This window comes from Megalops cyprinoides, chromosome 15, assembly GCF_013368585.1.
Source record: "Megalops cyprinoides isolate fMegCyp1 chromosome 15, fMegCyp1.pri, whole genome shotgun sequence".
NCBI classification, from domain to species: domain Eukaryota; kingdom Metazoa; phylum Chordata; class Actinopteri; order Elopiformes; family Megalopidae; genus Megalops; species Megalops cyprinoides.
Genome location: NC_050597.1, coordinates 9,694,501 through 9,938,293, shown reverse-complemented (window position 1 = coordinate 9,938,293; position 243,793 = coordinate 9,694,501). Strand labels below are relative to the sequence as shown.

Here is a 243,793-nt window from a genome sequence, read left to right as displayed (position 1 = left end):
TATTACTCTACAAACTATGATTCTCAGAAATTACCACAAATTATTTACCTTTAGAGTGCTTTTTTTACATTTTTCTTATTGCTTTCACATGATCTGATTGAATTACCTGCACGCATATACATATATATATATAAAAAAAAAAAAAAAAAACCTTTTGGTCCATTTTGACTTTCCACAGTTTGTTGTCTGTCAAAAAACATTTCTGCATCAGTAACAACAATAATAAAAAATGTATAGACCTATGAATTCTTTAATGCACACAGATATCAAACAACAAGAGCATAAGCATGGCAAGCAATGAGATGGTGGCACAATAGTGTCAGTAACATGGTTAGTGAGAATATGTTGGAAGGCTACAAAGCCAACAGGATTAGAGCAAACATAGTGAGGGGTGAGGGGAGGGGGGGAAAAAACATACCCCTTTCTTTGATATAAGAAAAAGAAGCTGTAAACCTAATAAGAAAACAACCATGAGTGTCAGCCTTGGTTCGTCCCGATACAACAGACACCGCTCAAGCTGTGAGTGGAACACATGTAGTATGTGTGCACATGGTGGCCATCGGGCTTCTTGTCTGAGTGAATCTGACTCTGTAGCCCTCAGTCTTCCATTCATCCCTATGTCTATGATCCCTGTGCTGTAAACACATCCAGCAAGTAGAGATGGATATAGTGTAAAACATTCTGCAGAGGTAGGCAACCTTGGCGCGCCGGCACTACCACATCCTGATTTTTTTTCCCCCCAAGCGCTGTATGAAGCTCCATACCTTACTGCGTAATTAGTAACAACTGCATTCGCTTATTAACTAATAATTAAAACTAATAATCTCAGTGAATTACTTATTAGTGTATAGAACTTTTTGGCTGGTGAATACTGACATCAAATAATACAACTGATGGATTTTTCTTCATTTTCAAATAAAATGCAAACACCAATCAAAGTAATTCACTCATGAGAGTTGAGTAGCTGAATTTTCAAATATATGGTATCATCCACAGCTTGCACAGTTCTGCCACATCCGATTTTTTAATTTGCTTAATACTTATTAAATGTGTTAAAACTAAAACTTGGTTAAGTGTTCAAATTAAGGACAAGGTGTTTAGTAGTTAGACTAAATCTGGGCACCAACAGATTCAATTATTAGGCAAAAATGTACCAAGTCACCACATGCAGAAGGTATTTTTAGCATTTATAAAGAGAATGGAAAAAAAAAACAACAAGATTATAGTACTTTAGGAACAGGGTGGCCTTCCACACAACAGAATATGCATTGTGCTTTTGTGTTTCACAAATACAAACAAATCATGGCAAATTGTCAATAAAACTTTCATGTTTCAGTTAGGCAAAAACACACAGTCCCGTCCACACTGTGATTAGAAGTATGGCACTCAAGAGCTCAGGGAAAATGTCCCTGAAAACCTGCAAACGCAAGCAGCAAAAATCATTCCTCTAATGAACAAAAATATGTTAGTGTTGGGACACAACTGAGGAGGTGCTTCATGAAATTAATGATCATGGAACACAACAACACCCGCTCTAGAAAATGAATATTTCAAAAAATGAACTGAAAACGAGATTTAATTCCACAGAATTCATTCAACTAGAGTGTCAATTCTTGGAAGTTTTCTAAAAATAATTTCTTCTATAAAATTGGTTTGAGACCAGTAAGAAAACCTCCAACGCTGAAATACACTCTTTGGCAGTGTATGTCTGTACTTTGTCAAAGCCAGAATTTCAGAGATGACTGTCTACGAGTGAAATTCCATGCATTAAGCAATATGTTTTCTTATTTCAACATTTTTTTTTAACTTTAGGGTACATGTAATTGCATTTTCCATGGTTAAAAATAGGATTCCTTAGTCAACTGGAAGCATGAATGGCTGCCAATGTACTAAATGAATATTACTTTTGACCAAAGAAAATCAGTGTCAGTCGAGTCTCTGGATTCCTGTGGAAATACTAGTCATATTTATAAGGCATAAAAACAGCCAGTCTCCATGCTTCTAGTGCTGTAATAACTCACCATCTATGTATTATCTGCGTACAAGCAAACCTCAAATCATATCAGTTGAAAATGGGAGGTATAAATAGCTTTTTTAGGCACTAAGTTATTCCAGTCCTCCTCTCTTCACTTCTGTCTCCATTTCGTGTCAGTATCTGAGGTTGGCTCCATGAATAACTGAAACAGCATTTCAACTGTCTGAATTATCCAACTAGAAAATTGTCTCATAAGCCACATTTATAGAGTAGTCAAAAAAAAAAATAGAAATTGGAAGGACAGAGATCGAAAAGATGGATTCCATGACCGAATCCAACTAAACCCATGTAGGCGGCATTTCTCTGAGCTCTACCAATCAAGGCGCAAGTGGAAAAACACCCGTCACTGCACAGGAAAATGGCCGCGGCTGTAAACTGGGGGACAGCAGGGGCTGAATGTGCTGTCACAGGAGAGAAGCAGAGGATCTTGGGCTGGAAAAGGCCTCAAAAAAAAAATAATAAAAATAGAGTGCCAAGCGCAAACGTTGGTCCCTGGGTGTAGTCACAACAAGAGCACGTAATGCTACACCCCATGCAGTCACAAAGCTAAAATACCCATTCGATAGGCCTGTGAGGATGGAGGACATGGCGATTGGATTGGATAGTGCGGGGGGGAGGAGGACTGGAGCGTTCACATGGGGACAGCTGACAGGCAGCTGCACTTGTGGGGGGTTTTGGGGGGGTGACAGCTGACCCCCGCATTGCGGGGGGGTAGTGGCGGGGTGTCTAGGTTCCGTTCTCACAGAGGGTCACATGACCACAGCTTAGTCACATGACTGCTGTCAGTCTGTCAGTTGCTCTTCAGCAGCTCGATGCATCCCTGCAGCAGAGACACGTTGTTCTGGAGGAACAGCAGGAGACACAGGGTGAATTTTTTATTTTGGAATTTTATATTATTGGCATTTACATTATGGGCATTTAGCAGACGCTCTTATCCAGAGGGACTTACATGAGTTACAGTTTTTTAACAATGTTATCCATTTATACAGCTGGCTATTTACTGAGGCAATCGTGCATATGCGTACACATTAAAGCCGCGTTACAACAGCGTTACATGTTTCAGAGGCGAGACAACACATGCAATTTGTGATAGTTTAGTGGCAAGAGGATGAAGACAGAAACTCACAGAAGTCTGTGCTCATGGAGCGAGAAACGTGGTGTCTGTGTCTATGAGTTAGTGTGTCTGTCCATGTGCAGTGTGTGCGTGTATATGTGTCCGCGTCTATGTGTGTGTGAGTGTATGCGTGGCTGGGATAGAGACTGTGCACAGGTCCTACACACGTCCACACTTACCTTGGCATGCTTGATCTCAAGTTCGGCCATTTCAATCAGGTTCTTACGGAAAGCCACCACTCTCCTTCCCTTGAAACTGGTCAGCTCTGAGAGACAAAAAATGTCATGACTAAAATTTGCCTAGAAATACTGCCAATTTCCCCTCGCCATGTTGATATTAATAGGACACAGGTCAATCACAGTAGCCTCAGTATATTGCCTGGGCACTCTTTCAAGATTTCTCTTAAATCCCACAGGCATGAAGAGATGTTCAAGTTTTCTTTTTCTTTTATTCCACATAAACTACCAAAGTCTTGCCTCCTCTTCTCAGGCCAGTGGAATAAACATGCTATTTTAGGGGTCTAACAGACACGTGGGAATACTGTTGTAATTAAACAGCTTCTCCAGTGAAAGCCAAGTATGACTTAAAACAAATAATGTTGCCAGGAATCAACTGTGACACCATGGTCAACGCCCTGTTAAAAAGAGTATGTCACTGCCATGCCCAGCACCATTGTTGTGGATAGGGTGCCCATGTTTTAAATACAAGACCAACAGCTACAAGAAAGACAGCATTATTCATGAATGCTGCTTTCACTTTCAAGTCTGTATTTTATGAAAATCTGTACTTGGTCCTGTGCACTGAAACAGTACCCTGTGTTGGCGTTTCATTTTCACTTTAACATAAAAAAGGGAGTATTTACTGACTCGCAAAACCAGGGACAAAACATTTGCAAGGCTAAACCTACATTCTAGAAGTCAAAATGCCGTAAAGCAGTGAGTGAGTGTATCACATTTCGACACTTGAAACAGAATGTACAGTACTGCCGGCAGTAACATTTTTAAAATGATAAATGATACAGGCTGAATTCCAAAAATTCCAAAATGCTGGCCAGCCAAGTCAGGTGACAACTCCGCAGTTGAAACATCAAAAAAAAAAATACAGACTGCCACCCAGACTGAAGCACTGTCTCGGCCAGAGGCGGTACCTTTCTTTCCAGACTCGGATAGACTGTCGAATTTCTGCAGACACTGCTGCTGGTGCTCCTCAGCCTGGGCTACGTCTTTGCTTTTCAGCCGCGCCTTGTCCAGGGCCTTATTGGAGTTTTCATAGTCAGCAAGGGCCCGCGCACGCCTGTATAAAAGGTCCTAGAGGAAAGGCAAACGTTTAAATAATGGGAAACCTTTATGGGCCAATTCATAACAAAAAGCAATTAAACTATGCATTGAGGGACTTACCCAATTCATATGCATTTACACTCTGATAAGTTCATCAATATGGGAGTAGTTATGGTTCAATAATATAATCACCTCTCATTCGCATTGTAATTCAATTTTTCCTGGCCACAAAGAGCCGGATAAGTTTCCCCAATCGAATCAGCTTCATATTCTCCACGGCTTTTCGACAACATGTTAAGAATAAACGTAAGATTTTAATTTTTTTTTCCCCCATTATGAGACTTTTATTGCTGCAATACTCAAAAGTATTCAATACTGAAAGCGACACTCCCAGGTGCAGAAGAATGTGACGAGAAGGGGCCCTCACCTTGGCAGCCTGGATGTCCCTCATGTAGTACCTCAGCAGCTCTGTCAGCTTCAGCTCCTGATCTGATGCCACCCTGCCCTCCACTTTCTGTCAGAGAACACACAGACACCTGTCAAAGGGCAGCGTCCACTAGCAGCACCGCACCACTGAGTAACATGCCGCCGTCGGCCTTACCCTGAGCTTCTCAAACAGGTCTGCCAGCTTCTCCAGGTGCCTGCCAAGCACAGGGAGAATAATGAGCGGTTTCCCCTTCGATCCCTAAACGCAGAACTCTATGAGCAGAAACGTGTTTTTTCTACTGGTGCTGGATTTGCTGATGTTTCCAGGAATATAAGGTTACGCACAAAGTTTTGGGCTAAGGTCGTGCGCACACTGTATCTGCTGTGCTCCTGAACGACACTGTACAGGAGAATATTTACAATGTAACACACCTCAAATCCAAGTTTGCTCGTGACAGTTTATAATAGTTGTTCCCGGTACACCTCCCAGTACTATGGGAGGGTATGTCAACGGGGTTACCTGCGAGGCTACTGCATGGACTCACACCTGGGCAGGGTTGAAATCTCCATGTGACAACACAGTTTTACAACATGCTACACGATTGCAGAAAGGGTGTGCCAACCACAGGGGCGGTACAGAAGACACTATTGAGTTGAACGGAATACAGCTGTGTTGTTTTAAAGCTGACAAAACTAGCTATTGAAGTGGAGGGGAAGACATATCAGACAGGCTGCAACCATCGCTATCAGTTGTGCCAGCTATGAATGGTTATGATTGGATAATGGCCCTTTTCTAAAGCTAAGTGAAGTTGCATAGAAAACTATCAAGTGAACACAAACAGTGACATAGTGCACACTATAGCTAATCAGGACTCACTTCTTAAGCGCTGTGGTATCATCTGCAGACAGGCTGTTCAAGGTAGCAGAGACATGAATGTAGTCATCAGCCACATCTGGGGGAAAAAAAAAGAGAGCATCAGTGCAATGAACACACACCAATAGTGCACAAAAATCATTGAGCAGGTCCACACACAGGCATGCAAAGCACGCACACACACACCTTTAACCCATACACACCAAGAGTGCATTCGTATGCACACTAGTATTGCAGGTATGTGCCAGACCAATGCACATGTACACACACACACACACATACCCACTGTGAGGCATGACAGTGCATTCATACAAATATAATTTTCCTTACTTTTATGAGCACGGGTCATTTTCTCAGCTTTGGCAGTGGAATCCTTGATTTTGCTGAAATAATCCAGCAGGAAGGTCTTCTCCTGGTCAAAGAACTCATCTACTTCCTGTGAGGACCAAGCGAGAGCACAAGTTAAATCAAACAAGAATTCACTCCTCCATTCCCACTGGACCCAACACTGAACGTAATCAACACTGAAGAGGAGGCTATCAAGTCATTAGTAATGTATAATACCGTTGACTCCTTATGTTTTTTGTGCTTATGTTATACTCTGCCTCACTTTAATGTAAATGTAAATGTAAATGTATACCATTATCATGAGCAGTGATATTTCAAACAGAAGACAAACCTTTACGCCTGAGATGATGACCTCATCGGCAGTCTTAACCATGTTCCTGAAGAAGCCTCCGAACATCTCCTTTGCGTTTTTCCTCCGCACGCTTAGCTACAGGACCCATTTTAGAAAAATTAGGCAGAACTGTGAAAAATTCATTGTGGAAAAATAATAAAATACGTTTAAATGCGGTGCCTGTAAAGTGCTATGCAACACAGCTGTAGACCTGAGCTCTCAGTCGAGGTAAATTATACAGAACAAATAAGAACCACATAATCAGAGGGAAGATTACATCTTTTTTGCAATCTGTGTCAGAGCAAGACTTTTTTACAACATTATCCATATAATTTAAAAGGAATTATGGGAAGTTAGAGATGGAAAGACCATATTTTTTTAGACCAAATTATTAACAATGACTAACAATGTTCAGTCAATCAGGAAATAATAAAATACAGTAATATTTTCAAATAATGCAGCACTGAAGTAACCTATATACTTCTAAATCTGCCCCTAGGAAAGTGTGGAGCTGAATGACAAATCTTCACTGACACCACAAAACATCTGGGGTTAAAAAACTACACACTGTCATGAAGAACTAGATAACCATAAACATTTATCCTTCAGCATAAAAAAAGCAGTGGCAAGTGAACAGGTTGTAAGTGGCGCTGATATCAGCAGGATATTTCTGTCAAAGGTCTCTCGCCTGCACTCTCCCTCTCTACAACATGCGAGACCAGCAGTTTTACAGGAAATCCATGCTAGAAGCACGAGGTGGACTTCCTGCCCCACACTGAAAGGGACACTCACATCCTGGTCATACTCCAGGAAGATCTGGAAGTTGCGGTCCTTGCTGAAGACAGGGTGGGAGGAGAGGCGCTGGAGGAAGATTTCGTGCACCTGGACCGTCTTCTTAAACACAGCCAGGTACTCGCTAGGAAAGACCAGACAGTGATACCTCTCCCAACCCAAAATTAACCTGTGACAGTTCATTTCTGATTTAGGAGTGGGTCCATGGGTTGGATCCAGCCTGCACAATGGTTTCCTACCCTGTTAGCGTACACGCTGACAAGACAGAAATGGCATTAATGCTAGCAACTGCACTAAAGTCATGTAGCAACAGCAGGGGTGGTGCTCAGGACACAATTGACTATAATGGAATCTGCACTATTCTATTCATATCAGGAAATGTTACATGTCTTTCACACAAAGTACATTTATTCACTGCCACATGGTGTCCCCTGCTGCCTCCACAGATTAACAGCTGCAACATGGTGAGAAATACTCACGCTTCCAGTTCCTGCTTCATCTTGGTGTACTCCTCCTTGGTCATAGAGGCCTCGCCTTCACCCAGCTTGTGCATCTTCTCCCTGGGGCTCTCAAAGTCCGGCTTAGGGGGAGCTGGAGGGATCTGGAGTGGGGTGGGGTGGGGGATGAGAATAGCTTAAATCTCTAAATAAGCTGTGTAACTGCAGCTGTTAAGAGGCAACACAATACAAAGCCACCAGACACACTCCAGCAAGCTCCAGGAAGCCCAAGCAGAGCTCCTGAACTACACAGAAATAAGCAGAAAGAGCTGTCATTCAACGGACGTCATCAGCTACACATTCTTCCCTTTGTTGCAAACATGGTGTACATTTCTTACACCCTGCTTAAACACTAACCTTGGGTCTACACATACGGTGATGTAGTAACATCAGAGGGTCAGCTTATTCATGGTTGTGAGGCCAGTTCATACATGTTTCAAGCATGCACCCAGCTATGGAATGCTCAAAACCCACAGTGCACCTAATCCCTACTACAGCTGCAATATAATGGAGGACCATATGGAGCTTTGTCAAACACTTCAGGTAATACATCACGGAAGTACACCAAGGTGACAGGACTGAGTCTGTGGCTCTCATCAGACAGCCCTCGCACTGGAATTACTTTAGCTAGTGACTCACGATGAGGCCTGCGTAGTCCTCTGTCTCCACAAGCGTGTCATGGAGCCAGATGAAGTCCTCATGCTGACGGGGAACGGAAAAATCAGACTTCCGGAAGGTACCCAATGTTGTCTGAGAGAAGAGAGCAGGAAAGAAAACATCACACACAGGGGTTTCATTACAGCCAGCTGCATCGCCTTTAAGGGCTGACCAGGGCCTAGGTTGGCTAGTGCTTACATAGGCTTGGCTAGTACTTAAGACTGTTGACTCCTTATAAGGCTTTTTGCTTCTGCTGTACTCTGGCTCACTTGAAAGTCACTTTGGATAAAAGCGTCTGCGAAATGAATAAATGTAAAGGTAAATGTAAATGTAGGCAAAACACCCTGATTGATGTTGGACGTGGTGTTGGTTGGGCCAGTAGACAGCACTGTTTGTAACCTAAAACATGTAGAACCGCTAATCTGGTATCATGATGGAGAAGTTGCAGTGGAATAAGTGGTCGTTCATATAGCATGTAAAACAAAAGATTCTGCATGCAGACATCTCACAGAGTAAGCATTATTACCCTGAGGCCATGCCCTAATCTCCAATGAGGCTCAAACCCTCTAACTCTACCTCAGTTGAAACAGTTGCTAAAAATCATTGTCTCTACACAACTGACATGTGCCATCTTTGCCTGCGTGGAGGGATCTTGGGTGAGCTTTACCTTGGTGTGGACTGTGAACTTGACCTTGTCGCGTTCACAGAGGGCGTCAGGAATGTCGATGACCAGAGAGGCATCATTGTTCAGGTCTACAGACACGGAGCGGACCTGAGCAAGAGCAAATTCAAACACATGAACGAGGCAACACAAAATCATTCAACTGAGTTACAAAGGACTGTACACTTGTCTAGCTATCTTCACACATTTTTTTCCTGAGAAAATATTTTGCTTTGCCGCACACAAGTAGGCTAAAGGGAACTTTCCGACAGGACACAATGTTTACAGAGAAGGACTTTAACATAAGCCAGCGAGTTAATGAAACACATGCATGCAATATGCACTTCTGTGAGCAGCCGTATAATTCAAATGGTGGAACACTACATCTTAGAAATGACAAAAGAAGAATTATGACCCCGAGGCTGGGGGTGTGCTACTGAGGACTACAGTTCTGCAGCGGGAGCCACAGGCACAATCTGCCCACAGACAGACCTGTCTTCTTATGAGCCATGCGCAGCGGTGGATCCACTGAGCTGTCTGCATTGCCTCTACATGTTTGAGTGCGACTAACGCAAACCGTCTCTCCAACAACAAGTCAGGCCACTTTCTGACAGGAGGCTCAGGCCTGCAGGTGGGTTCTGTCTGCCGCTTATGCAACCACTACACTCCCACATTTGGCGTATTATTTACAAAAAGCAGACTTCGATGACAAAGTTAGCCTCGACGAAACTGACACTGCCCCCATACCCTATCCCCCATCAATATTTTACTCCTCAAAGACCCTGCCTGGTGCACTTGCAGACTGAAAAAACAAAACATTCAAGCTGAGCTTGTGTTTCAAATCATGCCTACCAGGAACAGATGGACTAGTGGGGCATAGGCCTGAAGACGACCTTTGCGCTATAGTAACAAAAAGGTCATCCACTTCAGACACACTCTCACAGTTCTCCACTGATACTCAGCTGTCTTCACCTTGCAAACCCAAGTCGTGAGGACTAAGACAATCTGACCATCACCGGGTGAAAAGACACTGAAATGAACCATTTCAACAATATCCATTGGCTAGTGTGATCATAGACAGAATGCCATGTATGTTTGGGGAACAACGCTAAGTCTTACAGCGTAGTGCAGATGGAATGCATCTTAAAGGAAAAGCATCTAATTCTGATATGGTTAGCTTCAACATGTGGCTTGGGGCTCGAGATAAATGTCTACAAAGCCAGATGTTTGAGATGTGCTTCCAGAGTCTCTGCTAAGTAGTTTAAATCCACACTTTAAAGGAAAACATCCACCACCCTTTATCTTAGATGTCTCTTTCCACTGTAATTTTTGCCCTAACTTGAGAATACGGTTCTAAATTTGTGCTTGAGTCTTTAGCTTCTTCTTCACAATAACAATGCAAGAACAACCTACTGTCCTCAAACAGTATGGGACTCTTCAAATTAAACACTGTAAAAGCAATGGTGGCACCCAAATGTATTCTTAACCTCCATAAACTGTAACGGAAGAGGAAATGCAAACATAATTTTTTGAAATAAATGAAAGGGGTGAACAACAATGCTAACAACTAAATTGTACTGTAAATCCTGATAGAGTGGCCCACTGTGGCACAATTTTGTCATGTTTCCTCATCATGTATCTGATCTCATATATAATTATCCAACTCAATCTTAAGAATTCTGTGAAACAGTCAATAACAGCTATAGCACAACAGTGTATATTGACTCATTGTACGCCTATGTATTTTAGACACAAAGAAGGTAAGACCATTCGGGCTAGGGTCACAGATTTAGAAAACTATAGTTAAATTCGATGGGGTCAAAATGTCTTTATAACGTTAACTCCCAGACACCCTTCTGAATTCAGTTGTTTCTGTAAGTCTGAGTTTAAATAAATAAATACTTGCTACTGTCAAACATCTAGAGCACCTGTTATGAATTTCAGGTGCTATGAATTTTCCTCAAGCAACAAATACACCCATGGCTTGCAGTGCTCTACGTGACATGTAGAAATAAAGGATCAGTCAAATGAGTGGCAGCCTGATGAGGACATCTGAACACGCTGTGTGTGTGTGTGACGGGGTCCTCGGGACCCTTTACAATATGGTGCAGCGGCAGCAGAAGGCCTCGGTCTAACACTGCAGAGTCAGCTGAAATGGTCCACAGATAAGATGGAAGTCCCCATTTCCTCTGGAATGTCCCTCAGGAAACCTTAAACAAACAGGCCTCCAGAATCCTTACAGTGGAGGGTTGTAAGGCTGCTCCATTTACTCTCACTCGCATCCAATTCAAAACACAATAGAGCTCAGTGATGCACTGACACACAATTTGCACTGCAGTATGATGCAGGACATGAAGAATGTCACTGTCCATTGTTGGCTAACCGACTGAGGCGACAGGCCTAAGAAAGCCGTCTGAGCATTTAAGCATCTGCGTTCATATATTTTATAGACGATAGCATTTCAAAAGAAAGTACGGAAAGCACAAACAATACTCAAAACTGATGCATTTAAAAAGGCAGGAATGGAAACACCATTCCTGTGACATCAGAGCTGGAGACATTCCAAGTTTTGCCAGATGCAGGTGCATGTACTCATCGGAAGCTTCCTTTTGGATTCATGCTCCTCTACTTCTAGTAAGACCCAGATCAAAAATTTTATGCACTGGACCTATCGTTTCTTTCTCTAAAAGAGGGTCACATATTCTACTGCATATCCTTTCTTCAAAGATTCTCAAGTCTAACTGTTATATTACTTAAAGATGTCTACAGAGGCTTTTAAAAAGGCATGACAATGAGAAGAGAAATTAAGTTTGTATTATAATAGTTTATTTCCACTTATTCAAATGAATCATACCAACTTGATACCAAGGAGAACAATTCTGTCTGATTGATGGACTGATGTAATGAACTATTACCACTGGCAGTTGCTACCATTCTTCTGTTACAGAGAATTATTATCATTAATCCACAAAAGAGAGAATTTTATAAGTGCTCCTGTCGATTCGAGACTTCTCGGTTTTCGACCACTTCAGCAGAGTACTTTTTCACGAAATTTACGTAACAGGGGAGAGTGTTTGCTTTGGAATAACTACAGCTCCTGAATAATAAGACATTTGGTCTGACAGCTGCAGTTGGTTAATTTAACGGAAAAGAAGTATCCTCCAGAACTGAGTACAACGTTGTTCATAGAGACAGAAAGAGGGGACAACGAAGCGATTTTCATAACTAGAAGGTTTGACGTATAACTGTTCGTGTCTGAGAATTTTATGACCGATACCAGCTGTGTCAAGCCAAATGTCCCCGAAGGACCGTCTGTGCTCTAACGTTTTCATACCAATAAAGTCACCTGCCTTAAACGAGCCGGTATTTTAATTATCCGTTACCTGTGCATATCCCGCAATATACTGGTGAATACATAATTCAGGGCAGCAATCCTTAACAATCCTCACTTATGCACTATCATCTGTAAAGACAAGACGGTGAACTTGACTGGAATAATTAGCTGAGCAATTACGCTTTACGCACTTAGTACGCTGTAAAAACCTGCATTTGCGTTGCCCTCCTCACATCTGACAGCTATGTGTGATTGTAACATAAATGTAAGCAATAACATAAAGACTTGCGTGTATGAAGTTTGTGGGCCAAATTAGATTACTTCCGTTGTTCTGCTGAGGACATTTCACTAACAGGCTGAACTGGTACTGTGTAGGAACGGTATATTGTACAACTGATTTACATTTCAAAGTATTTATTTAAATCGACGCGTTCTTCTTACAAATTCATGTCAGTGTCTTCCCTGCGCGTTTAACAGGTGGTCTGCAGAATGCAGTCATGTGGCTACTGCCTTACAGACGTAACTTTAGATCAGTTCTGCGTGCAGGAATGTCCGTTGCCATTTCAAGCTGCACTAACAAATACATGATCTTTTCGGACTTTCTCTGGTTCGCTAACATGGCTGATAACAGAAGACAAGGCGCGATGTGGTGCATAATTCAAACTTTACGCACCACACAGCGCCCCATAATAAAAAAACACCCACAAGTACATTGACTTCAACTCATGTGACACGTCTTGCAAAACAGCTAGTTAGCTACGCAGCTACGTAGACTAGCTAACTTGATTAGGGGCAATATGTAAGCTAAGTACAAGAAAAGCAGGTGAGCCCCAACACGAAAAATACTTCACCATGACGCCAAACAGAACGCACGCATTTCAGCGTAATACCCCCCTACAACCCATATAAACATTTCCTCCAAGTTTTGCTGCCAAAGTAGCTTGCGAGCTAACATGCTAACTTAGAAGAGCCATCCGCTCACCTTCTCTTTTTCGCCTTCTTCAGGAGTTGATGCCATGTTTCGAAGAACAGCGAATCTAACTATCTATCTAAAAGTCGTTCAACGGAAAGTCATTAAAGGGCTCTTAATATATTTAAGTTGGTTAGTGAGTTCAACTTACAGTAAGCCACCCCCTTTTACTTCCCTGTCACCCAACCTCTTCCACTAACTTCGTTTAAACCCCGACCAATGCAGTTTCTGATTGGACAGTGCGACGTTCCTTCCCCGTTTCCCAATACGTTTCCTGCACATCAATCAAACGCTGCTCTGGTTGTACTACATGGCTCTGCTCTGCTGGATCCGTGAGGCGTTTCTCAAAGCGAGGCCGGTCAGTGGGTGGAACCAGCGCTTCCGCCAGCTTCCATATTTGTCATCACACGCGGGCAGAAGTCGAAACGGCTCGAAACGCACGGAACTATGGTAACTGGAGTTTTGTATGCCGCAATGCAAACAGGCATTCCTGGACAAAAAACTACAAACCTCAACAGATACCTGCTGACTGCTAGTGTTGGTTGCATTGACAAATCAGTTGACAGCATACTGGCGCGCCGTTTTGGGGAGGAAAGTCTTGTGGTAAGTTTGTGCGTGTTTTTCAGTGAATGCTGTAAGATACATTCACATACTTTGTGGGACCATTCACGGAATGTTCTCATGCCTCTACAGTTGAACGTTATTTAGAGTACTTTAACTGGTTGCCAGATAGCTAGCTTGCTGTAACATAGTGGTTGTTTTGTAAGGTTTCTTTGTGGAAAAAATGCCCGCGGATCTGTATCTCAAAAGCAGCGCAAAATGTTTTGTTCTGATAAAATCTCCGACATTTTAGTTACATAATTGCGCCAAAACCAACACGGGCCGCCTCTTTTTAGATACAAACCCTCAGAGGTAATCGTTGCATAGCATATTTGGCCTTGGACATCTCTGATCGTTACAGTCGGCGACGCTTGCAAAGCTGGCAGTATAGGGCCTATTTTATAATTTAAATCTGTGATGTCAAATCCATTTGAGGCGTAAGCATTTGCAGATATGTTTTAATAATATCAAGTTATAGAATTAACATTTTAGACAATGACAATTCAGAACATGGTGGTGGTGTTCTAGTGTCTGTACGAGCTAAGTAAGTCTAAGTAATTGCCAATGAAATCTGCTGCAATCACTTATTCTTTTGAAGACAGGATTAACACACTGCACATATAGGATCACATTACGGACATGCTAATCAGAGATACACTTACGTGTCAGTAATTTTAAGGTACAAGATTCATGCTCTAAAAATGTCTTCAGTATTAGGGGCATGATGCTCATTATTTATCCGAACAGGTCTGTATGTTTTAATAATGCTGTGTCCCACATTCAGGTACTTTGTGTGTTGAATATTGCCAACAAGGATGAGGAAAGGACCACCAACACAAGAAACTATTGTTAAGTAAACATCGGCATCATTACAGAATGAGGTTCTGTCGGCTGTTTCGCCAAGTTCAGCATGTGGGGGCAAGGAGTCTGGTCATTGGGCTGCTTTCTTATGCTAATTCCAGTCTAGTTGCCGGCATTTCAACTTCTTGTGCCAATAATGCCCGTAAAAGGACCAGCCAGTACAGTACAGTGGACACAGAGAAGTACTCTTCCCTTGTTCAGTCAGTAGTGTCTTCAAGAACCAGTTCCCAAACTCCTGCAAGCCTTGAGGAGGAAGATGGTCATATTTATGGTCCAGTTGTTAAATCGAAGCCTGCGACTGAGCGATCTGCACCAAAAGCTCCAAAGAACCCAGTTCCGCTCCTGAACCATGCCAAGATATTGGACCTGACATCGGAAGCAGACTCGGGACCCCCAACCCGTATCCCACTACAGAGGGGCCCAGGCAAATCCAGTGCCCCAAGCGTAACCCGCATTCTGCAACAAACCATGTCCCCGGAGCAGGCCTTTTACCTGGAGAGATGGAGGAAAATGATGATTGCCCAACTTGGAGAGGAGGGCTTCAAAGAATACTCTTTAAGTAAGCTTCCTTATTCCAGCACCTTGTGGCTCTCTCTGCTTTATCACTGCTCATGTGATCGTGTAGTCACACTCATCGCTTGTAACACAGGGCAATGAGACAACCTTGAGTCACCAGGAATATTTGTGTCAGATCTTTTCAGGCAAGGGAAGCAGTTCCACATGGCCCTGGAGGCCATTTTCATGTCAGAGGAAGTGCCGGCCACGGATACAGAGCCCTCGGAGTTGGTGGCAGGGTACATTGAGAGCGTCCAGCATGTGCTGGAAGACATCAGCGGGGTTAGGGCCATCGAGAGTGCTGTACAGCATCAGTCCCTGAACTACCTGGGGATGGTGGACTGTGTGGCGCAATACAGGTGGGAATTGCCTATCAGATATTTCATTACATTACATTCATTCAGCAGACTCTTATCCAGGGCGACTTATAACAAAAGAACAGAAGTGTATCCATTCAAGTTGAATGAGCAACAGTGTAAGGCTAAAAATACTCACAAACCAGCAAGTGTAAGTTTAACAGTAGTCAAGCTACTACCACAAGTTATCACTGTGGATGAAATTGTGCAAGTTATCGCCTGTTCCGCTTTAATGAGTAATATAAGTTAGTCTGCTCTGAGAAGGTACAGTCCTCTTTTGGCATTGTAGTCTGAATGAGCTTACCTGTGAAATGTGAATGTCATAAATTGCCATATTTTCCACGTCTTGTTCTGGTGGATAACACTGGCTCAGATAGTGAATGCAGTCAAGGGTTTAGCAAACCAGAATCTGGCACACATCATTTTATGATACGTTTTTTAATATGTCATTGATATGTGGTGTGCCTGCAGTAGCATAACACCAAATATGTTATATGTTCCCCACAGGGGAAAGCTCTGTGTGATTGACTGGAAGACCTCAGAGAAGCCCAAACCGTTCCTTCACAACACATATGACAACCCCCTACAAGTTGCTGCTTATATTGGGGCCTTAAACAGTGATGAGCATTATGATTACCAGGTCGGTGCATCCTTTTACAATGATGTCTGATCAGTTCCTCCTCTTGAGCTCTGAATTTCATTTTTCTTTTCCCATTCCCTTCCAGGTAGAGAGCGGGTTGATTGTTGTGGCCTACAAAGATGGCTCACCAGCTCACCCTCATTTCATGACCTCTGACCTCTGTCTAGAGTACTGGACTAAATGGCTGATTAGATTGGAGGACTTTATGGAGAGGAAGTGAACCACGTCAGAGTTTCTGCAGTGTTTAGTAAACAGGGTGAAAACTGGGCTTCAGTATATGGAGCTGTATTCAACATTCTATGCACAATGTGTAGTTATACACCTTTCACCAGTTACTTTTGACCTGTTTAGTATAGAAAATGTTCAGATTGCATTTTAGGTTCATTGTTGTTAACAGGATGCAATAAAGCAGTCTTTTTCAGTTATATCCACGGTGTGTTCATTTAATACCTCATTGAAATGGACTGTTAATGACCTTGTGACACTGTGTTTTGAATTTTATGTTAGACTTCCAGTTAATCTGCTAATTAATTATAATAACAAAGATTCAGTGTCATTTTGGGTAATAACCTTTGGTCAGTATTGAAGTATTAAGATTGCTGAATGTAATTATGTAATTATGCTGACATTCACATTAAAAGTAGCTCGCCACAAAACATATTTTAGGTTTCCATTCTCCAGCCTGGGTTTCATCTGCATTGGTTGGTTTCATCTAGGAGACAGCTGGTGTTTAGATGCAAGTGATTTATACAAGCTTGAACTTTGTATTCTGTCATTTTAGAGTTATGTATATGTAAGTATTTGTCTAAATTATTTCAATACAATATGATCTTTAAGTTTGTTTCCTATTGAAATGAGCCATACCCTTTGAGAAATGGCACAGGAAGTTTGTACCTGTGGGGTATGTACGAGGGTCAGTAAGTTCACTGTGTTACTTTGTGTGTGTCATTTGGTGCATTGTAATGTTAGGTTTGTATAAGATGATGATTGCTGCTGTCCTGATTTGCTTACAAATGTATATTCATTTCTAACACTGGTTTAGTTTTACTAGTCTATTTGCTGTTACACTTATAGTTAGGTCCATAGCTGTGAATTCATAGCATGAACTTATAAGCCTGGTTGCATTTATTTTTTAAGTAAGATTAGTTCTGATAACCAAGAGAAGCTGGATATCAAATATTGTATTATAGCTGTAGGAAAGGTTATCCTACATGCTGTTCTCAGTGGATGAAGTTGCATTGTTTGGCCACAAGATGCTGCAATTTAACAACAAATTCAGTTTTATAGCACAGTTGACTATGTTATCGGTGGTCAGCATTTGGATTTGTGTTGCTATGGAAAGAAATTACACATTTACATTGGTAACACAAGATTATAAAGCGGGGTTAATACTCTTTCCATTATTAGGATTTAGGCGATCGGATATACCACACAACAGTGGTGTTAATTTGATATTAATATGTAATTGATTTATGGTTCATGGCACACACTTTCCTAGGGTTTCTATGAAGAAGATGTACTTGCGGCTTGATCACTGTAATTAGAGAGGAATGGTGCCAAATTTGACTGAATTCATGGTAAGCAGCAGCATTTATAATTTAATGTGTACTGACCAAAGTAAATCCATCAATGAGGCAACACAATGTTGAGAAAACTGCTTCATTCATGGCAACATCAGTCTAATCTCTGGTATTTCTCTAGTATCTTCCTAAGACTTGAATTTAAAATAATATAAGATAGAGAAAATGTCATATGAGGCATTACAGGCATAAGGGAAAGGAAAAGTTGTGTATACATCTGTATATGCGTATAGGATTAACTCTCTAATCCTAGGATCCTCTATGCATAATGGGGCTGGGCTACAAAGCATTCCTCAGAGATGCGCTCCTAGTTGTGAGGAACTAGGCCTATCTCCAGACAGCTGCTGATGATTAGGTACAGTATGGATCTCTTTGCAGTGTCCCAGTGGGGTAGGGAAAGTTAACTCAGCTGCTGAGCCTGTAATTGTGAAGGTGAAGCTGAACACAAAACAGAATAGCAAGCAGATCCCTGTGATCTAAACCAATAGGCTTTTCACCTCTTCACAGAGTTTGTTAAAGATAAATGTCTCTTAACGTGATACTGAGATGAGAAAGATACAACTCAAGTCATCAATCAATCCGTCGATCAGCATACAGACACAAACATATGACATACAGATGTTGCCAGATTTGACAAGAAAGCAAGGGTGAAAGTTTCTTCAGAGAAACCTAAAAGGCCCCTTGAGTGCAGGCCAAGGGCAACAATGGCAAGGAAGAACTCCCCTTATTTTGTGTTTGTTTGTTTTAGAAAGGAAGCTGTGAGGGCAACCAGGCATTGTGACGACCTGAAATATAATATGGAACTGATGAAGTGAGGTTAGTACGGTTGAGATAGAATAAAATATCCTGTGATTCTTTGCAGACACATTCTTTACAAGTTGAAGTTGATATATGATACAGGTTTACAGTAGTCTAGCCTTGTAGAGATGATGACATTAAAACATTTGTATCAAGTTTAGTTATATTTCACAAGTGAAAGAAGGCCATATTGAAGTGTTTTGCATGTGCATGGATTGAGATCGGTCAGGATACAAAATGCTGCAAATGCCCCTGAGCTCTGCCTTATGGGATAGTGGGGACCCATCTAAGATGAGAACAAACTGCCCTCTCCTTGTGGAGCCATCTAGATTACATAAGCACAATCTCTGTTCTCAATTAGTAGATGGCCTGCTTTTATTGAAACATAAAAGTGTCATCATGACAGTGAAAATGATTTTTTTTTTTTTCAGCAAATAACTTCCAGGAGATAACAAATGGAGGGGAGCCGAGTAGTGGGCCAAGTAGTGATCCCTTTGGGGAATCATATTTGAATCTAAATAAGAAAGATGTGCTGTCTTTTGGTATAATGTAATAGTAAAGTAAGATTTAAACTATTTAAGTAAATTTCTGGAGAGTTTTTTAGTTTATGTATGAGGATGGCTTTGATTCTTTTTACTGTGGTTTGTGATTTTTGTGAACTGTAAGTGTGGTGTGCCACACCGACCCTTGTCCCAGCGCTGACGCACATATTACCAAAACTCTGCAGGAAATCGCAGTGCGGCCTTTGTTCTGTTGGGAATAAAGTCCTTCTCATTGTTTTTCAATTGTTGTACACGTCTCTACCTACAAGCCTTCCTAAGACAGGCATGCTGAACTCCAGCTTTCCCAAATAGATGCAAGTGCACCAGGATAACAAGGAACTTAACTGATCCAAAGTAAAAGCCATTTGCCTGTGTAAATTAAACACACAGACAAGTAAACTGGATACTCCAACAAGAATGGCACCAAACATCTACGTCGCCATGGTAATGACCCCCAAATAGCAGTTCTTTGGCACCGAATGATCCAAAACAGAACCTTTAAGACACAGAGTGAACAGTGAGTCTTTGTAAAGCATGTGTCCTTGACTCATTGACTGCTCATGAGGCCATGTGATGATTGCATAACTGTTTGATGGTCTGCTCACGTCTCAGAAGATTGGCCGGAGTTCCGATGTCAGAGTCTAAAGAACAACATCCTTTTAATTACTAAAGGTAAAATAAGGACAGCCTTTTCCTGGGTTTGATGTATTGTAAATTATATTTACTTGATTACGCAAATATCATGATTGAATGTGACTTCTGTTGCCAGCACCTCTATACGTGTTAGGTAAATACATGGGTGAATAAAGCTCTGTTCCATTTCTTTATGTCCAACTGTACTTGTGTGGTCACGTTGTTTCCAACCAGGATGTGCTATTTAAAAGATCCTGCTATCAACTGTGTGTAGAGTTCTGTTGTCCTGCATCTACAGGTTCAAGTGTTTTTTTCTCTGGTACTATAAGGAGCTAGCAGCATGGTGTAGTGGTAAAGACGCAGGCCGTATCCGTAGGTGGGGACATTACTGCTGCACCTCTGAAAAGGGTTCCTACCCTAAATCTGAATTTCTGAAAAATACCCAGCTGTATGCAGTAAGTGGATAATTGTGGAAAATGCAAACTGTATATTACACGGGATACAAGCATCTGCCAAGCAAATAATGCAAAGCAGTCTTAATGGTTTAAATGTCCAGTATGTACTATATTTTCATTGCAAATATAATCCTACTTATCTCTGTTTCACTTAATAATATATTATATTTTATTAATATGAATATGAATATTGTACAATGTACATTCTACTTTAAAATTATATATCCCCTCTCCTCCCCAAGAGCTGTAGGCTATAGTTTTGCAGCCCACTGTGAGGAAGAGTTTAAAGACAGGGTCAGTTATTTAGAGGCCAGCCCAGAATATTCTTTTAACCAGAAGTCTTGAGTAAACATATCCTTGCCTGCAAAAAACCAACATATCAGAGTCTGAGAACATATAGACTATATTATATACTATATTATAGACTATAATATGTACTGTATCTGGTAAAGCTAAAATAAGTGTAGCCTTTTCCTGGTCTTGATGTATTTTAAATGATATTTACCTGGTGATTATGCAAACAGCGTGATTGCATGTCACTTGTATTACCTGCTGCTCTGTATATGTTAGGCAAATACAAGGGTGAATAAAATTATGTTGTGTTCTAGCTGTCTCACTGCAGAGATTTAAGATGAATCAAGTGGTTATTTCTATCTACTGGCTCTATATTGTCAGTGTGGTGTGTAGCTAACAGTGTGATGTGTGACTCAAAGGTTGTTGGTTTGGTTTCCAGGTGGAGGCATTGCTGTCCTTCAGCAATGTTCTTACCCAGTTCTTTCAGGAAAATACCAAGCTTTGCAGCTAATGGTGTGTGAATAAGCATTACAGACAGGCTCTGTAATTTAACCACAAGTCAGTGTATAGCAGACATGTCCCTACCTGCAAAAAATATGCAGCACTGAATGATTTAGCCGGTTATGTTACAGTCCTGAATATTCTCAAAGCTTTCAACCAACAGTGTATCTGTGACTGGGATAGAGCTGTGTTCAAACTTGCATTTAGGCAATGGAGGGAAGCAGGTTGCACTTATCTCCCAAATAAAGGTTTTCAACGATATAACTGGCCTCAAGATTTATGTGTCTGTTAGGAAAATCTCAGTGGCTTTAAATTATGTGTCAAGGAAATTCACTTTCAGAAAAGCCTGGTCTGACCAGTTATATTCATAATAGCATTAGTCAAAAAATTAAGATGTGCAGTTTTATTGATCTCCCATCAGATGTTTCAAGAGTATTGATTGCTATGACTGCAATATAACCTGGGAAAAAAATGTATTTCACTAGGAAATGAAATTCGTAAACCACTAAAATAAATATGTAGAGGTTTATTTGTATACGTTCATAAGTGTACAGGAGCGATACATGTGGGGAGCAGGTCTGCTGAGATCATTGGCTTGACTTGACAGGGAGGCAAGCAGGCAGGACGTGAGAACAGCTGATGCAGTTGAAAGAGTAAATGCATGCAATCTATGTACTTTTTTCACTGAAGAGACAGTATGTGCTTCAGGCCTCTAATTGGTGGCATATCCTCCCATAAATAAGCCATAAATGGTTTTACAATCTGTTGACATCTGACTGAAGGGTGAAGGACTGGAGTAGATATGATATAGGAGCACCAAAACATGAAACGGGAGATGTGTGTCACAGAATCTCATCTGTTTGATTGATAAATGCTAATCATTTGGGCTACTTACGTTACTCAGGATCTCAGCTACAAACCAGAAATTATTCAATCACTCAGGATCTCAGCTGGAAACCAGCAGAACTCTCTTTGTCCCAGAAACACGGATGCTTGTTTTCTTATGTGTGGGATGCGTACAGACCATCTGGATGACTCAGTCAGTTTCTCGCTGTTTGCAGACGCAGCCTTCGAGCTACGGGAAGTGTGTGTTCTGAGGGTATTTGTGGTCAGTGTGTGCTTGTGCAGCTGGGCACACAAGAACCAGGACAGGCAGGGGGTCAGCCAACGGCGCCAAACCCTACAATGTGTCTGCTTTTCTCCTGGACCCTGTCCCACTCCTACGGTCAGCCGAAATTCCCTGGAGGAAACCATGTGTAAAGACATCAGTAGCCTGAGAGACCAGAGAGAGGCTGAAATGTGAATAACATTATAAACATTCACCTGTCTCAGTTAGAAATTTCACCCAAAGTGTCACCTTTCTTTTACAAGTGACCTTTTTAAGAGTCCTACTGTCATTAGAATGAATATTTGTAGTTTTTCTTTCCTGGCTGACAGATAAAGTTTTTGTAGTTACTTTTGGACAAAAAACAGCTTCTTACATTAAAATTTCTAAACACTGTGAAGGAACACCCTAAAGTTGGAGTTTCCAGTGTGAGCAAGTACAGAGATTATTGAGCAGATGTTACATATTGGTAACAATATATTCTCCTGGCAGGGGAATTTGCATTCATACAAATGACACCATGAAGTGTTTTACAAGATCCTGCTGATTGATGAGAGGTTGCAGAGTGAGAACAAGAGAAATAAAAAAAAAATCTCAGCAAAGATCAAGAGAAGAAACACCAAAGTCGTTTGTACATTGGGGTCTTTCTTATTGTAGCTTATATTAAACCTAGATTTATTCATTTTAGATTTAATCCTTAGCCTTCGTGCTGGCTTACTTCAGGACACAGCGAAATGGGCGTAACTGGTTATTCATAGAGGAGAGAGAGCACAATGGAAATACACTGGCCTGTGGTCAAAGGAGGATCCAGCAGGCTGTGTTACGTTAGACCAATTGCAGTTGGACAAGGCAAGAATGAAGGTAGCTGAATGTAACTGCTTGTGTATTCAGTCTTGCAAGAATATTTTGCTTCAAAAAAACCAAGACTGCAAATTCTTATTGAGCCCAGAACCAAATACTGCTTGCTGTGCAGCTCACAAGGAAACACAGCAGTCATTTCACTGTCTCTAGTACCATATGATATTTCATCCGGAAACAAATCCGAAAAATCATCCAAAAAACAAGCTCCTGTGAGTTAAGTACTATGTATAGTTTTCATAAGTCAAACAATGTTATATTTCATTGCAATACAAGACCCTGAAAGGGTGTGTTGCATATTTATTATTGGACATTTGTATAAGATCACAATGGCATTTGATTTTGTGTAAGTTTACAAAATGGAAGAATGTGGGGAAAATTAACAGAAAATATCCTTCATTCACTTTCATACTTTGATAGCAGGCATGGCCCTACAGCACTGATGTTACAATTTCAAGTAAATGAATGCATGTGTATAATTATTTTCATGATCCAATGCAGTGCTCAAAAGCATGGTACACATGTAAATTATACATAGCATATTTATGTTCAGTGCATTTTCGTTCTTACTGAAACCAAGCTACCATTCAAGACTTCATTTACATTACATTTACATTTATTCATTTGCCAGATGTTTTTATCCAAGGTGACTTACAAGTGAGGTAAAGTAATTGATTTCTCTGATTGTGACTGACTTCTTTCCTCTTTGAGATTTCTCTCTCTCTCACATACACTGTAATGCTTGGCATTACCGCTTCCAGGTAAAAGCAGACTAGTGCAATCTCCAGTCCCTCCTTCTCAGCATTCTAGGACACCCAAGTTAACCAGCTAACCAGAGTCATGTCGTCCCATCCAAAAACTCTAATCGCTTTAATCAGAAACATTGTATTTTTAACAAGTACTCACTTATCATCTATGTCACATCTGGACCAAGCAGTTTGAACAGACATATAGACAGATAATATAAGAGATTAAAATTGTTTCTTTAATCAATTTTCAAAATCTCTCCTTTTCTTTCAATCTCATTGACATTTAATCACTTCTTGTCTTCAGACATTCTTCAAACACAAAATGTGAGAACTGTTACCATCTGACAGCTACTTTTACAATCTCAGACCGTTTTTCTCCATCTCACAACTGATTGAACTTAAACCAGGTAGCTCTGTATCCGGGTTCTTCAGTGAAGCCCAGGCTTTTAAAGAGCCTGTAGGACACTTGGTTCTCCTCCTCGATGACGCAGTAGACAGGATATCCCTGTGCATGGAACCTTGTTGCCATGGTGTATATCAAGATTTTGGCGTAGCCCTTGCCCCTGTGTTCTGGGACTGTGTAGAGCAGCCCAGGGCGCAGGACGCGTAAGTTAAAATCCACGCCACAGCCTGTCCCTCCCCGTCCAACAGACAGCAGGAGGGGAATTGCCGGATCATGTCCCGGATCATGTGTACAGAGTGCTCCCCTCTTCCAAACTTCCAGGTCCTGTTCACCAGGTCAACATGGGACTCATCAAGGGAAGATATCTTTAATGATGAATTACTGAAATGTAGAGAGTGAAGTAGAGGCTGTCAGTTTGGACGCTCGCAGACTGAGATGTAACATCAGGGGTGTGTTAGCACACTGACTGCATTTTCCAAGACTTCCAAACCCAAGTTTACCCACTACAGTGCATTTTTGATGTTTGAGATCAAGGTACTATGCTTTTACACTAGAATTGTGCACCTCAGGTAAGTTGGAGACATCTGTATGGGTTGTTCTGTGACACCACTGATGGATTCTTACCCTGGTGGGGCAACAAATTGCCAGGCAACAGGGAAAAAGTGCAAACTGACCAATCGGGACAAGAAGAGAAAAGTTGACTGTTGACATTATAGAAAAGACAACTGAATATAGTGTGACTGTATTTTTTTTTTTAATCCAGCAAAAATCATCCATTGGTACAGTATACATGTTAGGCCCCTATTACCCATGACATAAGCCTGATGTACAGCTAGTTTTTACAGTACCTGTCCAATCTGGGGAGACAGCTGATGTCCTGGAGTTTCATCAGGTAGCACACGGCCACTTTGTTCCCTGAGATTCCTCTTTCCCTCGCCACACCCCACACCATCTCCTCATGACACAAGTCAACGGCTGGGATTCAGACAGAGCAGAGTTTATAGGCTAAACCCACAGCACATACACATTTGAGAGGTCTCCTTAAAAAGCTCAATACCCCACAACTTTGTCCTTTTTATTGTATTTTGATGTCACAGGACACATGGAAATCACTGGCTGTTTTTTTTTTTTTATTACAGACCTGTCGAGGACAGAACTGAAAATGTGATGAAACACTTCAAAGGACTGAAGTTGTCTTTTCAAAATAAGGAGTTGTACATGGAGTTAAACACATTACTATAGTATATATCCTTATATTTTTTCTTGTAAGAGAGCTGTTGCTCAAATAGTCTTCATTAATGGTTTTACTAGGCAAACACTGCAAAACTTTAAAAAAGGACAAGCCACTTCTAATGGAAAGAAGAACAAATGACAGTTGGATACCTAGGGAAATAAACTGTTTCCAATTTACAATGTCAGTCTCAAGTAGGATTTTTCTCAAAGAAACCTCATCTTTTGTAAACACGCACACATCTTTGAAGATGTCCCCAGCCTGTAAATTAAAGACATTAGAATCCATTAGAAATATTGGTGCTGAAGGCACGTGTGTCTCTCCACTAAACAAAGACCACTGCCTCAAATAACATGAAATGCCTTGGAACAGCAAGAAAAATAGCCCATATACTCAAAAACAACTATAGTACCTTCTCAAACCTTGGCACGCACAGAATTGTTGTGAAGTTTGGCCAGTCATCGGCTAAAACGTCTGTGGAGACAGACTCTACTCGGTTGATGTTGAAAATGTGACCATAAACCTTAAGAAACAAAACAAGAGTTTGATTCACTTTAAAACAACTTTTATGCATGTTTTCTTTCAATGTGCAATTGACACCTCACAAACTGAATAGATGTCACATGTCACCTCTATTACTATGCATAGATAGGTATTCATGTAACTATCTACTTCTATACAATACTGTAGTATGTATACTTCACAGCATCCCTGCTTTCTTGACCACCTGTATTTTACATGTCACTATTCAACTAGATGGCTTGTATTGCAATGGTTGCACCACTGAACAACATACTTCACTGTGTCGATGCAGGTTGTGTAAAAGATGTAGACTGAGTCACTCTTGGGGTTTCTGCTAAGAAAACGAGACACGTAATGTAATTTCCCAAACCCTGCTTACCAGTTGTGATTTAGGGAAGTAAGCCGTTAGCACGTTCTCGGCAGTTTTCAACTGGTCTCGAGTGAGCACCTTCATCCCTGTGAAATAGACAAAGTGGCAGTGGTTCGTCACAGTTTGCGTAGGAACATCGAAAATCATAGCTGTGCAAAGCAATGTCCAGTATTTCCCAGGAACTTCCTCTACAAACACCAGTGGGACATTCCTTTGTTTGTTATGAGGAAGGTGACCATCAGGCTTCAGGCTATGTATTTTCGCAGTTCTCCGTTTGCAGTAGTTGCTACGACTGACAATAGCTATCCTTTCTCTGTTGATCATCAGACCAACTTCCTCCTTCGTGGAAGAATGAAACTGTATAACTAACGCTACGTCCTAGCTAACCCACATCTTTCACTAGTTATTGCTACATTTACAGAGTGATTCAAAGAGCACTCAGTTATCATATTAAAACATCCTGGACCTGACAATTTGACTAACGTTACATAGCGTGCAATGTACAAGAATTTAAGTGTTCCCACCTATTTTATTTCCTTGAGCACTGCTCCCTGTGATCGCAAAACCAATATGACATCGTGTGTACAACCACATATGCTTTTACGACTTTCAAGTTTTACAGCAGTGCACTTTGAACCTAGACAGACGAGGCAGCTGCGTTGGTGTCGCAATAACGTCCAATAATAGCCGAGTCTCCGATAAACGCAGGTCTCCTATAATCGCCGGTATGCGCGACCCTTTCAGTGAAATAAACGCCTGCCTCAATAAACGCCGGAGAAAATTATATTTATTTTTCGTGACTATAAAACGAAAGAGCAGTGGGTTCAAATGCTTACAGCAGTCCTATTTATTTTTTTGTGGCTAAAAAAACGAAATAACACAAACATAATTTTTTACATTAGGCTAAATGTTTACATTGCATTAGGTTTTAGGTGAAATAAACGCAGGTCTCTGATTATGGCCGAGTCTCCAATAAATGTCGGAAAAGTTAAGTAATTAAAGCAAATAAACGCCTCGGCGTTTATTGTAAGTTTTGCGGTATATTGACGCTACGGCCAGTCCTCATTCGTCCAAGAGCTGTCACTGATCTCTTGATGAATATTACGATTACGGTAGTTAACTGTTTTAAAGATTATTGAATCAATTTCAAACTATCCTTTACGTTGCATTTTGTGTATCACAAGCTCTTCTTCTTAGCGAGTCCCATAGCTAGCTGTTTTTATGCTATCCATTTCTACAGCTGATATTTAGCCTACTACGGCAATAAGATGACATTGTGCTGAAGCACATTATGTGATTATTGAAAACACGGGACATCAGCAATACATTGTCTTCTACTACTGTAGCAGTTGTACAGTAAAGCGACAAAACATGTATGCCTACAACATGCAGTTAAATCACTTTTTATTTCACTCTGAAATACATGAATAAGTACAATTTTAAAATGCAGTTCTTTGATCTCTGTGGCAGCACCACTGGATAAAAATTGAATAACATGATACAATTGCTGCACTGCAAAGGTGATATTAAGTGGGTACTAAGGTTATAACTGATCATTAGATAGCTTTAACATCAAAATAATGCCCCTTCAAAAATTATTAGACTTTTTATATTTTTAACATTACATATTTATCTCCTGTTAATAATCCTAAACGAGGTGTAAATTTACACCTGTGTCAATCTGAAACAAATTCATCAAACTTCAGATACTGTCTTCACATACTTTGATCACAATAATCTGTACCTGAAATCAAAGGCAACAAATTCCCCTTTGCACTCTCAGTGGTCAAGGTTAAACAGTTTAAATCAAAGGTATATTACTCATTTTTACAGCACAGACTTTTATGCAGGCCATTGTTCAATGTCTATAGTCTGCATCTGGTATTGCACAATCTGCAACCCACTTACTAAAGGTCTGTTTAATGGAATAATAAAAAATAGGCATTGCTCCAAGATACAAGTAAGTTCTCCAAATAGGGATTACTTTTTTCAGTGGTTGAACTCAAACCAGGCAGCTCTGTATGTGGGGTCTTCAGTAAAGCCCAGGTTTTTAAAGAGCCTGTATGAAAGTTCATTCTCCTCCTCGATGAAGCAGTAGACAGGATACCCCTGTGCATGGAGCCTTCTTGCTATGGTTGATATCAGGATTTTGGCGTATCCCTTGCCCCTGTGCTCTGGGAGTGTGTACAGCAGTCCCAAGGCACAGTAATCGTACACGAGCACCCACGAGACCGGCTGACCTTTTTCGTCAGTGATGCAGCACGTTGGGAAATGGCTTACGAGTTTCTTAATATTTTTGTATCCTTTTTCATCACCCCCAAATTTCCAGGTTTTATTCACCAAATCAATGTGTGATTCATTCAGAGAGGAGATCCTGGTCACTGCGTCACTGTGGGAGCAAGCAAAGCAACACATTACATTTGAGGGACAATGAACAGGCATTTTTTTGTTTTTGTTTTTTTGAAGGGAGTAACATAATTTAGTCAGCAAATTTTACTTTTAAACTAACAGACGTTCCAGGCAGAGGATGTGGCTTAACTCAAAACATCTTCTCGTAAACCATCAGTGTTGGGCTTCTCAGTTCCACTCCAAGGGGCTACATTTCTACAACAATATGAAACTACCTGTGGAAACGCCAAGTAGATAACTGATACAAAACAATGTTTAAACTTTACATTATGTAATCACTTTCAGCTTTGTGTCACAGATTTGAAATGATTTCTAAACTTGAATGTGTGGGGATGGTAATAAACAAACCCCCTCCCCTTTTGGTACCTATTCACAGTCAGTTCGGGAAGGAGACTTGGATCCTGTAAGGTCATTAGATGAACGAGAGTGAACTCCCTGACTGGAACACCTTTTGAAGATGAGATTTCCTTCAACATGGTAGCATGGCGAATGTCAAACCCTTTGGGAAACAAAATGAAAACCACATCACGCTACGCTTCCGTTAATGGTGTAATCATGAAAAGGAGAAAAAAAGGGGAAAAGTGTTCTACCCCCAACAAAGAAGTATGTACTCCAATCAATAGCATTATCTTCAGCCAGCATTCTTTTCAGGATCTTTTCATCAGTGCTGAAGACAGACACCTTCTTCGTGTAATCCAAAGAGTGTTCACTCTGCTCATAAAGAAACAATAACATGTTTCTGCACTAGTTCAGGCTGCACTAGTATAAATTAAATTTAGATACAGCTGAGTGGAGTACTAAAACCGATAAATAGACATGATGAATAGCAAAAGTGACTGACATAAGCTCATAGATTTGCAAGAAAACTGTTCACCTCTGGATTGGGTCGACAAATGATGGTTGTGAAATCAGGCCAGGAGTCCACAACAAACTCCAGGAAATGTGGCTTATTTCTGTTTACGCCAAATATTAATCCATATATCTAAAACACAAAACAACACAATATTTAAAACAATTTTGTCATTTACCAATATGTCTTTTATTGACAGCTTTAAACTGATAATGAACAGAATACACTCCAGTTACTCTGGACACACTACCTAAAACTGTAAAGGAGCCTATAGCCTACTGTAGTCATTACAGCGCTGCAATTTACAGACACTAGAGCATATATAGGCTAGTGATATATAGTAATAACAGCAGAATAACCATTTGCTACCTTAGAACTCTTTGGTAAATGTGACTGCAGAATCCTCTCCGCTTGCTGTAATTCATCCGTACTTAAAATCTTCATCTTTTTCACGTTGATAAGACGGCAATGAGTAGCCTAGCTATTAACCTACCGAGAAAAATAAAAGGGCAGTTTCACTTTAGTATAAATATCATGGAGAATTTTATAGCGGACAATAAGTGCAGTAAATGCACTTTCCTGCAGAAACTGTATTTGGCTTATTCTCCATTGGACCGACACGAAGTCTACCTGCGTCACCTTAGAATTTGTCCCGGAAGAGGTGCAACAGAGGCCGCTGTCTTTTTCTGGTACTACCGATTCTGCAAAGCGCATAATTAAGTGGTCCAACTAGTGAATATACAGGTTTTAAATAACAATGTTGTAGCAGAATACACTGATGGCAAGGCCTAATTAATTTTGGTGCGTGAAGAGGACAGATATTACAAGGCCTGTATTTACGAAAAGGGGAAAAATAAGCAAAACTACTTACAACGTGATGTTTCTTCAAACGTTTAGTCACGGTATAAATGTTAATATTTAGCCAGAGAGCTGGCTACAGTGACATTTGCTGAATTAATTTTTAATTTGTAAACTATTACGACTTTTATTTCTGGACAAAGATATGTAGCTTTCATTGCACTAGGCATTAGATATTTACCTTTAGAATTTCGAAACAAACGCCTCTTTCAGCTCTGGACAACCTACACAATAAATATTTGCTTGTGAAAAGTTAGATTTATATATTTGCTTACGGATAGTGTAGGCTATTGACAAGCAATTACTGAAAGCTGAATTGTCGTAGTGCAAGCTGTCATGTTATGCAGCAACTCAGAAGCTGATGCTGCAGTTGAAATCCAAAACTGCGTTTTAAGGGACTTAAATAAACCGCATTTTTCCTGCTGGGGACAGGCATGGATATCATTGTGATTATGATATAATTCTGTGTATGCACCCTACTACTAAGGTGAGAAGTGTATTTCAAAAATCTAAATTTTATTTAAAATGCTCTGTTTTCTCACCCTGGGAAAGTTTCAGGCGTGTTAATGTTCTTTTTACTGCTGTGCCTAGATATATGTCTTAATAATATGTTAAGTTAAAAAGGGCCGACAGCAGAAACTGCCCGTGTCTTCAAATGACGTTACCACCATCAATTCATTATCATTGCAACTAATCTCATACACTGAAAAAGATTTACACCTATCAGTCCTGGTGGGGGTAAGTGATACATACACAGATGACGGGCATGAGGTTTTCTTTATTGTTATAGAAGTTGTCAGGATCCATACAGATGTGGTTTGATGGCTGGAGAAAATAGGTGAGAGTAGCCACCCCTGCCAAGTTTCCCTGATTAACCTGAGTTGTGATGCATTTTTATATGTAATGACTGAAGCAGTTGGGTCATTATGATATTCTAATCCAATCTATGACAGCAGGAACCAAATCTTAAAATGTGTTTGAACACTTTCTTAGCATTGTATTTTAGTGTTTGACTTTTTCCCCAAAAGGACAATGTCTATGAGAAGTTGTTTTATTGTGTTTTAAATATCTATATGTAGGGTTTTATTTTCCATTACCCAGTTTTGACCAACACTTTGTGAAGAGCAACTACAGTGTCATGCTGTACTGGTACAGAGTAAATACACTTGCGGTCAACTAACCGTGAGTTCAAAGTCTTATTTACAGTTATCAATATAAGATATGCATGAGCTCATCTTTTTATGTCTTTATGCTAAATGTGGTGTATAAGGCACAGTAATGTAACTGAAAATAACTTAGCATGGCATTTTGTGTTAGTGTATATTGCTAAACTTGGAGGAGCAATACAACCGTAGTTGCTGTTGGTCATAAATGAGCCATTTCAAGCTTTGTGATGTAAAATGAACCAAATAAAAACCCTGACAAATAAATGTACCTCCATATCAAACTAGACAGAACATACATATGCCTAAACCATGTCATGGCCTGGTAACAGCAGGGGTGGCAGTGTAGCATAGTGGTTAAGGAGCAGGACTCATAACTGAAAGCCTGCTGGTTCGATTGCCCATGGGGGCACTGCTGCTGAACCCTTGGGCTAGGGACTTAACCCACAAGTGCCTCAGTAAATACCCACCTGTATAAATGGATAACATAAAAAAACAACATATAAGTTGCTCTAGATAATAGCATCTGCTAAATGCCAATAATGTAAAGTAACATCAAGGGTAGGAAGAAAAGACAGCAACATTTTAACAACCATTTATTTTAATTCATTTATGTCTGATTTGATTGCATAGCTTGAACTACCAATTCAACTCAATTTGTCTGCATTTAAAATCTCCCCAAAGGAAACACTGAACTAAAATATTTAAAAGGTTTTTTAAAACACTGGAAAAGCAATACTCTTGATACATCAATGGATTAGTTATGAGCCAACGACAACAAAAGGTATGGTGTTAATATATTTGGTGAGTGGAGTTTAAAGTAATGCAGGAAACTAGTTCTCCAGACTCCTATTTGTTGCAGGTGTTCTTCACCACTTGGATGTCGCTCAACCAGGGGCGGCTCCACACCTCAAAAGTGCATTCGTAGGGCTGAAACAAAGATTACAAAATTTTGGATTAGTTTAGAAAAGTTGTAAACACACATCAACTTAATTCTGGCAAAAATACCATTCACATACTAAGGTATGGTGCGTGTGAACTGGTACAATATGAAGCTCCAAGGAAGTGGTTTATCAGTGAGGAGATAATGTTTTGACCTTTTGGTCAGGTTAGGATAGTGACTGAGAGTGTCAAAAATGTTGTGCATTTGTATGCTCACAATCCTTTTCTTAGAGCTCTGTACCAACGTGTGGGCACCATTCTTAACAGTTTCAAAAAAGTCAGCCTGGGTGACATTCTGTAAAACACAGAATGTAAAAGAACGAGCCAGGGTGGGACATGTTCACATTACACAGTCTCAAGATGGTCAATATATACATATATTTTTGTCTATTTATTGTACTGTTTATATGGGTTCCTGTAAGCAACTGCAGCCAAAAGAAGCATCTCCACCAAAAACTTGGTGATTGACATCAATATGAGGGTACTCCATGCAACAGCCAATACCAAGATATGTATTTACTACTGACATTTGGGGCGACTGACATTGTAATGTCAGAGTAAATTAATAAAAGCAGGCTAACGTTTACTGAATACTGAATACAGTTGAATTAATAATTACGAAATCAAAGAACTGAAAAGACAAGGTAACCAAGTAAATATTTAATATACAGTATGTCATTTATATATATGTATATGTGACTCTTCCATTACACCTGGTAATTGTGCATACAGTGTGTCTGTATTGGAAATGACATGTACATAAAATGAGTGTTGAGGACACATTACCTGTGCAACCTGGGGGTCCTCGTGGAAATTGCACAGCTTCTCAACTCCGCCCTTCTTGCAGGAGGTCCGGGCCATCTGCACTGTGAAGATGTACTTCAAGCCAGCAACAACCTGTGATGGAAAAAAAAGCAATTTCATACATTGCATTTTCAACATCTGACAGTGGGCTGACAGAGGTGACTTTGGGGGTTCTCAGAATAAATAATAGGCTTACAGTGGCCAAAAGAAGAAATAAATCCAGGCTCAGCAATAAGATAGGCCTGCTATCAATTCAAAGCATGCAATGCTTAACAGCTCAACCACTTTGATGAAACAACGTTTTGAATCGTCAGTATACACCAGTGTTGCCCCCATCCATTTCCATAGACATGAAGGTCATGATGATAGTAATTTTTGTGGTTGGAATTAATTAATACAAAGCCTAGATACAAAATTACTAGTAAGGAACTAACACCCCTTAAAATTTAATGTATCATTTTGACAATATGAGGATATCCATATTCCGCTACTAATAACACAATCAATTTGTCAATTTGTTTCAAATCTCCATTCAAATTAAATAGTGAAAACAGGTACACAAACACAACAAAAAAGTACAACATTAAACATTACATCTGACTAATGAACAAATGTGAACATAGCCAACTTCCTCAAATTTCAACATGAAACAGCAGTACTATCCAACTTGTACTTGACTTGTGACCTGACAAATGCGGAATCAAGCTACTGCTTCAGTGACGACACCTAATCAACAACAACAACAGCAACGGAAAATCGAACTTCTTCGTATAGTGATTTACACACGACTGTTATAAATTAGACTACAAATCAACAAAAATTGTTCTTAGGTACTCGTAATTTTTCAAAGTGCAGTAATAAACACATAAATAAGGACTGACTCGTGGGTTTTTCCGTGGTTTCCCATCTGAAATGTGGGGCAATAAGATTAGCTAATCCCCGTTCTCAGAACTGATCCTGTCGGTTAGGCGAGATGACCGTGTTTTTGTTTCTTTGTTTTAGAAAAACACTTTCAGACACGTACACTTTCGTTTCACCGTTTTTAAAGCCCAGAACCTCTCATTTAACCTTTAACTACCAACATTTCATTTCGTCATTCAATATATTTTTATATGTAGCAGATTTTTTTGACCGGACAGTTAAGATGATTTTAGAATAACATTTTCTCAATTTAAACCACTGAAGACCCACTGACTACAAAAACATTTGCTATGTTCAGTTTATAATAATGGCAAATTGTAGGAAGACTAGCCTACATACGACGAGTGACGACGACAACAACAATAATAGCCTAATAACAACAACAACAACAACAATAATAATAATATCTTATTTTAAATAGGCGTAATGTATCCTTTAGCCTACTCAAGGCAAGGACGACTGAACCTCCACCCTGCCGTGTTTTTGACTGAAAATACCAACCACTAACCTGTTTCTGCACCTTGATTACTTTTTTCACTTGGCTCACAAACATGTCGTTGCTCGCTTTGTTGTGCTGCACAACCGCAAACTGCAAGGCGTCTTTGACGCCTTGTTCATTAATGTCCGCGTCCATGGGCCCACCGACGAGACCGGCACTCGCCACCGCCAAGAAGGCAGCGAGGAGCGGCACCATTATTTTCCAGCACACTGCCATTTTCGAAACAAACGCCCTTCTCCGACAGTGTCGACTGAATATTGAAAAAGCTTGTGCTTCGATGGTTATATAAGCGCTAACGCCTACTGCTTTCTGCCGAGGGGGGCAGCACACACGGCACGGATTAGTGGATCTGAAATTTTCCTCCCATTGGTGGACAGTGTTGTGCAATGTTGACTCCACAGCACAGCAGTAGGCTACGCTAAATGGCATTACGGGTCGTTTGAATGTGCGCTTTAAAAATGGCAGCAACATTACCCAGGTTGTTAAGTTCTATTATATAGGTTAAGGTTATATATTTTTAAGATACAGATTGATATATTTTTATATTTGAACAAAAAAAAAATTGAATAGTTGTCTAGATGATTGTTTCAATGCAAAATGTTTAAAGGAGACTGTAGCACGGCGATTAATGTTTTAATATTCTGACGTTGGGAATGTTTATCGTGCCTTTAATGTTTAACTGTACAATTACGTTGCACATTGGGCATTGGGAATCGAGACATTATTGTAGAGAGGCTTGTAGTCAGTTGTCTATATAGCACATTTATGAAGCTGAATCTGAAAGTACTAGTGTCAACCTAGTTTTTTTTTTTTTTTTTTTGCTCCAATCTCTGCACCACACACTGCCCCCCTTCAGCAGAAAAAACTCAACTCAGGATTTTGGTATGAGAAGTGGTGTTTGTAGGTCAGAGAAAGGGTATGTGTTAATTTAGCCAAAAGAAATGGTGCAGAAGTAATGACATGAAAACCAGAGTTTTAAAATGGATGGAACAGCATTACAGAGCCACATTAATATGAAGTGATAAAGATAGTGTTGGTGGTGGAAATTTGAAAGAGTTGTTTAGAAGAGTAAGGAGTTCACACCACCATTTGCCCTCTGACCTGTCCATATCCAATTGCCACTAATAAGAACCCAAACAGAGCCAGGGATTTTGAACATGATAAAAGTTGTGGTGACTTCCCCCACTTCAGTGCTGCACCAGTCCCTGTGGAGTGAAGAGCTGGAGACATCAAACTCTTTGACACAGATTGTTGTGTTGTTGTGTGCGTCAATGCTGATAACACACATGCAAACACCCGCGCGTGCGCACACACGCACACGCACGCACACACACACACACACACACACACACACACACTCAATAAAGCACTGAACTGGATGCCTGACTCCTGTGTGTTCTGACCGCCACCACTGTGACAACATTACCCTGAACCCAGTGAATGAGTGCAACTGCCTCCTCCGTTTCACTATAACATAGCATTGTTATCTCTATGTACCAAATGACGCTGAGCCCCTACTCAGATTCACCACACCCATCTTGCCATCATCCCACCTCAGCTTTGACATGCATATCACTGGATAGCACTATTTGTGGCTAACTACTGATTAAAGGTAATACTAATTTGACTAACAGATGACTAACTAATTTGACTAACAGATGTAATTCTGTACTGTTGAAGTAGGTTGTGGTCTGGACAATGGAGCTGGCCTGTTAGCCTCATAAATCTTGAATTCTCTTTTCTTCATTTAACAGGACTCCCTACACTACATACATAAGAAATGTTAAGTGGTCTGTTCTTAGCTCTTTCCTATGCCTCCTCTTCATTAATACCCCCATTAATATTTCTTTCTCTGCTTCACACAAGGTCTTATCTGAAAATTCTCTGAAAATAAGTTATGTAGACAGAAGTTTTGTGGCTTGTTCATGCTCGTTAGAACTACCCGATAGTGGTACATTTTTGCTAAATTTCAGGGTACAGCACATTAGTAGAAGAAGGGTATAAAAGGTCTATGTTCATGTTTATATAAAGTAATTCATACATCACAAATTAGCTGCAGTGTAATTCACTGAGAGACAGTGTTTTTGATCTGTCTGATTGGCATGATTCACCACTCTGGTGAGTGTGCCATTGCTATAACACCAAAGCTGTCATTCAGTTGATCAGTGTATGCGTAAGTGTATAGATTATACATCTTCCACTTTCTTGACGAACTGCTTGAAGTCGTCGGCAAGCAGCTGTGGTTCCTCAAAGGCAGCAAAGTGACCCCCGCGGGGCATGTAGGAGTAGGACTGGATGTTTTTGTACCTCCAGCGAGCCCATGTCAGGGGGCAGTGAAGCATTTCGTGCGGAAATACTGCCAGCCCCGTAGGCACATACACCCCCGTCCTGAGGAAGGACAAAACCCAGGTTACCCTACCAGAGCAGGATTTCTCACATAATGCAGAACTTCTGTGTCCCCAGCCAGACTTTAGCTTTTGACCTAATCACTCTCCTGTCTTCCTACAACTTTAGATACCTTTAGCAGGTAAGGTCAAGTTTTCTGCAAGCTCCACAAACCATAGTATATATAGTTGGTACAGCACACTGAAAAAGACAACCCAGATGGAAGGAAGGTTTTCACAGCCTCATGTGCAGCTAAGTATGAAGAATATTAAATAGTGTTTACATAGAAAATGCATTTCCATTACAAGTAACTGCTTTCTTCTTTAAAGGGTTGTGGTGAGCACCAAAAACAATAGGCTCACAGTCAGATTAAACCCTGAATGGAAGGCTGTACCCACATGGGGGACAATTTGAAGACATTATTGAATGTAGACAGCATGCATTTGAACAGTACGAGGGAGCCTAAATACTTGCTGGAAACAATACACAGCCAGGGACAAAAATGCTTACTTCTCACAGAGCCAGACTGAAAACCAAGCTTCCATACACCTAAAAGCTGGGAGGTATTTGGATTAATGGCGAGTCCTTGATCTGGACATCGCTGTTAGGCCATTAAGCGTTACACACTGCTTTATCACAGTGATCCTGACACAGATTCAGCCTTTCTCTAAAATCACTAAAAACAATTGAGTTATTGCTACTACAAATGTATGTACTGTATGTAGTTTTCACTTAAGTTAAATCTTGATAATTGAACTGCACCCATTGTCTTTCATCTTCACATATGCATTAGAGTCATTCATTTATCATGCAATGGACTACAATAATTGTTTTAGAGTGACTGACATAAAACGGTGCTATTCTCTTCTTGACAAACTACATATGCAGCAGGTACTATCTGAACAATTGAGTATACATTTTTCTGTAAAGTAACTAAATACTAGGGGAGATTTACTCACTTTAGAAAATCTCTGCTGTGTCTTCTCCAAGTGTATGAGACAAATGTAAAGGTGTCCAAAAACAACATTTAACACAACGAAAATTCATATCTATAAAATGTCATGAACCCTCTTCTGGAAACTTCACTGACGTTGATTTTACCTGGCATCCACTCTCGTCTGAATGTTCTCCTTCATGTTCTCTTTGTAGAAGCGCATTGAGGACACTACAGATCCCGTAGTCCAATACAGCATTACATTAGTCAGGAGATCATCCAGGGTAAACTTTCTGAAACAAAATAAATCCCCTTTTCAATAAACAGAGGCAAATCCTGAGCGGTGTGTCGAATCAAAATACCAACTACGCAAAATGAATTTTTAGAAAACTAAGACTGAATGATAACTACAAACTTTTAAGTTAACAGAGAGGTTAAAATACAATTCCTGGCTCTTACCTCTCCAATCCCCCATCTTCCAGATCTCTGTTTTGGAAATCAGTCCAAGTGGAGAACTTCTCCAGGAGGTAGGCTGCCAGACCCACAGGAGAGTTGTTCACTGCACAGCCTGCAGGGGGAGACAGAGTCCATATTGAAGCCATAGTGACACCTTTAGGCCACTGACCTGAAAGCCCTTTCCTGCATAGCTGAACCTGTCTGAACTTGTCATAGTATCCTGCTTCTCAGGTTGTTCCCCTGCTGAACTATCTGTTTCTTTTACAGCATTAGTCCAGTTTTTGTAGTCCAAAAAGCATGGGACTGAAATGCCTTGAAGCACGCCAGCTCCTAATCGTAATTATTTTCAAGAAATATGGTGGTCATGCTGCTCTCACCTACAGTGTCAGGCTTGGTGGCTTGGATGTGCAGGTACCCTGACTCCCTCAGCATATCGTACACGTTCCTCTCCATGTAGGGGAAGAGCCGTCTGACGTCCTCCCGGGTTAAGCCCACCAGGAAAGGCAGGTAAGGCCCGATGATCACGGCCAGCAGCATGCCCACCCCTCCTCGCATCACAGGGAATATGTTCAAGTGCAGGCCTTTCACTGACCTGCAGAAAGGCAGAGAGGAACCTCTTCAGGTTTATAACTAATTGATCAGATCAGCATCAGGATCACTAATGCTGATCAATGATATCAGCATTAGGAACACTTAGGTAATCAATAATATTAGCATGAGGAACATTACCGCTAAAAAATAACACCAGTATGAGGAAAACTAGAACTGTACACAGTCATTACTTCAGCTGCAGACTACATTCTCACGATGTCTTCAATTTTTAAAATGTTTGATTCAGATCCTCCATGCAGGTAGTTATTGGTGTGCACACTGGTGCAAATGTATTAAATCACTGTGCATGCTCAGTATTAAGACAAAAGAGAAAATGCAAAAAAAACCTGACAGAAGTCCCTCCTCTGCTAACCACAGGCTGCTTTAGAAATAATTAACATCCATACATAATGATGCTGATCGATTCTCATCTTGTAGCAGGAACAACAACCCTCTAAGAACCTGCGTACTAAAAGTCTCACTCTGGTTTCATCTGGGCCATGTTGGTGGTGATGAGGGAGCCCCAGTCGCCGCCCTGCAGGTAGAACTGGGAAAAGCCCAGCCGCTCCATCAGCTTCAGGAAGACCCGCGCAGCCGCCATGCTGTTAAATCCTGAGAGAAACCAGGAGAATTTACATGAACTTGAGGCTTAGACTTAAACAAATGAGTTATGAGATTAAATTATGAGATTTGGAGAACATAAATACTATCAAATTTATTTTCTCTTAGTACTTCATGCAAATGCTTTACATGGCAGCCTGGATCTCTTTTCACTGACCTTTTACATCTAGAAACATCTGCAATTTCACATAGATAACTTAAAATGTGTATGAATGCATAACTCCAAAAATAAAAAAAGACATACCCATATACAGGTTGGACTTTGCCAAACATAAAATATATGAAGGGCATTTACTTTTCCATATTTATTTTTTCACATTTTGTTCCCTTCATGGCAAGCTGGGAATCTGAATTATTTCTTAAAATAATTTTTTATTCAATATGTCAGTCATAAACTCTATATTAACCTCTGTAAAGTACACTTAATGGCTTCTGCATCTGAAAAGTGCTGGACCTCAGTGTTTCAATTACTGAAACATGGTGAAACATCCTGTGTTAATGTGAATTATGAATACGAATCAAAGTAGTTGTGTTCAATTGCATTAGCCAACAAGATTACTTTCACATACGTTTGTTTGTGTTTGTGGAGTTCAGCCTGCACCTGTAGACTACTGGTGGCAATTCATTTCAGAAACAACATAGGGAATGAACTCTTTATAATCTGGCTGCAGGATGCCATGTGTGCACAAAAAGAATTAAACATTATTATGATTAGAAAGCAGTTTCATCTTAAGAGTATGTGGTGTGCATCATAAACAAAAATGCAACCCTTACATACGATTCCCATCTTGGTGTCTTTCCCTCTGTCCTGTTTGGAATAATTTTTGGAATAATTCCACACACCTTTTGACCAACTCTGCAATCATGCCCCATTGAAGCCCTTACCCTGCTTGTGGGGGGCCTCAGAGAAGCCATACCCAGGGATGGATGGACAGATCACCTCAAACACTAGGCAATCCTGGGACTCAGTCAGCAATGGCAAGATCCTGTAGAATTCAAAAAAGGACCCACCCCACCCGTGGACCAGCATCAGGGGTCGGACCACCTGGCCGTCCCGCTGGTGGGTGGGGCGCACCCGGACAAAGTGCACGTCCAGCCCTACAGGATGGAAACAGTTGATCCACAAGTCATTTATTTACACAGCTCACATCTATTATGATACCAGCACTGCAGTACAACAGTCATCATGTCTGCACTTATACATCCTAAACCTTATAAATCTTATAAGGTTCAAATAAACTTATAAATCCTAAACATCCTGAAAATAAAAGGCTTATTCTCTTGTTACACACTAGTATATTACTCCTACTATAGATACAATGCCCACCTTCAATTTTGGTTTTAAAGTGAGGGTATTTGTTGAGGACCTTAACTTGCTTCTTCCAGTCAAACTGGTTCCTCCAATAGGACACCACTTTTTTGAGGTAGGTGGAGTTAAAACCATAGTGAAAGCGTACGTCTTCTAGTGGGTCAGTGAACCTGGTCTGGTCAATACGATTGTACAGATCCTAAGGAAACAGATACCAAACATATTTTACAACGACTTTCCATTGCAGCTACTGTGTAAATGTTTCAAACTACAAAGATAACAATGTAAGTACCATTGTAAGACAGGACACCACAAGCTCCCTGTGATTGTCTTAACATTCACCAATTACTGTATGATCCTGGATGTCAGTCTATACCTGAATTTCCTCATCGGACGTGCTGACCACAAAGGGGTAGATGTTTTCATCCTCTGAGAGTGGCTTTGCACCTGCTCCCCACCAGCCGTCGCCCATGGGGATGGTCTTTGTCCTCTTCCGACGAAACAGGAGGAGCATCATCAGCCCCCCCACTCCCACTGCACTTGAAATGGCCAGGATCTTTAGCCTGGGGGAGTCCCAGCTGGAGAGGGCCTGTCTGTAAATTACATGTAACATGACAGGCTGTGCCTCATTGCATGTAGTCTTACACTGAATGTCTTTCTGGTCTATTTCTCTCTTCAAAGTGGTTTACTTTTACATCATCAACGATGATAATCTCCTGGGAAAAGTCCTATACGTTTGTGACACTGTAGCTAAATTGTTTATTTATCCTATACATAAAGCTACAAAACAGTAAACTCGGGTCATTGGAAAATTATTCAAGTAACATTTTACTTTTATTGATATGCATGTATTTATTGCAAAGTGCAAAGCATAATTACTTAAAATTATGCTCATGAGTGCTGTTACTAGTATCACATTAGCTACACTCATGTATCTTTTCCCTGTCTGATGAATGACTCAGGTGACAAATCTGTTCAAATCTGTTTTTTTTTCCCAAGATTACAATTACAACCAAAGGTCAGAGTGAAAATGTCAAAAATTCATTCTCGTGCCAGAGTGTATAACTACAGTTACGTACTGATCTTGCAATAATGACATTTACTTAACAGGGAAGGAATCTGAACCACTGTTCAAAACAGTGCAGGAGAATCAGTAGTCCCACGTTGACCTTTCAAAAGTTAATCCTCCTTTGAGTGCCAAAATGGCGAAATTAAAGTGCAACACGTAAGCCTGTTTGAATTATCCGTTTGTGTCCGTGTCTGGCTCTCGCTGAGTAACAAATTCGGTGCAGTTAGCCAAGCGCGCTGCTGTTTCATTGCGACTTGCTATTAGTTAAAATCTGTAATAGTCTGATGTCCGCATTATGCAAAATACCTATGTAGTTCACTCGATCCTTATCATCACGATAGGTAAGACAACCACAGCCCTGTCTACAAGGCTACACCTATGCGTAACAGGTAGAACAACGGGTCAACTCATGCATTTATCTAAATAACTACGGTAATTGGTTATAATCTAATTTACTCACTGCAAAGCCTCAAGAGTCAGCATGACTACTGGAATATTTCGACAAGAGCAACACCTCGGGGTAGTTAAAACAAAACTACCGAAGAGCCCGCTTAGCTGTCCAGGGTTTCTGGGTGTACCGACGTAGAGACACGAGTAAGCTATTAATATGCAAAAGCCGACATGTGGTGAAGGTGGGTATATATTCAATATCCATTTCTCTTCCTTTGGATTCTGTTTCCCAGTACCCACCATCTCTACCCCTGTTCGTGTAACGCTACCAAAGACGTGTTTTATCTGTCACACTGAAGCTGTGGACTCATTTGTAAGATACTCGTACTAAGAAGCATCCCAGACGTTGAAACAAACAGAATAAGCCATTAGATAAAGTAGGAGCCAGCAGGAGAATAAAAGCCACAAAACAAGGAGTCACAAATTTCACACTGAAGGATATTCAACAAATTGAGGGGCTGACAAACGTTTTAATGTTTAATTCTGTTGCATGTGTTCCAGTCACTATGCTGTATTGTTTCAGGGTCCTCTATTGCACCAGAGAGCCCTAATGCCAAGGCTACATTAGCGGCACTGATCCTCCAGGAGGTGGCTTGAGAAATCAGAGTTCGGCACAGCCAGCACTACAAAGCGACAGGTCATCGTCTGAAAAAGAAGAATAAATCATTACAGTGCACTGCTTCTTGAAAATTAAAACATGCAAGAATGAAAATTGAAAGCATGTATAACCAGGGGTTAAATTGGGCCAGGGCTGTCTGGGGCTCAGCCCCGGCACATAGGCCTACGCTCTTATATGCCATCAGGGGACACTCCGCCTCCTACATCTTCAACAATGTATATATTTTTACACTTTTCTCGTTCTTAATAATTCAAACACATGACTAAAACACGTTTCCTTCGTAGCTGTAGAGAACATAAATGAGGTGATGTAAGAACTTGCAAACATCAGAACTTTCATGGGGTTTACCTTTTTGCCAATGCGTTTCCTTAACCCTTTCGCATGTTAAATAATTTTTATGCTATGTAGTGCGCATGTTACATTACATGGTTCGTTATGTTTTCATTAGCTTTATTAAGCGTCTCATAGTTTTCAGTTAGCATTTGCTATATTTTCAATGTTAAAGCTGTTTCCTCAAAGCTAAAATTACCTAGAATTTTCCAATCTAGTTTTCTAATCGCACCGGATTTATCATACTCGCTAAACGGCCGTCTGTTCTTAGCTCTTTCCTATGCCTCCTCTTCATCAATACCCCCATTAATATTTTCACACTGACAGCCCCAAGTGTGTCTAATAGGTATTACTGTCACATGATTCTCTAATGCAGATGAAAGTCTTAACCAGATGAAATGTTTTTGTTTTGCACTCTGCAATAAAAAGGTGTATTGTTCTCATAAAGCACGTTTGTACTGCTTGGATTCATGTGAATGCTCTTTTTTTCACTTTTCACAGTTTTCTGATTGCTCTGTGCAGGATGTTCATCTATCCATATTACTGCTCTGGAAACTGGCCATGTTAAAAGTGTAGTCTTTCATTGCTCCCTGATATAATATTTGCTCATTTTTAAATCATTAATGCACATTCTGCTTACTCTGTAAATATAATGTTCACACTGCAAGTCAGCTGTCTACCAGTTCAGTTCTTATTCAACCTTCCTTGTTTGATATGAACTGTAAATAAGATAAATGAGATAAATGAAAGGTTATTGTTCAGCTGTGAATTCTAAGAACGTACTTTGTAAAAATGCTGTTGTGGGCATTTTACTGGTTCCAAAAATCTGCAAAGCTTGTGCTTTTCTGTATCTAAATTAAAGACTGAGGCAGTATCGCTTAGATTAAACGCACATAAATACCCAGTGATCCCTGTGCTCGATCCCATACTCGGTCCCTCAACCTTCAGCCTCCAGAGATGACTAGATTTCTCCTTCTTCTGCTGGCTGCCGCCTTCATTTCTCGGTCGGCATGTGCCGACTCTGAAGTCCTTAGCCCCAGCAGCCCCCAGGTGCAGCAAGTGGCAAATTTTGCTGTTGAAACCTACAACAGGATGAACAGTTATGCCTATGCCTACAGAGTGATGGCCATCCAGTCTGTCAGCGCTCAGGTAAACCACACAGTTGTCTGAACATGATAATTTGATTTACTTATAAATGTGTACGTTATATAAATTGATTGGCTGTGTCACAGAAGCTCATAAAAAAGTTACAAAATAGTCAACAAAACTGATGCTGATTATCAAACTTAGTTATGAAGGAAAACATGATTATTCTCTCTTGTTTCAGCAAAAGGAGACAGTGGTATTTGACTGGAGTCTTTATGTTTTTAAGAGATTCACTAAGTGGACTACAAAAGCTTCTTTAAGCTGGGTTCTATCAGCAGAACAATCACTGACAATGTTTTTTTTTAATTCAGACAAAGATATTTTATGTAAAAACTTTCCAGTGGAAGTAAAGGCAGAAGTACAGATTAGACAATAGGCAGAATACTGGTCTGAACAATTTGTTTTCATAATTAAATTTCTTATATGTGCACATATTGATATATCAAGCTTATCTTGCCAAAGAACAAAGGGTAGGGTACTATCTGGGACACTTTTTGTTTTAGTAAATGTCTAAGTGTAGAAGCACTGAGTCTTTTTTGAAGAACTTTTACACAGGTAATACTTTGTGCTGACATTTCAGATTTTACTGACTGTATAGCTATTTTGACTGACTGGTGAGACTTAAGCTATGCAAACGTTAGCCTTGTGGAAGGAGATCTGTAGAAATGAGTGTGTCTTTTGTATGATGTATTGTATGTTAACGGGGAAGACTGGCTTCTCTTCAGGGTGCCCTTGTTTCTTCATGAACCAATGAGGTAGTCATAGATGACCTTTTATTTTTTGGCTCCTAGATTTACCCTCCTTCGTACATGAAATACACCATGACTGTGGAGGTAGGACAGACCATCTGCAAGAACCAACCCAATGTGAACCTGAAGGATTGCAGCCTGCAGAGTTCAGGAAAGGTGAGCTGGGCTCATAATGAGCACAGGCCAACTAGAGCGGAGTCTTTTTAGTTTGTCAATTTTGCACTGGTCTGAGTGGGCCAAGGGGAAAATGGAGACGGCAGTACGACAGCCTGTTAAGTCCTTTGTACCTTTTTATCAGACCACACTGGAAAATAATCCTGGTTTTATCTTCCCTTCCCCACTTCTCCCACCCCCCAGAAACCAGTAACAAAAAATGCCTCTGTGGCTTTTTTGTGAAATGTAACTCATGTAATTGGAATTTCCTTATTATTTCCAAATGACCTAGTAGTGAGGTTATAAATGCTTGCAATTTTCATTCTTGCATGTTTTAATTTTTAAGAAGAAGTGCACTGTAATGATTTATTCTTCTTTTTCAGACGATGACCTGTCGCTTTGTTGTGCTGGCTGTGCCGAACTCTGATTTCTCAAGCCACCTCCTGGAGGATCAGTGCCGCTAATGTAGCCTTGGCATTAGGGCTCTCTGGTGCAATAGAGGACCCTGAAACAATACAGCATAGTGACTGGAACACATGCAACAGAATTAAACATTAAAAAGTTTGTCAGCCCCTCAATTTGTTGAATATCCTTCAGTGTGAAATTTTGTGACTCCTTGTTTTGTGGCTTTTATTCTCCTGCTGGCTCCTACTTTATCTAATGGCTTATTCTGTTTGTTTCAACGTCTGGGATGCTTATTAGTACGAGTATCTTACAAATGAGTCCACAGCTTCAGTGTGACAGATAAAACACGTCTTTGGTAGCGTTACACGAATAGGGGTAGAGATGGTGGGTACTGGGAAACAGAATCCAAAGGAAGATAAATGGATATTGAATATATACCCACCTTCACCACATGTCGGCAGTGCTGGTATACCCTGCTCGAACTTTTGCATATTAATAGCTTACTCGTGTCTCTACGTCAGTACACCCAGAAACCCTGGACAGCTAAGCGGGCTCTTCAGTAGTTTTGTTTTAACTACCCCGAGGTGTTGCTCTTGTCGAAATATTCCAGTAGTCATGCTGACTCTTGAGGCTTTCCAGTGAGTAAATTAAATTATAACCAAATTATAATTATGCTGTAGTTGTTTAGATAAATGCATGAGTTGACCCGTTGTTCTACCTGTTGTTCTACCTGTTACGTAGGTGTTGCCTTGTAGACAGGGCTATGGTTGTCCTAACTATCGTGATGATAAGGATCGAGTGAACTACATAGGTATTTTGCATAATGCGGACATCAGATTATTACAGATTTTAACTAATAGCAAGTCGCAATGAAACAGCAGCGCGCTTGGCTAACTGCACCGAACTTGTTACTCCGCGAGAGCCAGACACACAAACGGATAATTCAAACAGGCTTGGGTGTTGCACTTTAATTTCGCCATTTTGGCACTCAAAGGAAGATTAACTTTTGAAAGGTCAACGTGGGACTACTGAATCTCCTGCACTGTTTTGAACAGTGGTTCAGATTCCTTCCCTTTTAAGTAAATGTTATTGCAAGATCAGTGCGTAACTGTAGTTATACACTCTGGCACGAGAATGAATTTTTGACATTTTCACTTTGATTGTAATTGTAATCTTGAAACGCTGGCCTAAAAAAAAAAACAACAGATTTGAACAGATTTGTCACCTGAGTCATTCATCAGACAGGGAAAAGATACATGAGTGTAGCTAATGTGATACTAGTAACAGCACTCATAGTAATTTTAAGTAATTATGCTTTGCACTTTGCAATAAATACATGCATATCAATAAAAGTAAAATGTTACTTGAATAATTTTACAATGACCCGAGTTTACTGATTGTATCTTTATGTATAGGATAAATAAACAATTTAGCTACAGTGTCACAAACGTATAGGACTTTCCCCAGGAGATTATCATCGTTGATGATGTAAAAGTAAACCACTTTGAAGAGAGAAATAGACCAGAAAGACATTCAGTGTAAGACTACATGCAATGAGGCACAGCCTGTCATGTTACATGTAATTTACAGACAGGCCCTCTCCAGCTGGGACCCCCCCAGGCTAAAGATCCTGGCCATTTCAAGTGCAGTGGGAGTGGGGGGGCTGATGACGCTCCTCCTGTTTCGTCGGAAGAGGACAAAGACCATCCCCATGGGCGATGGCTGGTGGGGAGCAGGTGCAAAGCCACTCTCAGAGGATGAAAACATCTACCCCTTTGTGGTCAGCACGTCCGATGAGGAAATTCAGGTATAGACTGACATCCAGGATCATACAGTAATTGGTGCATGTTAAGACAATCACAGGGAGCTTGTGGTATCCTGTCTTATAATGGTACTTACATCGTTATCTTTGTATCTTTGTTTGAAACATTTACGCAGTAGCTGCAATGGAAAGTCGTTGTAAAACATGTTTCCCTTTCCTTAGGATCTGTACAATCGTATTGACCAGACTAGGTTCACTGACCCACTAGAAGACGTACGCTTTCACTATGGTTTCAATTCCACTTACCTCAAAAAAGTGGTGTCCTATTGGAGGAACCAGTTTGACTGGAAGAAGCAAGTTAAGGTCCTCAACAAATACCCTCACTTTAAAACCAAAATTGAAGGTGGGCATTGTATCTATAGTAGGAGTAATATACTAGTGTGTAACAAGAGAATAAGCCTTTTATTTTCAGTGAAGGTTTAGGATGTATAAGTGCAGACATGATGACTGTTGTACTGCAGTGCTGGTGTCATAATAGATGTGAGCTGTGTAAATAAATGACTTGTGGACCAACTGTTTCCGTCCTCCAGGGTTGGACGTGCACTTTGTCCGGGTGCGCCCCACCCACCAGCGGGACGGCCAGGTGGTCCGACCCCTAATGCTGGTCCACGGGTGGCCTGGGTCCTTTTTTGAATTCTACAGGATCTTGCCATTGCTGACTGAGTCCCAGGATGGCCTAGTGTTTGAGGTGATCTGTCCGTCCATCCCTGGGTATGGCTTCTCTGAGGCCCCCCACAAGCAGGGTAAGGGCTTCAGTGGGGCATGATTGCAGAGATGGCCAAAAGGTGTGTGGAATTATTCCAAACAGGACAGACTTTACTGTAAAAACACCAAGATGGGAATCGTATGTAAGGGTTGCATTTTTGTTTATGATGCACACCACATACTCTTAAGATGGAACTGCTTTCTAATCATAATAATGTTTAATTCTTTTTGTGCACACATGGCATCCTGCAGCCAGATTATAAAGAGTTCATTCCCTATGTTGTTTCTGAAATGATCTGCCACCAGTATTTTAGATGTTTTTAGATGTAAAAGGTCAGTGAAAAGAGATCAAGGCTGCCATGCAAAGCATTTGCATGAAGGACTAAGAGAAAATAAATTTGATACTGTTTATATTCTCCAAATCTCATAATTGGATTGCTCGAGTCTAAGCCTCAAGTTCATGTGAGTTCTCCTGGTTTCTCTCAGGATTTAACAGCATGGCGGCTGCGCGGGTCTTCCTGAAGCTGATGGAGCGGCTGGGCTTTTCCCAGTTCTACCTGCAGGGCGGCGACTGGGGCTCCCTCATCACCACCAACATGGCCCAGATGAAACCAGAGTGAGACTTTTAGTACGCAGGTTCTTAGAGGGTTGTTGTTCCCGCTACAAGATGATAATCGATCAGCATCATTATGTATGAATGTTAATTATTTCTAAAGCAGCCTGTGGTTAGCAGAGGAGGGACCTCTGTCATGTTTTTTTTTTTTTGCATTTTCTCTTTTGTCTTAATACTGAGCATGCACAGTGATTTAATACATTTGCACCAGTGTGCACATCAATAACTACCTGCATGGAGGATCTGAATCAAACATTTAAAAGATTGAAGACATAGTAAGAATGTAGTCTGCAGTTGAAATAATGACTGTGTACAGTTCTAGTTTTCCTCATACTGGTGTTATTTTTTAGCGGTAATGTTCCTCATGCTAATATTATTGATTACCTAAGTGTTCCTAATGCTGATATCATTGATCAGCATTAGTGATCCTAATGCTAATCTGATCAATTCGTTATAAAGCTGAAGAGGCTCCTCTCTGCTTTTCTGCAGGTCAGTGAAGGGCCTGCACTTGAACATGTTCCCTGTGACACGCGGAGGGATGGGCATGCTGCTGGCCTTGATCATTGGGCCTTACCTGCCTTTCCTGGTGGGCTTAACCCGGGAGGACGTCAGACGGCTCTTCCCCTACATGGAGAGGAACGTGTACGAGATGCTGAGGGAGTCAGGGTACCTGCACATCCAAGCCACCAAGCCTGACACTGCAGGTGAGGGCAGCATGACCACCGTATATCTTGAAAATAATTACAATTAGGAGCTGGCGTGCTTCAAGGCATTTCAGGCCATTTGAGATTAGTGGTCTAAAGGTGTCACTATGGCTTCAATATGGACTCTGTCTCCCCCTGCAGGCTGTGCAGTGAACAACTCTCCTGTGGGTCTGGCAGCCTACCTCCTGGAGAAGTTCTCCACTTGGACTGATTTCCAACACAGAGATCTGGAAGATGGGGGATTGGAGAGGTAAGGAATTGTATTTTAACCTCTCTGTTCACTTAAAAGTCTGTAGTTATCATTCAGTCTTAGTTTTCTAAAAATTCATTTTGCGTAGTTGGTATTTTGATTCGACACACCGCTCAGGATTTGCCTCTGTTTATTGAAAAGGGGATTTATTTTGTTTCAGAAAGTTTACCCTGGATGATCTCCTGACTAATGTAATGCTGTATTGGACTACGGGATCTGCAGTGTCCTCAATGCGCTTTTACAAAGAGAACATGAAGGAGAACATTCAGACGAGAGTGGATGCCAGGTAAAATCAACGTCAGTGAAGTTTCCAGAAGAGGGTTCATGAGATTTATAGATATGAATTTTCGTTGTGTTAAATGTTGTTTTTGGACACCTTTACATTTGTCTCATACACTTTGAGAAGACACAGCAGAGATTTTGTAAAGCGGGTAAATCTCCCCTAGTATTTAGTTACTTTACAGAGTGTAAAATAGTGCTTTAATATAGTTTGTCAAGAAGAGAATAGCACCGTTTGTCAATCACTCTAAAACAATTATTGTAGTCCATTGCATGATAAATGAATGACTCTAATGCATATGTGAAGATGAAAGACAATGGGCACAGTTCAATTATCAAGATTTAACTTAAGTGAAAGCTACATACAGTACATACATTTGTAGTAGCAATAACTCATTGCTTTTAGTGATTTTAGAGAAAGGCTGAATCTGTGTCAGGATCACTGTGATAAAGCAGTGTGTAACGCTTAATGGCCTAACAGCGATGTCCAGATCAAGTACTCACCATTAATCCAAATATCTCCCAGCTTTTAGGTGTATGGAAGTTTGGTTTTCAGTCTGGCTCTGTGAGGAGTAAGCATTTTTGTCCCTGGCTGTGTATTGTTTCCAGCAAGTATTCAGGCTCCCTCGTACCGTTCAAATGCATGCTGTCTACATTCAATAATGTCTTCAAATTGTCCCCCATGTGGGTACAGCCTTCCATTCAGGGTGTAATCTGACTGTGAGCCTATTGCTACCCTTTAAAGAAGAAAGCAGTTACTTGTAATGGAAATGCATTTTCTATGTAAACACTATTTAATATTCTTCATACTTAGCTGCACATGAGGCTGTGAAAACCTTCCTTCCATCTGGGTTGTCTTTTTCAATGTGCTGTACCAACTATATATACTATGGTTTGTGGAGCTCGCAGAAAACTTGACCTTACCTGCTAAAGGTATCTAAAGTTGTAGGAAGACAGGAGAGTGATTAGGTCAAAAGCTAAAGTCTGGCTGGGGACACAGAAGTTCTGCATTATGTGAGAAATCCTGCTCTGGTGGGGTAACCTGGGTTTTGTCCTTCCTCAGGACGGGGGTGTATGTGCCTACGGGGCTGGCAGCATTTCCGCACGAAATGCTTCACTGCCCCCTGACATGGGCTCGCTGGAAGTACAAAAACATCCATTCCTACTCCTACATGCCCCGCGGGGGTCACTTTGCTGCCTTTGAGGAACCACAGCTGCTTGCCGACGACTTCAAGCAGTTCGTCAAGAAAGTGGAAAATGTATAATCTGTATACTTACGCATACACTGATCAACTGAATGACAGCTTTGGTGTTATAGCAATGGCACACTCACCGGAGCAGTGACAAGTACTGAATCATGCCAATCAGACAGAACAAAAGTACTGTCTCTCAGTGAATTACACTGCAGCTAATTTGTGATGTATGAATTACTTTATATAAATATTAACATAGACCTTTTATATCCTTCTACTAATGTGCTGTAACCTGAGCATGAACAAGCCACGACATTTCTGTCTACATAACTTATTTTCAGAAAATTAGTACCAGCTAAGACCTTATGTGGAGTAGGGAAAGATTTTTTCCCCTCTTTCCTTCCCATAGTAGCTGACATTTACTTACTGAGAGATAAAAATGAGCATATAGGGGAATCTCTCTTACTTTTTCAGTGATGTTTCTCCTGCCCATTTTCTGTTGATGCCTTGCAGGCAGGTGTTACTTTGTCATCACTTCCTTAAGAAGTAACTCAGTCCCACAGTGGAGACACACATCTAGTGCTAACCAGGAACACTTTCCCCAACTACCACTTACCTAGAAATGCCCTAGGGGAAAAGGGAAATGAATTTAAGCGTCTGAACTCAATGAACTCACGTCTGATCAATTTCAGGTTGTAATGGAGTAAATTACTCTGTGATGCAAAGCAGATTTGTAAAGACACCTGCTTATAATGATTATATTATTAAATTGCAAATATTCAAATTAAAGCTAAGAATACAAAACACCCTATTGGTAAAAAAGTTCCTTGCAGCAATAACAACGTATGCATGTTTGTGGATGCATTGATTTATGTACTTAGGCCTATAATACATACAACAGTATTAATAAAACAAGATCAATATGCTTTATACACACAGCTCATGAAAATCACACCAAAAGTAAAGCAAAAGAGGTTGTTGATTCAGGCACATAATGTGTAAAAATCAACAAAATGGTGTGATTATTAATGCCATGTGAGCACAGAAGTTAGTTAAACCCAAATAATTCAATTATGTTTCAGAACTGATAGGAGATGAGAGGAAACAGACATACAAGCACTTGTCAAATGATGATGTGATCACTGTCATTGGTCCATTAGACTTTCAGAGTTCATGAGGAATGGATCCACACCACACATGATTTCCTACTTCTTGCTAAATACAGCTAAAATTAAATACCTAAGCATATCCATTAAAAGCACAGAAGCAAGTGGATGCTGTGCACCAACCATTCATAGAATTTACATTCATCTCTTTAAAATACAGCACCTCTGGGCTCTGACACTGAGAAAGTCTTGAGGCCCCTGAGTCAAAGAAAGGGTGAGGAAGTCACTAATGCCTTTAACCCCCTCCACCTCCCTCCCAAATCTTTCCAGTCTCAAAGCCATTTAATTTAAAAACTGCTTCCCTTTCTCAAGTGCATCATTTGCAAAACCCCTTGATTGTCACTGGGGCTTGGAACCACACATAGTCCTCCCAGTCTGCCGGCTGTCCCTGAAGCAGACCGCTGAGCGAGGGGTCACAGGACAGGGAGATGACCTGCCTCTTCACCCGTGTCGGCACCCGGTAGTCCAGCTTTGGCCGGAACCAGCCCACGCCACAATTCCGGTGACCCAGCACCATGACGGTGGTAGCCATGAGGCGGACGGGCCGAGCGTCCGACAGGATGTCGGCCACGAACAGGGTGCGGAAGATCTGGCGCAGGCAGGCGGAGGTGCGCAGGCTGCTCTCTCCAGCCCCAGGGGTCAGGTTCTCCATGTTGACCTCATACAACTCTTTGGGCAGCATGATGGTTCCCCCCAGCAGCAGAAGGACCCGCGGCACCAGGCTGAGGGAGAAGAATGTCTCCAGCTGCTGCAGCACCTCCTCCAGCTCCTGCAGCGTGCGCTGGCACCTGCGCCAGTCCCAGCCATTGGGCTTTGCCGGCTTCCAGCCCACCCCCTCCTCACTCTTCACATGGGGGAGAAGCAGAGACTGGTTCAATTTCAAACATCACCAGACCTTTCATATGCGTTCCAACCAAAACATCAAAACACCAAAACACGAAGAGGTAAAAGCACAGGAGCTGCTCCATATTCCTGGCATGTGTTCAGGGTCACAAAATATTGAAAGATATTGTAGTCCATCAGAATCTTAAAAGTGGCACTTTGAATAACAGTAAGAGTACTGATACAGCAATACAGCCCATCACAGGTTATCATTTGCCAGTAAATATTAAGTAAAATATTTCTAACAGGGCTCTTGTGACCTCCTTTTGGAATATTTCTAGAGGATTAAACAAGCATTTGAATACTGATCAAAGCAACTGAATAGTGATCTCATTGTTTAATCAAACAATATAGCAGTTGCTGTTATGCTTAAACAAAGCATCCAGATATCAAGTTTCACTCACCGAACTGGCTGCTTGCTGCCTCTTCTGAAAGAACACCAGCTGGTCGTAAGTCATGGGCAGCTGCTGCCGCTGGTAGAGGACACACTTAAGAATCTCGCAGACAAACTTGCAGCAGCTGTCCTGCGTGACTGTGCCGGGGAACACAACAGCGACACAGCCGTCCTCCCTGTTCTTCTGCGCTGCCTCCTTGTCTGTCCCTACCTGAGTCTGTGTTACCTGAGACGCCACAGCGTTTGCTGCTTTCTTCAGCCTGGCCACGCGTTCTGGTGAGGGGTCTGAGAGTTTCAAGCAATCGAGAGAAACAACAGTCCGTTCAGACAAGCGCACATGACATAAATTTATGGTGTTGATGTGAATACAGTAACTAGCCAAGTCTTCCAAATTCCTGCGACACAGTATATGCATATATATATAGCATTTTATTTGCTTTCACTGCATTCAAATGTTACTTGAATGTCCAGGTAAAGCTCATTTTAATAACCAAATGCGTGTTTTCAAGTACTTCACTTGATGTTTTGAGTGGTAGAAACTGAAAATAGTATTTAAAGGTAACGGGCGTCTGCGAAACACTGCACCACAGAAACGAAACCCAGACGACAGACTGGACTACCCCCCAGACATAGTGTGAAAAAACACCCCATCTGTCCGGCAGTAGATTGAGAAAACTGTCACTTCTTCCTCAAAGGTGAGTTAAATAGCTGTGTCAACTGGATTTATGCTTCTTAACTCCATTTGGTCAGGTTTTCCATAAGCAGTCACGTAGTCACAAGACAGTAACATCAAAAGTTCAATAACTATTCCAACTCCAGCTAGTGCTGTCATTTTCAAGAGAACTAGCCAAGTTACCACGTTATTTAGCTAACGTTTGTAGCTACCCGTTTAATGTAAGTGTAGATCAACAGTACCACATACTGTCTATAACCTTATAACTCGCTATAGACGTGACTCAGACATTATAGCCACACAACGAACCACAATTAAAGACTATGGTGGTAACATTCACCAGTGAATATTGAAACTGACGGACGATGCGCCAACTTTGACACCTCATAATAAGTAGCTACCTACCTAACTGTACCCATGCAGCTAGCATACTAGCTATGACACAAGTAGCAAATTAACCAGACAGACTAACTTGGCTAGCTTGGCGACTAAAATAGCCATAGTGCCATGCTAGCTAGGTACCAGTTTCAAGATTCAAACCCGCCGTCCAGGAACACACCTGCCACTGTCAGTCCACACATGCCGGGGATGTCACGATTCTCCTTGTTCTCATCATTGTCCCGACAGTTTTCTTTGGACTTGGATTCATCTGTTGATTCATCACTGCACTCCTCCCCAGTGATGTGTGATGCCAATTCGTCTTTGCAGGGTGTCCTGCTATTTTTGCACAGGCTTTCCGATGGGAATTGTTCAGACGCCGCCACCACGGGCTCATCGTACCCACTTTTGGCATCACGTTCCCGTGTGTCATTTCGGATCTCTATACACCCGTCTGATGCCCTTCTGAAATCGCTTTCTTGTTTCTCTTCTTCGCCTTCCCCGTCTCGGAGAGCCTCCCTCTCCTGAACCTCCGCCATCTCTCGCTCTCCGGCTCCGCAAGAGTTGTTTGAATTTTCCCCCTTACACTGCATCATGGGAAACCAGAAGCGGAAGCCAACCTGCCGGCCTTTACCGAAGTATGGCGTTTGCCCCGAAAATAAGAAATTCGCCTTCTCTGATCTCACTTAATTTTGGTAATTATATGATATATTTGGTTTTTTACTACTTCATTAAACCAAATATTTTAAATTTATGACGATCGTCAAACGGCTTACGTATTTCCTGCTGATGTCATTTCCGTTCCAGCCTGTTCTTAAAGCTCCAGGCAGAGATTTCCCAAAAGCGCTGACCTAGGACCAGTTTTGCTGTTTGACTTATTATGTTTCATGATTACATTTTGGTCCTGGAATATGGTTCCAGTTCAGCACTTACGGGCAACTTCTTCCTCCATGATATTTGTAATTAACATCGATGGGTTACATTGACATATCAAAACGATGTTGGTGACATGTATACTATAAACTTAATAGACTGTATAGTCTAATATAGACTCTCTCTCTCTCTCTCCCCCCCCCCCCCCAACCGAAGTGTGACTAGGAACACAATATATTCTATTTTCCTTTTATCAAGAAACAAATACCTACTCTGTTAGACAAGTGTCTAAACCTGGCCAACATTATCTCCTGCAATTTTTATAGCCTGAGCATTGCCTAAGTGTTTTGAGCTGGGGCTGTAGTCTAGACTGCTCTAGATACTTCTAGTTCTGAACAGGATGGCCTGAAAAACCTTTCCTAGGGTTCACAAAGACAACATTTCTAACCCTGACCCCTCACCAGAACATGTGGCCATGAGTTAGTACTGACATATTATCAGTATGAAGAGTAGATGCCAAAAATATAGGGATTTATGGCAGAAGTTTATTTCCGAAGAATCTATAGAAAATGTTAACTTACGAGACAGGTGTCAGTCTTCATGAGGCTGAGACCTTTTACTAAATGGGGAAGTGTGGATCTGGGCAGGTATGGGAGGCAAGTTTGTTCCAGGTATGTGCCAAATGGTATGAACTTGGAATGCAGGGTTTCAAGGATCTTAAACTGGGGTTACCTGTGTCTTGGCAGCTGGCTTCTCATTTGTCAGTTGTAGAGAAGGGCATGCCGTGCGTCTACCCCTCAGGCCCTTAGTGTTTCTTCAGCCTTGGAGGTAAATGTCCTCTTAACCACTCTGAGGTTGAAAAAGGGTCATTCCTGGGGCTCTTCTGCAAAATTTTGTGATAGCCATACCCTGGGACAGTGCTGGTACTGTACTGTAGATGCTCATATAACTACGTGCATGCTTGTAATAGTGTCTGTCACAAGTTACTGTCACGAAGATGAAAAATAATAATATTAAATAGTTTTTAAATTAATTTCGGTTTAATTTTTAAATTTAAACAAAAAGTTTTGAGTGACATTACATTTACCCAAGTTATTTCATTTGTACATTTGTACACCATAGTTTTGCAAAATAATGCACATATCAGACGGAGATATTTGATATTCAACATGATTTTTTCAAAGAAAAAGAAGAGCGTCCAAATTGTAATTTTTACTCCATGCAGTGGTGTGTTTTCACCCCACGGTGGTAGCAGAGTGTAAGATAAGATCAGCCCTCCCAAGGTAAAAGTCATCAAATGCACAGGACTATGTCAAGACGTTTCAACGACCAAACAGGACACAATAAGCAATTATGGCTATGTGCCCTAAATCTACTGCCCTGGGAAGGGTATTCTGTCCATTTCACAAAAGAGTATAATCTTATAGTTCTATGTGCAAGTTGCACGAGATTCTATATTAAGGGTCCAGTTTATAATTATGGCACACCCCTAAGTTTTGCTTGTCCCCTAGTTTTGACAACATTTGTAAAATTTAAACTGTTCATGGGGTATGATCATTATAGTACTTTGCTAACTGCCATCTGTACTTCAGAATGATTCCTTGCATATTTTGCTAAACCGCCGTAATGATATGTAAAAAAATGACCAAAATCGAAGTATTATCAGCCTACAGAAAAAACGATGAAATAAACTTTGTCGTTAAAGCAACTCACCAGTTTTCCTTTGCTGATGTAAAAGATGTGCAATAACTGTCGCCTGCGTTTGCTTCGCCCTTTGCTCGCTACACAATCATGAATAATGAATCACGTTCCTTTGACTCTACAAGTAATTGACGGTCCTTTTGCCCAATAAGGAAACGAAGTTGGTTATCCACCTTTCTTTTCGTACGAAAATAAATATTCAGTGCCTCTGATACCTCATTAATATTAACATTAATCTTTTCTGACGTATATCCGCATCTGTGTGAAACTGACACGGAGTTGTTATTCTGTAGTTAGGTACAGGCTGGGTTGGGGGGTCTGCTAGCTAGCTGGTTGGCTGGCTAGCTAGCTAGGATATTTATTTTTAATCGTCCTGTTTTTTTTCTTTTTTTCTTCTTGCTTTTCTTGCCCATTTAGTTCACCGATGTGAATGACCCGGTTTTTTAAGTACAATAATTTTTAGGCTGTTTTAATTAGTGTACCGAACTATAATGGATCCGCGAGTGTCAGAGATGTTTGGTACCAGTTCCGGATTGAAGTCAAGCTCGCAAGGACTGGGATCCGGTTCGAGCAACGGGTTCGGGATGGTATCCAAAAAATCATGTGCGAAGAACGGCAAAAAAGTAAAGAATCGATCGACCAGAAACACAAAACCCAGCAACAACCCGCCGTACCTGCCCCCGGAGGTGAGTTGGAGCCCCAACCGCAGTAGTGGTTTTAAAATATCCAGACCAAAAAGGAAAAAAATGCTGGCTCGCTAGATAACTAACACAAAAAAGCGAACTACTTAACTAGCCAACATTTTTCCTGGGGTTTAAAGCTAGCCAGCTTAATATATGTTAGCAAATGCTCGGGTTTCCTAGCTAGCCAGTTAATCTTATTTGCTGCAGTTGTGTGGTAGGTTAGCTAGGTGGAAATCATCTGTAATGCATAATAAACTTGCTAGATCGTTTATTCACATAGCTGTCTATGCTTGTGTGGGTTGCTGTGTCTGTTGGCTTAGCAAGCTAACTACGCCAGCCTGGCTAGCTAAGATAAAGTGTTTACTTTCATTTTTTCCCTAATACAGAACCGAAAGCTAACCTATTGCTAGCTACCGGTGAAAGGAGAACTGACGTTAGCTAGGTATATTGCAGTGTCTAGCTGTCTTGCTACTAACTAAAGATTAAACGGAATAAGCTTCTCTAACGTTAGTTCAGCAAAGGAAAGTGCATATTAATGCCTGCTGCGTTGTAGGTTTGATGGACAAGGACAGCTGTGTTTGTAAACATAGCAGTTACTATTGAAACTGGGTAGCTAGCAAAGTGGGTGGGAGCGGTTCGTCGCTCCAGCTGGTGTAGTGTCATTTTGACCCTGAAATCTAGCGCATAGAGAACGCAACCGTACCTACCATTGTTAGCACTAAAATCTAACGTTAGCTAGTTGCAAATATCAAGTGTCACTGTGGTACTGTCCCACTTCATTTATATTTGCTGTAAAATGTGTAATTCTTTGACATTTCGCCGATAACGTGATGTCCGATCATATAGGGCCATAATTGCTCTCTGCCTTACCCTCAAGTCACAATTACCTTAAGACAATTGAAGCCTAGAATATTTTTTTTAAATTTGCCACTTAAGGAAGCTGCAGTGACAGCCTCATTTGAACCTCAGATTGCCTATTACCAGTGGCGCCGTTAGGTCCGATCATTCTGAGCTATAGCCCCCAATATTTTAAGCCTAGCCCAGAATAGTTTCGCCCTGAAAAATTAGGTGTTTATAGCAAAACAACAGACAGACTGTGTAACAGAGCGGAACTTGACTTGCAGCGTCCGAAGGTGTGATAATATTTATTTATTATAAAGGTAGATATAGCCAACCTACCGATGCCGATCTCCCTTCAAAAAAAAGACAAGCCCCAGGCAAACTTGACTTAGCCCGTGATCTTGTCAATAGCTAGAAACGGCCCTTCCTATTATAGTTATTCAGGTCTGCTGCTGAATGTAGTAATTTGAGTGAAACTGATAGCCAATAATATCGTCTGGTTTAGTGACCACTTAAAAAAGTAAGCGCAGTTTAACTTGTCATGGAGGTGATTCTGTGGAATTTAGTGGCAGGACAGCGTGGTGGCTGTTGTGTTGTGAATTCTGCTGGACAGGAATGGCCCACGTCAGAGCTGCTGTGTTAGAGTGTAATTTGAGAGGTCTGCATTTTGCCATGGCGGACTAAATATACTCCAGGGTTTTTTAGAGGAAATAGGCAGAACACCATTCTACTGTTTAGCACGAGTTTTTGGAAGAATTGGTTCCATGTTGAGATTTTTTAAAATAAAGTGTTGTTTTGGGCATTCTCTGTCTGCAACAGCTTGAGGGCCGACAGAAAAAACATGTCCCAAACCACTGGCAGTAGCCTTAGTGTAGGGGTGAGAGTTGGCATTCAGAGTTGAGTTACTCTGCAGCATAGACGTTCTCACTAGGGTTTCAAAACAAACCCCCTCGTGATGGAAGGAACTTCTGTTATTTCACGTGCACAGTTGCACGTCTCAACATGGCCTTTACGCACACGTCTATATGATGGATTACTTCATGAGACATTAGAATGTGTCTAAACAATGTGCCCATATAAGTGCTTCCTGACAGTGGATGATGAATTGGCTGATTTCATTTGAGATGTTTCGGAAACTTCCACATTAACTTTTGCAACTATGTGGTATATGTGTAATGTTGGCTCACGCTGCTGTTCTTGGCTCATAAATTTTATACAAATTGTATGCCTTTTTGTAGTTTTAAAATTTTATACTGTTCCATCCTTTTATGTAGTTAATCTTTGGACAAACATCACCAGTCTGTACAATCAGGTATCAACAAAAAACAAAAGCAGCAGAATGCTAAAAATTCATATTACCTGTGGAAGCACCTGTTACCTTTGCTTTGGCTCTTTGTAATGGCATTAAATAAATGCTGTCGGCTTGAAGGCAGGTATAATAGTGAATTCAGTTTAGCATGTGTGTCGGAGTTGACCCTGCTTTCAAGCCTCAAAGCACACCATACACTCTCTCTGTTCCCACACTAAGGTCTGTGTTTTTTCCTCTGTTTCAGGCTGAGGAAGGAAACATAGAATACAAGGTAAGCATTTCTATTAGTGATTCATTTGCATGTGCCCCCCTGTTCTTTGCACAGGTATAGAGGAACAGTTACAAAGGATAGGTAAAGGTCAGCTGTTTGGGCCTATTCTGTATAGGGACCCCACGTAAAACTGAGTACTCAGAAGCCTTTGGTGTAATTGGCATAGTCTCATTTCATTAATCCAAAAATACATGGAGAGAACTTGTTTTTTACATTTTGTGGAAATTGAGAATATGACCTTAACTCCATCCCAAATTCTGTTAACCCCAGGTAGTTCAAAGAGGTTTCTCAAAAAAAGGTTATGGGTTTGTAGACTGCAACCATGGGTATATGCAGAGATGAAATGACTTCTAAATAATATACTATTGCCATGGTCATTGTCAGGCTGGTGTTTTTAGATGGCTCTGGGGCACAACTAGCTGATTGTAAGGTTTAGCTGCTCAGAGATTAAAAGTGTACAGTCTGGCCACAGCTCAAACAGATGTCTGCCCTGCGAACCAACACCACTGTGGATTAAGAGAGCCATTTTTAGACTCCTGCCAGCAGCTGTCTCTCAAAAACAAACAAAGCAGGGAGTAGATCGATCCAGGTATGGGTGTAAAAATCTTCCTTCCCTGACATGTGATTGATTTTATAGATTGTGATCTGACATTAATTATGTTAATCAGTGCATCAGGTGAGTGTGTTTGCACGGCCTAATGTATAAGTGTGATCTTAAGGGCCTACATATGCAATGCACAGCACATGCCATTGTGTACAGCACCAGAGTCTGTACTCAGTAGCAGGAAGTGAAAAGTGTAGACACAGGAAGTGTGACTTTGAGCTTTTGTCTGACCTCTGTGCAGCTGAAGCTGGTGAACCCCACACAGTATCGATTTGAGCACCTAGCAACACAGATGAAGTGGCGACTTCAGGAGGGGCGGGGCGAAGCAGTGTACCAGATCGGTGTGGAAGACAACGGGCTGCTTGTAGGGCTGTCAGAGGAGGACATGAAGGCCTCGCTGAAGACTCTACGCAGAATGGCAGAGAAGTATGCCAGCAACCCCCTTTTTTTACAGTAACACTAACACCGCTTGAGTTATGAGCACTATAATTCAAAACATGTAACGCAGCGGTCCCCTTTTGTGGACACGTCCCCCGATGCTCTTTGCTACTGTGGGTACATCATGGGTTAAGCAGACGTACAACAATTATAAGTGTATTGTAACAGCAGTGTAGCATAGTGATAATGGGCAGGGATTGTAACTGAGATGTTGCTGTTTTGATTCCCACTGGGGCACTGCTGCTATGCCCTTAGGCAAGGTACTTAACCAGAATTGCCTCAGTAAGTATCCAGCTGTGTAAATGGATAACATGTAATAATTGTGACCTGTGTAAGTCGCATTGGATAAAAGCGTCTGCAAAATGACAATAATATAATGTAAAGTCATGTCTTAATCCTATGGATCTGCTTGAATTCCTTCATTTGTGTCTGTATACTCAGGGTTGGAGCAGACATTACAGTTCTCCGAGAGCGAGAGGTAGACTATGACTCGGACACACCCCGGAAAATTGCAGAGGTGCTCGTCAGGAAGGTGCCAGATGATCAGCAGGTAGGCTGTTTGATCATTGTGAAGAGAGGCATGTCCAATGACATGTGCACAGTCTGGTGCTAATGCCAGTAAGTATGTGTGTGTTTATATGTGTAGTTCCTGGACCTGAGGGTAGCGGTGCTGGGCAATGTGGATTCTGGGAAGTCCACCCTGCTTGGTGTCCTGACGCAAGGCGAATTGGACAATGGCCGGGGGCGGGCACGCCTAAACCTCTTCAGACACCTCCATGAGATCCAGTCTGGCAGGACATCCAGCATCAGCTTTGAGATCCTGGGCTTCAACAGCAAAGGAGAGGTGAGACTCCGAGCACCTAGGACAGTGGTTCTGACTCAGAGTGAGGAGCACAAGCAGAATGCTGTTACACGCTGACATCACAGAAGTGTTAGGAGTCATTTTGAGTTAATCCATCAAGTAATATGTAGTGATGACCACTGACCCCCTTGTCTGCACCTCCCTCCACAGGTAGTAAACTATAGTGAGTCTCGTACAGCAGAGGAAATCTGTGAGAGCGCCTCAAAAATGATCACCTTCATTGACCTGGCTGGGCACCATAAGTACCTGAAGACCACCATCTTTGGCCTGACCAGCTACTGCCCAGACTTTGCCATGCTGGTTGTGGGTGCCAACACAGGCATTGGTAAGTTTGGTCTTATTTCTCCTCACTAAGTCCCAGTTTTACATCAAGGGTAAGGGTTTGAAGTCCAGACACTTCCCACACCTTATAACTAACATTATAACTGTCAGTAGACTCAAATTCCATGGCATGCTGGCTGTAAAGAGCACAGCACCAAGAGATAAATAATAGACATGTAGGAGGACACTGTGTGTGTGTGTGTGTGTGTGTGTGTGTGTGTGTGTGTATGTATAGTGGAAAAGCTGGTCAACACATCTCATAAAAATGAACAGAAAGAACAAACATTAAAGAAAAACAATAATTTATTTCAAAAACCAAAAAACAGCACAAAGTCAACTGAAAAGAGCATCCTGCTCACCTCCCACACACCTGTATTTAATATGCCTTTAATTAGGCGGGTGTGGCTTTTTAACCAAAGGCTGGCTCACACAAAGACAATTATTAACTGACAAATTAAACAATTAACCTGCATGGAGTGAAGTTGATTTATGAGCTCAGTTATTAAGAAGGTTGGAAATAGAAAGAGAACAATTATTAGACATTTAATAAACTGGCTCTTGAACAAACAGTCTTGGGGAAGAGGTATATATACCCTATAAATAAATATATAAATGTAAATAGTGTGTGTGTGTGTGTGTGTGTGCCCGCTTTAGCTTGTCTATGTGTAAGTTATATAGGTATGCAATGTGGGTAGTGTGGACCTTTTTTCTGGCCTTTGGCCTGTTTCCAGTGGCCTTTGAGGGGGTGTATATTGTCAGGTGGTGGTCATCAGCTGAAGGATAGTGAATCCTTATACCTGACACTCTACTCTGCTAACTCTCCATTATCAGTTTGCCAAGTGGCCATGGTAGGCTGTACCTCTGAAATTTCACTCCAGCCCAAAGTCACCTGGACTGTCTGTTACTTTAATTGAAAGGATAAAAACATAGGGCAAACAGCCAGGTGTAAGGAATTTGTAAAGATGCTGTAGGCTCAAGTTAAGTTGAATATTTCCTGGCACTGCCTAGAAGATCTAAGAAGTTCATTTGATTGTCTTCATTCATCTCTACTGTTCCACCACAGCTGTCTTATGTAGAAGAGCTGATGCCATTAACAATCATGCTGGAGCAAGCAGAAAAGAGACAAGTAACAGCACTAGGAAAAGGAAATATACTTACTTCATATTAAATCCTCAGCAAACCTTGATCTTATTCCATCCATGTTTGAACACATTCCAACAACATGTTACTGCAATAACACTTTGTTTTCTAAGGTAAGGGGCTCCTGTGGGAGGTTGTCAGTTATTGCAGATAAATTCAGCAGAATCTGATTTTAGCCTCACTCTGCTCCATGAGTATTGCTACACTGTCAGTGTGCACTATTTGGAATTTCAGTGCAGGTAGGCTGTACTAATGGCACAAAACAGAAACAAATAAATGTATTTATGTACTGCATGCAGGTGTGTCAGAGGCATTTGCCTTGATTCAGTGCTGCTGCACAACTATTGCCACATTGTCGTTGTGAGACCAGCCTAACAACTTTTGCTGATTCCAAAAATAGGGTTGCGTAAAGGGGGGCAACACTGAAAAATTTTATTTATATGACAAGTTCAAGGGTTCCTCTCCTACAGACTAAGTCTTATATGCAGGGGACAGAGGAAATGCTGCATATTACTCTATCTGCGTTGTTGCTTGTGTGTTTTTCCCCTTCTTGTGGTTCAGTATTGAAGTGTTTACACATCTGATGGTGTGCACCACTTTAAAAATGGAGGTCAAACTAGTTGAGCATTAGCAGCTATGCATTTCTCTGTGTTTTGGTATGAACTGCTGACATAACCTGACATTTAGCCATAGCCCTTTTCTGTTTTGAGCGCTGCCTTGAACATGTATATGAAACAGGAGAAGGGATGTAGGATTCTGGGTCAAGAATGCACTCCAGCCAAGCGGTCACGGTCAAGCGATACTGCTCATGCAACCAGAGATGAAAAAATGAATTATGCAACAGGAAAGTGGACACTGAATACCTGAAACATATGGGAGTGAGCTCTCTTGACCAGGAGAATGCGGACTTAAGACGGCTGCAGGCCTGGTCGTATGGCCAAAGAAGGTGATGTTCACTAAGTAAAACGAGACGTTCTGAATGAGGAAGGTGCGCGATCAATGATTAACTGTGGTTGAGATTAGACTTTGGACAAATGCGAAGGCCCTATCTCGGCGGGCTATTTCGACCCCACACTGACTGATGTAAGACGTGCCGTGTTGATTTGTGCGGTGATCCGATGCCCCGCTCAGCTGACGGAGGCATCCGTGGAATGCCCGACATATCAGCCGCAGGTTTAGTGCTCTGGAGCTATATACAGCACACTGTGTATCTATCACATTCTCTGTGGTGTCCAGGCACTCTGCTGGTGTCTCGTTTGTGAAACCTCAAATATTAGGACTGGCTCCTTTGTATTCTTCTGGTGTATAGGAAGGATTTGAACCACAGGTCCACATTATACTGCTGTGAAAAATAGTAATAGAAGTACCAATTCAGCACTGCATGCGTAGAGCAGATTACATATACAGTGAGTCCTGAACTGTCAGGCTGCACTTGACCATTTAATTACCAGACTATCTCAATTCAGCAGCCTAAGGCTAACCGACTTCAAGTCAATATCAGTGATGACAACAGTGTTTTGATATCCAGTCTCAGTGAATGACGTGCTGTGAAGTCTAAACTCTGTTTTGGTACGTTGTCATGTTCTGATTAAGGTCAAACTGTGCCAAAATGTAAGTATGATATCCCACTTTTAATTGTTACCATCAAACACAGGGCTCAGGCTATGCAGTGCAATGAGCCTGCCTGTATAAGTTAAGTTTTTTCATCCTACCTAGATGTTTTTTTTGTTTGTTTGTTTTAGTTTATGAATTACCCACATAACTTTTCCTCCTAAAGGAGTTTTTCTCCTAAAGCCATGTTCTAAAGGTATTGCACAGGGGATGTCACCTCTTTATTTATTCTAGTCCCAACACTGTGTTAGTGCCAACAAGTGGTGTCAAACAGATCAGTATTGTTGTTATTTAATTAAAATTCTAAATTTAAATGAACTTAATTGTCAGGGAAACATAAGTCAGGATTTTGAAGTGAAATCAAGGGAAACTGTTTGGCAGTAGCCAACAAAGGCAAAGTAGGCCCTCACACAGATTACTAAATCTGCTAGGTGTAATCAGACAACTTGTGTAAAAGTAGTTTTATTTATATATATATATATATATATATAAAGGAAGACCCTGAGGTGCCCTTGAAGTTGTGTTGGAAGGATTGAATGGATGCAGTGGTGATAGCATGTGGAAGAGCTGGTTGAACATCTTGGTTTGCACCTATGAAAAATAAAGGCCGTCACTTCTGTATTCACTGTTCAGTTTTCAGAGGTATCTATCAACTACACAGTCTGAGCATCTGATCTGTAGCTCCTGGTTATACAAAACAAACCACCCAGCAAGCCGCAGCTTTGTCATGTCTTCTGTCTTCTGTCTTCTGTCCATGACTCTCAGCTTGTTTTGTTTTACACCAAGACCTCTTAATTCTCAGGTATATATTAGGTTAACATTCTGAGTAACATTCAGAGTGTGCATGCTCTTTTGCTTATATTAATAAACACGTTGGAATTTATATAACGCGTAATCCAATGGCACAGATGGTATTCCCACCTGTGCATCGGTGGGGAGCAGATGTCACGTTTGGTTACATTTCCACTGTATGAGCTGCGCAGGAAATGCACGTTCACCCTGACTGTAAAGTCCTTTGGTGAGTCGAACGATGATGTCCAGCATTCTCAGCTGACTGAGAACTAATTTACAGCCATGTCCATTGAGGTTCTTTCACCATTATTCCCCATTGGCTCTCAAGAGTTCACTCTGTTGCCTCTTACGGAAATGTAGTGGCGTTGGGGGGTGGTTTTGAGGACGCTGGTGGGAAATGTGGGCCTGCTTTCTGATTGGTCATGCACCTGGCATGATTCCCATAGAGACGAGATCCCTTCTGTCACCTTCATCCTGATCCAACAGCTCTTAATCAAACTGTGCTTCACAGCAGACCCAGGATCAGAGGCCATATGACGAGCTACAAACACAGGCTCACAATCCACCCGTTGATTAGATTGGCTTCTGCTAGATTTGTTCAGCACAAGTCAATTACATAATGGGCTTACAATGGAGTGATATACTGTGGTTCCTTACAGTGATACCTCAATCTTGAGCTATTTGCTACACACTACCTTCAGTCCCAGAAACTCTGATGTTTTGCAGGCAACTTTAGTTATGGTTCTCAAAGCACTGAGTAAGCTGCATTACATCACACACCGAGCAAATTCTGTGTTTCTGTGTATCTTTCTAGTTTATCTCAGGTGTTATCGCTGTGTTTGCTTACCTGTCTCACCTGAGTGAATTTTCCTTTGTGACATAAGAGCCAGGCAGTCGTGCACGATAACGTTGTCCACTGTACATAATCCTGACTGCGTTTTTATGCTCCGCTTATCTTTGGGCTATGGGGTGCTCTAGTAACAACCTCAGCTGAACAGCATTCCAGTCTTTACATCGCCTTACAACAGAAGTCCCTAAAGTGGGGGAATTGCCCTACCAACAGCACTGTCATATCACTGCATCCTTTTAGTGATGTTTGTGTGTGATGTAGTATCCCGTTATCAGCCTGAGTATTTACATGTTTAAAATAGGGCTTGACCTGATTAATCTTTATTTGTTCTGAATAAACTCTTGATTAAAATTTTATGCGACATCACACTAAATGTGATGATTCTGAATAGGAGTGAGTTAAGTCTGCTCGCTGTCTCGTTGTCTCCCATTTTACACAAGGATACTGGCATTGTGTATGTACAGTGGATTAATACGCGGACAGCAGAGCTTGTGGGACGGCAGTCGTAGCCCCCCCCTGGTGGTCGTGTGATGCACGGACATGTTTAAAACGGCAGCGTTTCCTCTCCACCCCCAGCGGGCACGACGCGGGAGCACCTGGGCCTGGCGATGGCGCTGAAGGTGCCCATCTTCATCGTGGTGAGCAAGGTGGACCTGTGCACGCGGGGCACGGTGGAGCGCACCGTGCGGCAGCTGGAGCGCATCCTCAAGCAGCCCGGCTGCAACAAGGTGCCCATGGTGGTGTCCACCGCCGACGACGCCGTCACCGCCGCCCAGCAGTTCGCCCAGTCCCCCAGGTGCAGTCTGCCGTTCGGTTACGCTGAAATCCAGCTGCCGCAGACACGACTGTACACTGCACCATTCAGATACAGAAATCCAGCTGCCGCAGGCACGACTGTACACTGCACCATTCAGTTACTCAGAAACACAGTGACTGCAGACACTGCTGTACACTGCACCATTCAGATACAGAAATCCACTACTGCACACTGCACCATTCAGTTACCCAGAAATCCAGCTACTGCAATCACTCCTGCACACTGCACCATTTGGTTCAGATACTGCAGACACTACTGTAGACTGCACCATTCAGGTACTCAGAAATCCAGCTACTGCAGACGTAAAGGTGTACAATTCACACTTGTAAAGGACACTCTTGACATGTCTATCCTCTATGTTTCCTACAGCATTACACCTATCTTCACCCTGTCCAGTGTGTCAGGAGAGAGTCTGGACCTGCTCAAGGTCTTCTTCAACATCCTGCCCCCCCTTAGCAACAGCAAAGAGCAGGAGGAGCTTATGCAGCAACTCACAGAGTTCCAGGTACTGCAGTACCGACACATACAGTTCATACACACAAATACACACACCAAGATGCAAGTGCACGCTGACACGTACAACCCATCTGTGGTGTACACAAGCTTACACAAGCAACACATATCTAACACACTCACCCGTGCACACACACACAGACACAGACACACCATTCTGCCTTGTGCCAGTTCTCTCGGTCCCCTCTGTTGGTCTGAGGAGAAATCCGTGATTCCTGCAGGTGGATGAGATCTACACAGTGCCAGACGTGGGGACGGTGGTAGGAGGAACGCTCTACAGGTCAGTCAGCTTGTGCTTCCATTTTGTCAGCAATGTTTGACTTCAACAAGGCAAACTGCATGTACACATCCACTGATTTATGGAGCAAATATATTCATGATCCAATGCGAGGGAGTGACTCTCTCATGTAGGATTTCTGACAAAGTACTCTGCTCTTGCTTCACTGTGGACACAAACACATGCATGCACATACGCAGAGAAAGAGAGCAATTGATGATTGCTCACAGACTTTCTCTCTCTTTCCCTCTCCCCCTGTCTCTCTTCCTCTCTGTTTCTCTCTCTTTCTGTCTGCCTCTATGCCCCTGTCTTGTTCTCCCTCTCTCTGTCTCTCTCTCCCTCCATGTCCTTGTCTCACAATGTCCCCCTCTTTCCTCCCTGTCTCTTTCTCTCTTTCCCTCTCTCTCCCCCTCTATGCCACTCCCTCCCTCCTTCTCTGTCTCGGTCCCTCCCTCTCTCGTCGTGTAGTGGGATTTGCCGGGAGGGGGAGCAGCTGGTGGTGGGACCCACAGACGAGGGCGCCTTCCTGAAGCTGAAGGTTTGGAGCATGCAGAGGAACCGCTCGGCCTGCAGGGTGCTGAGAGCCGGCCAGGCTGCCACGCTGGCGCTGGGAGACTTCGACCGCTCGCTGCTCCGCAAGGTCCGTCAGGCCCATGGCCTCTGGTATCACTAGTGCTTTTTCAGGGGGGTGGTTTGTTCTGCAAAGTGAATTCCTCATACACACCTCTATCCACAACCTGTTGTGGAGGAGATTATATAAATTCTCCACGGTATTTGTCATTCTCTCTAACTGTGGTTTAATGAGATTCTGGGTCTTGTTCTTCCATTAGTTTTTGCAAAATCCTCCAACGCGTTTATGCCACATACAAAATATTCTTTGTAGTTACTTGTACATATAAACAGTGATACATGCAGAATGTCATATACGCACTTACTGGTCCTGTACACAGGGTATGGTGATGGTGAGCCCGGAGATGAACCCCACCATCTGCTGGCTGTTTGAGGCCGAGATCGTCCTGCTTTTCCACGCCAAGACCTTCCACAAGGGCTTCCAGGTGACGGTGCACGTGGGGAACGTGAGGCAGACCGCCACCGTGCAGCATCTACAGGGGAAGGTGGGTGTGCCTGTGTCCCCGCAGCGGCCTCTGACCGTGCCCAGGGAGAGGCCTGGGCTCCCTCTCTAATACGCCATAAGTGCCGTTTACATTGGTGAATGCTGTATTTGTATGTCTCAAGAATGTCAGCTTAATGTTTGAAATGTTTTGAGCGAGGTTGTAGCACATAAAGTTTTAAAAATTGAAATCTTCTATCATTTTGCTTTGCAAATGTAAAGTTGTTGTCTGTGTGCATGTGTATGTATCTGTATGGGTGTGGATGAAGGTGTGTGTGTGTGTGTGTGTGTGTGTGTGTGGTGCAGCTGTCTTTCTTAGGTCCCATGTAGCTCTCAACAGCCCTGCCCGTGACTTATTAACAGACATGGGGCTATATTAATCAGAATTATGGTCTGAAGCTACCTATTATGAGACAGTTATAAGACATGTGAAGTGATGATGTGTGAATTTAAAATACAAAATGACCTGGCCTTATGATATAAGGGGAGAAAGTTCAGTCATCAACCTTCAGTATGCACTTGAAATGTTTGCAGGCACTATTTGAATACTGCACACATCATCACTGCTAGACTCTGATTCGTCAGCCCCTTGTTATGTCATAGCTGCTAAGCTGTGATTGGTCAGTCACTTTGTGTGTCTTCCCTCTGTAGGAGGAGCTACGCACGGGGGAGAAAGCAGTGGTACGCTTCAAGTTCATCAAGCACCCAGAGTACCTGAAGGTGGGTGCCAAGCTTCTCTTCCGAGAGGGCGTGACCAAGGGCATTGGCCATGTCACCTACGTGCAGCCGGTCTCCCTGTACCAGCAGGACTCCTAGAGTGGGGCGGGATACAGCCGAGCAGGAGACAGCAGCTGGGATCAATACCATCATCCGTTGCGTCCCTCTCTCTTCCAAAAGCCTTTTTTTATTCTGACCCCGGTTTGATTTTCACTCACCTTCTCTTCATGTTTGACTTTTTTTTCCAAAGATCTGCCTCACCATTTTTTTACCGAATTCCATTTCCGACTGCTTTGGGGTGTAGATTTTAGATTGCTTACATCTCTCATTTTTTATGTGTAGGTCTTAATTAGGGAGGGGATTGGAATAGTCACCTGACACCTGGTTGGCTTGTTCTCACGTAACAGGTGTGCCGGTGAGGTCGTTTGGAAGGCATTCGCCAGGTCAGTCATTAATGCAGTTTTTTAACCCTGTTCCTGGGGGGCCACTGTGTGCAAGCTGGCTTTGTTAGCACAAGCACACCTCCAGCTGCATGTTTCATTCCTCTACTGCCAAAAAAGGAAGAATCCAGGTCCAGTACTCAGTTGCAGCTGTCAGTTCTAATTAGCTGAGATCAGTTGGAATAAAAAGCAGCAGACACATCGTGCCCCCAGGACCAGATTTGAGAGACTTACCATTGATGGCCTCCAGAGTTTGCACGTCAGATCTCTCTCATATCTCTGGATTGTGTTACATACTGTAAAGGGTACAGATAAGCAGCCACCTGGCCAGACAGATCTTTATTCTCAAGGCAGGTAGAGGGCCGATGCACAGAGTTTACACTTAAAACACCTACATCTTGCGACATGAAACGGCACTGAACCACTCGAGAAAGCAGCTTGATAACGAGGGTTGCCAGCACCCGGCAGTTTGAAATGTTTACAATACCAAAAACAGCAACACTGGCTGTAGAGGGTGCGTTTTGGAGACTTTACCCACGGCAGCTACCAGGAACGCTCTGAGGTGACGGTGATGGGCAGAAGTTCTTCCAGAGTCAGAACACCAGCACATCTCCCCTTCGCTCCTCACGGGATTTTCTGTGTTTTAGACAGAAAATGGAAGAACAGACCACCAGGAGGGACAGCCAATATACAGAAAGAATTTCCCTCAAAGGTCAAAGGGCATTTATTTCCTAATAACCAGGAAGCTTGTGTGTTAAAGGTAGTTCCTTCCAGCGATTATCATGTTCTGTGGATTAGTGGGCCTTGTCTCTTGAAGTCTATATCAAAGCAGACTAGCCCCTAGAGAAACAAACTCACCCTTCTCAGCATCCCAATATTTGTATCACTCTTGCTAGCTAATCACATACAAGAATTTTGGAATGCCTTTAAGTAACCCTGGTTGAAAACCAGTGAATGGTATTTTGCCTCCTTCTCTCAAGTGCTTTAGTTGCTCGGGATGGTTGTAGTTATTTTTTTATAGAGCATTCCATTTTCATATAGTGCAACTTAAGCTTCCTTGATAGTGATCAAGAGTATCAGATCTCTATATCCCTGAACATTCAGACTAGCAGAATGAAGAAATGCCTTGCTGACTTACAGAGCATCTGAAGGATAGAAGTGGATAAGTCCAATGCTTTGTGAGTTAGCACGTTTCAGTCTTTGGCCATATTTGGACTCTCGCTGTTGTAGTCATTCTTTAATTTCTTAGAATGTTGTCATAGCATTATCCTCTATTTACTTCTCACCAGATAGTTATGAAGGGGTCGACCTCAGTGCCTACAGAAGAGGGACTGCTTTTAAGTTTCTTCTTACAGCACCCCACGATTTTAGACCTTTTTTACTTGATTTGGTGCTACTCTTTTACAACATCTTTTGATAAGTAGATACTGAATAGGGACAGTGTATTTCTTGCTGAATGCCATGTTCAAGGCTGGCTGCAGCCTCATTAACTGTGTCTAGACTCTGCATGTTATGTGTGAAAGAGGAATATTTGTACCCTCAGTGTAAAAAAAGATGCAGTAAAAACTCTCACGAGGAAGAATTTCAGATATATTGTGTGTTCACTGTTGTTTCACCTATATTCTTGTATGTGGTTCTTGTGCAATCGTGGAGGGAGGATAACAGCGAATGTATATGAACCAAATTATTTTATAAAGAGGAATGGTAATATTTAAATATGTAACCAAATGCTGTTGAGTGTCATACCATTTTCTTCTAGACATTGTAGGTTGTTGACTTATTGCTTGTTCCCGGGTCCCTGGTTGTTGGGGACTGAAGGAACAGGCCTTCACCAACACAAATGTAACTTTTTCAAGTCATCAGTGCAGGAAACACATTTTCTTTTAAAATCTAATATTTTAATCTTGCTTTCGAGTGAAGTACCAGAGATTTATGTACAAATCCAGTTTGTATATTATGGTGTACATAAATAAAATGTTTTATTATGGATTTGTGTCCTGATGAGTTCTTGATTTCACAATCGGAGTGGTCAAAAATGTTTGCATTTGTGCATTCTGGTGCTCATGTTAAACTGAGGTACTGTTTTCAAGAAGAAAAATGTCCCATAAAAAAATACTGGCACAGTATTCTTTGCTTACTCACCAGAGGTTGGTATTCAGCTTTCAGTCAAAATGCCTTGTTTAAAGCTGTTACAAAGAGGAAGAGAATGTTTCAACAGTTGTTTTCAGATTCTTCCATGGAAAAAATGCATGCAATGATACCTGTGTAGGATGGAACAGACCTTATGATAACCTTTCTACTCAAGGAAGATTTGTTAGTTTGGTGGCAGGGAGTCATATTGTGATTAGACTGCTGTGATGGTAATTCATTAACTTTTGATGAGAGCTTTAATCTGATGAAACAGGCTTGTAAAAGCACAGCTGATGCAAGAGACTGTAATGACAGGGTTCATGTCTAGGCAAACTGAACTGAGGAAACTTTGTGGCAAAGACATGCATGTGCATGTATAAAATATTTCTTGTAAAACCTAGAGCCCAAAGAAGTGAAACAAACTTGTGAGGTGGTTTTACAAAGGTCTTGCATCAGCTGCTTTGTTGTAGATAAAATGCCTGACGTGCAGCCTAATCAAGGTGAGTCGCCACATAATATATCCCATTGTCCAAAAGGGTTTGAATGGAAGGTGTTGCATGGTTGTTGTAGTTACCAGCTCTATTTGAGCAGGACTGAATCTGCATTTACTGGTCAGGTCACTGTTCTTGACAGAGGAGGGGAACCCAAATTGCCACAGTGGTCAAGAGGCCCAACCTCCACACAACAGAGGCTGCTATGGATTAAAAATTGGGTAGAGGGATTAGGAAGCAACATGACCTCCACAGACTCAGCAGAGCAGTGACCTCTGGGCACCTCATCCGCACTGCCAGCGAGCTCAGTCACTGCAGGAGTACCACTGGAACAACGCATCTAACTAATCTAACTACCTGCCTCTGTAACACTCCTTCCTTGCGTTCAGTAGAGTCACTACTGAAGGGTTCAGTCAGAATGATCTTGTGCCAAAGTAAAGTGCTATATCTCCAGGTAACTTAACGAAGCTAATGTAGTTCCAGGTTGGAACCAGTCACGGTCTGGCTTAACCCTACAATTGCCACAGATGTGAGGTGGTTTGTTGAATTCATTCTCTTGAGACGGATACATTACAGAAAGCTGTGTGCTTCTGCCTGATTAGCAGGGGGCCTTGACCTACTTCTGCTTTTCAGCCGAGCGTGGCCTTGCCTAAGAAAAGGACAACTCAGCAAAACTGCACAGAATATTCCTATTTTCCCCTTTCTATTCATGGAATGTAATTCAATTTAAATGGTTTGGCAGCACGTTTGTGTTGACCTTGTGACTAAACTAACAATACAACATTATGAGGCAGCTAAAATTGTTTTTTATTACACCAGTCAGCTGAACAGGTTACATTTAAAAACTTAAAACACATAAATCACTCAAAGGGAAGTTAAAGCACACATACCACACAAGCATATTGTACAATTACATCAGCTCACTCATACAAAAAACACTTAACCTGAACGAACTGTGTGCAAGACTCGCAATCTCCTTATAAATTCACTGACTTTCTTCTGTTGGCATGAGCCATGAGCTGTCATTATCCTACTCACAGCAATGTTTAAATTGTCTTGATTTAACCCAGACTTACATTATCTGTGACATTTGTGTTAACAATGGAGTTATGAAGTCTATTTCATTATACTTAATGAGACAGGTCTTTTTTTAAATAGTAAGGTAGTGCTAAGCAGTATATTTGCATTTGCACTGAAGGTGATGTTTGTATTGTTAAAAACACTCTGCCAGAAATGCAGAACTCAGGAGTCAGCTCTGCTGCAGGGAATGTGTGACATGTCCAAGACCTCAGTTAAACCTGCCTGAAGGTTGTTGCTGGGCAGCAAGCACGTCACACCTCGGACATGAGGCTCATCTTGTCCAACGCTGCCCCCTTGAGGGACGCAGATGACGATGCGACATCAGAAATCACTAGTTTCGTTCAAGGCAAGATAGACTGCTCAGTGCATTGTCTAATTAAATAAAGTTATTTTGCTACATTTTAATGAATACAAGTTTTCAGCCATCTTTAAAAATGTCATTGTAGAGACATATCTTCTCTCCCCTGTGTGATTAAGATAATCAAGTTCACATTTACCATGTATGGATGAAGGACTGGCCTGTTACATGACTTCGGATCCCTTCTGCTGTGCACTGCAAACATTTTAGCTTTGACTGATGCAGACAAGCACTCACCACACATAGCAAACTGAAATAAACAGTAAAGAGATCCATAAAACAATCTAGAATGTCAGTGTTTTCGCTGAGCAATAGGGTTGACAGCCAGTGGGGACCTGTTTAGTTCCTCTTAAAGAAGGAGTCCAGGGTTGAGTTGGAACCCTGTGATTTGGCCCTCTTGGGTTGGGGTCCTGCCTGACTTTTGGGTTTGGTCTTACCATGGGATGAATGAGGGGTCCCGGCAGTAAGTGGAGGGTTGGGAGTGGGCCTCGGAAGCAGACTGGAGGAGGATGAAGAGGAGGAGGAGGAAGAGGAGAAAGACTTCTGCAGATCCAGAGCAAAGTGGTAGTCAGTGTGCTCGGGCATCTCCCAGGCTGAAATCTCCTGGCCGCAACGTTCACACTGTAGTACATCTTTGCTGGCACATTCAGGGGGGAGATGGGACGATAGGTCTGAACCACTGGGCTCTCTTTCACCTTCCTTGCCGCTGGTCCCCTCTGATGAGTCCACCATTTTTGTTGCTTGCGTAGAACTTTCGGTCTCAATGGCAGAAGGTCCTGTACTTTGCTCCTCACCTGTCCCTATGCTCCCTGATGACTCCTTTCTATCAGACTGCAGGTCTCCGTTCAAGGCCTTTACACTTTTCTCTAGCGTTTTCCTCTGGAAGAAGGAAGAGATGCCAGTTCCAGGGGAGGATGAGGACTTCACAGGAGACGTTGTGGTGGGGGATTCACAGGGCTGCTTTTCTGCAGGTGGAGGCGACTGGTGATCCGAGGAGGACTGTGACTCGTTCCCACATCCTTTCTTTTCCGCGGCCTTCTGGAAGAGGGACTGGATGGTGCCAGGCCTCTTGGGAGGCGGGGCCTTCTTGGAGGTGGGGGAGGGAGAGCCGGAGGCGACGTCACTGGTCAGGAAGCTGGTGATCCCGCCAGCCGTGGCGGTGGGAGCCTCCCTGAATTTGCTAGCAGAAAGGTGCAGCAGGGTGAGGGGCGGGGACCTGGCAACATACAGCATCACACAGAAACGGCAAAGCATGAATCATTCACACTGTGCTACCGAACTTCAGATGATAAGCAATACGAGAAACAGATGGTGAGGTGATCTTAGGTGTCACGCACAGAACAATACTAAGTTTTTTTTTTCGTTGCCACTTGTTGCTTCTGTGAAGAATTATGGGCTGCAATGACATTACATTACATTATTGTCATTTAGCAGATGCTCTTATCCAGAACAACTTACAAGGGTTGCAGTTTTATCCATGTATCTATCAGGATATTTACTGAGGCAACTGTAGATTAAGTGCCTTGCCCAACAGTAGTGTGCCAGCAGGGAATCGAACCAGCAACCTTTTTTGGGTACAAGCCCTACTCCTTTACCACTACACCACACTGCTCCCCATTAAATTATATAAAAGGTGCTGTATATAAAAAAAAATCCATTATTATTTTATCTGCTTGCAGTGAATACGATGAAAGGTGTGGAATACGTGTGAGACACTTGCCATGCAGCCTGGTGGTTTCCGGCGGTGTTGAGACTCTTGATGATGGAGAAGCTGTCAGCAGAGATCTTTGTGGCCTCATACCGGGACAAAGCACAGCAGCGGGAGAAGCTGCTGGCCCTGTGGTCCCCCATCTGCCGCACCCCCACCGTCAGCTGCTTGGCCACTCTGCCATTCTACGCGCACACACGGTTGTGTCCGTTACAGTTGATTATCGCTTACTCTACACATCCATGTCTTGCTAAGTGTCTTGACAACACACTTACACACTTACAAGTCATGCCACTAAAGCACCTCAAAATCAAATAAAGAGGGAAAGAAACAGAGGGAGAGAAACAGACACACAGTACCAGTCAAATGTTTGGACGCACCATTTGTGATAATAGGAAACATGGATTCAAAGACATCTTGGTCTGAAGACTTAAATGCTTGAAATTTGTTTCTTGGACAAGATTAAAGTGTTTTTAGAATAATAGTAAATACATCAAATATGTGAAATAACACAAATGGAATTATGCAGTGACCAAAAAAGTGTTAAACAAATGAAAACTATCTTATATTTTAGATTCTTCAAAATATCCCAATTTTTTATTGAATTTTGGAAAGAAATTCATACATAAGCATCAGTTTCACTTTTTCAGGTGTATGTGAAAACTTTTGACTGGTACTGTGTATCTGAGTGGTTTAAAAAGCAGAGTGTCATTCCCCTCACCATCTCCCTGTCCTTAGTCAGTCTCTCCTCCAGCTCGAGAGCCAGCTGATTGAGCCAGTACTGCACCTTCACAGAGACAGGAGACTGATGTCATCATTGCGCTTCACATACCCTGACCAATCAACAGCTCTCCACACTTCAGCTCTGTATGGTTCAGTACCTTTTCTTTTGTGGCCAGAGCAGTTTTCCCAGGGAAGTTCTTGCTGCAGCCTATAGATTTTGGAAGCTGCCTGGGCTTCACTGGTTCAAACTCAATACCCCGACACAGGTCATACAGCCACTGCCTGGAGAGGGTACAGTCATTTGTACGGAGCCAAATTAATTACCAACTAAAGGGTATGCTGGAAAAAACGTTAACCTGCAGAGCCAGGAATTTTTAGCTGTGTAATCTTGAATGACTGCTACACTCTGCCTGAGAAGGAAGGTAGATTTTTATTTTATGAAAATTAACATTTTAAGACCCAGTAGAATATTTTAATATTTTAATCTTTTTTTTTTTAAATCAATAGACCTTTTTCTAATATTTTAATATCTATACTTCATAGTCATTTTTTAATATTTAACCAGTATGTAATATTTAATATTGACTACTACTTTAATATTTTATAAAATCAATGGATCTTTTTCCAACAACATAATTACTACAGCAATATTACAAATACAGACATACTTATAGAACTTTTTAAAACAGATACTGGGTCCACCCAATGGGTATACCTGTCAGCTGAGAGAGAGAGAGAGAGAGAGAGAGAGAGAGAGAGAGAGAGAGAGAGAGTGGAGGGGAGTTACAGTACCCTGTCTTCTCGCCGAAGTGCTGGCTCAGTTGACCCTGAGTGAACTGGGTGAGATCCCCCATGTTCTCCACCTCCAGGGTCTCTGTGATGGAGGCTCCCAGCTTCCCGCCCAGGCTACGGCTACGAGCAAATCACAGACTCGCTGTTAAAGGGGGAGGAGTCGCCCACCAATGTCCACATGAACTACAGAGGGCTACAGATCCGACATCTTCTATGTTCCTCCTCTTTATGGATAGAGTACTGAGCTCACTGTTATGGCTGATGCTGCCACTCACATTTTGCTGACAGGTAGGGAGCTGAAGAGTTGGGGCACAGATCCCAAGGGTAGTACAGTCTGTCGGTTCGGCTTGTTCAGGCCACACGCCAGCTTGGCCAGCACCTGGGGTAATGAAGAAGATTTTTCTTAAGAAGGAACAACGTAACTCAACAATAACTAGTGCCCCTAAAAGGCTGTACACCACAAAATGTTCTCTCTGTCACCATGGCTGTGCTGGTCCTGCAGAGTGCAGTGCTGTCGCCTCCCTCGGGCCAGCAGAGTGAGGGAGGCGGGCTCACCTTGTTGTGCGAGATGCCGGCGGAGCAGCGAAAGCCGGTGTCCTTCTCCACGGCGGCCCTCATCTCCTCCACGATCAGGGCTCCGACGGCCAGCTGCAGCTCCGCCTGCGAAGCGCTGGACAGAGAGGCCAGCCATTCCCGCAGCCCGCGGGACCTCTGCTCCTCTGCAGGGACGCAGAACAACCACAGCGTGAGCACAGCGGGCCCCTCCAACTCAATGCCATACCTTACACAGCATTTCCCCTTCAAATAGCAATTTCAAAAAGGGATTGAAGGTTTTAAAGCAGATATGAGGACTGAGACAAAGGTTGCAGACTGGGAGATGGGGAGAGGAAACATTGTCTAAAGACAGAATTTTTGAGCTAAAACTAAAAATACATGTAGAACTGACATGCTTGCATAATGTACCAAAACAGTTAATAAAAATAAAATAAACATAATAAAATCTTTAAATAAATTAACTGGTTGCTACAGCGACAGCCAGTACGACATGGCAGCGGGAAGCGCCTATGTCACTGGGTTGCATACCCACATATGCCTTTAATCTGCATTCCTGAATTCGAAGAACAAACCTTTATCTGCCACTGCTTCCTCTGTCGCCCCCTGTGGGTCGGAGCTCGCCTGTGGGAAGCCCTGCACATAGGTGGTCTTCAGCAGCTCTGGCGCCACCTGCTGGCCCTCCATGTCCTTCAGCCTCTGCTGCACGGCTGCCGTCAGATCCATGTAGGCCTCGTCGATGCTGGCCCGCTCGATCACGGCGAAGCGTGACATCACCTCGATCACCTCCACACTAGCCTCTCGGTAACTGCACACGGGTCCAAGCACAGGGCACAGGGTTTACATGCAATTCAGGCATATATTTTCTGTGACTTTTCAATGAGCTTTTAGTATAAATGTGAATTTTAGAAGGATTACTTTTAAAGGTGCAACAGTCAAACTCACTGGAAACTAGCATACACTTACAGATGAAACTGACAAGAAAACACTTTTTAAGACTCATTACTTGGATGTACATTCGTGGATACTCTAGGCAACTAACACCTGTCACCAAAGACTTTTGGTAGCAGACTTAATGTACAAACCAGCAAGCCAGCCAAGATGCTAGGGATATCCATCCACTTACAATGCTACACTTGACAGCAAATGACATTAAGTAAATTGCCATGAAAAAGGAGGACATACTTTACCTGTTGCAAAATAACAACTAACAACCTTTTTTTCTAGATTTGGGCAACTGTCCCTTTACTTTTCGATAGGATATTTTAATATTTTCAAGGACTTTTAAGGACCACAGCAACCCAAATGGATCAAAGTTCACTTACTGTGTGAGGTCAGCCTTCCCATGAGACTCCCGGACCCGTGCCACCTGGAGATCAGGGCACAGCTTCTTGGCATCATCCGCCCACATATTTCTGGTGACCCCATGTGCCCTGGCCTCGTAGCTCACGGCGATGATGCTGGAGTGGAGAGACAGGAAGAAAAAGAAGAAGTGAATCAACAGCCTGTCTAACTGCCAAACCGGGGGGGGGGGGGGCTGTTAATAAAACATACCCCAGTAAGCTCGCTGTTATGTCTGTTAAATAATCAGTCTGCTTAGGCAGGCAGTGGATGGTTACCGTTGGCCGTGCAAGTCCATACTGACGGACCCTGGGACTCACCCGCCTCCCTTCCATGTCTTGTACTGGGCCACCACACAGGGCTTGCCTCTGAGATCTGGCTTTAAGCGTTGCTCCACCTGCACGTAGAAGCAGTCCATATCCACCAGAGCCACAACTCTCTCCTTCCCATATTCCATCACCTGGGCATGCAGTGGAGAAAACACCATCATCATTTCCAAGGAAAAACATGTTTACATCTAATCGGTTATTTCACTAATTAGGGACAATTTCTAGCCAGGTATACTTTTATTTGAGACTGTAACACAGCTAACGTTAACGTCAACTAAACTAACCGCGAACTAAGCTGAGCTAGCAAGCTAACTAGCTCTCTTAAATTTATCCACATGCTCCGTCTAAACTTTTCGTAAATGATTCAAAAGACATAGCATTACTTTACTTTGAAAGTGAAACACTGGAAAAATTACACTTTTCAAACTAAACGAAGAAAACTACCGTCAATACCTTCAGTTACGCTCCTAGGTTGACGTTACAAAACCTGTCATTCGCGCATTTCGGACTTCGCGGAAGGAACTGGTTTATGTAAATGTCATCAACAATGGACGAAGGACAGGGGCACTGGGAAGCCATATTGGTAAGGTAATTTAGCGCTGGCATGCGGATGCCAAAGATTTGACAATAAATACAATAAATATCATACCCTCACCCTCAAGCAAACCTGGTGTCTCAGAATATGAAAATGTAACGAACAGTATAATGAATAGTATGCAGACATCTTGTAATGCAATCACACACACACACACACACACACACACACACACACTTTTGTTGCAACTGATTTTTTATCCATTTTTTTGTATTTTGCATTTTGTTTGTGTGTATTTTTAACTTATGCAATGATTGTTTTAACACCTTTAGGTATACACGTGCAATAGTTATGCTAATATTTCTAATGAAAGATATGGTAGATTTCAATGTCTAAGTCTTAAATTTGACTCAATTGTGGACACACTGCCTTCTGGTGTTGGGGTAGATGCTTTAAACATGAATACATTGAAATAATCCACAAGTGAATATGCTTGTGAATAGGTCAACCCAGATAAACATTCCTTTTCCAGACAATATAAGACCGGGGATACTTTTATTTGTAACATACTCAACATTACATGCACTTTTAACCTTCTTGGGGTCTCTTTCCGGTTTGAAACCCCCCCATCCACCTCTCACCTGGCTCTCTTTTTTCACATTTCCTCTTGATAATGTCCATTTGGGGGCTTAAGTTAAGCACCATAACCCCAAGACTGAGGTCCTCTTCTTGGTACATTATGGGATCCAGATTCAGATCAGATTAGCCACAAGTTAAACCTAACCTCAAATATTTTGTATGAAAGGCGGTTACCAATGGTGATGGGAAAGCAAGGCTTTCTACACTCCAGAATGGGTGGAACTTGTCTTTTGAATGCAGTTTATTTGCACCAACGGTCCAACACCTGGCTGATGGGTACTAAAGTGTAATTATGACTGTTCAACCAATTCAAAATCAAGGAATTTATCTTATTCTGGTGTCTTATTTGGTTAACAGATGGGCAACAATAAGGACACCTCCATTAAACACTGGCTGTCTTGATAATTGATGGACAGAACAATCCAAGCCACCTGGGACTGCAGTGTAGCATAGTGGTAAGGAGCAGGACTTGTAACTGAAAGGTTGCTAGTTTGGTTCCCCACTAGGGCACAGCTCACAGTTGCCTCAGTAAATATCCAGCTGAATAAATGGATAACATGTAAAAACTGTAACATATGTAAGTCACTCTGGATAATAACATCTGCTAAATGGCAATAATGTAATGTAATGTAACCATTCTACACAGGCTCTGAAATAACATGTGACACCGGTCACTTATGCTGTGACACACAGATGCTGCTGCATGCATTAGGCTGTTGGTTACACTACCACTAACACATGAATTGGATTCAAGGATGCCTTCCACTGGGCCAGCACTACCAAGTCATGTCCAGCCGGCAAGGGAACGGAGTATCACAACACAATGCAAGAGGCCAAGACAATATCAAGAAAAGAGAAGCAGACTTTGTATGCAAAGTACTTTATTGTAAATTCTTCAAACCCAACATTTGATATAGTTCTGCCATCGTTATAACACAAAAAGACAATAGGTAAAATAAATACACTTAAAGATATGACTGTGTGCGCTTTGAGTTGTTGGTCATCATAGACACTGTAGTGAAAGGTCTCTCTCCAGTTCTAATTAACCTGGCAGACTGGGATAAGACATGGCCAATGCTGGTGTGAATATGAGAAAATCTGTGGAGTAATAACTGAGAAATTGGCTCTTTCTGGGAAATGTCTTTGACATTTCTTACACACTTCTGAGTGAAAATACAAACTGCCTTACCCTAGCTGGTTACCCTATCGCAGTTAGCAGACCTGTACTTGCAAGAGACATTGCTGCTACAATCAAATGTGCTGTAGCAGTGACAATGTCTGGCCACATATGATAAAAAAATGTGTGCACTTATGCTCATCTATGGTGACAAACATATCCAAGCTGTGTTCATTTTAAGTGAATGCTGGTAATACTAGCTTGCTGTGCACACGCTAACATCGTAACAGTGGACATCACCGAGAACAGCTCAAAATGTTAGCGCATTAAAACTGTCTCTGATCAGCACACACATTACCTAATGTCCCCCACTTAACCAAGTGAAAAGGTAGGCCAAGCTAAAAGAGTACAGATATACACACACATACACATGAACTCATGATTATTCCTACACCATGAAAAACAATTCAACAATTATAAAAAAAAGATAATAAAGAGAATACAAGGAAAACACATTAATGAGAAGAGTGACAGTAACGCTGACACATACTATGGGCTCCCAGGGAACTGTCCACATTAAAAACTGGGTGCAGACACTCACATGTCTGATCCATGATGATGATGAGGGCCGTCACCATTGTCATAAACCCCTCATACATACCATTGTCAAACGTGCTAAAAAGCCTTACCTGTTTGAAAATTACAACCCTCCCCCCCCAATCTGACCAGCTGTTCCAGTTAATAACCCCTAAGACAAGATTGTGCTTGTAATCAGAATTGCGAAAAATGATCTTCTACACAAAAATACTGTTTGTTCAGGGTTCTTCCCTATGAAAAGAGCTCTGTAGAATAGCATTGTACAAGGACCATTTTTGCTTCATTCTGTACAAAAGAATTCTCGAGTATGAGATGCAGAGACAGCGTTCATATAAACGATCCTTCCTTCCTTCTGTAAAAATAGAGGAGTAATCTTCAGATTGATCGATGCTGTGTTCTCCTTACTGCTCCAGAGTCCACGCTCCAGAAACTCATCCACAAAGGAGCGTTCATGTTTAAGTCAAAAATCCTTCATGTGTTTTGATTTATTAATCTTCATTCTGGCGTCAGTTCTTTCGAAGTCAGTGTGGATCAGCTGCCGCAGTCCTTCTGTTTATCTGTAATGCAGCGTACCCATGTACTGGACTGGGAACCATACTCATCCACAGCATTCAAGCCAGACTCCTCTGCCGTGGCTTGATTCTCGGATACAGCTGTTGAGGAAAGAAATATATTAAGGATTTGTTAAGATTTATCTGTTCAGCAAAGGTGTTCAAAACTTTCACTTTCATTTAAAGTAATCTGGCTTCACTTTAGTGTGGCTTACATGTTTGACTATTTTGTGCCCTATGACGCACATTGTATCAAATACGCTCAAATTCTTCCAGGAGGTCTAAAACAAAGAAAGCCATACAAAATCTCTTCTGTCAAAGATAAGAGGACTGTTTCGTGAAGGTCCTGTTCTTGTTACTCACCCCCAGTAGGTTTCGGGGGACGTACCCCTCGGTGTCCCCCATGCGCGCCCACCACCACTCGATCTCGTCCTCGTCCTCACGCCGCACTATCGTCATGCAGTCACCCTCCTTGAACTGCAGCTCATCCTCGTTTTCCTTCTCGTAGTCCCACAGGCTGTAGACCACACCCCTGTTCATGATGCCCATCTTCTCCTGAACACCTGGGAGCAGACACGAAGACACTGTGTTTACGGCCTGCAGACACACATGCGTACACACAAGCACACGTGCCCGTGCGCACGTCCAGATGTGCAAATGTCCAGCCAACCGCCCATTTCCAATTTATGGAAGAAAGGAGTGAGTGTTGTTTTGTCTTAACCAACCTAAAATTCTGAGACTTTCCAAGGTTTTAAATGGTAATCCAATCACTGCACAAGTACTTCTTCCATTACATGATTAAGACCTGTGTTTAAATGTAGACCATGACCCTATGGAGCAGTTGATCCTAACGGTTTATCCTCTGAAAGCCCATATTGCCAATGTTTTTAGGTCAATCATGATTGCGTATGGCAGTCTAATCCTTTAGCTTTTTCTTTAGTATTAGAATATACACTTTGCAGTTTTTGCCTCTTAGCACAGTATTTTGAATACAAACAGAGAGGTCATGATGAGATCATGATGATTAACGTTATGAACTTGACGCCCAGCAGACCGGTGGTTAACACTCACCGTACAGAAACTGGGAGCACTGGGTGTAGCCCTCCTCCATCTCCTCACACTTGTCAGCCGCTGTCTGCATGTCACTGTAGGTCATGGCGAACACCGCCGCCCCCGACTCTACCAGGAACTTGCATACCTGGACATTATTACAGGAGGCTGCACAGTGCAGGGGGGTCCTGGGATGGGGATGGGGGTGGAGGTGGGGGGGTGTGGGGGTGAGAGAGGGGCAGACAGCAGAGGCGTGAGGACTTCACTTCAAATAAACCCTCTCAGTTTGCAGTGTCTACATTAATAACACACCTTCATTCGGCTAACGGAGATGCGGCATTAGTAATGACATCAAAATACTGCCTCCACCCATCTCTTCCAACAGCAGATTGGGAAATGGCTTTGGAAATGTGCAATGACAAGCTATCATACATATATTTCTTATGCCTCTCTTGGTGAGCAGGTGTGTGTCATTTATCATGTTTGTCGTCTCTGGATGACAGGTCGCCGAGCGCTCACCAGCCGTCGCTGTCAGCAGCGTTGACGTTGACGCCGAACTGCACCAGAAACTTGACAATCTCGGTGTGCCCGGCGCATACAGCATTGTGCAGGGCAGTGATGCCCTCGTCGTTCGGCTGGCTGGGATCCTCCACCTGCAACAGCAGGAACACAGCAGACATTTTACATATGCTGTTTCTGCCTCAGGCAAAGCACAAAGCAACCACACATGATCCTCCTTATTGGGTTATAAGTTATATAAACAGTCCAGTAATTTCAGTATGTTAATGTGCAAACACATTAACTATTGTTAACAACAATGACTGGTATTATTAGAATAGATAATTGAATATTTACTGCAAAAATGTCTCATCTGTCCATGTGCAAAAATGACAACAAAAAATTATGACAACATAGGAATTGGCACCATGAAAATACATGTTGCAAATATACAAACACAAAAAGGAGACTCTCTTAGCATTGCCTTGGGTGTTTATATGCATATTGAAGTTCATGCTTTAGCTCTGGTCAAATCTCATGCAGTTAAGTAATGAGAAATGACAATAAAATGGTGTATTTTAGCAATCGCATTTCAGGATGCATGGGATGCTACAATTTCCTGATGTACAATTTCACTATGTGTTTATTTTTATTAGTCAATAACTTGCCATTCTGGAATGGAAGGACAACCAGTCTACAATGGTTTTTCTGTTCTTCTTTGTAGGAAGATTTAGCACTTATTAATACATAACACAATCTGCATTCCATCGTCTGCTTTTAAATGAAAGTTTCTCTTTCTCTTAGCGAGGAGAACTGTCTCTCTTTCTCACCACGCTTGTCATAGCAACCTCTGAAAGCTACAAATCTGCAGCTACAATGAATATGGTCCATGGATCTGACCAACTGGACTGCACTATGCCACCATTACAAACTCTGACCACACCTCAAGCAGACGGCTTTGAGCTCACAGGCTCGTGCAAGGTATGATGCAGCATGCAGTGGTTCTGATATCAGGCAAACGGAGGCGAGAGTGCACTTTACAAAATGAGATGACTGCTCTCGTCCTGTCAGACACATAAAAACCCGCAGGTGCGCAAGTTCAACGGCCGGTCACTCACCTCATAGATGATCCTCTGCACCAGGTCGAACTCGCCCTCCAGGGAGGAGTCCAGCAGCAGGGCCAGCGGGTTGAATTTGACCCGCATGTTGTGGTCGATGCGCTCCGAGCCCGCCTTGCGTAGGTTGGTCCTCTTGCCCTGTTTTCAGGGGAAGACAAGGGTCTGGTGTCACACAGGATACGGGCTCAAGCCTTTCGATTAAGAGCTGATCGACAGACGCAAATCCAGCACAGAAGCGGTTCTGTCCCCCCTCTCTCACCCAGCCCTCCTCGCATTACCGGGTGCAGCTGGGATCTACGCCACAGCGGGACTGGGCGGACCTGTTGCTCCGGCCCACTCGGCTCAGCGCTGAGACATGGCGCTGACACAATTAGCGTGAAAACAAGTCGGTTTCACTTAACGAGGACACACAAGCTGATTACCGGTGTTTTTTTCCGCTGAAAGAAAGAGCCTTTTTAGGGCTTAATGGGACGCAGGCCCGTTAGGGTTTAGCGAACACAAAGCGGTTCAAATTGGGTCAGCTCGTTTATCTCCAGTAACCGCTCGCTCTGAGCCCAGGCCTCTCTGCGTAATGCTGCTTTTGGAGAATTACAGGGGGAATTAAGGGGGACAGGAGAGCTCCTCATTGTTTATTTGCGGGAAAAACACAATCCACTTTCAGCGTCACATTTGGGGGGGGGGGTGCAGCTATCCCAGCGGCCAAGGTGGGGGAAACTGATATTGACCTAATGAATAAAATCTGCTCAGTCACAATGACACAGTATACCGGGATTACTTAAACTACCACTGGCAGAGCCAGCGGGACTCTAAGCTCTCTCGGAGCTGCGTGCAAGTTGGACGTTGGAGGCAGTCATGTGGAAGGCCCCTTAAGCAGTGGGGCTAAAATGGCTTGTTTGCACTGCAGAAGAAAATCAGGATCGATTCGTCTTGGTCTGACTGACAGTTCCAACCTTAGTTTTCAAAGTAACTCCATAATAATCGCAGACAAGCCCTGTCTAATTCAGAGTGAACCTATCAATCTGTATTTCCATGACATGTGCTGTGCATTTGCTTTCTGTAAAAAAAATAAGTATGAAAGCAATTAAACTAAAGAAGATCAGTCACTAACCAGATTGGCCTCAGACCAGTATTAAACTGGAATCTGTTTTACGTGAGAATTCACATGGCAACTATGAAATGGAAAATACATTCTGAATCTTGAGGGGTCTCTGGCCACTAGCAGCCCTTATATACATATATAAGGGCTGCTAGTGTAAATATACATCTTTATGTTTCCATAAATACCTGGATGGGCCGGTTACTATGCATGGTCTTCAAAGCGCTACCCATTATCAGAACAGCTTGGAGGAAATATCCACTACGCACAAGCATCATATGGTAAATTCTCCAAGCTCACTAGCCTTCAGTTCATCTTTAGAAACAGGCTGCCTCTCTGACTAGCCTACAGCATTCAGTCCTTATCGCATGTTTGTAAGGGACCATCTGTTTTGTTCTGGTAACTTTTTGCAAGTTGTGAGTTTCGTGACATCATTAACCCTTACCCTTCAAATCATAGCACATATTAATATTGGAGGAGAGAGTACAGAAGTGGATTTTAATGCAGGTAACTATGAACCACTTAAATCAGATTTATATTCTATGAGGTTTCAATCTGTGTAAAATCAAGGATTTCTTCAATTTTTGCAATACCCAATGCCACCCTTGCAGACAAAGTCCATTTGTGTAAAACTGGACTACTTCTAAAGTTGTAAATGCAGGGTGAAACACTCTGGAGACAATACTAGCAGAATATTTTACCATATTTGCACAGATATACCCTGGTGGATTCTCTTAGCAGTGAACACTAGTCACTAACGATAATGTTGCAGGTTTTGTTTGCAGATTTCTGTTTTACTGTTGCAGGATATGCAGGAGCATGGTACTGTAAATAATTAATTTGCATTCCTACTGCGATCTTTTGCTTATGAGGTAGTAAACTGAACCTGACTGATGCACTAATTGTAAGTTGCTTTGGTTTAAAGGCGTCTGCAAAATACCAAATTGTAAATTGTAAATTGTAATGACTTTTGGTAGTGGGTTTACTGTACAAGCCAGCAAGCTGGTTAGTTTGTTAGCAATATGAGCATACTAATAGAGATAGACTTATTAAAGCTATTGTAACAGACATATGTAGCTTGCTGTAACAGCCCTTGCATGTCTTTTCAAGGACAATGGAATATTTGATTACTTTCCATGTTTTTTTTTTTCCATGGCTTTGCAGGGTGAAAATATTTTCAAGGATTTCCAAGGACCTTTGAAACCCTGACTGTTGTACTGCTGACGTTTATTGCCTAGCTGCACTGCAGTAAAAAATCTACAGCTCCACAGGACAGACTGTCAGATCCTAACCTCTGCTGTTAACTGAGACAGCCCTGGAGCCCGGTGATCAAAGGTGCTGGGTCATTGTTACAGAGTCAGGTAACAGGATAGGAAGCACTTTCAAGGAAGTGGAGGCCCATAAGAACCCCTCAAGCATATTTGTAGGGTACATACTGGTGGCAAGGTGACTTCTCCAGTGATCTCGGGGGGCTGCATGCTGAAGGTGTCCTCTCCCAGGCTATCCTGCTCCCCGCCGCTGGGGTACGGGGGCGGGGGGTAGGGCGGGAACTCCTCCAGGAAGCCCTCGGGTGGAGGTGGTAGGGCGGGCTCCGCCTCCTCCTCACCGGGCGGAGACGGAGGGAGGCTGAAGGAGTCTCCGGGGGTGGGGGCGGGGTGCGAAGGTGGAGGAGGTGGGACAAAATCATCTAGGTCACTCTCGGGGAGGGGCGAAGGGATGGGGGGCTCAGGGGAAACCGGGGTCTCTGGCGAGGGAGGGGCCTCGAGCGGCGTGCTGTGGGCGGTGGCCGTGTCAGTATCCTGCGGGGCCCCTCCTCCTCCTCCCTCCTTCTCTTTCTCCTCCTCCCCGCCGGGCTGGGGCTGGTAGAAAGGGGCGGAGACAGTGGTCTCCATGGCAGCCAGCGTGGTTTTCTGGTAGAGCAGCTTCTGGATGTTGGGTCCGCTGGGCCCCTCGGGCTCGGTGATGGAGCTGCGCTTCTTCAGCGGCCGTGGCGCGTTGTACAGCTTCTTACGCAGGGCCTCCAGGTCCACGTCGCTCTGGTTACGGTACGGGTTCGAGATGAAGGGCAGCAGCTTTGTGGGGCTGAGGGGGCGGGGGGTGCGCTCTGTCTCGGGGGCCTCTCCCGAAGGGGCGGAGCCTCCGTTGTCCACCTCTGAATCAGAGCCCGTGGGGCGCTCCAGGTAGGGGTTCTCTGGGTGAGGACTCTGAGGCTGCAGGACCCCTCCAGGGATAACAGGCTTCCCATACACTTTAGAGAGAAAGAGAGGTCAGGGTTATGGATGGGCAACAGCTAACAAGTACGGCTAGAGGTATCAAACCCTTGTCCACCTGATTCAACCCCATCCTCCACTGGATAAACTCTGCATTTACATCTAAAGGGGCACAGTAACATAGAGAGCCATCCAGAGCTAAATGCAGTACCTTTGACGCGTGGGGTAATGACAAAAACCATCACGCTACTGACTACCTGTCCCAGCTGTCCCATTGACAGAATCAGTGTCGATATGAACGAGGACAATGGTGGGAGAGCTAGGAAGACACTCAACCAGCAAGCACAGCTCCCATGGACTGGAATACAGAACAGTGCTTCTGCATATCCCACTGTGGGGATGGAGAGTGAAACAGATGCCTTCTGTCTGTGTGCTTGGCTGGTCAGTGTTCTGTGTGTGACTGAAAACGCAGTCTGCTCTGCTGGATTGGCCCTGGGCGTTCAGGCACACCTGCTCTGTGTCAGCCCCTCCTTTCCTTACCACAGATTTAACACAGGGCAATAACGTCTTCTCCCTGCTCTGATCAACCCACAAATACAAACAGACAGACTCATGTAAATGAAACACACAAAAGAGGGCTGAGGTCGGATGATCTACAGTGGGCCGTTAACAAACCCACCTTTCAGCACAACCAAACCTATGGGTGAATAATAAGCATAAACACAATTTACATGGTCACAGTTTACTGATAAGGATCGTCATAACTACATGTTTAATGTAATTATAACATTTATAAGAGTTTACACTGGGTATTTATGAACATCACTGAGAAAGAGTTAAATTAGACACCCTTTTTAAGCAAGACCTATTAGGTTCATCTTATAAAAGAGATGCTTTTAAATAAGTGAATGTGAAATGCACACATAGTAAAATACTGTTGTGTGGAAAAACCTGAGACATTACTACAGTGGCCACTACATTATAAAACTTAGTCATATCTCTATAAGTTAAGTAGTGAAAACTAAGGTACTACAACACCACTCATATTTTGTTTGTACTTTGTGCTTGGGGCACATTTTCAGCTAACTGAATTATAAATTTGCAATGTCATGAAGAAAAACTGTAAGGACAGTATGTGCTTCTCCAATGTTTTATTTAATAGGCACTGCAGTGATTTTTGGGCCATGTACAGTGTAATTCACAAACCTCACAAACCTTGTTCTTCTTACTGCAAGGCATGAGAAAAGATGGAGATATTTCCCATTTGAATGAAAAAAATGGATAGTTTGCAACTGCTGGTCAGCGTTTCTCAAAGTCATCAGCAAGCTTTGAGTTTGTTATAAACCACTGATGCTGCAACATTCAAAAGCAGTATTGCTGCAGTGCCTGATTGCCTGTCTGTTCAGATGGTAATGTACGTTAGCACTGCCTAGCCCCTCTCTCTCTATCTGAGCGACTGCACCGGCACTCAGCTGGCCTGTTCGTTTGCTAACAGCTGGCTGTCAGAGCACATTGAACAGCAGTATCTACTGCTGTTTATTGAAGGTTGAGAAGGGGGGGTTGGGTTTTTATTTTGTCATAGAACCATCGCACATTTAACTAAGACATAGCTTGCTTCATCCTATATTTAATTAGATTCACCACAGATTTAATACTTCCATTTGCTGCTACCTGGTGGTGTATCAAACACTCAGCAGAGCAGAGGCAGGACTCACCACTGACGAAGGGGCTGGGCCGGGTCTGGGCCCTGTTCAGGGCTCCCTGAACCACCTGCTGGAAGTTCTTCCCAGGCGTAGGCTGCTGGGTGTACATGGAGTAGATGGAGCTGGCTGCCACCATCTGGGGCTTCTGGAAGCCCTGGGGGCCGTGCTCTTTGGCAGCGGGCAGCTCAGGGGTGAAGGGGCGCACGGCGGCCGCCGGGGGGGCCTCCTGCTTGGAGGGTAGGGGCAGGGTGTGGCTCTGGGAGGAGGCGGCAGGGCCCCAGGATGGCTGCCCGGGCTGCTGGTGCTGGCCGGCCGCTTTGGCCTTCCCAGGGAACGTCCCCGCGCTCAGAACCGGCCTTCCATAGGCAGGCTGGCTGGGTGCACTGCCAGGTGGCAAGTTGACCTGTTTGGGTTTGCTGGGCACTGGCGGTGGCACCTTGACTGGCCCCTTGGCAGCATTCTGTGGAGGAAAGAGGACTCAATGATACCTTAAATGCAAGGGGCAAATCCGATCAGACCCTCACACCAACAGAATTCGCATGGAACTCCAAACAGATGCTCTCACACAAGTGCAATAAATAATTCAGACAGGCAGTACTCCATATCAGCAGAAGCAGAAGACCCAGTTTTGAGGCCAGATTGTCCATTCCCATGGGAGACCACGGCAAACAGTGACTCCAGAATCATTGTTTTTGAAGGAAATCAACCCACTTATGCAAGCTTCCTTGCTTTATTTTTCTGACATACGCAATATGGCATTTGCATAATATGTACTGAACTGAACACTCCAGTGTTTTTTCAACCACTCAGATTTCCAATTAAATAAATAGTTTCCCTGAGTACTCCTACTGTTTTTCATTGATTTCATTTTTGAGTACTAATTACACAAATGCATGCAACACAGTTCAACCATCCATGTGTATGCTATGTCACCCTCACAAAATCTATTCAATTTGCCACTGTTTTCAGTTAAAGTAGAGTGGCCTGATTTGGTCTCATGTTAGCAGGCAGGGGGCAGTAGAGATCCTACCTGGGCGTCCCTCAGAAGGTCTTCACTGCTCTGGTTCTTGCGCAGGGAGGTAATGGGTGGTTCCGTTGGCTCAAACATGGAAAAGGGGCGGACCCTTTTGTCTTTATCTCTCTTCAAGACCTCTGTGTCATCTATGGGAGGGAGGGGTGGATTATATGGTGTTAGAATCAACGCATTCTGATATCTTTCATGCACTCCGCAGATGTCGTTACACAGAATTACTTATGACTTTATGCATCATGTACTGAAAAAGTTCAAGTAAAGTACCTTGCTGAAGGGAAAAACAGATGTGCCCCACCTTGGGCAAGCAAAAGCCACAACGCATGGCGATAAGTGCTAATAGCAAGCTCACAGGTTTCACTGCTGCATGTTGATACAAACGAACATGACCCAAATGGCTATTAAACTGCAGGCTATCACTGGTTCCGGACTTCTTCCGCCTCTACACGAAAAGGCACTGGGGTCATGCAGGAGGGGTACCTTGCTCCACCGTGGCGTTTGCGCCCGTGTGCGTGGAGGCGGAAGGCAGGCCATGGCCCCCGTTGGACTCAGGGATGGAGCCTGCCCTCTCCGACACCTTAGCTGACTGGACGCCGATTCCTGAGGGGAGAGCGGAGATCGACGGTTAGCAGTTATCTGCCGACTCACTGTGTTAATAACCCTACCCTGGCTTTACCGTAACTGTGAAGACCACTGGGGATGTCTACAATTACACTATTAATCTGTATTATTAAACCACTGAATGCAATTAAACTATTCTAATACAAACTATCCAAAAACTCCACAGTACTGGAGAGTGAGGTAACACTGTGTCTAAACAGTGTACCGCATCCCAAACTCACAAGCAAAACCACATATGCATAATTGTTTATATCCAGCTGGTTACCTTGTCAAATAGAACAGTTAAATGGTAAAAAGTATGCTGATGAGTTCTACCAGAGGTGATCAGTTTGTTCCAACTGACCTGTTTACAGTCTATATTATAGGAACAAAATAGAAAACCATGACAAAGAGCTGTGCCATTTCCAGAGTGATATAAACCACATTCCAGCCATGAAGAGGATCCCTCAGAGAACGGCGCCTCATCTATTTCGACTCCACCCCCCCAAGACGAATAGCCACATAACAGCCACTTGAACAGCCACAAGCAGCACAGCACACAACCAGCCCTGCTGCGTTCACACCAGCCGGGTCCTGGGTCACAGGTCCTGGGATCAGACAAACACAGCCACCACAGCGCAGGGAGCCAGTACCTTTCCTCTTGGCCCGCAGGTCCTTCAGCGGTTTTAGCAAGAACATCGCGTTCCAAAAAACGCACGCGTCAGACAAGTAGGGGGTGGAAAAGATAAACTAAAAAAAAAAAAAAACAGAAGGGCCTTTGACATTCAGCTAACGACGCAGAAACTAAAAAGTGCGTTCGGGTTAAGTCCGCACACACGCACGTTCAAGAGCGGGCGGATCGGACCGATTCTGGGCCGGAGTCCTCCCGGTCGACCCCCGGTAGGCAAGCGGTCAGGACGGGACCACGCAGCCTGCCAGCTCGCGCTCTCTCCCCCTCTCCCTTCTCTCCCACTGCATATTGGTTCATCATGCGGAAGTGATTGCATCCAACATCACGGCAGACTCGTAAAAAACCTGTTACTTTTAACTCCTGCTCTCCCCCCCGTCCCATTGACACAGAGCGGAAGGATTGGAGGGAAAGGGCAAGACTGCGCTGCGTGTCCAGTCTCGGGCGTGCCGCGCGGTCATTCATGTTTAATGACGACAAACACTTTCCCATCTTCGGGGAGAGCTATTTAAGGAAAGTCGGGATGAGTCAGGCTGACTCATCCTCTCGAAAAAACAGCCTCAAAGTTGGATTTCTTTGGATTTCGTTTGACATTGTCGGCTTTTATCACAATAAACTGCAACACGCTTGAGAGATGCTTCTGACTGTCGATGTGATGCTGTTCCATCAATGAGTCACTCAGGCTTTTAGAAAAGGTGCCACCACCTGAGCTGAGAAGTGCCTGTTGCAGTGCTTTTGTTTGACTCAGTCCAGCCACTGAGCTTCACACATGCTTTGAGAGGCAGAATACACAAAGCCAACTTGCATGGAAAATTGCATTAACGGTCTGACCTCTATTGTCAAGCCAAGACAGAAGCCCTCATTTGCATAGCTGAAACTGTTCATTTATGTTCTCACGCCACCAAGTGGTTTAAATGAGTTACTACACCGGGGAAACTTTGGTATTTGACCAGCATGACATTGCCACGCAGGTGACCTGAAAGAGGTAGGTGGGAAGACTGAAAGACTGAAAGAGATGGGTGGGAGGAAGAAACATGCACAGATAGGCACTGCACCACTGCAAGCAAATGGGTTCTATGGTCACACCCACCCAATGCTTTCTGAACTAAGAGTGACATCTCAGCTTGACTCAACACAGGGATATCACAATTTGCTCTGCTCCAACTAGGAGACAGCAACAACTCTACAGTGACATATCAGCACTGTGCCCCATAAACTACCACACCTACACCTACACCCACACAACCCCCCACCCAACCACCCACCCCCACACACACACACACACACACACACACACACATACACCTTACAGATAAATGACCTAGAGCAAAGAGTGTTCCCTCCTACAGGTGAATACAATAGGTATCACTATTGGTGTGTGACAAATATGAGACTCTGACAAAGAACAGATCTCATTGTATTACATTATTGCCATTAAGCAGACGCTCTTATCCAGGGTGACTTACAGTGCTACACTGTTTTTACAATGTTATCCATTTATACAGCCATATATTTACTGAGGCAATTGTGGGTTAAGTACCTTGCCCAAGGGTACAGCAGCAGTGCCCCAACGGGGGATCGAACCAGCAACCTTTCAGTTACGAGTTTGGTTCCTTAATCACTATGCTACACTGCCACCCTTTATCTCTCCACCACAAAACACAGAATCAGAAATATACTCTCTAACCATGCATCAAAAGTCAATTTCAGGACCACACTTGGTATTGATTATGGGGCACCACCATTTAAGAGTCCTTCTGTCTTTTTTACCTTCAGTACCAAACGAAGAGAAAATGAGTGCTTAAGCTATAATTTAGCCAGACCCAGGCTTGTATGACCAGTACAGCGGACCCCCACTACAACACATAACGTTGCCAGGATACACAATAGGGAGGGGTGCTATAGAATTTCAATGCTGTGAGAGAGTAACTTAAAATATGGAACAGAGGAGAAACCGGAGCCACATGATGACTGCTTTACAGGAGCACTGTGGCGTTATAATGAGAGCGTTCCGAAGCCTGAGAACAATGGCCAGCGTCTACAGTGCTGGAAATAACCCTGGGTGTGTCGAAATGGAAGGGAGAAAAAGGGATCAGGGTGGAGGTGAGGAACAGGGGTTAGGGTGGAGGCTGAGGAATAGTGGTTATGGTGGAGGTGAAAAGAGGCGGGTAGATACGGAGGAGTTAGCGTGGAGGTGAGGATGAGGTTTCAGGTTGGAGGGCGGCAGAGGTGAGTGGCGGACCTGCGGAAGGTTTGCTGGTGGTGCTTCTGGCCTGGGCTTTGAGGGGGCCGTCCTGGATGGGCAGGGTGGCGGTGCCGTCGGGGTAGGCAGGCTTCACTAGCAGCTCATGACTCACAGGCCCGCGGGGCATGGTGGACGACTGGATGTACGGACCCACTGCTGCCACCCGGGAGGGGCCGGTCTGCTGGGGAGGGTGTCCATCTGCAGGCAGCTGAGGAGAGCAAGAAACCGCTGGGAACCCGTGGCAAATGAAAAGCAGGGATGGGTAATATGCCATCCTGTGCAAGTGTTTCACAATAGCATGAATGATCTGACATACTGGACACAAAAACACCCTAATTGGTATTTGCAGCATGAAGTTATGGATGATGTAACGGACAGTCTTCACCTGTCTCCCAGAAACTGAGCGGTCATTGTTAATTGGTAAAATATTAAATGTTTAAGGGCCCTCTGCCTTCAACCCAATTCAAGTCTACCAACAGCAGATCACATTTCATCAATTGCAACAAACCAGCTAATTTAATTGTCTGCTTGTAATAGTGACTGTCTGTGTTGAGCAGCCACTGGTTAATTAGTCATACCTGCCTAACCATAAGCACATTAAATACAGATGTGTGGCTGACGGTAGAGGCACACTTTTGTGAGCAGTTGTTGCTTGTGTTCAAGGCTGGATTTCTTTGTTTTGTGTTAGAATAAATTGTTCGAATTTTTTCTAAGTTTGTTCCTTCTGCCCATTTTTTTGTGAGAAGTGTTGGCCAGCTTCTCCACAGATGAGAAGACAAAGTCGACTTTAACTTCACAGCAGTTGTCCTATTGTCTCCATCAAAACCTTTTACTATCTTTGACATGGCCCATATAAAAGCATTTCCATTAACAAAGGCAATACATGAATACCACTTCCATTCTCAAGGTCCACAATGACATTTTTCACCCTGAGAAAAACAAAAGGCTATCTTTCCTGGTATTTACAGCAAAATAGAGTTATGTAACTGCAGCTTTAAAGCCGATTATGCTAAATCTCAGCTGTTGAAGTAGGATTAACAAAGTTTCTTCACTGAAAAGAAAACAAAACTTTAAATCTCACAAGTGCACAAAAACCTTTCAAGATAGAATCCAGAGCATATGCAGACCTCAGTGGACCAAAGCACTGAGGTCATCAGCAGTTTTACCTTATGATGATCGTCTTTTGAAGCCTTGTCTTTAACCGGGAATCCATTCTTAAGAAAACAAAAAGAAACAAATTGGAGGTGGCATACACCAGAGAATTCTGTCAGATCCGTACAAAGATTCAAAACCTTCAAAACTCCTCCTAATGTTTGGATAAATATGTTAGCTGGGAAATTTCAAGACGTTTCCTCAAACTCTGGCAATGACTGATGGTGAACGTAATCTTCATTGTGCTCCAAACCATTTAAAAAAGCCTGCTTCATTAAGATTCCAGGCAGAGGGTCAGTAAATTACCTACTCACAGTGGCCTATTGAAAGCATTTCTTTGCCTATTATGACATAGCTTTCATCAGCAACATCATTCCACTTCTGTCAGACTGAGAGAAATGAATAAAAAGAGTACATATTCTTTGCAGAAATGCTGAATAAACCCCATAGTTTTAGGATAATGATGACTGAGAAAGGCTTTTAAAAGGAGTATGTGAACTCAGATTTGCTGTGCCATTCAAGCTGATTCAAAAAGATTGTAGGAGAAGATCTGCTATTTCTGCTTGTGCGTTTCCTCAAACTGGTGTCAAGTGAGAGGTTTATTTGTGATACCGTTTGTAGTGGTTATCACACATACACGGTCCTTTCCTACAAAGCCGCTTCAGCCTCTTTGGGAAAATAATACCAATCCCCTGCTGATACAAATTCATTTCAAAATAAGAAAGCATTAAGTAGAGTCAGAGTTAGAGTTAGAGAACCAGAAACCACCAGGAAACCACAAAGAGCTTAGAAACCACATGCTTCGGATAGATAGATAATCTGAACAGAGGTGCAGTAATCCGGCCTGCTTGTAGATTTAAACAATTTTGTCTGGGGGAAAAATGAAAATCAGTGCAATTCATCCATAACTTCATGCACACCATTTTTGAATAAATTTTCTGCAAAGTGATAAAGAGTTTTTCAATAACTTAGAAACCTTTGATGGAAGGAGAAAAGGTGCACCAGAACTGATGCAAAACACAGGAAAGAGAAGAAGAATAAAGAGAGACCTCTTTAAAGAAGAAGCCTACTTCACATCCTGGTCATTTCAGAAAGAGAGCCTGATGTTGTTGGATATTGTGCGTTTGCTCCTCGTTAGATTTGCACCCGTGACTGGACAAAAACAACTTCCAGAAATGAGCCCGTGTGAGTCCTGCAGGGAGGACAGCCCGAAGCCTCCGTGCTGATCACCATGTTTAATCGGGAGGCTGATGGGTTTGATAGTAATCTGCCTGCAACATTCCCCTCAGCTCGCTCTGGACCTCATTTCCGAGGGTTGTTTTTGCCAAAGCGGCATGTGGAGGCAGGGAACGGAAATGTTAGTCTAAACAAACAGCACATCAGCCATGAGACAGGATTACATATTCCAGCAGAGATGTAGGAGAAAATGAAAAGTAAACCTCACGATAAAAGCAGACTTCATATTACCCCTCAGTCGGGCTGTTACCCCTCTCCCAGTTTAAAGCAAACACGGAGTCTTAAACTGATAGACTCTTTTGATCTGAGTACAAACATGTATGTGGCCTGGAAAAGAGAGACTGACCTAGGCACATGAAGTGGACCAACGTAGGGAATAACCCCCAAATTAACATTCAAATGTCATGGATTTTTCCTTGTTAAATTAACCCCATTAGTATCAATGCATATATAGATTTAAGGTTTCAAAATCTGCCTAAGCAATGGGGACGATGATATGATTCATCTGTACATGGCATGTTGCATTTGTTCTATGCCCTACATAATATAAAAAAATCAAAACATTTGCCATTAACGGTGAGTTGGCAGTTAGGGTAGGCACACTGTACTGAACACAACCACAGGAAATGGAGTAGTTACATCACCTGTGGGAGGTGCCTACCAACTGACCGAAGGATAACAGCAGAAGGCTGCAGGAGGGTTTGTGGTAAGTGGTGACATGGTTCACAAAGGTTGCAGGTTTGATTCTCAGACAGGGCATTGCTGCTGTACCTTTGACCTATGCAAGTTGTCCTGAACAAGGGTCTTTGCTAAACAAGTACATAACAACATGCAAAAAGCACGTCCCTCCGCACATGCTCACACTAATCAAACTGGCAGTGACTTGCATACATGCTGTTCCTAAATACATCCAAAAATATTTTTATGTGATAACTGAACATGTGGTGGGTGTCATTTTCATAAGCCATTGGAACATGGAAAATATATTTGTTCACTAAACGGGGCAAAGATTATCCTTGACTTGTTATGTGACTTTTTTCTTGTGTTTTTTTCTTGCTTTTTCTTGTACTCTGCCTCACTTGTAAGTCACTTTGGATAAATGAAATGTCTGCCAAACGAGTAAACGTCAATGTAAATGTAAAATGCAGAGACCACTTTTCTAAAGCAGATCCAGATTGACAGCAGAAGGGATGATGGGAGTGTCGGGACGGGGATAGCGAGGAAGTGTGCCGTGGTGAGCGTCGCAGTGGTGTGTTGCGGTGGTGTGTGTTGCGGCGGTGGGCACACAGCAGGGTCCCTGGCTGAGGCCTCCATACTCACTGGCAGGTTCTCCTTCTGCTGCAGCGCCGCCTTCTTCTTCCACAGACGCTCCCGGAGCTCGCTCACCCGCCGGTCCATGGCCGCCACCTCCAGGTTACGCTTGTTCAGGCTCTCCCTCTGCTGCTGCAGCTTGGTGTTCTGCTCCTGGTTCAGCCTGTTCCTAATCTGGGGGGGTTGGGGGAGGGGGGTGTTAATCAGATGGACTATGCACAACTCCTCAATCAAACAGGTAGGGGAAATAATACATGTGCAACTAAAAACACCAATCAACCCAGTGTGTTCTTCTGAAAAACACGCACTATTTCATCCAAATACATCTATTATACAGGTATTTTTCAGCAAAACCTTGAAATGATTTTTAATTCATCAGATTTATATTGGAAATTAGTAGATGGCTTTGGCACACATCAACACATCAACAGATTGCCTTTAGAATACTTGGTATATCCACCCAAACAGTTTTGCTGAGTTTATTTATTTTTTTCCTAGGATAACTATATGTAATCTGAGGAGGGGTGGGTGGGGTGATTAATCAGATGGACTACATACAACTCCTCCATCAAACAGGTAGAGAACAAAACTACATGTGCAGCTGAAAAAGTCAGTCAAACAATCATTAGGTCACACAAATATATCAATTTCACAGGCATGTATCACTAAAAGCTTGAAATTATTTTTAATTAACAAGAGAGTTTATTTTAATTAGTAGACAGCTCTGGCACACATCAACGGATTTCCTTTGATAAATACTGGATATATCCACCCAAAAACTTCCCCTGAGTTTATTATTTTCTTCATGGGATGACTGTATGTGCACTTTCAGATGACACTCTTTGGGACAGAGTCTGCTTGCTACCTGCAGCTCCTTGTAGAGGCGGTCCAGCTCGGCCGCGGAGCTCTGGTTGTCATGGAGGCTGTCCATCTTGCCGTTCTTCAGCATCTCCAGCTGCCGGCCCAGCTCCTCCACCTTGGACACAGCCACCACCAGCTCCCTCTGCTTCTGCTGAAACAGGCTGCTCATCTGCTCGATCTCCTCCACTGCGGAGACCGGGGGAGAGAAGGAGACAGAGAGGGAGCGAGAGGGAGAGAGAGGGAGGGAGAGGGACAGTGAGGGAGGGATGGAGAGTAGGACATTCAATGTGAGAGGGAGAGAGGAAAATTGAGAGACAGAGGTCATGCCACTGAATGCCTCAGGTCTCTAGTTTCTACCTCAGTAAAATAAACTGAACCCAGTTCCTCACATGGAGACCCTGAGGGCCTCTTTCTGTCAAAGGACAGGCTCAATCACTTTTTGAAACTGGCAGACTTACATACGCAGACATGTACATATGTTACACATAACAAAAAAACACTGCTCATATTTCATACTTATTTTATTACTCCTATATGCAGATGGACATTGCTAGAGGTTCTAATAGATTAAGTTAATGCTCCTTGCTGAAGTGGGACAACATTTGCGTCGCAAACAGAATGGGGCCCAGCAACCCTCAGGTCTAGCGCCCAGGGTTACCACATGCCCTAGTATGACATAACAATTGCTCAAATGGTTCATTTTACTCCTGAGCAGCTCACTTTAGATCTGCACCGTGAGCAAACCCTGCAGCATTCCCACTGCTGACCTCTGTATTTGACTGGCAAACAGAGACGCCCCTAAGGTTTGCTCCTGAGAGTGAGATCATGATCCTCTGTGATGTAAGGAGCCCTCATGTGCTATGGTCCCTGTGGGGCCTTGGCTGTGTGGAAGGAGCAAGACTGCAGGATGCTGGATAAAAAAAGACTATGGGCCTGTGAACACATATGTGCCTTTGACTGGGACTTTGGGCAAGCCAGAGTGTCTTGTCAGGGTCCAACTGATAAAAGGGCATGGTTGATTCAAGAAGTGTGACACATTCATTCATATCCTTTGGAGTGGGCCTATTTGCAGATGCTGCGTCAAATATCTATTGCAAACCGAAATTTAGAAAGCATTGATAGGATAAATAATACATAATAATATTCAAGATATATAAATAATAATATTCCAGATGATTACATGTATTTAGATTCTAATTATTTTTTCACTTAACCATGTGTCCAAACAGTAAACGCTAAGGGAGTTCAGGGCTAGTTTCTCTAGCGTCTATGATGTTAGGAAAGTACAAATTTATCTGTCCAAAAAAAAAAAAACACGTTGATGGTCATAAGCGTTCCTCCCATGTTAGTGGCAAACGGTGGATAACAGTGGCAGTTTTGAGAGGCTGCAATGAGGTTAAACCGTGACCGCTGCCCGAGGCCGCGCTCACCCAGCTTGCCGTTGCTGAGCCGCTTCTGCTCCACCTGGCCCTTGAGGGCGCGCACTTTCTTCAGCCTGGCCTCCTGGTTCTCCGCGTTCTCCCTCAGACGCTGCAGCCTCTCCTGCTCCGACGCCTGCTGCTGCTGCCGCTGGTCCTGCTGCTTCAGGTAGCGCAGACGCTGCTCCTGCGGGTCGGTGGGGGAAGACAGCGCGCGTCAGGAACCCCCACGGCTCCATTACATTACAATACATTACGTTACATTACTGTCATTTAGCTGATGCTCTTATCCAGAGCGTTAGCAAACAAAGGTTTGTTTTTTTTTTTTTTTTACATGTTATCCGGTAACCTTTCGGGTACGAGCCCTGCGCCTTACCACTATGCTACACTGCTGCTTCAGAAGTGTGCGTCATCTATTTACACTTCCAGACTTTATCTACGAGCCCATGGTACACTCTGAGAGGGCAATAACCATGCCCTGACTATTTACTTAATTTACAGTTTACAGTACTGCAGCTTGCAAAAACATTCTAAAATGCGGCAACCACACGGTGGATGTTTGATGCTCTAAAAGTGCATTTACTACAATAAATCTCATTTTCATCTGCCCCCCCCCTTCAGTTGACTAAGATGTCACACTTATGACAGCACTGTCGACTTGGTTGAAAGAAGACCGATGGTCTCTGGCGTAATTTTTCCTGCACAAATTTCTCAGTTTGTCTGTTTTTATGAGGCGTGTGCGCTGAAGACAGCAGTTTCGGATCAGCAGGGACAGTCTGCACACCTTGCAGGTGTGACAGCAAAACCGAATGATGTCTGCTGGTAATTTATGTGAGTGCTGAGTGTCTCATTTGAATTTGGCTGACTAGACCACACAAACATAGGTTGTGTAAAAAGCTAGTGTCACCATTACCAATGCTGATCCAGTATCGTGGGGTCAGGACACTGTGGCTTTACCAGGAGCAAAACATGTCTCTGCAGGGGACCCCTCTGTGTCCTACCTGGCGTCCTATGTCTGACCAGTGAATAACCAATGAATTCTAATCCCATTCCCACCGCTAACAATCAAGGAAAGCTGAAGTTGCCAGCGTTGAACACACACCACCTACTGCAACTCAGATTCCTTCCTTTCACGGCTACCCTCCTCTGTCCTTCTAGTAAGGAAGCAACAATTCAACCCCAGTCTACAACTCCCCACGCCCCACCCACATCTCCTGATGAACCACCCCATCGCTCTTCACCTTGGAGGCCAGCAGCTGTTGCTGGGCATCGATCTGCTGCTGCTGCCTGGCCGCCATCTCCTGCAGCTCCGCCAGGGTCATGTCCATTCGTGGCTGTGACACCTGCAGAGGAAACACCCAGGACTAAACTTCCTGTAACCACTACAAAAACAGCAAAAAAACACCCCAGTCCCATTCTTCCCAAGCTCCACCAATCAGCAGCAAGTCCCTTGAAAATTCTCAGCTTGAAAATACGAAACGAGCAAATAAGAACTTCCTCCGCAAACATGAGTCAGTTCCCATGGCAACGGAAACTATGCTGTCTTTCATCATGGTTATCTCGCTGTGCATACTTTGAATGACTCACAGGCTGGTGTGGTTTGACCAGTTCCTGCCACGGGTGTGTTTTGTGTACCGTAGGGCTAAGTTCAAAACATAACAGTGTCTAAGTCACCTGCTACACCACGGGGAATGTTTATGAGAACGAGGAAAACCAGAGACACAACTTTTAGCCAAGAAGTTTCGATGTGTGTTGAAGAGGACGAAAAAAATCGAATTTGAGGAAGCCTGAGACACTGTCTCTGAGCATCTAGTTCATCACAGGTACCTTTCTATGGTGAAAGACACAATTCCAGTAAAAGAAAAAAAAAGAGCCGGGAAGGGAAAGGGAGTGAGCATGAGGGCCTCACCGGGCCTGTTGTGTTCAGTTTCCTGCACTCACCCCGTTTTCCATCCGTCTATCGACAGGCCCCTTCATCCCGTTCCTCTTGGCCATGTGATCGTGCCCTCTGGATCCACCTGAGAAAGAACATCACTTCAATCCTTTAGAAGCAGTTTGGGATCAGTACCATCTGCCACAACAATCCTGTCATTCTTTCACACTCTGATAGGATGAAACATGTATTCCCACATGGGGAAAAAAACACAGGCTACAGGCTTTAGTCAAAGTCAAACCACTCCAGGTAAAGAGCTGATGCAAAGTCAACCTCAATGGGGCCAATTCAGATTGAGTGTGCAGACCTCAGTTAGAACAAATGCCGTGAGACCGGTCAAAGCCAGGGACATGTTCAGCTGCTTAGCAGGTCCAAACTATTGCTATGTACCTTTTCAAACATTTTGTATAACCTTCAAGTCACAAGGATGGCTCAGTTATACCCCTTTTCCATTATCACGCTGGAGCTAATGCAGGCTGGCTGACACTAGCGGGCTGAGGTGACACCAGAAAAAAAAAGATAATCCAAAATCACCTAGATGAACTATGCATGCTAGCCTGGATCCAGCCCTACAGTACAGAGGTATAATGAGCCAGGCTTGCGCTAGCTCTGCTGTGGAAAAGAAGTAGTGATAATGAGATAACCTGGCTACAGCCAACTCTACAGCGCAAAAAGGGGTTTAATTGTGCAAGAGCCATCACACAAGCCAAGAACTTGGGGTTGATCCTGCAAGCTCTTTCCCATGACAAAGCTTGGCTATGTAATTCATTCTGCAGACAATTTTAACTAGATGGCTAATATGGGTAAACAGCTTGCTGAGTGAACAGAAAAGACAGGAAGACCTGATCCCTGTACTGTTACAACTGTATCCATGAGCTCTGTAGTGTTACAGCTGTATACAGGATTCCTGTACTACAACAACCCTAAGGGGCACAAAAACAGGCTTATAAAACAAACTTTAAAAAAAAAAAAAAAAAAAACTTTTAGGCCTTCAAAGTAAAATGAAAAATGCCTTCACTGTTATCGTTTCCCTGACTGTGAGTCAAAACCACATGTACAGAGGCAGCTATCCAGCTCCATTGTGTAACAGCTGTGTCCTAAGAGAGGTTTTATGTCAATTTAATTAAATCCTCACTTGTGGCTGTCAAAGAACTGAAACATCTAAAATTTGGATGAACACAAATGGTACATCTTGGATTTTTTTCAAGTTGCATAAGCGTCTTTGGTAACATGGTGTCATGACTTCTACTTACGGTAACACGGTGGCATGACTTCAACTTACGGAGTATTTGTGTTCTAAGCCAGAGCTGCTGCACAAATAGGTAAAACGCAGATGAGGGGGTATCTCAGAACAGAACAGCTGTCTTTCAAATGCATCTAGTCTCAAAGAGTGAAGAGATCAGATAGGATTGTTGAAATCGATATCAGGCTCATTAACATCAGATGGGTGGATGTGTAGTTTAACCTGCTGCAGCTCTCCCCTGGCCAGTCTCCCAGCGCTGCGCTGTCCAGATGAGCTGGAAGGTTATATAAGTCACAAGCGGCTCGATGCTTTCGCAGCGCGGATTGGCGGAGATCAGATCAGCGCACCCTGCCAGTAACAGGTCATTAGTGCAGTGGCATGCCACCATCTGTGACCCAAAGTAGCTCTGAGAGGGCAGGAACTCTGTACCCTAGATAACAACAAGAGGAGGTCACACCCACCCAGTTGCTACCCCCACTCCCCCCGACTGCCACACCACTTCCCTAAGTCTGGAAGTTTGGTGATGTCAGAGCAGTGAGATTCCAAAATCCGATGTTTGGTTCAACAGACTCTCTTATTTTGTCATGGAGCTAAGATATGTGTTCTGATCCTTCACTGTAAAGGAAACCATTTCATTATATTACATTATTGTCATTTAGCAGGCGCTCTTAAACAGAGCAACTTTGATAGGTTAAACTTTTTACGTTATCCATTTATACAGCTGGATATTTACTGTGATAGTTCTGGGTTAAGTACCTTAGCCAAGGGTACAGTGGCAGTGCCTCAGCAGGGAATCGATCCAGCAACCCTTTGGTTACGAGCCCAGCTCCTTACCACTGTGCTGCACTGCCGACCCTTTTTTTTCAGCCGCTGTGTTCAGAGATAACTGTGCTCACCATAAGGCCCTGTCACCATCACTGATGATACCCTCCACTGACAGCTGTCAAATCCATCACCGTATTTGCCGCTTCCATGACGAGCACTGACAGATCCTCCGGTTGTACGCGGAATCATGAGTTTGATTACCTTTACACAGAGTAACACAGGATGCTGATGATGTGCGCCTGTTGTGCCCAGCTCCCCCCCCCCCCCCGGCACACCCCTCACCTGAGTCACGGCTGGGCGCCCTCTCGTGCCGCAGGAAGAAGCGCACCTCCGCCCGCTGCTGACCCCAGCGCTGCAGCACGTCCAGCATCCGCTCGCCCTCGCCGACGGCCCGCTCTGCAAAGGGAAACGGCAGCACAAGCATGGGGTCATCGGGGGTCACGCGGCCCCGCCCACTGCCATCACGGCTCATCGCGCTCCTCTCTTTTGCTTCCATTTTGATTTGACAACTGTACATGCAGAGCGGGCTTCAAAAACGGGTCACCTTGAGAAATTGCATGGAATGTATATGGAGTTGCGTTGCCCCTGATCTGTACATTTCCCTGCAGGCTGAACTACAAACTGACAGAGAAACGGAAGGAAAAAAAAAAAAAAAAAAAAAAAAAAAACTTTCAATGAGAAACAAATGACAGCAGCTGACAATCTTCCATCTCACAGAAAGCCCGTCAAACTGCTCAGACTCGTCCAGTCCACATTTTTCCAGTGTTGCCTTTCTCACACTTCCGTTTTGTGTTTATTTTACACACTGACATCACGGTCTGCTCCTACGGATCTCATGAATGATCTGCGCTGACAGTTTCAATTGGCACTCACCCATAACTTCTTTATCTTATAGATATCCCTAAAAACATTAAAAAGCACTGCATTTTTTAGAGAAATACATTTTTCTGTCCAGCTGAGTGATACCGCCGTTCCGCAGCGAGACTGCAGAAGTGGTCACTGTGCTGAATTTGTCCTTGAAGGCTGAGGGCTGGCGGCACTACACTTCGAGTGCCTGCCATAGCATTCAAAACGTAACCATGGCAACCCTCCAGTGTGAAACTCCAGGTACTTGACTGTGAGGAATGCTTTCTGTCTGTGTGGTTTTGAAAAGCTGAAACGCTTCTTTTTGGCTCTGGCGCGGTGTGGCACTTGTGTGTGTGTGTGTGTTTTTCTGGGGCGGGAATGCGCCGCACAGAATTAGCGGCAGAGCCCGCACCAGAAGATGACACCTCTGAATGAAAATCGGAAAAGACTAGCCAATCGGGGGAAAGCAATCCACAGAGAAGCCTTTCAAACCTGGGCTATCTGATTACACCACAACAACAAAAAGAGGACCAAAGCCTTCTGAAGTGGGCCAGGGGCAATGAGATTCCCCTTTCTTCCCAGTGCCCTTCTTTCCGGTGTAAAAAGTGAACGCCCTGTGAAGGCACAAATAAAGCTGTGCCACAATTAGATTCATTCGTGCTGAAAATATCTTTTCTCCATTTTTCCCTTTTACCCTCACTTTTCTGTCTCAGTCTTGTCAAAAAAGCCAGTGACAATAACAATGGAAACTGATCATCCGTTTTGACGCGGTATTATAATTCAAAGCCTGGTTTTCATGTACGTGCTGTATGCATGCCATCCCAATAACACCCAATAAGGCAGAGTGCATTTCATCTAAGTCTCATCTACTTCTCATGTCCTTCTGACCCTAGAAAATCTTTAGAGTTTAACTTTTCCAGTACCACCGACACTCACTTATATCACCCTTCTCTGTAAATACAGAGTAAAATTGTGCAGTTGACCATTTCTTCCTGACGGAGAAAGAATCCTGAAGCTTGCACTTTGGGAATTGTTCTTTTGAAGAGACCACAATAAAACAGATGGTGGAATAGGGTGCTGACTGTATGGGTCAGTTTAAACCACACAAAACTCACCAGATCCGCGCCACATTTCAGCCAGGTAGCAGTCGACTTCTCCCGGCTCCTTGCACAGCTCCACCACATCACGGCAGAAGGTCTCAGGGGTTATGGGTACCTCCGTAAAATGCTGGTCATTGTTACTGAGGTACACCGTCAGGAACATCTGTTACAAACACAGAAAAACGGGCTTAAGCACTTCACATCACACACAAATATGATGATCTAAAGGTGAAAGGAACACAGACATATGGTGGCACACACATCTGGCAGTATGAGCAGCCAATATTTTGATCAGTGGTATTTTTGAAAATGTCAGTGCCTTCACATTTCCAAATATGAACACCCACACTATGTGGAGACACGTGTGAGGCTATGATGGAGCTTTTTTACTCTTCATTGTACACTCTGTCCACTGTTTAGCAGTCCAGACCCTTCTTCCACCAGCTGATGACCCATCTCACGGTCATTTAATACACATTCAAAGGCCCACTGTTAGCCATGATGCTCCTGCTGTTCACTGCCACCAGCTGCCAACCAACTACTCTCTGCAGAGCCCCCAGTACAGCATGGTATCCATTCTCTCCTGCCAGCCCCACTGAGTATATGTGCTGTCACAAAACAGCTATCCCTGCCTGTTCATGAGCCAGAACCATCTAACCTCTATGATGGTCCTACAGTACTGTTTTATTGTTACCCCACTATCCCCTAGAATGCAGTGTGGGGACAAAAAACACAGAAAATTCACTCGTTGTTTTGCAGTGAAGCAATCTCCCTTGAGTCACTTGCTATCCCTGCAGCTGCAATCACACATATTCCCAAAGGGCTCTCCACAATCTTGGAGCATCTTCAGCAGGCATGACAGGCAATTTACATACCGCCAACTTCAAGTACACTTGGGAACCCAAAATTATTTGCTTGCTGTTGGGACTCTGCGACATCTTAACAATGTCTTAGATGTATCTGCGCTCCCTTTGTGAGAGCAGATCCAAGAGTGATGCAAGGCCTGGATCCTGGCCTGTGTACACATTACATGCTGGGAGAGCAGGAGGGGTCCATGGAGCACACTGCCACTGATTAGCTGATGTTTTACAGCCAATCAGGCTGCTGGAAAACTGACGCATTGACAAGTCATTTGGCATAAACAAATACACCTCCAGCACTGCCAACAGAGAAGGAGGAAGGGACACTGAAAGAGGACACGTGCTTACATACGCTCCAGTCTATGTTTCAAGAGTAAGCACTTACTCTGTGAAGTGTTCGTGCAACGTTGGGAAGAATTTCCCAAACATGTACTGTAGACAACTGTAGACAAGGTTTTCTAGAACATTCATGTAGCATCACTCATTCATGGTAACAGTGGGAGCATCACAAACATGAGCCCTGAAATAGACCTAGCATCATGCAAAACAACATATAACTAAAGGAGAAAAGGCCATGGGGAAAAAGCCTCTTTGCAACATTAACACCGCAGATCTAAGGTTTGTACAGGGAGAGCTCGTACTGCCACCGATGTCGCGCACAAAAAATTAAGTGCGCTTTCATAAACATCTGTGCAGTAAGAGTTTAAGAAGCTTTTTGTCATCTGCTGAAAATGCTTTGCCACTTAATCTGCGTTCTGGATTCAAATGAAACTGGCAAGATTCCGTCTTTGGGCCCATATATGGCAGCTCTTCCTGCGATAAGTGGCACTGCGGTCAGTAGCCAACACACCAGCAAGTTACTTCCCCCTGTCCCCTGCCCTCTCCCCCCACCCCCCTTTCTCTAATTGGTGATTTAGCTTGGCTCTGTGCTGTGACCGCGGCTGAGTTCATCAGAGCCGGACACGTACTCCAAGCCCCTGAGGGATACAAACGGGTCGTGTGTGTCACAGACTCAGTAGCTACGGAGGGCTCCATCCCTTTCGATTTGCTCCCGGCACGGGTAACAAGCCCTTTAATCACAGCTGCAGTTACAACTGATGTAACGAGGTCGCGTTTCCAGGACAATCTGTAATAAACTGCATTAATGAGGCACCCACAGCTAAAAGGAACTAGAAGGAACAGCAGATTTTATGCAGCACCTAGTCTCTTAAAACTCCTTGTAAAACACCACTGCTGTGTTGGTTTAGAATGGCAATCAGGAAATTTCACATGCCTTTTTTTCATCTGCTGCATGTTTGCCCTGCTTGTCAGTAATTTCCTTCACTATATACTTCACTTTAGGTCCTGCCAATAACCTGTTCTCAAGTTTAATTTTAACTACTCAGACTCACTTAGACTTAGTTTAGTTCCTCAGTTTAGACTTTCCTCTGAGATACCACAGCAGTCCTGAGCTAGAGTTATCTTGTCACTAGTATTGGCAGTCTAATGAATAGCAAACCTGTAGAGATTAGAGGAAATGAAGGTTCGTCAGCACTCCATACATGCAACTTTCAGGCTGAATACTGTTTTTAACTGCCCTCCCCACAGAGCGGTTAACATCTCTTACATATTTACAGAGTTGATCGAATAACCGTCTTCATATAATCTTTTATTCTCACTCACAACTGGAAAAGTCATGTAAACTAGTAAGAACTCTTATCCTAGCATAGTACTGGGCCAAACCAAGATCTGATGCCACTACTAACAATCTTGTTGTAATTAAGTTTAACAGCTCTCTTTCTCCTTTCTGTACTTGTTGTAAGCGCCTAAAGCATGACTAGGGCCATTTTACTGTTGCCACGCCCTTGCAAAGTTCAGTAATGAGTGTTCTCGGCCATATCAGGTACGACTGGGTTACTGTACACACTCAAAATGAGCAAGTTAACTGTTGCTCTGAGGGAGTTTCAAACAATAATAAACTGCACTCAACGACCGGAGCGAGCACATTACCCATGTGCATATTTCATACAATCACTAGAGTAGTGGCAATGCAAGGTAACAGCAGTACTAATGCTCAAGATAGATCGGCCAGTTTGTCTCACCATGTTATTGACAAGCAATGTTTTCATTTAAGACAGAACCTGTAGGATGTCATGAAACGATCAAAAACAGCATCTTTATTTCCTGCTAGTATTCCAAATAAGTAGCAATACCTTGGGCTCTTTGCAGGTCAGTTCTAACATTCTAACATTAAAGTTCTACCTCTCTGAAGTTTGTGTTTGTCATTTTTTTCTTTACAAAATAGACTTGGTTTTTCAGGTTTAAGCCCCAATTAAAATGACACTTTTTGCTGTTAGATATTCACTATGCTTGACCTACCATATAACTTATAAAGCTGTCTACAGGACAACTACAGCTAGTAATAAACTTACATATATTTGCATGTATGTGTGCATTAGCATGGCTGTTTTTAGTACGTGCTTCCATCTGAACGAATAACTGTTACTGTTACAGCATGTAACTGGACTATGTATACACTTCACCATATTAACAGCAAAGGGGGACCTGTGACGTATTTAGTTACAGTGTAACTGAGGTCTAAGTGTGGTCAGCGAAACTAAGGTGACAAAAGTTTGGACAAATACACCCTCCTTCAAATACTCTTATGTTCTCTTCTTCGCGAGACAGAAATACCTGTAAATGGAAGCTTTAGTTCACCAAAAGGCTGAAAGGCTCCAATTAATCAAGCCTGCCAAGCTTGGATCACAGGCATCTTTAAGAATGAGCAGCTGTACAGACTCATTGTAACAGGAGGTACACAGTGGCAGTGGTTCCCGGCAGCAAAGAGACCCCCCGCGGCCACCATTTAACAAGAGGATCGCGGTGGAAGAATATTCAAACTAGGGGTCCGTATGAATAAAGCTGACCCACCCACCGACCTAAAAGAACAAAACCAGTAATGATAGACCACGCTCTCCGAGGTATGACTAACACCACCGTATTCAAAGGGGAATGACCATCTATTAGTGCCCATTTTGTAACTGGTGACTGGTGGGTGGGCTAACGTTTTGACTAAATCCCAGCATGGGATTAACTGGTGAGCGAGAAATCGCTTCAGATCAGTTCAGCTTCTCAAAAGACAGATTTTCTATTGCCGCTAATCACCGCCATTTCCATTTACATTTTGTGATGTAACTATAGCCATTGTAATGCTATGCAGCTCAGTAGTGTGAGTCAGCTGAGATCATTCCAGAATACACACATACTGGCCTCTCTTTACTCAGTTCTCAACAATGGCTGAGAAAAAAAAACTGGATCTCCTGCAGGGGTGATCTCATCTTGTGCTGTGGGGTTCACCCCTAGGTGAAACTGGCTCTATAATTGCCCCTGGATCTAAAAAAAAAACACCCAAAAGCAAAGCCAGGAAAAACACACTCACTGCTGTCTGATGACTTGGCTTACAGTCTTTTTTTTTCAAGGTGCCTACCCCTGCCAGAGGACTCCTGTGGCAGCTCTGAGTTAGACGCTGATGGAGATCATTCAGAGGGAGAAAGGTTACGGGAGAGTAGGGGTGGCGCGGCACAATTTACTCAGCGCTGAACTTAATGATCCAGGAGCTGTCATTGTGCATTCTGGAAGCTTCCGCTGGATGAGTTGGCAGTTTCCTGCGTATGCCTGTGACCTTCCTCCAGCAGCATGCGCACACATTGGAAAAAAAAAATCTGAATACATCAAGGAATAAAGCTGACGGGGGTGGGGAAAGGTACTCAGAGGATGGCCTTTTTTCACTCTATATATAAGAGATTATGAAGCATTCATGCTGTGTAAGGAGGGACATCAGAACCCATCTGATGATCATTTAATCACTACATATTAACTAATTATGGCTTGAAAATAATTATTTTTCTGGAAGTAGAAAACAAGCATCTGAATATGATAAAGTGCTCACTTCGCAGCCTTTACGTGACAGATTAACATATGATACTGTGCCTCAAACTAAAAATGTACCTTTGGACTTACTTCTTCATAGAATAACCCTATGTGTCTTTTTAAAAGGGGGAATTTCATAGTTAAAGTTCTAACGACTTCTAACCAGTCTCTTTTTCCCCCCCATGCAACAAGGGAGAAATAAAACCATTATTATATTTTGACTTTGACGTTTCCCTCCACTGATTCCACGCTGTCCCCAGCCGGAGTGTAGGGGACATGGCGGTGTCATTTAGAGGGCTAATGGCTTTCAGGCCTGCAGGGAATACTGCGTCCATACTCACCGGGCTCCAAAGACACCGGAGAAAGCGCTGACCCATCACTGTGTGCTGGCCATAAAAATCGGCCGAACCTATTTTGTATGCACATTTAAAACACGGGAGAAAAATATGCAGAAAGTGAAGGCTATAGACATAGCAGGTTGTATATTATTCCCTCAATTGATCACATCACATATTTCCCAGGCATGTAAACACATATTGGAGTTATTTATGGAGCAATATAATTCTGAAAAGCACATATTTTGCCAAAAGCTTTATTTAGTATGACATCTATGTAGAATTGATATCTGAATCTTCATAGGCCTAAATTTACCATCCTTTATTTCTGCACAACTTGTCAAATAGTTTCAAATCTATTTAAAACATTAGTTATAGTCTTACGAAGTGTAATAACTATGTTTACTTTGATTGCTTCTAATCTAATGGAATTTAATTGCTTCCATCCTCAGCAAGTGTTTTCTGTCATTTTCTACTCTCTGGAAAAAAGCAATCTGTCCAACATTATGTGACACTTTGATTATAAAATTGCTCTAACACAAATAAGTTTTGATTTTGTTCATTCATCATGTACACTCACTACAACCTCAGAGAAAATCAAGTCAATATATAAAGCGCACATTGTTGGCAAGGTGGTTATCAGCAAGCACAACCACAGCCTCCCCAGGCTATTTGCTTCGGCTCAGGAAAAAAAACACTACCGGTGCGTTAAGCCAGACCACAGGTGCCGTTCCCTGGAACCAGGCTAACCACAGCCCATCTGACCCCTGCGTGCCCCCTGGTCCCTCCACGGGGCCTGAATTCGGGCCAGCCCAGGTGCCGGGCTCCAGCTGAACAGCGCAGGGTCAGGCCCTGCTGGCGAGCTCCACAGACAGGTCACTTCAGCGAGCTGACTGGATCAGAACCCCGCCTGCAGCTGACCACCCCAGCTATGCCGCTCTCCGCAGGATGGCCAGGCGGTCATCCCTCTCCTCCCCCAGCCAGGGGCCACGGCCGCAGCATCGAGCGTGAGCTGAATAACAAGAAGGAGGGTGTGCGCGCTCTAGCCTTGTGCCCTGGCTGCACAGCGTCGACGTGGCACCTCAGGGAAAATCTCACCGCAGACTGAGATTGTCAGCTATGGAAATAGATATGTCAACTATGGAAATAGATATGTATAAATTATGAGTCAAAGATATAAAAGCTCACTGAACTTTTGGAAGGGAGTATGTGTCAGTTTTGATGCTGGAGAAACCACAACTACAAGTGTGTATGTGTGTGTGTGTGTGTGTGTGAAATTTACAATGTGCACACAAATTTCTGTGCATATGCTGTCGATACAAGTCACAGCAACTAAAGCAGGCCACAATTCAGTGACCTCGGGATTAGGGTGGCAGACACACACCAGCTTCAGTTTATGACAGAGCTGGTCTCTCTACAGTGATTTGCCCTGTGCTCATGTAAACCTGGGGTGAGACTGAATCTACATGGTGAGGGTGAGTCTACAGTCCCAGAAGGTTTCTGCTGTTGTCCACTGATGAAGACTAACACTCGACTCCTGAGGCTATTGTGCCATTTGTCCCCTAAAACCAGCTGTGACATTGGGACCACTGTGTGTCCACTCTACTCGAGTCTGCGTGAATCAGAGAGGGAATGGGTACATCTGCCCCATTTGTTTCCATTTGTTTACTCACAGCAGAGACAGGGCCTGCGGGGTTTCAAAACGCATGCGTGCACGCTCACACACACACACACACAGTCACACACAGTCACTCACACATACACATAACCATATACACACACACACACACACACACACACACACACAAGTGCCCTCACTTGCTCGCTCATTCGCTCACTCACACTCACACACACACACACACACACACACACACACACACACACACACACACACACACAGGCCAGCCCTAATCATAGCAGCAGGCCACATTTGGCCAGTGCTCTGAAAAGAAAACAAACACAACACACACAGTAATTAAGCAAGCCTCTTCCAACACAAAACTCTGGGCCTCCAGGGCCACCAGTACACAGTTCCATTAATGAAGTACTCAGCTGTCACATGCAACTTTGTGGGCTCCAGTTTGGGCCCCTTCATAACCTGAATTGGATGTCAGAAGAAAAGACATTCCACTCTGGGCCTCTTCAGAGCCTGAATTGGGTGTCTATGGCAGATAGAAGCAGTATGACTTGCAGTCATCATGATGGAGACAGGAATGCCTTTAAAACAAATCATTTTAAATCAGACAAACACAAACACTAGTGATTACACTAAAAACCAAATCCGCTCATTCAACAAATAATGTTGAATTATTTCTGTTAATAAAAAATATCTCAGATTTATGTGATAAAACCCAGACATAAAGGAAGCTTTCAATCTAACTGCTTTGGCATTCTGTCCTTAATTTGAACAAACTAACACCTAAAAATTCAAAAAAAAATTACCTTTGTAATGTTTAGCCCTGACAACCTTGACAAACAGTCCCACGTCACAGGGCTTAAGCCACTATCAGCTCACTCACACAACTTTCCCGTATTAAGTTAGCGAACCCAGATTAAGATCAAATCAGTTTCACAAATGAACACATCCAGGCCTAACAATGAATAAATACACAATGCCACACAAAACTGCTGGATACCAGAGCAGTTTCACTGGGTTTTATGTATTCACCTGCAGTAACTGCATCAAAACTAGAGGTATGTCATAGCATTTCCCTGCATACAGTATTACACAGTCCCACAGAAGCTGTTGCTTCTACTGCAACTAGCACTTGCTCTACAGTACAATTTACACATGAAAGGCTTTTGGCTTTGTTCAGGTGGGATTTAAGCGGCTGAGATTCCCAAGCAGTGCATCATTTCATCTCTTAAGTAAGCAAGTCACGTAAACTCCACAGCAGCAGATGATTAAAGACTATGTCTCACCTTGCAACAAGGAAAATATTCGTCTTGTCACAAGAATATCAGATAAGATGCTTATGCAGACCTGCAGCAGCTCTGAAACAAGCCTGTCTTATGTTAAAATCAAAGAACTACAAGAATAAAGATGAGTCTAAAGAAAACAAATTTATGACTTTTTAATGTGGAGCCCCACCCTGCCTCAGCGAATGTGATACCCCCAAAACTAACAGCTCAAAGACAGAAAGTGTCCGGCAGGGGAAGCAGTGTAGCATGGTGGTAAGGAGCAGGACTCATAACCAGTCTGATTCCCCGCTGGGGCACTGCTATTGTACCCTTGGGCAAGGTACTTAACCAACAATTGTCTCTGTGAATATCCAGCTGTATAAATGGATAACGTAAAAATTATTTCCTATGTAAATCATTCTGGATAAGAGCATCTGCTAAATGCAAATAATATAATGTGATGTAATGAGGGGACAGAGATGCAGTGTTGGGCTCTGTCTGCAGCAGGGCGAAGCTCAGCAGAGTCAGGGAATCACAGCCCAGTGGGTCAAGACATATATACAGGTCCGTCCTGCCCCCGCCTCTCGTGATTCCTCCCCGGAGAAGGAGGTAGGGGAGGTCACAGCGCACAGAGGTTGTGTCCTTCACCAGGCCATTGGGGGAGGTTGTGGGGGTGCCCTGCAGAAGGCGGGCAGGCCTTCGCCTGCACCGCCTTAGCCATTAGAGATATTGCTCAGGTAAGCAAGCCATCCTGGGGGCCCCTGTTAAATCAGCAACCCTGGAATCCAATTATTGCTGCAAAGGAAAGCAGTGTGGGACTGCGGCAGCAAATATCTCTCTCATGAGCCTCCGCGGCATAAAGTTTTGACACTCTTCCAGGATGCCGGAGTCCTTCAGATGATAATCACGGAGCAGCCGATGCTGTGAGATATTCTTATTGATCTTTGCTTGACATCATGGAGAAAAATAAGTAACAATAAATAAGAAAAAAATCTTCGCTGGTGGGCTGTTGTGTACATAACTGCACACTACCCTCAGCTGCAGCGTCTTGTGAGAATCTGGTGGAACTAGATTCCAAGACATGCCTGGAATTGTTCCCACAGTGCGACCACCACTCACTGTGAACACTATACTCCGCTGTCATACTGTAGCCCCCTATAAACACCTGTCTGTACAGGAGCTGTGCCAGGAGGACTGTAAAATATTGTCACTGAAACAATCAGACTAAACTGAGGCACTTCAGATAGAGGAGTGGGAATCGATTTCTCCAAATGTTTTCACTTGCAGGCTATCTGTTAACTCCCTTCACAGTGACACTGCGCGCCCTGTTTCAAATGAACAACATTCTGAAATAAGGTTCAGAGCAATGTGTGGAAACAGAACATAACCACCCAACACTGCGTCTGCTGTGCTGCAGAGAAATCTCTCTGCCTGTTCAACAGGTCAGGAGGCAAGGGAGTCTTGGCCTGAGTGAAACTCCGAGAGGCTTCAGTTCCTTGTGACTGGCACTAACTTCGGAAGAGAGAGGAGCCTGAAACCACTAATCAATACCTAATTCAATTTATGACCACGCTGGCTTTTAAAGCCCCCCCGAGTTGAATGGATCCTGTTAACCGCTAATCCGCCCATTCTCCACACCCCGCCTTCTCCATTCTCCTCTCCTTTCTCTGGGCAACATGCGAATATCCAGTTCCCACACAGTGATATAGGCCTGACTGCCAAGTGTCTCTTCAGAGGAGCAAACCACTGTTTGGGTACGATGGTTTACGAACAAGTGGAGGAACACAATAACCCACACTGAACTCTCCGAGCCATTTCAGGTTAGCTCTTAATACGCCAGCACTACTCTCCCTGAGGTGACTAGCCTTTCAGCTTTTGACATTCACCTCACAATATCCACTTTGTGAACAGACAGACTGCCCTTTCTAAAAGACCTCACCTTTCAAATCTGATCACACAGGAGAGTTCTACCATGATCCTTGGACAGGAAAATCTATACCTCCTTAACAGATGCTCTTTTCACGGTTTTCGATAACGTTATTGTCTCATTCAGATTTGCCACCCAATTCCAAGGTGTTTTCTTTACCAGCTCACCTTCTGGCTCCACTCACTGTGTTATACCCTTTATTCCACACGACAGCTGAACCTCCTCAAGTTAATTAAATTACAGTGTTTGTACACACACCTACACCCACATATACAATACACACACACACACACACACCCCAGGCAGTCTGTGGATAAAATCTCAGTGTAAACTGTTAGGTGATTTTGTTTAGAGGACTGCTGTAGGATGGCACAGGATGAAATTTTCCAGTGCAGGACATGTTTTTTTGTGTGTGTGTGTGTGTGTGTGTGTGTGTGTGTGTGTGAGTGAGTGAGTGAGTGTTGCTTCCCTGACTGTTACAGCCAAACATGGGCAATGATTTTTTTTAATTTTGGGAGGTGAAAATTACACCTTATCTAAACTGGGACCAACTGTTTATAACTAATAAATAGATTATCGTAGGACAGGCAGAGGACAATTGCAACTCATTAACATTACAATATAAATAAAAATGCCTAACAACACTATCAGTAGAAATGGCACCCACAAAAAGGCCTCAGCTTTATAGGACAATGAATGCAGTGTAATATAACAGTGCCTGACATGTTGGTTCCTTTGCACATCCGGTGAAAAAGCTGCAGCCTTATCAGTGCTCAGCAGTGGTCCTTACACAATGTGCTGCAGTGAAGACTTATTGGAGCCATTGTGCAGGCAGTGAGGGAGCGACGCTTTCTTGCGACCCTGAAAATTGTTATTGATGCCCAAGCGTAAGGGTCTGGGTTGCTGGTAAATGAATTGGTGTGAATGGCAGCAGTAGGTCATACAGCACAGGATAATCACCCCCAGAGTACTTTGTCACTGTTGACAAGTTGATTAATGCTGTATTGCTGACGAGCTGTTTTACTGGAGGTGAGTGAGTCACATCCTGCATCCTCCCTCCCTTTCGCCTCTTCTCCCTCTCTCTCTCTGACACACTAATACACAGACACACACACATACACTGACTCACACAAATACACATACACACTCGCTCACTTTCTCATTCGCACACAATAATTAAGACACAGTAATTAAGAAGAACCTCCCTGAATCAAGTCTGTGTTGAGTGTCATATACAAATGACAAAATTTCCCACCAAGCAATGCAGCTTGTGCACAGGTCACTAAACCCACTTGCATTCCAAGACCTGCAGATCGCAACGAACCATCCAATCTCCCCTATGCAAACACCTGGCATGCCTGATATCCATCTACTCCCTTGGGAGTTTGAGCACCTTCACAAGCACTGAAAACAATATGGTACAAGCCAAACAACCTCGCTTTCCAGAACATATCTCTGTCGGTCTTTTGCTTTACCCAAGATGAACCAGTTAATTTTAGAAAAGTCCATTGTTTGCCGTGACCTTTATCCACTGAGCCAAGCCCAGCGTGAAAGAACTTGGGCAGCATTGTGGAAAAACATCATTGTCCCTTCACTGTGGCCTTCAACTCCAGCAGTGAGATTATGGGATTGTTGTCAGGGATTGTTGTCTGGCAACCCACAAATGGAAAATAATCTATGCATGAAAAGGAGGACTATCGACAGGTAACATCTTGAGCGTAACCTCCAGCCTTTACATGCAACTGGGAGTTCAGGCAACGATCTTAAAATCTCTGAAATCTGTGAGGCAAACCAAGAGCAAAGGATGTGTGGAATTCCAGAGTGAGCCGCAGAGGGGGGGTGCGCATCTCTGAAGCCCTTGGCAAAAATCCATCGCCCTTCCTACAGAGTGAGGGCTGGCTTGGCCTCCTGCCGCACTTGTGAGATGAGAAGGTCAGCGTTTAAAAACTCGGGAGTGAATAGCACATCCAACTGCACTCCCTGAAGGAATTGCGTCATTAAAAGTGCACGGCTTCACTGGGAGCAATTCTGATTCTTTTAAATTGAGAACGCTGCGCATTTGTCAAATATCAGAAGCAGCTGATCATGCAGCATTTGTGAGCTGAACTGGAATTCAGTGGTACTGTGTTGTTCAATTACAAAAAGTCTCGGGGAAAATCTAAGCAGCTTCTTCTCATATTGCAAGAAACACTCTCTCCCTTTTCTGAAGGTGTGCCTTTCTTCTGACCACTTCATGTGTCTCTAAAGATGTGCTGCTTCCACAAATACACCGCTGCTTTCTGCACATATCCGGAAATATAGGGCAGTGAACACAGTGATTACCGAGATCTGAGGTTCTGAGCGAAATTCTTCCCTTCCCAGGAAACCCAGATAGCAATCTACTCGTCTCACAGATCAAGAAGGGACGTGGCACTTAAAATGAGAGGTTTCCATTCACTCCTGGAACCGACAGAAGCCAAAAGTGCGTCACTTTCTGACTGCATCTACATAGGACAAAGCCTACATCGGCCTAGTTTCAAGCCAGCGTAAACCACATATGGGACTTTCACTACATGGCTTTCTCCCAGATAGGTTATCAAGGACACAGCGATCTAACTCTGCTGCAAGACACAGACATAAACTATGTGGCCTAGATCTTTTAGCAAAGCCAATGCCAAGACAAACAACATCACTTAATACTCCCCAGCTCCATGACAGGCACAACAGAGCTTCATGGGCATTGGCAGAAGGCTATACATTTAAGATATTGTATATAAGTTATATATTAAATGTTAAGAATGTTTATAAATGTAAAGATGTACTTTACTGTACTGAACAAAGTTGTCCTCCAAAGGGGAGTGGTGAGGATTCAAAAAACAAACCAAAAAAAAAAACTCACTCACAGTCCTGCATTATTTTGCAGCTCCCTGAACTGCCCTAACTGATCTCACAATTTATTAGCAGTCTCAGCAAGCCTCACGCTACCAGTTTTGCTCCACGCAAGGAGGGAGGAGTTGGTACGAACACATGGACTCCGTGTGTGCTGGGTGCTCCCTGCGGATCCCCAGTCAGCTTCCCGCTAATGCTGGAACCACGACCACAGGCCCCCCATAACCACATCGCTTACATAATAACTGCCTAATGAGCTTATCTCACTGAGGGAGATGGCCATCTCCATGGGAAATAAACAGCCATACTGGAGGAGTGCTGTTGTGGCGCAGAGCATAATCTTCTTCAGCTGATGACCAAATCGCTGTACCAGTCTCGGTGTGGATTTGTATCAGCTAGTGACTTCATTGGCAATGAACATACCGTGAGACCAAAAATAAAATCCTGTTGCGAAACATTTACTGCACAGTTTGACCTTAAGCTTAATATTTGCTTTGCAGTCCCAGAGATTTTTCAAGCGGTAGGCTAATCATTAACAATAAACTAAGCACCAGAAAATTATGTGCTGAATGAGTCTATGGTTTTAAGTGTGACCAGAAAATGAAAAACATTAGAACACTAGCCAATAAAATTAAGCCCCTGGTGCTGAAAATTGCCTGCACCAAACCTCTGTCATATTTTAGTGGCAAGCAAGTTTAATATAACTCATTACAGATTACTAACATTACAGCTTGAGAAATTAATATTTTGACAATAATGCAAAAGGAAATGACAAATTATGTCAATTCAAACCAAAATTAGACGGTTTCAAGGTGTAATTAGCTTGAAACACACGTTTCAAGCATACACATATGCCGAAATTTACTTAATTTCATCTACCTTAAAATTGACTGGTTTCTCTGGACAGCTGTTGCCCTGTTACATGTTCATGAATGCATCCCATCGTTTTCATAAAAATAAGAACCGCTTTGTCGACAACCATTACAATCATTTATAAGAAACGTGTACGGAAAATAGCCCATGTAACAGTGACTTTTCTCAATGTGTTAATGATGATGGTTTCCAGTTTCGGCGCACAACTCCGCTGGAATGTAAACCTTTACCTACTGGCGAAACCGATACTAGGCAACCCATCACCGTCAATTTCTCAACAGACTTTTCAAATGGGCCCCTGAGAAGCGAAAGTCGAAGACAATTCGTTTCCCTGAGTCGTCTGTCAATTTCTATACCACGTAACCCACTGTACTGTCAAATTTTGTTTGGGATAAATTTGTTTTTGGATAAACTGACTGAGGCGAAAATTGTGTTGTTAGTGATTTCAAATGATATGTAACTTACATCTTAAACTGATGAACTCGTGTTCACCCGTTATTATCGATGAACGCGTAAACTCGACGTGAGCTGAGCCCGCAGCTCCAAAAAAAAATAACCTACATCAATTTCCCCGGGCTTGAACAACGCATTACAGACCACTACAGCTGCTGCATAAGGAGTTGCAACAACAATCCATTTTCATTTTGTTTATCCGATATAGTGATAGCGACCTCATATGTCCCTAAATTGAACGGTTCAATTGCAGCGTGAATTTCCAATCCATGAAATGGATCTGGTTCAACCATGAGGTTTTAGATTGATGAAATAATACCGTTTACTGGGCAGTATGTGAGCAGTTGATTTATAGATGTGGGCTATACCGCAGAATGAAACATTAGAGGCGTAAACTTGCAAACATAAACAACTAAGAAATGACTTCTGTTAATGATGGGGTTGCTAAAGTACTGTAGCCATAATATAAGTAACGCAGCCCATAACTGATAGAAATAGCCGAAGATTTCACCGTACACTATTTGTCGGTTTTGGCAGATAGAAGATGGCATTCATGCTTAAGGAATATTAGGCTACATTAAACGAATCGGTTGCAAACTCCATACAGGCAACACCTTGTCTAAACTGTGTACCGCATTCGCTACGTAAATATAGGCTTACTATTTTAATAATCAAATGGATAGTTCTATAGAATTCCACATCTACACAATAAATCTTTGACTGAGCAGCAGCAGTGGCCAATCAACGTTACAGCCACAAAAACAAGTAACATTAAGGTAACCGAGATAGTATAGTTATCGTACACAATAAACCCATTTAGCCGGTTTAGGCTATTACCTTACATATTCTATTCTACAATCAAGTTGCAATTTTGGCTGATATGTTTAAAAAACAGACATTAAGAGAAAACGACAAAAGCACATGTCACTTAGAACAGAGTTAAACTGATTTGGTACTCACCGGCATCATTTTAGCTTCGTACCGCATTTACACCGCTTGCCAGAAGCGTTGATCGTGGATTCGAAGGTGTGATACAGCGGTTCCAGTGAGCCAGAAAAAACGGTATAGCCGCAGTTTTTCTTCCTTTCTACTCTGTCCTTGCGAGCTCCACCTTTAAAGAAAATCTTAGTCAAAGCGATGTAGCCAGGTCTGTCAATTCTAATTATTGTTCCTTCGTAGAAACCTGTTGCAGGGGAACAAGGCCTTTTCGCGGAAAGGAAAGTTTCTTCCGTGGCGATCAGCTACCTCGGCAGCCACTCATTACACAATAGCAATAGTCCGTACCTGGTGCAAGTTGCTGGCCAGTTGTCTCCTCAACAGGACAAGCAACGCTGGAGTAGAAATTCAGCCGGCTAGCTACATTCCAAAGTCAATGAAAAGTACAAACAGGCAGATACATGCATCTGTGTTGTGGCAACTCCGCAGTTCTGCGTGTGCAACACAGCCACAGACATATCTCACTGGAAATTGCCTGATTTTCCCTGCTGGGCAAGATCAACAAACGCTAGCCCGGCCCCGGTGACGTACAAAGAGGAAACTCCTTCCCATGGAATTCAAACTCCGCCTTTTTTCTTTAAGGTTGTCCCACCCCTGCACAGCATCAACAATGGGAATTACTGTCACGCCGGGACACAGGCGGACTGAATATAAGAAACTTTTAAATTGCATATTTATATATTTACATATGTGTGTGTTTGTAAAATCAAGCAAGAAATACCTTTTAAGATCAATAACAGACATACATCATTGATGCGCGATTACAATTAGACGGATTCAATGAGTGTTTTTTTTTTTCATAAAAACTATGGGGTCATTGCTGCCGGCTCTCTTGAGATTGTCAGTAAACTGCTAACTGAATAGCAGAATGGCATTAAAATGATAATATATATACAATATATAAACAATATTTTACATATTTGTGTTGGAATTGTGTTTTTTTTTTATTCTTCCAAAGGCATTAATCGTCAAGGGTGATTTTGCGCATCAGCTGATAAACTGAAAAAAATACCTACACGTTTCATGTAGTTCCATACTTATTAGTACGAAATTTTATTTTTTCAATGAAATTATATTTTGTTTCGACTAAGCCACATGTTTAACAATTCAAGTACTTGGACAGGGAGATAGAGACTATCAAAATATGACAGAGAATGACAGTATTTGCGGTATTAGCACTGACATCATAAATATTTGTTGGAAAATGATCATGCTTGTTTTATTTCAGGTACAATGTCATGAGATAACTTAGGCCTACTTCTCAGAGATGTTTTCTGAAACCTGTCAAGAAATATTTTGTTGAAGAGCAGAACATGAACAAAGTAACCACTTTTCTCCAATCCTTTGGTTTAAAATGATCATTTTTAACTACACATGTAGTGCTTTGTAGATATATGACTTCTTCCTGACGAATGGATTCATAAAATCAGATTGTTTCATCTAAAGGTTCCAGACATTAACGGAAAGCACGTTTTAGTCATACACCCTACCTACGGCATAGCAGTCAATGCTCAAAATTGTCCAAGAGCTGACAAAACTACGAGTCCCATAAAGCCTTAGAAATTATCGTAAAATACTCATGCGCCGTGTTTCGGCACGGCCTAGCACGTCGCGTGTGTGTACATGGTGTAAAGACCTGGTACGCGTGCAGTCCTTCTGCAGGTGTTTAGTATTGTACTGTATATTACACAGCTCGCCTCATTTAGATTGTTCATTTGCTACTTCCAAACAATAATAGAAGTTATGGCGGAACCGGTAGCTGCAATGTGCGATCAGCTAATTAAAGCTGTGAATGTAATGATGGACGCAGAATCTAGCCAACGATACCGCCTGGAGGCCCTAAAGGTAACTAGCTATCTGGCTAGCAACATGAGACGTGTTTTGACATTTTGAGTGAAACTAGTTAGTTAGATATTGCAATGTCAGAAAAGCTTGCTAGCTAACCAGTCAGCTCCTTCTCGGGTGTTGTGAGCTGGGTCAAAATAAGCAATGGAGACGCCGACATTTAAAGTCGTGATCTAATGATAGCTAGCTAAGTAACGTTACCGTTAACTTGGCTAATGTGAGAACCTTCACGCTAGGTTGCTGTGGGTTTCATTCATTCCAAGCTACATGGCTAGTTGATGTTTCGCTGGCCAGAACAGCATTTCACCCGGTAACTGCATTTCGCTTGATGCAGTTAGACAATGAGTAGGGTCGAAGCGGCAACATAACTAATAATGATAACTAATATTTCCACATGAACTTGTCTTTCGTGACTTGTTTAAATAGCTTACTAACTGTTTGTGGGATCATTCAATGTGTCATGAATTCCTATACAGTCTAGGGATCGCTGGTTAGCTTTCTTTCGGCTCAGCTAGCTAACTGTCCGGCTAGCAAGGTACAATACTTGACAGATCATTAGCTAGTTAGCTACAGTCCAGCCCCACGTGTGAATCTAGATGCACGAACAGCAAGTTAGTTATCTTGCAAAAAGAGTGTTGCAGCTTTGCTTGGTAAATCATTAGTTAGTAACTAGCTGGTGCACTACCATGCAAGGAGCCGAACACATCAGCAATACTAAGTGTGTTTAAACGTGACTGTAGTTAAGGAAGCGATTAATTTTTTTTTCAATTTTGATATCAATGTATTGTCTCCGTTTTCTTACAGTTTTGTGAGGAGTTCAAAGAGAAATGCCCGTTTTGCGTTCCTTGTGGGCTGCAACTAGCAGAGAAGTCTCAGACCGCAGTCGTAAGACACTTCGGCTTACAAATACTGGAACATGTCATCAAGTACGTGAAACTCTGTAATTGTACATTTTAATGTTGGAGATTTCGGTTGGGTGACAATATCGAATTACTGAATGCCATTCATTGCCAGAAGGGATTATATCTAATCTTACAATATTTGGACTGTAAGACTTCTAAAACTAGAAGTTCATTTGTTGAAAGAAATTCTGCTTTAAGAATTTGTTCTCGCCATTGATCTGTAAATGACCCAATGTATTTTGAAATATTAGATTTCGCTGGAACAACATGCCACAGCAAGAGAAGGTCCATCTAAAGAACTGTGCAATGGGATTATTATCAAATGTAAGTCAAAAGGGGCATTACATCTACTACTTCATGAATGCAAACTGAAATTTTAGTCTGCCTGTTTTTTTTCTGTTGTAACCATTAATATCAAGGAAAATCTGCAAAGTTTTCTGAGCCATGTTGCTCTCACTTTAAATGAAAGTAAAACATGTATTGTAAATGCATGTAATGTAATGCGTTTGTGTCCTGGCTGCATCACAGGGCACATACCCCATCTTGGAGGAGGAGAGTCACATAAAAGATGTCCTGTCCCGTATCGTTGTGGAAATGATTAAGAGGGAATGGCCTCAGCACTGGCCAGACATGCTCACGGAACTGGAAACCCTCACCAATTTAGGGGTCTGTTCTCCTCTGCCTTCTTAAATTAAGCCTGAAACTAGTTAGAAGCTTAGTGATTTTTCAGAAAGCCCTACCTGTATGTGTCATTTTATGTTTTTAAAGGCAAAGCAAAACACAAAAAATAACCTTTGAAATGAAAACATTAAATAATTACTGCTGGGACAAGCAGTCTAAACTGGGGGCTGGGTTTCTAATGTGGCCTGAAAGTGTTAAGGTTTATAACTTTTAAGCTTTAAATCCTATTTTCAGAGTGGTTTATGTTTCCACAAAAGCTTGACATGCTTCCAGTTGTTGAGCCTGTATCCCTCTAGGCAATATCCAGGTTCTATAGTGTAAACTTAGGGCGGTCAGACAAACTGAAACCGTAGCTCCCACCCACACGCAGGAGGCCCAGACAGAGCTGGTGATGCTGATTTTGCTGCGGCTGGCGGAGGACGTTGTCACCTTCCAGACACTGCCCACGCAGCGGCGCAGGGACATCCAGCAGACCCTCACCCAGAACATGGACAGCATCTTCAGCTTCCTGCTCACCATCCTGCAACGGAACGTGGACGAATACCGGCGCCTGGTCAGACCCCCCCCCCTTCACCACACTCTGGGCTCGCTCAGAAGGTTTAGGCAAGAGAGACTAATGTACAGCATACAGACCTGATGCTCTCAGCCCAGCCTCTGTTGCGGGCTGAACATGGAATTTACAAGGCTGCGCATACAGCCCTTAATACACATCTAAAAATGTCAAGCTAAAAACTTGTAGCTTGCAGTGTATTTGGCCTTGTCACTTACAAAGTTGTTTCCACATATATGTACGACAGAAAATGTTGTTTGCTAACAAAACTGTAATGTCAAGTGGCCATATCTGCAGTGTGTCATGTGTGCCTCACTTCAGCGACACTCAGGCTTTAGGCCGTGAGCCACTGAGAGACCAAATTGGCTTACAGAGGCCTTTTTCATTAATTAATAAAAGCAGTCCCTGGGTAATGTAGGGATCTGAATGTCCTTTGTATACTGCACTGTTGTAAGTTATTATTGGAATCATCAGTAAGATGTTTGAATGACAGTAATAGCCACAGGGTTTATGGGGGAAAAAACTGATGTCGTAGTGTCAGGAGCTATTAAATGCTGTAGATTGTTTGCCGAAAGAATAAATGTAATGTAAATTTAATAACATTATTTTATGTAGCTCTGCTAACATTTTGTGTAGTTAAACATTCTTCCTCTTACACTGCCAAAACATGCATGTGATAGTGATCAGGGCTTGAAGTTACTATATGCCTTCTAAAGTTTGGAACATATTTACAAATGTATATCTTCCTTTTCCAGAAGCGAAATCCCAGTCAGGAATCAAAGGTAAGCGTGATTGGTTGTTAAAATAAAGAGGCTAAGATTCAGCACAGATTCAGGCATGGTTTTTCCCAGTTGTCTGAGTTAATGGTAGGACATATAAGAACTCCTGTCACTACATACCGTCTTGTGTAATTACCCAGTAATATGTGTGAGAAGAAATAATGAGGACATAACAGGGGCCTTATTGCTTTGTGTGTAATGCACTGTAATGCACAGTGTGTCAGCTTGCTCATGTTAAGATAGTCTCCTTACACCCCTCTGTGACTCAGGCCAAGGCACACTGTCGAGTGGGCGTGGCCACGCTCAACACTCTGGCAGGCTACATTGATTGGGTGGCCCTGGTCCACATCACCCACGACAACTGCCGTCTCCTGGAGATGCTGTGCCTGTTGCTAGGGGAGACGGAGCTGCAGCTGGAGGCGGCTGAGTGCCTACTTATCGCTGTCAGCAGGAAGGTGGGTTTCTGTGCACTGAGCAGGAGAGGCAGTCTGACGTTCCATTCTATCTTCCTACTACTGGAATAGTATGAGTAAACTCACTTTGGGGAAAAATGAATGCCACCCACATTTATAATTGGAATAGCCAGACTGGAATGAGTTCAGCATACCAACATGGAGCCATGGGCTCAATGCGTAGTGAAGCCTATCATTAAAAACTGGTGTACCTTTAGACTTGATCTGGGCTTTTCCCCCATGAGAACCTTTAGGAAGTATTGACCCGTGTTTTTCCTTTGGACAGCACCCCAGCACGCCATATAACCCACCCTTCCCATTTGCGTATAATATTGAAAAATTGACTTCAGTAAACTTTTTTGAAAAAAATGAAAGGCAAAATGATTAATAATATTGAACCACAAATGGGAAGACACTGTTGTTTGACATTTGCCAAAATGGCTTCCTTGGCCCTAAAATCTTGCTGGGCATTGGAAGAGCTGGACATTGTGTGTGTTTTTTTTTTTTTTTTTGGGCATCGTGCTGCACAGAATTCACTGATCTTAATTGACTGATTTTCAAATCGCTCGTCATGACTCATCGGTACTGTTTTCCTGCTGTGCTGTGTGTTACTCCACAGGGCAAGCTGGAGGACAGGAAACCGCTCATGGTGCTGTTCGACGACGTGGCCATGCACTACATACTGTCAGCTGCACAGTCAGTACTGCTTTTTCTTCCCTTAATGTTTCTACGTGTTCTTCCTCAGTCTGGGAGCTGTTCCACCGCAGCTTAACCCTGCCACGATGACTGAAAGAGTGAGATCATAATCGTCTGTGCCGTCTGCGCGCTTTGAGTTTTGCTCGGTCCGTTAAGCCCCTTTACATACTGTGTTAGTTGAGAGCTGGGCCAGTATTGGTATGAGTGTGCATGTACTACATAGTTGGGCAGGTGCTTTCTGCAGCAGTTTCTACCTGGAAAGTCACTCATCTTGTCTCTGTTCCAGGTCTGCGGATGGAGCAGCCATGTGCAACAAGTTTTCAGACCCACAGTAAGACCACGCATTACTCATCTACTCTCTATGTACATTAACCCAAAGCTTCTCCCACTTTCCGAAAGGAGCCGATATCACTGTCAGTGTTCTTGAAGTAATTTGTGCCTTTGACCAGAGTACATGGTGCCTTGCTCACCCACATGAGTACTGGTTCAGCCAGTCAGCCAATGTGCCTGTGTCTCACCCAGGTCGGTCGATGGGCCGGGGCTGGTGGAGAGACACTACACCTTCCTGAAGAGACTGTGCCAGGTTCTGTGTGCCCTGGGCAGTCAGCTCTGTTCCCTGGTGGTGAGTAACCTGCCCATTGTTTGGCCTTGGCTTCAGTATAAACAGTACATTTCATTTGACAAGAGACATCACAATATTTTTGTCCTGGTATGTCTTGGGGATTAGTCATGGAAAGTGCTGGAATATCTCTCTCTGCCCTAGAAAAGCCATGGGAAATGGCCTAAATCTGAAAATGTTCCTACAAGTGAATGTATTATGTTGGTAAAAAGTATTTTCCCCCCACAATTCCATCTTTGAAGTAGCCCAAAATTAGGAGAATTTGACTGTTTCCATGATAATAATAAGGCTTGAAAGTATTACATTTATACATGCAAAAACCACTGTAGGCATGGATAGTATAAATGATTTGACCGAGAAGCTGCAAAACATCACTACAGGAAGAATAAGTTGCTGATGTATGATGATTTCAGCCATGTTGACTGATGTCTCTCTTTTTGAAGGGATCTGATGTTGATGTGGAAGTTCCTAGCAACCTCAACAAGTTCATGGAAGCATTCCTTGCCTTCACCACCCACCCTAGCCAGGTAAACCCTCTCACCTGATTGTTCCTGCTGTACCTTGTTGAAATTTCTTACTGTTACAGAGACAAACAGGATTTTGTGCAATTTTATGGAAGTATCAGAAAGTGATGACTTAAATGTACCCAAAGACTGCTCTCAGTCATAGTTGTTTGGGTAAGAACTGGATTTCCTTGTTTAGTGACATCCAGAGCAGGCTATCTTTAGACAAATCAGTTGTGTTTTTTTCCCTTTTTTCTGATATCTGTAGTTTCTGAGGTCATCTACACAGATTACATGGGGCACCTTGTTCAGACATGACATTTTGTCAAAAGATCCTGTCATTGTGAAGATGACCACCAAGTACATGAGGGCAACCATGACCAACCTGGTGAAGGTACCTGATCACACTCTCTTCCCAGCACTGTTCTGTCTGAATGTGCTCCTGCCTGCTCTGGGCAGCTGGGTGTTAAACTCTCCTTCCTCTCACAGACTGGGTTTCCATCCAAAAATGACAGCCCTAGCTGTGAGTACTCACGTGTGGACTTTGACAGCGATGAGGACTTCAACTCCTTCTTCAACTGTGAGCATTTTCTCTCAAAAGTTCCAGTTTTGAAATGAAATACTGTAGTTTGACGATGCTTACAAGCAGACCTTAGGACATGTGCTGAGGGGCTTATAACATATTCTTTTCCAAAATTTGAATATATTATCTGTTGACTTCTTTTAGCCAATGGATATTTTCAAAAGAATTGGTTATAAACTCTCCTAACTCTCCTAACTATTCTTGTGGCTTCAAAAAACATTTTTCATGGAATTTAAGTTTTATGATTTCTGTTAATATTGCTACTTATGGCTGCCAGGCATCAGGCCATGGTCTGAATAAACTGTAGAAAAGCGCACAAAGGTGTCAAGACAATGTATAACCCCATTTGCCTTGTTGTAAAATAGTGAAATATTAATATCTAGTAGATACTTAGATGCTGTCAATTTGGGTTTAGATGGCATGTGGTACATTATATGCTCAACGCTAAATTAATGTCTTGTCTAATCAGAGTGCAGAACAATATTCCATACCAGTATTACTTAACAGCTGCATTTGATTTGTGTGTTAATTAGCTTCTTCTTTAATGTTGACAAATGTGATTGCCACTGCGGGAATATTATGGGGATACGTCTGTAGTGGTGGTGTTGCTCAGCGTGATTGGTTGTTTGTGTCTCTCCAGCTTTTGTGATTGGTTGTTTGTGTCGCTCCAGCTTTTGTGATTGGTTATTTGTGTCGCTCCAGCTTTTCGGGCACAGCAGGGTGAGGTGGTTCGCAACGCCTGCAGGATCGTGCCACTGGAGGCCTTCCAGATCGCCAGCGAGTGGCTGCAGTACCAGATCAACACGCCCATCGATGTCGGCACCACCATGTGTGAGTGGCAAGGCCTCCTCTATCCTTCGCGATCACTCTGTCTGAGGGGGTGATGAAACCAAAAGGGATTGGCCTTTGCTTTCAAAATATGGATATGGCAGAGGGGGGATGACCTCTTAAGCTTAAACTGTGGAAATTGCGCATGTATAAATGACTCCTATTTACTTGCTGTGTGCTTGGGATATCTGCTAGGGGTTAGGTTTTCTCCCAAAGAAATATAATTTCAAAGTCCAATTAGGTGGATCATTGTACAGGTGACTCTAGTGTTTTTATGTTGGTTATTTGCATAACATTTTTTTTGCTTGTGTCTGGGTGAAGTAATTATGTTGTTATATATTATGTCCAATATTAAGGAAGTTGTGGTAGGAATAGAAATGTAACTTGTGTTACATAATGATATAATTGCTGCCTGTGTTCATTACTCAGATTGAACCCCTCCCTAGTTTTAATATTGAAAGGCTAATGGTTGAGTCTGCTTTTGGGAAGAGGTTGGTGTTTCATTTCTGAAGAACTGTACACTCAAAAGGGGAAAGGTGAGGCTGCCACATCAAAAAGAGTCGGCGCTGTCAGTGTGGTAGTCAGAGCTTAGCGACTCTGTGGTGAGGTCAGGCTTCATGGCTGTCTGCTCCGTAGGGTGCGGTTAGTTTCACAGTGTGTCACAGGATAATGATGACTGAGGGGGTGGGGGGGGTGGGGGTCCCCTGTCATTTAGCAAAAGGCCTGTCTCAGAGCACAGGGGCAAAAAGTTTTTAGGTTAAGGTGTGGGTGGCAGGGGTGGTCCCCCCAGTAGTTGTGGCTAACATGTGGCCAAGCTTTTGCGTTTGATCACTTCCGTGACTGGCACAGATCGAGAGTATGGTGGAGAACTTTTGAGAGAGGGGCTTTTTTTTTTTCTTTGCATGTCTCATTCTCACGCTTCCATTACTTCTCCCTCTTCAGCAAAGGACTCAGATTCCTGAAGTGTTGAATATGATCGTGAGAAAAAAAAACAGTCACGATTATGAAAAGAACATGCATTTATTGTACTCTTGAATTTCTTCTGTTAAAACAGTGTTTTGTTTATAAGGTGTGACAGCATTAGGATAGTATGTATACATCATTCATGCACTAAATACAGATCATAGGAGTAACAAGAGCAACCAGTACAAAAGACTCAAGCTGAGAGGAGTGCTAAAATAAGCATACAGCAGTACCTGCATGGAGAGCAGACAAAGGAAAAAGTAGCTTCAGTGGGTCCAATAACACACTGTAACATGATGCTGAAATGTGTAATGGTAACACCTGGGCAGCAGTGCCCTATCATGAGAGAAATTTGCAGAACTGAAAGTGTCCCACCCCTCCCTCTGGTCCACAGCGAAGACGGCGGAGGGGCTGTGCTCCATCCTCTCCCCCTCTGTGGTGCAGTGGGACGCCATGACCTTCTTTACCGAGAGCGTGGTGGGACAGCTTTTCAAGAACGTGGAGAAAGAGGTACATAGCCCGCCTACACAGGTTGAGCATAAGTGCATTGACTGCATTATTATTTTGGTCAGTGTGTGCACCGTATGATAAGCTTTCAGTCTAATTTTTGTTCCACCATCATTAGTTAAAAAAGGTTGTCATCTGTTGGTGATCAGAATGGTAATTATCTTTTTTTTTTGGTTTTCCCCCATCCGCCACCCCAGAAACTACCAGTGGACCAGGGTATCGAACTTCTGCAGGCTGTGCTGAACTACGAGACCCGGGACCCCCTCATCCTTTCCTGTGTCCTGACCAATGTGTCATCCCTCTTCCCCTTCGTCACCCACAGGCCTCAGTTCCTGCCCCAGGTGCTCTACAAGGTAAGCGGCCCTCCTCTCTGTGGGTGGTGTGGAAAGTTTCATAGCAGCACTTCATGTTAGCTGCCTGAGGAAGACTATGCTGGTGCGGCTTGTAGGAGAAGGACAACTTGTAGGACAACTTGTAACTGAAAGTTTGCTGGTTCGATTCACCACTGGGGCACTGCTGCTGTACCCTAGGGCAAGGCACTAAACCCAAAATTTCCTCAGTAAATATCGAGCTACATAAATGGATAACATGTCTGCTAAATGACAATAATGTAATGTAATGGTGTGCCTTTTTTACTCCTGTGAGTCAGATCTCAGCGATGTTACTGGTTAAACTCAGCATTCCAAAGAAGCACTGCGGTTATTTGACTTTTCCCCTCGGATCTGCAGTTATGTGGTCTCTTGTGCATTAACTGTTTTCCAGACCCACCCCTAGTTATGCATCTTTATTCTAGCCATGCAGAGAGTGCAGACCCCCCCCCCCCCCCCCTCTCCTGTGTTTGAACTTCTAACTTAGATGAACGTCTTTTTTTCTCATCTGCAGCTCTTTGCCTCCATCACGTTTGAAGTGATAGAAGAGAGCAAGGTAAGAGCTCCAGTCCTCCCGAGTCCCCTTGCCACATCAGCAGATGATATTCACCGCGTAGGAGTCCATCAGTGGTGTCGCAGGCCAGCACGCAGGACCCACCTCAGAATCACATGCGAGAAACGCTTTTGTGGTGTGGAAATGCAATGGACTGTCGCTGCTGTTATACGAATTTCTGTAGGGGATCGTTACTTTCAGAGACATGCGAGGGCTGATTTTGACTGACAGCTGTGGTGGCAGTACCTTGGCACAGGGCAAGATGTTTAATGCTAACAGTGTGTGTGCCATTACAGCAGAGTTATGGAGATTATCTGTCTTTTCAGGGTCTGAGAAATAAATATCTAGACTTAGTAGTTTAATATGTGCAAACTGAGAGCATAAATGAGGTGTGAAGACAGCCAATGGCAATATAATGCATAAACCGTAATACCCTCCAGTCCAGCAGGGGGCTCCAGTTTCTTCTCAACTGCTGGCCATTTCCAGTGGCTGAAATCTTGCCAGTTCCCCTTGCAGCTGTATATATAGCCCCTGCGTGTTTACCAGCAGTATTTCTTTCATCAGCTTAAGTAGGCTTGTTTCAGTTTCATTTAGCTGTCACACAGGTTGAACACTCAACCAAGCTCAAACCAAGTGGTAAAAGTAGATTTAACATTTACAGGCATTGCAGTGGTTGACAGGTATTTGTTTCAGGCAAGAAATCTGTAACTTCTAAATCAGAATTAGAATTTAGGAGACTTAAATCTTTGTCATGTCACAGGTCTGAGCATGAAACGACACGCTGAAACATTCCTGTTGAGAAACGAATAAACGAAACCAAAGTCCCACAGTGAAGACAGCACTAAACTTTCAGTGCTTTCTTGTCTGTCTGTCTGGCACTCACTTGCCTTTGCTCAAGTCTTATTACCCTAACGGCATAATTAACAGGACCCTGACATCAGAACACACTCTCCTGCATACACTAACCAATGAATATTCATAGAGACCTATTATTTGGATATCATCATCTCACAAATTAATGTTTTAAGCCCCAGTCATTTTTTAAAAAAAAATTGTCCATAAGGTAATAATTTATCAACAGGAGCCCACATGTCACGTCCTAATAAAGTTCCAATTGCATTATTTTAACCTAAAATGTGGGTAAGATTCCACTGGAGTCAGACTAAATACACGTAATTTTACAAGTAGCCATTAATAACTACAAGCTAGTTAGGGAAGTGATAAAATGCAGAACAGCAGCAGCTGAATAAATGAAAAGTAGGAGCAATGTGAAGCCAAGCAGAAGGACCTATTTAGCTAGCAAAGTGAACAAATCCTCTTGAATGAGAGGCACTCACTGCTTACCTGAGAAATAAAGAGGCAGGGCTGTGTTATGATAAAGAGTGCCTGTTCAGTGACATAGTAGTCAGTGTAGAGCCGTGAACACTTGCCCATTGTCTCCAGCTAATGGGCAGCTGTAAGGTTTGCTGTGATTGGTTGTTTGGCAGGCCCCCAGGACTCGAGCAGTGAAGAACGTGAGGAGGCATGCCTGCTCTTCCATCATCAAGATGTGCCGAGACTACCCGCAGTTCATCCTGGTGGGTAGCAGGGCCATGGGGGAGAGGATGGTGAAGGGGGGAAGACAAATGCAGAGAGGGATTTCTCTATCCTCAGAATGGGCACAGTAGAGGCTGTGCTCCATCTTAATTTCTTGATGTCCATCGCCACTGCCCTGGTAGCAGGGAACAGGGACATGTGAGGAGACAAAATCTACTCTTTATTTTTGTGGTGACTGGTTTCCATTGGATGTTTTTCAGCTTAGACGACTGGTGATGGGCTTTTACATTTAGGTACTTTTTTTTTGATTACCAATGCCCCGTTTTGGCTCAGCAAGGCTGGATGGTTTCTCGTTCAGTGACAGGAATGGCTTGAGGCAACTCTGCCGTTGAGTTTGATTTGGAACGAGGAGAGGAAATGTTAGTTAAAGCTTTTGAAGCTTCACTCTCCTTGCTAAAGTTTGTTTGAAAATATGGTTTAGCAGATGCAAGACCACTTTCTTACTTCTTTTGACAGCTGCACAGTCGATCTGTTAAGAAAGTGACAAGTCACAGACCTTGTAAGCAAATTGATACAGAAGTTAACATGCATCCTGGTTGTGTGTGTGTGTGTGTGTGTGTGTGTGTGCGTGCCCAGCCTTGCTTCGACATGCTGTACACCCATGTGAAGAAGCTCTTCTCCAACGAGCTGCTGCTGACACAGATGGAGAAATGCGCCCTCATGGAGGCTCTGGTGCTCATCAGTAACCAGTTCAAGGACTACAACAAGCAGAAGGCCTTCCTGGAGGAGCTCATGGCCCCCGTGTCCCTGCGCTGGCAGTCCGAGGAGACCAGGCAGTATGCCCCCTGTGTGACACCAAATAAAATGCCCCCTGTGTAAAGACCAAATAAGATAGGGATGCACTCAAATGCTTGTTTTTTCTTAATGTTTATTGAGAGGTTGATTGGGACGGAAGTGTAGCATAGTGGTGAAGAGCAGTACTTGTCAAAAGAAGGTTTCTGGCTCGATTCCCTGTTGGGGCACTGTTGTTGTACCCTTGGGCAAGGTAGTTAACCCCCAGTTGCCGCAGTAAATATCCGGCGGTATAAATGGATAACATGTTAAAAAAAAAAGGTGACCTGTGTAAGTCGCCCTGGATAAGAGCATCTACTAAATGACAATAATGTAATGTAATGATTAGGCCGAAAGTAAGCATTGAGCAGCAGAAAGACTTGACTGAGTTTGAACAGCACAGATGAGCAAGGCTACCATTCACCATCAACTCTATCATTCACAAACAAATTTCCCCTGAAAAAAATCAACCTTATAGGATTTTTAATGATGTGTCAGAATATCCTTTCCACGCTTTAAATACACAGACTCTGCCTGGTTGTCACGGTCCTGCCTTTCTCTGATCTCTTCTTCTGTTTCACAGCGTCCTCTGGGACCCGGCGCGTTTCCTGTCCTTTGTTGGGGCCGATCAGACGACGACTGACTCCACCGCTGAGGATCTGACCGGGATCAACAGGTCAAGGGTGAGCGTTGGTGCCTCGCCTTAAGGACATTTCACGCTGAGCACCGGCATTAGTAGTGTCAGGCTGAAGGATTGGCGGTTTCTCATCCCTGTAGTTCGGAGGTGCCCAGTCCTGGTTCCCCAGGCTGCCAGTCCACACAGTTCATTTACTCACCAGAGGACATGACCCTTACCCAAGGCTCTAAGACTCAAAGTCAGTTTGTCCCCTCCTCCCAAATCTGAACTTTGGTCATTTAAAGAGCTGGAAAACCTGGAGTGCAGATACCCAACACCAAGACTGGGCACCCCAAAATAATTTGGCTGTCAAAGTGCCTCACTCGGAAGTATATTTACCCTTCAGGTTAGCGGTAAAAACTTTTCAGTTGCATTCCGCTTCTAACTTTGATCGTTTAAAGGTGAGATATATAGGATTCTCTCTTGTTTCTTTTGACCTGGAGCATTTACTTGTCACTAATGAATGGATACTTGAGCTGTGTTTCATCAGTTGTAATTGTGAATGGTAATGTTGCTTTGTTGAGCAGTTCATTCAGAATGATGTGTTTAGGATTTTAAACTAGCATTTCTAGTTGTGTCGATGTGGGTATTTTTATGGCAACAACAAATACATGTCAACAACTACATACAGCCCACGGCAGATTAGAAACAGAAAACAGGAGTCCAATCAGGCCGACAGAAAACTTGGATAAATGGCTTTAGTGCAGGAAGAGTTTGAGGTGCAGGTGAAGGCCACTGTGAGTGCCCAGTGGACCTGAGTTGTTCTGGACAGTGAGGTCAGGTATCCATCTGTCCAGGACTTTTTCTTCCATCCCCACTTGGCCTTTCTTTGGGTGTGTGTGTGTGTGTGTGTGTGTGTGTGTGTGCAAGCCAGAATAGATCCTTAAAGCTGCTGTCCTCTTTCATCTCTTCTTGATTTTAATTTAATCTCCTTCCTTTACCTACACTCCTCCTCTTCCTCCCCCCCTCCTCTCTGCTGTAGATCAGCTTTTGTGTATACACCATTCTGGGCGTAGTGAAGCGGGCCCGCTGGCCTGCAGACCTGGAAGAGGCCAGGGCCGGAGGATTTGTGGTCGGTTACACCCCCGGCGGCAGCCCCATCTACCGCAACCCCTGCGCGGCACAGGTGCTCGCCCTGCTGCCCAACGTGCTGGCCCTCATCAGGTGGGTGGAGGCGGACGTGAGTACCCCCCCACTGCACCCCCCCTCCCCAGAGCAACACGCAGCCGAGGGCTAGGGTGCGGACCCAGTGCTGCCCCCTGCTGGTCCAAGCGGGAGGCAACGCTAGAGGTCCACCGCACTCGCAGTGCTCCACATGGGAGGGGACGTACTTTAGAGACTTCAGAGACTTCCTGGGCCACCTCTCCCATTGTAGTCCAGTGAGAGGGTGTGAGTTGGGGACCCATCACTGTAGCGAGCACGTGCAGGCAGTGCTGACTTTCATTGGTGAGCCGGTGGAAGTTTGCACTGCTTAGACTAGGGTAACCAAACTGAAACATCACACCTGCCTCTTTTCCGTTTCCTCTCAGCTCTGAACCGTCACCTCTTTTATTTGTTTCTTTCTTTCATTTTTTTGTGTTTTAATGGCCTTCAGCTCAAAAGACTTTGAACTGAACCCGTTTCTAGCAGTAAGGTACTCATTGCCAGCACAAACATTCCTTGGGCTTCTTGGTGGCTCGGATTTATAGATTGCAGAAGCGAGAGTTAGAGCGTGGGACCCCGCTTGGGGTTAATGAATACGTGTAGTGAAGGACAGTGGAAAGAGTCAGGCATCTGTGCACTCTAAGGAATCCTAATGTGAGAGCGCTTCTGTCCCTGGTTTGGTCATTATTTGACCATTGCTAACAACACGTGTGTGTGAAATCGATCAAAGTGCAGTTTGTTATATCAAGCTGTTGTTTCAGTCTGGCAGGCATACATCATTGGTTTACTAATATCATCAACTTCTTTTGTCATTGATCAGCCAGTTGTGAGCATTCAAAAACATGGTAACGTTGGCTGTATGGAATGGTGGGTACTTGATGAATGGTGTGACTCATTTGAATAGATTAATTAGAGATTTCTGTTTTCATAACATGAGCACCTGAGTAAATGTATTTGCCATGTTAGGCATTTGAGGAAGCAATAGGGCGGAAAAGTACTTCCAATGGCCAAAAGTACAACCGCTTGCCCAAAGTCAGAGACAGAGTTTCAGTTACAGAATCCGCTTCAAATTTTTTTACTCAAACACAGTATATGTGAGTGGCATATCCTGTTTCGCAGAACCTTTTTTTACCTGGTATGTTGAACTCCTACATAATGCTGTTTTAACATGATAATGTTGAATGTGTTCTGCACACAAAAAAATCCGCCCTTTAGTTTTAATCCTTGTGGTTTCATCGTCACAAAATATGTAAAGCTCTGTGCTTCCTGTATGAATGAGTTTAAACTCACAGGCATTGATATATGACTGGATATGTGACTGGAAATGGCAGTAAGCAAAAAAGTAAAAAGAATTTAAAAATTCACTATCACCCTCAATACAGAAGTTAACATGCATTTTACCTTTTCAAGGTTTTAAAAGTTAGGTAGTGCGTGCACACCAAATTCAGATTGGATTATGTCTGTCAATTGAGCTATTTCATGGCTGTTCCAGGAAAAAAAAGAACCTTTAGTTGTTTATCAAGGTTTTTTTTTGTGCACTTCTCACTGAATCTAGAAAAAGACCATGTAGTCATGCCTTACAGGTGGAAGGGATCTTTGAGGCAACCATTCTTTTTTTCCCAGGACCCATAATAACCTGTTCCTGCCTGAGAACATGGCACGACTGAGTGAGACATTTGCCAGAGCTTATGATGTCATGGACGTGGAGAAGAATGTGGTGCTGGGTAGGTAGCATCTCAGGCTCAAAGTCACATGGTTGATAACTTTAGGGTAAAAAAAAAAGGTTTATATTTTACTCTGTATTTATGCATAGAACAGCATGGACTTAAATATTATGGAACTTATCTATAGTTGATATATTCGCCTAATAGTTACATAAGAGTGAACATTTCCTGTCAATTCAAATTAATTGAATGAGATTAATTACAGAAGTTCAGGGCTGCAGTGAAATCAGTATTTTGTGTAAAAAGATGACACTTTCTCCTGTGTTTTTATACATGATCCACAACACAGGCTCAGGAATGAACATTTCTAGGGTATGACATGTTATGAATATTCCTCAGGCTGATATTTCCTGAGAGATGTGTGGCGGTATTATCACCATAACGGTTTAAATCATGTTATTTCTTGTTGCTCTGTTGCAGGACTCCCTCAGCCGGTGTTGGATATTTACGACTCCCCGGTGTACAAAACCACGCTCGAGCGCATGCAGGGTTTCTTCTGCACCCTCTACGACAACTGGTGAGGCACTGTCGCTGCTGACCGGGAGAGACTCCCTGCTAACGTCCTGCCTCCTTCCACCTCCTAAAGCTCTCTGTGCTTCTGGCTGCGTCACCTTTCTTTCAGCTCAGTTGAAGGGAATTTATCAGCACCACAAAGGAACATTTCATCCTCGATGACTCATCAAATATCCCAAATTACATCCTCCAAATAGCCTAATTTCACAGAAATTTGACTACAGCAACAATAAAAAAAATCTTTAAATTGCATTTATTGTATTTTACATTGTATATAAATTGAAATTATACTTTGCATTAGACTTTTTGGGTAAGGTCAGGACAAGTGCAAATCTTAGTTGTATGGGAACACTGCAAACTCCCCCCCTTTCTCTCGTTCTCTCTCTCTCTCTCCCTCCCTCTGTCTCTTTCTTCTCCTCTGTCTCTTTTCCTCACTGTCCCACAGCTACCATGTCCTGGGCAATGCGGGACCATCCCTGCAGCAGGACTTTTACACCATTGAGGGTCTGGCGGAGCAGATTGTGAACTCTGTCCTCGTCAACCTGGACAACGTCCCTGACCACCGCCTGCGGCCGATGCTGCATATCCTTTCTGCTGAGCTGTCATTTCCTTTTTTAACTTTCACTGTGTATTTGAGCTGAAAACGGGTGCCTTAATGTGCTTGGCAGTGGTTAGATTTATCCAGTGCTGCAGCTAGCTCCAGTATAAGGAAGGGAACACAAGTATTTGTGAATTGCCTGAGCTAAAACAGTTTGTTCAGTTTTCAGTAGTACAGTGTCTTTTTTGCTGGAAATTCAGGGATTTAGAGAGAGAGTTTATGACCATCTTTTTTACCAGTCAAACACAGGGAAGCCCCCTTATGCTGATGACCTCAGTGGAACTGAGCCTGTGAACATGGCCGTTTTGGGGAAATATGCTAGTAGAATAATCCTCCACACCCCAGAGCACCTTTTAAACAAGGGAGGAGTGGTGATTTTCGAGCTGGTACATTCAAATGAAAAAAAATCACTTATCCCAGAAATCATCCAGCACTGATCAGTGGTAATTCTTCAGGAGCGAGTAGGGTGAAGGACCTATATATAGCAAGCACAAACTGCAGTGCTTGCTACACCACTGCAGTGTAGTCCTCGGATAGCAGCTTGGGTTTGTCTTATTATTGGTCTGGAGGAGTGCACACGTCTGTTGGAGGGTTTCCTTAACATGGCTGTGCTCACGGGTGTTCATGAAGCAGCTGGTGCTGTCCTGTCCTCAGGAGTATTACGAAAGTCTTCTCTGCCCGCTGCTGGGGCCTCTGTTCGCGTACATGCTGCAGGTAAGCTGTCCTAAAGCCAAGGTCATGTGAGGTTCACCTCAATATCTGGGGCAGTTGTGTGGAATAGTCATGTCATACATCTGAATTCTGGGACATTTCTGTTTAAACCCCTGAGCAGAGTGCTCTAACCACCAATTCAGTTGTGTAAATGGGTAGTGCAATGTGAATGTGTACAGTATTGTAAGGATAAAAAACCATAAGCATTAATAAACACCATTTATTTAACAAACAAATGTAATATCCATATCAATACACAGCATGTCCATACTTACAGTTGGTGGTTGTATGGTCCTCCTTTTATAGTGTACTTATTACAGTCTGCTCAGACATTGGTGAGCACAAAGCTTGTACTGTTGGTTACTGGGTATGCTAAACTGCTGCTAAATGCTGGAATGGGATTTGTACTCACACATGATATGCTAAAGCCTCACTGCTCACTACATGGGATGCTTAGTTTGTGGTGCTGATGATCTCTTGTTCATATTGTTACTTGTCTCTCTTTTCTGCAGAGACTGAATCAGCGGTGGCTGATAATTAACCAAAGGAGCAGTCTGTGGTAAGAACCCCTCCCACTCAGCGTGGGTCCTCCTGGTATTTGCCACTTCCCGCTGTGTTTAGAGGACTGTACACCAAAATGCCAGCTGTGTGTGGGTGTGGTACCTTTCACACAGAGCCACCCTTGACTGGATCATGAATAGGATGTGAAACGTTGTGTATACTAAGCATGTTTTTTTTTCATTTCAAAAGAGGCAATTGCTATTTCTAGAAATATTTTTAGTTCATCTCGAGAACACAAAATACTTGTTGATCACTAATACTTAACTGGTACAGCTGACTCTTTGTTGACTCCTCTCTGTCTCTCTGTCGGGACTCCCAGCGGCTCAGAGGAGGACGAGGCCTGCGAGGAGAATCAGGTGACCCAGGAGATGCTGGAGGAGCAGCTGGTGCGCCTGGTCACCCGGGAGGTTCTGGACCTGCTCAGTACGTTCTGCCCGCAGATAATGGAACACACGGTCTAATGGTGACGACAGGTCATTCAGCCCATCTGTGCTCCTCACTTTTGCCTATGTTTTATCTAGAGCCTTTTTGGAAAGCCTGAAAGCCCCAGAGATGATGTATATCATTTTTAAGTGGGTGCTGTGAGGACAGGATTCACGTTACAAGGCATCAGGAGAAGTGCAGGAAAGTGTAATTTGAACTGAGTGAGGAAAAGGAAAAGAGAAAAAATATACAATAAAAAAAGAAGCAATACAGAGGACCAAGGAATAGGCAAACAGACTTGTACATACAGTACAGCAGCGTACAGTAGATTACAATCCTGATTTAACAGCAAGAGCACTGTCTTTAGAAAAGTACTAGATTGTTCAGTGCCACATCACTGAAGGTGTTTTCCTCTGACTCATTATTAGCCCATGGTACACTATATTACATTACATTAACTTAGCAGACACTCTTATCCAGAGCCGACTTCCAGCACAAAAGAGCATAAGTGTCTCAATTCAAGTTGAATGAGCAACAGGTACTTTAATGTAGATATGTTCAGAAGTTCCTAATGAACACTCCCATTCATACTCTGCTGAGAGTGCTTTTAGATGAGCAGGTACACAGAAATGGATACGCCTGAGTCTGAAGTTAGAACATATCATTACTGGTCAAGACTGGAAGTAGATTCACGACCTACCATTCAGTGTGGCCTGTTGAATGGAGGCCCGGCCATGGCAGGACTGCCTGAAATGGCAGGATTATAGCAACGTCTAGAGTGCATGCAGCTTCATGAAACCTGTGATGAAATGAGTGCACAAACATTTCTCACCCTCTTTTCTTTCAGTTGTGACCTGCATATTGAAAAAAGCCCCGGAGTCGGCAGGCAGCAAAGAGGAAATAGATGGTAAGCGTCTACATTGGCAACCGTTTTGTACTGAAGCATGGTTTGCCCCTTTTTATGGGTGGGTAAGGTTGGGATTGGTGGTGCAGCAGGTTGCGAGGAGGGGGATTCCTTAGCTTTGGGTGGGGGGTGGGGGGGGGAGGCACATGATGTAAGAGATCAGTGTGATGACTAAGGGAAGGGTTTGGGGAACATTTGTGAGGTTATTTTGACGTTTCCGTGGGCATTTTGATGCTGACTCTCTGTGTATTGGTTCCAGAGGAGGAAATGATGGCAACAGAGTCTTCCCAGGCTGTTTCTGTGACGCCCACCTACCCCTCAGACGAGCTGACGGAGCTGGGGAAGTGTCTGCTCCAACACGAGGTGACTGTCCTAGCCAGCAGCCAGTCACTCTTTCTCTCCTGACTGGTTTTAGTTTACTTACTTATTTTTACATTATATCTTTTTTAAAGGGAGACCAGGCCATTAGTCTGTATAACACCTTGCATTCAGGAATCTAAAACCAATTAACAGGGCGAGGGTAGCTAGGCTGCCTCATCTGTCATTAAGATATGAGGTCAATCGTGAATTTTAAACATCAAATACAATACAAACAAGAAGACTGTTGCTGATTCTCTGTATGCTTTAATGAATTTAATGAATTTTTTGGGTGTGTGGGCTGGGTGGTGTACAGTGCTGTAATGTTCACCGTGCATCAGAGGTAGGGAGGGAGGTCTTTACCTAGCCAGTTAAACCTGGGGGATGGTTAATTGGCCAGATTTAGAGAACTACACTGGGAAATTGGGGACACAAGGGAACCCTCTATGTATAAGACGGCATTATAGAGGATGTTGAAGCTAAGGCTTGTGTGTGATTGCCCCTAAGGACATCTACATGACACTCCTGACCATCTCGTTCAACTCCCTGTCCTGGAAGGATACTAGTAATTGCCAGCGCACAGCCTCCATGGTGGGCTGGACTCTGCTTCGACAGGTAGGGTATGGTGGGATGCTGGGTAAATCATACTGATGAAGAACCAGGTTTCTGACCTTGTCTTTTTGTTAAAGATGTCTCCAGTGTATGTATTAAATCCATCAGGCTGAGTGCTGAGTGACAGTAACACCCAACAGCCAGTCACCTTGCTCATTGGGGGGGTAATTTATGTCCTCCAAAGCAGAGGGAATAATTGTTTGTTGAAAGGGTCGTTGGGAGCAGTGTAGTGTATGGCTTGTGACTGATTTGACTGTATAACTTGACCTGTCCAGTCTGAAAGCAATATTTAGGTGCAGGGTAGAGTCCAGGGTGGGGCACTGCTGTTATACACTTGAGCAAGGTTCTTAATCTGAAATTTAACACTGCTGCTGTTTGGTATTTGTTGTTGTCATCACTTTTCACGTTGTATGCACGCCCTACTAGGAACCAGACACTGGAACCAGAGTCAGATTCCTTGTATGTGTAGAAGCATGCTTGGCCAATAAAGTCTGATTCTGATTTTGAATTGGCACATCAGACACTCAGTTGTATTAATGGACGTGTCAGCTGTGTTGGTTTAAAAAATAAGAGTTGCAGTCAGTGGAGCCTGCCCAAGCGCAGCGGGAGCTCTCAGAGAGGCTTGCTCGTGTCTGCAGTGCCCTGCTCTCTCGGTGCTTCACGCTCACTCGGACTCTCTGTGTGTTCCGCTGTAGGTGGTCGGGGGGAACCTGCTGCCCGAGGCGGTCACGTGGTTCTACACCAGTGTGCTGAAGGGGCTGCAGATGCACGGGCAACACGAGGGCTGCAACGCCGCCCTGACGCAGCTGGCCTTCCTCATCTATGAGGCCCTGGTGAGCCGTCCAGACCGCCCGGCTGCTGCCAGCCTTTTAAAATCTGCCTCTTTCGCCTCTTTTTTCCTTATAATCATGTAATATTTTTTCCCTTTGTCGTATCCAGTATAGTGAAACTGTGCCAGGTTTTATATATTTGGGTGGCTGTGTTTCCATCAGAGATTATAATGTTGAGGCTCCACAGCTGGAGTGGAAAAAGAGTGTAACAAACAGTGGGAACTGGTGTAGCTTGTATTTAAGCATTGGCTTTTTAAATACTCCTTGCCGAGACAAGGTGTGGTCAACGTGCTGAATACATGCATAGATTTGCATAGTTAACAGTGCAATGTAACAGGAGTGATTTCTGGATGTTCTTCACAGAGGCCACGCTACCCAGAGCTTCGGGTCGTCATGACGCAGATCCCCAACATCCAGATGGAGACGCTGGACCAGTTCGACCAGAAGATCCTGAACCCGACGGCTCCCAAGCCAGGAGAGAAGAAGAGGAAGGACCAATTTAAAAAGCTCCTGGCTGGGACTGTGGGGGTAGGGGAGCTGTCCTCCAGGGAACATAAAGTGCTCAATGCTTTATAAAGGACTACACTTTATTTATTGGCTTGTTGTTGCTGAAGTACATATGGGTAGAAGTTCTCTCAATAGATTCTACTGGGAGAGCTTGAGGGCAGTGTGCTCTGCCCCAGTTTTTGGTTTTCAACTTCAGTATGGTTATGGATTTTCAACAGTTCAGCCATCATTTTTGCCTCTAGGAAGAAATAAAAACTCATGCAATTTTCATAGGGAAGGCTGTGAGGCAGTGTGATGTGTAGTGGTGAGGAGATGATCTCCTAAGTAAAATGTTGGCATTTAGTTCCCAACTGAGGCAATGCTGTTGTACCCTTGGGCAAGGTACTTAACCCACTGTGATCTCAGTAAATATACCAGCTGTATAAATGGGTAACAAATTGTTATCTATGCAATTTCCTCTGGATAAGAGTGCATCAAGTGACCAAATGTGTACATACATAAGGCTGTGTTTTTAACAAATTTTCATCCCGCTGCTTCTCCCTGCAGAAACCACTGGGGCAGCAGTTTAAGAAAGAGGTCCACATCCGGAATCTGCCGTCTCTTTTCAAGAAGGTGAAGCCGGACACAAAGAGGGACGTTATGGACAACAGCGAGAGCACAGGGCTGGCCTCGCTCTTCGCCCCAGAACAGGACGATGTCTAAGGGAACGCAGCACATAGGGGGTGCTGGGACTTCACTGGGAACCCCCTCAGCGCCCCATCCTCTACCACCCCTTTCATGACAAGGGTCTTTTTCTTTTAAAGGTAGAATATCACTCTGTACGTCTGCCGTCAGAGAGCACCCAAACCGGATTCCACTACATGTGTCCTTGAATCGCTGGGGACATACAGGGACAGGACGGGTGGCTACACCTTCCTGCATCGGACTCAGAGGGCCATTAGAGCAGCCAGTCTGGAAACGTGGTTGTAGCCAAACTAGCAGCGATCATGAAAAAAAACGCACACGAGAGTGTAGACAGGGTGGTAGATGCAAGAATATATGTCATGTAGAACAACAACGACAACAAACCAACACAATGGGAGGTTCGCTCGGTGGTTGGGATTGTGAGGATGCGGTACCCTTGATGTGACTATTACGTCTTGTTTTATGTAAACTGGCTCTCCATTCAGCGTTTAAGAGGCGTTTTCGGTTCGGTTTTCTTGCTAGAAATAACCCCTACTACATTCCACTTAATTATTTCCCCTACTGTTCAGTGTACATTCATCCGTTGCCTTCTTTTTTATTATTATTTGTTCATTCAACACTAAGATTTTTATTTGAAACAAAGTATTTCAAAGTACATTGTGCTGTTTATATATTTTGCCATTTTTAATAAATGTAGACTTGAGCGTCCAGAATATGGGGAAACCATTTCATAAATGGGAGATACTGAGTTTATGATGCTAAACATCCAATTTGGTGTAGTCAATACCTTTTGTATTCCGCCTTGTTTTTTTTTGTTTTTTTTAAGTTATCATAAATCATAATGATCATGATGTGTAGTCAGTGAGGAAACAAAAAAAGCCAATGTGCTGCACTTGCATTTTATTAAGAGAGGAAGAAGCTTCTGTAGTTTGCTGTATGTAGCCACGTTCCTCGGTACATACGGTTCACTTCTGGAGATTTTAAAGCAACAATCAACAATGCTTAAGCCTTAAGGTTAACGAAAGGTGTAGCATTCATAGACATTAATCAGGGTTCCCGTTCAAATCAGATGTTCATTTTACAGCAGTTTTTAAGAATTTCTTTTTGTTGCAGTCCACTTCCCCTGAAATTGTGCTGATTGGAAGAAGGAATTTGCTACCAATGATGCTGGGGTATTTTAGAAACTTACAAGCTAGCAGAATGGATGTTTGTTCCCTCTAAAAGGGAAAAGAAGTAGCTGTTTTTTAATATTTGAGCAATTTTCAATGACCTTTCAAAGGACAGTGGGATTATTGGATCAATTGCTGTAACTGTTCCTAGTTGAAGATATGTGAAGGATTTTCCATGACCGGGAACCCTGATAAATGCAGTTTACATGTATAGGTGGGCTTTGAAGATTTGCATGCTTTTGTGTAGCAGAGAGAGTGCTCTCGCGGGAGAAACTATTCGCTGTTTGACACAGAAGCCGCACAGGTGCTCTTCAGGATCTCAGCGTCACGAGCGGGTCCAGGCTTAAACCAGATCTCAAAGTGGCACAGGAATGTCTGCTGTGGGGAAAATGGAGGAACTCACTCAGAAGGACTTAAAAAAGCGGACGGTTACAGAACACTTCATTTTCAGAAAATTCTTCATTTACAGTGAACATTTCCTGTCTGATTTCTTTTTGGTGTATTCTAGTATACCAGTGCGGTTTACTTTGGATCTGGAAACTTGTCACTGATCTGCAACAAAACTAATTCCAACTGAACAGTTGTCTTGTGCAGTTTGACCAGTGGTCCATGAATATGGCCCTGCTTTCCTACCATGTGGGTTTTTAAAAAAAATAGTTTGAAATCCATTGAGGCGTCTCTAACATTTGATTCATTAAACAAGGTATTTGGTTGTGATTAAGGGATAATAAATTAGTGAAACAGATGATGGTGGTTTGCTTTTTATCCCCTCTTCTCGCTGCACTACACAGTTGGGTTAACAAGAAAAGGCATGCTAACCTATGGAAGACAACAAATTAAAAAGCTTAAACAAGTATGTACAATGTACAGTGCATGCGGGTTTTCTTTCCAGCTGAGTTTTCAATTATTATTAATTAAATCTCTAGTAATTATCAGCTGTGAGTACTTTGTAACAGAAATGGGTTGTGTTTGCTCCAAAAGAGGGATTACAGGTAAATGTACTGCTGTATGTTTTTCAATCATTTTGAGCCAATTTGGCCAAGAACAATTGCTTGAAGTAATGTTAACAGCAGTTATGAGAGCATGGCCTCAGCTTAGTTCAAGGGACACATGTACTTAATACATAATCAGAACAACCACACCTCCAAAAGCACATTCCTTTCACATAGAATGTGCTGCAGATTATATGCAAATAATGTAAAACATCAGTTGTCACAGATGCAGCTCACCCTAATTAATGCAGAGCTCAGATGGAGTGAAAACCAGCATACATGGTGTACCCCCAAGAAATGGTTTCATGTTATAATATCAACATACTTTATGAAGTACTGCTGAATACATTTCAGTCAACAGACATAGTGTGCAAGTGGGATTTGAATAATTGCATAATGATCGCACAATTCCTGAGTGTACATCTTCGTTAATGTTGATTATCAGTTTGTGATGGAATTCCTTTGGTTTGGGAATACTCACGATTAAGTAAGTAAATAATTATTGGCTGAATTCAGTACAAGCAGTGTTAGACACTGTTTGCAGCATTGACTTTAATTAGAGCTAGGTTTTAAAAGCTGCATCAACAAATGTATTAACACAATACATTTCAGTGAGATACTATAGGGTACGGTAAGAAATGTTTTCTGTCTTACCTGTGCATCTCCAGTTTCAGGACAAGCCTTCATATCCTGGTCTTTCACGCATCGTACCGTCTCAAGGTCCAAATAGAATATGAGCCCTGCCACCACCTGTTGGAACAGACAAATGATAAACCACAAACACATTACCCAATTTTACAGTAACTAGTCATACACACAAGACAGCTTGAAAAACTGAACAGGGGAGGAGGGAGTGATCTAGGTCTCACCTGTTTCTTCGCTGAAACGATGTTTCTCAGGAAGTACATGTACATGTCATTGGCTCGCTTATTGTACATCTCCAGAGCAGTTTTGGCCGCATCCTTCACCTCTGGGCTGGTTGTTGACGCATCCTCGATCTGCCCAGTTGCATATGCGTAGGCAACTATGGCCAACAGCACACAGACGCAGAAGGACCAACGAGCCATCATCACTCTAAACCCGAGAGTCAGGAAAGAAGTGACGGCAGCCTGTTCTGACTGGGATTTTATAGCCTGTAGGTCCAACGAAACCTGGCCGAAATCCCATTTGACAGTATTTGCCATCTTAGCATCAAAAAGATCTTTGATATAAAATGTTTATTCTGTAGAAATTGCAAAACCATGATTAAGGTGATGCCAATTGTCTGATTACACAAGCTGCAACAGCAAAAACTGACTGCTGACACCTTCAACCATAGATGTATTGCTCTATAAATTAAATATGGCTTGAAAAAGACTAAGTTAAAAGACAGTGCACACTTGCCTTAATGTAAGTGGAGTTTGTTTGTTGACCAGTGCATTATTTCTGATCAAACCTCAACCGATCTATTTAAGATATCAATCAGACATACCAGAAGCAAGCTGGAGGCACTCCACAAAATGCCTCCAGGCTAACAGCATACAATAATAGTTGCATTCTGAACTGAGGTCATTAAGCAGAAGGGTTTTTATCCTGTGCAAAATACAATACCTAGAAAGTGTCACAATGCTTAATGGAGGCTAGGTACAGGTAGCAGTATCTTCATGTCATCATAAGGGCTAAAAGAAAATCAAGTACACTGGATCTGCATATAATCGGCTTCATTTGCCAATATCGTTTTGTTGTCTCTCAAAAGCAAAAAAACAAAACAAAACATTAATTTACATTTCTTCATCTTCACCAGTTTTTGATAAAAGCCCCAACTTTAGCATAATTTTAGTGAACGTAACTAGCAGTAAATGTAACACAGCTAATCAAGGATAAATATACATTTAATGCAATTACAATGAAATATATTACATTAAAATAAGATGTAGTCTTTGTAATATGAACTCTACCATTGCTAGAAATGTACTTCGTGGTGCAGTGGGTGTTTGATCTGGTTCAAATGTTCTGTGGTACCAAAGAATGGTACCAGGCTCATAATCTCATTAGTACTAATCAGATCAATTTTGATTGCGTGACTATTTTGATGAGAGGTATTCCTAGCAAACAGTTATGTCTGTCATCTCAGCAAATGTCTCTACCCAGCCCCAATGGCAAGCTCATAGGTGGGAAATCTATGGAAAGAGCTTTAAGTATTCAACAGTCATTCTCCCAGTAATGTCATTCACATGATACTGACAGCATTTTTCACCCTACAAAATTATTGTACTCCAAAAAGAGAAGTTAACGGCTAATGGTCATGTGCAGGCTAACAGGATACAGCAAAACCTTCTCACAAAGACGAGAAACCACGTCTTGCTATTTTTACTGCCTGTTTGAAATTAAAGAAATGCTCAATTTTCAGTTTTATTTTTACTTCTCATATATATATAGATTTGCTTCTGTTCATAATTTTCAAGATTTCACACACATTTCTTAATTTCTCTGGGTCTTCACAGAAAAATGTCATCATAATCATCAGTAAATATCAGTAAGATTATTTAGACTTGATAGGGTGCCTCATCTGGGTAGAAACTGCACCCCCTGGTGTGAGGGGGTAATTTCACCTCTGGACAGAAAAGCTGATTGTGTCACAGAGGGCTCACATCCAAAGGGAGACTATTTGATCTGTATTTTAACTTGTTATGGGAGTACTGAGCTCTCCAAATCTTTGAAACTAACACCCTGCACTTTCATTGTTCTGCATGTAGAGTGTGTTATCATATCAGCTCGTCCTTAGTGTTATTCTTGGGTTTTAAATGTTAAATAAAAACGGTCGTATCAACTGTGGTGAGCGGGATTTCAAAATCTGCTGTTTTTTTTTACACCTTTGGCCCACTATAGTTAGACAATTATATCATTTGTAGTGACAAGCGTGACTCAGGATATTTCCTGAAATATATGTACAGTATAGTGGGTGGGTGTCTTAACCATAGCCAATATTCTCTGGAAATCTTAATAAAACATTTTTATCTATGGTCTCTGATTTATCACCAGCGTACGTGTTTAATATATTATAATGCACAATGGTGACCTGATATCTGTTTAGACATTTATAAATATTTGCAGTCTGTCACAGGTTTTGGTGAAAGGTGAATTTCCTCTATTGAACCTGGAGTGGTTATATTCAATTCAGGTACTGCTTTTTATAGATATGAGTTGGAGGGACAATTAAGTCTTCCAGCAGATCTTATGTACAGGTGTACCATAGGAAGGGAATGTAAGAAAGGCCATTCCTCAGGATCCATTTCTTTCGAATATAATGCAGGTCTTTAGAGAGCACTTATCACGAGTCATGGGTCAGAGGGATCGTGGTCACTTGTGAGGCCTTTATAGCCTCCACATGAAATAGTGCAGTAGTTGACTGGATCCAGTAAAGCATGCTGTTTCAACCCGATAAAACCAGATTTCACTCCATTTTACTTTCTATGATATTGGGTATACATTCAAAATATCTTAACCTCTGATGGAGCAGTGTGTTAAAAAGTATAATCACGCAACATGGTGCTTGGCAAATCAAAAGAAGAACCACACTCCTGGTGATCTTTTGCCACATTGGCAGGTCTTGGGTGATGTATTACACTACCTTCCTGTATTACATTAGTCTGGTCAACACCTCACTACTAAGGCTGTCATTTGAAGCCAATGCCTTTATTTCGGTTATCATCTTCTCCGAACCCAGCATTTGTTTACTCATATTGCAAAGTTCTTGCAATCGCATAACGCTATCATTTGTGGTTTTGCACATCTAAGGAAAGTGTGATAGGTAATCTGCAGAAATTTTGCTGATGTGATTGACATTCTATGTAACAACAGCTGTGTTGACCTTTGGGAAAGGTTTCAACATTTGGTTTTTCAGTTATAATCATTTTCAATCATAATTATTAACAATTATTAATAATTTACCGAGTTTTTAAGCAGCAAAATCTTCTGCTGTTGACAACCGAGGTAAGGATTTCCTTGTACATTTTACAGCTGGACTAGGCCAATGGTAATATGGCTGTATTCACAGTAAGACAGTCACTATCTCAAACTTTAAAATACAAGCAGATTTTAAAAACAAAATAAAGACTAATTTTTACACACAAACACCTGGTCTTTTTTCATTCAAACCAGAAACCACAGCCTGCAACTGGAGGCCATTTTGGTTCAGACTACGAAGGTTTGACTGAGTTTGGTCACGTTTTCAACTTCCACGGTAGGAGTGACTGAGCGATTATGTTCCGTTGTCGTCAGTGACCGCTGCGCAATAAGACCGCTATGCAACAACGACAGAACACGTTTGGTCATAAAGGCCGTCTGTGTCGGTAACGTAATAAATTACATCTCTGGTGAGACCATAAAACCACTGCCTGGTGAAGGTATGAGTTTATTTTTGTCTATTTACATCTGTGATTAAAAGAAACGTACGCTATAACTCAATTATTGTTGTTTGTAACATCGTTGCAGACGCTGAAAGAAATGCTGAGGATATAATATTTAACGACAGTCGTACATTTCGCCCTAGACTCTTCTCATCTTGACAACATGGCTTCATGCCTTTGGCCCGCAGTATTGGCGGTGTACTTGGCACTTCACCTCACCGTCTCTGAGCCGATAATGACCGGGTCACCGGTCGACGTTCCCTCAAACAGAGGTGATGTTCAGAGAGCAGCCAAATTTGCTGCTAATGAGTACAACAAAGAGACGATCAATGAAGAGTACGCTTATAAAACTACTTCAATCTCGTCGTCCAAAATTCAGGTACGATTGCGGCAACGAAAACAAAACAGCGTTCGGCCTGTCACAGTCTAAAACCGTTTTGGTCTGTACTTCCGACAAGTTTTAGTAATTAGTAGTGAATAATTTAGTAATTCTGAGACAAACCTTTGTGAGAAAGTGGTTCTGAGTCGATGTTTTGTGGATACTGCTAAAAGAAGGACTCGGGGCCGACCTACAATCAGGTTACGTCTGAATACAAGTTTTTTTTCTTTTACAGGTGGTAGCTGGATTGAATTTTATTCTGGAGGTAAATCTGGGCCTCACGCAGTGCAAGAAAACCCAGACCACTGATGCAGAAAGCTGTCCTTTAAAAATTAACGGCAAGGTACACACATTCCTTTTAAATAACTTCAGTTTAGAAATGTTCAAAGTCATTGTTACAACTCAATGATTCCTCACATAGTAATGAAATTGCTTTCTAAACTGTATTGTAGAGCAGGATAATTTTTCTTTTTCAGGAGATGCTCCTATGATATGAATACAGTAAGGGGCACACAAAGTAACAAAAATGTAAAACAAACACGTCTTCTGTCACAGATTACATAGGTTGTACAGTATTCACTATTTTCTGCATAGAGGAGGGAATTCAAGGACCACTTTAGGTGATTCTAATGTTTAATTAAGATGGTGATAAGCTATGGGTGAAAGCTTATCTGACAGCTTGGTACTAACACGATTGAGACAGGAGTCAACCAGACTTGAAACATCAGCATTTCTGTTCATTCTGTTCATGTTTGGAAACTGAAAGGTCCCAACCCACACCAAAATAGATTAAATGTAGAAAAAACTGATCTAAAAAAGATTGAAGATTGTGATCTTACGGTCAGATGTCATTGTAGTTATGTTGTTGGTCTTTCCTACATTACCTTGTAACCCTCAATAGATACCCCTTGAAAAATTAGATTTTTTCAAGATTTTTTTCATACATTTTTAATCCTGTCAATGAAGTTTTGACAAAATGAACTAACCATTAATCCTTCTTAAATTATGTTTGATTTGATTGTGTCTAGGTCCAAATCTACAGAAATGTCAAAATCCACTATTTAACAGCAGCGCAAAATTAACCATATTGGACTGCTCAAGGAGCACCATGTTCCAATTAGGTGCTGATTGGCTGTCCTCATTTTGTTGCTGGGCGACTCTGTTGACCACAATTTCAGGCACTGTCTCCACTGTTTTGCTGGTTGTTAAGGAGACGCTGTGTTCTCTCTTCCAGAAGCTACACTGTCATTTTGTTGTTTTTGATGTCCCTTGGGAGGGCATTACACAGCTGACTGACAGAAGCTGTACCTCCAGTCTGCGAAGAAAGACGCACCAGAAATTGCACTTCTCTTTCGGTGCACCTACGGTCATATTTTTGTAACTGTCATCAGATTACATCACAAGATTTTGATCTTACATCATATGGTTTCAGATCTTGATGTCAGAATTCATTTGTGGGTTGAAAAAAAATCAACCATTTCCTATAAATAATCTGATTAAAAAATTAAATTGACTGATATATGCAGAGAATAAATAGCAAGTGTCTGAATCTGTGTCACAATGCAAGTGTCAGTTTGTGAACTAAAACCCGAATGAGTGTGAAATATGGTATTTTCAAGCCTTAGGGCTATTGTTACAGTTACCATTTACTTAATCAGGTCATGATTTGTGTTTAGGAAAAGCAGTTGAATTATCTGAGTTTGTACATGTCATGTATCACATTTATTTGTAAGTGGGTAGGTTCAGTGTTGAGAAAAATTACATGACCTATACTACTTTAATTGAGTAACTTTGTAACTACACTTTTTAACCACAAGAGGGGGCTATATCTGTAACTTTCAAGACAATGCCACCGAGGACACACACACAAACACACAGACAGACAGACAGAGCTCAGTTTATGTGTTTATGTTGCATGTAATGTTTTGTTTCAGGTTAATCTTATGTCTATGTGTATGTAAGGTTTTCATATTATGGTTTGATTTTCACCATTCTTGCAAACAAAGGGCTTTGAGTATTAAGTTATGGATCTTTGGAATTAGTTTAGTGCACATTCACTGTGAAAAAGCTAAAAATAAATGGTCTCTTTTGGCTATCTAAATCTCCCGAGACACTGAAAAAGGGAAAAGATTTTTCTCTTCCCCATTGATTGAATCCACCTAAAGGGTTGTGTTTTCACCTAGTGACAACAAATCAAGGTTGAATGATGTCATGCTAAGACAGAGAGTGGCAGACAAAACCCTATTTTTGGCCACATAGCAAGGCATCTTACAGTATTTGGAAGCCCCCCCCCATCACAAATCTGTGTGGATGACAGTCCCACTTCAATCCAGTTCTTTGCCAGTGTCATTTAAAAGATGCACACATTGCCTGTTTCAGTATAAAAAAAATTGGTAGATCATTTTATGAACATTCGGTAATCTGTAAAAAAAAAAAAAAGAAAGTGTCAAACATTTGTTACTTTATTTGATTTTTATGAAAAATAAGGTTCTGGATAAGGTTTGCACCACATTGATATCACACAGCAGATAATGGAGGTAGATCAATACTGGGGAATGTATAGATCTCTGTGTTTTTGCAGTAATGAGATCCCATCCTTTTCTACTGCCTTGGCAGTGCCTTAAGGTCAGTCAGGGCTGTTTGCCCTTTGATCTGCACCTCTCACCTCAAGATCAAAACATTCTCACCTTGAAATTAGAACCTTTGTAACATTCTGCGGCCCAAACAAAACAGTGTGAATGTGTGGCCACCCGTCTTCTGAAAAACAGGCATGTTATGAATCCAAAATTGTTCTTTAATGGTAAGGGGAAGGGCAGCTGAGGTTTTAGAATGGAGAGAGCTGGAGAGGTCTCGGTGTCAGATAGTTTGTGAATTCATTACTGCTAAAGAGACAGATACCCGATGATGTGCTTTCTCTGTGGCGGTGCAGAAATCAGTTGCCCTGGCTGGCCTCTTGGGGTTGACTGCAGACTATCCTAAATCGAATGTACCGTACTTTCTTTGAAGGCGGTGCTGGATGCAGTGCCAGAGGCAGAGTTTGTTTGTCCCAGGTCTTCTCTGTGAAGGTTAGAGAAGTGTTGTGCGTTTCGTCTGCGGCGTCTGATAGGGTGTTGCTCTGTCCGGCACACCTCTGGGTAAGGCTAGGGGAAATGCAAAAGACTGAATTTAGCTGTTATAATTGGACCATGGCTCACAAAAGTAATACTGTTAAAGGTGAACAGTGAACATCCAATTTATGACTTATTCTACTCGATCAGACAGACATTGGGTGACCCCCTCCACACTGAGAATGGAGTATGGTGTACTCCACATCTGTCTGCTTGGCAGGCAACCCCATCCTCCGCACACAGGTAGGGAGCTACTGTCCACCCCACTGTCACCAGGGGCCGATTAATTATGTCTTCTTCATGTAGGCCTGCCATCCCTGCTTTAGTGAACTGGGGTGCCAGTGGCTGTAGTGCAACCTTTATACAAGTTAGGCCTCTTCACCGTACACATGCTGGAAATTTTAGAGCAGCCACATTACATCAGAACAGAGAAGAGGACGTCTGCAAAGGGATCCATTGCTTGCACCTCCTGAAAAAAGGGGTACACCATAGTCGTAATCCACTTTCTAATTCATTCCATTTCAAGATAATTCAGAAGAATACACATCAATACAGCTGAGATGCTGCTAGCATTATGTTTTTGCACTGTTTATACACCATGGAATGAAGTGACACTTTTGTCGCTCTTGTGACATAAAATATGAAAAATACACGTACATAAAACTGCCCCACGGAAAGCAACACTTACATGAGGTAGGCAGCAGAAGAGTTAGCTCAGGGAGCTTTTGGTTAGTGACAGCATGGGTACCCATTCCAATTCAAGATTTTTCTAACTAGGAAGAAACAGGATTTTTGATTTTTGAGAATGGGGCATTCTTTGCAGTTTCTCCTGTTGCTATATTGCTTCATGATGACTAAGTAAAATACTGATGTGACCAGCAAAGGAATCTTGTGGCTGATATATCATGCCTTTCAAGAAGCCACGGCCAGGCCACAAAAGTTGACCTGTTGTATCTGTCCTGACAGGAGCTGGAAAAGATTTGGACGAGCCATAAAATAATTATATCCACACCTACAGAGTGTTCTCCCTCATCAAGGACTGTTCACCACTTATTACAGTACATTGTTGTCATTTAGCAGACGCTCTTATCCAGAGCGACTTGAATAGATGTTGCAATGGTACAACAGCAGCAGTGCTCCAGTGGGGAACTGAGCCAGCAAACTTTCAGTTACAAGCCCTCTGCTCTGCTCCTTACCATTATGCTACACTGCCACCCTTGGAATCTTCTGATCTGTCAGACACATTATCCATTGCGCCTCTCATATTATTAATGGGAAAGGGTTAATAATGACAAAAGGGGTGGGACACAAACCCTTAAACCCCCCCCCACTCCCCCACCCCCCCCATGTGCACGTGCCTGATCGCCGCTCGCAATCTTAATTGGACTGAAACGGTCAGCTCCTCTGTTCCATGTGGATCCTCGCGCGGAATGCCGCAGATGAACCTGCTGCCCCGCGGTTGTCAGGAAAAGCACGTCCAGTCTCACGCGGCTTCCCCCCGCGCCGGGCCCTGCCGCTGTTCCCAGACCCCTCGGCGGGGCCCCATTGTTCGCGGGAGACAGCAGAATAATGGAGCGGTGGCCGGCAACGCACGCTGGACTCTCCGGTCGTGCTGAGCGCTGACGGTCCGGGGCCCCACGCGGATCAGCCCACACCCTGCGGGGGGCCGCCCTTTCGCCCCTCTCCTCCTCTCCGCCCATCCCTGAGTGAGCATGTTTGTCTTCCCTGGAGTACTGAACCTGATCCCAGCCTTCTTGTTTTTTATTCTCTTAGGGGATGGGGCAACTGGAGGACCGGTTTCTGCTTTCTCTTCAAGGCTGCTAATGAACCAATAACTACACATTTGTGGGTTATATTTATACTGAATAATTCCACATTCTTCTGGAGGTGCTTTGAATTAATTAGGACCATATCAACCCAGGTCTGCCACTGTATCTTTCAGATCCTGAAACTTTCAGTAAAGAAATGCAACAGGAATTTTATATAATGAAAATTCTAAGCCAGTATGAAAACACTGAAATAAACTCCGGACCTCTAAGGAATAACAGCAGGAATATTTGGAGGATGGTACTGACGGAAGGTATTAGTCCTTTAATTACAGTAAATACTGTGGAGCCATATGGATCAGTTCTAGACGGGGAACACTGCTACATATGCTGGTTAATCCTTTCCAGACACTAATTTCTCTAATTACTTGGGGTGGTAATTAAACAGAAGATACACCATAAGATGCACCAGCAGATTAGTTGGTGAGGTCTTATCCAGTTCTGAGGTGACTTTCATAGGGGCTTCTGTGACCATGGCCTGGCCTGACCCCCCCTCACACAACCGGGTAGCAGATGGCCAGTCCTTTGTACTTTGTACTCCGAGGTAGTAACACGCTGAAGACACAAGCCACTGCCCAGCTTCACCCAGGCTCCATTGGGAGGGTGTGTGTTGTCTGGCAAAGCATGGTGTCAAGTGTCCCGATGTTCCTGTGAGGGTGTGTGTTGGGGGGGGTGGGCACTGGCTGCTCTTATCAGCTTCCATCTCCGATTCACATTTCTAAAACCTTAAGCTGCCTCTGCTTAGGCGAGAGGATGAAAACATCACCAAGCTCGTTTTCCCACTCTGTGACTCTGTGTAGTGTATTTGGTTGTGGAATCCTTGTGCTTGCGTAAAGGTTGTTTCCCAGGTAATTCCCACTCTGTGAATGTTCCAGTCACTCACAAAAACACCACACCCAGAATGTGCACAATGAGGCCAGAATGCATTTAGTATCATTTACATAAAAGTCTTGCGCTGTTTCTATAGTATGTGTCCTAGCATTAGTAACTCCTTTTCACATAGGTTTTACGAGTACAGACAGTGAAATAGGCACATATTTCAAATGCAGAAGAAAATGACGCAAGGTTTGGAGAGATGGTGGCACAGTGATGTCAGGTGTTATGTAACCGGAGAAGGCTTGACCCCCCTCCGCACTAATTTCCATATGACCCCGTGTGCGATCCCAGGAGAGCTGACCCCTTAGCCCCTCTTGGTGTCAGGGGACACAGGGGTCCTCGGGGTCGACGGACAGTTTACACCAACGGACACTAAGCCATGGGGGGTGGGGTGGAAGGGGGGGGCGGGCTGCACTTGGCTAAATGCATCTCATTTGCACAGTGGTAAAGGCCACACCAACAGGGGCCCTTACGGTGCTGCTGACCACGGTAACGTGGGCGTCACCAACTTAAAAGTGTGTTCCCTTCACCCCCTATGCTGGCATATGCACCTCTGCAGCTGTCCTGACCTTTCCCCACATCTCTGTGTCTTTTTCTAGTGGTCAGACTCTAGCCGTGAGTCCCGGCTCGCGTACCTGCAGTTTTTCCGAAGGCAAGCCCAGCCTGTGATTGGTAGAGCTTGGCCAATAACAGGTTCCTGCCATCCTCGTCATTGTGACCCGGTCCGCGGGGTCTGTACTTGTGAGCGCAGAAAAATGCGCCAGGGGTTTTTATTTCCTCTTCCTGTTCTCTGTTCTTTTTTTTTCGTCGTGTGTGTGTTTCGCTTCCTGTCTCACTGAAGCCAAGGGTTCCCTAGCAATGAGGAAAGAGAAGGGGGAGAAAATCAATATCTGCAATAGCGTGCAGCCAATGAAATAAGAGAATGATTTATGTAGGGATGGGTACAGCTTGAATCAGATGGGGCTTGGGGAGGGTAGTTGAGGGGTGGGGGGCGCAGAAGTGTGCAGGGTAAGGGAGCTGGACTGCAGTGATTATCCCCAATGACCAGATTCCCCCTCCCGACTCACTCCGGTTTTAATCCCGGCTGTGGTATTACGAGACGGCGAGAGACGTGCACTACGAGGTCACACACATGCACGCACACACACACCCCAGGAGCCGAGTAGGCTGCAGATTGGGAGACAGGATCAGCCTCTGTCCATTTCCAACAGATTAATAAGACTGTATTAACGTGAATGTACAGCAAGATCTGGAAGAGGGAAGGGGGGGGGGGGGGGGGGGCGCTGAACAAGGGATGGAAAGGGTGGAGAGAGCGAGCGAGCGAGAGAGAGAGAGAGGAGGAGGAACAGAGGGAGGGAGCTTGATCTATGGGCTGCAGTCACTCCGCCTCCCTCCCCATGTCGTCTCTGTCCATGTGACGGCCAGTAGGACCCCCTCTCTCCAGCCAGACAGGGAGGCAACAGGACCCGACCGGACGCCCCGTCTCAGCGGCAGTCTCCCGGCGGATTAAGTGGACTGCAGCGCCTCTGGCAGGTGTCTGTCTCCCCTCCCCACGGCCAGGACTCGGCACACCAGAGGTACAGCCCCTTCCCACTTACACTCTTCTCACAAAGGAGCCAAACTCCTTTATATCTGGATTCACACAGGCAGGATGCTGAGGGAGTCTGCCTGCACGCCTCTCGTACCTGTGACTCCTCACAACTTTGCTGAAACGGGATGCAAAAGTAACCTGTTTAGCTGTGTTTGCAATCGACCCCAGTGGTGCTTTCCACACAGGCGCTGTAGGGTAGTCATCGCCTGGTGTTGCGCGCTGGGACCATCTTTGTAAATTGATTGTGAACCAAGCGAAGAGCTTTTCATCAGACTTGTAAACCACCATGTCTCTTTCTGCGGTGCTTTAATTCAGTCTGGTAATGAACGGGTGAATAAATAAGACTCGGGTGTGAATGAATTAATAAGTAAGGCGAATATGTTTTCAAATTCTTCCCGTGATTGACCAAGGAAACAGTTCTGAAATCTGTTGAAACGCGCTGGTCTGGAAACCTAAGGTGCCAATAACAAGTTGTTGCTGTATTATTTGTCAACACCCCCTTGTATTCTGACCGTTGAATATTGATCCAGCATTGGCTAAGCAGTCAGCGATCAGCTAACAGACCCAGTGTGACTGCTTACACGGTTCATCAACTTTTCAGCAATTTGGGTGCTTTTTTTGTATAGATCCATGGCCAATGTACTCTAATGACATAGTCAGCTACGATTTTTTTTTGGAAGAATGAGATGTATACAACATGTTACTAGATCAAATTCAAGTTTAATTTTTCTCTAGGTCTCCCCCGATAAACAAGGGCTGTTGCTCAAGTCGTCAGTTCATTTCTGCATTGTATATTTCTGATTCATACACCCAATGTGCTTTTATCTGTGATTGTGTGAAATTCCCATCGCCCCAGAAGATCCTACATTTTTAAATCTTTATCTGCTCTATTTATATGACTGGAGATAATCTTTTTGACGGTTGGTTAAGGATGAAAGTTCAGAGGGTGAAGCTCTGACTTGGGCACTACTGGCTCTGAAAGAAATGTACTACCAATACTACCAGAGGGCCCATCCCCTCTCCAACCAACAAAAACAAGGTGTGGTGACTGATTATACATGCTTATGCGGGCATTGATTAAAACAAAGATTTAATGGGAAACGATCATGGTGCAACACACATAACGCATTGTGTTAGTTATTTTCCATGTACGATTGTGTGCCAGTGAGTGTTACCGTGATATTTTGCATCGGAAATCTGCAGCACCACATTCACTGTTCTGTGTGTCAATATAGTATGGATGCTAGCGAGGGGCACTCCTTGAATGACAAAGCAAGATTTTGGTCCAGTTTGAATGGGTTTGGTAAACAGAGAGGCACGCTCAGGAAGTGGATAATTTTTTTCCCCCTCTGACTGGATTAAATACTAACACACAAACACACATATATATCTATATTTGCCATTTTTATGGTGTATTGTTAGGTTATTCAATTTAGATTTCCCACTGTCTTTGCAGTGAAGGTGCTGAGCGTGAGTTTGCTGGTGCGAGGAAGATAAGACTTGCTCGTGCCCTGTGCCCTACCATGACAACAAAACCGCACGGCTGACTGTTTGTTCAGATGGAAGCCAAATGGCACTAAATCCAGGCTTAAAGGCCACAGGCTCTCCCTCTTTTTTGGGGGTGTGCGTATTGATTTGGTAATAGTATTATCCATGGAGCGTGTGGCTGACTTTGGGTTATTGTCCTGCAGGGTTGTGATGGTCACTGTGAGCCCTAGCATTCACTTGACAGAAGGCCAATGGGGCCAGGACCGTGGTCATCACTCAATTTAACATTGTTCGTACCAGAGGTCACTAAGGGTTACCGGGAGCAGAGGCTAATTAGTTTAACCCAGCAGAGGGCAAGATCACCCAGAATGCTATTGGAGCAGCTTCCCCTCAATCAATCACCTCAACTTCAGCTTATTCCTCGACACACAACGGGCACGTGCTTTGACCAATTGCAAACAGAATTAACCGTGAGCTATTCATCATAGCTGCATATTATCAGTATTCCGGTAGCTTTGTGATCTCCAGCTGTAGAGTATTCATAAAACGTGTAGATAACAGAGAATACATTATGGAGATATATAACTTTTAACTTTTTTTCCATAAGCTCACCAAAAGTTTATTTTTTACTTTGCATTCAAAGGATTATATCTGCGTGTTACTTGCTTCACCGGGTGCACCTTTCCACACAAAGGACAAAAAAAAAAATGTGTAAAAGAGAATGTAATTCAGTTATTGTCAATATTTTTCCCATAATTTCATTTTAAATCAACATGGATAATTAGTATTTCTATTCCATCCAAAACTTTAAAAACAAACATATTTTATATGTGTTTAAATAATAAATGGGCTCTGCAATGAAGAGCAATCCTACTGCAGATCATACATATGCAAAATGCTCTCTCTTTACAAAGTAAAACAAGAACATAAAATACACAGAAGAAGTCTGATAGCTGTTTTAGTGTATACTAAAGTAAGGCCAAAGCGAAACATCTGTTATGGAATGATTTCAATTAATTACATCACCTCTAACATAAAATTATTCCAGTTGTTTGAAAGCCAGGTATATGAAAAACCCATCTCCCTAATTTATCAATCTCATCATGGATGTTTGTTTTTGCATGAACAACCTACAGATATGATCATAGTCCTACCTGGGTATAACAATATTTGGATCGACTAAAAAAAAAGAAACAAACAAAAAAAAAACCCTAAATTATAATATTACGGAGTAATTTTAAGGTGATGCTACGAAAGACTCCACATTGTCCCATTCCTATGTCCTACGTTATCTTTATGTACAGAGGAGAGAAAGCACACATTAACAAGATTGACAATTCAGGGCTTGAAATATCTTACTACTCTCGGTTAGGTCGCTATTATCCTTCATTCATGGGTAAAGATTTATGATCTTGTGCAATTTCTATCAGCTCTGCAAATACTTACAATCTGAAACCGTGAATTGACAAGTATTCCGTAAAACATCACTCAGTGCATTTGATCAGAAAGACGGACAGGTTTTACACAAAAATATTTAACTAAATACAAATTAATGAGAAAAACAGTCAAATCATTTATTGTACACTAACAGACATCTTTAAAATGAACGGGGGTTTTGGTGTTCACTGGAATGTTTGGTATTTTATCTATACTTGTCATTCAAAGTCATTGTAATGACGCATTATTTTTAAGTATGGGTCAATCCAGGTATTTTTTCAGAGAACAACAAATTCCTTTCTTAATGCTTAGAAAAGGCATACATTTCCATAATTCAAACGAATTGAAACGCTTCAGTGATATAATGGGGAAAAAAAAAATCAATGTTAAGTAGTCATATCACATATCTCAAGTTCTCTTTGAGCATCTGTGACATTTTCTCTTTTGTGCCTCTTTAGCCAGGATTCAACAGCTTTACACAACCTTAAAAACAGAAAACACCATAAAGTGTAATTTTTATATTTTTAGTATTGAGTAAAATAAATGAGTTGTGCTACCATTATAGAAAAATAACCATACACACAAATCATTAGGAACCACGACTTAGCATAGAAATCCATCAGCTAGTAAGAAAAAAATGTGTTGAGCTGCTAAGAGTAGATTCACTATCCAGAACTTTCTCTGCCGTTGTCCCCTGATGGTGGAATGACGTTCTGCATGTCATCCATTCTGCGGAATCCTTCACCATCTTTAAGAAACATCTAAAGACACAGCTCTTCCACACTCACCTGATCACCTCAATCACTCCCACTTAAAGCAATTTCTTATGTCCTAAACTCTGTTTTCCATTTAATTTTTTTATGGTTTAATGCACCTGGGTCTCTACCAGCTAGCTTGTACCTTGTCTGGCCAACTATTGAAACTTGGTCATGCAGCACTTCTAATATTGCAATGCCATGTATAGCTTTCGCTTGTGTTGTACTCTGCTCACTTGTAAGTTGCTTTGGATAAAAGCGTCTGCAAAATGAATAAATGTAAATGTAAATATAGTTTCCAAGCAACTATATGTAAAAAACAACAGCACAAACAGGTTTTCAATTCAACCAACAGTTAAGTTGTGTGTGTAACAGATAAACATTTCATCAGAGGCAGAATGAGCTTTCATATAGCCGTAATTGCACTGAAGAGACTGTATGAAGCCCATGTAAAGCCTCTGCTTTCTGTAAAAAAAAAATATATCCAGCAAAATGACCTATAGTGTCTAGCATTCTTTTTATCACCCTCTCTGTCCTCCAGTACCCCCCCAAACACACACACACACATTCCTAATTTTCACCATGTCACTATGGTAAAATTTAAAATCCCTTTGTTGTTTACGGGAGCAAATTTATCTGGCCCTTGCTCTTACTTTTAAGGACAAAGCAACATTTTTCTGAAGTGTTTTTCGCTCTTGGCTTAATGATGGTGTCTGGAGTTTTAGACTGATATACTTGAGCTAGGATGCTATGAAATATTAATACACCCTGAAAATTTAATGGAATTTAGTCAAACAATGAGACTCTCATTAATGGTTCTGTCAATTGCAGCTTTTTGTCTGAATATCGATGTTAGTCCTGCATTGAGGCTACAGTCTTAATATTTGCACTTTTTGTAAAGATTGTTTTGTGTTTTGAAAAATATTTCTTAATTAGAGCAATGATTATTGTGATTATAAATAGTTTTATATTTTATTGCAAGTTATGATGGATTATACAATATGAAAAACCCCTAAACAGCCTCCTGTTATGAAGGGAGATGTACGTAGTCTGGTCTATGTAACACTGGTATGGCAGAATGTAGCAAATAATGGCATAGCTGATGTAAATAGATGACGGTAATTCACCAAAAGAATGTTGTATGTGTTAAGTAAACTGCCATGATGTCTGTATGGGCTGTTTCAGTAATGTGGAGGAGGATCTGCTTAATGAGTCAACTGAATAATAATATTGCATTATGTATGTGTTAAGAATACTTATATGGCTTACTTTTTGTACTGCTGGATATTTGTTAAAGCAATTCAGGTTAATTACCCTTCACAAGGGTTCAACAGCAATGCCTCATCTGAGACTCAAATCTACAATCTCCAGGTTCCAGGTTCAGTTCCTTTGCCACTACACCACACTGCAACATTTATTTCAACTGTATGCTTTGTGCTGTTACCTGCAGTGCCTGTCCATTTACTGTGAGGATGTCATGGATGTCATGAAATATGGAGGAGTGAGTCCATAAACACAAATCAGGGAGGGAGATCCTCTCTCTGTTTTTAAGCAGCAGCACGTCCGCGTAGACCCACAGACCTTCAGTCTGTGTACCTAAATTGGATGAGTTATAGGTGATGAAAGGAGATATTCAATCAAAGAAAAAAGGTCTGGCTTCAACTTTGAATACCAAATTTCAGTTGTTTTGTTACTTATTCAAATGTTTTGGTTATTTCAGAAGGTGATGGAAGAGAAGGGGGATAAAAGTGCCTAAGCAACAACATTGTTGTAACCATTAAATAACACCTGTACTGCATGAGGTACTAAGAGTACAAGTCAGACAAGTATATATAGTGTTCATTTTCCTCACTTGCCATCATTCAGAATCAGTATACATTTACACCAAGTGATGTTTTTGGAATGGTCTGGTTTCCCCCAACAGAATGCATATCGTACAGTATTGTCTAGTATACAGTAGAGTCAGCACTGCTGTTGCTTAGTGGCCAGTTTGGGGGGGGGGGGCCTTTGGAATATTGGGGGGGGTTGCCTGAGTTACTCTGAATGGCCGCTTGCCCAGGTTGGTTGCTAGCCAGCTAAGACAAGTTCTGAGAGAGACAGAGAGAAAGAGAGAGAGAGTGAGAGAGAGAGAGAGAGAGAGAGAGAGAGAGAGATGCATATGTTGCTCACTCAGCTAATTCAGAGACGCACAGGCCATCAATCACAAAACGGGTGAGCACTGCAGCCTACGCCCCCTGGGTCCTCGGAGCTTCACCGTTGGGTCGAATCACACATCACTTCACCTGCAGTGGGACGGGCTGCCGAGAGCCCTATCCGTGTGGCCGCTGAGGTCCCACATCTAGCCTGGGCCTTGCAGCATGGCCACAAAGCCCTCGCTCTATTATGCTGTTAAAGGATTATCAGTGGTAGTTGTTGCTCATGTTCTGCTGTGATGTACTGTACTGTAAGATGGAGGACTGTTCTCTGTCCAAGAATTTAAATCATCTCTCTCGTGTTTCTGAATTTCTGCTGAATAGTATCGATTGCAGTCATTTTAGTTAGTCTATCATTTATTCACTAGGATGTGCATGGACCCTTTATTGTGTGTATATAATCACGATATCGATTTGTCGATTTGCATAACAAATGCTTAAATGATAAAATTTGTTACTCTTGGTTGAAGATAAAGGTGCATTGCAATTATGTTGACAAGAGATTTTACTACGGAACGGAAAATTACACACAGAGTGTGCTTCAGAACAACTGAGGCTGATTCATTAGGGAGGAGCGGCTTTCCCCAAACTGGGGTTCACATTTTGACCCCATGGCAGCGCTCACAGAAGGAAAAAACTGGGGCCTTAGCGTAGGGCTGTGATCAATGCGGTACACTGCTAGCACAAAACAGAACACTGTGAGGTTGAACACCTGATGGACCATTGCTCTTGAATCCCTGAAAGAGTCACAGAAAAAAACAAAACCTGCTGTTTAGATCGGCAAGAAAACATGAAAAAAAAAATTGAAAACAGTAGAATTGGGAGAGGGGTGAGGGCATGACAAAAGTGAATAAAAATGTAAAATCTGAATTAAAAATGAATGAAAAGAATAAAAACAAATAGGGCAGATTTGTCTTGCAGCATCACAGTCCCACAGAACAGGGCAAGATTAGCATACAATACAGTAAATGCATACAAAAATAAATAATACAAAAAAATACACAAATAAATTTTCCACAAACCAGCTGCCAAATACCAGTACCTCAGCACTAATTGTTAATTGCTGATGAGCCAGCCCTCCGGTCCTGAGTCAAAGAGTTAGTTAGATCACTGTTAAATTGAAGTTGAGGCAATGCGCACATTGCATTCTTTAATCATTTCATTACGCTATCGATTGTGGATGAAAGTTACTGCAGCCCGAATATTAGCGTCGCCTTTTTTTGGCCCGGGAACCCTTACTGTTGCGTTTATGAAAATGAAAAGACAGTGTGAAACAGTAATAACCACTTATGCGGTGACACAGAGGGCCCGCTCAGAGATGGAGGGAAGAGAGAGAGAGCGGGAGACAAAGAGAGAAAATGGAGAAAAATGGCAGGCGTGAGAGACATAGAGCAGGCTTCTACCGACACACTGAGGCCTTGAGACGGGGGGGGGGGGGGGGGGGGCACCACAGCGTGAGAAGGGCACCAGCTGGGTGGGGCTGAACGATAAGGAGCATGAGAAGGGGCAAAGTCCTTGTGCCCAGAGCCAGTGTAAACGGTCATTACACAAAAGCTGAGGACCCTGTGTTTTTACTGCCCTCCACCAACTCTCTGTCATCAGACAAGGAGCGATGGAGAATATGACTATGCTCAGCTCACATTCCTCATGTGAGAATGACATGCCTTTTGATATACACTGGCAATAATGAACCAGCACTACTGCACGAAGCACATGCTTTTTTTTTGAACAAGCTGTAGACCCAGTTACACTGAGTATCGTTTCTTGATGCAGCTGGTATATTGGTATATCCTGGTAAATTTGATCACCACCTGATACTGCATGGTCTCCAGCTGTTAATTCAGTTTTTCTACATGCTTGTTTTTAAAAGTTGGGCTGCTCTTGAAGATTTAAGCACTGTTTTTCGGAACCTGGTAATGTGCTTGGATGAGTCTTAGGATGTCTGTGCAGTTTCCTTTTACAAAGCACAAAAAAATGACTATGAGGCTTATGCTTTTGAGTAATTTAGGCTTGTCTGAAACTTAATGAATTTCCCTTAAACAAAATCTAAATCATTTAAATCTGAACACTATATGCAGCATGTGAAAGGCACAGATAACCTATAAATTCACTGTATGATGCTATATGAACCCATTTACCATTTTGGTAAAGTAACGAATTCACTTTGGTATTTGATGCAATGAGTGACTGAAAACTACCCAGCGGACATGATCGCTGTAACTGAAAGATTATGCAGATAACGCATACTATGCTACCACACAGTACAAAAACTATCTAAACAGAAGACGGCACTCGCAACCCCTTGAAAACATTTTAATGTGTTTCGTTCGATTTCTGAGGTTGCCCTGATTAATGATTATAGATTATACCGCGGGAGAGTTGACACTGAAGTGATGGCAGTGCCTTCAGTGTTGTCTGCTTCATTTTCCCATTCTTCAATGCCCAATGACCCGGAAAGCTCTATGACACAATCATTTGCCTTGACATACACCATCACGCATCGCGGCCATTCTGGAATGTAACGATTGCGTCTTTTGTAAGAAAACCTCGGCGCGTCTGACCTGACAAACACATTGCCTCTGGGCAGCTGCACACTAATTTCTAGCGGTCCAGCCGATGTAAACACATTCTGCCACTGAAGCACTGATCCTGGATCAGTATCTGTGTTTTTGCGCAAAGTTAGGATTGAGGGTGGGGGAGCTGAAATAGGATTACTTGGAAAGTACCTAGCCATGTAGACAAACTTTATATGAACTTTCAGACAATGCGTTTTTATGTGGTCATCATTAAAATGTTTTTAAATGGTCTCCTGCTTCAATACACACACCCTTGGATTCACTCAATATTTGCTCTTAACTTTGACTTAAAAATAAATGCAAGTACTTTGTGACCAGTGAACTCACCAAACTATGCTTGTGAATTTAAAAAGTAACATTTGCATTTAACTGTAAGTCAGTTAAGGATAAATGTTAATTGAATCCAAGGGACAGTATTTTGGGTCTGTCCCACTAAAAAATCTGATAAAGGATTAGTTTAATAGGAATTTGGCGTAGTAGAGGGGGAAACCACTGTTTGAAATAGGTTATGAATTATATACATTTCGGGTGGTTGTTGGAGGAGAGGGTTCTGGTAAGAATATAATGGTTAGCCCCAGAGAGGTGATGAATTGGAGGGCATTTTGTTGGCGAGCCTCACAAGTTCCTGTAACAGCTAGAGGAAGGATTTTATCCCCTTGCAAAGACCCAGCAAATCTGTTCAAGCTGGGTTGATGGAGATAACTGAAATGCAGGTAAGGGGCCATTCATTTCCAATGGATGTAAAAACATGATGTAAAAGCTCTTCTTGACTTTGAGGTTGTTGAATTTTCTTAGACTTAAATTGTTCAAATTTTTAACCTTGTGGAGAAATAATTTAATATTCCAGAGAGAGGGAACTATTTTGTCCTTCCTTTATTGAACAGGATAATCATGACAAATGGTTTTTAGGGGAGAAAGAAAAAGCAAGCATTTGTCTCTGAACTTAGGTTTGGATTTAAATAAAAGGCGATAAGATTTGGAGGTTGAAGCTGGAACCCCTTCCATGGCTATAGCATAACTCAGTTCTGGCATTAAAACTGCTGAAATGAGGTGATTTGTATCGATTGTCAGGGATGTCCATACTGCAGCCGCATTAGAAAGGTCAGTGTTCCTACAGACTTCAAATTGCTTTCTCCTCATTTGCATGTGGCATAAATAGAGTTTTAATTGGCTCCAAATTGCCTCTGTGATATACGCCAGCCTTTAAGATTGTAATCATACACCACCAATATCGGCTCTTTGTGTCAACTGACACGGGAGTGTTGAGAAATTATGCATCCAATAAATTGGAGTGGAAATAAATATTGCTGGGCAGAGATTGGACTGCGTCTGCAGTGGCCTGTTTCATTTGCTGTTTAAATAACAGACAGCAATGCACCGTATTGGTTGACAATTTAAAAAAAAAGTGTCCTATGGTCAAGCTGCGTACATCGTCTTCAGAAATTAAGATGAGAGAATGTTGAGAGAACGCTGTGTCTTACAAAGTAGACTCGCATGTTCTTAATTAATTCATCTTTTTGTTCTTGCTGAACTGTCTCATGTACCCTTTACAGTTAAAAGTTAGAAAAATATGTTATAACATTTGCAGTATTATGTGTAGCCTGTTGCTCATATAAATTAATAGAACTGATGTTCAAAAACCAAAGTTCCTTGAGCAAACATATACAACAAAGAGCCATATAGTTATCAAGCTTAAGGCTTCTTTCTCAGAAACATTCTCCATACAGCTAGGCAGTTAGTGTGGATGTGGAAAAGTGAACAAGATTAATTATACTGTACCACCTTCTGTCTGTAGCTAGAAACATTGGAATTATTTTAACTGGATTGCTGTTGTAAAAACTGAACTGATTGATATTTGATAGGTCTGAGCAGAAATGTTGCATTTACTGTAACTTATAGCGTAAAATGGTGCTGTGTATTAACTGATGGCTGTGAGTTCAGCAAAGAGTTAATAATGTACATTGAGATACATTATATCTGTGTGGGAATTTGGCTGAAGGTCTGCAGGTGATGTGATATATTGCAAATCCTTTGCACCTCTGACATACAGTAGGGATGCTTTATCCCTGGGAGATTTTTACAGCCATGGCTGGGGTTGTGTTCCAGCAAGTGATTCATATTTTTTATTTTTCCATTTGCTGTTAGACCAAAAAAAAGAGAGAGAGAGAGAGAGAGAGAGAGAGAGAAGGCAACCTGTATCCTCTGCCAAGGTGCCTGTGTTTGGTTGTGGTCCGTCACCGTCTTCCCCCTGCCCCGTCCCTCGTCTCCTCCTGCAGGGGATATTCAGAGCTGCGCAGCCATGACAAATAAAAATGTCAGTCCTGCTCACGGAGATTTCAATTGTTTGTAGGCAATCTGCACCCCCAGAGGTCTTGCGGATGGGCCCTCTGGAGGGTTTGGAGGGTGTCCTGCCGTACCCACCCCCCTTCCCTCCCTGCACTGCGCAGTCTAATTCCTCACCCATCAGGGCCTCTATCAGACAGTACAATGAGCCTCTCTGGGACGCCACCCTGCCCAAACTTCTTCATAATTCAGATGGCAGGGCTATTGTAGGCCAGCTCTTTGAAAGTGGCCTCCAGCTGAGAAGTTACATCTTATTTGTCGTGGGAGGGAAAGTAAAAAAAGAATATAACTGTACCGGCTAAATAGGGTGTGCTGCGCGGGGGGAAGACAATGTGGAGGGTGACCCAATGCATACAATTTGTGGCGCACTCAAAACGCTGTGGCGCAATTGTTCGCCTTAACTGTAGAGTTCACACGACGAATCGATTCATTATCAGTGTTAAATCACCCTTGCATTACATATTTGACAACACTGCATCTAACCTTCAAAAGAGGTATGGTAGGTACTTTGGAATGAGGCATGGAAAGAAACAACTGTCCTATACGCGGTCGATACAGGTTTATGCAAATTGAAGCTGTTTGGCAGGACGAATTAGTAAGAGGAGTCGCAGCACATCTGCATGGGACCGACCCTAACGGCCAAACTCGCCGTCCGCCTGAAGTTATTAGACAGCCTGATTGTGCCCGTCCCACTTCCTCGCAACAGCGGTCTGAAACAACACAAATCAGCGGGAAAGAAGCCGCAGGGCAGGTGCTGCGGTGCCGCGTTGCCCAGCTAGAGCTTTGTGAATTCTGCAGGGCTGCGTCTGGTTAGGCCGGTCATATACCAGTAGCAGTGTTGTTTAGATTGTTAATTATTGTATATAAATGAATGACTGCGCAAGCCACTGGTGTTTTACATTTCAACGTAGCTAAAAAAGTCAGTCGACCAGGGCAAGTAGATCTTAAACCATGTATAACATATGTTTTTTTTTTTTTTTTTTTTGCATTTGCAGAGCAATGTCTTTACTTCACCGTTGGCACTACGCACAACTAAAGTGGTAAATTTGTGGAATCTGCGCAAAGTACGCGGTACTAATTGTCTAATTAAATATAGTCACTTTGTATATTGGACTGTTCATAGCATGAGTTAAACCAATGTACTATTCAAAACAAACAAACAAACAACAACAAAACTCACAGAAAGAATTGCCAGCGAGATCACTAGAGCGGCGTGCTTGACCTGGTTAACTGTGTACGCCAGAAGCGCGTTCGTCCTACATTTTCCAAAACTTCAGCTCAACGTGGACTTGACCGTTAAACGTGATGAGTAAACACATTACGTCAGAACAGTTGTTCAAAATGCGTGTAAATTTTGGTTACTGTTATCAGCATATGCAGGTACACAAGGCAGTCTCAAGCAGAAACTGGTGTTCCGACAGATGGCATTCAGTTTCTAAGCCCCGCTGCGCTCAGCGGGACCCGCAGCTTTGGAGGTTAGGGCTGTCACAATGGCTCTGTCCATTCAGGGAACAACAAAGTACAGATTGTCAGACCGTTCCGTTTAATAAACTTTAAAAATTTCTTTTGTCAGACCCGAAACATCGCTTTAGAGTTGGTTTGCCATGGCCCGAGGGACCTGCGTGGAGCTAAACATTTTGCGAATGATCTGTTGCTTTTTTTTCTCTCGACCCAGAGACCTAGAGCAAACTGAAACGAAGGTACAGTACAGACGGTATTATTGTTCGTTATAGTGAATATTTGTGAATCGGAATGCACTTTAATTCCATAGAAAGACACTAATTTATAATAGCCTTAAACAAGAAATGTTTTCACGTCCAAGGCGGCGTTGTTCTATACACACGTTTTCTGCTCAATTTCACAGTATCATCCTGTTGTTTCACTTTATTTGCTTGTAGCCATGGTTATCAACATGCATGCTGTTACAAAGAAGTGTAGCCAGTTTAAATTACGAGAAAAAATTAATTCCACTTGAAGGTTAATGGTACTGATTTGTTACGTTTGTGCCCGTGCAGTTGGTACAAAATACATAAGTTTTGTAGCGACTACATTGGATACTGCATACTTTTTAATAATATGTTTACATAGTCTACAGTACATACTCCAAGATGGCTCTACGTGTTAATGCTTCTGTATTTTAATTCTGTAGCTGCATGCAGAATTTAACATGCAGCTTATAGAAGGAGACATATCGTTTTATTACAATGAAGATGTCTAAGGCTTTTAAATGGCAGGCACAGAACAGTTTTATGTTTCATTCAAATTCAAATTCGACACATATAATAGCATTATCTTCTTAAAACACATGAACACTTTTACGTAAAAAAGTATTACCTGTACAGAGGGCGATATAACAGGCAAATGTTAGGCCTAAAGCAATGGATTAACCTTCTGTACAGCTGTGTCGTAGACATGTTCTTTAATAACGATACTGCTACATGTATAATAGCCGAATATATTTTAGTGAACAGACCTAAACAGTTAATTTAACCAAGTAAATTTTCTTTTCATACGTTCTCAGATTGTGGCTGGAATCTCTCACACAGGATCCAATAACTCACCAGATAAACTTTGAAAACTATCTGTTCTGTTTTATAACATAAAATTTATGATTATGATTTATAATAAATGACATGTTCTTGAGAGAGAGAAAAAAAAGTTAAAACAAGTGGGCGTTAAGGGTAGATGCAAATCTGTATTAAGTTAATTATTTAGTCCGTGTCATCCAAGATTTTGTTTATATTCTCCAAAACATGAAGTAACCAGAAGAGGGAGCCAAGAGCTCGTACAATACTGCATACGAGTAAAAGCCCAAATGAGAGCAGTAGCATTACTTCGGTATCGGCTGTTCTCAGTATGAAATACATTGTACAAACCATTAAACGTAAGCAAGAGATTCTTGTTGGAAATGATGCAGTGTTTTCAGACTGTCTGAGAAAGCTCACTTAACTCATTCTAGTACATGTTATGGTAACAAAGGTAAGAACAGTTAAAAATCTTATTGTGTAAAATGAATGAGGCTGTATTGTGGATTGACGTGCTTGGATATCACAGTGGTTATGAACATCGAATGCCGCTACTGCAATTGTTTTTGCATAAGCTAGCCAATTGTAGAAGTTATCTTGTAACAAATGAAAAATGCTGACATCATATTACCAGTGTGCAGACAGGGGTGGGGCCCCGTGGAGCAGAGTGAAGCTGCTCTGCCAGGCAGCTTCCTGTGACTCTGCATCCTCCTCTGTGCAGCTGTATGAAACTCATCTCCGAGAGTCTGCGGTCTCAGCTCTGGTGCGTGGCAGGGGATTTTTCCATGAACCAGAGCCAATTCTTAAACGTGCTTTTCCACCCTCCCTTCCTCCCCTCTTCACTTTTCTTCATATCAATTTGTTGCAGGATTTGAAGGGGTCAAAAGGGTCAAGGCTTCACAGAGAGGGTGCAATCCCCAGCCCCCCCCCCCCCCCCCCAACAGGGCGCAAGCTGACCTGGGAGGAAAAGCCCTCACAAAAAGGCACGTGCTCTTGCACCATCACCATGGTAACCAGCAGACCTTACCCGTAGGATGTCGGCTCCCCTGGGGGTGGGATAGGGGTGGGGGTTGGTTGGGGCAGGGGGGGTTGGCCAGATGCTGATGGGAGACCTCTATTATACAGCAGCAGATCCTAATACCCATAAGTGTGTAATCAGTGTAGTTATATAGATACAGCTATCACACACCTATGTTGCTGGAGGAAAGTAACTAATGTTTGCGAAAAACAAACCTATATTACAGGGTGATTTGAACATGTGGTCTCGTGAGTGCATCTGGTAGCCTCCTGTAACATTTTCTCTTTCCTCACTTCTCTGGAGATGCCTGGAGCAAGTTCACTACTTGCTTAACTCTCCACAATCCTAGCCCGCTTCTGACCGTGCCAGTATCAGATTGGTTGTGGGGCTACAGTTTCACGTTAGACTCTCATCCAACTTCACAAAAATTGCTGTGAAAAACCACGTGGAACCAATCCTGATCCAATAAGCTTTTTGGCATAAGTTGTCATGGATGCACTGTTGTTATGTAGTTACGTTAGTAGATTTACATGTGTCCCAAACCAAAAGTTCCCCTGTAACAATTGATTTACAGTAGCCATGGTTACTGCGTTATGTATCTATACCAGAATAACACAGCATGCAATACGCAGTTTTACACGACCTGTAAGGCTGCTGGTGGATGCCTACCCTGTCCAAATAGAGACAAGTGACAGGACAGAAATCGCAACCGATCACACAGAAGGTAAGAAAGTTGTGTGGTAACAGCAGGGGCAGTGTTGAAGACACCATTAAGGACTATGACAGAATGTGCCTTCATTTGATGTTTAAACCCACTGAAAACTGCACCGTGGTATGGAGGGAACAATTGCTTGTGTTTGTCTGTTGTACGTTTCCATTGTATGCCTTTGTTAACACAGCTAAAATGAGATGCTGCTCCAGTTGGGTATACTACCACATGAGGAGGAATAAGGTAAGGAAGAGGAACACAGCTGTCTGGATTGAGGAAACACCCTCGCTAACATGGATATGAACAGTCAAAGTGCACACCGCGTCAGTAGTTAGTTGAACAGAAAGAGGCCTTTTGCATATATGCATGGCAGTTGAAGACACAGTTGTTTTTTGCACAGAATGCATACACTGGGGTTAATATAAAACCTAAGTGAATCAGAAGTAGTAAATTGCTAACTTGCTCCGTAGGTTAAGTGGATGTACAAACAAAGTCTGTAGGAAGTGCTTCTGGGGTACTCTAAATATTCCTCATGGCAAGTTATATTTGAGATGTTTCAACCAATCCACCAAAAGAGAAGACGTAGCTTCTTGAAGAACACACTACACTTGCTCCCAATTTCACCAATAATTTCCCCAGTACTGATGTGTTAGTAACAAGTCTGTGTCAGACAAGATCATATAATTGATAGAATTTTTGCTGATATACTGTGCATTGTTTCTATTTTTTTTTTTTACAATTTGAAACTAATGTGGAAGCCAGGGATGGACTGGGTAATCTCTGCAGGCAACTGTGATGTGAAACTTTATCTCACATTAACCTGGAGAGATTCTGCAGTCTGTCTGCTTGGTGCCTCCCTTCACCCACAGCTCATGCAGATGCTATGGTAACAATGACCAGAATAAGAATCTCAGTCTTATTGGCTTCAAAGCAAGTCATAGCCTAAAATTAACTGAGGGAATAAAAGTCAGAGACAACTGTCTATGTATGGAAGTGCAGAACATATTCAGATAATGGAATGGCAAATTCTGGAAGGCACGAGAGGAAGAAATATCCAGGCTTGTGGTTATTCCTCAGGGGCATAACAGGGGTGACTGATGTCAGCATTTTGTGAAATGACCTTAAATAGGCCTGGCTGTAGCAAGTTGTGACATATGGACACGGTGTGCTTCAAAAGGCTGCCTAATGTGCATGTGGCAGGTGTGAGGAGGATGCATGACACCTGCATTCACATGAAGCCCCACCGACGCCACGCGCTCCGGTCCGGAGTCCTCCGCATCGTCAGCTGCGCTGTGGTCAAATCTCAGCTGGCAACCGTGAGCAGTTTGTAGCCCCTCTCTCACAGTTGCCATTGGGGTTATGCTAAACGCTGCACTTTTCGGGAAGAGTCTCCTGCGGATCAGTCGCCACGAGCTGTCTTGTTGCGTGAGGAGATGGGGAAACCTGAATAAAGATGTCAGAACAATTATGGGCAGCGTGTCTTATCGTAACCGATTCCCTCAGCCTAAAGTTCCATCTGTTGCCAAAGCCCTGTCTACCTTTGTACTTCTGCTTTTTATCTCCATAACTAACTATTGTAACGGTTTATCTTCTTTCCTGTTCATGTTGTTTGTTTGATTATAGGGAGGATTACAGGTGATCTGTACATAGAGCTTTCTGATGTTGATGATACTGCATCAGGAACTGATTGGATGATACTGAGGGGCCATCAGTTCTTGATGCATTGCCTTCAGCATCGAAAGAAACACCACAAAATGTTACGTTTTATGATAGAGCTTATTACTTTTTCCAGGGCTTTGGATATTGGTCAATGGAAGTAAATACACACCATGCATATGACATGATCCTGTTGTTTGGGCTTTCATTGTGATGTTGTATGCATACTAAAAGATTGTGAATATAATACGCTCTCAGAATCAAGAAATATGAAGAATCACCTTTTTATTTCAATGAGATTGATTGCTGCCCACAATATTTGTCTGCATTAACGATAAACAGATTTCTTGCAGTAAAGTTTTAAATGAAGTTCATTAGCCACAGGACCAGCATTACTTAATTACTTCAGCAGAGAAGATACTACTTCAAAACATTTGAGCAAGGAAACATTTAATAAATGTGTGAAATGATCATTAAATAATTGAAATATTCATATAAATATTTAAATATTTACTCAATATTGTATGTACCTACAAAATTAGAGGTTAAAATTAAATATTTTGTAATAAATATTTCATTTTTAGAGTTCTTTTTAAAAGCTCACAAATACAGACAAGTGCATTTTTAAAATGAAAATGAGTATTAAACTTAAATGTGACCAAACATGCTTTAATGTGGGGGGCGCATGGCCTGTTGATCTCATTTATGTTGCACTTGGCACCCCCTATTCAAGTTAATCTGGGGTTGTTCTGTTAGTTAGAATTCAATCCTTTCCTTCAAGTGTAACCCACAATAAATCCCACTGTGCAATGTTGACTTTCATCCTGAGGGATTTGTTATAGGCTAAACCTGGCTCCTATAATTCAAAATGATAATAGAGATTGAAAACATACATGAACTGAGGCTATTTTGTGTAGTAACACAGCTGAAAAGAAAAGAAAAAACTCAACCGTATTTTATGTGACCTTATATAGCCCGGGAGATCCATCCATTGATTTGGTTCCCCCCTCTGTACACAAGCGATTGGCGCCATCTATTGGCCATTTAATTTCATACATTGCAAACCCTCGTCTCCGAAGAATGTTCTGCAACTTTCCCGTGACCTCTATTTTGCTCCTGTGTTCTGCAAACAGCAACCTCTGTTTTCACCCCTTTACCTAACTTATAAAGAATGTAGAAAGAAGAATACAGGAAAGTATTTTGATTTACATCCCCCTTTCATCCACAGAGATATTTTCCCATGAATCACAGTTAACTGCGTCAAAATACCTCTGATTAATCAAGTGTTATCATTTAGCTTCTGTTCTTTCATGTGTGCGTCTATCATACAAATTGCCAATGAAAATAATCTTTTTTTGTTTAAACCCAATCTTGACTATTTCATAAAACCAATGAAAATTCTTCACAAAAACTCAGCCTTGACTCTTTTAAAATTGTTTATTCAAACAAGCAAACGCCACCCAACTACCCATTTATCATCCACCTACCTATACACGCACACTGCAGAATTCAAACATAGCGCAGAGCGTACACATTGAAAACATACATATGCATACATAATATGTTTATGACAGGGAGGAGTGGAGCGCTAGGTTGGGAATCGTCCCCCCTTACGGCGTCCCTGCTTACACCAGTCCCAGATAGCAAGGGCTTGACACAAGGGTTTAGTGAAAAAGAATAAGTTAATGTTTACGTGAATTTTCTTTTACTGATATCGTGCAAAGGAAGACCTCAGTATCTTTGCAATTTGTTGTACGATGTCATATAATTGTTTGGCTGGTTCGATATCCCCGGTGGCTGGGCGAGCAACACGCAAAAATACGTATTCGGTGCCCAGTTATGAATTATGCCGTGTGGAAACGGTCCCGGCATACGTAATACACATATAAACTTGGGGCTCGGTCATCGGGTCCGAAGCAGTACTCAGACAACCCACCAGATCCGCAAAAAACAACATTCAAATCAGTTGGTACGAGGCAACGCAAATAATACATTCTCGGGGCCCGATCCGCTGGGTGGCTGTGGTACTTCTCGGGATTGGGGTGCGGACTTCAAGTGCCGTTATACATCAGGTCCAGATCACGCAAATACACGCTCAGAGGACCGTACAGCGCCAAGTTACTCGCATTAATTATTTTATGACCAAAAATTCCATATTCAAATAATAAACGATCTAACAAGGCACTAACAAACTTAAAAGGGACTGAACAGGGACTCCCCCAAGAACGCCAGGAAAGAGGAATGGAGAAGGATGAATCTTTCAGCATTGGATGGGGGCCCGAGACTACATAATCATAGACGACTGAAGATAGATTAAGGTCCCCTTACAGCTGTAATTGAGTAGATCTCCCCTCTTCAAATACCATAGAAATAACTCGTTTCTACGTTGTTTTTATCTTTCAAAGATGAGACAACAGTAGAATTGCAATCTTGGATGAAAATTTGGCGACGGGCGCCCGAATGGTTGTTATTCGTACAGGTATTTTTCTGGTTCTTTGACTACACAGAAAGAAGATGGGCATTCATGAAGCAAAAGAAAAATACTGCTGAATTTGCCACTCTATCGCGCACCACTATTGTTACACTGGATTACACCTTTAAAAAGTCCAGAGAACTCAAACATGACCAGCCCACACTCTTGGTCTGTGTTACAAAAAATGGCACTAAAAATCTGAGGAAAAATCCAAAAGTGCTTGCTGTCTTGTCTCTGCACATGATAAAAGTATCGGAATCCCACATAAAGCGATATCTTCGTGTATGAAGATGACAACATGGTGTGTCAGACCTGTCTTGTTCCGTCCGCGCGGTCGGTGAGACTTCAGACACTGATATTACGTTTCAAGTCTCTATTGGGAGAAAAGGTTAAATGGCCAAGAGAGTCAATTAAGTCGACCAGGGCCCGCACATAACAGACTCTTGTTACATCAGGCACGTTAAGTTTAACTACGGGAAAGTCACACTCCGGTGCCAGCAGCGCACACTCTCATAAAGCCCAACATCTTGTAAACAGCGTGAAATGTACAGTGTTACACTGGCTAACGTGGGCCTCCCAGCTAGTGGTCTTGGGCATTGGGTATGATTTCATCCCATACACTTAAATGGGACGAATAATCAGTTGCATATGACTGTTTTCGTATAGTGCGGTTACCACAAGTGCTCAATTCTTCGAATTCGTCATTCCGAGCGCGTGGGAGTGCGGTAGACTACGTTCACCTGGCGTACCTACTGGATTTTAATAACGCAATAATGTACAAAATGGAACATGAGATTGACACGCTACATGATTTGAAGGACAGAAATGCTAAAACTGCCAATGTGATGAGAACAAAATTTTAACGAAATTGCACACCCGTAGTATTTCCCCATCACTTTCCCTTATTCTATGCTTATTTATACTTATACTTATACCTATACTTATATACTTGTTTATTCTTTTAAAATAAACAAAGCCTCCATACGGTGCCCTGGCTGGTGCGGGTTATATTATATGAACTGTTTTTATACAGGGAGGTACAGATTTTATTTATAACTAGAAATCGAATAGCAAACTTCAGCGATATTAACCTGACTACAAGAATAAAGGGCGTCTAAGTGATCTTTAGAATACAAAAAAAATCTTTATCCACCCCAAATCTCCTATCCACATAACAATAAACCTGGGTTTTGTCAGAGTCCACCGAAGAACACGGAAATCAAATCCTTTTCATTTGAAAAAAATGAAGTTTCTCCAGTTTGTTTCGACTGGCCCTTGTAATCTCAACTAAATGTCCCTCTGCAACTCGCCAATGCACGCCTAATAAAAAAAAACGCTAACAAAATACCTGAACTACCTGAAGGCAAAACAATCTGAGCCTTTGAACAACTTAAACCTTTAAGCAAATAGCTATTCTATTTCCACTAAAAGGTGATAAGCCCGTGATGATGATAAATGCCTTTAACTCTCATCATGCATGTGCACGCGTGCAGTGTTAACGCGCAACTGATGTTTTGGAAAATCTTTAATTACTTCACAATGAACTGCATTTATCCTCAAGCGTGTGTTATAACCTGTAGAGGGAGCCACACCCTACTTTAGATACCATTTAATCTGAAGTTGGAATCTGATAAAGGCAAACTCTGATACAGTGGTGGTGCATAACCTGCATGGAGCGCCGCCCCCTGCATTCCACGCGCACCGCATGTTCACTGAGATTATTGTCAGTATTAAACCTTCCGATAAAGCCGCGAGTTACTTCATCGTCAGATCGGATAGCGAAAGCCAGGTCCAGCGCTGTGTGGAACATCAAAGGGATTGGCATCTGAAAAACTGAAGCCGTTGTTTCTGAACAGAGAAAGGGTATTTCGCAGGTACAGTATTACGTTTGCATGCGATCTGAACTGGTAAGGATGCCTGTTTTAAAGGTTGCTTTAAGAGAAGGTCCGCTGTACACTGACAATACAGAAAAGCGCTGCAGCATAGACCATGGAGAAGAATTAATATGTAATATTGTGAATAATGCGCAAATACTTTGTATCCTGTAAAGCTACATCCTAAAATCTGAATTTCCGCAAGGACAGCATATATACAAGGATAGCATTCAAAATTAAATCTATGCAATTGTACGCAAAATGCACCTGCAATTTCTGGACCACTTTCCTCGTCTATATCTATCTATCCATCTATCTATCTATCTAGCTATCTATCTATCTATTACATAGATATAGGTCGTTGGCCGTTTTTGAAAAGTAACCCTCGCAGTACACAAAATATACTAATAAACAAATAAAAATTTCCATATTGCAATAATTTGAAAATTAATCATTGCAGGTCAGTTTATGAATTATAAAATTTTCCCGTACATTGCTGTCCATCAAACCAGCACGCACGAGGCACTCGCGACCCATGGGGGAAAACGGAAAAGAAATACACTTAAGCGCTCCAAAGCACTTAAGATTTAACTGGACCAACGCCAATGAAAATAGTGCGTAAACACGGGGGAGATGTTTGCACTCGCTCAACAATTCGGCTGCTGATGTAATAACCGGTTTACAATTTTGTAGACTGTCACGAGAAACTGAACACAAAAACTAATCAAGTTACTCTTCCTCTCTTATTTTAGACGCTTCACAATGTACAGGATCTGCTTGTATTTGTGTGTGGCCATAAATTATATTGTGTCCCAAGAAACAGAAGAACCCATCTCCTACACGGTAAGTATCCTTTCTCAACATACGAGCGCATACTGCTCTTATTCCGAAGAACAAACCAAATCGTAAAATAAGGAACAGCCCACACTAATGCGTATTGGAGGCAGAGACACAAAGATCTGCACAAGGAAACTGCGTTTGTTTCAAGCGCTATGAAATCCGGTGAAAGTCTGAAAAAAACTTAACGAAAATAACAGTACAAATGCTTTATGTGTTGATGAGCAACCCCGTAATGCAACCTAACGTACGAGTGCAATTGATGTTTCGATCTGCAGTTCTATATCACACTTACCTTAATACGGAATGCAGCTTTTGACTTCAGAGAAGAATTTGCAGGGGATATTTTCGCTATTGAGCCAATCATTTGATGCAGTTGGCCGGTTGGGAGCTCACTGGTGTCATTCACTGTAAACTCAGACTAATGATTAACATTAGTTGATGAGAAGTTTAGATGCTCCGTCTCATTCTAAGACTGAATACAACTGTTCCTTGGTTAAACTAGCGAAAACACTTTTTCCCTTTGAGTCTGATGTAGCTTGTTGCATTTGAAAACGTGTCAGGCATGATTTGAACGGACTACTAGATTTATTTTTGTAAGAAGCTCACCTGACAGATTGAATTGGAAATAAGACTTGCAGTCCTTGCATATGTGGTCACTTAGCAATGTGGGTAAGACAGGAAAGTAGCAGGGATTGCTGTGGGCATTGGCAAAGCTAGTGGTGATTGCACTGCCTACTGGAAACAGAAGGCTAACCATACTGAATAAAGGGTTGATGATCTTTGTATCAAGCTATGATTTTCAAATATTTATGTTGGGGAAGTTAGGGTGAATACCATATCATATGGGATAACGGTTGACAGAATGTTGTTATAGAGTGATGTGCCTTTCTGGCACCGAGCAGAAAGAAACTTACACCATGTATCACAGTATATCTATTGATCATATTTAATTGAAGTGTAGGGGGAATCAGGTGTGTTCAGAAGAAATACTGGCCTGTGGTTTGACACACCTGCCATATCAACGGTAGATTTTTTTAAAAACTATGATTGCATTCCATTCTGGTCAGTGGTGTTTTTGTACTGCTCTCACTGTCACCAGCCTTTTCCCCTCTGTGCAATTGCCCACATTAGTGCAATCTGTTGTGTCACTAGGGCATTTCAACCCTACCAGGGTAGGAATCCTGTCCAGACCCTGGCAGACCAGCCCACCCACACGTATCCCAAAATTATATGCAATGCTTGTTTCTGCTATGGAGAGACAGGCAAACTCTGAAGCTTCATGAACCCCATTACAGTTGGATCCGCCTTGTATTGCCATTCACTAACTTGTGTAAACCACGTGCAAGACTAAAGAAAGCATGTTATAGACTCTGTTCCTCATAACAACTCTATTATCCCCATTATTGGTTCTGATTCTGACCAGTGAGTCATTGATAGCGTATGACAGCTTCACACATTTTTGGGTTCATGAAACCTCACTCTCCTGTCCTGACCTGTGACCCCAATGGGAGTGTGGAAACAGGAAGAACTTAAAAGGGAAGTGTCTTAGAAAGCAAACACCTGAGTTAACAATAGTTTAGGCGGTATATTTCTGCAGACAAGGTTTAATGTACAGTAATTAATTGCTACATTTGTTTCTGTATCACACAGTGCACAGATGGATACACATTTGATCCTGTCAGACAAGTGTGCAAAGGTAATGTACTCTGAAATGCAGTGGACATTTACTGTTTTGTTTTCCCTGAGTCAAAGTTTCACAAGACAAGCACGTGACAGATTTGAGGGATAAATTGCCTTGAAGCAGAATAATATTTTGGAATCTTTAAAACATACAATTGCAGTAATTACACTTGAAACATATCAGAAGTCAAAAAATTTCAAGTTCAGTCTAGAAACAGCAAAATGGAAAAAGGGTTCAAGACATACAGCTCAGGATACAACGAACCCTGACTGATACAGCTAACAATGTGTGAACTGTTCATCGCCTTTTCTACAGACATCTCTAGCATACATATATTTTAGGAAAACATTTGTAATAAATACAAAACATTGATTTAAAAGCCATCTAAGAAGTTTTTTCTAGATGGTGACATACAGCCTGTTCCACAGTATTCTCCCCTCCATGATACAGTATGTGCCATAAAGGCAGTCATAGAAACAGGGAATTCTGGTACATTGCAAAGTTGACTTGTCTGGACACAGCTTTTAAGATCATATGTGGCCTTGAAATATTAACTTTCTCAGTGTGGTTTTGTTTATATAATATCAATGCTGTTTTAATATGATAATTTTGGAGTTTGTTATCTCATGATCACCAGATAATTGTCTCATAATTTATTTTACCAAAATCACAGGATACATAACCCATTAAGTATTTGGTATTATTTAAATCCTTAGATAATAGACAGTGTGATATTGGGATAACAACCCCCCAAGTATTGTTTCATCAAGACTACAAAGAGCTACTGTAATGTTATTAGTGAAATGTAGCATGTTTGTCTCCTGTTTTATCTATATGAATCCACAATACATACTGGAAGGAATTGTGGGACCTTGCTTGATTATGTTTTAGTGATGGGATAGTGTGGCCTTATGAAACCCATACTGGGTTGCAACTACTATGTGCTGTCAATCACTGTCTCATACTGATCACTCAACCAATCAATCAAATTGCTTTCTGTAGCAAAATACCTTTGCACAAATCATTTAGACTCTGAGAGTTCATGAGAGCTCATGAATGGGTTTATGAATCCTCACTGTCCCATCGCTATCAATTAGTAATAACACATTGTTTTAAGAGAAAGTGCTTGCCAGTAACTTGTGTTTTTGTCAGGCTGGTACTATAGTTTCTTAAAACCATGAGAAGTTGCTGGACGTATTTCACTCCATGTGTTTGAAAGACCTTTTATAAATGTCTTATAGGGTGAGCTTATTTACTGTTAGATATTCTGATTTATTGTGGGATGTTAGAGTGCTACATGGTCTACAGGACATATCAGTAAAGGAAGCAAACCTGTTCTCTCACCTCTCCATTTCCCGTTTTTAGACATTAATGAATGCGTCCTTGTGTCAGACGCCTGCAAGGGGGGTATGAAGTGCATAAACCATTTCGGTGGGTATCTCTGCCTCCCCCAAAACGCACAGATAATTGTCACCAATGGGGAAGAGTACACCCCATCACCCGAGCCTGTCCCTGCTCCCCGACCCCCGCCTGTTCAACAGGTGATCCAGAACCCCACCCGGACGCTCCGCTGTGCCCCGGGCTTCGCCCTGGATGAGCAGAACTACTGTAGAGGTAAGGTGTCCTCTTGCTGTCCTGGACTGTGCAGCTGTAGCATAGGACGTAGTCTGCTTCATATGCCCTCCACACCAATGGGTGCTTTTCACTGAGATAAATGAAAAATAGCTTACATTCCATTATATTCTGTGGTGTCCTCCACACCGTATCTACATCGTTCAGCGGTTTCCACCCATCCTATCAGGAAAAGGATCAGTCAGAAGCCTTTCAGACCAATGCACAGACTAACCTGTTCTATGTGATTGTGAACACACAATGCCAGCTGTGGCCATCGTAAATACATCTTCACGGGTGATCTCTGATTTGTGAGGCATATTTGAAAGACAGGCTGAGTTTCACATTGTATGCTTTGCATTTCACAAGGAGAAATGTCACGCCCTGTTGAATTCCTTCATTTTGCAGTACGTAAAAACAGTACGTACAGCTAAAGTCAAAATCAAAGGGTTTTTACAAGCAAATAATCACTGCTCACAAAGGGCTAAACATATGGTTAATGTCATAGTATGTGTATTTTTATACTACAAACAAGATAAACTGGTCTATTACATTGATAACGTATAGAAGCAGAGGCAGATGTCTGACAAGCCAGTCTTAGGGCACTTTATTTTTTGTTTATTTTGCCCTGGAAATGATCCAATGTGGTTTGCTTAATGAATTGAATTTATGATGTAGTAATACACAAAACCTGAAGAAGGGTTTTTGCTACTGCTAATTTAAATCAGGCACTCTGAGCACTATCCTGCACTCATAGTGGTCCTAGTGGTTCACCCAAAGGCCAGTTTTTGAAATGTCCCATGCATTGTACTAAAAGGAAGCTGCCAAGGATGCAGTCAAACTTCACAAGAGACATGGGAATAAACATTTCCACAGTACATGGGGGCATGCAAGCTTATAGTGAAGTAGATCATGGGTCATCAGATCATGGCTCTCTGACATAGCATTGTTTGATCAATAGGGTGTTATAGCTTTTGATGGGCTTATGTCATCTGAAGTCAGATAACATGGGGGGGGCATTTTAATACTATGCTCATGTAGAAGTTGGCTTGCTTGAATGGTGATTTGCATTTGTAAAACTGATGGCCTTGGAGTTTATTTTTGTAGTCTGCTTCTGTGTGAATCTTGTAAAAGGCCGAAGCCAGGTTTTGTAATGTGGAATCCTAACAAGTGTTTTATGGTGAAAACGATCACCATCTCATAAACTGGTGTGGGTGAAAGCAATGTGCTGAAAGGACAATTCACTTAAAGCCACACTGGCTATTCTTTTCACTGTGTCTGTCTTAGCCCTTGGAACATGGAGACACTGGTTAGGAAGGCCGAAAGTAATAGGAAAAAATTTTGCAAAGGGTGTGAAAAAACCTTTACAGAAATATGGAGCACGGTAGAAGAAACTCAAGCCGCAAATTAATTTTAAGAATCCCCAAGCGCCTGTAAAGGAAATGATAGGGGTAACCTCCTTTTTGCTGCGCCTGTGCTATATATACAGCAAGCTGGAACTGAAGATTTAGGGATGGAGCTGGCAAGACCTCTGGCAGCATAGAGATGAATGGAGGGCTGGGATTAGAGAGCTGCAGGGTGCCTTGGCTATGCCCTCCACCCGAACTCCACCCTGGAGCCCTTGGGCTTGGTTGTCTCCTCCATCCTCAGTGGGCAGGGTAGCCGAGGCTGTGCTGTGCTGTGAAATGAAGTGTAATTATAGTACAGTGGTCTGCTTGCATTCGTGACCATTGCAATATCAATCTTGACATCAAGCTGTGCGGGGTTATACAGAAACTTCCAAAGACGCCAGTTTTTCAGTGAAAGTGCTTTTCATTATATTAAAACTGTGCTGACTTCAGTTTGAAAAAAAAAAAATGAAACAGATCAGAACAGTTTTAATCAAACAGAAAACAAATCATAGTAAAAATTGAAGGTTGCCATCCAACCCCATTCATTTAGTGTTGTATATCCAGGACCAGGTGTTTAACATAAAAAGTAAAAGGCTTTCTCAGGGCATGAGCACTTCATTACAGCCTTGCAAATAAACCAGTGCTGGTTGACTTCAGTGGTTCACTTAACTCAGCAGGAGATTACTTGTATCTAAAGCATGTGGTTGAAATGGAATTGTCCACACAAAAACAGGAGCACTTTCTCATGACATCACAACAATGGAGCAGGAACGGCTTTGTCTACTTTGATCCGTTACATTGTTACAAGCTTTGTTTTGGAGCCTTGAATTCTGCCTCGGTTGATTGGGCGAATTTTTATTTGGACCCTGGAAGGAGACACCAGAAGTGTTTGCCTTGCTGTGCCGGGACACTTCAGTAATGCCTTTTGTTTTTGAACTGGGAGCACTGTGTTTTTGCAGAGGCATCATTTCAGAGCAGGTGCTGCACAGATCCACTGATCTCTGTAATCCATATAATAGAAGTAAAGCTGAATGGATATACAGTAAGCAGCGCCTTCCTTAATGTGATCGCGATGAATAAGCAGTATTTTCCTAGCATCAATACAAACCTGGTACTTAGATTTGCTCCACCAAGGTGACATAATGTAAATGAAATAAAAGATGGAGGGGAGGAATTCCCTTCTCCTTTGGAGCCCTCTGGGGAAAAGCCCCTGACTGAACCAGCCAGGCTGAGTAGAGGTAAGCAAGTCACAACTGTAATGTTTGATCAGTGCAAGAAATACCTAGCTGGTGCAGTATTTTGGTTAAGAACAGTATATGCTGTGGACTTGATCAGGTACACAGGGTTTGATAACAAGTATCTTCAAGTTCTGGATTTTCAATTTCTGAAGACATGGGTGTTCAAGGAATGCATGCAGTCACTTCCTTCGCAAAGATATTGTTCTGCATTCCTTTAGTGGTCTGTGTAGTGTTTACAGGAAGTGCTGAAATGATCTTTCTCTGCTTGCACCACGTCTTGTTTGGGAATAGACTTTATAATGTTTGTGGTGGTCCTCACAGAACTGCACACGAGTTCTTTCTGAGCCTTTTTCAGACGTTCCTCCCACTAGATTTAGAAAAAAAAACATGGCATACAATGATATTTAAATTATTGTCAGTACTCCCGCCTCCTAGCCCTGCGCTTTTGGTTTTTTTTTCCTTTTTTTTCTCCTTGTGTTTCTGCCCGGCCCTTCTCTCCGCCCTGTCTCCGCCTTATTACCTGCGCACCTGCATCTCATCCCCTCGTCGGTCTGTCCTTATTTATACCCTGCTCGCTGTGCAGTCATTGCTAGTTCGTCTCAGTGTTTTTTGCCTGTTTCGTCCCCGCGTTTTCTTTACCTCGCTATTCTTGTGATTTTCGACCTGCCCGTTTTTGACTCCGTTGTTTGCCTGCCGCTTTTGCTTAGTTTGCTCGATCGTGCCTTCCTGTTGTCTGACCCTGCCCGTTCTGACTATCCCGCTTTGGATTTGCCCACGGACTGCTTCCCTGGTTTTTGACCCTGCCTGTATTCTGGTTTTTTGATTCTGCCGTGTGTTTTTTCTCTGCCCTCGCGTTTTTTGGGGTCTGCGACTGTGTCCTACCCTGTGCTGCCTGTCAGTACGAACTAGCCATCATGGACCCAGCAGACCTACCTCACCTGAAGGCTGCACTGGAGCTGCAAGGTGCGTTGTTGGGGGGGCATCAGAACCAATTGGACGCCATCGGTCGATCCCTGGAGAGCTTCGCGACCAACCTAGCGGGCGTCACTGCACAGCTGCAGCAGCTGCAGCTCAACCTAGGCAGCCGCTCCCCTTCCCCTCCGTCCGCAGCAGCCTCCCTACCTGTCCTGCCCGTGCCCCCGAGCCGGGAGCCCCGATTGCCACCTCCGGAGTCGTACGCAGGCGATCCGGGAACCTGTCGATCGTTTCTGTCCCAGTGCTCCTTGGTCTTCGAGCTCCAGCCCTCCACGTTCCCTACTGACCGTGCGAGGATCGCGTACGTCATCACCTTGTTGACGGGCCGAGCCAGGGAGTGGGGGACTGCGGTCTGGGACGCCGATGCCCCCTTCTGCCACGTCTACACCGCCTTTGCCGAGGAGATGAAGAAGGTGTTCGACCGCTCCAGGCACGGGCGCGAGGCCGCTAGGGAGATGCTGCTGATCCGCCAGGGGCGCCGGTCGGTGTCGGACTACGCAATCGATTTCCGCACCCTGGCTGCTACCAGCGGTTGGAACACCGAGGCTCAGTATGACGCCTTCCTCCACGGTCTTGCAGAGACCATCAAGGATGAGCTGGCCACCCGGGAGCTACCCCCCAGCTTCGACGCTTTGGTGGAGCTGGCCGTTCGTGTGGACCAGCGCCTTTCGCAGCGGCGAAAGGAGAGAGCTGTCGGTGGACTGCCTGGTTCCTCTCGAGCCTTTCCGCTAGCGCTCGCATCACCGAGCCCCACGCCCCCGCTTCCTGCCTCCCCGGAGCCGATGCAGGTCGACCGCACTCGCCTGTCCCCCGCCGAACGTCAGAGGAGACTCAGCACCAGGTCGTGCCTGTACTGCGGGCAGACTGGTCACTTTGTGGCGACCTGTCCGGTAAAAGCCGGCGCTCACCCGTAGCGAGGGGATTACAGGTGAGCGTTACCCCTATCTGCCAGTCCCCTGAAATCCGCCCCTTGTTCTCTGCCTCCCTGCTCGTCGGGGATCGGCCTCATGCGGTCTCTGTTTTGATCGATTCAGGGGCCGATGGGAGCTTCATTGACGCCGACCTGGCGGCCCGCCTGCGTCTCCCCCGCATCCCGCTGCATTCACCTCTGGAGGCCCACGCCATCACCGGAGCCCCGCTGATTCGCATCACCCACGCCACTCCCCCGGTGAATTTCCTCATTTCTGGCAACCACCGCGAGGCGATCGTGCTGCACATCATCGACTCCCCTCAAGCTCCCGTGGTTCTGGGTTACCCATGGCTGGCCCAGCACAACCCCCACATCGACTGGGAAGGAAACAAGATCCTGGGCTGGAGTCAATTCTGCCACTCCAGCTGCCTTCGCGACGCTCTGGTCCCTGTATCGCTGGTTGCCCCAGCCCCTGAGGAGTTCCCGGACCTGTCGGCTGTGCCGCCGGAATACATGGATCTCAAACCGGTCTTCAGCAAGTCCCGCGCTACCTCGCTGCCCCCGCATCGCCCTTACGACTGCGCCATTAACCTCCTGCCCGGTTCATCTCCTCCTAGGGGCCGCCTGTATTCCCTGTCTGCACCGGAGACCGAGACAATGAATAAATACATCCGGGAATCCCTCGCCGCCGGCATTATTCGTCCGTCCTCCTCACCCGCCGGGGCCGGGTTTTTCTTTGTGGGCAAGAAAGACGGCTCCCTCCGTCCCTGCATTGATTATCGGGGCCTCAACGCCATTACGGAGAGGAACCGCTATCCCCTGCCGCTTCTGACATCTGCATTTGAATCGTTACAGGGGGCTACCGTTTTCACGAAACTGGATCTTCGTAGCGCCTACCATCTGGTTAGGATCCGAGAGGGGGATGAGTGGAAAACGGCATTCAACACTCCATCTGGGCACTATGAATATCTCGTTATGCCATTCGGTTTAACTAATGCCCCTGCCGTGTTCCAGTCCCTGGTAAACGACGTCCTTCGCGACATGCTTAATAGGTTCGTGTTCGTTTACCTGGACGACATCCTCGTTTTTTCCCGTTCCCCGTCAGAACATGTCCAGCATGTCCGTCGTGTTCTCCAGCGCCTGCTGGAGAACCACCTGTACGTCAAGGCGGAGAAGTGCGAATTTACCCGTAGCACTATCTCCTTCCTGGGTTTCATCGTCACGGCAGGGAGCATACAGATGGACCGGCAGAAGGTCCAGGCAGTGGAGGAGTGGCCTCGCCCCGCCTCCCGTCGGGAGCTGCAACGCTTCCTGGGATTCGCGAACTTTTATCGACGCTTTATTCGCGACTACAGCACGGTGGCAGCTCCCCTCACGGCTCTAACATCGGTCAACAGAGCGTTCGCCTGGTCCCCGGAAGCTGAAGGGGCGTTCTGCAATCTAAAGACCCGTTTTACCTCGGCGCCCATTCTGACTCAGCCTGACCCTGCCCGGCAGTTTTTGGTGGAGGTGGACGCTTCGGATGTGGGTGTGGGAGCAGTCTTGTCGCAACGCTCATCGGCTGACAACAAGCTCCACCCCTGCGCCTACTACTCCCATCGCCTTTCGCCCACGGAGCGTAATTACGACATCGGCGACCGGGAGTTGTTGGCTATCAAGCTGGCGCTGGAGGAGTGGAGGCATTGGCTAGAGGGGGCGAATCTGCCGTTCCTGGTGTGGACAGATCACAAAAACCTAGAGTACATCAGGACGGCTAAGCGCCTTAACCCTCGACAAGCCCGCTGGTCCCTGTTTTTCTCCCGATTCCACTTCACCCTGTCGTACCGCCCGGGAGCCAAGAACCGTAAGCCAGACGCTCTGTCCCGTCATTTCACCCCTGCAGATGAAACCCAGGAGCCCGGCACCATCTTGCCCGCCCGATGTATCGTCGGGGCGGCGCATTGGGACATAGAGACCACCGTGCGCACCGCTCTCCAGACTGAACCGGGTCCCAGCTCCTGTCCCCCTAACTGTCTTTTTGTTCCCCAGCCAGTTCGTTCTCAGGTCCTGCAGTGGGGGCACTCCTCGAGACTCGCCTGCCATCCCGGTGCTCGTCGCACCGCGGCATTCATCAGTCAACGATTCTGGTGGCCCACCATGGCTAAAGACATCCGGGACTTCGTAGCCGCCTGCTCGGTCTGTGCCCAGAATAAGACTACCACCCGACCACCCGCCGGCCTGCTGCAACCCCTGCCTGTACCCAGACGACCCTGGTCTCACATCGCCCTCGACTTCGTTACCGGTTTGCCCCTGTCTGACGGTAACACCACCATCCTCACAGTCGTCGACCGTTTTTCCAAGGCTGTTCACCTTATTCCGCTGCCCAAACTACCCTCCGCCAAGGAGACGGCCCAGCTAATGGTGAACCATGTATTCCGTTTGCACGGTCTGCCCACCGACGTCGTGTCTGACCGGGGTCCCCAGTTTACTTCTCATTTCTGGAGGGCGTTTTGCAGGCTACTGGGCGCCACTGTCAGCCTGTCGTCCGGCTTCCACCCCCAGTCTAACGGCCAGACCGAGCGGGCGAATCAACAAATGGAGACGGTGCTACGATGTCTGACGTCCCAGGAGCCCACGGCGTGGAGCCAACACCTGTCTTGGGTGGAATACGCCATTAACTCCCTACCCTCTGCATCCACGGGTCTGTCCCCCTTTCAGTGCTGTGTTGGCTACCAGCCGCCCCTGTTCCCGGCCCAGGAGGAGGAGGTCGGCGTACCCTCGGCGGCGGCGCTGATACGACGCTGCCGCCGTACCTGGAGACGTGCTCGGCTCGCGCTGCTCCGTTCCACGGCCCGGATCAAGCAGTTTGCTGATCGTCACCGCTCCAAAGCCCCTCGCTATCGCCAGGGCCAACGAGTGTGGCTCTCCACACGGGACCTTCCCTTGAAGGTGGACTCCCGAAAGCTGGCTCCTCGTTTTATCGGCCCCTTCCCTATCGCCAAGGTTATTGGTCCTGCAGCGGTCCGGCTCAGGCTCCCGCTCTCCCTCCGTCGCATCCATCCCACGTTCCACGTCTCCAAGATCAAGCCCGTCATCCGCAGTCCTCTCTGCCCTGCTCCCCGGGCTCCGCCGCCGCCTCGCCTGATCGACGGAGCGGAGGCGTACACTGTGCGCCGTCTGCTTAAGGTTCGGCGCCGGGGACGTGGATTCCAATACCTGGTGGACTGGGAGGGCTACGGCCCTGAAGAGAGATGTTGGGTCCCCGCCAGAGACATCCTGGACCCTGCCCTCATCCGGGACTTCCACCGCCGGCACCCTGGTGCACCTGCTGTTACGCCTGGTGGCGTTCGTAGGGGGGGGGGTACTGTCAGTACTCCCGCCTCCTAGCCCTGCGCTTTTGGTTTTTTTTTCCTTTTTTTTCTCCTTGTGTTTCTGCCCGGCCCTTCTCTCCGCCCTGTCTCCGCCTTATTACCTGCGCACCTGCATCTCATCCCCTCGTCGGTCTGTCCTTATTTATACCCTGCTCGCTGTGCAGTCATTGCTAGTTCGTCTCAGTGTTTTTTGCCTGTTTCGTCCCCGCGTTTTCTTTACCTCGCTATTCTTGTGATTTTCGACCTGCCCGTTTTTGACTCCGTTGTTTGCCTGCCGCTTTTGCTTAGTTTGCTCGATCGTGCCTTCCTGTTGTCTGACCCTGCCCGTTCTGACTATCCCGCTTTGGATTTGCCCACGGACTGCTTCCCTGGTTTTTGACCCTGCCTGTATTCTGGTTTTTTGATTCTGCCGTGTGTTTTTTCTCTGCCCTCGCGTTTTTTGGGGTCTGCGACTGTGTCCTACCCTGTGCTGCCTGTCATTATTGATAATGCCACCCACATTCTCTTGACCCCAAAGCTTCATACTTGTCTTTTAAAGAACCTTTAGTTCAGAGAAATTGACATGAACTTCTTCAAAAACTGCATTCACAAAGGAGGCCTGTCCTTCAAGTGACTCAGTGGGAGTATGGTAAGATTTCTAAGGGGTCAAATGTTTTCTCTTTAGATATTACACAGCATGTTTCCCTGCACAGGAAAGTGACTTGTGAATTATCTCTTGGGGAACTCATCTGAAACTCCTGCTCTGACCTGCTGGGTGTTTCTCTTGAGTCTCTGCTGCAGCTGTTGGGCAGATCTGACATGATGTCTGCTCTCCAGCCAAAAAAAGGAAGTAGGTGTGTCCAAACTGTGTACATCTTCAGGTCAAACTTTGCAAGCAATTACATAATAGAGCAGCATTTACCAAAACACTTGGATTTTCTAAATTACCACAACAGACAGGCTTAGAAACACTGATTCCATTTTCAGCTTTAGACACAGCTGGGAGGTGACATTATTTAATATCACCTCAAAACGGCTACGTTTGGCTACAAAGTGTACCCCCCTCCGTACACACACACATATGCGGAACATAATTGTAAAGAACAGATGTGAAGCTTATTAATGTTAGGAAAAAAAAAAAGAGTTTTGCTGTTTTACCACATGGTTGGTTATACATCTGTGGCTGGATTCAGGCAGGCTCGTTTAACCGTTCAAATCAATTCAAAGTGAACACAATAAAAAAACAGGTGTTCTGAGGCCACATGAGGCCCCATTGATCTTGCCTTAGCGTCAGAGATTCAGAAGTTCTGTCTGTTAGCCCAGTTAGTAGCAAATGACAAATCCAGAAATGCGCTGCTGAAGGCAGCCATGGCGGCTCTGGTTCCTTCTGGCTTGTGCCAAGTTACATTGACTCAAGCTGCTTCCAGTAAGATGTTTTTGGCCTGTGTACAGTTTTCTTTGAAAACATGAACATTACATGGCTTTGAAAGTTCTAGAGAGCAGCTACAAGGGCGTGCTCCCTAATGTGGTTCCTTTCACTGCGGAACTGCTGGATTTAAAAATACGTTTCACTGTTTTCATGGATTTAAAAAAAATAACAAGTTTATCTTTGAGCCATGCTACCGGATTAGCAATTTTTATAGTCTGCCTGTTAAACTCAGTTTAGGAATTTCGTAAACATTTTCGCTTGGCCGGGATGATCTCGGTGAGAATGTTGTTGATGAGCCCATTTTTTTTTAAATAGGAAGATGCCATCCATGTTTTATGTATTTATTTTGGCTGTACATTTCAAAGTACTGCATGCTTATCCTCTGATGAGAAGAGGAATCCATTTATGCTCTGCTCACATTAATCACATAAAAGCAGATTCCTTTAAAACAGTAGTGCCTTCCTGATAACCCGAACAAAGGCAGACCCATGCAGACTTGCCTTTGCTGTGGCCTAGAGGTGACCAGCAATATTCCACCAGCTCCAGTTTGTTTAAGTCATTAGTTAGTAAAACACGGCACACAGTTTGCACTTTAATTACTTGCAGATGTGGAAGCGTTTTACTTTCCAGTCCAGCAGCGCAGCGCTACCTTTAGGGGGGGAGAGTTTTGTGTTTTTGAAATAGTGTTTTATTACCTAAAACTGTGCTCAAAGGCTTTGCTTCAAGTTTAAACCCGAATGACACTCTGCGGACCCTCCTGGGCTGACGTTGGGCTGAAGGCTCCCGTGTTGATCTACTGTAGATGTGAACTCCCCTTGTACTCTTGACACCTCACTCCCAGCAAATTTATTACGCTCTGTTTGACTGGATTAAAGACACAAGGCTATGAGTCACATCCACAATGGTCAGTGGCTCCATTACATATTCCTGTTGTGTTTAGAGAAGTTGCCCCCCCCCCCCCTCTTTTTTACAGACTGGGTGCAAAGCTCTTTCTTTGTGACCGATGGTGTTGCAAAGGCAAACTCCCCTTCATGATGCAGAAAGCATGGTCCTCAAGGTGAATTCAAACTGATTAAAAAGCTCGTTGATGCCAGCTTGAAGGGAAATGTGGGCTTTCCTTATGAAATGTTTGGTGATTGGATCTTTTAAAAAGGCTCAGACACTGAGTGGTGCAAAGTGCTTTCTGTCCAATGGGAACCTTGGGCTGGCACTTTCCACAAAGAAATATGCAGTTGGAACAGCAAAAGGGGTTTATTTCTTCACCTTGAGGTGACAAACAGTTTAAAGGGAAATCATCTTTCTTAGCTTATTCTCTACCCAAAAGGTAATATACTACACTAAAGTTTCGATTAACTGTAATTTCACAATAAGTGGAACGGTAGTTTTTCCTCATCTTCTGTGCATATGTATGTCTACCACCGGTAAGAGTGTCTTACTACATCACAACGTCTCTTATCTCTGTGGCTAGAATCTGAGTGGAGTGGTGATATTGGATATAATAGCGCTGGGTTTTGGGTGGAGTGATGATGTTGGGCACGATGGCGCTGGGCTCTGGGTGGAGTGATGTTATTAGACACGATGATACTGAACTCTGGGTGGAGTGGTGATGTTGGACATGGTGATACTGCGCTGCTACCTACTATTTAAAGTCACCATCAGTTTGAATAGCAGGTAAGAGGGCAACATCCTGAAGATACCCATAGCGGTTTACATGAAATTCCTTCATGTAATGTTTTTTTGGCTCTAGAATCAGAGCGCATTTTCCCAGATTTGTAAAGGTAAGCATAAACAACACATTGAAGAGGATCATTATTCGAAAGGGATGCCAGAAGCATGAGAGTTTTTACACTTCTGTTTCTGGAAGAAATGGCTCAGCGTTCCCGAATGGCTCTCGCGTGAAAATCACACAAAACGGACAGTGTGCATTTTTAGTGTTTACGTTTCCCCATTTAATTTGTATTAATCGAGGGCTCTGTTTCCGTTGGAGTGTGTTTTCTGCTGTGGCGGCGTTTAATGGGCTTTATTTAGTGCTTAGTTTGCATAAGGCCCAGACATTGACTCAGTTCGACTTCATAAATTCATTATTGAAGAAACCTCACGGTATCAAATACTGCTTACTCCACGCCGTTCCATGGGAGGAAGTCTGGGTCCTGTAACCAGGCGGGTGGTGCCGGAGCAGTGCTGTTCACCCGGCCGCGTCATGCGTGGCAGTAGTGCGTCACTAAGCCAATTCATGTAGAGCAGGTGGAAGTCTGACTGCTTTTTGGGCTGGTGTCTTTTATGCAGCGGGCTTTAGAGTTGGTGCCCACTGGCATGACTGCCACTGAAGTGTTTCCTGTTCCATGGCTGAAGGCCATCTCGATTGCCTGAAATTGACTCATTTAAGCCTACTTGCACAACAGGTCATTTCTGTTTCATCCTGTCAGAATGAAGTCACCCTTGCATGGGAATTGAGTACTGTAAAAACTAAATGAACTTCAATGAATCACGCAAGTGGATGAAAAAAAAGAGTGTCTGTATTATATCTGCAGTCTGTACTATTGTTATTCTAGGGTAGAAAAGTCATCCATAATCATAAGTTTATTATACTTTCAAAAAAGATTAAAGGGTATCAAGGGAAAATAAGGCAGACCACATTTTTTATTGGGCAACCCTTTTACATATGAGACATGATGATCATTCAACATTGTCATTCTATTATTTTATGTTAGTAGAAACAATTTACACACACACACACACACACACAAACATGACAGGACATACTCTTCTACAGTACAAAAAAAATGTACTCTGTATGTTGAGGGTTCATAAATACCACCCAAAATTCTGACGTCAGCCAGCTTGATTCCAGGTATGTTGTGGCAAGGATTTCTGGCAGTGTTTTAAGAGGACTTGAAAGATCGAAAATGAAGAACCTTAAGTGCCCTTTCTGATGGAAAAGTGTGTATTTTTCCATTGTCTGAATGTTTGTGGAGGAATCACATATTTCTTTAAGAATGCAATGCAGTGTCGTTTTTTCTGCATTTGTTCCTTGGTGATGGAATAGTTACTGAACATGGAATGATAAACACGAGCTCTAAGAAAAAAAAACCACAAGGAACTCTGCAGAAACAAACTCACTCATCATACTCGAGATGAAAGGAAAGATATGACAGGAAACTGCGGATGATATGATGTTTGGATAAAGCCAAAACTTAGATTCCGTGAAAACAAATTAGCCTGTAGTGAGGAACGGAACCAGCCTTCTTTTATGATCGTTTGTAATAGGTATTAACATCTTCAGGAAACAGTAGCTTTTGGGCCAGGCAAATGAAAAGAGCAGATTCTACAAAAATAGAGAGCAATTCTTTGTGCCATTGATAATGATTGTCAGGAAATGCCTTCAAATCTGATACCCTTCCATGTTCCTCCAAAAGCAGCTGCAAAAATTATGTCGACATAAGGAGGAAAGGGAAAAAGCTAGCTGTCAGCCGCTCTCGATGGAAATATGAAGAGATTTTAACACTGATGTGTAGTTTCCACAAATACTCATCTCTGCTCTCCTATCTTTGTCCTGCCTCTCTTCTGTAGTTATGAGGGACTTTTATCACAAGATATTTTTTCCTTGCATTTTGGTAAACTGAAGGAAGCCAAGTCAGTCACAGAGGTGACCAAACATCTTTGTAACTTGTATTTTCCATAAGCTTCTTTTTTATATTATTGGCATTTAGCAGATGCTCTTATCCAGGGAGACTTACATTGGTTTTCATTTCGTTTTTACAGCTTAATACTCACTGAGGCAATTGTGGGTTAAGTGCCTTGCCCAAGTGTACAGCAGCAGTGCCCCAGTGGAGAATCAAACCGGCAACCTTTCAGTTACGATTCCTGCTTCTTAACCACAATGCTACACTGCCACCCTATCATTTACTCTCATGATTCCTGTCACATAACATGGAGTTTTGAAACACTGACAATGGAAGGTTAAATCCATACTTAGCAGCTGTTGAGAACCTAACAGCAGCTATAAACTTCACTTCCCATGAGCACCTCTGTGAAGCACTGACAATTGATCTCATACCTGACCTTTGTACTTAATACTTTAACCTATGACCTTGCAAATGATTACACTCTTTTACATGAGACCTTTGGTTAGTCAGTCATTACAGTAAAGATGTGACCTGACCATCATCCCTGCCCTCGTGCAGCTGTTGAGTTGTAGAGTCAACATTTGGACAGTGAAATGGTGTTACAGCCAATTGCAACAAGATTTTCCTTTGATTAAAGTGGTCCAGTGCTATATAGAAATGCATGTGCTATACTGAAAAGCAATCAGGGAATCCTTACTGGGGGTTCCTTCTATTTTGATCAGTGCTCACAGAAACCCTGAGTCATATTTCAGTGACCACATATTGCTGTAAATTCTCTTTAAGGTTAATCATACCGTATCTGCTCACTTTTGGATGAAAGCAGGGGGGGCCTTTGATTTTTCAGGGACTGTTTATAAAGTGGTGTCATAAAAGAGGCTTTGATCCCTGTTAACTTTGAGTCATCCCTGCAAAATCCCTTGTGAGACGGGTGTGGATGTGAGTGTGTTTCTCAAAACAGTCGCCCACCTGCCCATATTCTTTTCAGATCCCTGATGAGTGTGTTTCAGCTATTGCTTGCTCCAAAGCTTTTTCGGTGCATCACCTTGGGAGTCCAGGCCATCATATTTGAGGTTAGACAGGTGCTCCCTGGATCCCTCCATTTATTGCCTCTGATGTCTTTCAAGTAACGGAAAAAAAAACAGAGGAGGTAATTACTAAAGATTTGCCTCTCTTGTGGATTGCGCTCTGCTTTTAATAATAATTCAAGCAGGTCCGAGCTTTGATATAATATTGGCAAATCTCAAAATACAGTTTTGGAGGGATTTAATTCCGTTTCAGAGCAATATTCAAAGAGAGATTGGTCTCCAGAGATATTTTTACAAATCCAAAATAAATTCTGCTCATTATGCAACCATGAATAAACTTCCTTTGAGGCAACCATAAGTACTTAAAAGTTATTTTTTTAAATGAGTCAATCATCATATCACGGTAATCGCCTCAAGGAAATTGTGTGTTTGTTAACATGCTGTTTGGCTTAAACTCCTCTACCGTAGTGCTAACTCAAACTTCAAACCTTTTTTCCAAAGTAATGACAGCAAAAGAAATGAACAGGAAATAAAGAAATGAAGTTAAATTACCTGCTACTTGAGTGGTAAATGTTGTTGTTATTATTTATGGAACAGAAAATGTAGCTCAGCCGCCCCCTGTTCCATTGCTCTCAAATTTCCTCATCTTTCCACTGACATCATCGTCAAAACGGCTCAGACTTTGAATTGCTGACCTAAATCACAGGCCATTCGGACTGACACATCTAACTTCAAAAAGCCCGGAAAGGTCCACACATAAACAGAGGCTCAGCAAAAATATTCAGTCTTGAGCAGCAAATTCCATCACCTTGGTTACGGCAGAATCAACATGCCATCAAACAGTATGTTATTGTTTTATCGAAAAGTGATCTGGTGGCTTTATTTGTTGCAATTTCATGGAATTTTTGAGAAAGGCTTATAGTATACGTGAATCTATGCCTGACCTTGTAACATCTACATGCAGGTCTATACACATGGATTACTGTAAAATAGCATGATGGTGGATATTGCAGTGCATACTTGTCTGTCACATTAGTTCAGTTAGCTGAGTTGCAAAGTAAGAAATACTGATTCTGAGTGAATACTGACTGAAGTATGGTTCCCCTTTTCATTTCCCTCATGTTGATAACACATTGTAACTCTGTTTACACAGACACCCACATGTGGCCCACACAGTATGTGTCTGAAGGCTTTAAGTCTAGATCAGTTTGCAGCATGTTTTTAAATGCTACATTGAGTCTGGTTGTTATTATAGTTCAGGCAGAACACACATAATCTGTCTACGGATCTGATCACAGACTTGGTGACACTGGGTATTCCTAAGGAAAAGATATGTATTTTGCCTGGAAATGTATCAATGTCTCTCTATCTGTAAAATCTATAAAAATAATACTATAATAAGTATTATTACATAATAATAGTCAGGGGGGAGGGAAGGGGTTGAATCATTGTTGTAATGCTCTGATTGAAGTTCTCAACTAGTTAATTTTTCTACTTAAGTGGACAAGACTGGAGGTGAACGAAAACGAATATGCAACTCTAGGACAAGAGTGAGCCAGTTATAAAGCCCCCGGTTTGATTGGCCACAACTCCACCCCACTCCTGACCAACATGTAGTGAGTCTCCTAGCACAAAATGGCTGCCATACATCGCCCAGGTGGATGCTACACATCGGTGGTGGTCGGGGTGAGTCCCGTCCTCACGGGCACTGTTTTAAGATTCCCCTTTGAAAGGTGGTGTATACTGTAAACGCAGTCCATCATCATTGCCACTGTTATCAGACTCTGCTCTTTGCAGGTTGCACCGTTTCCACAGAAGCACTTTATCAAGAGCTCCCTCAGCACGAGGACTAAATAAATGTCAGGCGAGATTCATTTCAGCCCACTGTGGTGAGTGGAATTACACAATGTTCCCCTCTGACTGGCACTGGAAAAGTAAAATAAAGGTCACATTTTTCAGCAAGGCATGTAGGTGCATGAACTCGGAGAGGCTTGAAACTATTTCAAAGCAAGGATTTCAGTCTCTGGACGTTCATGCCAAACCTTTGGGAAAACGACATCCAGATCCTTCCTTTGTGAGATCAGTCAATACCAACACATTTTATTCATGCAATCTGTTCTTAGACTGTGAAAGTAGTTTTTTTTAAGTGGTTGTTTATGTCAGAAGTTAGTTGATTATATCTCAACATTAACAACTTCAATGATTGTTTAAAAACCTCAATGACTGTCAGTTGGATTAAACTGGCCTTTAAGCATTTCTTCTGTCTTGACAGATGTCTTTATCATACAGTGGAGCACATACATACCCTTTTAGAGTGGTTGATTTGCTCTTATTAATAAACTCTGTTGTCATCAGTCAGTGAACCACAGTGCTGCCTGTCATATACAGCAAATATACTCTGGGTCTATCTGGTCAAAAAGGCTTTGCACGCCTCTTTGCCCCTTAACATTGTGCACCCTGACTACCGTATACTGCCTGACTTAGGTTACTCCATCTCAAAGCAAGTATTTCATTTGGCACTTAACACAGTTCAGTTCTGAGCGCAGCGCAGCTTGGAGTTTAGATGTGAGTGAGTGAGTGCAGGTGCACACGTTGCCGACCCGACTCGAGATGTGCATGCGTGAACTGCAGGAGTAACGGAGTGCGGAGTAACAGTGCCACCAATGCAGGTGTAAGCAAGGGCAGATAACCCCCCCCCGTGGCTGGGGATCTTATTCCCGGTCACGGCTTTTGCCCCTTTCTCACACAGCTGTGTGTAGTACCAGTCAAAAGTTTGGACACATCTACTCATAGAAGGGTTCTTCCGCCTTTTAGAATAATAGCAAAGACATCAAAACTATGAAATAACACAGACGGAATTATGCAGTGACCAAAAAAGTGTTAAACAAATCAAAACTATCTTCTATTTTAGATTCTTTAAAGTAGCCAAAAAATATTTTTTAAAAAAACATATATATTTTTGGAAATAAATTCATATATAGGCATCAACTTCACTATCTTATATTCTAAGAAACAGATTTCAAGCATTTAAGCGTAAGTCTTTAGATCGAAGATATCTTTGAATGCATGTTTCCCACTGTCTTAGGTGTGCCCAAACTTTTGACCGGTTGTTGTAGGTCAGGTGATGTGAGAATCGGCAGATCACCTACACAGACGTCTGTGTAAGCTGGAACCGAACCAGGAATCCGCGTGTTTACTCAGAGCACCGGAGACCGCGGCAGACTGCGTGTCACACCGGCATGCAGTTCATCCCTCAGATAAGCAGCGCGTTTGTGACAGCTCCACCCAGCCTCGCAGCCTGGCTGACCGTGCCTGTCGGTCCAACACCCACGGGGCTGGCAGTCAGTTTGGTGTGGATTCAAAGCTCACATCCCCTCTGATGGAAAGCTGTTTTGGCCTCTGAGTTAAATACCTGCACACAAGTAAATGTGGCAGACAGTTTGTATAGAGATGTGTTTTTTTCCGGCTGGGAAGCCATGCAGAACATGACTACAAGTACATCCTTCCTCTATGTTTTTCATTTTCATCTCTGGCACTAAAGTTTGGCCCCTGTAAGCGGGTGACATAGTGCATTATTTCTTAACGTTTTAGAGTAAATATCAGGTTCACAGTCAATTCAATCCATGTATAGAGTATGTTTTGATTGAAGGTTTTGAAGTCTGAAAAAAACCCTTTGAAGAATTTTAGCACCAGCATGTGGGAACAATGTAAGTAATGTAATGTAATGTAATGTAAGTATACATGGAATTTACTTGTATAAGTAATTATTTTGCAACAGTGTTGCTGCATCATATGCTTGGGCTGAACACAGAAATGTGCATCTATGTACCCTTAAATACTGGCAAATTACACAGGCCTACACAGTTGTTCCAACGTTGTATTATGAATAAATCAAACTGCCTGTAATACTGAGGTCTTTGTTTAGTGAAAAGAAAATGAAATGATACAGTCTGAGCGTCTGGGGAGGGAGGTTGGAGCGGTTACAGTGTTATCTGATAACAACTTACTGGAGACTGCCCCTGTGAGATTTAAGCTCGCTCCAGCATTTTCGGCTGGAGCCGGCGCTCTGCTCTTGCATTTTTGGGAAATGGCACGATTATGCTTTATGATGTGACAAAGACGTGTCAGAGAGAACCCCTTGTTGCGTTTTTTTTTGTTTGTTCTGCCCTTTTTGGCATTCTGGTTATTCGTAAGGGTCGCTCGTATCTGACCGCTGGGGAGCCTGGACTGAAAACAAACAGCTTGAGTAGGTTGATGAAACCCATGTGGAAAGTGCCCTTTTGATAATGTGAGGTGAGTCAGAGAAGCGCGGTCCTGTCATCCACCACCCGGGGTTGTGGAGGGGGGGGGAACAGACCTGGACAGGCCCTCTTCCTGGGCATTGTGTGTCTGATCTCTCTCTGTCCTGGGATCTGTGGCCTGGGCTGTGCAGGATCATTGTGTCGAATCAGCTCTTCTCTGGCTCCACTCCCACATTTTTTTCTTATTTTATAAAGGTCCTACATTTTGATTTTTGATTCTTACATCTGGTGGGTGTTACAGCCGAGGCAAAGTTTCATGATTATATCTTCAATAATTTCTATAGATATGGTTAATAGATGTGGTTAATTGAATTTCTGCCTTTTGCCATTTTTGCTCATCCAGGCTTATTACTTTGTAACTTTCGATCTATGCATTATGCAGACACATTATCTTGGTGTTGACTTGAAGTGGTCATATTATGTCATATATCATTTGGTGTGATGTATCAGTGGTTAAAGTAGTGAAATATTAGATATTATTATGCTATGATCCTGGATAATGTTAAATGGGTATTAAATTGAAAATGCACATGCAGCTGTAAATTGTTGGCAAATCTAATTGGTATAATTGAAATATATTTCATAAAGTGCTATATGTTCATAGCGTACAAGAAAAATATGCAATGTATAGTCTATTAACAAGTTATTGATATGTTATATATTATTGCTAGATTTTGTTTTGTATGATATTTATGGATGCATCCAGCTAGTGTGAGTGTGTGTATGTGTTTGCTTGTAGTTGTTATGTGAGTGGTTATGTGTATTTATGTCTGTATGTGTGTATGTGTGTATGCATGCTTGTGTGTGGTTGTTATGCACATGTGCGTGTGCCTGTGTGTTTTAAGTTGAATAAACTCATCTCCCTTTTGGTCATGTCTGGCAGACCTATAAAAAGGAGTTGCGAAATTTTACGGCTTGTTAACTTAAAACAGTTTTGCCTCTGCTTTTCCAAGATTTACAGTTTCTAATAAATACAACCAAATAGAATAACTGACAGATAATGTGACTCAAGTTGTTCTTTGGATAAAATCCTACTTTCCATTACTGTGACTCAGTGAAAAACAAACCAAATGCACTTGTGCCATAATTACAACAAGCTCTAGCATGTCAGAACAAATCCTGTAAAAAAAGCAGTGTTCCATATTGTGGTAAAATTACAGTTTAAGATGTGTTTCAGAAAGGACAAAGAGCAGCTTCTGGTGTTTTCTGTCTCTTGTCAGAAGTGTCCCAAGTTTGCCCAAACTTATGACACAACATGCGGCGAACTGAACATCTCGCGAAAGTGAGACCGCCTTTTAGTCTTGGCTTTTCCGGCCGTCCCAAGTTCACCGCATTGATTGGGGGGGGGGGGGGTCATCCCGCGTTCTGCTCGTCCGTTCACTTTCTCCCGGCTCTTGGCACGGAGCCCCCCTAACGCACCACAGCTGTTTCGCTGTGAACGCCGGACCCTTTCAGGAGCGGGCCGCAGGGATCACATTAATGCACCTATAAAACTACGGCGAGGTTACAGCCACTGAACTCTCTTGCTTTGTGCTGCGTCCAGCGCCGCCCTCAACCCCCCGGAGGGCTTTTAAAATTCATCCCCCGAAAAACCTAGGAGAAAGATATTGAGATCAAATGCACAGTAGAGCCAATAAATCGAGCCTGAAACGATGACAAGGCCACTGCGCCTGAAACCGAAACCTGGAATGGCACTTCGGTCCCTGTACAAAGCTCAAAAGGAACCCTTTTCTTTTATGACCACTTGAGAGAATGGTAGTTTAACTGTGGGAGAGGCTGGGTTTGGATGCATTATTATGGTGTTTGAGTAGCATTTACGAGCTCCTGGCCGCACCAGTTGTGTTTATTAATGCTTTAGAACCATGGGTAAGACAAAGGGGAACCCTGCCTCTCATTAAACACACCATCACATCAAGAAACTGTGAATATTTCGGGGGTGTGTTATTAACACTCACGTCTGGCAAATGTGGCAACATCAGTGATGAGTGCCTCAGCAAGACTGCAAACTGGTTTGAAAAATCTTTGCCTTCTATGCAAAGTCCAATCCTTAGAGCCACAACTACTTCCATTTTAAATTCTTGCCCATAGCTCTGGCGTTTGAATGATGCACTCATTGCTGTTTTGTATTGATACTTTATGCTCAATATGCTTCACAATTATTCCTAATTATCCTAGTATTTTATGAAAGTTGTCACCAGAATATTTTCAAATAGTATACCACTAAATAAAAAAAATATGGAGCATGAGGTACAGAAAGTAATATTGTCAGAATGAAGACAAATTATGCTGTATAGCAATGTTGTAAGGCGCATGGTATCTGCGTCTCTGTCAGCACTTGAGATGTGTTCATGTATGAGCTGAATTGCCCCAATATATCAGATGTCTACAGAAAAAGTTGAGCCAGTCAGGCCACTATCTTTCATTGTGAATATGCTTTTTGGTCATTTGGCACAGGTTTGATCTGTTGAGAATTCAGCTCATGGAGAACGTTAACGCGGAGCTCCCACATGGGTGGGCCCTCAAACTTAATTTCCTTTTCCATAGTCCCGAGATGTTTTGCCTTAAAATGTCTAGTGGTGTAATGGATTTGCTTCAGAGCACACACTGAGGCTGCTCAGAGATCCAAGAGATGGTCATATTAACGAGGCCCAAGGGACCTGCTTGAGCTGGACATGCCCTGTGATATACAACATGGGGAGTACAGAGATACCTTTATGTGGCCTACTGTTAGCAGGATTAATGTAGAAGGATTATGGGTGTGTGTGTGAGTGAGAGGGAGTGCTGTGTGCATTTCAAATCATAATTTCTCAGTATGAAGCAAGTGTTCTGGGATTTCTTCTTGAACATGGCAAATGATGAGAACAAGGGATCCATTTTCAAAGGGTCAGTCCGGTCAGTGACTTGAACAACAGTTGTATAAAATTTTAAGGGGATAACCTTTTGTGCAAAGTAATGTCAATAGCAAATAGTGTCACAATTTATTGGCTCCGGGTTGATTACAGCTTTTTGGATAGCATGGTTGTGTAAGGATTATAGGTGGTTTTCATAATCCTTCATCAGTGTTGTATGAGGGCACAACATACAGTATCAGATTCACAACAAAACTAGCAGATCATCTCTTTCCCAGCATGCTACAGAACTGGTCTAAATCTGTTTGTCAGTAGAGGAAGAGATTTTACCTCCTGGCACACTTTAACAATGAACCATGAATGCTTGATTGTGTCATTGTTACTGAACCTATAGCAGTTTATTTTCAAGTTAATAAATAATTTAACTAAACTAAATAAGTCATAAGTAAACTCTTACCACTGGCAGCAAACAGTTTAAATTCAGGACAGGATTACGCTGTTCACCTTTCCTCACTCTGCAGTTGCATTTTATGCAAGGTGTGTGCCTGGATGTTGACATTGGTAATGATCTGATTTGGTCATTTGTAATGCCCTGGAACATAATCACAAATATATAACTGATGACATGGTGAACGGAACTGAAGTGGGGGATCCTTTGTAGGCCAAAGCATAAGAATCTTATGTTACTGTATGTATCTGTCTGCTGAGCAAGCTATCCCAACCCCCACTCTCAGGCCCAGGCCAGCTGAGATTTGTAGAGTGGAGATAGAGCTGGGCAGGGTAGGATATATGTTCACAGACTACAAGCCCCAGGTGGGGCGCCCTCCCAAAATGACATAATTCTCATACTGTACACGCAGGACAGGACTACCAGAAAGCAACACAAATCTGTAGATGATGGAAAAAACTACCTTTATAGCATCTGGATATAACATTCTGTACTGCCTGTGTGTCACTCAGTCAACTCAGATTTCAAATTTCAATAACATGTGTAGCATATATATAAAAAAGCTTTCATTTAGTAGATATGTAGTCTATTTACTGTTTATAGTTGGCAACCACAGACCACCCAAGGCTGGAACATATTTATCTGTAGGACAGAAAAGCAGGCCTTTCTCCAGTTCTGAGCTGTGTGGATGCTTCTCAGGAACACACACTTTAATTCCATGACACCACCATGAAAAACAGGCACTTTGTTAATAAAGTGGACACCCCTGCAACATTTAAAAAGTGAGACTTTTTGATCTGAAGGCTTTGAGTTGGTGTTGTTTTAAAAAGCAACCTTTCCTTGAAATGTATATTTTTTTGCTCTTGAAATGACATGCATCTATGAAGGAACTTGCGAGCCAGAAAGGTGTGCTGTGCTTAGGATTTAGCCGTCTGTGAATTTAAAGTTTCCAGTAAGGTTTCCACTTAGTATGTAGCACATTGTGTGAATGAGACATGACTACTGTATGTGCCAGAAGTATTTTAATCAAGGACACTGGACTGATCATGCAGCTTACTGAATTGTACTTTGCCACATTGACCTGGCCTTGACAAGACATGAAAAATTGCCCTGATAATGTCAGTGTGCTGATATATTTTGATAGTAACAGGTCAATATACCCCTGCCTTTCATATTCTACTGCAGGTAGCACAGTTATGTTGAAATTTAACTCTTTATATTAAAAATATTTCATGAAAATCTTGAAAAGTCATGAATAACATACATCTGTTTTGAGAGGTAACCCTCCTCTAGTATTTGTGTTAGCTAAGGCCTCTCCTGTGCAGTGTGATATAATTAGTAACATTATATTAATACACTACCATTTGTCAGGACCCAAGCTCCTGATTGATGGGTATCCTTTAGGCCATTATATTAGAACAGCATTGTTCAGAAGTGGCTAGGAGAATGGACTCATTACCAGAGGTTTTGAATCTGAGGAATAGGCACGTGAATAATAGCGTCACACTCCTTATGAGTCTTTTTTAAAAGGGAATGTCGCTTTACAAAACATATACTTCAGCTGAAGCCGCATTGATATTGACTACAGAATAAACACTGCACAACAAGCACTTTTAAGATTCAACCTACAGTGCAACTTTCCCGTATGCATCTTCACCCCAGACTTCAAACACCTGCTTATTAGAGGCTCCGGAGGATGGCTTGTTATTGCAGTTAAAAAGCATAAAGCACATCAGATGAACTCAGGGGCAGGTCCCCAGGCTTCACACGTACTGTGGCCCGCTTCGCAAGGCTTCCCGGTTAATCATCCATTAGCGCGAGATACAATCAACTATTTCCTGTCGGCCCACACCCACCGTGAACTGGATAAGGCCCTTTTTCCCTTTTGATCAGCTGCCATCGGGCTTGATCCAATGTGATGTCAGATGTTGTCCAACAAAGAAAAGTGCCGTCCAAATAGCGTACAGAAAACCTTCCAGAAATTATGTGGGAAGGTCATTTATGCAGTCACACATACCAACAAAGGGAGGAAATACAGCAGTGGTTGCATAGAAAACAATACAAAAATGCATTATTGTTGGTGCTGACAATAACAGTAATATTCAGTGTTATCATAATAATCTTCATATAAAATACAAGACATCCATTTGTTCTGAGGTTCCAATAATTAAAAAAAAAAACTAAACACACATTACGTATCATTATGTATGGGCCTACCAAACTGAAATATTTGTGAGCAGTTTGGCAGATCAAATTAATGTGTTATTAGACAGAGTCCCCCTGTAACTCTGACCCCCGGTACCTGTGTCTGTTCTCCTGTGCACAGATATAGATGAGTGTGCCACAGGTAGACACACCTGCAGATCAGACCAGATGTGTTACAACACCAGGGGCTCTTACAGTTGCCAGTGTCCACCTGGCTTCCGGAGGAATGGGGACCAGTGTGTGGGTGAGTGAACTGTCCCGCTGCCATTTTACCCTTGGCAGAACTCCGTCCCTACACTGGAAATATTTTGTGAAAATTGTTCAGGTTAGAAATATTTTGTCATCATAAACATTGAAATGTTCAAATAAATTATACAAATTATGAAAATTAGTATTTTCTTGTTTTAAATGTCTACGTGGGTATCTCCGTGGCTAAACTAAGAGTTTCTTTTTTCGATCAGCTTCAAAAATATGCAGAAGACAAAAATTACTTTAATAACTGGAAATTAAGTGAAGTGAATTAAATGCAAGAGAACTCATAAGCCCTGGAAGTGTTCTATTCTATTGTGTTCTAATGTCCTATTGTTAGTGACCACTTTCTGATTGCACCCTCATCTGTCTATAAAGGACTTTTATAATATGTTAGAAGCCTTTTAATAATCCAAAAAATAATGACCACGCAACATAAAATCTTAACCTGTTTAGACATACTTAAATGTGTTCACCAGGACTGACTTACAAACATATTTTCTTGCGCTCCTTCACACACCTTCAGTTCATTTGATGGCTACTATTAGGCACCACACAGTCCAGTTGGCAAGCACTCTGTTTTTAATCCAAGAACACAATAAGGTTATGTAATCTCATATTGTTTTTGTTTGCTTTTGATTGTGTGTGTGTGTGTGTGTGTGTGTGTTAATGAATTTCTGTGTGTGTGTGTGTGTGTGTGTGTTAATGAATTTCTGTGTGTGTGTGTGTGTGTGTGTGTATGGATTCCTGTGTATATGTGTGTTGTGTGTGTATGTTGTGTGTATGTGTATGCATGTATGTGTGTCTGTGCTTGGGGATCTGCAGATAGAGATGAGTGCCTCCTGCCTAATTATTGCATGCACCGGTGCGTCAACACTGTGGGCTCTTACTACTGCGAGTGCAACCCTGGGCATCAGCTCGCCAGCAATAATCACTCTTGTATAGGTAAGCCCCCCCTGTATCCTGCAAGGGATACAGCTCTCTTCCCCCTTGTTGGTTTGGCCAGAGCACACAGCAGAGATTTCAGCTTTCAGGAGGCTAAAAAGCATTCTATTAGCCTTGTGGGAATCCGTCAGGATTTCCTCTTTGGAAAACAAAAACACACCTTGCAAGAGGCCAGTCAAACACAGGCAGGTTTGACATCAGCGCTGTCCTTTGTACTCAGGCCTGCAATGCAGAGCTAGGAAGGACCAAGGTCAGGGCAAGCAGCTTATGACGTGATTGTGTCTCAGAAACCTTTTCTTTATGTAGCTTGTGAATTTCCTTGAGATCGTTATGAAGAGTCTGAACAAAATGATATTGAACTGGACTGTGGGAGCATGTGGGTAGCATTCTGCATTTCTACTTTATTCCCATCCTACTTTATTTCTACTGTTCTGTTTTTTTCCAAGATTTTAATTTTGACTGCCTCGGGGCTTATATTTGGTGTTCAGTAGAATGTCATTCAACAGAACAGTGTTGTTTTTAGGCAAGGCATGGAGATCATATCATCCAGTTATACATAGATGTACTGTGAGATCTGTTCTCTGGAGCTCCCAGTCCTGACGCTGAAAGCATAGGTTTGTGATTAATTTTGAGAACTCAAATCATGTTTTTAATGGATATGTTTTGCGTTGAAGTCCGTGGTCTGTTGTTGTTGTTACCCCTGAAAGCATAACCATCTAAATCTGCCTGTCCGGGCTTGCAAATCAACCTGAAAAATAAAGGAGCAAATAGCACTTCAAAGAGATTCAGAGATCTAAGATAGAATGACATGGAGGGGATTATACTGGTGCTGTGCCTTAATCCTCCACAAAAGGTGTGTGCTGTCTTAATATTCACCCACACAGCACATAGGATTGCACACGGGACCTGCACATAGGATCCTCCTCAGAGGGCATCCTTAAATTACACATATCAGGTAATCCACCCAAGAAAGGGGCAACAGACAGGGTAATTCGTGAATATAAAACACTTGACTCATAACAGAGTAGAAATTTCATGAAAGGAAAGGCCTCGTTCTTCTGAAGACTGTTGTGTTTGGATTACGGGACTACTGTACTGGTTCCTTAATGGGCCCCTACTGTTGTTGTCATACAATAATCTACTTTACACTACTATACCACACTATACTACTATACTACTTAATACTATATATTGTACCAAAACATCAAGGAACATGATAGAAGTTCACTAGAGAAAGTTTTTGTTTGGTTGTTCAGAGAATGTGTAAGTTAATGGGTAAATATTTGGTATGGCCATCCCATTCAAGTTGGGGAGTTTATTGTTTGACAGTAGTAGATATGAGATATTCTGTGTGTTTAATGGATCTTAGATGGCATTTAATGACACCTAATGTCAGACCTCAGGGTCATTATACTTATTCATATGGGAAGCCCCAAAAAGGGCCTAACTTGGTGCTGTATAGGCATGAGGTGTGCCCCATCAACCTGTAACTTGGCAGATTGCATACCCGCTATTCGAAGGTGAGAAGGACACACAGACCCTCAGCTGATTCGTGCACTTTGTGTTGCAGATGTGAACGAGTGTGAGGTCAGTAACCCCTGTCAGCACCAGTGTTACAACATCATGAGCTCCTTCATTTGTCAATGTGACCAGGGCTACGAGCTGGCACCTGACTCCAGGTCCTGCGTGGGTATGTAATCCTCCTCAGCAATACTTCTGACAAGAGTCAAACTGTCGTTTAGAAGAGAGCTGAAAGGTTTAAGGGTATAATACTTAATCAAACATATCCAGAGGACTGTAGCAGTTTTTCTCATGCCTCTTTTTGGTGGACCACATGGAAGCTAAGGGAAACCATTCTGGAACACACATCCAAACAAGCTAGTTCTACAAGGCAGTACACCTTGTTTGGACTGTCTAACATCAAGAGATTCGTGTCAGTCACATAGTAACATTGCATTTTGTTAATTCATCCATAGCTGACTAGGTAAGTTCTCATTTGTCTTAGTTTTGTTTCCTATGTCTATAAGTATGCACATTTACTACAGACTTAGCGTGTTTAAAAATCACTTAGTTACAACAAAGAGAATTCGCAGTCAGTGTCCCACTTCATACAAATGAAGGGGACGGGTGTGGCTCAGAGGCCACACGCCATATTGCATGAAAACTGTCAATATAGAGTGTACTGTGAGTGAATGTGACTGTTAGTTGCAGCCACTCTCCACTGTCTCTTGGCAGCGTCCCTTGTGGTGAGTAAACATGTCTGTGTCCATCTGTGTCCAGATATCGATGAGTGCAGCTTCTCCAGCTACATGTGCCAGTATCAGTGTGTCAACAGCCCGGGTGGCTATTCCTGCGTTTGTCCAGACGGGTACCAGCTCCAGGGAACAAGACTGTGTCAAGGTACTGTCTTCCTCATGCTGAAATACAGCCTCTCCCCCTACCTGGAGAGGGCTTCCTAATACAGAAGAGCCTGCATCACCTCCCCTTTTGCCATTTGCACGGCTTAGATATATTGCGGAATATGGGCATGCTCTCTGGTGGTGACTGTCATGGAAAGTATGCTGGGGTCAGTAAAGCAGGTGAGGTGACTCCTTGTAAGCCTTGTAAGCTGCACCTTATTTAAGTTCACTCTGTGTTCCCTGTAGTCGAGTCTTCAGTCTGTCCTCTCAGACGGCACACTGCCTCTGTGAAAGATGAGTCTCTGCCTCCTGGAAAAGAGAAATCTTTGGTTGAATCCTGGGTGTTGTGTAAGGACTTAGACTGGCATGCTGTAGGATTGGGTGACAGTGCCATGTGCTGTGGATCAGTGATCATTCTCAGCTGGGCTGGATGTGTGGCCATTGGGCTACTTGTCTCCTAGCCTATTCCCACATTCATTTCCTTGCAGAACAGAGCTACGGCATTGGATGAATCACAATTCAGGCTTTGCCCTCCTTTCCCCAAACTGTTCTTATGTTCAGGTTCATTGTTTATGTCATAGTCAGCGTTTAGTCAGCATTACTTACAGTGGAGGAAAGAAAAAAGCACAGTTAACTGATTCAATGATGTCAACTTGGTATGCCAGAGTAGTATTAATTCTTGTGCACCTTCAGTGCTAATTTGTATAGTTTCATGAACAAGGCAGTTTGGGCAAGTAGGCCACTGTCATCTGAAAAACAAAGCTTGTTTTTGTCATGACACGAAACCTTTCTTTGAATTTGAGTACAGTTCTGCGCTTAAAAATCAGCGATTTTTGTGTAAGCTGTTAAGTTGGAGCCGTCTGGCTAACCGATCAAGACTCTAATGAATTGCCTTCATGATCTCATCAGACAGCTGACATGATTGGAGAAGCAGCTCTAAAAGAGCAAAATATAATTTTGTATATTCAGCTGCGTGCTGCCCGTGGGTGGTCTGCTGCTATTTTCATCCTCTGAAATTAGTAGCTGATAGCTGGCTGTGATTCCATTTTCGACGAGAGAAGTCAAATTATAGCCCTCTCTGAACTTAGGGCTGAACTGTTAGTGAAGTTTTAGCCTCACAGCCTTTCCTTCCCGTCAAACCTTTTCCTATAACTGCAGTTATCGCTGGTAGCGGTAGCCTGAGGATGAAAAGTACAAGGTGTCTATTTCAAAAGCGAGACAAAAAATCCATGCCTGTGCAGAATCTCTGGAAACATCACAGTGAAATCTGTCTTCACTAGGCCAGTGCGACTGGGCTACATTCGTCACACTGTTGCATGCTGAAGCATGGTAATACATATCAATGAAGACAGAGGCACTTATCAAGATAAAGACTGAAACGAGCCGCAGCGCCACACACAAACTTTGTATTTTGCCATTGCCTCACTACTGCAGAAATATTGGGGGGGGGACATCTTCTCTGTTCCAGATTATTGGCTTACCTGACATGCCTTCCACACCAAAGAGCAAATGTTGCTGGCAGTATGCATGTTTTGGTTTGGGACTGAAAATAGCACAGTGACATTTCATTATGCTTAATGATGTCTTATACACCATCGCTGATGATATCTTTTCCCTCACGCGTGATCACCTAGCTTGGTTCGACTTCTGTCGTGTTATTTTCGGAATTTCAGCCCTGTGAGAATATGAATCTGTGGGTTGGCTGCTCATAATAATGGACCTGCCAGCCTCAAAACTGTGACACGATTAAGCATGTCGGCTCCCGTGTTCCCTGTCGCTGGGTAGATATAAATGAGTGTGAAAGAGGCCACAACTGCCGAGACGACGAGAGGTGCCAGAATTACCACGGCGGATTCCGCTGTTACCCCAGGAACCCCTGCCAGGAGCCCTATGTGAGGACAGCGGAGAAGTAAGTCTGGCCAAGGTTCAGAGAGAGTGAGAGAAAGACATGAAAATAAAATTTCTTTGAATTATTATCTTTGAAGATGATAACCGTGGTTACTGTTTTTGTGACCTTTTATTCGTATTGTTTTCATAAATATTTTATAGCAACACAAATGCACGCATTGTCATGCCAATAACCAAGTGGAAACTGAAACAAACACAAATGCACTGTTGCGAACACAAGGTATAACGCTGACGCCGGCTTCCTGTTTTTCTGCGCCCTTAGTCGTTGCGTCTGTTCATCAGCGACGAACATGTGCCACGGGCAGCCTCTGACGATCGTGTACAAGTACATGAGCATCTTGTCAGACCACTCTGTGCCAGCTGACATCTTCCAGATCCAGGCTACCAACATCTACCCCAATACGCATAACACCTTCCAGATCAAGGCAGGCAATGAGGGGGGAGAGTTCTTCCTGAGGGTGAGCCAATCAGATAACTTTTAACCTTGCCTTTTCTGTCCCTTTATGTCGCTGGTTTGTATTGTCATTCTGTGGGCAATTAATGATTTAACATGTAAAAGTGTGAAAAATGTTATGAAGGTTACCATCCCTGTATAAAGTTGGACAGAGTGGAGTGGAGTGGAGTCACTGCTTTCAGACAGGTATCATTGTAACCATGTTAAAGTGAAGTCTCCTGTTCAAGACTGAACCTTTCATTTGTTGGTAAGATTGTGTGAAGAGTGTCAACCTGAATTGACCCCCTGTGCATAACAGACATAACCGAGGTCCTGTTAGGTTAGTTCAGTTTGGTCCTTGAATTAATATGCACTAACCTAGATGTAATTGTGAAGCACATTCAGTAACCATGACATCAGCAAGTTTGAATGATTTCTGTTGCTGTTAAACACACTGAATTACATTATGTTACCTTAGATGACATTCATTTCATGAATGAGCAATGGTGTCAGACCAGGCTAACAACACTCCTAGAGCAGTGAGTGTGAGCGCAACACCATACCAGCTGTACCACAAGTTAACTTTTGCTAACCTGACTAGACAGCCTAGAAACTAAAGGAAGCAAAGTGCACACGCAAAACCATACATCACAGTCACTAGATCGCAGTATCACATTGTGATTCTACGTGCACAATGAACGGCAAGTAATACAAGTCGCAGGTGTTAGGAGGTGGGGAATTGAGGTGGAACTGAAACGCAGTCGAATTCATTACGTCCTGTTTCCCGTTGTTGTTTCCTCACAGCGCTCCAGCAACGTCAGCGCCATGCTGGTGGTCACCAAGCCCCTGTCCGGGCCCCGGGAGCACATTGTGGACCTGGAGATGGTCACACACAGCAGCATCCGAAACTACCGCTCCAGCTCTTTGCTACGGCTCACCATCATCGTGGGGCCGTATTCCTTCTAACGCCCGCGCCCGTCGAGTCCGGCACCTTTTACCACTGCTTCTCATGTAAAAGATAGCCCCCTACGCTACAGTTATAGCCACTTAAATGCAGCAAACGGCGAGAGATTGTGAACAGCTTGCTTTCGGTTCAAGTACTCGAGGTTGAGCATAACAGGTCATTTCTTATACTCCTCCTTTTTAGTACTATTGCGCTTAACAGTTGAGATAAGAGTACTGCTGCTGGCTGGCTGCTTCAGGAGCCACTGATGTGGAAAGCCAACTGTCTGTGGCTGTTTACACTGAATAAATGACTTTTTTTCCAGGTTGAATGAAACGTGCCTTACCCAAAATCCCAACTGTAAATACAGGACTAATTACTTCTGACAAGTGTTTCCCCCTTTTAACCATCATCCCCTGTGTCTTAGTGGTCAGTATATCTGTCTCACCTTTGCTATAATTGGATCTTTTGTAGCTTCCGTAATACCTGCACACAAACTCAGGCTTAGGTGGCCTAGTTCTTGTGAGGTGCCACGTGACGTTTTGCGAAGTTTTACATTTCAGCGTCTCTGTGTTGAAAAAGATAGAATTGATCCGTTTCATGGAATTGATTGTCTGAAGGCAGCCGTTGTATTGTGATTTCGGTGTGGTTTGTTTTAAGCTGGTTTGCAGTCACATGTGAGGACGTGGGGTCCAGAGTGCGTGAGCACCCCCTGTATGTGGAGAGATTTATGCAACTTGAATGATTCGTAGCCAGCCTCCAGTTTGTACTCAATGAACTGCAGCTCTTAGAATCAACATGGAGTTCTGTCCAGGAGGGTTAAGTAATACCTAGCTGTAGTGATGTATGGGCTGGGGATTTCAGTACTTAGAGAGCACTAATTACATCAACAAAGACTGGGCGAGATGGAGCCGTTTATGTTGAAATATGATGCTTCATTTATAAATGCATATTACCTTATTTACTTTTTGAATACGCTTCAGTAACGAACCACCGTGGTTAAAAAGCAATAACAGTTGGGAACAGAAATGTTGGCAGCGTCATATATTTTCAAAGCTTTGAGTCATATAGGCAAGGCATTCATGTTTAAAGCACTGGTATGGCCGCAGGGGTGGTTTTTGACCATGATTCAAAGTTGCAAAAACTCTATGTGTTTAAGAGACAATTATTACATATGGCGCCAAGAGGCATTAATATACAGCACTGTTAGTTCCAGGGTTGTGTAATCCTTCTTAAATGTGTCATCATTCTGCATTTTCCTCATCAGCACTGCTTTGAATTCCTTTTTTTAAGAGATCTTAATAATAGCAACATCTTTTTGGTGATACTATACTGTTTTACAGTTTATGGAATGCTACTTTGACATGAGGAAAACCTTCATGTAAAGCTACTTTTAAACAATCAGAAGTTTGTGTTTTCTATCCTGTTCCACACTGAAGTGCTTTTGTTGTTCTCTATTTAAGACTGTATTTTCACATCTGTCTTTGAGCAACTTTACTCTAATGTGCAAAGAAATTTTGTAATGAAATAAAACTTGTAAATTGTATTTTTTATGTCTCAGTTTGGCTGCATCACATGCTTTAGACACTTCTGTGCACTTCCCAGCTGGACACAGACAGCTACATTACACATAAAAGTTTGGAAATGATTTATGTGTTTTTTTTTTTTTTTTCAAAATATGTAAGGAGTTGTTTAAAGTGGTTGATAGTCATTGATAGGTTTGCATCATATATGTGTCTACCAAAATGCACTGCCTGTAATTAACTGTACAAGAACATTGTGTGCTGTTGGGAAAAGGACAATATATTGGCTTGACTCTGTATTGTGTCAGGCCTCTTCAAAGTTCCTTATTATTGTATTAGTGCCAGTGATGTTTGAATCATTGTCATCCATCTTTGTACAGACTATTGAACCAGCAAGGCCAAACACTATGGAGCCCACGGCCAAATGTGCTGATAGACAAGTCAACACTAAAGTAGATCATTACAAACTTATCACAGCCACATCAAGTCAGTATGATCATACTCCCATTTTTTTGCGTAAAGCAACAGCACAAAGGCAAGCCCACTCAAAGCACAGATTTACGGCTGCACTGACATGTTTATAGGGCTACATAACAAGAGAGCAGGGAGCAGGAGGTGGATTCATCCAAAAAATTTAAAATAATACGACAGGCGCAAGATATGACCAGTCACAAACAAGCCCCCGCTCTGAAAGGAGAGAGCACACCTGTTTCAGTTAAAAGGAATCCGTCCTGAGTGGTTCACTGAAGAAGACATTTGGAAGGAAGATCCCCTTCAAATTGGGAAGATGTATTTCTGGACGTGTTAACCGCAGTTGGAAGTTGGCAAGAGGGAAGCATAGCTCCGAGTTAATAGAGGGCGATATTGGATGGGAGTGTTTTTTTTATGAATGCTTTAATGTGCTATCCTCTGTGACTGTTTATATATTGATTTTTATGTGCACGTGCAAGTTTCTACCAAAATCCTATTTAACCCACGTGTCTGTGGATATGGAGGCAGAGGACAGAGACTGCTGTGATTGGACGGGGTCAGGACCGAGGGGGCATAGGCCCAGGATAGGACAGAACCAGCTGTTGCTCAAACATCCTGTTTGGCAGAAGTATATAGGAGGCTGTTGTGTTGTGCATGACATGTCACTGTGTTCTTGTCCTCTTGACCTCTGTATAACCCCACAGATTATGCATTTTGTTTTGTACTGTGGAGCTGTGAGTCCATATCCCAGGGATATTAGACCACAGCCATGCTCTTAAGGAAACTATAGCTACTTTTCACCTTGAACACATTCTCCTTCAACTCCCTGTCTCTTGAGCAGCTGTTTTTTTTTATTAGAATTCATTTTTAAGGAGATATAAAGAGGAGTTGAGTGGAATATTTTAAGAGCTGGTAACAATACTGAAAACAGAAAAAAATGAGATGTCATAAACTGCTCAATGATTTTCATTCATCTCAAACTTCACAATAAAACGTGAGTGTTCTGCACATTCTAAAGTTATTTCTATTTCTGCAAATGTGTTTTTATCATCTTTTGTTTGTAAAACAGCAACACCTTTTCGTACACTAAAAACTTTTTACAGAACGCCCCAAAACTCCCAAACCACTGCAAATTTCAATCGGTGAATTAAATATCAATAAAGATAATAAAATCTGCTGTTACTCTTCTACCAATCCACCACTGGAGATACATCTCCATAAATAATTTTAATCTGGGGAGTCTGAATGCAGAGGATCTGAGCTATTTTAGCAGTGACTAGTAGTTTGGCCTCTAAACTGCTTGCAGTGTTGCTGTGTATGGTTTTTAAATCATTAAGGGTTTGGGTAGATACAGGGTGCCTAAAATTTGTTCCCCATAGGGATTCACAATGATGTATAATAAAAAACAGATGGGTGATGCCAGCAAAATTAACACAGGAAGAAAGAGTGAAGTTGCTTTTTTATTCAGAAGAAAAGGTCATTGATCTTCTACTCTGGATTCCATTGATCGAAATCCAAGGCCGCCACCAATCACAAAACTGTGGAAAGAATAATTACGCAGTTTACATAAAAAGGATGTATTAAGGCATCATGTATTTGTCAAATAGAAACGTTAATGGTCAACAATTTGAAAATTTACTGAGTTTTTTGTATTTATTAAAATTCCTATTGAGCATGGCTTTTGGGCCACCCTGTAGATTGTGGTTTTGGCTGAAGGTAGCAGGGGAAAGATGGACCACACAGTACTGAGGGTTGTAAATATGTGTTATATTCAACAAATCTCAGTAAATGTCATGGCTTATGCATGCATGCAGGCACGCACGTACACAAACACAAACACACACACACACACACACACACACACACACACACACAAACACACACACACACACACACACACACACACACACACACACACACAGTATTAAACAGTATATTATTGTCCCCTTATTCTGCATAAGATCATTCTAGTCCTGCATATTATGATTTGAAAACTTGAGTGAAGGTCTGATGTTAATTATTTTAAAAACATGTCAGATATATGTGTGATTAATCTTTTCTTTTTGTGCGTCATATTGCTTGGCATAAAAAATGTTTGCACAAACTTTGTTTTTCATCATCACATTTAATCACTCGTGTGTTTGTGTATTCATGCATAATTTTCTGGATTTTGATGTTTGGGATTCGTCATTATTTCTTCATGCAGGAATACAATATGTTCAGCTAAAAATACATTAAAGTAATACAGGTGAGTGATTCTAGGGCTAGGACTGCAGTCCTAGTGAATATCGTGAGTTGTATGATAGCTACATAAATTAGGTCAGGTATGGCCCAGCTGAACTTAACAACAGCTGAAGATCTCAAGAAAGACCTGCTAGAATAAAGCTGAATGAGGTCAGGGAGACAAACCTCTACTGGACTGCAACTAAGAGTTTACCCTCCAGTCCTGTCACCATGGCTACATGACCTTGCTTGCATGTGCAGCTTTCCAACACATTTATGATTTAACAGCGACATCAGTGTAGGCTGTATATTTTGCACATGAAGGTCGTTCAGTGGCAGTGCCAGAAGAGAGGTTTTTCTCCCATCCTCATTCCACTTGTTCTCATGTTTCTCTACTTAGATCACATATTCATTGAAGGTGACACCAGAGGTTAAACACTCCATCTCATCTCGAGTGCAGATTCCCTAAACAATGTCTTTTTCAAAATGTGTGGACGTCTACATTCAGGTAAAGGAAGACAGTAAGCATGCAGTCCTGTGTGCAGATATTGGTTACATTCTGCTGGCTGACACAGCTCTGGGAGAATACGCAGTGCAGGAGTCAGAGGAAAAGTATATTTTCCACAATCTCCATTGAGAAATTTTCTTAGCACATTTTCATAAAAGGGAATATAGAGGTGCCAGAAAAAAAAAAATTGCTGACCAGTTCGTTTGCACTTACCACCGGAACTTTGTAATGGGACGAGGTCACCTGTTGCCATTTGCAAATCCGTGGCAGCACTCAGTGAGTAAAAAAAGATGACAATACTTTGCCAATGCTAAATCATGCTGACACGCCACATTCTCTCCCAGAATGGACAGCTGTGGGGCATCACTTTCATAAAACCTTGAAGCAGCTCTGCAGTTGTAGTGGTCAATGTTTTATGCCTGACTAGAGAATAAAATTAACCCACCAGTTTTACGTAAAAAAACTCATTCATACTGGAAAGGCCCCCAACCCCTGACTTGTCTTGTTGATCCACTACCTACAAATGTTCCCTTGTTGTTTAAATATAATGATAGGTATGAAACAATGTTCTCAGAATACAGACCATCCTCCAGGTGAGGACAAATATTTTTCAGGACTGTAACAGCCAATAATGTAATATAACCAGATAATGTAACTTTGAAATAATGTAATAATAGTTATTATGTAACCAGGTGAGCAATAAATAGTGTAATAACTCTTAAAATAATGTAATTTCAGTGATAATAAAATCACTGTCATTATGTCTTGTTCCACATGCACCCACACACACGCAGTAATACATATGCACGATCACAAGTGCATACACATACACATATCCACACCCCCCAGACACACTCATAATCTTTTGTGAGAATTATTGTGATTTGTTGAAATGTTTCACTGGAGGAAATTCCATAAACTGTCTCCTCAGGTTGAAGAGGAAAACCGACTTTTCAGTTTGGGAAATAACAGCATTTCAAACTATTTAGAAGAATAAACAATAAATATTGTCTGACTACTAAATGCTTTGTGATAATGAAAAATGGAAGAGACAAAAAAAAAAAACTCCACATATATTTCCAGCTGTAAGAAGTAAAAAATTTCAATATCAGAAACAATGCATATTTCAAGTTATAGAAAGGACATCATACAAGGATCTAAAAATGTATACTGCAGTTAACCTACGATGAACAATAGGTTCCCAACTTGATGAGATAGAATGGCAAAGAGAATTGTTGCACTCTATACGGCAAGGGAATGCGTGAGGGACGCCTTGGTGCGTGAAGCGCATGGGCGCGCTTCCTGAAGGGGAGGGCAGTGTGATGGTGCCGTCACTACGGTTGAGTATGCGCTCTGACTGCCATACCAAGGAGCCTGGCTCTTTGGTGTCACAGTCAAAGTTGCATAGTTGATACCCCGTAGACCTGGGTTCAAGGCCGGGTGGGGTGACTGCTCTCGCCCTTCGTTACAGTCACTATAGGCCTAACCTATTTGGTTAAAAATGAAAAAAAAATTGTTATGTATGTGTGCACATGTTCTTGTTGGTATATGTGCTTGTGCATATGCATCCATGTGACACTTAAAATGAATAAAACAATATAAAGCCAGTGATTTTGGTAAGTTATTACATAAATCATTGAAGTTATTATGTTACCTTTATTACATAACTAGTTTTACATTATCCATTCAACAAGTTTATTTCATTTCCAGGAAGTTACTACATTATTGGTTCTTACATAGACAAAATGCAGAAGATGAGATAAATTAAAATGTACAGTACACACACAAGGCCTTGCTAGTACCAGAAACAGCCTGAAAACTTAATTTTCTCCTCAGTAAGATCCTTGCTTCGTGGTTAAGTGACATCAGTAATTTAACCCAGACGAGTAACCAACCACAAGCATCATTGTACTCAGACAGCACTGTGATGACTTAAGGGATGACCATGCAAGCCCCACAGACATCTAGAGGCCTACAGCTGTGGGACAGAAAGCCTAAGTGCTGAACCACTACAGTCAACAGCATTCTATATGACTAAAAGAAACAAATGGATGATTTGGCTCATAGGCCAAGACAGTTTTGGAGATTTAGAAAGAAATCCTCTGGATTCGTATCATTATCCCCAGGATAATTGAGGGGAAGGAGAGCAGGAGGGAAAATGCTGACCCCCTGACAAGTGATACACCGACCCCACTCCTCAGCACAATGGCCCGAGGCTTGGAGGCTGGCGGAGGGAAAAAAAATTGCCGCTATATTTAGGCTGAGCCGGGAGGACCGGGTGTCGCGGTCTTAATAAGAGTGTGCCCGAGACGATGGTAAAATCTTCACAGTTATTAAAGGTTTGGGGGCGGGGTGTGGGGGGGGGGAGCAAACGGTCAGACAAAAACAGTGTCATGCCTATCATTACAGGGTCGAGCATGAGGCGAGACAATGAAAATAAACATGGTGAAATAGCTGTTTTATTTCCACCACCCCCCCTTAACTCCACCCCCCCCCCCCACAACCCCCAATTCATGGCATCTGTATTCATGGCATCTGCTTCTTCCTCCTTGCACTTGATCTCACATCTGTCCTGGATTTCAGGCTGGATGAAGTACTTCTCATTCCTTCCAGTCTCTTCAAATCCCAACCCCCCCCCCCCCCCCCCCACCGGCATCCCCCCCCAGCTCTGAGCTCCGGTAACGGCAGACTGACGGGGCCAGATTCGGAGCAACACTCGGCACATTAATTATTTTCTTAAGTAGAGGTGTGTTTGAAGGCATGTTGGATGGCCCTGTAACGGAGGTCTTGCTTATCCCTGATTAAATTCCACCCTTGTCTCGTATATCTCTCTTCCAAAAATGTTAGGCATACCAGTGGGGCTTCATCAACTTGTCAGAGCAAACGCAACAACAGGCCATGCCTTGTAAGGTGTGCCTTTTCACATTTTCCGATTCAACTATTTTGGATTAAAAGGCAGGGGCTGTTACCAGAGATACCGAGCACCCATTACGCTGCTCCTTTGAAAAACTGCCATCGAGCTGATGGCGTCGCTCCTGCCAGTGATGGATAACCAGTTTCAGCGCTTCACTCCAGCGGACACTGAGGTACTAAGCAAACACTAATGATGCAAATCCATTAACTGTCTATTTCCATATGTTGCTGCTGATCTGTGTAAGATGCCCCTTTGTATGTTTCCCTTGGAAGTTTTTTTATTTGTATTTGCTGGTCATTGTTTCTCTCCCTGTTTCATTTAAACAAGCAACTGTTATTGAGGGTGAAACAAATGTCTAATTACAAGGACAATAAAGTGAAATTTAAAAACAGGGAATGATAGGGTCATAGTAGTCATCCATGGCTACAGCAGCATCTCACACAAAGGAAGGAATGGCGGTGAAAATTATTAGCCATTATATTACATACATTTAACGCATCCCTAACGATTTTAACAAGCCCCGGCTCTCTCTGTTTTGGGGGGGGGGGGGGGGGGGCACACCCTGCTTGCATGTCGGGACAGCTTCGCCTTGGAAGGAGCCGGCACGGTCCTGTGTGGCGCGGAGAGGTGGTTGGCAGCGGTTCGTGCCCGCGCCGCACTGCGGCGCGCCACCTCACCTGGTGTAATGAGAGCCTCGGTGCGGAATGTGGAGTTGGCACGGCGCCCGGGAGGGGGGGAGGGGGGGGGGATCGTTTCAGCTGGCATTGTTCCACTGTAGAGCGGCTCCTTGCCGCAGCCAGGTGATGGGAGGAAATCCATCTAAATGAATCTGTATGTACACTGCTGCGAATTTGATGGCACATAGCTATTGGACTGCCAAGCCAGCAACAGTCTCCATCGCTCTACACTGTTCTCAGATCTGTAGCCCACAACCCCCTACTGCTGTCTTCATTAAACCTACTGTATAGCTATTTCATTCTGACTGAACTGATGCAACCAAACATCAGATGTAGTATCTGTTTAAAACAGGAAATCCTAGTAACAGGGGCCAGGTAGTATTGCAAAGAGGTTTTATGTCCAGCTCTTCTGGTTTGTGCTTCTATAGAGAGCCATGGTTATGTCCTTGTAAAAATGCTTTTAGGAAACACAATATATAAACTGATTCTTCGGGGAGCATAGCTTTAATGGATGCTTTGTTTCTGTCAGTGCAAAGTTGTGTTTTTCTCTTCCAATAAAAAAATGGCTTTTGAAAAGATTTATAACTTCTGAAAAGTCAACACAGCAACGGGGCACAAAGGAACATCACATTTGGAGCGTGCAGTCCAATGACATAATTCCCCTAGACACTCCCTTTGAGTAGGATCTGAGACTTATTTTCTCCTATTTACTCTGGAATATTCGATATACCCAAGTTTAATTTCCACTTTCTGAGCTCATAATGGAATACAATGCATTGACCAGAGCCTTCTACAATCAAGAATTCAAATCATAAAGGCATGCTTTTTCACCCCCAAGTCATTCCACTGTCACAGCTACCAGGTTGTTATCTGTTATTTCCCAATTTGTTGAGTTTTTTGACAGCAGGATTTGTGGAAATTTAATATAACAGTACAGCATTGATTTGCTTTCCTGTAGGTCTGTGAGATGCTAATTTGGACATGTTACATGTTTTGAAAAAGAAAAGCTTATTGAGCTGGTTCTAGTTACTGCCCCCCACCCCCACCCCACCCAGATAAAATGAAACAACCTCTAATAATGCTGTCACTGAGGGCTTAAAACATGAGAAAATAAACATGTCTTAAACAAGCCCCGCTGGCTTTAAATAATAATGTATAAAAGATTTGGTTCATTTTACATAAAAAAGCCCCTTCAAAGTGGCTCGCAGCCATTTCATCCCAAATGAGCCATTCCAATATATTTTTTTAGGCTGCCAGAGGTAATATAGGAGTTGTAGTGATGAGCAGCCAAATAAAATAAGAGGAAAAAGGGGCTGCATGCACAGCAATGTGTTACTGATTAAGATATCATATATAAACCCTGTAAGCCCAAACGTGGGAAACCCACCCCGTAATGCTGGCAGAGTGCTGGGATTCCTTGTAGTGTCAACTTACCACCTCTCTCATTACAACCTACTGTAAAGCTCAGTAGGCCAGTATCTCAAGGATCTAAGACAGAGCTGAGAGGGAGGGACAGGAGCGAAATTACATTATCCCAGTATAGATCAAGATGAAATCTAACATATTACAATCCCACCTCCCCCCTCTCCCCCAGTGATACTCTAGCCACTGATTCCATTAGATTAGGGCTTTACTGTGATGTCATAACCACACAAAGCTTTAATGGAGTGTTCTGTCACAACCGTACCTGTGTTAGCATGTAATTGCATTCTGCTCAGGGCATACATGAGGGTTTTTATGCGAATGCCAGCACTCATTTCATCTGATTGAAGGTTTCAACATGCACATGCATGGCAGCAGCACAACAGAAGAAACGTGAGGAGACTTCTCCAATAAAGACTCTTCGAATGGAAATGGAGGGTGTTTATTCAGTACAAAGAAAACTGAGCTAGTTTCAGAGTTTGAAAGATCGTATACTGTAAATGCTGAAGTTTACCAATGTTTCACTGAGACAACACTGAGAATTACAGAGCCATAATTATGTAAGTCAGTATAAAGAAGTTAATAAAAGGTTACTAGGGCTTTGCATTGTTCAGTTTGTTTCACTAACCAGGACTGAGACTGCCCTGAGACCCTGCTGAAAATCAGTGTAGTTCCATTATAACAGCTGTGTTATGTTCATCTCCCTCACCTGTCTCCCAGCTCCACACACTCGCTCAACTCAGATCACTGCTTTGAGAATGGAAGGCTCTGGAACATTACCATGACCGGATACTGAATCAGCATGGCGTTTGAAGCCACATGATTTTTTCTTTTTTCTGTCTGCCATGAGCATGTTCTATATGGATGTTCTATATGTAAGTGCATCACTCCATTACTGCTCCATGCAACTCATGGCTGCAAACAGTAGGTTGTTTACAAATAGGAATGCCGTCGCTATAATGCCGCTGCATTAAAGCCCCACCTGAAAGATTCCAGTGTGAAATACACAGCAGTAAACTACATGCAGGCCGGGAACCCTCTCAATTTTCCACCGATCTTAACCTAAGAATAACTTTTCCATGACAATTCCAGTGCATTCCACTTCAGAGTTCTCATTGCACCACACCACTTGTTTTGGTAGTGATGGGGAGCGAAAAGTGCCAGACGTTTATACATTTGATGAAGGTAATGGCATACAATGCATTTGCTGGAGCATTCGACATCTGAGAACTACAGAAATAGTAAGTATTTGTTTTGTTTCATCCCTAAATGGCCATAATCACCTATGAACGGAATCAGCATTTAACCAGCGGTGCCCACCTTTCAGATCCACATCCATGAACACAGAGGTCTGGACGGGCTGTCTGTACTTTTGATGAGTAATAGAGAAATAAGCCTCTTGCTAAAGGATAATGCGATAATGCCTGGCTAAAGTATGCTGCCGTTGCTTTGGCTAAGTGGATAAGATCTTCACTGTCGGGGCGTGATCCATGTGGATCAGATGCAGAATTCCAGCAATGCCCTGCCCCTTGCCAAGATTCAAGGCAGTGTTTTTCATTTTCGCTTAGTGATACCCTCCCCTGTTTTTGGCCATTTCTCCTGCGTTGTGGCAGCATGTCGGTCAATGGATACCGAACGGGTTCAGCAGGCCGATAAGATGAGATCTGGAAATTTCCAGCTTATCTGATCTTGATCCCAGACCTTTCTGTTTTTGTAGCTTCACTCTTAAGATTTCTCTTGTCACGTGATTTTGATTAAAGGGCTGATAAAGTAACTAACAGATTCCTCTGAAGCTGTAAAATAACACCCGGTTTTGCCAAGTCCGTCATGCTGAATTTTCATCTTGTATTGTGCTTTGAATGTTGTCTTGCTGGGGCTATTGTTACAAACACCATGAGCCGGCATTCAGCCCAAGGACAGAACTGGCTCATATTGCCCCCAGAATAAGTGACAAAAACTACAGCCTTTATTACAGTAAAACCTTGAGTAAAAAGGCTTTGAACTATAGGTAAGGGGTCAGTTTTATATGTACATCCTGAGACAAATACTGTTTTTTTTCATTCATTTAGCCATTTTTATCATCATTATAAGTTATAGTCATCATCAGAGGTTGCTTGCCATAATTTTAAGCCTTTGGGGGTAAATTTCATCATTTTGGGAGTGCACGGTAGTAGGCAGGAACTATGCTTGTAATCCAAAGATTACAGTTCCAGTAAATATTCAGCTGTAATGATAACATGTGAAAATGTATCCTGAAAATGATCCTGAACAAGAATGTCTGCAAAGCAAATAAATAAGGGAATGTTAGCTCATGAAATGACATTCTCAAATGTAGCGTGGTACAGTTTTTACTAGAGGGAGACGAAAGATAGTGCTTCAGATATGAGTACCTCAAATGAAAGTCAAGTCTGCCACCTACTGGAAAATCTTGTCTATGCAACCCAACAGGTCTGTCAATCTGAATTGACTATCCTGAGCATCCATGATTTTGATTTTACCACAAAAATAGATGTTTCATATCATTGGAAGTGATGTCTCATCTGTAGTCATGCATTCAGATTGTCCAGATGTTAGTGTCCACAGCCCTACTGTTGAAACAGTACTGATGTGCCAGTTGAAACAGTCAGATAAGGGCATAAGGGTGCAGAAAATTGAGAAGAGTAAAATGTTTGAGATTGTACTGTAGTCATCATTTCATCACTGCATAAATACATGTAGGATATATATTACATTACAAGCATTTAGCAGATGCTCTTATCCAGAGTGACTTCCAGCACAATAGAACATAAGTGTATCTATTCAAGTTAATACATATACAGTACATACACGTATACATGCTTAGACTTCAGTGTGATAAGAAAACTGCCGATACAACTGTGTAATGCTCGAGATGACAATGAAAAGAGGGGATCAGACAACACCCAAAGAAAACATAAAGCAACACAGTGTGACTTTTTTAGCCCGGAGGGGAAGGTGATGTTTCCATTAGCGAAAGTGGATAGACATGCTGAGCTCTCAGGCTGAGCTCGTTTATAGGCCATCTTCAGGAGACATAGACGATAATTTAAAGACGTACTGCACCTCTCACCCCATTCATCACCAGCCCTGGAGATCACTGTTTTGCTAAAGGAAACAAATGCATGCTACTGAGCAAGTGAATGAATAAATGACTCAATAAGTGAATTACCAAACCAATGAATGAATGAGTTCATTCATTTTTGTGCATGTGCCCATGCACGAACTCATCTCTCTGTCTCTAGCTATAGCAATTTTTAGCTATAGCAATTTATGTTTAAACATGTATTTTCATACAAGTAATAGTACATACTGTCAATTACACCCAATTGAGTAATTTATGATTTCAGTTAAATCAACCAACTACGATATCAACCAACATCACAATCAGCTCAAACATACAATACTTCCCAGTCTTGCCATCAGAAGCCCTGAAATACACTATCTCTCTGGAGAATGCCACTTTTACCCCCTCTTAGACATCCAATGGCCTTGGAGCTGTGATCAACAATGCATTCACATTCTCCTAGACCATCAAAAGGGTGCCTGGCATGTGGAGCTTCCTAAGTGAACATCACCTACATTCCCATTGCATTCTTCACTAACAGACTGGTCCCGACCCTGGACTGAGGCATATACTTCCTTGCAGGCCTTCATGCCAACATTATCTCACCACTTCACCTCATCCAGAACATCACAGTCTGACTGTTCCTCTCTGTCCACAGCTACTCTCTGGCCATCCCTCATCTCTTTGGTCTCTACAAATTACTACTGGTTATATTGCCTGTATCTTCCTCTAAACCGTGCATGTAGCAAAATTCCAGGCAGGTGTATGTCCTGTGCTCCTCCACTGCTAGCTGTGTCTGCCTTGTCCCTTTGAGGCTCCATCACCAGGACATACTCATTCTTAGCTGTGGCCCCCCAGTGGTGAATTAGAGTAATATTCGGATCAAATGGCGTTGCGTTGCCTTTCAGATACCTGTGTGCTGCTACGTACTGTACTGCATCTTCTTACTTGACAGAAGAACGAACAGTTGTTTCATTTGCATTTTTATTAGCGAGTGAATCAAAATGTTCACTTTATGTATTGGAGCACTGGCATTAATGACTGATACTCTAGCTGTATTTGCATTGTATTCAAATTTAAAAACACTCACATGCCTCCATAAATACCACTACGTTCACAGTTTAGAGTGCGTAGCAACGTGATTACAGTGTCTGCCTTAAAAATACTATTACTACTACTATTATGTACAATTTTAAGGACACACATATAATTCCTGTCAGTTACAACCAAAATTCAGATAGCTTTAGTGTGCATTAGTATATTAAGTAGACTTACGCCGACAAACGAGTAAATAAACAAATGAGTTAATTTCTTTCCGTATTTTGTGTACGTTAAAAGGGTGTAATAGCAAATCTGTCTCACAAGATGGAGCCATTGTTTCGCTTAAACAGTTTCACGTGAGGGCTATCATATAGACGTTTGAATAGTAGCCTACATGATTTTCTTTACTAATTAAAAATGTAAATATCTACCACCCACGACAGCAAAAACATATTAGATCTCGTATCAGATTCTTGGTGCAGGATTAAACATTGAAATATCAGATAGCCAACGGGAGCCGAGCAGGCATCGTTTACAGTTAAGGTAGTTAGCGAGAGTTAAAATAGATCTATCCATTTTCACAACAATTAGGCCTATGTGACGTGACAATTATGTGCCAATCAAAGGCGAAAACTTTATTCTGTGTGTCCAAGCACATTGTCATGACTCCGCGGGAACATTATGTCACTGGTTTGAAGGGGGTAGGCAACTCCTGTGGCTTACACTTGAACAATCTTCCGAAATCCACATTACAGTGGGAAATTTTAAGAGCCTTGACGAATTGCTGGGGTGTGAAAACTGATTTCATTTACCCCGAACTAGACCGTTCGCGGTCTGCACAACAGCATTATTATGAACTTGGGGTAGCTGCCAACAACCAGATCTATTAAATAAGACAGTAGCTAAATTAGTGGAACTTAAATGAAACATGGGGCGGTGGTGTCCTTGTGTTCCCTTAAGTGAATCTGGTAGCGTCTTTTATCGTCCTGAGGAGGGCAGGAGGTAGCTCCTTGCCGGTGGATGTGAAACTCCCCCCGTGGCTCCTGCTCGTTTTATGTGTCTATGGGAGTGCATCAACGCGCTGGAGACTCCCGATTCATGCAAATTCCCATTCCCTCTCTTCTCCGCTGAGCTCGCCTGTTCTGTTGCTACCGGGGGGGAAACATCCTTACGCCGCTTTGACCCCTTCACCTGGCTCCGAGGGGGCCCGAAGCTCAGTATGCAGTAGTGGAACAAATCGGCGTTCGGACGGTCGGCGTGAAAATGCCGTCGGAGGTGTAGAGGGCTGAATATTCGCCTACTATCTCGCTGCCCCCACTCTGCGCTGCCAAGCTTGTTGCTTTGCTAAGAGGCCTAAAAACACAAAATGTCGACCAGAACGCCATTGCCCACAGTGAATGAGCGCGACACCGAGAATGTAAGTATTGGGATTCCGTATTTTTTTCATCAGAGGGAATATATTTTGTAGATTTTTCCCCCTGTAAATGTGTCATGGCGAGCGATGTAAGGACTGATGTCGACTTTGCATAATAACGCTGCGAACGGGCATACTTTCAGAATTAGCTTGCAAGCTAACAGACTGAAAAGGGGGATTCGCGGGTACGAGTATAAAAGCTATAGAAACAGTCTGCCAGTTAGTTACTTTTGCTGTCATTGACGAGCTAATCACAAGAGGACATTTGGAAATACGCATGCCGTGATAACTTGGATGCCAACTAGCAAGATAGCTTTGCTAACTTAGCCAAGTGTTACAGTGAGATGTGAATTGCACAGTAGCCGATTGTGTAGGCTATTCAAGTTCCCTTGCAACGTTTCTTTTTATGCATTGCTATCACTTGACAACGCTATTTTCTATGGCCAGATTTTGAGTAAGGAAATTGTTGCACCGCCAGATATATTTTACACCCGGGATAGACTGCTTTTGAATGAATCATCGTCATTGTGTATCCGCTGGTGTCCTACTTTTTGCAAGGCAAAACGCTGTTTTCTCATTAAGTCGGAAATTATGGCTCTCTTGACAATACGTTTGAAATGCAGTTATTAGCGTAGATCTTTTTGTGAATGTGATTTCTGCTTTTGTAAACCTCGAATTCATTTGCCGTTTTAAATTCCATCAGTCAGACCCAAAGCAGTGACTTTTGTTGGACCTTGCGCACAGGGCAGTTTGTGAAAGAATCTGGCCTGCCTATCGTCAGTATTGTCCTTGATTTTTCCAGTTGAAATATCCGAAATTAAGCATTTCGGTCTGCAGTTTGAACATGAGTTATCAGGCTGTATGGTTTGCTATAGAATTGAGAGCATTTACCTTTAAGCTACGCAATTAATTACATTTGTTCGTATTTTTATACCGAGTGCAGTTCAACTTGATCCCCACAACAGTTATTTAGCGGATTCTCAGGTGTAACGGCTTTCAGAGCACTGTTCATTCATCCATTGATTTCATCTAGATTCTTTTTTTTCCTCTGCGTCGTAATATGGAATTCTTGAGTTGAATTTGAATTGAGCAAGCTATGACGTGTAGCACTTCCATGCGTATACGCTGTGTACTGAAGATGTGACATGGTGGCACGGATTGCTGATGAAAATGTCCATTTTTAGATGACAGAGCATGGTGGTCCGAGCCTCACAGAAGACTCCTTAACGTGGTGATGCTCCTGTATTCTGACTATACAAAAGGACACGCTGGTTGTGTCATTGGGATCCTGATGTTATAGTGTACATTAAAGCGCGTAGACATTTCTGTGATGTTTTGTGAAATATTACTCGTCTTTATTTAACTATGCAAAATTGTAGCCGTTTAATTTTTTCTTTTTGTGTTCACTGTTATAGTAATAGTATTTATGTAGTATTCTGCTGGTATCTTGGAGTTTATGAAAACACTTTTGAGCGGGTTATGAAATCTTCCACGTCTTCCCACATTGGCTGATTTTGTAGGTCCTTCTGGAAGTCCTGACTGCGTTTATGATAATCAGGTTGTCGAAGGAACTGTGCTAAGTAGCAGTTGATCAATTGAATGGTGCAGGTCTGTCTGGACTGTTATCTGTATGTCTGCTGGAGCATACCCCTTTCCCTAGCTGTTGCTCACTGTGAATTCATTGCATTCATTGCTGTGATGTAACTCCATGCTCAACTGTCATCGCGGCACCCAGCTTCATACCTGAACAGCTTCCAGAGTACAGTATTTCACTCTGTCCAGCTCTGAGCTCTGTATTAATAGTAACGTCTAGGAAAAGAGCCATCATCAGTATTGTGATTTACATCTGTTTTATGTAAGCCTGTGTGCGAAGGGGCTATACGATAGTGTGATTTTTGAGGTAAAGGCTAGCTACCTCTGACAGCTTGGTAACATTTCACCATAGTCTTTCATCTTCTCGGTGTGGCAGCCTGTTGCTGGCATCAAGGGCTCAGTATCTCTGACAGTGAACTGAAATTTTCTCAGCGCATGTGAAGTTTTTGACTGCTGAAGCCCTGATCAAGCGGAAAGGAGAGATAAAGGCAAAGATCTCTCTCACTTTTCTCTGACCATATTGCAGGTGCCAGAGTGTGTCATAATTCACTGTATTCTCAGTTTATGAACAGACTTTTTTTCTATTTCTGTTACTTAAATACGAAATGCTGCTGAAGCAGCCACCTACAACAGCCAGTTTATTATGAATTAGTCATGTTGGTGTTTTCCATTGACCAACTGCGAATTATTGAAAATTGTTGAAAATCATTTTTAGTAAACCTAAAAAAATTTTCATCACGAACATCACAGAACAGTGAAACGTTAATGATGTATCAGAAATTATTCTCTTTCCTGTCCTTTTCAAGCTCTCAATGTCCAGCATTGCCTGACCATATCAGTTGGTGGGGTCATGTCAGGCAGTAGACCTCCAGTCAGGCAGTAGACCTCCAGTTATATGCAGTCGTAGTGGGAGTGCTGTACAAACAAAGCACAGTTCAGCGCTGACCCATCAGCTGCCACTGATGTCCATATCCCAGCACTTGAAGCTCCCCTCCAATGAACTTGAGGGTAATATAAACTGAGGACGTGCAAGTCAACCAAGTTTGACATATCTAGGTCTTTCCTATCGCACTGGAAAGAGGGAAAGCTCCACCCCAGTTATCAGTTCACTTCCTTATTCCTCGCCAGTATTTGAATGTTGCAGACTGAGTTGCAATTTTGTGTCGGTGCATTTAAGTCAAAGAAATCCTCCTGCGACCATTTGTGTCCAAAGTCCACATCTACGGAACTGATTGTTGTAAGTGTAAAAGCCACCTTCACACATTTCCCAAGCCAAAGTTCAACTGGGACAGCTTTTTTATGGCAGCCTCTATTGTTGCACTGTCCCTGTACCACAGTTGCATGATGGACAAGGTTGTAGGGGGAGATTCATAGGTTCATCTCCAGGGAAACTCTTGGATTTTTATCCTATTAGGGTCTAGACAAGACAAATCTTACCAAGCTGGGCGAATTTGGACATGGGAAAGATTTTAATGGTGTTAGTGGTGGAGGTGTGGAAGACATCTTTGACTGTTGGGGAATGCAAATGTGTATACATTTTTTAATCCCACTGAAATTTTCCTGTTGTTGTGGAAGCCATGACAGTCCAAGAATTTATGAGTGTAATTATGGGACGTTCATGCTGGTAAAGACTGGAATAGTGTGTGTGAGCTGTTTTGCACAAAAATTTCTGGTTATCTTTTGGAGCAACTTTATGGCATGGGTGTAATTTTACTCAGGGGTTTATGTTTGCAGTACGTTTGTGACTAATTTGTGCATGCGTTTTGTCTTTTCTGACACCAGCACAGCCCCAAATGCGCTAGTGTTGGTCCTCTCACCTCACATTATTGTGACGTGAGGACTCGCATCCAGTATGCCATGCCATTTATTAATGAATGTCCAGCATAGTGTGGGTGCAACAGCATGTTGCTTAGCTCTCTGTGTATCACAGTTAATGCTACCATTTGTTCAGAAGCTGGTTCAGTGGGAATGGAGTTTAAGTGGAGGTTAATATTCCTCTCTTATCGCATTCTTTGTTTCAAAAAACACTTTTTCTAACTTAATCCTGACAATACGGCGGGCATGTCCGTGGGTGTAGTGTGTGTCAGTACATAATTGTTATGCATTAGAGGGCTCCATAGTGCCTCATAGCCAGTGGGCTCATTTACAGCCAGTGATATATAAACCAGCAAGATAACATTAAAATGGAATTTGTGCTGCTGTTGTTCTTGTTGTGTGGCAGGATCAACAAGAGTTGTGCAGCAACTCATACCTCATTACCACCTCACATAATGTACTGGTAATGACTTGATTTATTGCAGAATGATTTTGCGGAAAATTTAATGTGGAGCCCTGTCCTATTCCAGTAGCACGATATGCATAAAGGTCCCTAGGGAGTGTCCCGCAACTCTTACCCTTCTGACTCTGCCAGAGTCTTTCTCACACAGTAGAGTTTCTCTTGGTGGAATGTATTTTCTGCCTGTTCTGGCTCTTTCTGGTGTTTTAAAAATGAAACCCCTGACAACAGTGAACGCTGTCAATGGAGACAGCTTAAACTGTGTCTGAGGAGGGCATGGGAAAGATTCATCTTGTGTTGTGCTTTAAGGCTTAAGCATGAGTTCATAGTGATCCAATAGGAATGACTGTATAGTGCCTTGGTGATCATAATATATTTATTGAATAGTTTCAGGTCTCTCCTCGTTGTAGGCAATCTGTAAAACTGTAAAAGGTATCACTATTGAAATTTGCTGCTCTTCTACAATAGCCTTTAGCATATGATACCAAAATTAAAATTCAAGATGTTGCTTTTAAATATGCATATCATTAGTTTTTAAATTGGCTAAATTAATGCATGTAATCACCGCACACCAGTGATTACATAGATTATGACAATATGACACCAAGGTCATGACTGAATGTTGCTTAGATTAAAATTGACAGTATTGGAAAGGATGTCTAGCTAGGTGTAAAAATGAAAGAAAAAAGCTATTTCAATTTGCCATATCTCAAAACTTATTTAAGGCATGAATTAGACATATTTCCAATGTTTGAATCTCCATGTGACAAATGCATAAGCCAAGTTTCAAGAAAATCTGGGGGGGGGGGCAAGCCTGTTAGCCCCTTTTTACATGAGATGACCCTAAGAATGGCATCTTTCCCAGTTTGTGGATTGTGGTGTCCTTTTTGTGTAACTTTTCATGGCATTTTGTGTGAATGGCTCTAGCTAAGAGGGTCTGATTGATGTCAGAAACGTGAATGTAATGTTAAATGTTCATATAGCATGCCACTCTGGATGGTGTCTGCTAAGTGACAAAATGTAAACGTGTGATTACGTTGTGTACGTGTGATTATGCTGAATGTTGATGATGTCACAGATTCATTAACGGTAACATCACAAGATAATGATATCACAGTGGGCATTAGGATGATGTCACAGTATAATTTTGATGACATCAGAGTTTAATGTTGGTTCACAATAGACATTTTACAGTATTGTACTTTTTACGGTACATGCAATTAGGAAGATTAAGAAGAAAAGGGCAGAAGAAGAACAACAATAATGACAAATGAGAGGCTTTCAAAACTATAAAAAGCAAAGAATTTCATTTTGTACAAAGTTGTGTCCTCAGGCAGTACTTTCATTCTTGGACTTATGAAAGAATGTGGGATAGTGTGTAGACGCTGTACATAGAAGCTCTGAAACTGCCTCTGGTATGTGTCGGGGAACTGGTTTGAACCAATAAGAACTTTGTCAGTGACTTGTAATGTACTCTTTGGATAACATAAAACTACTGCTTTACCGTTACAAGCCAAAAGCTGCAACAGTTACCTTGTTTAAAAGAAGAGTCTTAACTTGAACATCTGCTCCTTCACATGTTTTTTCTTCTTCCCAGTGCTTTGAACAGAGCTACCATAGACAAGGTTGTGAACATTTCAAGAGTGAATCATTGGGCTGGGAATACAGTTTTACACTAACATACAGTACATGGGGACATAATCATTATTACAGTCTTTTAATTTTGTGGCAAATCCGTTAGTCTCTTGGGGTCCATGATACAAGGCATTAGTTTAATGGCTAATGAATTCTGTCATGGAGGCCCCCTTGCCAGTCTCTTTCTTCCTTTCTCCTGGGCCTCTTAGTTTGAAGTGAGAACACCCCTCCTGATTGTTAGTACAGACCCTCTGTGGTTGGTGAACTCTGCCACACACACAGGTCCATCTCGCATCTCTCCACGCCCCAGACTGCACACACACCAGCAGATCTTGTGCTCCTGGCAGGCATGATGTTGTGTTACTGAAGGAAGCCTATGTTGTGGAAAACTTGGTCATTACAACGCTGTCTATCATGTGTCAGTGAATGCGAAGAGACCCCTACCCCTAACACCCCTAAACTCCCCCTAGAAGCACAGGGGAGATCCCTAGTGGGTGTGGCAGTGATGTGCTCATGGCGTTGCTGTCTTTCGATGCGGGAGAGACCCTGAGCCTCGTCTGGAGTGGCTGTGTCAGTGTTTCAGTGGATTGATTTATGCCTCTGGGTCACCGTTTAATGAACTCCGCTCTGGCTAAGTGGAACAAAGTGCTGCTCCCCCTCGGCCCCTCTCCCAAGTGGCACGGAGTGACTGACAGGCCCGGGAGATCCGTTCTGTCTGTGCACTGCGATCCCGGGGGCCTACCACTACCACCTCAACCCTGCGAGCCAGCCTAAAGCCCGCGCTTCCTCTCAGTCCAGCCGGGGGGGGGTCAAAGGTTTATGACTGATAATAGATCTGATTTTTAAACAACTGCTTAGATGTTTTCTTTTCCCCATAATGCAAGAGGCATAAATCACGCCTCAGCGTTTGTCCCTGTGTCCTTCTGCCATTGCATGCGACACGTCCCGTCAAATGGGGGGAGATTACAAACGTGTGAGATTTACAGGGGTGTGAATAGGGGGGGAGCCGGAGGCACCGTTCACACGTGGCGGCTCCTAACTTGCTGATTTACACTGCCGGAGTGACCCTGCCGGCTCGCATCTGATCGCGGCTTTCTCCGCCTCCCCCCCCCCCTTCAGTCAGGACCTGTTAATCCTCTCAAAGGAAGCCTCACGATTTCTCATATAACTGTCCTAGGAGGTACACTGGCATGCACACATATGCGCAAACACGCATGCACACACAGACGTGGATACACTCTCACGCAGGTAACCGTACAAAAGGTTATTGTGGCTTAGTTTAGGCAGTGAAAGGGACAGCTTGCAATTCTACATCACATGCCATTTGCCAGGCAGAGCTGCATTTCCTCAGTTAATTTCAAAACAGGGACTTTTGAGTGGAGGGGAAGTCACTGATGAAAAGGAGGTGACTTTTTTTTTTTTTTTTTTTTTTAGCCTTGTCAGTTTGATTTACTTTGGAAAAAACCTCAAAAACACCTGCAGGTGCCGAGTTGTGTCTTTAACGTTTTGGGGTGTAGCTTGCCTCTGCCGCAGTCCCAACTCGTTTGATGTCCTGAAATCTTTCCTGGGCGAGATGCAATTTTAGGCTCATTTGACTAATCCTTATTAAGGGAGAAAGAGAGCTTGGAAACCTAGCCAGGGGCTTTGCAGTGTGAAGCCCATGTTTCCACAGAGCCACTCCACTTCTCTGCTCAAGTCCTTCTGTCCTCTGCAGCCTTGTGTGTCACTGTCTGACGAGGAGCTGAATTTTCGAATATACCATATAGGTGTTGGTGCTACATCAGGTCATGACCTGGATCCCTTGGCGCTGCTGTTCTGTTTGCATCAGATTACCATGCCCTGGTCAGGTTAGCTTTTTCCAATTCCGCTGCAACAAACAATTTCTCAGAGTGCGACTGACGCAGGTACTAAAGGTGATGTCTGTAAACCCCTCACCATTCATCTGGTACGCTGATAAGCTGTGTTGTGGTCTGTCCCTTTTGACTTCTTGATACAACTTCCTGGTGTGGTGGATTGTGGGAAACGTTGGGCAGGCGTTGTGCTACGGCTGTGATTGACCGTCCTCATTATTATTACTACTTTTTATTATGTTTGCTTTGCAGACACACTGATCCAGAGGGACTTGCAGAGCTTACAGATTTTATGTCATCCATGTACTGTATACATTTGGTTATGTACTGAGATTTAACCGCGGATCAGGTTAACTACATCACAAAAGGGTTCAGCAGCATAATAAAAATGGTAGCCTTTGGTGTACAAGCCCATCTTCTTACCACTAGGCCACAGCGCCTTCCTAGACGCATAGCTGGCCTCCTTCCTTCTGGCCCTCGTTACCAGAGCAGTGAAGTCCTCTCCTGCTGCCCCCCCCCCCCCCCCCCGTTCCCTCTCTCTTCCAGGTCTGCCTGTCTCCGGGGAGCTCAGAGGCTGGTTGCCTGGCGTGCGCGGCAGCAGAGCTTGTGTGTGGCCCACGCACGGGAGCCTGCCCCCTCCGTTTGTTTGTCGCCTGAGCTCTCAGAGGGGAGACCGGTCACGTTCTCAGAACAGCCGCCCGCCGCTTCCTGTTGGTGGAAAAATAGGTTGCGTGCGGCAGCGCCGCTGCTCTGAGACCAGCGCCGGGGATGTTACGCTACATTGTATGATTTATTTACTTAGCAGGTGCCCTCCTCCACAGGGCTGGCGGTGTAAAGGCAAGCCATTCAGACAGCATATTAATCAGGCAAATGAGGTTAAATACCTGGCTCAAGGGAGTGGTGGCAGAGTCCCACCTGAGATTTTAACATGGAGCATTGTGGCATGGCCATGCCAGGTCTCAAACCTGTAGTCCTCACTGCATCGATTCTCATCCTGGAATTCAGGATTGACGTGTCTTGTAAAATGTACTCCGTGGCATGCATGGTAATTGCACTGGCAGTACATTCCTGTTCCAGCCATTCCAAGTTTTAGAATACAGGTGAGTGTACTGAGGGGAAGGTGTGGGTTGGAAAGTCCTGGAATGGGTCCATCTGCCATGCATTGGGAGTGCTCAGTTCCACCCCTGCAAGTGCTGGATGCTAGGGATTGGAACAGCGTGTCCATTTCTCTCAGCTATAGTACATGGAGGTTACATCTTCACTGGAAGACTTCCAGAGAGTGGGTGAAGAGATAATCGGAGGAGTGCGTGGCAAGAAATGACGTGGTGGGGTTAATAGGATGGCTTATCTGACAGAATGGAGAATCAGATCTGCTCTGCAAGGGGAATTCATTCAGTGAGGGGGGCATTGACCCCAACCTGAGAATGATGATTTGTATCTGCAGAAGAGACCGGCATAGAGGGAGTCTTTCGAACACCAGCTGATGGCATTTGCAGAAGTGCAAAAACTGGTTGCGCTTGATTGAGTTCAGATGTCAAAGACATTTAAAAAAATGTATACTGCAGGCTGTTTGTTGTCTGAAAAGAGAAGACCATCTCAGAGATGAGTGTGCTGAATATTATATGGAGCTGAATATATTTGACAGTTACTGGCAACATCTCAGTGCAATTTTACATCTGAAGTATTTACATTGAATCTATACACCCAGTATCATGAACATGATGTAACCTAGGACATGACCACCAAACATAAGGATGGCCTTGCAGGATATGTAATTATAAAACTGATCAAAGAAAAATAACCACTTCCGCTGTTAACTAAGTCTTACCATGACATTAGTACATGAAGTAGCTCCATGCATAATAAAAATTTTGTAAATGCTGCCATTGTTTAAAATACATAAATCATAACTGTGAATGAAACATTGAAAACTGTCATACAGAACCCAGCTATACACAAGGAGACATCTGGGATCCTGGGCTTCCTTTGCAATGTCTTGAGCCAACACTTTGAGAAGTTCTGCAGCATTATATGCAGTTTGACATTTGGACTACATTAACTACTGACACAGAAGGGTGAAGCTGATCACCACGCAGAACAGACTGTAATTATATGTTTGTGCCACTGCATGTTTAATAGCCATCCTCAGATCCCTTAGCACTAGTTTTTGGGTCATTGAGCATGTGCTTCTACTCCGGGCCTTAAGGCTCAAATCACCTCCTTGCATTGTTGTTGATTCTGATTTTGCTGTAATGGTGCCCATTTGTGCTTTTAATGAATTCAGGAACTTTGCTATATCAAGAAACGTTTCCTGATTGAGAGCTTTGCCTTTTTCTTTGTCATGGGTGGCCATGGTAAGGTTAAACGGGGGAAGTAAGATAAGTGTCAACACACACACACACACACACACACACACACACACCTGTCTTTCTGCTGTAACCCCATAGCACTCACTGATTTAAGTAATGGGACCTTGGTGGACAGGGGGAAACTCCTGACCTTTCTGTGTATACCAACAAAGTACAGTAAAACAAATCCCTCAAGGCCACAGACTGCTGCGCTTGCACTGAAGCAAGGGGGACCATTTGTCAGTCGAAGTAATTTATATTTCGTCCGCACAGTGGCTGCAGTCAGGAGAACTGAATGACGCCCTGCATGGTTTAGCGTTACTCTGCTGTAATCTGAGCTGCTGGACTCTGGTAACCCGAGCGGGGTTTTGTTCTTTGGGGTGTGGTGTTCGTGAGGTCAGGACTCCAAAGAGCAGCGCTCCTGGCCCGACTGACGGCGTCAGCTGTCGTGGTCGGTGCAGAAGGTGCGGTAATACGTATCGCAGAGTTCCCCCTGTGCGGCCGCAGAGCTGACCCCGAGCATTACCGTGCAAATGGTTACTGTGATCCTCCAACATTTTTGCCAACATTCTCATCCTAGAAAGTCATGGAAAGTGGCCAGATAGCCTCATTTTTGAAAAGTGACAAAAAGTTGCCCACATAAAAAGAAAAGTCTTTCTTGCTAACACTCTGCTTTGATAGTATTTGTATTCATAGTTATGTCCAGCATTGCTAACAAATTACCTGGCTCACTAGCTTCAACAGTAAGCCTATTATCAAAAGTCACTGGTGGCTGGTATTACCTGCTACAAGCATCTGCAAGTGTGTGTCTCTGCAGACACCAAATATTCTAAGAGACATGCAACCCTGTAAGGCATTTTCTCCCAGCAATCCTCACAGGAATTTTACTTACAGAAACACCCCCCCCCAAATATTACATTTATTTGTAAAATACCATTCAAAGCTAAACATATTCAAAGAGTGGCACACAGTACTGCATTGGGCAGGGCAGAAGTCATCGTCCTGTGTAACAGAATGGCCGTTTGGCTGGAGATTTCTGGGGAACCGATGGTGAGGAACAGTGGTGATGGAATACTGTAGTAGGTGTAAAAGAGCCAGTGGCCCAGGGGAGTGTCCAATGAATAACGGCCTTGTGTTAACTGATGTGTTGTGTTAGCTGATGTTCGCAGGGGCGTGGGCTCGCTCTCTTAAATCTGTCGAACTTGACCCCACAAACACGGCACACTCATTTCTGACTGCTGGAGGGGAAGGCGCTGCCAAAGAATAAGACGCGCTTGCATCATTTTTCAGGCAAAAGTCCAAGTCCTCTCAAGTTCAGCCGCCCCCCACCCCCTCTCAGATTTTTCTGCAATGGTGAAGTCTCTTCAGTGTAATAACACTGGCCATCTCTGCTGCTGGTTTGCAATCACTCATCCTGTTTACTCTATAGGAAACGCCCGCACTTGTTGGTACTTCATGTTAGCTTGTTGTGTCTGCTCTGCTGTATGTCAGCGTGCATTATTCCCAGATAATTCCCTTTGATAGTGAAGCGGGGTGCTTGAGTTTGATGGATTTTGCCCTCTTCTCCCCGGCGGTGTTGAGTTGACCCTGACCGCGCTTAACCCGACGCTAAGCTTGACTGTAAATTTATGCTCAGTCTACTGCAAACCTCAATTTCCCCCTTTGTGGTTAAAAATAACCCCTTGTGGTTGAGGGCAGCGGTCCATTAATGGAGAGGCAGGAGCCCCTGTTAAGCCGCAAGTAATGGTTTGAATTTAAACAACGGTGAATTAAACAGAAG

General features: G+C 43.0%; 16 protein-coding genes across 20 annotated transcripts in view; 7 read left to right on the top strand and 9 right to left on the bottom strand.

Annotated features, from left to right (window-relative positions):
* Positions 1-1,792: 1,792 nt before the first annotated feature.
* Positions 1,793-13,504, bottom strand: snx5 (sorting nexin 5). The gene is made up of 13 exons (XM_036547370.1): positions 13,329-13,504; positions 9,019-9,123; positions 8,334-8,444; positions 7,677-7,798; positions 7,198-7,321; positions 6,406-6,501; positions 6,057-6,162; positions 5,730-5,805; positions 5,028-5,067; positions 4,854-4,940; positions 4,297-4,456; positions 3,329-3,414; positions 1,793-2,876 (listed from the first exon to the last, which is right to left on the bottom strand). The coding sequence occupies exons 1-13, from the start codon at positions 13,362-13,364 to the stop codon at positions 2,826-2,828; spliced, it is 1,200 nt and encodes a 399-aa protein (XP_036403263.1). The 5' UTR covers positions 13,365-13,504; the 3' UTR covers positions 1,793-2,825.
* Positions 13,505-13,892: 388 nt separating this feature from the next.
* Positions 13,893-16,548, top strand: mgme1 (mitochondrial genome maintenance exonuclease 1). The gene is made up of 5 exons (XM_036547222.1): positions 13,893-13,919; positions 14,701-15,336; positions 15,469-15,691; positions 16,196-16,328; positions 16,414-16,548. The coding sequence occupies exons 2-5, from the start codon at positions 14,793-14,795 to the stop codon at positions 16,546-16,548; spliced, it is 1,035 nt and encodes a 344-aa protein (XP_036403115.1). The 5' UTR covers positions 13,893-13,919; positions 14,701-14,792.
* Positions 16,549-24,195: 7,647 nt separating this feature from the next.
* LOC118790180 (glycine N-acyltransferase-like protein) lies at positions 24,196-26,961 on the bottom strand. The gene is given in 7 exon segments (XM_036547046.1): positions 24,196-24,431; positions 24,434-24,627; positions 25,095-25,221; positions 25,630-25,738; positions 25,890-26,000; positions 26,379-26,455; positions 26,894-26,961. Coding segments are annotated over 6 exon segments (822 nt in total). The 5' UTR covers positions 26,454-26,455; positions 26,894-26,961; the 3' UTR covers positions 24,196-24,225.
* Positions 26,962-27,884: 923 nt separating this feature from the next.
* On the bottom strand, positions 27,885-30,524 carry LOC118790246 (glycine N-acyltransferase-like protein 3). Of its 2 annotated transcripts, XM_036547150.1 has the most exons (6): positions 30,500-30,524; positions 29,998-30,117; positions 29,653-29,760; positions 29,369-29,489; positions 29,145-29,277; positions 27,885-28,758 (listed from the first exon to the last, which is right to left on the bottom strand). In XM_036547150.1, exons 2-6 carry the CDS (start codon positions 30,070-30,072, stop codon positions 28,359-28,361), a joined length of 837 nt encoding a protein of 278 aa, XP_036403043.1. In that variant the 5' UTR covers positions 30,073-30,117; positions 30,500-30,524; the 3' UTR covers positions 27,885-28,358. The 2 variants fall into 2 exon arrangements, with proteins under 2 accessions (XP_036403043.1, XP_036403044.1); XM_036547151.1 differs by lacking the exon at positions 30,500-30,524 and having other exon boundaries at positions 29,998-30,468.
* A 1,704-nt stretch (positions 30,525-32,228) lies between these two features.
* LOC118789986 (cystatin-like) lies at positions 32,229-35,117 on the bottom strand. The gene is made up of 3 exons (XM_036546761.1): positions 34,825-35,117; positions 33,378-33,488; positions 32,229-32,579 (listed from the first exon to the last, which is right to left on the bottom strand). Exons 1-3 carry the CDS (start codon positions 35,029-35,031, stop codon positions 32,499-32,501), a joined length of 399 nt encoding a protein of 132 aa, XP_036402654.1. The 5' UTR covers positions 35,032-35,117; the 3' UTR covers positions 32,229-32,498.
* A 1,884-nt stretch (positions 35,118-37,001) lies between these two features.
* On the bottom strand, positions 37,002-43,352 carry LOC118790415 (epoxide hydrolase 1-like). 2 transcript variants are annotated; one of them, XM_036547318.1, is made up of 9 exons: positions 43,328-43,352; positions 41,488-41,645; positions 41,130-41,310; positions 40,688-40,900; positions 39,664-39,793; positions 38,968-39,182; positions 38,594-38,702; positions 38,302-38,427; positions 37,002-37,203 (listed from the first exon to the last, which is right to left on the bottom strand). In XM_036547318.1, the coding sequence occupies exons 1-9, from the start codon at positions 43,350-43,352 to the stop codon at positions 37,002-37,004; spliced, it is 1,359 nt and encodes a 452-aa protein (XP_036403211.1). The 2 variants fall into 2 exon arrangements, with proteins under 2 accessions (XP_036403211.1, XP_036403210.1); XM_036547317.1 differs by lacking the exon at positions 43,328-43,352 and adding an exon at positions 42,641-42,709 and having other exon boundaries at positions 41,488-41,704.
* Positions 43,353-44,456: 1,104 nt separating this feature from the next.
* Positions 44,457-46,198, top strand: LOC118789659 (cystatin-M-like). The gene is made up of 3 exons (XM_036546160.1): positions 44,457-44,728; positions 45,517-45,630; positions 46,011-46,198. The coding sequence occupies exons 1-3, from the start codon at positions 44,537-44,539 to the stop codon at positions 46,089-46,091; spliced, it is 387 nt and encodes a 128-aa protein (XP_036402053.1). The 5' UTR covers positions 44,457-44,536; the 3' UTR covers positions 46,092-46,198.
* A 352-nt stretch (positions 46,199-46,550) lies between these two features.
* Positions 46,551-52,271, top strand: ephx5 (epoxide hydrolase 5). The gene is made up of 9 exons (XM_036546852.1): positions 46,551-46,670; positions 47,623-47,839; positions 48,017-48,197; positions 48,385-48,597; positions 49,046-49,175; positions 49,662-49,876; positions 50,018-50,126; positions 50,287-50,412; positions 51,469-52,271. Exons 1-9 carry the CDS (start codon positions 46,648-46,650, stop codon positions 51,668-51,670), a joined length of 1,416 nt encoding a protein of 471 aa, XP_036402745.1. The 5' UTR covers positions 46,551-46,647; the 3' UTR covers positions 51,671-52,271.
* Positions 52,272-52,968: 697 nt separating this feature from the next.
* On the bottom strand, positions 52,969-55,630 carry LOC118790312 (MAD2L1 binding protein). Its single transcript, XM_036547221.1, has 3 exons — positions 55,273-55,630; positions 54,051-54,325; positions 52,969-53,608 (listed from the first exon to the last, which is right to left on the bottom strand). Exons 1-3 carry the CDS (start codon positions 55,628-55,630, stop codon positions 53,081-53,083), a joined length of 1,161 nt encoding a protein of 386 aa, XP_036403114.1. The 3' UTR covers positions 52,969-53,080.
* A 2,341-nt stretch (positions 55,631-57,971) lies between these two features.
* Positions 57,972-73,181, top strand: LOC118790069 (GTP-binding protein 2-like). The gene is made up of 12 exons (XM_036546878.1): positions 57,972-58,351; positions 60,742-60,768; positions 61,614-61,798; positions 62,252-62,360; positions 62,457-62,654; positions 62,823-62,997; positions 67,963-68,182; positions 68,573-68,708; positions 68,938-68,996; positions 69,462-69,633; positions 69,944-70,108; positions 70,756-73,181. The coding sequence occupies exons 1-12, from the start codon at positions 58,157-58,159 to the stop codon at positions 70,918-70,920; spliced, it is 1,806 nt and encodes a 601-aa protein (XP_036402771.1). The 5' UTR covers positions 57,972-58,156; the 3' UTR covers positions 70,921-73,181.
* Positions 73,182-75,386: 2,205 nt separating this feature from the next.
* Positions 75,387-81,274, bottom strand: polh (polymerase (DNA directed), eta). Its single transcript, XM_036547141.1, has 11 exons — positions 81,219-81,274; positions 80,757-80,896; positions 80,421-80,555; positions 79,671-79,903; positions 79,099-79,262; positions 78,819-78,922; positions 78,544-78,663; positions 77,910-78,033; positions 77,750-77,815; positions 77,041-77,213; positions 75,387-76,536 (listed from the first exon to the last, which is right to left on the bottom strand). The coding sequence occupies exons 2-11, from the start codon at positions 80,891-80,893 to the stop codon at positions 75,660-75,662; spliced, it is 2,133 nt and encodes a 710-aa protein (XP_036403034.1). The 5' UTR covers positions 80,894-80,896; positions 81,219-81,274; the 3' UTR covers positions 75,387-75,659.
* A 1,924-nt stretch (positions 81,275-83,198) lies between these two features.
* On the bottom strand, positions 83,199-123,950 carry tp53bp2a (tumor protein p53 binding protein, 2a). Its single transcript, XM_036547219.1, has 21 exons — positions 123,778-123,950; positions 123,454-123,604; positions 108,383-108,530; positions 106,704-106,817; positions 104,362-104,438; positions 103,662-103,763; positions 102,433-102,607; positions 101,007-101,188; positions 100,151-100,315; positions 97,609-97,656; positions 96,440-96,650; positions 94,094-94,117; positions 93,390-93,509; positions 92,910-93,040; positions 91,892-92,339; positions 89,403-90,214; positions 86,871-87,008; positions 85,774-85,907; positions 85,276-85,442; positions 84,568-84,767; positions 83,199-84,306 (listed from the first exon to the last, which is right to left on the bottom strand). Exons 2-21 carry the CDS (start codon positions 123,478-123,480, stop codon positions 84,265-84,267), a joined length of 3,465 nt encoding a protein of 1,154 aa, XP_036403112.1. The 5' UTR covers positions 123,481-123,604; positions 123,778-123,950; the 3' UTR covers positions 83,199-84,264.
* Positions 123,951-125,107: 1,157 nt separating this feature from the next.
* On the top strand, positions 125,108-147,480 carry LOC118789936 (exportin-5). The gene is made up of 33 exons (XM_036546680.1): positions 125,108-125,334; positions 126,139-126,260; positions 126,488-126,560; positions 126,765-126,902; positions 127,288-127,470; positions 128,223-128,249; positions 128,516-128,701; positions 129,318-129,394; positions 129,681-129,725; positions 129,917-130,016; positions 130,457-130,540; positions 130,785-130,910; positions 131,006-131,096; positions 131,802-131,930; positions 133,285-133,400; positions 133,595-133,750; positions 134,280-134,321; positions 135,806-135,895; positions 136,491-136,690; positions 137,269-137,368; positions 138,344-138,525; positions 140,128-140,228; positions 140,649-140,745; positions 141,187-141,323; positions 141,956-142,053; positions 142,563-142,609; positions 142,931-143,034; positions 143,882-143,941; positions 144,198-144,301; positions 144,803-144,910; positions 145,603-145,740; positions 146,101-146,265; positions 146,791-147,480. Exons 1-33 carry the CDS (start codon positions 125,233-125,235, stop codon positions 146,944-146,946), a joined length of 3,684 nt encoding a protein of 1,227 aa, XP_036402573.1. The 5' UTR covers positions 125,108-125,232; the 3' UTR covers positions 146,947-147,480.
* An 890-nt stretch (positions 147,481-148,370) lies between these two features.
* Positions 148,371-150,156, bottom strand: LOC118790310 (cystatin-POGU1-like). The gene is made up of 3 exons (XM_036547218.1): positions 149,959-150,156; positions 149,744-149,839; positions 148,371-148,475 (listed from the first exon to the last, which is right to left on the bottom strand). The coding sequence occupies exons 1-3, from the start codon at positions 150,154-150,156 to the stop codon at positions 148,371-148,373; spliced, it is 399 nt and encodes a 132-aa protein (XP_036403111.1).
* Positions 150,157-182,180: 32,024 nt separating this feature from the next.
* On the top strand, positions 182,181-218,339 carry LOC118790225 (EGF-containing fibulin-like extracellular matrix protein 1). Of its 3 annotated transcripts, XM_036547116.1 has the most exons (11): positions 182,181-182,302; positions 183,055-183,145; positions 184,793-184,838; positions 186,189-186,437; positions 210,282-210,404; positions 211,235-211,354; positions 212,925-213,044; positions 213,635-213,754; positions 215,539-215,662; positions 215,924-216,119; positions 216,899-218,339. In XM_036547116.1, the coding sequence occupies exons 2-11, from the start codon at positions 183,065-183,067 to the stop codon at positions 217,058-217,060; spliced, it is 1,341 nt and encodes a 446-aa protein (XP_036403009.1). In that variant the 5' UTR covers positions 182,181-182,302; positions 183,055-183,064; the 3' UTR covers positions 217,061-218,339. The 3 variants fall into 3 exon arrangements, with proteins under 3 accessions (XP_036403009.1, XP_036403008.1, XP_036403010.1); XM_036547115.1 differs by lacking the exon at positions 182,181-182,302 and having other exon boundaries at positions 182,983-183,145; XM_036547117.1 differs by lacking the exons at positions 182,181-182,302; positions 210,282-210,404; positions 211,235-211,354 and having other exon boundaries at positions 182,983-183,145.
* A 13,593-nt stretch (positions 218,340-231,932) lies between these two features.
* LOC118789870 (serine/threonine-protein kinase MARK1-like) overlaps positions 231,933-243,793 on the top strand; it is a 79,768-nt gene continuing 67,907 nt past the window's right edge. Inside the window, exon 1 of the mRNA XM_036546563.1 lies at positions 231,933-232,315. Coding sequence (XP_036402456.1) covers positions 232,265-232,315 — 51 coding nt within the window. The 5' untranslated portion in view covers positions 231,933-232,264. The remainder of the gene's footprint in view (positions 232,316-243,793) is intronic.

Excerpts from the sequence above, each read along its gene's own strand:
- tp53bp2a (XM_036547219.1), bottom strand. The coding sequence starts at position 123,480 with ATGCGGTACGAAGCTAAAATGATGCCG. Across the intron at positions 101,189-102,432 it reads GCTCAGCAACGGCAAGCTGG|TGGAGGAGATCGAGCAGATG; the intron begins GTGAGCGCGGCC and ends CGGTCTCCGCAG. Across the intron at positions 85,908-86,870 it reads TGCAGAGGATCATCTATGAG|GTGGAGGATCCCAGCCAGCC; the intron begins GTGAGTGACCGG and ends CTGCTGTTGCAG.
- ephx5 (XM_036546852.1), top strand. The coding sequence starts at position 46,648 with ATGCTGACTCTTGAGGCTTTCCA. Across the intron at positions 47,840-48,016 it reads CGTCCGATGAGGAAATTCAG|GATCTGTACAATCGTATTGA; the intron begins GTATAGACTGAC and ends CCCTTTCCTTAG. Across the intron at positions 49,176-49,661 it reads ATGGCCCAGATGAAACCAGA|GTCAGTGAAGGGCCTGCACT; the intron begins GTGAGACTTTTA and ends GCTTTTCTGCAG.
- snx5 (XM_036547370.1), bottom strand. The coding sequence starts at position 13,364 with ATGGCATCAACTCCTGAAGAAGGCGAAAAAGAGAAG. Across the intron at positions 6,163-6,405 it reads TCATCATCTCAGGCGTAAAG|GAAGTAGATGAGTTCTTTGA; the intron begins GTTTGTCTTCTG and ends TGGTCCTCACAG. Across the intron at positions 2,877-3,328 it reads TTGAGATCAAGCATGCCAAG|AACAACGTGTCTCTGCTGCA; the intron begins GTAAGTGTGGAC and ends CTGTTCCTCCAG.
- polh (XM_036547141.1), bottom strand. The coding sequence starts at position 80,893 with ATGGAATATGGGAAGGAGAGAGTTGTGGCTCTGGTGGATATGGACTGC. Across the intron at positions 79,263-79,670 it reads GGAAGCAGTGGCAGATAAAG|AGGAGCAGAGGTCCCGCGGG; the intron begins GTTTGTTCTTCG and ends GCGTCCCTGCAG. Across the intron at positions 78,034-78,543 it reads CACTTCGGCGAGAAGACAGG|GCAGTGGCTGTATGACCTGT; the intron begins GTACTGTAACTC and ends TACCCTCTCCAG.
- LOC118790312 (XM_036547221.1), bottom strand. The coding sequence starts at position 55,630 with ATGGCGGAGGTTCAGGAGAGGGAGGCTCTCCGAGACGGGGAAGGCGAA. Across the intron at positions 54,326-55,272 it reads GTGTGGACTGACAGTGGCAG|ACCCCTCACCAGAACGCGTG; the intron begins GTGTGTTCCTGG and ends TGAAACTCTCAG. Across the intron at positions 53,609-54,050 it reads GGCAGCAAGCAGCCAGTTCG|AGTGAGGAGGGGGTGGGCTG; the intron begins GTGAGTGAAACT and ends CCCCATGTGAAG.
- LOC118789659 (XM_036546160.1), top strand. The coding sequence starts at position 44,537 with ATGACTAGATTTCTCCTTCTTCTGCTGGCTGCCGCCTTCATTTCTCGG. Across the intron at positions 44,729-45,516 it reads TCCAGTCTGTCAGCGCTCAG|ATTTACCCTCCTTCGTACAT; the intron begins GTAAACCACACA and ends TTTGGCTCCTAG. Across the intron at positions 45,631-46,010 it reads GCCTGCAGAGTTCAGGAAAG|ACGATGACCTGTCGCTTTGT; the intron begins GTGAGCTGGGCT and ends CTTCTTTTTCAG.
- LOC118790069 (XM_036546878.1), top strand. The coding sequence starts at position 58,157 with ATGGATCCGCGAGTGTCAGAGATGTTTGGTACCAGTTCCGGATTGAAG. Across the intron at positions 61,799-62,251 it reads CTACGCAGAATGGCAGAGAA|GGTTGGAGCAGACATTACAG; the intron begins GTATGCCAGCAA and ends CTGTATACTCAG. Across the intron at positions 62,655-62,822 it reads GCTTCAACAGCAAAGGAGAG|GTAGTAAACTATAGTGAGTC; the intron begins GTGAGACTCCGA and ends CTCCCTCCACAG.
- LOC118789936 (XM_036546680.1), top strand. The coding sequence starts at position 125,233 with ATGGCGGAACCGGTAGCTGCAATGTGCGATCAGCTAATTAAAGCTGTG. Across the intron at positions 130,541-130,784 it reads TCACCACCCACCCTAGCCAG|TTTCTGAGGTCATCTACACA; the intron begins GTAAACCCTCTC and ends TGATATCTGTAG. Across the intron at positions 136,691-137,268 it reads CAGTCCGAGGAGACCAGGCA|CGTCCTCTGGGACCCGGCGC; the intron begins GTATGCCCCCTG and ends TCTGTTTCACAG.
- LOC118790246 (XM_036547150.1), bottom strand. The coding sequence starts at position 30,072 with ATGAAGATTTTAAGTACGGATGAATTACAGCAAGCGGAGAGGATTCTG. Across the intron at positions 29,761-29,997 it reads ATTTACCAAAGAGTTCTAAG|ATATATGGATTAATATTTGG; the intron begins GTAGCAAATGGT and ends TTTGTGTTTTAG. Across the intron at positions 28,759-29,144 it reads CCCGAACTGACTGTGAATAG|TGACGCAGTGACCAGGATCT; the intron begins GTACCAAAAGGG and ends TTGCTCCCACAG.
- LOC118790310 (XM_036547218.1), bottom strand. The coding sequence starts at position 150,156 with ATGGCTCGTTGGTCCTTCTGCGTCTGTGTGCTGTTGGCCATAGTTGCC. Across the intron at positions 149,840-149,958 it reads TCGTTTCAGCGAAGAAACAG|GTGGTGGCAGGGCTCATATT; the intron begins GTGAGACCTAGA and ends CTGTTCCAACAG. Across the intron at positions 148,476-149,743 it reads CTGAAACTGGAGATGCACAG|CAGACATTCCTGTGCCACTT; the intron begins GTAAGACAGAAA and ends TTTTCCCCACAG.
- LOC118790225 (XM_036547116.1), top strand. The coding sequence starts at position 183,065 with ATGTACAGGATCTGCTTGTATTTGTGTGTGGCCATAAATTATATTGTG. Across the intron at positions 186,438-210,281 it reads TGAGCAGAACTACTGTAGAG|ATATAGATGAGTGTGCCACA; the intron begins GTAAGGTGTCCT and ends TCCTGTGCACAG. Across the intron at positions 216,120-216,898 it reads GGGGAGAGTTCTTCCTGAGG|CGCTCCAGCAACGTCAGCGC; the intron begins GTGAGCCAATCA and ends GTTTCCTCACAG.
- mgme1 (XM_036547222.1), top strand. The coding sequence starts at position 14,793 with ATGAGGTTCTGTCGGCTGTTTCGCCAAGTTCAGCATGTGGGGGCAAGG. Across the intron at positions 15,692-16,195 it reads GACTGTGTGGCGCAATACAG|GGGAAAGCTCTGTGTGATTG; the intron begins GTGGGAATTGCC and ends TGTTCCCCACAG. Across the intron at positions 16,329-16,413 it reads ATGAGCATTATGATTACCAG|GTAGAGAGCGGGTTGATTGT; the intron begins GTCGGTGCATCC and ends ATTCCCTTCCAG.
- LOC118790415 (XM_036547317.1), bottom strand. The coding sequence starts at position 42,663 with ATGCTGACTCTTGAGGCTTTGCA. Across the intron at positions 40,901-41,129 it reads CTTTAAAACCAAAATTGAAG|GGCTGGACGTGCACTTTGTC; the intron begins GTGGGCATTGTA and ends TCCATCCTGTAG. Across the intron at positions 38,428-38,593 it reads GAAGATGGGGGATTGGAGAG|AAAGTTTACCCTGGATGATC; the intron begins GTAAGAGCCAGG and ends ATTTTGTTTCAG.
- LOC118789986 (XM_036546761.1), bottom strand. The coding sequence starts at position 35,031 with ATGGCAGTGTGCTGGAAAATAATGGTGCCGCTCCTCGCTGCCTTCTTG. Across the intron at positions 33,489-34,824 it reads TAATCAAGGTGCAGAAACAG|GTTGTTGCTGGCTTGAAGTA; the intron begins GTTAGTGGTTGG and ends TTTCCATCACAG. Across the intron at positions 32,580-33,377 it reads AGGACCCCCAGGTTGCACAG|CCCTACGAATGCACTTTTGA; the intron begins GTAATGTGTCCT and ends TCTTTGTTTCAG.